At 45.2% G+C, this 288,358-nt stretch overlaps 1 protein-coding gene across 4 annotated transcripts; it reads left to right on the top strand.

Moving 5' to 3' along the window:
* The first annotated feature begins 98,041 nt into the window (after positions 1-98,041).
* On the top strand, positions 98,042-270,698 carry LOC146833292 (uncharacterized). 4 transcript variants are annotated; one of them, XR_014960219.1, is made up of 4 exons: positions 98,042-98,215; positions 138,479-138,573; positions 138,789-138,890; positions 139,312-139,569. XR_014960219.1 is itself a non-coding variant. In XM_085600061.1 (4 exons), the coding sequence occupies exons 2-4, from the start codon at positions 138,500-138,502 to the stop codon at positions 270,491-270,493; spliced, it is 723 nt and encodes a 240-aa protein (XP_085456187.1). In that variant the 5' UTR covers positions 98,042-98,215; positions 138,479-138,499; the 3' UTR covers positions 270,494-270,698. The 4 variants fall into 4 exon arrangements, 2 of the variants coding, with proteins under 2 accessions (XP_085456187.1, XP_085456186.1); XM_085600061.1 differs by lacking the exon at positions 138,789-138,890 and adding an exon at positions 269,940-270,698 and having other exon boundaries at positions 139,312-139,406; XM_085600060.1 differs by lacking the exons at positions 98,042-98,215; positions 138,789-138,890 and adding exons at positions 98,739-98,920; positions 269,940-270,698 and having other exon boundaries at positions 139,312-139,406.
* Positions 270,699-288,358: the final 17,660 nt, after the last annotated feature.

Here is a 288,358-nt window from a genome sequence, read left to right as displayed (position 1 = left end):
TGGGATACTCTTACCCTCCTTTATGACCGTGGAGGTCTCCGTGTTCCAGACCTTCACCTTTACTATCTTGCTGCCCAGGATCAATACACACATCGTTGGTACCACCCTGACACCTGCATTAACCTATTTGAGGCCTGTGTGAGGTCAACGGGACAGACTCTTGCACGCCAATATCCTGCCAAAGGGCATCCCACTGGATGCTACTGATGTTCAAACTGCCTATACAATCTGCTGGGCATGGTGCAGATACCAGCAGTCTTTGGGCCTTGGCCTTCTTTATTCCTCAGCCCTCCCTCTTCATGATAATCTGTGGCTCCCACTTTTGCGTGAAAAGGAAGTAGGATATAACTGGGAAAACACTGAAGGAATGCAATACTCTTTTGTAATTTATTGAAATGGGGCCTGCCCACAGATATACAAGCAAGCCTAGACGGAGTGGTGGGACTAGAGGCTAAACCGTGGCCAGAAATACAAGCCCATATAATCATTATTTCAAGCGAAAACAAGAAAAGGAGAAGGAAAGTACAGAGCAGGCAGAGAGGGGCACAACTGAGTTGGTACTACAGAAACTTAAAAAACACATGTTCAGAAGGGGCACTTGTAGCAGCACGACAAATGGCTGTCACAACGCCAGGGCAGGTGCAGGCACCAGGAGGGCAGCCAATAAGTAACACAGGAAAGAGAAAAGGAGGTTTTTAAGGGGGCCGAGGGCCAGTACAGGGAAGTAGACAAGGAGGATATAGGGCAGGATAACAGTGCTATTATTGTGGCAATATGGATCATTTTGCAAGGGAATGTAGAAAGAAAAAAAAACAATGAGCAAGCGCAGGGATGGATTGCTCTGCAGAGGGAGATGAGGCCACAAAATATGCAATGAGTTCCCCAACAACAAGTAACACAGGGACTCCTCAGGTTCAGTGGAGCGCATAACAGAGGCAAATGTCAAAGAATATGCCCCAGGTTGTCAGAAATACTAAAGTAGGTACCACACAGGTCCCGATGTGTGGCGTAATGGTACAAGGAGGTAATCCCTTTTCTGCACAACCCCAAATGTTCGGAGGGACACCAATCATCAGCTTTACACAATGAGAGAGCCCAAAGATAACTATTATGTGTTCAATTCTATTTCTGACCCACAGATCAGATGAGGAATCCACTGTGTTGGCAGCCATAGAAGGTCACCCCTATAGGTTTTCTATCGATACTGGGGCTACTAAATCTTGTATAAAGGAAGGAACACTACCATTTTCTCACAAGTCAATCAATACACAAGGGTGGGGGGAACATGGTGGCCAGCTAGCTAGCCGGTTGCGAGTCGTCTGCCCTCTAGTCTCCGCTATGGGCTCCTGGAGCTGAATATCCCAGAGTTTTCCAGAGTTTGTGCATACCTTCTTTTACCATCATTGTTGACCATTAGCTGAGGACGGGATCTTTGTTTGCGCTCCGAACTCCTCTCTCGGCCCCAGTGTGGGCGTATTGAGTCTTTCCCTGTTCTCCTGTGCGGTGCGAGTTAGAGCCAGGAGGAGCCAGGAGCTGAGCGGTTTTGCGGTTTCACTTCGCAGGCAGTGTGTGGCTCCTTCGGCTCTCCGTAGCTTGGGTAGGCGAGGCACCTTGGCAGTGGAGACGCGAAACCAGAGACAAGGCTGGAGAGCTGCCGCTCCGGTGTGGTGCGGTAAGGGGGAGGGTAGGTAACAATTTGGTTTATTAGTTGCTGGGTCCTGGATGTGCGGTGGCCCAGTTTTTGTGCTATTTAGGGCAGCGGGGGCACTTGCGGAGTGTTGTCGTGCCCGGCGCTTCTTCTATGACCAGTTCTCTGCTCACTGGCCGGACTACAATAGGGTTAGTCTCCGCGGTACACCCTATCCAGAAATAAAGTCCCTCACAACATTTAGGTACCATTTCGAGCCAAATACAGAGCTAGGCACCGAGTTCAAAGTTGTCCCAGAGAGAAGCTATTCAGCGGCCAGCCTTGTTACATTTAGTGATCAGCTAACTACAATAACTAAATTAAGGTATGAGACCGCCCCTTACCCCATGGAGTTAGTTATGCAGCAATCTGGGCAATTTGAGGAAAAAGGGAATCAGCCTACCGAGGGGGGTCGGCCAAAGCCAAATAAATGTGTACTTGGTGCCCCCACCACAGAGGTACCTCTGGGCAAAAGATACATATTAAGATCACGTACCCTTTTGGGAAGAGAACCTTTTGCGCAACAACCTAAACAACCTCGTCAAGCCACAGATACTTCAGTAAATATTCACATGCATAGGAAGCCTCTCAATAAATCTGGGAAATCTACTCCTGTGAAGGGTAGGAAGAAAAATAAGAACCAAGTCCCCACTAAAGTGACTCCCTATCTTAGGCCGTACTTCATAACTAACACCCAGGGTAATACGAGATTCGTAAAACAGGCTGCGTCAGCGCCAGGTGAATCTCAGGAATTAAATCCTGCCATTTCTCTTTCTAATCGATTTTCTCCGTTAAGTGAAGCGGCCACTATGGCCTCCATGGCAGGGGCTGGTTGTCAAGATGAACAAGATGAGTCAGGGGATATGTCCTCGGTGCTAGCAGCACAGAGCCAGGACACATTACATGGGATGTTAAGGCAGCTATCGGTGGAGATTGGAGTTCGCTTTTCCACCTCTGAAACAAATTCCAGATACTTGCGCCAGCTTAGAGGAAAATCTGTCGGTACTGACGCATCTGATTGAGGCCCTTGAGAATAAAGTGGGGGAACTGGGATTGGAGGTTAAAGGTAACACTCAGGCAGTGCTTAGACTGAAAGAAAGAGAGCGGGCCTTGACGGAGAGATTGGATAGTCTCGAAAATATCTTGAAAAGGAACAACATCAGGATTTTAGACTTGAAAGAAGGGCTGGAAAGTGATAATTGAAAAGCTTATGCTATAGACATTTTGACTAAAGCCATCCCCCAGGTCGGTGCAGCCCATGTTTGGGAAACTGAGATCCAGCGAGTCCATAGGGACCCCTTTAAGTTGAATTCCGCCCAGAAAAAGCCTAGGAAAATCCTAGTATATATCCAATCGTATCTTCTAAAGGAGCAACTGTTGGGGGCGGCCCTTAAACTTAAGACTGTTGAGGTTCAGGATGCCTCCTTCAGAATTCGGTCTGATATCTCTCATCAGGCTTTTGCGCAATTCTTCCAGGAGTTCTATCGAGGAGACCTTCAGGTTGCAGAGGAACACACTGACAGGTCCTCTCCTCGAATGCAGGTAGCAGTTCCGCGTGTTAATGCCCATCTTTTGACTATATTAAAAAATTTAAACCTCTGCGATGTATGGTGGAAAAAAATGGGAGAGAGTAGGGAGTTGAGCTCATCAAGTCCCAGGTAGACGATAGAGGACGTTGGGTTATCGCTGAAATTAAATGTCAGGAGTCTAAATACATGTTAGCTAGCTATTATGGGCCTAATGAGGACGACATTACGCCTCTGAACAATCTTTTGTTTTGCCTTGGCCGATTATGGGGCCCCTCTGATATTGGGAGGAGATTTCAACGTGCTTTTACATAACAAACTAGACAGGTCCTCTCCTCGAATGCAGGTAGCAGTTCCGCGTGTTAATGCCCATCTTTTGACTATATTAAAAAATTTAAACCTCTGCGATGTATGGTGGAAAAAAATGGGAGAGAGTAGGGAGTACTCCTTTTATAGTAAAAAGAGTTCTCACTACTACAGAATTGATTATATATTTATGGAGCACTCAGACCTCAATAAAGTTAGTTTAATCGAATATCTGCCTATACACCTATCTGATCATGGTGCCATGGCTCTTTATCTGGAACTCCCCCTAGATCTCACTCTGAGGAGATTGACTCTAAATAGGAGATTTTTTCTGCAATCTTCAACTCCAGGTTTTTTGAAGTTTGAAACAGCTAGCTTCCCTATTTCTATTCATTTCTATTCACTCTTCCCTATCAATGGGGACTTAATGTTTCCATGATTCTACATTTCATGATTACCTTACTTAATAACCTTTTAATATCATTTTAAACACTGATTCTGCTCATCCGTCTACTGTGTCAGTATGTAATGAGGAGTATAACAGATCTATTTCTCATAATATACCATGTAATGTTTTGTACATATTTCATGCCGTTCTATACCATATTCTCCATTAAGATGAACTACCTGTTTCCTTTTTATTGCGTTTTTCAGACATAATATTTTTTCTACTTCAATGTGCTGCTTTATTTATTGTTTTGTGTTTCTATCATTGTTTCATTTATGTACTTTGTTATGGACAGTATTCTTCGTGCTGTACTGTATTTTATGAAATGCCAATAAAAAATGTCAACACAAAAAAAACCCAGCTAGCTTCTTTCAAGACAACTTGGGTCGGCCCCTTTGTACATTGTCTCGGATACCTTTAAGGCCTGGCAGAGTGGGATACTAAAAGGGGCTGTTGTGGGCTGGGCTAGAGCCGAGAGGAAAGAACTGGCCGACTTAGAACTACAGATAGCAGGGGCAGAAGCAGATTCAAAGGCAAGCTGTCCTCTCGGAACGGAGAATGATAACTTAATAAAGAGAGTTGAAGAGTTGCAGCTGAAGTTCAGACTTAAGTCTGAAGAGATTTTACTTTAAAAATGGGAGACCAGTAAAATGAGGAACTTTGAGCAAGGGGAGAACTGTGGCAAGCTTCTTTCCATGAAGAGTAGGATCAATAGATCTAACAACTATATTAGTAAGATTAAAGTTGGTACACAAATCACAGAGGACAACGCAAATATAGAACAGGCTTTTGCGCAATTCTTCCAGGAGTTCTATCGAGAAGACCTTCAGGTTGCAGAGGAACACACTGATAGGTGGCTTAAAGAGAAACAGCTTCCAAAAATAACCGAGGCTAGTCAAAAATATCTTACACTAGAAATAACAGGGAGTGAGATATTAACTGTTTTAGACACAGCTCTGAAAGGGAAAGCGGCAGGCCCTGATGCGATCCCGATTGAGGTTTATTCTGTATTGAGGGAGGAGGTTATCCCTCCTGGCTGAAGCTGTATAATGAGATTTTGGATGGTACATTCCCTCTGCCTGACTCCTGGAGCGATGCAGTTATTACATTGATTCTGAAGCCCGGTAAGGATCCATCCCAGTGCCAGTCATACCGGCCAATTCCATTACTAAATGTCTTTGCGGGGATTTTGAATAACTAGCTTTGTAAGATCATAGGGCCAATAATTCATGAGGATGAAAAAGGTTTTCTCCCGGGCAGGCGGATGTCGGAACTGGTACACACTTTAATTGGGGCGGTTGATCTGGCGTCATCACAGGGTCTCCCACTTTCAATTATTACAGTTGACGCTGTCAAAGCCTTCGACCGTGTGAACTGGCATTTCCTGGATAGGACCTTGAAGGTCTTTGGCTTCGCCGACGGTTTTAGGGAAGTCCTTAAAACAAATATAAATCCCCCCGGACTCAGATTATGGTCAATGGTAGCCTTTCTCCTGTTATTAAAATAGGGCATGGCACTAGGCAGGGTTGCCCATTGTCCCCCATTCTGTTCGATTTATATATAGAACCTTTAGCCCAGAGTTTGAGGCTAAATAAGAAGATCACTCCTTTTGAAGTAAATGGGTTTGTGAGTGTTAGAAATGGGATCTCTGGTTGGCTAAGGCTTGCGCCAAAGCCAGGCAGAGACCACCACTCTAGTCAGGGCAAGGAAGTTACACGCCAAAGTAAGCCCTGCTCACCCCCTTGGTAGCTTGGCACGAGCAGTCAGGCTTATCCCGGTGGCGATGTGTAAAGCATTTGCACAACACACACAGCAACAACATACTAGGCACACCACAAAAGGAACTCCACACAAGGTTATATCAAAAATAGCCTTTGTATTATAATAAAACACATTAGATGGTAATCACACACTATACACTGTGCCAACTGGCACTGGGCAATATTTACAGGGGATTATAACACATGACAGGGCCACGTGGGCCACTGTCAGAATCGTCAATTAGTAAAGATAATAAAAGTAGACATATAACCAATGTAGAACACAACCAGCAATTACTCGCACACTATACTCAGCATCATCCTGTAACATAAATCATATCATGTAACATATTATATCAGGTGAGAACTACATTCTGCGCCAACCTCACCAGCATAAACCATAACCTCCTAAGTATAACTCACCTTAGGGGCGTAAATCACACAGTGAAACATAATCTCACTAGCATAAACCATAATATACAGATCAACCTCATAATCATAAACCACAGTTTAGAGCTATCAAACAGGGTGCATAAAACATACTACACACAGTACCTTTCCTAGCACCACATCACATTAGGGCCTGGTGCCCTATACATCTAACAATCCCCCTGGCCAACTGGCCATCTCCAAAGGGGCTCAAATGCCCTCTGTCCAAAAGTCAGGGCGCGCTGCCTGTGCAGCAAGAGTCAGGGGTGCGCCACGGCGCAAACCTAAGCGGAGCAGCTGTCCACTACTTGCTGGGCAGCTGGGAAAGTATGGGGCAAAGGAGTGCATCTCACTCCTAACTTCACAGGACATGCCCCCAAAGAACTGTGCGCCTAAATGGTGCAGCTGCCCACTACTTGCTGGGCAGCTGTGAAAGCTACAAACGAGGCTTGGGCTCTCAACGGCCCGTAGTAGCAATATGCAAAACGTTGGAGCCACGCACGGCTCTAGAAATAATCATGTCCCATGGAGCACACTGGCTCCTGAAGTAATCAGGCCATAATAAAGAAAAAGAACTGGCCCCCTAGCACTGTGGAGCGCACTGGCGCTTTAAATAAATATGCCCACGAGCGGGGGAGCAAATGCGGGGGAAAATCATGGGCCCCTCTGGGCTCTCACTGGGGCAGCTTTACACCAAACATGCCTATAACATGAGGGCGGACTGGCGCGTAGATCAAAACATGCCTGCCTCGTTGGAGCGGCCCGCTGCAAGACGGGACCGCTCGAAATGCAACAACAGCACTGTGCCTCGATCAGGCACCAAAAATTGGCCACACGGAGCGCCCCCAGCCCTTTCTCACTCACCGGTCTGCTCTCGGGGGACTACTCATCATAGGCAATGGCAGCACCTCTCTCGCTGGGCTTCCCTGGACTCCGGAGAGCCAGGGACATCAGACACACCACAGGAGGTGGAGCCAGCATTGTGGAGGGAAGGCACAGCCCTATTCAGGTCCCAGGTGCAACTCCTCCCTCCCATCTACATGCAGATCTCCCTATTCACCACCGGGCAGACCCATCCTGGCTCCTGGAATTCCCCAGCCCTCTCAGCTCCTGTCAATCACAAGCCAGACATGCAATTCACATCAGGCAGGCAGACACACAGCACACAGAAATGCCAACTTCTAAAAGTGCTATTTCTCATATAGTCATAACGGATCTGAGCATACCATTGCGCAGCATTCATTCTCACGATTTCACACATACTAAACTCGACCCTGCACTCCCCTCATACCAAGAATTACCATGGACACACATATCCCCCATGCATTCCTATGGGAGGGCAGGCCAATCTCACCACACGCACTCAGAGATAGCTGGCACTTTACACTGGGCCACAGTGCTAAAGTACCCAGAGGCCTAAAACCACTACCACCATGTCAGAGCTTAAGGCAAAAAGTTCAGGGGTGAACCTGCCAAAAAGGGCCAAGTCCAACAGTGAGTAAACTAGCGCTATATGCGGATGATTTAATTTTATTGTCCTCCAACATCAACACTACACTTCTGGAGCTTCTTGTTGAAGCCCAGATTTTTGGGAAATTCTCTGGCTATGAAATTAACAATGACAAAACTGAAATTTTTGGCATGGAGCATCATTGATCAGGAGGGGATCTTCACCAGGGAGCTCAGATATCTTGGAGTTATAATATCTCAGGACCTTAGAGAAATTCCCAAAAATAATTTAGATAGAGTTTCGAAGGAGGTTGATGTTCTATTAAAACAATGGCAGAATATCCCACTCTCCCATTACTTAAAGGGTTAATCTGATTAAGATGAGTGTCCTTCTGAAATATACCTATCTTTTTAATGTTATCCCCCTAGAATTTGCAAAACTGATATTCTTAAAATTCAGGGCAAGATATCTTCCTTTATTTGGGCAGGTAAAGGGATCAGGCTCTCCTGGAAAAAACGTAGGTGCAAATAAACGTGAGGGGGCATGTGCTTACCAGATCTCCAGCTGTATTGTTGGGCCTACCAATTAAAAAACTGTAGGATGCTACTGCTTACTGCTGATGACTCACTAATTGGTAGCATGTTTAAAGCTATGCTAGTTGGCGTAGAGGAGCTAGGATTCATGTATAAATTCGGCTCCCCTACATTTTTTTTAAAAGTCAGTTTGAAGATGTTGCGTACGGCGGCCAAGCTATGGTCGGACTGTCGAGATTTCTTGGGACTTTCCTATTATAGCGATTGAGCCCCAGTGTGGGGTTCTTCTGGAACACCGGAATGTCTTTTGGACGCTCTAGCTAAGCCATTAAAAGAGGCAGGAGTCTCACACTGGAAGGACGTTGTAGTGGGTAATAAATGTCGTCCTTGTGACTTTTGGAGCCATTTTACAAGTGGAGCTCTGTCTAGGTTTAAGTTTTATCAGCTTTCATCTTGGTGTAAGAATGAACGCTGGTCCCTCCAGGAAGATAATCCCATGGAAAATTAACTACAAGATTTGGCCCGAGGAAGAAAGAAGTGGCTCATTGGTATAATCATCTCTTGGCTGCAGTAGATAGAAAGATGGAAAAGCCATACCGGGTCTGGGAGAACTACTTGCCGAGGGAGGAGCTGAAAGATTTCTGGCAAGTATCTCTAGACATTCCTTACCCACTGATTAAATCTGCCGCACTCAGAAGAAACCACTTTTTCACACGCCACAGGATATACTGGTCCCCTCTTAAAATATCCAGAATAAAGGGCGGTGGAAGAATTTGGGAGATGCGTGGGTAAGACTATCTCCAGGGTCCTGGGTACCGTTGTGGAGGTAAGCCCATCTCTTATTTTATTTGGCATTGTATCTACACCGGGGGGGGGGGTGCTAGGCCTGATAGAGTTGCAAAATAAATTGGTGTTTTATCTGATCCTGATGGCCAGGAGAGAGATTTGTAAATTGTGGCGTCAGATGGTACCCCCCTCTTGGAATGCCTGGTGGAATTCTGGAAGATATTTTAGAGCTTTGGCTCAGAGAGTAAATGTATATAGAGATAGGCCAGATACTGGGCTATTTTGGAACTTGTCGGACGATTCATCTTTAGATTAGACCAGAATAGATCAAGGTATAGGATAAGTTCCAATGATTAAAACCTCTGGGTCAGCCCAGGTTGTGTGCAAAGGGCGGTCCCTGTAAAGAACACCAGCTGAGATTGGAACCACCAAGCAATATGCACCAGAGGTGGACCAGGTCAAGAGGTTGCTATAGCTACGGAGGTCATATGAGGGAAATAAATAAATAAATACACAAGGGTTTTCCGGGGTAGTCAGAAAGGTTCCTTTACTGAATCAGTGAACATGACAGTAGAAGATATGCAAATTGAAGAACCATTGTTATATTCCCCAGAGGCCCCGGTCAACCTTCTCATAGGAGACCTGAGGAGTATGTTGAATTTTTGGAAGATGGCCTGATCGTATATTGCACACCCGATATCACACCAGGTAGGATGTTGTCACTCATTCCTCATTAGGACTAGGAACAACAGGGCAGAGGAATTCCTGTGGATACAGAGGCCTTTTTCTGTACCATATATGTTTTGATAGTGCATTCACCAGCACTACTGGGGAAGACAGTGCAGATACCAAAATATCTATTGTTCATACCTGAGAGACCTGTGAATCCCATATAAGAACCTGACATGGTGTAGAGTTAACCCCTCCGATGCTCATGACGGAGCGGTTCCGTCATGAGCATCGGTTGGGCTGTGCTTATGAGGGAACAGCTCTGTCATGAGCACAGCCCCTGGGGGAAGCGCTGGTGCTCCCCCCCCCGGGGGATCGATTTTGGCACCGCATAGGGGGATGCCAGCGGAAGAGTTTCCGCTGCCACCCCCGAGCCCTCCCCACGCTTCCCCATGACATCAGCGCGCACAGCGTGCGCCAACGTCATCAGGAAGTGCTGGACGCGCTGGGAATCATTTCTTTCCAGCGCGTCCAGCGAAGGAGGTACGTGTTTTGCCTTCGGTGGGGCGGGGGGGGCCAAATCAGGATGCCTTGAGGCATCGGGGGAGAGGAAAGAGTATTTCCTCTCCCCTGATGTATCAATGCAGGGCATTCCTGCTTCACGATCGCGCACAGCGTCGCAATCGTGGAGCAGGAATGCCCCACTAGACACCATGGATGTCGTTTTTTTAAAAAGGAAGTGACCCCTTGGGCAAGGGTCGCTTCCTATGGGGGCCAAATGTAACTAAGACTTTTCTGCCCCCCATGGGGACAGATCGGTCATTTTTTCGGTCGTTTCTGGACCCAGGGGGGGGCAGAAAAGCCCACGAGACCCAAGGATTAGTTGTGTAATTGTAATGGAAGCGACCCCTTGGGCAAGGGTCGCTTCCAGGGGGGCAATTTTTTTTGATTGGATATTCTGCCTCCCCTGGGGGTAGATCGCCTCGTTTAACCCCCACTAGACACCAGGGCATTTTGTAAAATATGATGGAAGTGACCCCTAGGGCAAGGGTCACTTTCAGGGGGCCATTTTATTTTGTAATGGGAATTCTGCCCCCCCTGGGGGCAGATCGGCCCATTGTTTGGCCTTTCTGCCCCCAGAAACCTCCACTAGACACCCGGGAATTATTTTAAATAAAAATGGAAGCGAGCCCTTGGGCAAGGGTTGCTTCCAGGGGGCAATTTTTTTTTAATATGTATTCTGCCCCCCTGGGGGCAGATCGGCATTTTTATTGGGCAGAAAACCCCACTAGACACCAGGGACTCATTTTAAAAATGAAATGGGAGTGACCCCTTGGGCAACGGTCGCTGCTAGGGGGCATATTGTTTATGTATGCGTATTCTGCCCCCCTTGGGGATGGATTAGCCTGGTTTTTCTGCCTTTCTGCCCGGGGGGGGCTGAAAATGCCACTAGACACCAGGGACTTCTTTTAAATTAAAATGGAAGCAACCCCTTGGCCAAGTGTCACTTCCAGGGGACAGATTTTTTATATGTGTATTCTACTAGATAGGGGGCAGATCAGCCTATTTTTGTGCCCTTTCTGCCCCCAGGAGGGGCAGAAACCCCACTAGGCACCAGGGATTTTCTTTTGTGAGTAATGGAAGCGACGTGGTTGCAACCCTGGGGACAGATCTGCCCCTTTTTTGGCCTTTCTGCCCTAGGCGGGAGGGGGGAGGCAGAAAACCCTACTAGGCACTAGGGATTTATTACTTTTGCAAGGGGGCAAATTTCTGTCTGCTGTTTTCTGCCCCACCTCAGGGTCAGATTGGCCTGGCAGACAACCTCACCCGATCCCTTGGACAAGATTGCCCCCTATTTTTCTCAGCCCTATTTGAAGGCCCATTTGGCCGATTGACCATTTGGGTAGTAACAAATCGTGTTATAATGTTAATTGTTTTATTTTTGTGAATTGCAATTGTAATGCTTTATTTTTCTTTTTTTGTTCTAGGTGAAAACTTTTGCTCTTTAGACTGTTCCAGGTTGCGGTTTCGTTACTGGTGGTTCTGCTGTTTGTGTAGTTGCATGTGTTTGGTAAGAGACTTTTTTTTGGACAATGTATATGAGTTTCATTTCTCTGCATGAATTGGTTTTTTGCAAATGGTGTAATAATAGCAGTATGTTTGGCTTCTGGTTTCTGAGTGTCAAAAACTTTTTGCATTTGTGCTCGATGTTTATTTTGTTGTCTTGTGAGTCATTTGTTTTATTTTTTTCTTTCTAGTGGGATATCGTTGGTTTTCGCTGTGTCTCTGTCGGTGCTGGTGAGTGTAGCTGTCTCTTGTAAGTGAATTGTATAGTTTTTGAGCATATAGATCTTTGTGATAAAGGCACACATTTTTTACTTACTTGTTTTGCACAGCGTTGGTTGTTGTTGACTTGTTTGTGCAGTCTCCTTTCTTAGTAAGGATAACGGCTAGCCGCAGGATTACTGCTCAGCAGGTTGTTGGTTTGCTTTTTGAGTCTTCCTCTGACCATGGTTTAGAGAGTGACCCTGCATCTGAGGCAGAGGAGGCAGGGGACGATTCTGGCAGTAAGTTTTCTCTCCATATGGAATCATCGGATGATGAAGATACTCTTAGTGCAGATGAAGTGCCTGTGTTAGAGTAGGAGATTGATGTGCCGATAGTGCGGCAAGAGGCATCTGGGCTGCATCCTGGGGCTGCAAGGCTTCCCGTTGGTGTAGTGCGGCAAGAGGCATCTGGGCTGCAGCCTGCGGCTGCAAGGCTTCCCGTTGGTGTAGTGCGGCAAGAGGCATCTGGGGCTGCAAGGCTTCCCGTTGGGATAGTGCAGCAAGAGGCATCTGGGCTGCAGCCTGCGGCTGCAAGGCTTCCCGTTGAAAGCGCTGACCTCTGGGTTGCCCCAGGCATGGTGCAGCCGGCATTGCCAGACTTTACTGGTGTTCCCGGGTTTAGAGTGAATACATAAAACTTTTTGCCGATAACTTTTTTCAGTTGTTTATGGACGATGTGTTTTTGGCAGAGATTGTTGAGCAGACTAATTTGTATGTCGAACAGTTTTTGAGGGACAAAAGTGCCAGTCTTAAGCCCCACTCTAGAGCTACCCAGTGGACTCCCACAAATCTGGAAGAGATGAAGAAGTTCTTGGGTTTAACTTTTTTGATAGGCTTGCTAAGGAAGCCATCAATGTCTTCATATTGGTCTACTAGTCCCTTGATGGCAACTGCTATTTTTCTGGTAGTCATGAGTCATGATAGGTATTTGTTTCTGCTTCGGATGATGCATTTTGTCGATAATGGTTTAGCGTTGCCACGAGATCACCCTGATTGTGACCGTTTTTTAAAGATTCGGCCTGTCATTGATCGATTTTCTGAGATCTATGCTCCTGGAAAAGAAATTGCAGTGGATGAGTCTTTGGTGTTGTTCACGGGCCGCTTGGTTTTTAGGCAATACATTCCTAGTAAGAGGGCATGCTATAGAATTAAGCTGTATATGCTGTGTGACAGTAGGACTGATATGTCTCTAATTTCAGGGTGTACACCGGTAAGGAATCCAGGATTACCCCCCCTGGTTGTCCGTCCACTTTTGGAGTGACTTAGAAAATTGTGTGGGAACTTCGTAGAGGATTTTTTAACAAAGGCCACCATTTATATGTAGATAACTTCTACACTGGTGTGCGGTTGTTCAGGGAATTGGCCAAAGTGGACACTGTTGCTTGTGGCACAATCCGCTCTAACCGTAAAGGTTTCCCAAAAGAACTTGTTTGTCAAAAGCTTGTGCGGGGACAGTGCAGTGCAGTGCGTTGCGAGGAGCTTCTAGCTGTGAAGTTTTCAGACAGGAGAGATGTCTACATGCTGACTACCATCCATGATGAAAGCACTGCACCTGTGACTGTTTGGGGTCAGGTTGCTGAAGCGCCTGTGTGCATTTTAGACTATAATAGGTACATGGGTGGTGTTGACAGAGTAGATCAGAGGTTGGAACCTTACGCTGCTCTTCGTAAGGCTTACATTTGGTACAAGAAGTTGGCTATCCATCTTTTCCACTTGGCAACCTTTAATGCTTTTGTTGTGTTCCAGGATTCTTGTCCTGAGTCAAAGATGACTTTTGTTAAGTTTCAGGAGTCTGTAATAGGCAGCCTTGTTTTAGTGGAACAGGCAAGTGTTCCTCGAGTTAGAGTGGTGGAGGATGTTGCTAGATTGAAAGATCGCCACTTTCCTGATCACATTCCTCCCACACCCTCAAAAGATTTTCCCAGGAGGAGATGTAGAGTATTTTGGCGAAGTTGTATGCGGAAGGAGACTTGTATGTACTGCCCCGAGTGTCCTTCTAACCCTGGGCTGTGTGTGCCTGCTTGTTTTAGAATGTACCACACGCAAAATAATTTTTGGGAGCATCCATGAGTGGTAAAGTGAACTGCCTGGCCTCTATTGTTTGATATGTTTTGTTCAGTTTCAAGGTTGGCATTTGTGTAGTGTATTTAGTTTCAGTTTTTGTGTTAGTAGATATGTATCTATTTGCAATTTGTTTGTGTTTTCTCATTTATATAAAACAAATCCTAAATGTGATGGCGGTGTGCGTGTAGTGGCGCTTGTCTGGTGGTGTGCGTGGTCTGGCGCTTGGCTGGCGGTGTGTTTGGATTGGCGCTTGACTGGCAGTGTGTTTCTACTGACGCTTGGCTGGCGGTGTGTTTGTACTGGCGCTTGGCTGGCAGTGTGTGTGGACTGGCGCTTGGCTGGCGGTGTGGTGTGCGTGGACCGGCGCATGGCTGACGGTGTGGTGTGCTTGGACTGGCCCTTGGCTGGCGGTGTGCATGTACTGGCGCTTGGTGGTGGTGTACGTGGACTTGCGCTTGGCTGGCAGTGTGTTTGTACTGGCACCTGGCTAGCGGTGTGCGTGGACTGGCGCTTGGCTGGCGGTGTGCGTGGACTGGCGTTTGGCTGGCGATGTGGTGTGCGTGGACTGGCGCTTGGCTGGCGGTGTGCATGGACTGGTGCTTGGCTGGCAGTGTGCGTGGACTGGCGCTTGGCTGGTGGTGTGTGTGGACTTGCGCCTGGCTGGTGGTGTGGTGTGCGTGGACTGGCGCTTGGTTGGCGGTGTGCGTGGACTGGCGCATGGCTGACGGTGTGGTGTGCATGGACTGGTGCTTGGCTGGTGGTGTGCGTGCGCTGGTGCTTGGCTGGCGGTGTGCGTGGACTGGCGCTTGGCTGGCGGTGTGTTTGTACTGGCACTTGGCTGGTGGTGTGTTTGGACTGGTGGTTGGCTGGTGGTGTGCGTGGACTGGCGCTTGGCTGGCGGTGTGTGTGGACTTGCGCCTGGCTGGTGGTGTGGTGTGCGTGGACTGGCGCTTGGTTGGTGGTGTGCGTGTACTGGCGCATTGCTGAGGGTGTGGTGTGCGTGGACTGGCGCTTGGCTGGCAGTGTGCATGGACTGGCGCTTGGCTGGCAGTGTGGTAAAGCGTGGACTGGCGCTTGGCTGGCGGTGTGTGAGTAGTGACTAGCTGCTGGTCACTACACACACTGCTAGCCAAACGCCACTCAACGTAATCCGTGAGCTGGTGTGGTTGCTGTGTCAGGAATGTGGGCGTGTGAAAGTGATGGGCCCTTGAATGGCACTGTCTGCTGGTGTGAGTGTTGTAATGTGCTGGGCCCACGGCTGGCGTTGTGAATGGTTTTGTATGTGTCACATGTATGAAAGGTGTATGAATGGCCTGTAAAGAGGTTGGTGCCTTGTCATGGCTTTACAGCTCACGAGCTGTGAGTCAATGGTTCAGTTTCTCGTTCTTTCAATTAACAGTGCATTTCATTTTTGTGAAATCTCTGGTTAATACAACTGTATATACTGAACCATCACTCACCCTTGTGCCAAATCCAACCAGTATGTATGTGTGCTTGAGGAATTGGTGGTTGTGGATAGAAATGTGTCTTTTCTGTTTTTGTCAAGCAGGGTGTACCTTGTCCTTTTTTGTGAATGTTGTAATGTGTTGGTTTTGTGCCTGGTGGTGTAAATGGTCCTGTGTGTATCATGTATGAAAGGTGTGTGAATGGCCTGTAAAGCGGTTGGTGCCTTGAAGTGGCTTTACAGCTCACAAGCTGTGAGTCACTGGTTTAGTTTTTTGTCCATTCAGTTATTGACCGTGCATTTCATTTTTGTGAAATCTCTTGTTAATACAATTTTATATACTGAACCATCACTCGCCCTCGTGCCAAATCCAACCAGTATGTGTGTGTGCTTAAGGAATAGATGGCTGTGCAGTAATCTTTGTCTGTTTTGTCTCTCTGCCAAGCTGTACATTTCCTTTAAGAATAACCTAACAACTGTAGTTTTTGTCATACTCTAAACACCCATGGGATTGCATGTTGATGTCTCTCTTGAGGATCCCAACAAGTTATCTTACCCACAATGTCCTGCAAACCTCAAAATGTGACTATGACATTTTCCCTGCATTATTGTGCCCAAATTTTCACACGGCGGAAAGTAACAACAAATTTCCAAACCCCAGCATTTCTACAAGTATCCCAATAGAAATGGTACCTCACTTGTATGGGTGGGCCAAGTACCCGCGGTACGGAAGGGCCCAAAATCTATTGATGCGACATCAAAATTACCTATCACAAACCAACCTGGTTTTGCATGGGGGTCCCATGAGTTTTTTGCCCGGGGCTCGGCAGCCATTTAGGGAAACCTACCTAACCCACACATTTCTGAAAACTAGACACCCGGGGGCTTCCAAGGAGGTATGGCTAGCATGGATCCCCCAACGTTTCCTTACCCAGAATTCCCTGCAAACCTCATTTTTAGCTGAAAGAATCACTTTTTTCACACATTTTTGTGTGGGAAAGTTGTGGCATCACCGGGCTCACACAAATTTCCCACCTCCCAGCGTTCCCCCAGGTCTCCCGATAAAAATAGTGCTTCACTTGTCTGGGAGGCCCAAGTACCCGCTACAGGCATGGGCCCAAAACATAGTGAGGCGACATCAAAATTGCTTATCTCAAAACCACCTGGTTTTGCAAGGGGGGTCATCACCTGGGTTTTTGGCCCCGTGCTCGGCGGCCGTCTAGGGAAACCTACCAAACCCACACATTTCTGAAAACTAGCCACCCGGGGGCTTCCAGGGAGCTAAGGCTTGCGTGGATGCCCCAACGTTTCCTTACCCAGAATCCCCATCAAACCTCAATTGTAGCTGAAAAAAAATCACTTTTTTCACACATTTTTGTGTGGGAAAGTTGTGGCATCACCGGGCTCACACAAATGTCCCACCACCCAGCGTTCCCCCAGGTCTCCTGATAAAAATGGTGCCTCACTTGTGTGGGATGCCCAAGTACCCACGACAGGCAAGGGCCCAAAACGTAGTGAGGCGACATCAAAATTGCCTATCTCAAAACCACCTGGTTTTGCAAGGGGGGTCACCTGGGTTTTTGGCCCCGTGCTCGGCGGCCATCTAGCAAAACCTATCAAACCTACACATTTCTGAAAACTAGCCACCTGGGGGCTTCCAGGGAGGTATGGCTTGCGTGGATCCCCCAACGTTTCCTTACCCAGAATCCCCTGGAAACCTCAATTTTAGCTGAAAAAAATCACTTTTTTCACACATTTTTGTGTGGGAAAGTTGTGGCATCACCGGGCTCACACAATTTTCCCACCACCCAGCGTTCCCCCAGGTCTCCCGATAAAAATGGTGCCTCACTTGTGTGGGAGGCCCGGGTACCCGCGACAGGCAAGGGCCCAAAACATTTTTTGATAGGCGATGTTGATGTCACCTCACTACGTTTTGGGCCCTTGCCTGTCGCGGGTACTTGGGCCTCCCACACAAGTGAGGCACCATTTTTATTGGGAGACCTGGGGGAACGCTGGGTGGTGGGAAATTTGTGTGAGCTCGGTGATGCCACAACATTCCCACACAAAAATGTGTGAAAAAAGTGATTTTTTCAGCTAAAATTGAGGTTTGCAGCGGATTCTGGGTAAGGAAACGTTGGAGGATCCACGCAAGCCATACCTCCCTGGAAGCCCCCGGGTGTTTAGTTTTCAGAAATGTGTGGGTTTAGTAGGTTTTCCTAGGTGCAGGCAGAGCTAGGGTTCACAAACTACAGCTAGGCACTTTGCCAAAAAAGGGTCATTTTTCACTGCGAAATTGAGGTGTGACCACATTGCGTTTTGTGCCATTTCCTGTCGCGGGCACTAGGCCAACCCACACAAGTCAGGTATCATTTTTCTCGTAAGACTTTGAGGAACGCGGGCTCGGTGGAAAATTGTGGATCCACACAGATTCCAGAACTTTCCACCACAGAAATGTGGAGAAAATGTGTTTTTTTGACAATTTTGGAGGTTTGCAAGGGACTCTGGGTAACAGAACCTGGTGGGAGGCAGTCAAGACACCCGATCCTGGATTTCCCTTGGTGTCTAGTTTTAAAAAATGTATAGATTTTCTAGGTTTCCCTAGGTGCCGGCAGAGCTAGGTTTAAAAAATGACAGCTAGGCACTTTGCCAAAAAGGGTCATTTTTCAATGCGAAATTGAGGTGTGACCACGTTGCGTTTTGCGCCGTTTTCTGTCGCGGGCACTAGGCCGACCCACACAAGTGAGGTACCATTTTTCTTAGAAGACTTTGGAGAACGTGGGGTGGGTGGAAATTTGTGGATCCACGCAGATTACAGAAGTTCCCACCACAGAAATGTGGGGAAAATGTGGTTTTTTGGACAATTTTTTAGGTTTGCAAGGGATTCTGGGTAACAGATCCTGGTGGGAGGCAGTCAAGTCACCCCATCCTAGATTCCCCTGGGTGTCTAGTTTTCAAAAATGTATAGGTTTGCTAGGTTTCGCTAGGCGCCAGCAGAGCTAGGGTTCACAAACTACAGCTAGGCACTTTGCCAAAAAGGGTCATTTTTCAATGCGAAATTGAGGTGTGACCACGTTGCGTTTTGCGCCGTTTCCTGTCGCAGGCACTAGGCCGACCCGCACAAGTGAGGTACCATTTTTCTTGTAAGACTTTAGGGAACGCGGGGTGGGTGGAAATGTGTGGATCCACGCAGATTCCAGAACATTCCACCACAGAAATGTGGGTCAAATTTGTTTTTTTGACAATATTTTAGGTTTGCAAGGGATTCTGGGTAACAGACTCTGGTGGGAGGCAGTCACGTCACCCCATCCTGGATTCCCCTGGGTGTCTAGTTTTCAAAAATGTATAGGTTTGCTAGATTTCCTTAGGTCCCGGCAGACCTATGGTTAAAAAACGACAGCTAAGCACTTTGACAAAAAAGGGTCATTTTTCACTGCGAAATTGAGGTGTCTCCACGTTGTGTTTTGCGCCGTTTCCTGTCGCGGGCACACAAGTGAGGTACCATTTTTCTTGGAAGACTTTGGGGAACGCGGGGTGGGTGGAAATTTGAGGATCCACGCAGATTTCAGAACTTTCCACCACAGAAATATGGGGAAAATGTGTTTTTTTGGACAATTTTTTAGGTTTGCAAGGAGTTCTGGATAACAGAGCCTGGTGGGAGGCTGGGTGTCTAGTTTTAAAAAAAAAATGTATAGGTCTTCTAGGTTTCCCTAGGTGCCGGCAGAGCTAGTGTTAAAAAACTACAGCTAGACACTTCGCAAAAAAAGGGTAAATTTCATTGTGAAAATGTGGTGTGTTCACGTTGGATTTTGAGCCATTTCCTGTCGTGGGCACTATGCCTACCCATACAAGGGAGGTACCATTTTTATCGGGAGACTTTGGGTAATTCAGATTTGTAAAGCAACTGTTATTACCTATTGATTTTTGATGCATTTCTGCCTTCCAAATGAAAGACATTGTGTAAAAAAGAAGTCATTTTGAAAAATGACCGATAATTCTCATGCTAGTTGAAGTACTGGGTATTTTAAACCCAGCGGTGCAGGGGAACACACCCTATGACTTCGGGGTTCTTCCTGTTTCAGACCTACAGAAACACAGAGTCTTCTGGGTGAAGTCAAAGATCAGTTTATTGGCTGCAGACCAATTACAGGCGTCCTAGAAGTACAACAGCGTGTATGTTCTCAGGAGACTGCTGGAAATCACAGAAACGGGCTTCTTCTTAAATACAGAATTTCCTGCTTCAGGCATACATTCCTAAGTTTACGATATGGCTATTACACGTATACATTACAAAACGAAAAGGCAGAGTCATGATGACCATCCCACATTCCAGTTAAGCCAGCCCGTAATTATTTACACAGTAAGGCTCAGATCCCACATCAGATATCGATAGGCCCCAATAAACATGAGCATCTCCTGTTTTGGGAAACAAGCCATAAAGCAGGAACAGTCAGGTGTGAAAGAGATTAGCCGGAGGCTTGTGTAGGATGAAAAGACTTTATGGTGTGTCAAGCCCTGATGCTAATCACAGGTGGCCAGAGGACGGGGAACTTGTGAGACCAGTTTGACCTGGGGCAGCGGAGCCAAGCTGCCCAGGTCACAGAAACGTCAAGGAAAGGCACATGTGCTCTAAAAGGCCTGTATTCGCTTCATGCTATATAGCCTATGTGAGGGCAACCATAAGATGGCCACCGCTACAAAATGGAACCCACGCAGTGATGTGAAATAGCGTATACACAGTGCATTCATAGCTAAAACGTTACACAAAGCACTCGTACATACCGCATTAACTATTCGCGGTTCACTATTACCGAGATAGACAGGGGTAGGGCCCTGCCTCCTACGCGGTCCCAAATTCTAAAGTACGACATAGTATGAGTATTCCCAATTTCGAAAATGTGAAAATATGTACTGTTTCTAAACTCTATAATTTGTACCTATTTCAGAAATACATAGGTGTCTTTCATACCGATGTTTCCATGTATACATTTTCCCATAATAATTGCTATATACCCGGAACATAACAAAAAACCATTGCAAATTGCTGCTCAGTTTTTGACTCTGGGTTCGTCGGGTTCTTGGTGAACCTACAAGTCCTATATATCCCCACAACCAAAAAGGTCCAGCAGATGTAATGGTATATTGCTTTCAAAGAGCTGTCATAATTAGAAGAAGTTACAGGTGAAAACGTTGACACAAAAGGCTGTTTTTTTCAACTACTTTTCAATTTTTCCTATATTTAACTGTTTCTATAAAGAAACCTTTATTGATCTACACAAATGACCCCTTGGTGAATTTCGAATTTTGTCTACTTTTCTAAAATGTATAGCTTTCCAGGATCCATTATTGCTTTCACACCCATTTCTACCATTAACTGGAAGGAGGTTGAAAGCACAAAAAATAGCAAAAATAGGTATGTGACTATGTCCCAGAAAAATGCCCAAACTGTGTAAAAAATGTTGGTTTTCTGACAAAAATTTGTCATTCCCTAAAAGCTGGGAAAATGGTGATTTCAGCCCCACAAATCCTTTTTTGATATCATTTGCAGAGAAAAACCCAGACGCTTTCATTTGCAGCCCATTTTCCCCCCAATAATCAAAGTTTTGCTGTATTTTGGCTAATTTCTGGGACCCCTCCAAGGGAATCCACAAACCCTGGGTACTTTTGGAATCCCCATGATGTTGGAAGAAAGGGACGCACATTTGGTGTGGATACCTTATGTGGTCAAAAAGTTACAGGGGCCTAAGCGTGCACTACCCCAAATAGCCCACAAAAGGCTTTGCACAGGGGGGGGGGGGGGGGGGGAGGCCTAGCAGCAAAGGGGTGAATGGCCCTTGAAATAAAGCCACGTTACATGTTATTAGAAGCATGTGACAGCAGGCAAGCAACGTGGGCATCAGTAGTATTTATGGATGGAGAGGTCAAATTGAGAGACATATCAGATGAAGACATATTTGATGATTGCCCATCAATTTAGACAGTGGTATTTCTGATGGACATTCCCATCAGAGTACAGTTGCAATACAGGACGGTGCCAAAAGACACATAAGACAGTACAATGTCAGAAGAGGATTTGGCAACAGTACCAGAGAGTCTGTGGACAAAGGGACCACACGATTGGGGACTGATTAAAGGAGCAGAGCCTGTGAATATAACACACAAACCCGGGGAGATACTGCCCAGGGTAGGTCAGCATCCCTTATCTAAAGAAGCAGAAGGCATCTTTCCCACAATAGAGGTTTTACCTGAGCAGGGAGTAATATACAAGAGAACATCATTGTGTAATAGTAATACACCGATTTATCCAATAAAGAAGGCTAAGGGGGAGACTTGGAGAATGATTCAAGATTCCGTCCCCTGAACAATATAGTAATTCTAGAATTTCCAGTGGTGCCAGATTCACCAGTCATACTGACAATCATTCCTACAGATACCACCTACTTTTCAGTAATTGGTTTGAAAAATGCAAGTTTTAGCATTACACTGCACCCATATAGTTTGTATTTAACAGGGTTTACATACAGACAAGCTCAGTACTGCCATTGAAGGATACCTCAGGGCTATTGTGAGTCACTGAATATCATTAACAGGACAGTGAAAAAGGATTTAGCAAACATAAAATGCAAAAACACCTTGTTATAGTCCGTGGACAAATTTTGGTGTGTAGCTCCACTGAAAACATATGCAGGGATGATATTATTGGTCTCCTTTGTATGCTTGCAGAAAAAGAATACAAAGTGGGCAAAGACGAATTACAATATGTGCAGACAGACGTTCATTATTTGGGATAGATAATATCCAAAGATGGGAAGTGGGTGACACCTAACAGAGCAGAAAGTATCAGAAACATGGCCAAGCCCACCACAACAAAACAAATGCAGCCGTTCCTAGGACTCTGCAATTATGTGAGACAGTGGGTATTTTATTATGCCACCCTGACTGTACCACTTTTGACTGCTTTAAAAGAGTACCACACTAATGGGAAAAAAATAAACTGTACTGATGGCAGGGATCCTCTGATACATTAGATGCATTAGAAATCTGTAGCCAGATGCCACTACCATCTCATTTTTTGGCACAGGTGGCTGAATTAGTGGGGGACTAGAAGTCACCATAAGTGACCACCAATGTACATTCTGGCATTCACAGATGGGAAAGGAGGGCATTTCTTAAATCTAATGGGTCCTCCGTGATACATAAAAATGTATTGGCACAGCTAGGAACAGATTTAACACTCCCATCTAAAGTAGCAGTGATAAAATGTGTTGTGCACACCAATCATCAAGACCTTATTTCCAGGGGTAATGCTCTGGCAGATTGGGTAGCAAAAGAAGCAGCTAAAGCATCTCCAAATTATAATCAATGTGATGAACACACATTAGGTAAGGTGACAAGTAGGCACTAGGATGCTACAGACTTACCGCCCAGAAAAGCTTTAAGCCTCCCATCTAAAGTAGCAGTGATAAAGTGTGAAATGCACGCCAATCAGCAAGACCTTATCTACAGGAGCAATGCTCTGGCAGATTTGGCAGCAAAAGAAGCATCTAATGCATCCCTAAATAATGATCAGTGTGATGAGCAAACATTAGGTATGATGACAAGTAGGTAATAGGATACAACAAAATGGCTGCCCCCTTATGCCGAGACAGCCAAATTACATTTGCGTGACTTGCAAGAACCTCATAAAAGAGAGCAGTGAGAGCAGTGAGGCTACACTCAGTCATCAACAGATTTAATTTACAGGCAAGAGAGGACAGGCAAGCCAGTAATGCCTCAACCTCTTTTGTACACAGATCTAGAGCAACTACACCTCCCAGCACACCCCGCACAAGAGTATCTTCTTGCTGCGTTACAGGCAGATTGGTTTCTTCCACAACTATCTGAAATTATCACTATGTACATTGTAGAATGCATAGTATGTCAACAGTATTGCCCCAAGCTGATCTTAACGGTGATCACCTCAACAATACCAAGCCCAACAGGTCCATTTAAAAATCTACACTTAGATTTTGTTGACATGGTAGAAAGATGTAACAATTAAAGATATCTTATAGTAATTATTTGTCCATTCTCACTATGGATTAAGGCAGGAAACTGTGTACATAATGATGCTAAAGCATCAGCCAATTTTCTGATAAGAGAGGTGACACTGAGGTGGGGCGTGGCAGAAGATCTCCGCTCTGATAATGGGCCCCATTTTGTCAATGCAGCATTTCAACACATTTGCACCTCCCTAGGAATAAAATATAAACTACCATCTGTTTATCATCCCCAAAGTAAGGGTATTGTGGAGCGCCTGAATGGCCTCCCCAAGAATGAAATAAGCAAACTATGTTCTACTCTGCTAAAATAAATGGTTGCACTGCCTACAGCTGGCTAGGTACGTCCTCAGAAATCAGTCATTAAGTGATCACTGTTTAACACCACATCAAACAGTGACAGGACATCCCATGCCCGCCCCTTTAACGACAAAAGACAGATGTCCATAAGACACCTGAGGTTTTAGGGTGGAAAACAAATTATTTGTCTGAGTTAATTAACTCTGTCAACTTCTTCTATAAACAGGTATTGAAAAAGGAGAAGACCACCTCAGCCCAGTAGACCAGTCTGATACCTGTTGGCCAAAAGGTTTATGTGCGGAATTTCTCCACAAATGGAGGGATCTCAGATTTGACGGCCCCTTTTCAGTGACAATAAGTACCCCCACTGCAGTGAAAGTGGATGGAATGAGACCATGGATCCATTGACAGATGTGTGAGTGGATCTCGCCTTACCTCAGACACTTCCATACACAGAGAGAAGGGGAACAAGAGGGGAAAAGGGAGGCACAGGAGTAACAATGTCTCCCTTCAAAGAGTGAGTTGAGTATTTAGCGGACAGCTATGTATTGCTGTTTTTTTAATGTCTTCTTATGCAGGTGGCTACAGTGCAATGGTATTTAACCTCAAATATGGGACTATGTAAAAACATCACATGCTTGCAAAGACCAGTACCCGAATAGAAGAATATATCCCATAGTATTCATGCTAGCTTATTAGATAATATGTGGTATCAGCACATAGCAGAGATAGGTACACAGACTTCTAACACTTCTTACTTTGTTTGTTCTTTGATTCCACATGCCACCGACTCAGATAGGCTACAGTCGTCCACAGATATACCAAATATAACCATGTATCTGTTACATCTTTTCCTTTGCAGAATACAAGTGCAGATGCAACCACTGCGGGTCAAACAGGGAACATTCCTAGTATACAGCACACAATATGAGAAAGAGTTAGCAGATGTAATGAGCGTTCTCTCACTCCACAAAGAGCTAGTAGTGACGTTAGATGCAATTGTCAAGGCACAAATTTTGAGGTAAAAGGATGAAACTTGAAGAGCTAAAATAGTACAGCAGGGTTTTTTTAGGAGTATCCTGACCTATACCTATCTACAAGAATTACTCCTCCACACCCCGCCTCAACGATTGTCAAGAAAGGCCATATTTCTGAGCAAATGGATCAGTATACCTTCATGGTCATTGTCACCATGGGTTTATATTTTGGTGCGGGGCACTTTCTCTATGGAAGTTGAATCGGACTGAAAATAGCACAAGACAAAAGTGTCATGCAGTATGGGATGAGAACATAGAGCAGGTAAAAACCCTATTCTTATTTCTTTGTGTTTTTGGAGAAATGGAACAGTTCCAGTGAGAAACAACATCAATTGCAGTGATACAAGAAATAATGCTGACATGCAATGAAGCACCTCAGGCCTAATGGATTACTCAGCAACTGTGGTGAGTGGCTGTATACGTGACCTCCTTCAGGTGGAGAGGTCTCTGTTCTTTGGTCACTGTGCACACCTCTCCCTGGTGTTTCCAGGACCTTCCTGCACCATAACTGGAGGAAGAGAGCTGCAGAGTATTTCAGTACTACATCCTGGCTGTTCAATAACACATGACTCAACTTCGGCAGCAACCTTGCGTTCGTTCAAGCAAAAGCGTCTTCAGAATACTCAATGGGAGTTGATGAAACCCATCAACGCCACTGAGAATGGCATTAAAGCAGTCAAAAAAGAGTTGCCAGCTATGAGAGTAATGCTTATGTAGCATAGATATGTGTTGGACTTAATGATGGCTGTGGAGGGTGGAGTATGTGCCAAGATTCAAACTGCTTGCTGCACGTATATTCCAGCCAATGACGCAGATACTGGAACACTAGCAGACGCCATACAAACTCTGAATACCTTTAAAAAAAAGATGCTGGACAAGGGGGGTGCCCCGAAGAATGGTTTTCAGGGTGGTTCACTGGGGTGCCATCCTGGATGTCAGGACTATTTGAGGCCTCCTTACCTGTTCTTGTAATATTGCTATTGATGTTTGGTGCCTTCCAGATAGTGATAGAATGTTGCAAAGGGGTTAGTCAGAAGTTGGGTGGGATGTTCACTACTAGATTGATCAATAAAATGCAGGACGTTGAGGAGAATGTATAAAAATTCATGACTTCCAGGAAATGGGAAGGTGAGCAAATAGTTAAAATTACAAACAAAGGGTGGAATGTTACAATGAATGAAGAAAATGAAGAAGGCTTACTCATGTCAATGAAAGAAGTGTACAGATGTACGTGTTAAAGGAAAACTACTGGCCAAAGATGTCCAAAATAGCAGAATAAAAAACATAAATAGAGTCAGGCTCTGGGGGTAGGGAAGTAGACAAAAGCTTTAGTAGAATAGAGAAATATAATTCGACACAGCAGAAATGGAAAGTCACACGGCAGCATTGCAATAACACATCACTGAGAAAATAGCAGCACAGAGGTACAGGATAAGTAGGGAGTTAGGGCTTGCATAGCAGTAGACGTGTAGGGAGTAGAGCATTGTTAGGCTTAAAAGCATGAGACAAGCCAAGGACACCAGTAGTGCAGCTGTGGCTTGAAAATGTAACAATAACATGTGCATGAGTCGCAATCCGTAAACGTGTTGTTAGATGTTTTTTCAGAAAGTATTAACTTTTGACATTAAATGATAATGTTGTGCTAAAGCAAATGTTTGGTTTAATATGCAAAGGTATGACATGTTTGCAGTTACAAAGCTATAAAAAAACTATCTGGCTCATTGGAAGTTCAAGTTCAGATTCCAGTTCCACTGAGCTAACTGACCTTCTGCACACATTTTATAAACTCTATGCTATACTGCCAACATAATTCGTGTCACCTTTTCTTTTGTCAGGCAACATAAGGGTCCTTTCACTCCAAAGGTGATTAAACTCTATAAGAATCACCAAAAGAGACACTTGAAGATTGACAACACAGTGAAGGACGCAGTGATAGCACCAGTGATACTAAGTGTGCTTTCAGTGCAGGCAGATATGAAGGGAGGCTTAACTAAGTTTAACTTAGACACCAGGGACATCTGGCAACTCGACCCAGAAGCCATTAAGCATGGCAAGGTTCCTGCCATGAGGGATACTGGTGGCCACAAGACTATGGCTGAACAGAAATATCTCAAACCCGAGGAGATCAACCCTGGTTCAAAGGGTTATGAACTCGTAGCTAGCGCTGATGACATGGAGTACCATCTTGCCAGAGTGGAGGTAGTGTTGAATGGCAAGATGGCCATTGAGGTACGATAGAAGCAGGGCTCTGGGGGCTTTCTGGGGAATAATCCGGTTGAACCAGGGTTAGTACAAAGCCCTGAAGCCTATATGCACTGGATTTAATTAAGCTGTGCTCACTAGTGCACAAATGGTAAAACCACTTCCTAGTGAGATTGGTACCACCGTAGCGGAAGACAAAATAAGGGGAATAGGCCACACCAAGAAAAAAATGACAGATTCTAAGAAGATACATGTCCTGGTGTCTGCACCTCCTGCTCCAGTTGGAGGAGAGGGTAAGCATCCAGAGGCGGTTAAGGTGTTGAAGTCTGGTTCCCAGCCAGAGCTACAGGAGTTGCTGGTGGCAGGAAGACTGTCCCACGAGGAGTGTTGTAAGGCATAGTCTGAGTGTCCTACACTTGTTGGCCTATGGAATCCTGCTCAGGAGCAGGTCTCTACTGGAGTAGTCAGAAAGCACAAGCTGACTTGGGAAGAGGAGCTCCTTTACAGTAAACCCACAGACCCAGAGCCCGAATCCAGCAAACGGGTGGTGGTTCCTCAGGTGCACATGAATTTACTGTTGTAGCTAGCCCATGAAGTACCCTTAGCTGGTCACCTGGGCATCAGAAATACAAAGGACAGGTTAACATCTCTGTTTTACTGGCCAGGAGTTGGTTAGGATGTGGAGAAGTTTTGCCGTACCTGTCTGGTCTGTCAGGCCAGCAGCAAGTCTGCTGGCCAGACGAAGGTACCCTTGGTGCTCCTACCTGTCGTGCAGGTACCCTTTGAGAGGGTGGGGATTAATATAGTTTATGTGCCTGAGTTAGGCCCATGTAGAAAAGCTGCACTTTTCTAACAGTGTCCACTTTCTGCACAACAACACTGTACTATAACCTTTTACACACATTTGTGTGTGTACCCCTGTTGGATTAGTTTCTCAAAAACTGCCTGGCTTACTCATCTGTCTTTTAGCAACATTATAATGATGCCCTGAACACCGAGTACAAGGCTTTTACAACCGCTGCACAAATGTTGTTCTATCTTCATCAATTGGGCAACATGGGTATCTATATATCCATTACAATGCTAATCTACACGTACATCGCAAGGATGCTTTTTATTATAAATGAATCAGCATTTCTGGGGTTAGCAGAGAAGACATTTCAGCTGCCATAGAAGGTTCCTGCTTGCTGAGGCTTTCCCAAGCAGTTACCTGACATCTCCATGAAGGGTGTTCAGGATGGGGTTATACATTCTTTCCCTCCAGGTAATGGGGTTGGGTCATCCCATGGGGGGATTCTTGGCTATACACCTACATACACTCTAGACACACATATAGTAAGGATTGCATAGAAGAGTACTACCCTGTACCAGATGTCTGCATATATACACTGTTTTAGCACCATGGTTGAACTATACCTGCTATTTACCATTTTGGTGCTTGTAACTACTTTCATCTGATTCTGTCTACTGATTGTTGCAGCATATGTATTCTATACAGGAATAACGGTTCAATAAATATATTGAAATCATCCCATTGTGTATTCTCCGTATATTTCTCTGAGAACAAGACAGCACAAGTGACTGAGCAAAAGGGTTCTAGATCTGTTAACGCGATCCCTAAGGAGACAGGGTTGTCATGTTCAGTGGGTGCCAGAAATTATTCGCTCCCTGTTTGTATTAGGGGGGCTGATGGTGGCACTGTTAGGTAGTTGGACTTTGGCCAACATATAATGCAGGGTGCATAAAATCAGTCTAAGCACCTCACCCAAAGTTTATCTTGTCTAACAAACGTGCAGATCCTACGGATTAGTCTGAACTACACGACATGGTGCCTCCAACGTTGGTTGGGTTCTTATTTTATGGATCGCTTGAGTAGTTCAATCGTGCTACCTCAGAGACGAGTCCTCTCCTCCAGGAGGAAAATCCGCTTCAACTGAGAAGGTAGACCCTATGCATTGGCTGTAGGCTATTCCTTTTTTCTCCCAAACATTTTGAAACAATGGCTGATGAGGAGAAAGAAGGGGCACTAAATATCACAGTGAACTGCAGACATGTGATTACTCTAAAATTAATACATTTTGGTCTCCCCATCCTAGGAGGAGATATTAATTTTGTGGTTGAGGCAAACAAATAATTCAGGACAAAGGTAATCTACTCCTGGGTTAGAATACCAGCCACAGATGCTTGTACACAACTGTTTCATACCTACTTTGAGGAAGAAACACCAGATGAATACAGTCCATATGAGGACACAGAGATTACTCTCCTCTCGTACCAAGAACATGTTAATTGGTTTAAAGACACTCTCCCACACACAACAGAAAACGTGAGATTTGGTCTCCTCAGTAAAGAAGGAGCGACATGGCCGGTCTTAGCAGCACACTCACCGCATCCTAATACTGCTAATTTAACTGCGGCAAAAATCCGTACACTATACAAAGATTTAGTAAAAATTTACAGAAATCTCAACCAGTTCAAAATGCAAACACTTACAGTAAACCCTACGCGGACTGCTCAAGCTGCACAACCACAATTGGCTACTACAGGCATCAGCCCACAAACACTGAATGCCATAGTAGGAAAGATTCCCACCAGTCGGGAGCAAATTCCGTACTGAATAGCGCAAACAAACAAGCCAGCTTGAAGCAGTGTTTCCCGATATGAGCCAATAGGAAAAACACAGAATATTGACTATTTGCTTGCCAATGGGGATGACTCCCCCGATGTAAGGCTGCGCAACTTGGGGTACAGTCTTCGCTGCCGTTTACACCAAAACACATGGTACCCCTTCTCCGGCTGTTTTGCCTGACGTTCTGAAACAAGTACAGAATGAGTATGGGGCAGCACCTGCTCTGGGCTTATGCATGAAACTGATGGGCAATTTTGCCGCAGTGTCAGCCGTTATGTTAAGTAACATAAAAGGGGAGGCAGCAGCATTGTGCATACAATAACGCCTGAGAGATTTCACTCCTGCACACCAGCAGCGGGAATTGTCTAAAATTATCGAAGAATGCAACACTAGGGAGAGATAATTTGGGAGCCAGATCTGGGAATCCATAAATTAAGAGTAATTCTGAAAAGGATAACTCTAAGCAAGCACCCTATTCTTCAATAAAGAAGAAATGGGATAATAAACCAAATAATAAAGACAAGGCACAATCACATGGTGGGTCTCCTCAGCAGGACTCCACTGAAAAGAAATATAATTTTAGAAATCATGATAACATTGGAAAGCCTGATAGGTATCAGGATACTGATACAAGTTCCTCGCGTTCCTTTCAGGAGTCATCTGATACACGTTCGGAGAGAGGTGGACGGTCAGAGCGCAGATCGGAAGAGCATGTGAAACCGAAGAAGGAATCACACTACATCAATAAACAAGCATTGGCATAGCCAATAGGCCTCGCCTTTGGGACCTTATAAGTGTTTAGCCATGCAACAGTTGCATAACTAAATACTTATAAGGTCCCAAAAGCGAGATCTATTGGCTATGCCAAGTGGCCGCGAAAGTGAAAGTAATCGCGGTAAAGCGTGGCACGCGCGCCCGTGCACATGCACTGTAGCTTTAGGCTGGCCTGGTAGCACTTTTTGGAGCCCTCTCAATAAGTCTCGCCAGACCAGCGCATGCGCTGGGTCAGGCGAGACCTAAAATGAATAGAAATCAAAGACTCCTAAACCTCCATTTCAAAAGAAATAGGTACCTGGAATTAAAATTAGACATGCCCAAAATACTCTGCTAATGAACGGGTGTGGTCAGTGACGATGCTGGACAGCGCAGCAGAAGTCACAATAGCTCACCAGAACCTGATGGATTATCTAGCGGCAGGAGCACTGAGTTAGCATATCATGGCGGAAACCCCGATACTTGGGTACATGTACCCCATCGATTATACAAAATAACAAAAGAACTTGACGTACAGTTACAATATTCTCTTGGCTGAAAAGGATTGGCCAACTGAGTTCGTAATGGAGTACCCAAATGGGGAAACGGTAATTTTACCGGCCTTTCCTGACATCGTTACAGAATCAGTGAAACATTCTTATGTCATGGAGTAGCTGTTAGAGCTAGCTCTTGTACTATACCGCAATCATGTGGAGTAAGATGATGAGTCACCTCATCACAAGATTCAGTTGAAATCAACTCCTCAAACCCAAAGACAACACCCCATAAAACATGAAGCTAAAAAACAAGGAAAGGAAGTCCTTGAACAACTTGAATGCCAAGGCATAATAGAAATTTGCACCTCATCAATGAACTATCCCTTGTTTCCGGTAATGAAGCCGGACAATTCATAAAGTCTGCGGATTACAGACATTTGTACACATCTGCTTGCACATTCGCCGTACAAAATGCACACAGTGCTGTACTAATAAATAATATTGTGCAGAGAAAATACAAAACAACATTAGATATCTCAAATGGATTTTTCTTCCAAGATATAGCCCCAGGAAGCAGATATTTGACAGCATTTTTGGCACTAGGCTCACAGAGGCAATTTTGACGATTGCCCCGGGGTATAAGGACAGCCCTGGGAGGTTCTCAGCCAGAATAACAGAGTTACTTCAAAATTTTGATGAGGAGGCATTATCCTATGTGGATGATCTACATCTAACGGATGATTAATTAATGGAACACTTGGACAGAGTAGACTTCATGGTTCTGGGATTTGCTTCCAATGGACTACTAATTAGATTTCAAAAAATCCAAAACTGCCTATCTCAATGTCCTATTATAGGATACGAATTGCCAAGTGAAGGAAAAAGCCTATCAACCCATTTTTTAACAAAATGCGTGTTGCTCCAACTTCCAACAACTCTGAAAAGACAGCAATCCATTTTTTTATTTTTTTATTTTAACAGGACATGCATTTTGGATTATGCAAAATGGGTAAGACCATTCTATGACTTGATAGGACGAGATATTTCAAGCACACACTGGACACAGGAACACACAAACATTTTGTGTTCCATACAAGCTGATATGCAAGCTTCCAAACTTTTACATACACGTGTAAACACTACTAATTTCCTGATCGCTGGACCATCTGGGTACACCTACATCGCATTCAACAAAGGTGATAAAGTACCAATAGCATATAAATCACTTTTATACACAAACGCTGAGATGAGTTTTGCTTCTACTGAGAAAATACTCACAGCAGTACAAACTGCTGTAGTGAGAGAGAGAGAGAGAGAGAGACAGAGAGAGAGAGAGAGAGAGAGAGAGAGAGAGAGAGAGAGAGAGAGAACTAGCACAGTGTAAGCGCAAAATTGTTGTAACCCGGTCCTGACTTTAGAGGCCATTACCATAGCAAGCATTCCGAATGCCAAAGCATTACTCCACGAGGGATACAATGGGCTACCTCTCTCATTGCAACAGTTGTAGATTACATATTTGATTCTACATTACAAACACAAGTCTTTCTGCAGTACAAACAAGAATATACCCTGCCGAATGAAATAATGCCTCTAAACAAATATGATCATATCATCTACAGTGATGGGTCTGCCCAGCCCGCAGTATGTACAAGACACCAATATTCTGCAGCGTGCGTGATTGTAAAGGGGTGTATGCATGAAGGAGAATTCCATCCTAAAACAAACTTACACGCAGTCCCTTGGGGACTGCACAGAGCAGATGGCAGAACTCGAAGCACTGATACTGGCACTGCAGAATACGTATCATGGATTCCCCACACTCATAGTGTGCGATTCGTATTTGTATTTACCTTCACTATTGGGGCCAGAATGGATTTCGTGGTTCTAAGGGTTGCACAATCAAGCACAAGTTGCTTTGGGAACAGGTGGCAAAGCTGAAAGAATGCTTGCCACGGGCTCATGTAATTCACACAATGAGTCATGAACATTTTGGCGATCAAGTTGCAGGGTATTGCATGGCTGATGACGCTAAGGCAACAGTTGGTACTGCTGTAATCACTCGTTCTAACATGAGAATAGACAGAGATATCATGGTGGCTGTCAATGCTGCGAACAACAACACAAACCTGCCAAAAGGCTTTATACTCAAGTACTCCTTCAAGTTAGATGCACAGAACATATCATATGCTTACATTCCAGGAGTTGGGGACAGTCATACCTAACACTGACCACAGATTAGTATTAATAGTAACTGCACATGAGGGTCTGGGTTCAGCACACATAGGAGTTACTGCAACAATTTCACTATTGCAGCAAAGCTATTGGTGGCCAGGTCTTACTAAACAGACTAAGGGCTTTGTCCTTAAATGTGACATCTGCCAGGAGATGAAAGGTCCCACATCTGCTGAAATTCAAACAAGCCTCTGGCTTGTGTATATTTGGATAATTGTGGCACCTTACAATCAGACGGGCCATTCAAGTACATCTTGGTGGCAGTGGAGTTTTGCTCCAGATTCCTTTGGGTATGGCCACAGCGGTTGGCTGACACCCGAACTGATATCAAGGACTTGCAAGTCTTCATTGGGACATACGCAATTGGCACACTAAATTCAGACCAGAGTCCAATATTTAGATCTCTGTCTTACAAAGAAGCCATAGGAAGTTTGGGTGAGACCTTGTGGTACTCCTCCCTCTATAATTCCGAGGGAAATTCGGGAGTTGAGAGGAAGAACCATGACTTAAAGCAGTCATTAACAGTGAGGGTACCATGCTCAGGTCACAGTTGGGTCCATCACCTATATGGGGTCCAAAGGGCTCTTAACAACATGCCATGAACATCCCTGGGTGGTCGTATGTGAGAAGTTGGCCTGGTATATGCTGTCCACTAGTTATAGTGGGCAGCTTGCACCAGTCCAAACAACAACCCCTTATTGATGATAGGTTAAAGACAACCTTTATTGAAAGCTATCCTAGTGGTAGCCATGGAGAGCAGCCTTCAGGCTAAGTCTTGAAGGAATGTAAAGCAGATTGTTTTACCAGTCTATAATCTCTTGAGTGGCTAAATGAAAGGATTCCACACCAGGTATATTTATAAAATATATGTATTTACTCCTAAACACACCCTACTAGTCTCTTTATGAGGCTAGAGGCAAAAACACATAAATTACACTTCAAATATTACAGTAAATTAGCACAATACACGTTAGGCCCTAGAGGCGGACCAAACCATATACTAAGAAAGTGGTATAAGTGGTAACTAGACACAAGGCCTAGAGCCTGTAGAATCGCTGGGACCCCAAGGAACCACCCAAGGTAGTGACACAGAGGACCCACGGGGCCATGTGCAGTGTGAGAACACAGCCGCGAGCTCCCGTTAGCTTCTATGGGGAAAGTCGCGGTTAGATTTTTTAAGTTTAAGGACACTTAGAGGTGGACTAGGAACAAACCCTTTTGGACTTAGATGGTTCTAGAGCCAACACCCATGGGAGCACCGGAGTACTCATGTTACCTCACCCAGGGAAGCAGGGTGCATAGGTGTCAAAAGGAGTCGGGTCGCGTTGTCGTTTTCAATGGCAGGAGACTGAAAAGTGCTGATGCTGGGAAGAGGAGAAGTGTCCGAAGAAATCCAAGCCTGGATCAAAGATTTGAAGACCTGAAAGCAGAGGGGACAGAGTCTGGGTCACTTGTCAGTGACCAGGGGCACGATAGACGAATGCCCACCTATGTCGGGTGCTTCAGGTGAGAAGGGGGGAAGCTTGACTCTTCAGCCAAGAGGACCAGGAGGCGTCGAGGACAACCAGGAGCTGGATTTGAGCTGTCCCATGAAGGATGTCGAGTGCTGGAGGGTCGGTGCCCGATTGGACACAACAAGCCTTGGCAACAGCAACCCACACAGAAAGAGAAGAAATGCTTTGTTGCAGACCAGCAAGGTCCTGGGGACTCCCCAAGTGATGGAGAGTCAGTCAACATCTGGAGCAACCAGGAAAGCCCAATTAAAGTAAAAGTTGCCTTCACCGGGACCCACCAGTTGACGGACCAGGGATCGTGAAGGAGCCTTGAGCGAACACACAAAGGGCGGGCTCACGGAACACTCATGGAGTGTAGGCCAGCAATCTTCGGAGGAAAAGGTGCTTGGGGTCTGGGCTACAAGTAGTCCAATGCACAGCCTCAAGGGACGACGAGAAGCTGATGCACTTGCAAATGTGCACTGTGACCAGGCGGTCCGGTTCCACGTTACTCACAACAGCTACGGATCTCAGCTTGGCTGGGGACTCAGGTTGGCATCGGGGAAGTATGAAAATCCACCTCCTGTGATGCAATTACTTCAGAGTCATGAGGGAGGTTTGGAGATGCACACCGGTCAGATGCTTTGTTGGTGCCTGCCAAGCAGGGGAGTAACTCCTTTACTCCAAGGGAGATTCTTCAGTCATCTGGCATTGTGCAAACTGTCGAAGTTCCAGGATTCAGTTTCAGAGTTTCATCCAGGGATATCTAAAGTTCTGGTTACAGAGGTTCCTTCTTTATACCCAAGGAAGGGGTTGGACTAACTCAGGGGACCCACCTATGGGAGGGTTTGGAAAGAGGGGTGGCTACACCCATTTCCTTTGTCCAGTTTTGCGCCAGAGCAGGGGCTGGTAGTCCCTGCAACTGGTTTGAGCTTGACCATGCACAGGGACACCAAATATGTCCCCAGTGCAGGACTTGAAAGCACTCTCAGAGTGCACCCACACAGCCCCAATACACTCTAGCCTGTCTGAGAGGTGGTAACACCTTCCTGTGACAAGAAACCTATTGTCCAGGCCTCCCCTGCTGGAGTTTCGGTCATCAGCAGGAGGCCAGACTCGTGTCTGTGGCTGCAGCATCCATTTTGTGATGCCAGGGCTCTTTTAAGCTGGTACCAGGTATACTGGTGCTGTCATGTCTCTCCCTTTAGAAGGGTGGGATCATACTCCCACACCAGTTACTGTAGTGGAGGTATGATTCCAAGGTGTTTGACACCAAACACGACATGTTTCTGTGCAGCCAGTCCAAAGTTAGCATTTACCATTTGGTTATAATGCACTTAAGAGTATATGGTCAGGCTGCATCACAGACAACCCCGGAGAAGAGATTCCGAAGGCTGCAGAGGGGCTCTGCTTATGGATGGGCACCCTCTCACACAAAACCAAGCACCCTGCCTTCAGGATTGATAAGGCCTGCCATAGGGGTGACTGATAGGTTTATATGTGCAGTGATAGGTGAGATATAGTGAACCTATATCTCAGTAAGGGGTCCATGCACCACCTTACCCAGGCTGCAGTAGTAGACCTGTGGGGTCATTTTGGAGGGCTTCCCAGGGGTGGCATAATACATGCTGCAGGCCCTAGTAGGCCTCTGGGGTACCTATGCCCTGGGTACATAGTATACCATGTACTGGGGACTTATAAGAGCACCTCAGAATCCAATCTGTTGTGTACCTAAGGTACTAGGAATCCATTTAGAGAGGCAGCAGCTAGGCTGGGGTCCTGAATAGCAGGGCCCCAGCCAGACTAAATTCGAAAAACAGTGTTACATCAGCAAAAAGTGGGGGTAACCATAAGAAGCAGATCCGACTCTCCTACATCGTACTCCATATGAAATCCTCTTTTGAGTGAGAATGTGGGTCCCAGACCTCGATAATCTAATCACAATGGCGGCAGACACACCGTTTGACATCAATGAATGTTTGGCTGTTTTTCAGGAACTAAATGAATTCCACAATGCACAAAGCAATAGCCAAGGAAAACGCACAACCACTGAGAAAAGGTAAAGGTTGTTCTAGCAAGGTCTGGCTGGGTCCCGAAGATTGAATATCTGGTCAGGGAGAAAATGGTGGCCAAAAAATAATTTTGTCCATCTTACAGAACACCCGTTTTTGTCCTAGCTGTCGAAGGTACCACAACTGTACTTCTTCCGCCCTTTGCCAGTCGACAAGACAAAAGGTTTGCCTCAATTAATCTGATCAAACCACATGATGTGGCCAATTCTCAACAGTAGGCTGTCAGACCAGGGGTCTCTTGACAAGCCTGCACCCAGCTTGAGTCCATAGGAACAAAGATGTGTTCCCCACACTCCCAGAAAACAGTGCCTGGAGGAATAGTGAAAGACTCACTCACAGGTAACTGTTTCCTAAGAATTGGGGGAATGATTTATAGAGTGACCACCACTCTTTCCCAGCTTGAGGAACAGGTAACGCATCGTGGAGACAGACAGGATACAAAAGAGAGCTGTAAAGAAATATGAAGTCCTATTAACACTAAATCTCATGTGGCTAATACCCCATAATGCAGTGATAATGCATGTCAAGTTCAAGCAAGACAGGAATCCACTTACCAGCTCAATCGTCAAAAAGCTTCCTTAATGTAGAGATGTTGGAGTTACCGTCACTCCCCTGGAAGCTGTAGGAGCTGGAGTCTTTGGCTAAACTTTGGCAAAAATAACATAAAGGTAGTCTTTTCTAGGACTAATAGAGAGCTGCTCTTATTTTAAAGAGACAAAAAAAAGAATGAATGTATGTTCTCCCAGTCGGGGAAGATAACTGGAGTCTCAACGTTAAAAAAAAGGGGTTCCTCTGAGCATCAGGAATGGTAGAAGAAAGGGAGAGTGTGCTCTATGGAGCCTAAGAATGCAGAGCACGAGGGAGGCAAAAACAATTGTGTGGAATGGGAAACGCCTCAAACTGAAGCAAACTGCTTATCAGAATTGGAATGCAGCAGCGCAAGGGGAAAGAGAGGGTGATTACAGCCCTAGAGGCTAAGGAAACTGTGGCTAATGGAGGCAAGCACTACGGGTAGGGAGAGTGGAATAGAGCCTAGGAAAAAAGACCGCGCTACCTCGACTCAGCGACTAAAACCAGCTGAGTAGAAGTGAGTGTAAAAAGGAACACAAATGCGGGTGAGAATCTTGGGGGCAAACACTGGGAAAAGTCGCTCACAGAATCGGCATGCAAGATGCGACCTGGATACCAATGCCGATTGCAAGCTGGAAACAAGGTTTCAGGACTCAGGCAGCTGACGAACAAAGGGGGTGTGGTCACATGATCGGAACAGTTAGCCAAGCAACGGCTTGTTCCGGATGCGTCATTTTACATGAGGGAGGGGCTGTGTTAAAAGATACGCTGGAATTGCGCCCCTCTGGTAGTAGTAAAGGATTGTCTACAAAGAGTAGACCTGCTGAAAGTTGACATGCACTAACACAATGCCTGCCTCCGGTCCCAAGATATGAAGCACGAGGCCCGAGCTCTGACATAGGCCACGTGGATTCCTGGGTAGCCACCACACTTCTCTCACTACCGTACAGGAAGTTCAGATAGAAGCTTTAAAAACTAAAGAAGAACGCACTCTTCAAAAAGAAGCAGTAAACAACAATGAGTATTTCTCCTTCCTGTTGAAACAACTACAACTGTACAGTCAACTACTAGTAAACAACACACTGGCAATGTGGGCTCCAAATGGCGCACTGGTATGTAATGAATAAAAATTCTATTTACTCCAACACTATACATTTGAGACCCCATTGCCAAGTGACCACCCCACCACAAGGTTAAGAAATAACCAATGAAAAGGAGCGTTCAATTCTATACAGGATTATCTGTTCCAAAATTAACAGATGGTTAAACTATTCTCCTACAATAGACCAAGTAGTCATGATATGACGAATAAAAGTTATTCAGGAGTCTTGCGAGTTGCTGTGAATCCAACCTTTTTCAAAAAATGCCAATTTGACAGAAGCAATCCATTTGGCCTAGCCAAGCGTTTCGTCCAGTGGGACTTCATCAGAGCTTGATCAATATCTGAATGTTGTCATCCACCCAGTGTTGGATCCTGTTGTTATCTCATAAATCTTCATAGATATAATTTTGTTCCACTAGATGGCATGTTGCGCTCCCCTCTTATCTTCCTCCTTTCTGTTTCCTGGTTTGTTTTCTCTAACTATCATATTTTCTTACCATCTTGACTTTACATGTATGACTGCTAAATTGTCACAATATGCTTTTTTTCCAAGCCTTCACTTTCTAGGAATATACAATTAATACCCAAAACTGATTTTATTTTGCACCCATAACTCTCGATATACCACTCGGAAGACACTCTTTGTTCCATGGAGACCGGAAGACTATAGTTCACGGCAGTCTTTGGGCTCTCACTAGGAAGCAGTCAGAAATCGTCAACCAGCATTACAAACGGTTAGCAGGCTCGCATTTCTGACGTGCATTCCCCCAGCAACGCGCATGGACGACCATCCTAGATCGTTGAGGTAAGTTCATCATATTATAGGTTTCACGCCCGCTGGTTATATTTCAACAAAGCAGAGTGTTAGGTTAGTTCCCTGTGTACTGCATACAATTTGAAATACTGCTTGGTCCATAAGACTGCGTGGTACGGATTGAGTGGATTGCCTTCTGTAATTTCCGCAAAGCAGAGTATTACGGTAGTTCCCCGTGTACCTCTTGCAATTTGGAAATACTGCTTGGTCCATAAGACTGCGCGGTACGGAGTACGTGGTATGCCTTTTGTAATTTGAGCGTGCCGTCTACTTTTATCCCTGCAATAGGTTCCCCATGTACCGATTACAATTTTGAACACTGCTTGGTCCATAAGACTATGTACTACAGAGTACGTTGTATTCCTTCTTGTACTCCTAGCGTGCCGTCTATTTTTCTTCCTGAAATATGTTTCAGCAACGCGTCCTCCTGGTGTCATTTGAACTCCACAAGTATGATTGTAAATTAACAAGATTTGGCCCACCAGTCTTTAGCTTACGGTGTGAGATAAGTGCTGGCTCATGATCTTATGGGTTTTGTAAGCTTAGAGGCAATACGAGACGGCTCAGATCATGTAAACATATCTTGATCTCGCATTGGACGGCTTTTTAGTTATAATTCATGGCCACACTTAACGATATTGCCAACTTCAATACTCTCTGCTTTTCAGAATGAGTCCCTTGTTTTGCACTCATAGGTTACGGTGCATGACACATACCGTTATGTGCAGCACCTTTTGGTAGAACACCACAACATGGATATCATTTTACTATTTGGGTAAATCTCCTGAAACTTTGAAAACTCTTGACTTAATGCTAGAACCATGGCTCATGTAGCACTTGATTAAACCACACACTAACGCTTTCATTTGGGTGCATTGTAAGTACCCTGGTTGCTTCTTCCACTTTTGTAAGATGAACACGGAATATTCAGAATGCTACGAATATTTCATAACTTCCATTTGAGTGTTTTACTTTTTTTTCAACAAAACTTTATTCAACTCTGTATCACTGACATTAGCCACACTTAGGCATACTCTCTTTGTCTGCAGCAACACAAGCACAGAGCGAGTTTTGCCTTCCTTCAATTGAAATGTTTTTATCATACATTGAGTTGACTTGGTCTCCACTTTTTCTTATGCTTTTTGCTACAATTTTGAAACCTGGATATGCCATTAACACCAAAACTTTTATCAGACAGGTTGGAGACAGGTTTGCACATTAAGCATCTATGTTAAGGACAGCTGGGGCACTATGCCTGACTTTTACAGGTGGGTGCTTCTTATCCTAGACAACCTTTCACGGTGTCATATTAATCCCTAGGAACTGCCTAAACACACTTTGTGAGAGGGATCCTTGTGGGCGTTAGTTGGGGGTTATTTTCCTTTGTTCATTACATGTTTATGTAAAATTCTGTCTTGTCAAACTTTGTGACTCCTAATTGACAAAATTGGCTGCTTTGTTATAAATTATTGCCAAATTCTTAAATTGCTTGGTATGTTGTTTATGTGCCCTTACAGGTACCACCAGTGAATCCATCAGCTTGCTTTCCTTGGGTCACTGGTTTTGTATCAAATCCAATATACCGGCTCAAAGCCTTGTTGTATGATTTTTGCACACCTTTCTTTGTAGATATCATTTTCACAGCCGTAGCTTACTTAAGATCCTGAAGAGAGCCACAACACTCTCTAGGTCATTGGCTGAAATATGTTGATCTGAGTTCATCTCGATTGGATCTAATGATTTCTGTCGTACCTTTTGTTTTTAATCCTAGCACAAGGTAGCCAGAATAAAAATTATGTGATAAACCCTGTAGGTAGTTTTAATCCACTTCACTACCAACACATTCCTCTCAACACTCTATTAGCTCACATTGTGTTTTAGTAACAACCCCTCTTACACAAAAAACATCTCTGAGCTCCTCCCTCGCAGTGAGGGGGTTGTAGCCCGCACCTTGACTAGGCTTCATGGTACGAGGGGGCTTCAATATGATGAAGCATGCCACCTATGCTGGGTGAGAAAACCGTCCTTTAAAGGGACGCCTTCTTCTTAGTCAGCCTTATTTGTCCCCCTTTTCTCTTGATAGAAACAAGGGCTCTTGTGTGTTTTGTTATTTGAGGGAGTTCACCTTTGCGGGTCTTGGAAATCTCCTTGGGCCCCCCTTCTGTGTGTACATGACCACATTACATCCAGGATATATTCAGTGGGCAACATAGTATCCTCTGCAATTGAAGTAATGCAGCAGGATATGTCTATTTTACAATATGGACAGTCAATAGATTGCGCCCTTGGACATTGAGGTGCTGATGGACCCCTCAGAGTCCATGGGCATAGTTGTCCCCAGCGTATTCCATTGCTACTGAATGCATTTTTCGAGCCACACAGGGATGCTTTGGCTCCTAGAGAACAGGACACCGGCTACACAGAACACTTACATGACGTAGTCCCTCCCTCGGAGGCTTCTGTGGGAACTGGATGGACCCACCTTTGCTCTATAAACTTGTTTCAAGGTGTGTCCCCTGGGAATGTCTTCGGCAGCTGCTGGCAGCAGTAATGTTGCGACTACCATTTAGAACACATAAACAATTGGCCTTTCCATTTGGTGGGAACTATTTGGCCTATTTTTGAACAGAGCGATTTTTTCTTCTCTTCTATTACTCTACTTTTAGGCACCTCGGCTTTCTGTGTGCTTATTACTTCAAACCGTAGGTTTTAAGATGTTTTTTAGAATACTTTAAAAAATAGATTTTAGAGTGATCTTCAATGTTTTACAGTTTTACAATTTTATATTGCCGGCTGGTCTGTAGATGACCTTCTAGGTCGACCCTTTGTATGAGGTGTGGGTGTTATGTGCCTGAATTAGGCCCATGTTGAAACGCTGCACATTTCTTATATAGTCTGCTTTCTGCACACCAACATTTTACTATAACCTTTTGCACACACGTTTGCTGGATTATTTTCTTTGAAACTGCTTGGCTTCCACATCTGGCTTCACGCAACATTATCATGGTGCCCCGAACATGAAGTGCAAGGCCTTTATGCACGCTGATCAAATGTTGTTGTATCTTAATCCATGGGGCGACAGGACTATCTGCGTATCAATAACAATGCTAAACTACACGTACATTGTCAGGATGTTTTTTATTAGAAATAAATACGTTTTAACGAGGGTTAGCAGAGGAGACACTTCAGCTGACATCAAAGGTCCCTGCATGCTGTGGCATCCCCAAATAGCTGCCTGACATCTACGTGAGGGTTGTCCAGTCGTGACTAGAACGGTGTCCTACATTCTTTCCCACCAGGTAATGGGGTTGGATCATTCCTTGGGGAGATTCTTGGCTATACGCCTACATACACTCTAGACAGACATAGAGTAGGGATTGTATAGTAGGAGTACGTCTGATTACTACCCTGTATCATATGCCTGCATCTATCCACTGTTTTAGCACCATCCTGGAATTATACCTGCTATTTATTTACCATTTTGGTGCTTGTAATCACTTTCATATGCTTCTGTCTACTGATTATCACAGCGCATGTATTCATACAAGAATAACGTTGGTTCAATAAATATATTGAAACTGCTCTATTGTGTATTCTCTGTATGTTTCTCTGAGAACGATAGAGCATGAGTGACTGAGCAAAAGGGTTCTATATCTGTTACCACGATCCCTGAGAGGACAGGGTTGTCATGTTCAGTGGTTGGGAAAAGAGAGTGCATGCAGTTCCTAGGAGTGAGAGAGGATTCAGGTCTTTATAAAAAGTGCCCACACAGACCCGCGGAAGCATATCCTACTTCATCATTGGGCCTGCTCCTCATCGGGCTGGTGCTGAAATGCTCGACAGGCACCCGCGAAGGGACTCTTTGTCGGAGATCTTTTGTTGATGAAGCCGTAGGGTGACTGCGGGTGTGTGTGCTAGGTAGTGCACTGAGTGTCAAAATTAAAATAGGTCTAGAGCAACCCTGTCTAATACTTTTATTCTAAGGGGGTACTAGCCTAACTGAAAGAAGTGAGCCCCGAATTGATGTAATGATACTACAGAGCTTGTGTGGTGCATAGGGTCGACATGTTTCATGCCAAGAGTAGCCCCTAACGGGTCTGGTGGCACTTCATCAGGTCCGTGGTAAAAGGTTTGATTATACTCTAGCACTACCGCAATGCTGGTTCTAGGATGCATTTCATTGGATAGTAACCAGCTTTGCAGTGAGAAAACTGGGTCCAATTTGGCCCAGAGAATTAAGACCTGAGAGAAAGGGAAAGGGAGGGAGATTGTGAGAAGTTGGCCGGTACATGCTGTCCACTATGTATAGTGGGCACCTTGTACCAGTCAAAACAACCCCTTATTGGTTATAGGTTAAAGACAACCTTTATTGAAAGCTATCCTAGTGATAGCTATGGAGAGCAACCTTCAGGCTAAGTCTTGAAGGAATGTAAAGCAGCTTGTTTTACCAGTCTATAATCTCTTGAGTGCCTAAATGAAAGACAACCACACCAGGTATATATATAAAATACATGTATTTATTTCTAAACACACCCTCCTAGGCTCTTTATGAGGCTAGAGGTCAAAACACATAAGTTACACTTCAAATAGGACAGTGATAATAAAAAATACACGTCAAGCCCTAGGGGCGAGCCAAACCATATATTAAAATAGTGGTATAAGAACCACGACTTAACTAGACACAAGGCCTAGAGCCTGTAGAATCGCTGGGACCCCAAGGAACCACTGAAGGTAGTGACACAGGGGACCCACGGGGCCAGGTGCAGTGTGAGAACACAGCCGCGAGCTCCCGTTAGCTTCTATGGGGAAAGTCACGGTTCGATTTTTAAAGATTAGGGACATTTAGAATTGAGTCAGGACCAAACCCTTTGGGACTTAGGAAGTTCTAGGGTCAACACCCACGGGAGCACCTGAGTACTCGTGTTACCTCACCCAGGGAAGCCGGGTGCATAGGTGTCAAATGGTGTCGGGTCGCGTCGTCGATTTCAATGGGAGCTGACGAAGAAGTGGTGCTGCCGGGAAGATGCGAAATGTCGAAGAGATCCAAGTCTGGCTCGAAGATGAGAAGAGCCTGAAAGCAGAGGGGACAAAGTCTGGATCACTAGCCAGTGACCAGGAATGCGATAGGCAGATGCCCACCGATGTCGGGCGATTTTAGGTGAAGCTTGACTCTTCAGCCACGGGGACCAGGAGGTGTCGAGGATGACCAGGAGCTGGATTCGAGCTGTCCCACAAAGGATGTCGTGGGCTGCAGTGTTGGGGTCCAGATTGGACTCACCAACCCTTGGCAACAGCAACCCACGCTGAAAGGAGAAAGATGCTTCGGTGCTGACCAGCAAGGTCTGTGGGACTCACCACTTGGTAGGGAGTCGGGGCACGTCTGGAGCAACCAGGGAAGCCCAAGGAAAATCAAAGTTACCCCCTCAGGGACCCACCAGTCGACGGACCAGGGATCGCGAAGGGACCTCGAGACAAAACACAAAATGGTGGCCCACGGGTCGCTCGGGGTGACTAGGCCAACCCTCTTTGGTGGATTCTGTGCTCGAGGTGGGGGCTACAAGTGAGCTCAAGCATGACCGTCGAGATGTCAATGCACTTGCAAAAGTGCACGGTGACCAGGAGTTCCGGTTCCACGCTACTCACGAGGGCTGCGGGTCTCAGCTATGCTAGGGACTCGGGCCGGCCTCTGAGATGTCTGGAAATCCTCTTCCTGGGCTGCAAATACTTCGAAGTCCGGCGGTAGCTTCGGAAATGCAGACCGGCAAATTGCTTTGTTGGTGCCTGCCAAGCAGGGGAGTCACTCATTGACCCCAAGGGAGATTTCTTCAGTCCTCTAGTCTTGAGTAGAGCTTCGAAGTTCCAGGATTCAGCTTCAAAGTTTCATCCAGGGATATCTAAAGTTCTGGATACAGAGGTTCCTTACTCATACCTAAGGAAGGGGTTGGACTAGCTCTGGGGACCCACCTATCGGAGGGTTTGGAAAGAGGGGTGGCTCCACCCATTTCTTTTGTCCAGTTTCGCACCAGAGCAGGGGCTGGAAGCCCCTGAACTGGTTTGAGCTGGACTATGCACAGGGACACCAAATGTGCCCCCTGTGCAGGACTTCAAAGCACTCAGAGAGTGCTCCCACCCAGCCCCAATACACATAAGCCTGTCTGGGAGGTGGTTACACCTCCGTGTGACAGGAAACCTATTGTCCAGGCCTCCCCTGCCGGACTTTTGGTCAGCAGCAGGAGGCCAGACCCGTGTCTGTGGCTGCAGCATCCATTTTGTGATGCCAGGGCTCTATTACGTTTCTACCGGGTATACCAGTGGATACATGTCTCTCCCTATAGAAGGGTGGAATTCTACCCCCGCTGCCAGAACTGGTGGGGGGGGGGGTAGGATTCCAAAGTGTTTGACACCAAACACAACATGTTTCCGTGCAGCCATCCCAAAGATAGCATTTACCGCGAGGTTATAATGCACTTAAGAGGGGGAACAACCTTTACAACGCAACTTTTACAACGCACTACACTTACAACGCAATTTTTACAACGCAACATCCACTACAACGCATTCCATTACATCGCATGACACTACAACGCATTTTTAAAAACTACCTTTACAACGCATTTCATTACATCGCATACTACCTTTACAACGCATACCATTACAACGCATAATATTACATTGCATTTAAGGTAAGTATTGGATAGTATAGGGGTAAAACCCCTACACTATCCAACACTTACCCTACTGTTGCACCCCCTGGAGTTAGAATAGTAATTTTTACCCCTACACTATCCAACACTTACCCTACTGTGCACCCCCTGGAGTTAGAATAGTAATTTTTACCCCTATACTATCCAACACTTACCCTACTGTTGCACCCCCTGGAGTTAGAATAGTAATTTTTACCCCTACACTATCCAACACTTACCCTACTATTGCACCCCCTGGAGTTAGAATAGTAATTTTTACCCCTACACTATCCAACACTTACTCTACTGTTGCACCCCCTGGAGTTAGAATAGTAATTTTTACCCCTATACTATCCAACACTCACCCTACTGTTGCACCCCCTGGAGTTAGAATAGTAATGTTTACCCCTACACTATCCAACACTTACCCTACTGTTGCACCCCCTGGAGTTAGAATAGTAATTTTTACCCCTATACTATCCAACACTTACCCTACTGTTGCACCCCCTGGAGTTAGAATAGTTATTTTTACCCCTATACTATCCAACACTTACCCTACTGTTGCACCCCCTGGAGTTAGAATAGTAATTTTTACCCCTATACTATCCAACACTTACCTTAAATGCAACGTAATATTATGCGTTGTAATGGTATGCGTTGTAAAGGTAGTATGCGATGTAATGGAATGCGTTGTAAAGGTAGTTTTTAAAAATGCGTTGTAGTGTCATGCGATGTAATGGAATGCGTTGTAGTGGATGTTGCGTTGTAAAAATTGCGTTGTAAGTGCATGTGTTGTAAAAGTATGCGTTGTAACGTCATACATCCACTTAAGAGTATATGGTCAGGCTACACTACAAACAGCATCAGAGAAGGGACTCCGAACGCTGCAGAGGGGCTCTGCACATGCAGGGGCACACTCTCACATAGGAACCAAGCACTCTGTCTTCAGGATTGATAAGGCCTGCCATAGGAGTGACTTATAGGTTTATATGTGTGTGTAAATGTAATGATACAGGTAACCTATATCACAGTAAGGGGTGCATGCACCACCTTACCCAGGCTGCAGTAGCAGACCTGTGGTGTCATTTTGGGTGGCTTTCCAGGGGTGGCATAATACATGCTTCAGCTCCTGGTAGGCCTCTGGGGTACCTATGCCCTGGGTACTTAGTGTACCATATACTAGGGACTCACAAGGGTACCTCAGGATCCAATCTGTGGTGTACCTAAAGTACATGCAATCCATTTTAAGGAGAAAGCAGATAGACTAAGGCCCTGAATAGCAGGATCACAGTCCAACTGAGTCAAAAACCAGCAAAACACCAGGAAAAAAGTGGGGGCAACCATGCAGTCAGATTCCACCTTCCTACAGAGATAAAAACAAGAACAACCATAGGTCAGTTAGAGAGGTTCTAATTCAAAGGTAAAATTGCATGAAATAACATGCTGAGTGATGTAGTGTGTAGTATCACCACGGTAGGTGAGGCTGTGAGTGTCTAGTTATTAAGGTGTTCGTAGCGCGTGCCTAATTACTAACCATCAGACAGTGCTTGTAGTAATGACTAAACTTTAAAACTTGGGGTGTTGTTTGCACCGATGGTGGTCTAGTGTGCTACGACCATAAGGGTGCTGTAGGTAATTGGTGTTACCATAGTACAACGCTCCATGCACAAATTTGAACATTCCATAGCGCACATTATATCCCTGTGCAGTTAGGGCCCTCGTGATTTTTCAGGGAACACACAGACAACCGTGACAGATACACAAATATGCGGCAATTAAGCTTAAAATTGCGGCGCATTGGCCTAAAATTACAATCAAACACCCGGACTAGGAGTATCGTCTGTGTACTTCTTAGAATGAAAGTGTACAGTGGCCCGATACCAGAGTATCGAGTAACCCAACTAAGGGCGTGGTGATAATCCCTAAGTCGTGGTGATCATAGCAAAAAGTGATAGACAGCGTGGGATCGCACCCCGGTATAGCACATTGTGTATACTTGTGGACTCAGCCCTAGGCAAGTTGGTCTGTGCTGACAGGGGTAACAGAATTAAATACGCGTTGCTGATGGTACAGTTTATTCCTTACTGGTAACGTTGATGGCGGTCAAGCAGCTTGTCCTGCATGGATCAGTCATATTTAAAGCATGGAGGTGGAGCAACTAGCTCTGGTCCTACCCTAACTCCGGTCCCCTAGTGAATACTTATGGGTATGTGGTATATGTAACGCTGTTGGATGATACGTTTGTGCGTTGTGAGTCTAGACCGCTAACTAATGCAGCGATCTTTGTTGAGGATATTATTGACAATTTTATTGACAATTTTAAAATAAATAGCACTCAAGGCTGGCAGAGTGTGTGCGAGCCGGTGTTTGTGTTAAATGTTATGATGGGCTAAATTATGTGTAGTTCATGAGCGTATGCTTATGGGTGTCGCCACTAGGAACAGTGTTATGTTGGAAACCAAATATACAGATTGAAGAGAAGCACAGTAGCCACACGTGCCAAAATCCAGAGTGCAGGCATACTCGCTAAGCAGATGTTTGCTGCATCAAGAGAGCTATATAGTCGTCAGTTGACATTACTGCTGAAATTACATATAGCGACCACATATGTATACGCGGGCACGGTGGCTTTACAATATGGGCTGCCCTGTAATGCACAGGGTATGCATGCAATTTCAAGTGTGTTGTCCATGTGTCTAAGGTAGTGACACCGTAAATGTTAGATATGAGGGCTTGATAACGGGGGCAAAACACGTAGAGGGTATAGATGTGGTGGTTGTCCAGGTCGGTTCAACTCCGCCCATGGTATTTCATCATTAAGACCCCTGGTATGTGTGGAAAGTTTAAAGACCCAGTTTGGTTCTTTCCTAAACAAAGCCTCTTTTGATATTCGAGGGTGGGCTTCCAAAATGGTCTAGTGTAGATCATTGGTGCTATGGTTGTATTCCGCAAAATGAGCACACATTTTTGTATTCACATTCTTGCATCTTATATTGCTTCTGTGCTCAGTAATTATGGTTTTTACAGGACGAGCAGTGTTGTGCTATAGGCACTCTTGTGGTCTGACACCCTGTAATGACCTTTGACTACCATTATTTTAACTGACATTAGTGTGTTATTTTATCCTAGCCTGAATGTACAACGTCCTGCATATGCCTTGCTTCTCTTGCAAGTTTCTTTCTTGTAATCTTGCTGTCTTTCAGTGGGAGCTGTCACAGAGTAGAACAGCCTTGCCAAGAACAGAAGGTGTGGGATGTGCATTTGAAAGCGTGAGAGGGAGAGAGAGGTGTGGAATGTACTCTTTGGTTTTGAAGTGGAGTGTTGTGGGCAGTGATGCACACGTGCTCGGTGTTGTACATTGAGAGATAAAGTATGTGATGCTATAGGACATCGAGAGATGGAGTAAGTGAATGAATAAGCAGTTGTGCACAATTGTGCATTGTGTTGTACATTGATGAGAATTATGAAGTTCTTACTACAGGCTTTGACATGGCCTCATGTCATCCTTTTTCCTGACTTTGCTTTGCTTCAGCTCTTCTGCGTGCACAGCAGTGCTTGCAAGTTGTTTGGATTATTCACGTTCAAGGATTTTTGTTTTGTTTAATGTACTTTCAAAGGCTTTGTGAGCTTTGTCAAGATAAAGGCTGGAACATGTGAGATTTGGAGAAGGGGACTTGAGAACTCCTTCCTGCCATGGGAATGCTTGCTTGGAACCTGGCCATTTCTGGTAAGATTCCACTGGCTCGGGGGGAGGTCTTTCCCGAACCTTCTAGTGTGCTTTGAGATCATAAAACTGAGGGTTGTTAACTCAGAAACTGGGAGTTTGGAATCTGAGTGGGGACGGACGCGTCTACCTCGGAGTGTGGAACTCTGGTTGCCGAGGCTCTCAACCACGGGTGTTTAACTTCCCCAGTCAGGAGTGGGTGAGATGCAGGGTTTGCACCAGGTGAAGTATTGAGGTTTGGGTATTGCCATTGTGATGTTTGGCCAGTGGCTTTGATCATTTGATGTGTTTTCTTTGTGATGTGTGAGTGAGTCAAGGTGCACCTCCAAAGTAATCATTTGATGTATATATATATCTCTTTCTGATCTCTTGCAGGACGTCCTAGTATAATTGCTCGAGTCTTATTTCATATTATTTGCTGTTTGTTTATTCACCAGGGAGGGAAGGGAGTAGGCAGCGAAACATAGCATCCCCTGAGAAAGGAGGGGGGACGGGAAAGAATAAATGGATATATTTGGAACCGGTGCACATAGGCCAAAGGGTTAAGAGGAAAACTAGTCCCCTAAACAGAACCCAAGTTCTGTCAATCTTCTCCAAATGTATAAGGCTGAGTGAGATTAGCTCAAAAGATCTGAGACAGGTAGGCTTTTTAGAAAGCACAAAGGGCAGGGAAATAACAAAAGTATTACTATATCCGAACTTAGTAAAAAGGGCAATTGTGGAAGCAGCCAGAGAGATATACCAAGGGGGAGTAAGGGTGATTCCAGAAAAGGACCTGAGCAAAGAAATACATCCGGGAAGGAACTTCCTAAAATACCACGCAGGCCTAGGGAGGCGTCAGGTGTGGCTGCAAAAGGGCAACAAAGAAGAGAGTAGCCACCTGAATGTAATGATAAACAATACAGTAAAGGAGGACCTGTGGGGGAATTGGAGTCAAATAAGCCCCCTAGATGACTCCTCGGAGAGGTTTCTGGAAGGAACGGGTGAGGATGGAGGCTTAAGTGAGATAGAATAGGAAGTGGGGTTGCCGCAATGCCTAAGTCTCCTATCATGGAATATAAATGGGTTAGGCAATGAGCTAAAACAAGAACAGATAAAGTTGTATGTAAATAATGTAGCAATTGCCTGCCTACAAGAGACTTGGGCATGTGGCGAATCCCCTTGCTTTGAGGGCTATCACCAATTAAATCGCCTGGCCAAAAGGCAAAGATATGGCCGCCCCTCGGGGGGATTATGATGTTAATCTCCACAAAAATTTTAGGTAATGTAGAAACATTAAAAGTAAATTGTAAATGGTTACTGGTTTGTAGATTAAATGTTTTGACCTTGGATAAAAAATGTGAAAGGATAATTGTTATGAATGTCTATATGCAGTGGGATAATATGGGAGAATATGTAACTGAGATGAAGAATTTTAAAGAGGACATAGACTCCCTATTAGAAAGGTATCCCTCCGATGTTCTGTTAATTGCGGGGGACTTTAATCATAAATTACATCCAACGAAGGCGGATTGCTGGCATGCAGAATTATTGGACGCCTATGGAATTAAGTATGCCAGTTTCCTAGTATGTGACCCCTCGAAACAGGACCTAGATCTAGTTAATTACTTAGGAGAAAAGGGCCTATTTTGCTTAAACGGCAGATTTAAAACAGACAGCCCGGCAAAGAAGACCTTTAAAAAAGGGGCACAAAATTGCCCAATCGATTATATTTTTACACTAGCCTGGGACATGCCTCTTGTGCAGGAATTTAAGTTACACCAAAATGAGGTTAGTGACCATATTGCGCTGCAATTAACGTTACAAGGGGGAAGGATGGAACCCAGAGAAAAAGTGATTCCCCAAGAAGTAGAATACCCTAGACGGGCAACAACAAGACTAACAGATGAGTACCAGGAAAAGTTAAAGGCCTTCCAATAAAAGATTGATTTAGAAAATCCTGGGAGAGTAAACTTGGAATGGTATGAGAAGATAGCTCAAGTAGTCCAGTGCCTTAGGGTAAAATTAAAAAAGAATAATAGGAAAGGCACTTTTAATAGGGCAAGTCGAGTAAAATGGTTTTCAATGGACTGTCAAATTAAAAAAAGAGAGATAAGGGCAGAAGCCAGAAGGCTAAGGAAAGAGTTTAATCAAGAGAGGCAAAATTACCTCACTAAATTAAAATTTGAATTTAAAAGGATGGTCTCCGATGCAAAAAGGGCACATAAAGAGAAATGCTGGGGGGATCTACTAGAGGCCATAGAGACTAAAAACTTGAAACAATTTTGGAAATTGGTAAAACTAGCATCTGCCCCCCAAGTTGAGGAAATGAAGTGTGCCGTAAGTGAGGCAGCCTGGGATAAATACCTAAGGGAGCTGTATGGACCACGCACGCCTATTGGGGACATAGAGCCCCAAGGTTGGCACGAACCCGCAGAAGATTTTAAAGCAGACTTTTCGGAAGAGCAAGTAGAAGCTACAATTAAAAAACTAAATTTAACTTGGGCCGCAGGGCCGGACAATCTCCCAGCGTTAATATTAAAATCTCATACAAAATGGTGGGCAAGGTTCCTATCCCAGCTATTCCAAGTAGTATTAATAGAAGGTAAAATGCCATCAAACTGGAAGGGCGCAATAATAAGGCCTATTCATAAAAAAGGCAGTATGGGTGAACCCCAAAATTATAGACTGATAAACCTCCTGGATATAGGAGAAAAGGTATTTGCGAAACTAGTCTTAAATAGACTAAATACCTGGGTCAATGAGTGTGCAATAATACCTGTAGAACAGGGAGGGTTCAGAGAAGGACACTCTACAATTGACCATTGCTTCTCCCTATGGGCATTGGCAAGGAAGTCAATGGAACAGAACGGAAAGCTCTGTTGCTGCTTCATTGACTTCCGCGCCGCCTTTGATTCAGTGGACCGGGAATGTCTCTGGGAACTACTAATTAATAAAAATATCCCAAAAGATCTGCTGACCATATTAAAAGAACTACATAGAGGCACCTGGGCCCAAGTAATTAGGGGCACGGAGGGGTCACTAACACCAAAAATACCAATTGAAAATGGCCTAAGACAGGGCTGTGTACTGGCCCCCCAGCTAGTCTCCATATTTCTATCTGACCTACCTGAAGGCTTAGAAGTGGAGGGCAGTGCCAGCCCCAGGATGAATGGCAAAAAAGTACCGTGCCTCTTATATGCGGATGACCTGGTAATAGTAGATCAGACGGAAATAGGCCTTCAAAGGAAGCTGAAATTTTTTAAGGAATATTGTGAAAAGAAGTTTTTAACGGTAAACCTAGACAAGACGAAAATGTTATGCTTCGGGAAAAAAGCGATCAAGTTTAATTGGTTTTTAGGTGATCTTAAATTAGAATCTGTAAATGAATACCATTACCTAGGAGTGTGGTTCGATAAAACATTAAACTGGCACACACACCTAGAAGCCCAAAAAGCGAAGGCACTTACAACAATTGCCGGGCTAAAAATGTTTAACCGTGACTCTGGGGATATATCTCATCGTCCTTTATTAAAGGCTTTCAATGCAATGATACCATCACAAGTACTCTATGGAGCAGAAATCATTTATTTGAGCGGTAAAGATGTCTGGGACCTGGAGGAAGGAAAATGCCTGAAAAATCTTCTATCACTGCCCCCATCAGCAATGATCCAAGCATTAAGATTAGAAATAGGAACAATGGCGTGGGGAGTACAAGTACAAGTAGCAGCGATTAGATTTTGGAAACGCCTGGAGAATGATAATGGACAAAAAATTGCATATTGGTTTCGTAACGAGATTCAACACAGTAATTTAAGTTGGGCAAAAAGGTGTAGTAAGAAAGTGGTACAGGCCGCTGAGAATACAAAAGTGGTCTTATGTCGAGCGTCACTCAAGATAGAATGCACAAAAAAAGAGTTAAAGTATAATGGTCAAGAAGCCTCAAAAAGGGCAGACAAGGAATACCTTAGTAAGAAAAAATCAGTAAAGTTTATGATGAACTCCTGGGTAAAGGAAAATTGGTTCCCCTATTTGGATATCTTACCAAATCCATGGTATAGACAGGAGATCTTAAGGTTCCGCACTGGGATTAACCCATGGCTAATAAATAAAGGAATTAAAAATAAAATGCTCGATCCCAGAGGGTGCTGTAAATGTAACCTGGGAACAAAAGCAGACTCAGTGCGTATTCTGCTGGACTGTTTAACTATCCTAGAGCAACGCAAACTCTGGTTACGCCCAATATTTGTAAAATATGACATAAGAAACCGGGCACAAGCGATCGATATTATCACAGAAATGCCCAACATAGAAATTGCAATCGCCTTGGGGAAGTTCATAAAGGCAGTACAGAGTTTTATAATAAATTAGAACTGATATTTTAGAATTTTATAACAAAATATTTGTATATCTTGTCAAGAACCGGTTTTATAATTTTGTAGGGAGTAGACCCACCAATAAAGAAGTGAGTTTTATTCATTAACTGACATGCATATAGGTCGAGAGGAGTTTAATCTGGTTTTAATTTGGTCTGAATATCTAATTTGTAAAATTGTTTATGAGATTGATGTGAACTTATTTTAAATTATACTAATTGTTTTGTATGGTTTAAAGATTATGATCTAAATAAACATATCTTTGACCTTGACCTTATTCATCAGTATTATTCATGCATTATATTTACCAAGTGTGTTATTATTGCTTGCATATAAACATATATATCTCTTTGTGTATTTGAATCTTGTGCATTTGGCATCTGGGAAAGCCTTTTTGTTAGAGAGCATTGTGTAAAATAAAACCCCAAGCCTTATTCTAAAAGAGAGAGAGTCCTTTTTGTAAAATAAAACCCTTTTCTAAAGGTGCTGTGTTTATGTCTCCTGCTTCGCCTTGGGGGTTTGGGCTACCGTGTGGAATATTTTGTATTATCTGATAGGCGCAAGCAAGACAAGCAGTCATGCTTACGTATTGAAGCTGGCATGGGCAAGTGATAAGATATATGCAATTTTGTGTGTTAAAATTTGTATGTTTATTTTGTGTCCACTTAAGGGTGTTAGTGTGACGGTTTTAGTTGTATTGGTCAGTGGACAGACTACACACTGTCCACAAGGAAAGTGGCTGGTGACAGGGGGTAAATTCCACAGTGCATTCTGCGTTGGAGGTGTCTTTTTTCTACCTTAGACTCATAGACAATGCACTTGAAATTGCATGTATACCCTGTGCATTACGGGGCAGCCCATATTGTAAAGCCACCGTGCCCGCGTATACATATGTGGACGCTATATGTATTTCAGCAGTAATGTCAACTGACGACTATATAACTCTCTTGATGCAGCAAACATCTGCTTAGCGAGTATACCTGAACTCTAGATTTTTGCACGTGTAACTACTGTGCTTCTCTTCAATCTGTATATTTGGTTCCAACATAACACTGTTCCTAGTGGGAACACCCATAAGCATACGCTCATGAACTACTCACAATTTAGCCCATAGTAACATTTAACACAAACCCCAGCTCCCACGCACTCTGCCGGCCTTGAGCGCTGTTTATTTTAAAATTGTCAATAAAATTGTCAATAATGTCCTCAACAAAGATGGCCGCATTAGTTAGCAGTCTAGATTCACAACGCACAAACATATTATCCAACAGCGTGAAATATACCACATACCCGGAAGTATTCACTACGGTGACCGGCGTCAGGGTAGGACCAGAGCTAGTTGCTACGCCTCCTTGCTGTAAGAATGACTGATCCTTGCAGGACAAGCCGCTTGACGACAATCAACGTTACCGGTAAGGAATATGCTGTACCATCAGTAACGCGTATTTGATTTTGTTACAGATCAGAGCAACCAAGTGCTCTGTTACCCCCGTCAGCACAGACCGACTTGCCTAGGGGTGAGTCCACAAGTATACATGATGTGCTAAACCGGGGTGCGATCCCGCGCTGTCGATCACTTTTTGCCATGATCACCGCGACTTAGGGATTATCACCACGCACTATAATAATAATCCAAGTGCGAACAATCACCCGTAAGGGTCTCTAGGTGCTGGGGGCCGTCGGGAAGATTAAACAAGCTATTGCCCAGAGTCACATGGTGCTGGGCTAATCTGCCGCCGGCGCCGGGGATCGAACCTTGATCCCCAGATTCCGGAGTCAGTCGCCCTGGCCGCGGCGCCACACCTCTCCCCTTAGTTGGGTTCCTCGATACTCTGGTATCGGGCCACTGTACACTTTTATTCCAAGATGTACACAGATGATACTCCTAATCCAGGTGTTCGATTGCAATTTTTAGTCCAATTCGCCACAATTTTAAGCTTAATTGCCGCATATTTGTGTGTCTGTCACGGTTGTCTGTGTGTTCCCTGAAAAATCACCAGGACCCTAACTGCACAGGGATATAATGTACGCTATGGAATTTTCAAATTTGAGCATTGAGCGTCGTACTATGGTAACACCATTTACCTACAGCACCCTTACGGTCGTAGCACATTAGAACACCATTGGTGCAACCAACACCCCAAGTTTGAAAGTTAAGTCATCAGTACAAGCACTGTCTGATAGTTAGTAATTAGGCACGCGGTATGAACACCTTGATAACTAGACAATCACTGTCTCACTTACCATGGTGATACTACACACTACATCACTCAGCATGTTATTACATGCAATTTGACCTTTGCATTAGAACCTCTCTAACTGACCTATGGTTGTTCTTGTTTTTATCTCCCTCCCTTTCTCTTTTTCTCAGGTCTCAATTCTCTGGGCCAAATTGGACCCGGTTTTCTCACTGCAAAGCTGGTTACTATCCAATGAAATGAATCCTAGAACCAGCATTGCAGTAGTGCTAGAGTATAAGCAAACCTTTTACCACGGTCCTGATGAAGTGCCACCAGACCCATTAGGGGCTACTCTTGGCATGAAACATGTCGACCCTATGCTCCACACAAGCCCTGTAGGATCAGTACATCCAGTCGGTGCTCACTTCTTTTAGTCAGGCTAGTACCCCCTTGGAATAAAGGTATTAGACAGGGTTGCTCTAGACGTATTTTAATTTTCACACTCACTGCACTACCTAGCCCACACACCTGCACTCACCCTATGGCTTCATCAACAAAAGATCTCCACTAAATAGCCCATTCGTTGGTGCCCGTCGGGCATTGCAGTGCCGGCCCGACGAGGAGTTGGCCCAATGATGAAGCATGACATCCTTCGGGTGGTGTGTGAGGGCACTTTTTAGAAAGACCTGAATCCTATCTGACTCCTAGGAACTGCATACCCTCTGTTTTCTCATATAACTTAGGAGTCTGTGAAGGAGCAAGGTCTCTTAGAAAAGAGATTTGCTCGGAAGCAATCCACTCGTTTAACTCACTAACAAGTTATTAATAAAGATTTGTGAAAACTAATACACACTACATGAACACGCGGGTTAGTGAAGCTTGGGTATGAATGTACTACCGGGGATAACATTGAAGAAGGACTAATACCGCTTTAAACGGGAAAACTGTTTTGCGCATGCGTCAACTACATCTACGTAGGATGGCGAACTAACACTTGGAGGGAAATTCTTGCGCATGAGCAGAAGATACTAAAATGGAGTCTTGAAAACTCGCGTGCATGGCATCTGCTTATTTGAAATGAAGCAAGCTATTTACTAATGCTAATGCGGGGAAAAGTATTAATAAAATAAATGGGATAGAGTAGAGGTGGATGGTATACAGTGTAGACAATTTATTTCAGAAATTAACATTTTGTCTTCGGACTTTTATCATTAGTGCGTATTTGGGCCTCTCTCGCATAGCTGAATTGATTGGAGTGACGCACAGTCTGCGCATGCCCACTGAAGTAAACCATGAACAATGAAAGAGGGATGTATGATGTTACAACGCATGCTTTTACAACACATGCTGTTACAATGAATTTTTTACAACGCAAATGCTGTGACAACGCAAGTCTTTACAACGCAAGTCTTTACATCGACTTGCAGTAGATGGCGTGCTAACATTAAAAAAGGGTAATTTACTATTCTAACTCCAATCCACGTTGCAGTAGGGAAGGTGTTTGGATAGTAAACTACACTATTTTTAATGTTAGCACGCCATCTAGTGCAAGTCGATGTAAAGACTTGCGTTGTAATGGCATGCGTTGTCACAGCATTTGCGTTGTAACAGTTTCGTTGTAATGGCAGTGCGTTGTAAAAGTTGCGTTGTAATGGTTGTTCACCATGAAAGAGCATTTGAATGGGAGCCAAAGAACAAGTGAAACATCATGGGAACAGAATGGTGCAGAGTTCAACAATGAAGAGACGAATTCACGATGAAGTTAAATGTTGCAAGGTTCATGCAATTAGTATATGGGAATAAAAATGTATTAATAAAAATAAGGGGATGGGTTTGCGAACAATAGTTGAACTGATTTTTGTGACATGTAAGCATGGTGTAATGGAGACTCCCCCATTGCCTGACCAATCAAATTTCGTATTCCCCGATATTGAAACTTTAGTGGGGGGAACATGGAGAAACGAAAGGTATAATTAAGATAGTTTAGTTAGTTAGAAGGGGGAAGCTGATGCTGGACGATGATGCTGGGAGATGCTGGAGTTGCTGATGGAGAGCTGACTGCAGAACCTGAAGCAGAACTTTCTATACTAATTTAATTGGGTTAGATCTGAAGATTGCGGAAGAATCTCGGGGAGGAAGAGAGTGTCAGAGAGAGTTGCGGCGCAACCATCGGTATTCTAGAGAGGTCAACTATCCTATCCTGATTCCTGTCCTCAAGCCTTTGTCTCCTGACCTTTCCCAGGAGACCCTTACTAGCCCTTTGGCCAGGGGGTTGGTCTTCCACACCATCCTTGGTAACTATAATTTCTCGTTATTTGTTAATGTCCTTTTCTCTCTGTCTTCTCTCTCTCGGAGCATTGATTATTGCTTGAGTCCGAGGCACATGCGCGGTGTTTATGAATTGAATTTTGTCTTCTGTGAATGATGGTGACTGTACTGTATTGAGTTTGTTCACATGCATTTAATTTAGATAAAGATTTAAACTTTCCTGAGTCTGTGGTTATTTACTTCAAAATATGAAAAGTTAGAGTTATGTTAATTATCACCATCAACTAGTTCAACTAATGGTCCATCGACCAGAGGAAAGAACTTGTTGATCTGTGAAGGGTTAGTTAGATATGAACAGAGGTATTGAATAAACTAATCCTAACAGCTTGTGAAATTCAAAACCCCACCGACCAGCGGTTTAACCACTGTGAGTTTATGGGCCCAGGTGAGTATATGGTAGTGGAGTATCTGTTGTTGGTTGACTGCTGGATCAGCTTTCTGGTAGCAGAGCTATGGTTATTATTGACTAGTTTGATGATAAATATTGATTATTGATTTATGTTTAACAAAAAGAGTTAGTGTCTTGTTTTATGTTGTCTAGAAGCTCAGGTACAGAGGTTACCTGGGCATCCCGGGAAGGGAATTTTGATAGCAGGTGGTGAAAGAAGCCACACTGCAGAAGGTTACTCGTCTGTTGTCATAATACTGAGAAGCTACGCAGGGATGGCAGTGTTATATTAGGGATTATATCGTACAAAAGTAGAGTGCAAGTGATAGCAGAGGATTCGCTGGAGAAGATTTGGTCTTATTTCCCAAAAGGGGTAACACTGAAGTAGTAACAGGTTCTCCCGAGCTTGAATGAAGGGTAAACAGAGGTTTAACTCGTATGGAAAAGGAGTCTGGCATAAATTGTAATCTATCCTTTGTTTAGTGGAACAGACAGAGTAGCGCTGTTTTTATGTTGTTACTAACAGATAATTAATAAGAAAAGTTAAAAGAAATAAGTTATCGTATTACCTTGTAAAGGGGGGGTCGGTTGCAGGAGTTATACTGACATCACAAAGAGCCACGCTGGGATTGGTTGAAACAGCGGGCGTGAGAAGGAAGCAGATTGTAAAGGAAGGGTCAATAGTGAGGAGTAATACTGACGTCACAAAAGGTCACGCTGGCATTGGTCAGACAATAAGCGCAAGTCTGAGCCTGATTGATTGATAGATTGAAGCCGCGCTAGGATTGGTTGAAAAGGAATTGTATGTTGAGTCCTGATTTGACTGCTAGTGTGAGTCGTGCTGACATTGGACGGGACATAGGTAATGGAGTTCGACGGTATACGGAAGACTCTTTTCTATATTGTCCGTCTGAAATGTTTGGAGAAAGAAAGATAATGACGTTAATAAAGAAAATCAAAAAATTCTTTAAGAAAGACAAGCCTGCGATGACTAGAGAGGGAATTCCTATTCCTCCACCTAAAAGCCTGCTTCTTTTATGATGATGGAAAGAGGATATCATACTTGTGTACGGTTGGAGAATTGGGTGGAGTACACGAAAGGTAATGGTGTTTTGGCTTTTCCAGATCATGGTACTTATAATGTAAAGATACTTCAGAATTTGAGAAATAGAATGAATATGTTAGAACCGAATCCTAGATTGACTCAGTATGAAGCTTTAGAAGAATGGGAGATTGAGGCATTTGAACGAGAAAAAATTCAGAAGTGGTCGGATATTTAGAGGATTTTTGCCTAGATATCCCTATGAATCACGTGGAGATCAAATTAAGCATTGGAGAAGAGCTGTAGTGACAGAGGGTTTATATCGAGAATTAATGGCTGAAGAACAGTCAGGAAGCAAGGGTAAGGAAAAAACAAAACACTTGAATACAACAGGATATGGCAAATCAGATGATGAACAGTTGGAGGATATTTTAATTAAAAAACCTCCACCGTACCGAGAAGAACCTAGTAGGGTCACCCCAAGTGCACCAGTGATAGGAACGCCCTTAATTCTACAAATTTTACATGATACGTCAGTTAATAGTGTGTTGCAAGATAATGAGAGAGAAACCTTAAATAAAACTAGTGAAGATTTAGTTCAGAAAATAAGTCAATTGAATTTAAATGCTGAAGCCTTTCTATTCCCTGTGCCCATCTCTCTAAATCCTCGTGAGTAACTGTTGTTGAACCCCCTGTTCCTATAGGGACAATAGACCCCTTTTCTTTAAATTTTTTGGGTGAAACTCTCTTTGGAGTTTCGGCTAAAGGTTCCATTATTGGGAGGTCCATTAATGAAATGACTGAATCACTCTCACTGGCCTGATCATCAGACATCACTACTTCCTTTCCGGGATTACTCAAAGCTTGTGGTTTCGGGCAAACCTTTTTATCTCCATATAATGGGATAACATGGCCAATAGTCACTGGTAGGACTGGTGGGATAACATGGCCAATAGTGACTAAAGGCCATGTTATCCCATTATATGGAGATAAAAAGGTTTGCCCGAAACCACAAGCTTTGAGTAATCCCGGAAAGGAAGTAGTGATGTCTGATGATCAGGCCAGTGAGAGTGATTCAGTCATTTCATTAATGGACCTCCCAATAATGGAACCTTTAGCCGAAACTCCAAAGACAGTTTCACCCAAAAAATTTAAAGAAAAGGGGTCTATTGTCCCTATAGGAACAGGGGGTTCAACAACAGTTACTCACGAGGATTTAGAGAGATGGGCACAGGGAATAGAAAAAGGAAACTTACAACCGAAGGTTCTAGATATTAGCAGAATGAAAGTAGATTTGGAAGAAATGATAGCTGGTAATGTGGGCACAGAAAGATTGAACATCTGCAATGATGAGGAGTTGTTATTTTTATGCAAGAGCATATGCAGAGGAGCAAAAGTATTTCATGAGAAATTAACAGATGTTGCCTCAGAGATTGGAGTAGATATACGGTGATCAAAATTGTTACAAAAACCATATCGAGTGGAGTTTCCTGAAAAGGATTTAGAAAATGTAAATACTTCTGGTAAAAGACTACAGATAAAAGAGTTGATGAACATTTTGCGGAAGTGGGGAGACATTCACTAATGGAGGATCAGGTGGACAAGAAAGAAAGAGGAAGTACAAGCAAGGGAAGCGTCATCTGCATTTCCGGTGAGAGTATCAGAAAAGATTGAGAGAATATTTCCAATTAGAGAAGTTCCTGGTGGTGGATATGTTAATGTTCCTTGGAGCAGACAGGATATTTTTTCATTTACAAATGATTTCCCTAGGTTGAGAGAAAAACCTGTTGAATGGTACAAACAGGTGGAAAGATTTGTGAAAGTTTCAAAGGTTTTTTTTAAGGATTTGGATGGTCTGTTTGATATTGTAGTACCCGCTGAATTATGGACTGAGTGTAAAATCACAGTTGATTGGATGAGTGAGGAATATGCAAGAGATTCCAAAACAGGAGAGCCATCAGAAGAGGTGATGAAGAAATATCACCAGGTGATTACTTTCCTGAAAGGGAAAATCCCTCCTAAAGAAACGGATTGGGTTAAAATAGACAGAACAACTCAAGAGCCAAAGGAATCTGTACACGCATATTATGAAAGATTATTACAGGTGTTCAAGTAGTATAGAGGATTTGAGAACATTGGTTATACCTATATGGGACATTTTGTATATCGATTTGTGTATGGTCTGAAACCAGAGATTAGTCAGATGATTCAACAGCACATGTTGTGCTGGCAGAGTAAGACAATAGATGAAATATTGAAATATGCTAAGTATTGTAGCGATGTCATTGAGGCAAAACATAGAAAGCTAAAAGAGAAAATGATGTGGGCACAGGTGAAATTGGAAGAGCAGCAGGAAACAAATTTAAGTTCCCAAACTGATAACCAGACAAAAGGACAGAGTCAGAGTGAACAAGTGTCGAATGGTGGTAAAGGAAGAGGACGAATGAGTAGAGAGGAAGCAAAGAAGAAGTTTCCTTGTCATGCGTGTGGAAAGCATGAACATTGGAAGAACGAGTGTAAAAATGTCCAGAATAATAAAGGGGCAAATCAAAATTTTAATCCGCAGATGCAGAATGAAGTGGTTGTGAATCAGCAACAGCAGCAGCTGGTAGTTACTCCACAGTATCAGGTGCCACAAGCTCCTATGCCAAACCATGTGAACATTCAAAAATACAGTGCGATAACCGGATTTCACGGAGAAGTGGTAAGAATACCTCTGTCGTTTCACAATATTTTTTGCAGAATGATGAAGATGATTCTGACTTTTTGCAATGACTGTGCCTGAGGGGGGAGGAAGAGGAGTGCGTGCTTGGCGCATCCTTGTTGGTAGATCAGACAGGTCTATTTATTGACGGGAAAGTGGAAGGTAGTGACATCACTTTTCTATTGGACACTGGTGCTACCCGGTCTACTGTGAGAACAGCAGACATCCCAAATCTACCCCTCTCGGGAGAAACTATCCACGTTGTAGGAGTGTCAAACAAACAGATTAGAACCGCAGTTACAAAACCAATGGAAGTGCATATTGGAAATTTTAAAGACATGCATCGGTTTATGGTTTGCGATTCAAGCCCAGTAATTTTCTTAGGAAGAGACCTATTGTACAAGATGAATTGCACAATCTACTGTACACCTGATGGTGTTGCTTTCAAAGACCTGATGAGGATGTTGTTTACAAGATGATGTTAGCTAAGCAAGGTACAGAACTGGATGAAATGTTTTCATTATTAACTGAAAGTGAATTACCAGAAGAATTGAGAACCACAGTGAATCCAGAGGTGTTTGACTTTTCAGGAAAAGATATAGGGCTAATGGCAAATGTAGATCCAGTAAAGATAGTGGTAAAAGAAGGTGCAGTTTATCCAAACACACGACAGTACAAAATGAGTCCAGAAGTAAAAGAAGGAGTTGCTCCCGTAATTGACCAAATGATTGAGCAAGGAATTCTGAAAGAAATAATGGGTAGTCCTTGTAATTCGCCAATTATGCGACTCAAAATGCCTGGTGGTAAGTACAGGATAGTGCAGGATTTGCGGAAGATTAACAAAATTGTAGTGCCTTGTTGCCCAGTGGTGCCAAATCCAGCAGTGATCCTTTATCAAATACCCTGGAATGTGAGTTAGTATACAGTAATTGATTTGTGCCAAGCGTTCTTTTCCATTTCTTTACACCCAGATAGCAAGTATCTTTTTGCCTTCCGGTTTGGAGATAGTGTTTTGGCATGGTGCCGAGTTCCTCAAGGGTACGCAGAGAGTCCCTCAATTTTTAATCAAATTCTGAAAAAGTGTCTAGAATCATTAGTTATGCCTGGGAAATCAGTTCTGGCTCAGTACATTGATGACCTATTGGTGGCATTAAAGACAAAAGAAGATTGTGTGACTGACACAATTGCATTACTGAACCATTTGGCCGAAGGAGGACAGAAGGTTTCTCTAGAGAAATTGCAGTTTTGTCAACAAGAAGTTAAATATTTAGGGCATAAAATAGAAAGAGGAGTTAGAAAAGTGACCCCAGAAAGAATAAAAAATAATCAAACAAATGCAACTACCCCAGACAAAGAAGGAGATGAGAATGTTTCTGGGAGTGGTTGGGTATTGTAGGCAGTGGATAAATGTTTTTTCCCTGCTGGCGAAACCATTGATACAATTGACTCGGAAAAGAGCAAAGGATCCAATAGATTGGAATGATTAATGTTTTGAAGCATTTGTAAAATTAAGAAATTGACTGTGTGAGGCCCCTGCCTTGGGCATGCCTGATTATTCAAAAGAATTTGCACTGTTTTGTTGCGAGAGAGAAAGTTGTGAACTTTCAGTTCTAACTCAGAGGCATGGATTAAGCCGACGTCCAGTGGCATATTTTTCTGCCACCTTGGATCCAATGGCTTCAGCCTTACCTAGCTGCTTAAAAGCAGTAGCTGCTACCTGTATGAATCTGGAGCAAAGTGAATCAATTGTGATGGGACATCCTGTAAAAGTTAATGTGCCACACTCAGTTGAGATTCTTTTAACAAGGACTCGAACACAGCACCTCACTCCTACTCGGATGACTAAGTATGAAAGAGTGATTTTGGGAGCAGAAAATGTGACAGTGATAAGGTGTACAATGATGAATCCTGCCACATTATTGCCAGACCCATGTTGTGAAGAAGTGAAAGATGAAGTTGATCATGATTGTTTGGATGTGACTAAATTGTGTACTAAGCTCCGCCCAGACATAAAAGAAGTACCCTTGATGGAATCAGATCATGTATTATTCGTGGATGGGTCATGTTTGAGAACAGAAGAAGGAGGGCTAAGTGCTGCATATGCTGTATGTAAGATATCAGGAGTCATTGAAACATCCTGTTTACCTGGAGTCAAGTCTGCACAAGTAGCCGAATTGGTGGCCTAACGAAGGCATGCAAAATTTGGAAGAATTGGAGAATAACCATATTCACGGATAGTCAATACGGTTTTGGGGTTGTGCATGATTTTGGCCAGCTCTGGATGCAGAGGGGATTTCTGACTTCTTCAGGATCTCCCATTAGAAATAGCATAAATGTAAAGGATTTGTTGGAAGCATTACAATTTCCAAAAGAAGTAGCTGTGGTCAAATGTGGTGCACATCAGTCAGGAAATGACTTTGTGACAGCAGGTAATTGATATGCTGACCAAATACCTCAATGATGAAACCAGCTACCAACTTATGTTTTCTCAGCTCTAGAAACATGGGATGAGGTCAGACAGTTGCAGGAAGAAGTTGAGGAGAAGGAAAAGGAAATCTGGATGAGGTCAGGTTGTACAAAGAGGACAGAAGATGAAGTGTGGATATACTCAGATGGCAGACCAGTCATGCCAGATTGTTTGCTCTCTCAAATGGCAAGGTTATATCATGGGAAAACATATATTGGTAGGGATGCAATGATCAGACTATTCAGACAAAATTTGTATAATCCGAGGTTTAGGGTAGTTGCAGAGAGCCTTTGCCAATGATGCTTAATCTGTCAGCAGCAAAATCCTGGCAGAAAGACAGTGGTTAGTTGAGGAAAAATTGGAAAGCCAGACGGACCATTCACCAGGCTGCAGTTAGACTTCATTGAGTTGCCTCCGTGCAATGGATTGAAGTATGTCCTTGTCATAGTGTGCTTGTTCTCAAGATGGGTGGAGGCATACCCTACTAGAAGAAATGACAGTCTCACAGTTGCTAAATTATTGTTGAGAGAGTTGATACCTCGATTCGGTTTCCCACTCACTTTGGAATCAGATAGAGGACCTCATTTTAATAATGAGATAATTTGATTAATCTGTGCAGCATTTAACATTGAACAAAAACTGCTCTGTGCCTATTGCCCAGAGGCTTCTGGAGTAGTTGAACAGCTTAACGGCACAATCAAGTCAAGATTAGGGAAGGTGTGTGCATCCACAATGCTAAAATGGCCAAATGCATTGCCTCTTGTACTGATGGGACTCAGAAGCATTCCTGACAGAAACGCAGGATTGAATTCTCATGAAATACTCATGCGAAGGGCAATGAGACAAGCATTTATTCCTGGAAATAAATTGATGAATATAACTGATGATCTGGTATTGGACTATTGCAAAGGATTGGCTGATCTGGTGCATTCTGTCTCTCATCAGGTCGGAGAAGACACAGTTGCAAGGCAGCCAAGCAACACGCGAGGAAATTGTGTCTAGCACCCAGGTGGGATAAACCAAGTCATACTGGTCACTACCACTGCAGTGAAGTGTGCAGGTTTACCCAATTGGATTCATGCTAGTCATACCAGAAGAGTTCAAAGCCCACCTGAACAACAAGAGCAGCAATTGACTGAACAAGCTGAATCGTCAGAAGCTGAAGGTTGTGAAGTCGAAGAATCTAGAGTGACAGATTCTGAAAGACAAATAGATGATGAACAGCCAAGTACAAGTCAGGAAGGGTGGATACCAGTGATTGAGATACCTGAAGTTGTTAGCAAAACAAGAAGAAGAATTAAATTAGGGAAACAGGAAAGTAGGAAGGAAAAGACAGGGAAACAAGAACACACTCAGGTAGAAGTGAACAAAGCTACTCAGAAACCTGAGCAGGGCCAGATAGAAGAAGAACAACAAGTTCAGGCAGAAGAAGAACAAATCATAATAAGACATGAACAGGGTCAGAGTGAGGTAGAAGAACAGGCTCAGGCAGGAAAAGAACAAATTGTAATAAGACCTGAACAGGACCAGATAGAAGAAGAAGAACAAGTTCAGGTGAAAGAAGCTAGAACAACAAGACCTGAGCAGGTACAGGTAGAAGAAGATCCAAATACAGAAAATACAGAGCAGAGACAATTAGAAAATGGAAAAGAACAAGAACCGATTGTGCCCAGACAAAATGAAAATAAAAGAACCTTAGAAAAAGACAGAGAAGGTGAAAGTGCAGTTCAGGTCAAAAGAGTTAGAAAAGGTGATAATTGGCCAGGTGGAGTGAACAGATTAGGATACTACCTAAGAAAGTCAGGGAAGAAACTAGAGCAAGTAAATGAGGTTTCAAGTCAAAGTCAATCTAAAGAGCCAATAGTAAAACTCACGTGAAGAAGCCCAAGACTGAGGATTCTGAACAGAAAATACAAGGCCCCTGAGTGGACCTATGTCATACTAGAGGAACTTGAAAATTTGGATTTATGTGAAAAATCAGAGTGAGTTCATGTTGCACAGATTGATGAAAACAAATTAAGACCACCCCAAAGACAAAAGACTGTAAAGAAAATTTAAAGAAAGAAAGAAAAAGAGAAAAGAAAACTTACTCAGACTAAAATGGCAGAAGTTGAAGTCACTGCACAACCGAAACGAAATTTAAAACGAAGATGTCTTAAAGTTTGCTTATGTAGTATTTTACCATTAATATTAGTGTGGTTATTTCTAACAGTGGTGGTGCCTTTATTAATGGTAACAACTAACAGGAATAATACAGTTACTAATGAAAAAGTAGATACAGTGAAAGGAGCTAAAACAGAAATAGAAAAAGTAGATGAGACAATCTATCATCACAATGAATCAGATAATGGTTTGTCTTTAAAAGTGTTTGCCAAATTGTTATTTCAGTACGTTAATACAATGGAAATTAGTGATTGTTATGTGTGTATGAAATTACCCTCATCCGTGTCAGAAGGGGTAACCTACCACCATATACCTTTATCATATGGTGTATCATGTAGTGTTCTATCAATTTTATTTTATGGAACTGGGAAACTCCAGTATTTTTATTCAAATCTAGATGTAGTATTTTCAGAACTGTCTGTTAGAAAGAATATAAATCCAGTACTTAGTAGTAAAGATGCACAGTTCATGGGCACATTTTTCATAACAATGAGCCCAATAGATATAGCACAGGCAAACAAGGATAACCTAACATGTATATTGCATGAAGAAGAAAAAGAGTTTTAAAATTTAGTAGACAAAAGGAGACAGCATTTAACAAAGAAAGCTGCTGAACAGTAATCCCATGTACCTCCATGGGCTGGGAAAGAGGGAAATTATGCAAAGGGTGAGGCTCTTGCTGCAATGTCCCTAGACTTTGTGAAGAAGGGAAAATCCTGTCTCCATAGGTTGAAGACTGATTATAACAACATTTTCATTGGTTCCAGTGAGTGTGAACACAACTTCCTAATTATAGGGGATGGGGACTAAAAGGGGGAACTGATCCTGTATTTCCAGGAATATATTATGTGTGTGGGAATAATGCCTATTATAGGTTATCTGCACGGTGATATGGTAGCTGTTACTTTGGAATAGTATTTCCAAAGATCGACCATGTGAACAGAATCAATGGAATCAATGAAATATCTAATGGACTAACACGAAGAAGAGGAGCTAGTTTTTCTGAAATAGTGAGTGATATATTTGGTGCATTGATACCCTCAGTTGGAGTCATTTTAAATTCATACAAAATTTGCAACTTGTCAACAGTAGTTGATCGTCTTTCGACACTGCTGGAGGATTCTTAATGATTAATCCAGAAATGGTTGCATAAGGTCTATGGTTTTACAAAATCGTCTTGCCCTCAATATCTTATTAGCAAAAGAGGGCGGAGTCTGTGGTATGTTGAAAATTCAACATTGCTGCACTTACATTCCTGACAAAGGTAAGGAAATTAAAGGGTATATTGAAAATATTACAAGAATTCATGAAGATTTAGCCCACCTGGAGGTTTAAGGTGTATGGGAGAGACTAACAAAGAGCATCTGTCAAGAATTCCTGTCATACAAGGGAAACACGCCCTTATGTAAACAGGAGAGCTGTTACATAACTCAAGGAAAACACGCCCTTATGTAAACAGGAGAGCTGTTACATAACTCAAGGGAAACACGCCCTTATGTAAACAGGAGAGCTGTTACATAACTCAAGGGAAACACGCCCTTATGTAAACAGGAGAGCTGTTACATAACTCAAGGGAAACACGCCCTTATGTAAACAGGAGAGCTGTTACATAACTCAAGGAAAACACGCCCTATAAAGGGAGGAACCGGGAGGTACAAGGCTGTCGGATATTGTGTTTACACCGACGTACCTGCTTCGTGAAGAGCAGTGTTCCGGAGTGGTGCTCCAGTAAGGCAAGAACGGAGGTAGGTCGAGTCGTTACTCCCTGGGCCGTGTCTTGCCCCATCGTCACCTGTGAAGGACCCGGAAGCTCTACCAGTCAACCATTGAGCTTCGCTTTTTGACTCGGCTGAGTCCAAGCGCAGTGGCGCTTTTGCTGGTTGGAGTCGTAACTCCCAGCCCGACCAGAGACACAGGGACTGCCAGCTGTAACGCACACCAGGAGGTGTTTGCCGCGTTACAGACTCGGAAGTCCACAGGATCGATCGAGCGGCTGCTCTCGGTTCAGTCTTCTTGCTTGTGATTGGGGTATCGGTGACGCATCACCAGGAGGTGACTCCGCGTCCCGGTGCAGTCTGAGGAAGAGGTTGAGCGGCTGCTCCCTTCAGGTAGAGACCCCGGCTGGGTGTTTCCCTGACTCCTCGATTCTCCCCAACACTCTTCGTGCCCCTCACAGCCTACCGATTGGCATTGTCGGCCATTTCATTTCTGCCCTCTGTTGGCATACGCCGGGATCGGCGTATATGCAGAGGACGGTTAGGACCATCCGTGCTGTGGGCTGGTAACGTACTTAGCCTGGAGGATTCCAGTGACTATAACTTTTGTTTGTTCTTTGTATTTTATTTGCCTTCATTAAAAGAACTAACCCTTCACAAGTGGTTGCGTCCTCATTGTCGTGTCTGTTAAACGATCCTGAGACGTTCAGGGCGTTACAAAATATCCGACCTTAATAACACTAACTGTCTCCCGGTCGATAACAGACATGGCAACACTTGATGATGTGCTGGCTGCTTTAGCGGCCATGCAAGTTGAAGTGGCTGCCTCTAGGCAAGAAACAGCCGATGTAAAAGCCAGACTGGATGCTATCCAATTGGACCCGCTCACGCCCAGCACCTCCCTCACGAACCAGACCCCTGCGGTAGTAGTGGAAATGCCGGTAGCCATCCCCTTGGCAACACCAGAGAGGTACAGTGGGGATCCTAACACAGTGCAGGTATTCCTCACACAAGTGGCGCTACATTTATCGTGCAAACCAAAGGCGTTCCCCACGAGTCAGGCTCGTGTGGCTTTCCTTATATCCTATTTGGCTGGAAACGCGGCACAATGGGCCGTACCTCTGGTGAGCAGGGACGACCCCCTCTTATGTGATTGGGGTGCTTTTCGCGAGGAATTCCTGAAGGTATTCGACAGAAGGGCTGACTCGTACACGGCGGACCGTGAAATGCTTGAGTTGAGACAGGGATCCAACGACCTGGTGCAGTATCTCAACGCGTTCCGAAGGCTGGTTGCGGAAACCAAGTGGCCTGTTGCTAAACAGACGGCGCTCTTCCATCAAGGGCTGTGCGATGAGCTCAAGGACGCCGTGGCTCATATTGACCCTCAACCCAAGACATGTGAGGGCCTTATCAACCTGGTATTACGGCTGGAACATAGGCTAAGTGAAAGAAAGGGGGATCATGGGAGAAAAGGAAAATCCCTTCCATCCTATGTGACGGTGGGAAGTCCTGAAACTTCCACCGCATCCAAGGGAGAACCCATGGACATCAGCGCAATACGAGCGAGCCTCACAGCCACGGAGAAAGAGTCACGCCGTAAACAAGGATTGTGCCTATATTGTGGCAAAAAAGGCCACTACGTACGTGAATGCCCTGCCAAACCGAAGATGTCACGTTATCGGGCCAACCGGTCGGTAACAGCCGTGGTGGACATACCGGCGGAAAACTAGAGGACTCCAAGACCAGAGAAGGGGCATCTCGGAGTCACTCATCCATCCCTTCACTTTCCAACTCGGTCACTAAGGGACAACGACACCTGTTTATCACGGTGCACGTGGGAGTGCATGACCAGTGGATACCCGTTGTGGCCATGGTGGATTCAGGGGCCACTGGCATGTTTATGGACCACAACGAGGCATGCAGGCTAGGGCTAGTGCTTCTTCCCAAAGCAGTACCCGAAGACGTCTATGCGGTAGACGGAAGGCGATTGGTGACGGGGCCCATCGGACAGCACACGGGGGTCCTTCCGATGAGATATGGGAGGAACCATTTGGAACAAATCGATTTTAACATCATCCGAGCGCCCCAATATGGCGTCATATTAAGGATTGCCGTGGCTACAGAAACACAACCCCTTTGTGGATTGGCCAACACATCGCATCGAAATGACGTCACCGTATTGCATCCTGCATTGTGGAATAAGAACGGAATCCCTTGACGCAGATGAGAGCGGGAGTCAGACGGTGGCTACAGCGGCAGAAAAAGATGTGGCTCTCCCCCAGGCTTATCACAGTTTTGAGGAAGTATTTGATGAGGTGAAGGCGGAAGTGCTACCACCACATAGACAGTTTGACTGCCAGATCGACCTGGTGCCAGGGGCCAGCGTTCCCAGCGGCAGGCTGTATGCCCTGACGGAGCCTGAAAACGTGCATCTCCGGGGGTACCTGGATAAACTCCTCAAGCTAGGATTCATCCGCCCGTCCAAGTCTCCGGCCGCCTCGCCACTCTTCTTCATCCCGAAGGCTAATGGGGAGCTGAGAGCCTGTGTGGACTTTAGAGCATTGAATGCGATAACCATAAAAAATCGGTACCCCTTGCCTCTCATCGGTGTACTTCTGGAACAGGTCAAGAAAGCTCGTATCTACACCAAGTTGGATTTGAAAGGGGCATACCATCTGGTGCGCATGAGGGACGGAGACGAGTGGAAGACCGCCTTTAAGACCAGGTTCGGCCTTTTTGAGTACCTCGTCATGCCGTTCGGTCTGTGCAACCCCCCCGGCAGCCTTTCAGTACTTTTTGAATGAGGTATTCAGAGAGGAGTTGGATATCTACGTGGTCGTATATATCGACGACATCCTCATCTATTCGTCCAGTGTGGAGGAGCACGTACACCACATCAAAGCTGTGCTCCAAAAGCTGAGGGAAAACATGCTGTTTTGTAAACTCAGCAAGTGTGACTTCCACGTCACATCCGTGGAATTCCTCGGAGTGATGCTGAGTCCAGAGGGACAGGAGATGGCAGAACGAAAGATCAAGGCGGTGAAAGAATGGCCGGTGCCCCAAAGCGTGAAGGACGTCCAAAGTTTCATTGGCTTCGCCAACTTTTACAGGCGGTTTATAGATGGATGTTCAGGAGTGGTGGCCCCAATCACACGGCTACTGAGGAAGTCCAAGGAGTTTGTCTGGTCCCCTGAAGCGAACAAAGCCTTTGAGGCCCTGAAAAGCGCCTTTGGTAAGGCGCCGGTGTTGGCTCACCCCGATCCGGATCTCCCCTACGTGGTGGAAGCGGACGCGTCGGATGTGGCGCTGGGGGCTATCTTGTCCCAACGCAACCACGACACAGGGGTGCTTCATCCCGTTGCGTACATGTCCCGCAAACTCAACGACGCCGAACGCAACTACCATATTGCGGAGAAGGAGCTTCTCGCAATCAAGGACGCCTTCACCGAATGGAGGCACTGGTTGATGGGGGCAAGACATGTGGTATCGGTGTACACGGACCATCGGAACCTTCAGTTCATGACGGCCACTAGACACCTTTCTCCCAGGCAGCTGCGGTGGATGATCTTCTTTGCGGGGTTCAACTTCCGCATCACATATCGGCCGGGGACGGAAAACCGGAAGGCGGACGCCCTGTCCCGTCAATCTGCAGTTAAGGAACCATTGCCTGCAACCGAGCGTTCCATCATTTCCCCGAGGATGGTATTGGGGGTTATCCAACCGGATACTTTCCTGAGGGGAATAAAGAGAGGGATCAGGTCATTCGCATGGCGGAGGTGGCTCCTCAGTCACAGAGAATGGCAGCTGAAGGACGGGATACCCCTGAAGGGCAGGTGCCTATTGATACCCACGCCTAGGCTAAGGAAACAAGCATTCATCTGGTGCCATGACTCTCCATGCGCAGGTCATTTGGGCTTTGAAAAAACGGTGGCTAGCATGGGACGGCATTTCTGGTGGCCAACCATGAGAGTGGATGTCAGGAGGTGGGGACAGGAGTGTCCTACGTGTGCTACCATGAAGGCCGACCATGGCCGAACCCAAGGGCTCTTACATCCACTTCCGACCCCGGATAGACCATGGGATAGCATATCACTGGACTTCGTGGTGGGCCTACCGGTAGACCAGGGGATGACGGCAATACTGGTGGTGGTGGATTACTTGACGAAAATGGGGCACTTCATCCCCTGCAAGAGAGTCCCTACGGCCGGGGAATTGGCGTCACTACTCCTAAAGAATGTGGTACGACTGCATGGATTACCTGGGGTGATCGTGTCGGACCGGGGGTCGCAGTTTACTGCGCAATTCTGGAAGACTTGGTGCACTGCGCTGCATGTTAAGACCGCCCTGTCCACCAGCTACCACCCTCAAACGGACGGCCAAACCGAGCGCCTGAACCAAACGCTCAAACAGTATCTGCGATGTTTTGTGGATCAGGGCAGGGAAGAATGGGTCGACTTGCTATGGGTTGCAGAGATAGCCTATAACAACGCCACTCACAGCTCCACACAGTCATCTCCGTTCTATAGAAACTATGGCCAACATCCCAGGTTCTTGCCATTTCTACATCCGTTCAGAGAGGACAGGATTCCCGCCACAGCGGACAGGGTGGCACACATAAAAGACACGTTGATGCGCTCAAGGGCTGTCCTAATAGAGGCCAAGAGAAGATACAAGGCTGCGGCATATAGGAAGAGAAGGCCCGGGCCACTGTACCGCACTGGAGACTACGTCTGGATATCCACAAGAAACATGAGGTTTCGAAAGAACAGTGTGTTCCATCCCAAGTACATGGGCCCCTATCGAATTACCAAGTGTATGGGTCCCGTGAACGTGAAGGTGTGCTTGCCCCAGTCATTGCGGATACACCCTGTCTTTCATGTATCATTGCTCAAACCAGCACCCTCCAAGCCGTCTGGGACACCTAGGCAGGTATGCGTGGAGTCGGAGGTGGAGTATGAAGTGTCGGGCATACGGGCGTCCAAATGGCGCAGGGGGAAGCTGTGGTACCTGGTTGCGTGGAAAGGCTATGGCCCGGAGGAGCATTCATGGGAACCGGCTGAAGGGGTTCATGCTCCGCGATTGGTCTCCTTGTTCCATCGGCGTTTTCCTGCCAGCGCTGGACCCGTGGGGAGCCGCTGAGAGGGAGGATGTACTGTCAAGAATTCCTGTCATACAAGGGAAACACGCCCTTATGTAAACAGGAGAGCTGTTACATAACTCAAGGGAAACACGCCCTTATGTAAACAGGAGAGCTGTTACATAACTCAAGGGAAACACGCCCTTATGTAAACAGGAGAGCTGTTACATAACTCAAGGGAAACACGCCCTTATGTAAACAGGAGAGCTGTTACATAACTCAAGGAAAACACGCCCTATAAAGGGAGGAACCGGGAGGTACAAGGCTGTCGGATATTGTGTTTACACCGACGTACCTGCTTCGTGAAGAGCAGTGTTCCGGAGTGGTGCTCCAGTAAGGCAAGAACGGAGGTAGGTCGAGTCGTTACTCCCTGGGCCGTGTCTTGCCCCATCGTCACCTGTGAAGGACCCGGAAGCTCTACCGGTCAACCATTGAGCTTCGCTTTTTGACTCGGCTGAGTCCAAGCGCAGTGGCGCTTTTGCTGGTTGGAGTCGTAACTCCCAGCCCGACCAGAGACACAGGGACTGCCAGCTGTAACGCACACCAGGAGGTGTTTGCCGCGTTACAGACTCGGAAGTCCACAGGATCGATCGAGCGGCTGCTCTCGGTTCAGTCTTCTTGCTTGTGATTGGGGTATCGGTGACGCATCACCGCGTCCCGGTGCAGTCTGAGGAAGAGGTTGAGCGGCTGCTCCCTTCAGGTAGAGACCCCGGCTGGGTGTTTCCCTGACTCCTCGATTCTCCCCAACACTCTTCGTGCCCCTCACAGCCTACCGATTGGCATTGTCGGCCATTTCATTTCTGCCCTCTGTTGGCATACGCCGGGATCGGCGTATATGCAGAGGACGGTTAGGACCATCCGTGCTGTGGGCTGGTAACGTACTTAGCCTGGAGGATTCCAGTGACTATAACTTGTTTATTCTTTGTATTATATTTGCCTTCATTAAAACAACTAACCCTTCACTAGTGGTTGCGTCCTCATTGTCGTGTCTGTTAAACGATCCTGAGACGTTCAGGGCGTTACAGCATCACATCAATAGGGAAATGGTTAACTAATTTTGTAAAAAGAGTTTCCTTGGTCAAATAATACTACCAATAGTTGTAATAATGACAATAGTTTTGATAATAATGATCACATGCAAGTGTTGCAGGAGCAAGGGTAAAAGAAGAATACATGCAGAAAGGGAGGGGAAAGGAAAGAAACGAAAGAGGGAATTTGAAGAAATCCAATTTGAAGAGATGAAAGGAAACTGAGCATTGCTGAAGTTGCCATCTGGGAAGGGATGGATTATTTTGCGATGGATCAGAATACCGTCTGAGAGGGGATTGATGGAGCAACGTCTCGTAGAAAAGAGACTTGCTCTGAAGCAATCCACTTGTTTACCTCACTAACAAGTTATTATTAAAGATTTGTATAAACTAATATGGACTACATGAACACGCAGGTTAGTGAAGCTTGGGTATGAATGTACTAACGGGGATAACATTGAAGAAGGACTAATACCGCTTTAAAAGGGAAAACTGTTTTGCGCATGCGTCAACTACATCTACTTATGATGACGAACTAACGATTGGAGGGAAATTCTTGCGCATGAGCAGAAGATACTAAAATGAAGTCTTGAAGACTTGCGTGCATGGCATCTGCTTATTTGAAAGAAGCAAGCTATTTACTAATACTAATGCGGGGAAAAGTATTAATAAAATAAATGGGATAGAGTAGAGATGGGTGGTATACAGTGCAGACACTTTATTTAAGAAATTAACATTTTGTCTTATGACTTTTATCATTAGTGCGTATTTGGGCCTGTCTCGCATAGCTGAATTGAATGGAGTGACGCGAAGTCTGCGCATGCCCACTGAAGTGAACCATGAACAATGACAGAGCATTTGAATGGGAGCCAAAGAACAAGTGAAACATCATGGGAACAGGATGGTGCAGAGTTCAACAATGAAGGGACACATTCACGATGAAGTTAAATTTTGTATTGTTGATACAATTAGTATATGGGAATAAAAATGTATGAATAAAAATAAGGGGATGGGTTTACGAACAATAGTTGAACTGATTTTTGTGGCATGTAAGCATGGTGTGTTTGAGATTCCCCCCTTGCTTGACCAATCAAATTTCGTATTCCCCGATATTGAAACTTTAGTGGGTGGAACATGGAGAAACGAAAGGTATAATTAAGATAGTTTAGTTAGTTAGAAGGGAGAAGCTGATGCTGGACGATGATGCTGGGAGATGCTGGAGTTGTTGATGGAGAGCTAACTGCAGAACCTGAAGCAGAACTTTCTATCCTAATTTAATTGGGTTATATATGAAGATTGAGGAAGAATCTCGAGGAGGAAGAGAGTGTCAGAGAGGGGTGCGGCGCAACCGTCGGTATTCTAGAGAGTTCAACTATCCTATCCTGATTCCTGTCTGTGAGAAGGTGGCCTGATATATGCTGTCCGCTAGTTCTAGTGGGCACCTTGTCTCATTCCAAACAACCCCTTATGGTGAATTGGTTAAAGACAACCTTTAATGAAAGCTATCCTAGTGGTAGCTATGGAGAGCAGCCTTCAGGCTAAGTATTGAAGGAATGTAAAGCAGCTTGTTTTACCAGTCTATAATCTCTTGAATGATCAAATGAAAGGACCACCACACCAGGTATATATTCAAAATATATGTATTTAGTATAAAACACACCCCTCTAGTCTTTATGAGACTGGAGTTCGAAGTACTTAATGTGCAAGTTAGCAATCAACAGTAATAGCACAAATACACGTTTGGGCCCTAGGGGCATACCAAACCATATACCAATAAAGTGGTATAAGGACCATGACTGAACTAGACACAAGGCCTAGAGCCTGTAGAATCACTGGGACCCCAAGGAACCACCCAAGGTAGTGACACAGGGGACCCATGGGGGCCGTGTGCAGTGTGTAAACACAACCGCAGGTTCCCGTTAGCTTCTATGGGTAATGTCGCGGTTGGAAATTTAAAGATTAGGGACACTTAGAATCGAGTCAGGACCAAACCCTTTTGGACTTAAGAAGTTCTAGGGCTAGCACCCACGATAGCACCGGGGTACTCGAGTTACCTCACCCAGGGAAGCCGGATGCATAGGTGTCTTTTGGTGTCGGGTCGCGTCTTCGATTACAATGGAAGCTGGCAAAGAACTGTTGTGCAGAGGCGAAGTGTCTGAAGAGATCCAAGCCTGGATCTAGGATGTAAGGAACCTGAAAGAAGCCAGTGACTGAGGGCAGGATGGACTAATGCCCACAGATGTTGGGTGCTTCAGGTGAGTTGATGGGTGTCTTGACTCTTCAGCCACGAGGTCCAGGAGACGTTGACGAAGTCCACGAGCCGGACTCAAGCTGCCCCACGAAGTCTGTCGAGTGCTGTGGCGTCGGCGCCCAGATTGGACCCAACAAGCCTTGGCAACGGCAAGTCACTGGAAATCAGAGAAGGGACTGCGGTGCAGACCAGCAAGGTCTGAGGGACTCACCCAGCGAGGGTAAGTCGGGGCACATCTGGAGCATCGAGGAAAGCCCAATTAGAAGAGGAGTTGCATTTGTGGGGACCTACTAGCCAACGGGCTAGCAATCGCAAAGGAGCCTCAAGCGGTCGCACTTGAAACTGGCCCACGGGTCACTCATGGAGTGGAGGCCAGCAATCTTCAGTGCGGAGGTGCTCAAGGCTGGGGCTACTCGGAGCCCAGTGCACATCTTCGAGGAAGTCCCACAAGATAGTGTTGCGGCAAAAGTTTACAGTGTCCAGGGGTCACGGTTCCACACCACCCACGATAGCCAGGGGCCTCAGCTTTGCTGTGGACTCAGGGTAGCCTCAGGGAAGTCTGGAAATCCACCGCTGGTGATGCAAAAACTTTGGCATCCGGCGGGAGCTTCAGCGATGCAGACTGGTCAGTTACTTCTTTGGTGCCTGTCAAGCAGGGGAGTCACTCCTTGACCCCAAGGGAGATTTCTTCTGTCTTCTAGTTAAAGTAGAATGTCGAAGGTCCAGGATATATGTTGCAGAGTTTCGTCCAGGGTAATCTAAAGTCCTAGGGACTGGATTCCTATACTTATAGTAAGTTTAGGGGATGGACTAACTCTAAGGCCCCACCTATGGGTGGGCCTGGAATGAGGGGTGGTTACACCCATTTCCTTTGTCCAGTTTCACACCAGAGCAGGGGCAGGCAGCCCCTGCAACCGGTATGAACTGGGCTATGCACAGGGACAGCCAACGTGCCCCCAGTGCAGGACTTCAAAGCACCAGAGAGTGCTCCCGCCCAACCCCAATACACATCTGCCTGTCTGGGGAGGTGGTCACACCTATTGTCCAGGCCTCCCCTGCCAGAGTTATGGTCAGCAGCCGGAGGCCAGACCCGTGTCTGTGGCATCCATTTTGTGATGCCAGGGCTCAAGAAAGTCCTACCGGGTTTAGCCAGTGTGAACATGTCTCTCCCTCTAGAAGGGTGGCATGCTACCCCCACCATCAGAACTGGTGGGGGGGGTAGTATTCCAAAGCGTTTGACACCAAACACGACATGTTTTGATGCAGCCACTCCAAAGTTAGTATTTACCGCGAGGTTATAATGCACTTAAAAGTATATGGTATGGCTGTATCACAGAACAGCCATAAGGAAGGATTTCCGAAAGCTGCAGAAGGTCTCAGCTCATGCTTGGGCACCCTCTAACACAAAACCAAGCACTCTGCCTTCAGGATTGTCAAGACCTGCCATAGGAGTGGCTTATAGGTTTATATGTGTCTGTATATATGTGTGGATATAGGTAGCCTATACCACTGTAAGGGGTGCAAGCACACCCTTACCCAGGCTGCAGTAGCAGACCTGCGGTGCCATTTTGGAGTGCTTCCCAGGGGTGGCATAATACATGCTGCAGCCCCTGGTAGGCCTCTGAGGTACCTATGCCCTAGGTACATAGTATACCATATACTAGGGGCTTATAAGGCACTCCAGAATCCAATTAGATATGTATCTAATGTACATGGAAACCATTTAGAGGGGAAACAGCTAGGCAGTGGTCCTGATTAGCAGGGCCACAGCCAGACTAAGGTCGAAAAACAGTGAAACACCAGCAAAAAGTAGGGGTACCCATGTGAAGCAGATCCTACTCTCCTACACGGAACTGCCGTTTAAGTGCCCATATGGCATAGTTACTTCTATGAGTGAGCTCATTCTTACGAGCATGACAGGATAGCTATGATTTATTTGTTTTTTTACCCCCATAGAGTGTGACTACAGGCTTGCCTTGTCACCGGAGGACCTATGGTGCAAACATGTTGCCTCATTTTTTTATGTAGTGTTTGTGCTATATTTATGTGTGTTATTGTGCTTTGTGTTTTACGTCACAGGGATCACTGTTTTATTGGATGTGCTCACCTCAGCAAGCATTGTATTTTAAATCGCATGACCTGCCACGTAGAAGTGATTTCCTAATAATCTATAATAAGCATATACAGAGTTTAATTTACTAGTATAAGTGCCTTGTCATCCTGTTTTCTCCAAAAACTTTGGCAGGCTACCTCTTTTATTATATATTACAGGCTGCCAAGCAGTAACACCAAGTAGGTGCTAAAAACGTTTTCTATTAGCATGCTTAGTGTGTGAAGTCACATTGCCAGTACTACTTTAGGAGTGAAATTAGATTGCAATCTACACTTTCGATTCTCTCTCCCAACTTTTTAACTATACCGCCTGGAGGACAGATTAAAGTTTTACTTACCTACCAGGCACGCATTTTTAAATCTCCCACAATACCTCTCCCACTCCTATTCTTTTCATTTTTTACAGCATACTAATTAGTGTTCCTGCATAAGTCGCAGGTCATAGCATGCCCTGTTCTGCAACAGAATGGGAGGAAGCCTATCATGAAGCATGCCACCAAGGGGCAACCCTGTTGGGTGAGGGTTATGTAAGAAAACCTAGAGTTTTCTCTCTATCTCGTGGTGGGTTAGCGCACAGAGTACAGACGGGCTCTCTTGTTTTAAAGATACACAAATAGGAAAACGAGCCCCTCTGTAATATTTCCCTCATCTTTCCTTTTTTTTGAGACAACAACATCCTGCCCATGACCAACAAGGGAAGAAAACTCCAGAGCTGGATATTACCCTTCAGGGCTGTCACTGCTCTAACTATATTGCTCTCAAGAATGTCTGCCTCATCACGGTATAACTGAGCCCCCAGATAGTGGAACAAGTCAGATTCCCATTGAAGAGCCTATTAGCTAATGTGCCTGGCAGGTCCAATGGGATTGGGTTTATCAGGTAAAATGCAATCATTCATCCAATTGGACCTTAATCCTGGCAACTTACCAAAGGTGTGTACTACTGCCAACATTGATAGCAAATCTGATGTAACACTCCTAATATAAAGCAGTATATCGTCTGAGATAGATAGATATAGAATAGATATATGATATGTGTTGTGTGCTGTATGAGATATGTGGATTCCACTATCTTTCTTATCACATCTTATTTCATAGCCATGCCCACCATTGCTATATCAAAAGCAAAGGCTGAAAAACCATACATGGTGAGTCCACCTCTCTATCATGTATGACTCTCACACCGTTCACCCTGTCTTAAAGCATGCAAGTGGTTGATCAAATGTGAGAGAGCGACCCATTGCATGATATTAGACCTATGGACTAGTATTCTCCTGACTGTGATTAGCTCGAGATCCTATTGTGCCAAAATCTTTTTCTAGATCAGTTATGACCACTACCCGCCTTAATATGGTGCAAGAGGTTATGTCCAGGTTTTGGCAATGACAGAATCATAACTTTTCTTGGTGAGTCACGAAGCAGTAGTATATACCTCTGCTAGTCCCAGGGCTAGCTCCTTCATGTATGTCATGTAAATATCTGCTGATAGTCTATTGGCTACAGGGGTTTTGCCCCGGGCAACTCAAGTAACACTTTTCTAACCCAATGGACATTTAATACAGCCTCTAGGGCTTCTTTTAAGTTGGGAGTTAAGGACCCTTTTCTGGAAGTGGTACAAAGTTTTCTAGAGCCAAGCCAGAAATCTCAGTATTTTCCTTACACCAACTCAAGAAATAACCGAAGAAAACTTGACTAATACCCTTCTGGGTTTGTTTCACCTGCCCCTCTGTATACTGTAGTCTAGTGCTTTGTCTCCAGCTGGGTTTCGGTTTGGTCAATCAGGCCAGTAGTCTCCTGGATTTATCCTGCTTGCTATGCCATTTTGTTGGACTTGGCCCTTTTTGCAGGGTCATCCCTAAACTTGTTGCCTTCCTCCTGTATTTTTCCTGACATGGTGTTGGCTGTTTTATGACTCTGGGCACCTTACCACTGCTGACCAGTGCTAAGGTGCATATGCTCTCCCTATGGTAAAATGTATACATTGATTGGTGTCCATGTTTGGCTTATTGGATTTACTGTCAGTCCCCAGGAAAGTGCACCAGGAGTGCCAGGGCTTGTGAATGCCAATGCTGCTGGTGGGCTTGCAGCGCTGGTTGCGCCACCCACAGAAGCGGCCTTGTAAAATGTGTCTAGGGTCTGCCACTGCAGAACCTGCGTGCAGTCTGGTACTGTCATGCTGGCTGGGCAAGTGCACACACTTGCCAGCCTCCAAACCTTCCCTTTGCCTCATGTTAGTCACCCCTAGGGTAGGCCCACGGGCAGGGTGCATTGTAGGTGTAAGGTAGGACAAGCCCTGAGTGTGTGGCATGTCCTAATAGTGAATTACAGCCATTTTCGTTTTTCACTATTGAAGGCTACCTGCTCTCCATAGGCCAGAATGGACTGCTGGAGTCACTATACGCTGAGACCCCAGTGGACTCATAGAGCATGGTAGAATGTCAAGTTTAGTATGCCTGAACTCAGAATAATAAAATACTTCTTTTAGTAAAGTTTATTTTAATATCCTGCGTTTGTAAATACTACTTTTAGAAAGTTAGTATTTACTGACCTGGCCATTTCAGTCCGCCTCTGCTGTGTGTGTGTGTTCTGCCTAGCAACAGTAAGGAGCAGGGTTGGGGAATCCCCAGAGACAGGCTGGCTGCCAGGTGGTGGGTAGAGAGATTACACCAGGATGGGTGGGAGGAGTACACCTTGACTCTTGAATAGACCTGTGCTCTGCCACCACAAAGCCGGCTCCGCCCCCTGTGGAGCGGCTGATGTCTCTGCCCTGCTGCTGAAAGGAAAGAGCAGAGTCACCATAACAAAGTGCTCCAGAACTGGACTGAGCCAGGCTCAGGCCCCCTGGCGCTAAAGAACAAAAGAATCACTGTATAAAAGTAGGAGCCTGGCTCCTAAGAAATCAGAATCCTGTTTTACCACAAAGAACCTCTGCCCGACTAGAAGGAGAAGAAGACGCTGGAAGGACTGGCCTGCTGCTTGCCTTGCTGAGAAAGGAGAGGAAGAGACTTGCTGAAAAGACTTTGCTGCTTTGTGCTTTAAACATTCTCCAAGGGCTTGATCTGAGCTTGCCCCCTGAACTGAACCCCAGGACCAGTGGGTTCTTTGTGCCTTTGCTCGTCCTGAAACTCGAGCCGTGTGTGCATCCAGCTGGAGAAAGACTGCGCCCCTCATCGCCCCCTCCTAGGGCCGTGACACTCGGGAGCTTGCCTGCCTTTGTTCCCGTGAGAGCCTCGCTCCTACCGGAGTCGCTCTCTGCCCCCGGGCTAGGCTACCTGCTCCTCTGCCACCGTCCGCTACTGGAGCGCGCTGAAGCGCTATCACCCCTCCCGCCGGAATTCCTCTCCGACGATTGTGATCCCCGCGGGGTCATCAGCTGCACGGACCGTGCCCTGTGACCCCGCTTCGCTATCCCGGACTGGGACCAGGCCGCGCCGCCCCCGCTGTGGAGACCCCCGCACCGCCGTGCTGAGGGTCGTGGGCTGCACCTGCCTGAGTGCATGCACCCGCTGACGTAGGATCCAAAGGTGCCCCCATCATCACTGAGTCGCACCGTCCCGTGCCGACTCCCAAAGCAACTACAACGTTTCTTAAAGTTCCAGCATCGGGCTCGGGGCCCGCAACGCCTTATTTCCCCGTCATCAGGAGCCGATCGTGCCAGAGGGCTGTGCTGTCTTTAGAGTCTCCCCGGGTGAGTGAGAGCGAGTGTATACTCCCGCCGTCCTTCCTGGGACCTCGAGCCCTCTGACAGACGCCCCGCTCCCTGTCGCCCCCACCGCACCGCAAGCCCGTCTCGCCTCCCGTTTTGCCTCAGAGCCGCTGGGGAAGAGCCGTGCACGGCGCAGGCGTGCCCACGCCCGATGCGTGAGCCGCGGTAGGGTCCGGGCCGATCCTTGACAGAAAAGAGAGGGAAGCGCGGCGAAGCGCACCAAAGGGCTAGGACTGGCCTAAATCCCCTCAGAGTGACTGGAACCCCAAAGTAACGCTTTTAAGAGACTAAAAGAGTATCTGTTTGAAACTGCAACCAAGAACCTTTGCCTGCTTTACAATCTGGTGGCATAGAGAAAACGTTATTGGTCTTGTGATAAGTCTGCTGATATATATCCCTATTTTTACATAAAGAGCGTATTTTTCCATATCCAAGCCTGGTGTCCATTTCTGTGGGGATTGATGTATTTACTGTGTGTATGATTACAACTGCTTAACTGACTAACGCCTGGAGAATAGCCTTGGCTGCTCACGCCACGCACCTAGAGGGTGAGCAAGGGTCATTCCAAAGGGGTTATCCTGCACCCTGACGTAGAGGAGAGGGTCCCTGCTTGACACAAGGGCATCCTTGCGCCAACCAGAGACTCCCAAGTCTAACACATTTCATTGTGTATTCTTTTCCTCTTTATTACTTCCATTAAGGTGACAGCGTGTTTCTCCCTGAGTAAAAGTAGCTCTTTTTTTACGTCCAAGTCTCATCAGAGACCTGTTCCCATTCCCTGGGGCAGTGGTCTAGTGTAGTCATTTGTCTCTCTGATTCTTTCCTGTCTCTCTAGGCCACCCTTATGATCTTCCCCTGATCGCCATCTACCATTCTATCAACCTGTGAGAGGATGTACCTATGTTCTCCGTGAAATCGTTGGGAAATGAGAAGACCCCCCCATCCCGGCCAATCTTATTGACAAAGCTACATCCCTGGCAGTTGCACTGCTGAAAGTTTCCGGATATAATCTGGCACCTGAGGGAGTATTCAAAACATGAGGAATCTGTGAATAGAAGTCTCTATTAGGATGATGGACTGGGAGCTTATCAGGAACAGCGCACTCACCACAGGTTGAGTCCCTCGTCAAACCCTTACAGTTGATAGGAGTGTCTCTGGATTACTCAGAAGGATGATGCTTCACTCTTCATAGGCCTGACACTACTTGTAATTGGATTCATATAGTGCTTACTACCCCTGATGAGGCGTTAAAGCACTTTTCGGCGAGTAGCACACTACTCCGGAACCCATAAGTATTAATGGTGAATTAATATAGGAAAATATGAATTAATTTGAGCGGAGGGAATGTGAGTTGGATTGAAAAGGAGAATGGAGGGCTAAAAGAAGGAAGAGTCTAGAAAGTGTCTATTGGGAGACCATAGTAGTAGGAGGAGGTTTGGGACTGACTAAAGGAGATAAGGAGGAGGAAAGAGTCTCCAGAAATGGATTAGGGAGATCACAGCAAGCTTAGAAGGCATTTTGATGGGTTTGCATGTAGGTGGTGGAGAGTGAGTTGGTGAGCTGTGTAGCTTTTGTACAGTAGCCCTGTTGTCCAATAGACATGGCGATGTGAAGTTGTGAAGAGTGCCAGGTTGTTAATTTTGTTTGTGTCTGTTTAGGATGGAAGGTGTATGAGTTAGGGGTGATGGTGGAGCATGTGGGACATGTTGTAAGGCTCTGAATTTTGCAATAGCTGAGAGGCGTTTGAATGAGAGTTGTTGTGTTGGTGTATTTTGTTAGGTGTGGGAGAAGAGAGAAAGCTTAGCAGTAAACTTAGTTAAGGATGTATATTATTTGTGTAGCCAGGAGGATGGGAGTGGGTGTATGTATTTGATAGTATGCCACCAGAAAGTCGAGGGGACAGATGCTTCACCCATCAAAGAGCAGTGCACATGGATGATAAATTAACATGTCTTCAGATGGCAATGCAGTGGGTGAACCCTCATCTGCCACCATTTGCTTCTTCTCTACTGAACTATTGTGTGTGTTTCCTTCACAAAGTGTCAACCAGGTCCCCCATACTCCCTATAACAAAATCTCAAAAATCATCCACTTTTTGTTTCGTGGCGGGAAACTAAGATCGATAGGATCCCAAAAAGTCAAAATCTAAATGTGTTTCTATAGATTTATGGTTTTCAAAATGAAGTAAACATTGGCACATATACATCAAGTGCTGATGCTCCTACACATTAAGTCCTCCTCTTGAGGATTTTTTTTGCTTCACATGAAACAAAGCCAGAAACCATCCTTTCTGCAACCAATGGGAGTGCTCACTGAACCGGCTGATGGTGAGTTACCAGCCTGTTGTATCCTTCCTGGTTCTAGGGCACATAAATGATAGACCTTATTATTAAACTTTAGGAATACAAGTGATATCTGAAAGTTGGTGTGGGCTTTGCTTTTCAGAACACTGGGGCTTATTCAAAGAAGATGATAAATTTGGGCTCTTCCATGGTCATTCGCTATCAGCACTTAAACATAAGTTCTCAAATTGCGTAGGTGCTAGAGTGTACTCACAGAGGGAGTATCTGATGATTAATTATTTGCATTTTATCTACTAATACCATCCAATAAAGACAGTACGGGGGCAAGTCAAAATACATTGTGAGGTGTGTATTGGGTTCAAGTAAACACAAGATCTGAATAAAAATGTCTTGGCATATCTAAAATACATTTTGCACTTCATACTTTTTAGATTGCGCATTTGAACTGCATGTACACGGCACTCTCAATACGCTAATAACAATGTTAATCGGAGACCAAATATAGGATTGTAAGCTGTGGGCACAAGTGGGTTGTAGCCAATAAGGGTCTGCTAGCTTATACAGACACCTGGTAACAACGCTTGGGGGGCTACAACAACCCTACACACGGTGCGCCAGATCTCATATGGGCATATAACTGCACATAATACACAGGATCATGCCAATATTTTTAAAATATTTTCTGAATAAATTTTTTTGAGGGTATTTATTTAGATAAGATGCACAAAAGCAAGACCAGTATGTGCAACCAAACTTTGTTTTAGTAACACTTGTTGTGAGTATTACAGAGATAATCATCAGGCTATGAGAGAAGTAGGATAGCATAACGAATGTGGCTTTTTCCACTTTCTCTTAGTGCGGTGCCTCCCTTTTTATCCTGAGCCGCAGCCAGGTGAGGTGTTCTCCTCTATCATTCCGGGTAAGACTGTTGAGCTTATCTACTAACGAATACTATAGATGATAATTAAAAGGTCACTAAAGTATACTTTATAAGATTGGGTTTTATGAGGTTTTCTGCTACATTTAAATACTATGCACACGTTTTCTACTCTATTACAGATGCCATCTGCATCATGAGGTTTGTCAGAGGAAATAGAGAACATTCCTGAAATACAGGTGATCCGGTTGTATCTGTTCCAACCGTTTTTCTTCACTTATTTTTTCGTTATTCAAAAATAATATAAAAGAATTTTCTTTTACACCTGCAGTTGCATAAGATCAATGGTCCTGAAGAATGCAAGGAAAATAGGTTTCCATAAATGCTGAAACATGTTGACCCATATTACATCCTAGACAGTTATTCTTTACAAACTGTTGTTTGCACTGTTTTTAGTTTTGGCCTATGGGAGACAGGATTAAAGATTTGGTGTCTCATAGCTCAATTTTAAATCCCTTTTTTGCACTGCATCCCTTTTTTCACAATATTTGTTCACGTCTGGAGATCGCATTAGTAATACAATTTTGCATATTAAATTGATTATTTAGTATCAAAAAACATCCTCGGGGCTCCCCTTTTCTTTTGAAAGGGTTGTAGCCCCCAATATCACTAATGTGATAATAAGAGGAGACACAGATGATGAAGCATGTCACCACTGGTGAGTGATGGGAATCCGTTTTAAGAGTAAGATTTTTTTACATAAACTTGTATTGTGATAGGTGTGCATGCAGATTCCTCATTTTTCCTTCTGATAGCTTTTAGACCCGTGGATAGCTATTGTTGTAATTGTTATGTATTTGGGGCTGTTTACCCACACTAGGGGCCATATGTAGGAAGCCAAATACCGGTCGGTAACGGCCGATTTTCTGTAATTATCCCGTTACCGACCTGTATTTTGGCATTTGCTATGTAGGGGGCATATTTCAGGATTCGGTAATTTACCGAATCGGTAAAATTACCGAATCGGTAATTTTACCGATTCGGTAAATACCGAATCCTGAAATGAGGTGTAGGTAACACTCTAATGAGTGTTGTGTGGGAATTGAAATTCGGTATTTAACACCAAATATAGGTTGGTGTTAAATACCGAATACATTGCAAAAAGCAATATTTTGCTGAAAAAAGAGTGCCATGTGGCAGACATACATGCCCTTAGGGCATGTATGTCCGCCACATGTGCACACATGCAGGAATCAGGGGTGCAACAGGGTGTCAGTGTGACACCCTGCCACCCTTGAATGTGCTCCCCCCATTACCGAATCGGTATTTACCGATTCGGTAATGAGGCATACCTTCCCATTGATTCCTATGGGCCTCCAGGCCCATAGGAATCAATGGGAAGGTATGCCTCATTACCGAATCGGTAAATACCGATTCGGTAATTACCGAATTTCTCCGATTCGGTAATATTTACTGAATGATTACCTACATACAAGTTACCACTTCTTAAATACCGAATCGGTAAAGTTTGGTATTTAAGAAGTGGTAAATTGTATGCTACCTACATATGGCCCCTGGTCTTTAAATTCTGCCTCAGACCCTCCTCCAACTAGTTTGTTTAGTTGCCCCATTTACCTCATGGGTCCCTACAGGAGTAGAGTAGTCCTTCTTCTGTGTTTGTGGTTCTCTCCTTGCACCTTACTTCCATCCATAGTGCCGTTTGAGCCCCGCCCCATGGGTTTGAGCTCTTTTTTTAAGTGGAGCCTAGCGGCAGCGTGCATGCGCTGCTCACTCTGCGAGGTGTGCTGCATTAGGATATGCACTAGCAGCCCCGCCCACTCTCCGGCCATATTTATCATTGGCTTTGTGTCATTGTCCTTCTTAAATAGAGGCTTCTGACTCGTAAATGGGCTTGTTGGTCCCGCCTTGCTACCGCCTTGTCTCCATTTGTTACGGCCCATAACAACGGAACCATTTATAGGGGTGGGCGGAATTTGCGTAATCGTGTTACGCAAATCTCCGCGAAACGGTAAAAAATCTCCGCGAACACGCAGAAATTCCGCGAACACGCGGAATTGCTTGATCGCGATACTTTTTTCCTGTTCGCGATCGCTGTTTGCGTGCTCGGGGTGAAATATCTCGCGAACACGCATATTGAGAACGCGAACAAGCCAAAAATTTCGCGAAGTCGCGGAACGCAGATTTTTGGTCAATTTCGCGTTCTTCGCGGAACGCGAAATTACCCAAATTCCGCAAATTCCGCGAGCGGAACGGATTTTACCGCCCAGGCCTAATTTATTTGGCTCCTTATACGGCTTGCTTTATCTAGGGGGTGAGCACTATTTTTAGGTCTCGCCTGACCCAGCGCATGCGCTGGTCTGGCGCGACTTTTTGTGAGGGCTTAAAAAAATGCTGCCATGGCCAGCCTAGAGCTACAGTGCATGTGCGCGGGCGCGCGCGTACGAGCAGAGGCTTTCCTCCTCATGCTCATTAGGCGCATCGCTCGCCGCGCTTGATCACGAACGCGGTCACTTTCACTTTTGCGGCCGTGCGTTTACTATCGCTCGGCCAATACTTGTTGAACAATTGGAAGACTTTGCAGAGATGGCCCGGACATGTTTGTGAATAGTTGGCCTTTTTGTTGAACTCTGCAAACCTGCAACTGCAAAATAGCTCATTTGGTAACCCGGAAATGTACAAAAGAACTTTTAAAACGTGGCACACGAGGCTCACTGTATGTATTTGTTTTATTTAAAGTTGGAGGTTTCTAGGAACGCTTTCCAGACTTGCAGAGCAAAGCACATTTGTTAGCAGTACCCTTACAAACAGTACTGTAATATATACTGCCTATCGTGTATGTTTTTTAAAGAGTGTTTTACAGTGATTTAGCAAATAGTATACTGGTTAAAAGCTAGCCATTTGTAGGAGTGCTTTAAATACGTGTATTTGGTGCATGGTATATGTAAATGAGAGTACATTTGTTAGCAATATGAGGTGGAATGGCCACTATTCAGGCACGTAGCTCACACATTTGTTAACAGTGTGGGCTCGATACCCAGAGGTAAGCTTAGACCTAAAGTCTAAATATAGCCCTGCAGTCTAGGGGCCGATTCACACTGGTAAACCTAGACTTTAGGTCTAAGTTTTTTACCTTTGTGAATTAGGCCCTCAGACTTCAGGTTATATTTGTTTACAGCAGGGTGTGTACAAACTTGCTAGTTACATTTGTTAATAGCAGGATGTTTACAGGGTTGCTTTACAAGCATGTAGCACACTCACATTTGTGAACAGCTGTATGTTTACAGGGTTTCTTTACAAGCATGTAGCACACTTACATTTGTTAACAGCAGGATGTTTACAATGTTGCTTTACAAGCATGTAGCACACTTACATTTGTTAACGGCGGTATGTTTACAGGTATTTTTTACACGCATGTAGCGCACTTACATGTGTTAACAGCAGGATGTTCACAGAAGCGTTTGTCAGAAAATGTATGTAATCAATATTCGTGTAACATGCAACTCACTGGAGTCGCTTGGTAGCACACTTTGAAACGTTGTATGCACACATTTATCCACAAACACACACACGTGTAGTTTCAGTCCTAAAACAGTCTCAAGTGAGGCAGACCCCTGCCAAGACGCTTGCATTTTTAAAGCGTTGCCTCATAGCCAAAACAAGCATTGGCACAGCCAATAGGTCTCGCTTTTGGAACCTTATAAGTGTTTAGCCATGCAACAGTTGATGTTGTTGCACCAAGGATATTGTGCTGCATAACTAAATACTTAAAAGGTCCCAAAAGCGAGACCTATTGGCTATGCCAATGCTTGTTGTATTTGGCACTAATGGGGACAATAGCGGCAGCTTTTTTAGGAATTTGCATTATGATCGCTGTGCAGCTTTAAGAACACCGCGATCATTTTCAATTTTAATTTTATTTATCTTTCATGTTGAGTGCGGTGCCGCTTCAAGGACACTGCGCTCGGTTTCCTTCTTTATTTATTTAACTTTAACACTCAGCGCGGCGCCCGCTTCAATGACCCCGCTCTCAGTGTTAAAGTTAAAACAAGCATTGGCATAGATCAATAGGTCTCGCCTTTGGGACCTTATAAGTGTTTAGACATGCAACAGTTGATGTTGTTGCACCAAGGATATTGTACTGCATAACTAAATACTTATAAGGTTCCAAAAGCGAGACCTATTGGCTATGCCAATGCTTGTTTTAGCATATTCATGCCATCCCAATGCAATGACTCTGGGCCTCATTGACGCCTTGGGAATCAAAGGGCTCGCAAGGGCAGCATTACCTCCTCAAATAAATCCTTTTATATGGAAATTGGGTCACTGGACAGATGGAAAACAGCAGGAGAGCGTGCCAAAAGGAGCTGGGGAGAAGGGGCCTACGAGGAGGGGCGCTGGCCGCATGGGAGCCGCCGGGAGACAGGCAGGCATGGTGGTCTGAGCCGTGGGGAGCATGCATTGTGCCATGTCCCTGGATACGGAATACCTTCCAGGTCGTAGTGGGCAGCATGTCCAGGTCACCGCATCTGCAATGAACATGATGCTTCGGGTGTCTTTTTAGAAGTTCGTGAGAAGACATGGGAGAAAAATACATGCAAGCCCACTCATTGATGCATGCAGAAATGCGAACCTTTCTAGCCTCCACCAAGAGCAGAGCTCTGACAGGTCGTTTGGCTGGCAGTCAGTCAAGAAAATGTTTTCAACTCTGCCGATGTGACTCTTTCTGGAGGCAGACACAACTAAAAAGGAGTTTTCAAAGCACGGCTGAGATTTGTAGGACTTTTTTTAATCTAGCGCCTTATCTGCGGGGAGGCTCTGGAGCTCTATTAGAGGCGCTCGTAATTGAGTTCTGGACGGTCTAGGCAAAGAGAGAGATAGTGAGAGACGGAGAGAGAGGGGAGCTGAGAATAAAGAGAGAAAGATCAGAAGAATAAACCACAAATATGTGACAGAAAACGTACAGACCATGTTTAAAGTGGTGGGTTGCTCTTTGCTGGGGGGAGCTCCGGAGGGGCTGATTTACATGCCGGACATGGAGACTGTGGAAGCTGCCATCTTAGGAGAGAAGAAGAGCTGCTGCTTCCTTCCGCTTCCCCACCGCCTCGGCTTGTCTGTTAGCAACATAGGCAGAGCAGACAACGGGAGGGTGAGGGAGCAAAGGCAACACTCCACATGCGTGTGGGGAGGGAACAACATATTCAAGAGCTCGCATGCAAGCAGTGCATGTCCAACGAGCCGTCATACCAGCACACGCGCAATACCAAGCGCCGAAAAAAAAAATGTGGGTTGCGAGCAGAGACAATGGGAGGGGCGGGAGCATAGGCAACATGGGCAGCGGTTGGAGACAGGAGCGGATCACAAAGACCCGCAGATGCAACGAGATGCAGCAGGCAAGCAAGAAACTTATTCTTATTAAAGTTTCATGTGGACTTGGCGGGGGAGTTATTTTGGTGTAAACTTTGTGAGCTTTGTGTAAGGCGTTGGCAGGAAATGGGATTGCTCAAGCAGCAGCACGAGGGCAGAGACTGGCACAAGTGAACGTGCGCTGACAATAACATCACGCCAGATCAGGAGCTCATACTTGACACGATCTCGCCCGAATATAAATGCAAAATAATAATGTCCCATCTTCGGGGAAAGCAAGCAGGAGTCGGAGTTTACTGGGAGGAGTTATTGTTGGAGAGCTCGTGATGGGCGTGTGCACGTGGCGGGATGGAGAGCGCGACTCCGGAGTGGACACACACCCTGGAGGAGGCACCGAGTGGGAGTCATACAAACAGGAAGTGGGATAAGGGAGGGGGTGGCAAATGGTGTGCACTTTCGCGGCCGCTTTGATGTTCTCAGTGGCCGCACGGCTCACTGAGAACATCAAAGCGGCCGCAAAAGTGATCACGCAGGCTGACAAATGGTGCGCGCGCCCGCCGCACATGCACTGTAGTTGGAGACCTGAAAAGCCACTAGACTGCACTTCCAAATCCCGCTTACTAAAACTCTCGCCAGGCAGCGCTAAAGCGCTGGCTCAGGCGAGACCTAAAAAGGAGGAAACTAGAAAAGACTTAACAGTCTAAATCATTAAGTAAAAGACATGCAACCTTCACTTGTGATAAATTAAATACTAGAATCAGGACACCTAAGTGAGGCATTTCAATCATAATTCAAATATACCCCATTAATAGTTCCATAGACAATTAACTTACCCAAGATGGAGTGAAACACTGGTTCCTGCCATATAAATATAGATTTTCTTTTATAAAGCAAACCTATTGCACCTCACAGTCCACACTTATCTTGAGTAGAGGGGCATGTTATTCCCTCTGTTTTTCATCAACACAAATTCGACCAGGTCAAATTCAAAATAAATAATACTAAAATTAATATTCAAGGACATTAAGTTAAAATACATTATAATACCAAACATTCAATAGGTTGTGACCTTTCAGTACAATCTTCTTTCTCGTTAGTCAGCACAGGATTTAAAATGAAGCAATTTCCTTTGTTTTTTGTTTTTTTATTAATGTCTGGCGAAGCAACTGTCACTTTGTTTGATAAGCATCAAATGGGCTTTGGGCCAGCCCCATTGAAATCAGTGGACTGCATGCTTCAGCCCCAGTCAGCCACTAGACTGAGGCACTATCACATCTTGGCTCTGCCCAGAACATTTTAGTCTCCTCATTTGGATCCATCATTTATCCTTCAATGTTTAAACTTGAATGCATTAATCTCAAATGTACACTATCATCACAATCTGTCACATTCAATCCTTTTTTGCAAATATTTATTTTATACATAAAGCATTCTTTTTTTTCTCATTGTGGCAGCCATTTTTAAGATTCATTTGAAATAGAGTGTAAGCTTGACCTTAATACGGCTAACCAACTTGCAGGTCCTTTATAGATCAAAATGACCCGACCAAGTATGCCGCCCTGAATCTCGCTAGAGCAGCAAAAGATGTGGTCTCTAGATTTTGGGAATACATTTCAGGGTCAGGCTGTATAATTTCTATCAGGTTTATCCTGACACAGCATAAGGTGCTTCTTCTCTTCCATGCTCCTACTTTCTGTAGTTATAAATTACTCCAAATTCTTAAATAAAGATTCACATCAGTTTCGAAGGCTGCAAAAATAAGACCAGTTAAAGACGTCATGTCATTTTACTTTCAAGAATAATGAAGTCGTTTTGTTGCATGTATAATTAAATTTTAAAATATCATGCAGTTAATTATAAGTATCATGAGACACGTTAACTGTTTCAATATCTTTGCTAGTTTCCAATGCTGCTAAGGCAAAACATTAATGACACCATTTCACTTTCCTATAAAGACTAAGTGAAGAGTGGTATTATACGCATATAGACATTTTTAACTATCAAATCACTTATCAGCATCAAGAGACTTGTGAACTTTTAAATATCTTTGTTGTAATTATTTCTTATACCTTTTTCCAGTCATATGTAGTTTTTTTTTTTTAACTACTTGTGTTGATCACCTATTATGAACGATTTTTGATTAATCTATACAGTAAAATACTTACAACCAATTGCTGCTTTTCAGAACACCCAGCAGCTTCTCATCATTGTGCCAGGCAGCCGCTGCTGTTCAGCGTGAAAAGTGGCTTTTTTCACTCCATCACAGAGTTGCTGCTAAAAAACACTGGCAAAGCTAATCATCTAGTTTAAAAATCAAAATGCAAGGCAACTTTTTTTTGACTTTGTCAATTCTTATTTAATACTATGAATCTAGAAACTGGAAGATTAACTAGCACACACAACGCTCATTAGGGAAATTTCAATCCAGATGCAACAGTCTCTATATCAGTCCCAATACAATGCTGTAAGTGTCCAACGGCTTTCTTTTCTGAGAACTTGGAAAAAATGCCTCATCCACATTAAATTCTATTCCATGCTTAAACTTTTGACACTGCTACAGCTGGGGACGGAATTCAGTATGGGAAACTCTTGTTTTTCTGATTTCCATGCACAGAATTTCCACTTAAATGCTCATTATCCACTTGGGTGTCTCTTATTTTATTATATAACCGTTTCGTATTATGATCGAAATGTACTGAATAACAGGCAAAATAGGATTTTCAGCCCTTCTGTTTGGTCATGAACCTAATCAAATACGATGGGGCTTACACCACGTCTTGATGTAACCCATATGGGCCGGAATACCATTATTTTCAAATCCACACGATGGAAAAAGTTTAAATGCAAGTCAAATCTTTATAAACTTACATTTTTAAATAGTACGGACAAGCATTTCAACGTGAATGAGATTAAACTATTGAAATGGGACATTTTCTGAAGGTGAAATTTTATCGAAGAAACCAGTAGCAAGCAGCCAATGGACAGCAGGTAGTACTTCGGATATTCCTGCAATTCATCTTTAAACAGATCTGAAGTAGGCTGAACTGTGGTTAGACAAGGTTTATATTTTATGAAAATATTTAACTATTTAAATTATTGCATTTTCTAACATTTCAGAATACTGGTTTCAGACCTAATAATCCTTAGATCCTTGTGGGAAAACTGGAAAGACCAAACAGTTTCACATTTGGGGGTAAAATACAGTGCAATATTTGAAGTTATCAGCTTATAATGCATTGGCAGCACAAACTGTGGGACTGTAGGGTTATAAATATTGCACATGCTAGACATGCAATTCTGTTGTGCCTCATATGAAACAGTGGCTAATTCACCTACATTTGACTACAGTGGGGGGGGGGAAAGATTAATCTGACTCGAATTATACAAACATTAGGTCATTCTTAGCAGTCTAAATGTACTCCACATGCTATCTCACCTAGAAACAGGCAAACTTATTGACAATATACTGTCAAAAACAGCTACTTCGATGTACTTTTGTAATTTAATATACAGTTCTGAGATTGTAAGCAATCTAGGAGCAGCATATAAAAAATATGGATCCAAAAATAAAATGTGCGCTAAAGCATATTTTCAGAAAGGAGCAGCCAACTAGCAAAAAAAAAAATGTTAAACTATAGGGAGATTAGGGTGAGGAGTGGGGAAGCAACACTGGGCTATTACTATCAAAAAGGCAGGTTGGAGGGGGGGAACCTAGGGATCGGATAAAATGGGTGGGGTGGAGGGGGAGCACGACAAGAGGGGAAGGAATTCAAAAAATACACGCCTTGCCATGAAGGGGTGAAAACGAAAGAAAAGTAGTTCCCTAAATATAAACAGTGAAAGGATAAAAATCACTCATTCAAAAGGATGGTAAAGAATATTCACTCCAGGGGAACAGTACAAGAGGAGGAAGGAAGGCCATGAAATAACAAACATTGGCAATGATAAAAGGTCTAGTCTTTCGGGCACCTTGGTTTGCCAATGCTATTAGGTGATGCTGTGCAGTACAGGGAAAAAAAAGAAAACAAAATGAGTCATAACACGTGTGTACATTTCATGATACTACAGGGGCACGCATGTATGATCAAATATGCATGTACCCACTGAATGATGCAGGTGGAATTTTATTAGTTTTATATTTATGGGTGCAGGAGACACTTGGTGCGGTAAAGAAAACATACAATATTAATTGCATTAAAGCACATTTCTACAAGCGGAGCGAACCAACAGCAAACGGGAGTTCAAGTGTCCTCCACGAAATGTATTTCAAAAGTAATTAAAAGAATCTTGAGAGGTCGGAGGAAACGGAGGATTTGGGGTGGGGGTGCGAGGAGGGAAGCAACAAGGCAACAGGGAGTGGGGTTGGTCAGAGAGGGGTCTTCAAAAAAATAAGAAGACAGGTTGGATAGAAGGCATAAAGGGGTGGAAAAGCAGCACACATGGCAGACAGTAACAGATTTGATGGGGAATAAGCACACAACAGCAGCACACAAAGGAGAGAGCAACAAGGAGCACGGGGAGAAGCACATTAGGGAGGGCGCTGAAAAACACCCATTTCATTGAGTGCTTAACCAAAGAGGAAAAAAGTAGTTACTTAAAAGTAAGCAGTGGAGCAATAGAAGTCAGCCAATTGAAAGACTGGTAAAGAGACTGTGTTCCAAAGTAGGGGCAGAAACAAGAGGAAGATACGCCACACCATAAGAAGCAAAGAAATGTGTCCAAAGTAACCAATAGGCAGGCTCCCAAGCACACCAAGCAAATGGTATGGTCCTCAAGAGGCGTTCACGTATGAGACAGCTAAACGCTTTCCAGTATGAGAGACTCAAAAAGGAAGGCAAATGAGGTTGAAAAGAAAGATCATGATAATCAATAGGTTGCACTAAAGCCCACTGTATTCATTGGAATGGTCAATATATGTAATCCTACAATAAACTACTCTAGCCATCTGAAAGTCTGACCAAAAAGACTGAGCTGATGGCAAATAAAACAAATAAGAGGCCAGAAACGAAGGCTCATCTGCAAAGCATCTACACTAAAATAAATAAAAAAGTGAGCTCAGAAGGAACAGCTCCCTATCAAGTTTGCGCGGCCGCGAAAGTGAAAGTGATCGCGGTAAAGCGCAGCACGCGCGCCCACGCACATGCACTGTAGCTCTAGGCTGGCCTGGTAGCACTTTTTGGAGCCCTCTCAATAAGTCTCGCCAAACCAGCGCATGCGCTGGGTCAGGCGAGACCTAAAAAGATAGAAACAGAGCGCGGTCTCCTTGAAGCGGCGCCGCACTCAGTTTTAAAGTTAAACAAACATGTTCAATGCAATAGATCTCGCCTTTAAGCGAGTTTAAGCTATTGGAATTGTCATTTACAATGCCAATAGCTTAAACTCACGTAAATGCGAGACCTATTGCATTGCAATGCTTGTATTTTAGTGTCCCCAAGCCATTAGGTGTGGCCTTTGTGTGACGCACATGCACACGCAGGCAGACAGGTGTCCACAAGCCAACACATGACAGACACCCATGTTACATGGTTCACCAGACATCCTCACAAACACTACTAACACCCCTCAGAGCTCTCCGTTTTCTGTACATCAGACTTGTGTGTGACGTCTTCCCGTCATATCGGACCTTTTGCGTCACACTTAATGCCGATCATAAAAGGAGGGCCATGCTGACATCTCCAGGCCTGCTTTGTCTTTGCCTTGAAGGGATATAGTTTTATGATTATAGTGAACATAATGAAAATATCAGAACTACAATTACCAGAATGCAATTTTAAGTGAACTGAATGCCTATATAGCTTTTACGTTGGTCTGTGCTCGGTGGGGTTAGTTCCAGTCAGTACTGTTTTTGTTTGCATTCTATGTTTAGCATTCGCCTTTAGTTATCCAAAACTACAGGTGAAAGATTTTAAGGTATAAATTGATGATGTATTTACACGCGATCAGGGGTAGATAACGCGTGTTCTGGTTTCTGCACAGATCTGTAAACATTCCGTTTCTGGAAGCCTTAGGCATACGATCACTGCTGCTGCTCTGTCGTTCAATCACATTATTCCCCGTTGACCTTTTAATATTTTATTTTTATCATTAAATCTTTTAGATTAAACGTTTCAGTATGCTTTTTCCTCTACACTCGCCTACTTTCAAGCCCAACGTATTTACATGGTTTAAGAACAAATATACTCCCGTGGAACAGAAAACAAAGAGTTATTTCTTGATCGAGGTTTTTCAGCAACAAACACACATTCATTTCACTTTGAACTTCATTAGGTTAATAAACAGTGAAAACACGGACACACAACAAATACTTTCATTACAGAGGGAGCAGCAGTGTATTAATTACCCCAGCCCACCTGATGACGCCACCGAGCCCCAGTAACACCGGTAGTAACAACAGTAGTAGCAGCAGTAGCTCAGGGTGGGACCCGTTAAGCAAAACAAACCCTTACATCCGAGGGCTTCCTCCAAACACTGCTGACCGGGATCCGGTAAAACTGTTCCAGCCGTAAGTACTTTTTTTCCAATGTTAACAACATGTAAATCTTAATTCATTTTTTAATATGTGTAATTTGGGTGATAGCCTCAAACAGAAACGTACGTTAAAACATTAGTGAAGTAAATCAGTTGTTCAACCCTAGAATACATGTTTTTAAACTGGTCACTACACTTGTGTAACAATTTACTTTTTCAAAAACAGATTTTCCACTTTAAGTTGAGCAGGGAGATGTTTCGTTGGCTTTTAATCGCTTAAGTGCATTTCTAGACCAAAACGCTGGTTTTTATTTAAATAGTTACAAGCTCCAAAAATATGTTTCGCATTTACGCGAGTTTAAGCTATTGGCATTGTAAATGACAATGCGTTTTATTTATGTTTCAAAAACCAAAACATAAATGAAAGGCATTGTCATTTACAATGCTAATAGCTCAAACTCGCATAAATGCGAGACCTGTTGCACTGCAAATGCTTTTTTTTTTATTAGAAGCGTTGGAAAAACTGTCTGCCAGTCACCCCGCTTCCTTGCTGTGATTAGTCCCTACCTGCAGGGGGGGGGCGGGGCTCTTCGGACACCAGGTATTCTTCTAAGGCTCACACACTGAGCAATGGTTTGTTGCTACACAGCGCGTGCGCCGCTTCAATCCGCGGATCCCCGAACATGGTGAGAGGCTCAAGGCCAGCGCGGGTCTTCAAGAGCTACCTTGGAACAGAGAGGCAAGTACGAGGGGTAGAGTGCATACAACAAGGCCCACGAGGCTCAGATGGTCTGAGAATCACAGGCGCTTCAAAAACGTACTTTCTCTGAGGAAGCGCCGCACTCGGAAATGGATGGAATACAGTCTCCTGGCGGGTCAGGGGGTGAAGGGAGTTGCGAGCTGGGTTGATTTTGTGGTGTTGAAAACTCTCCACATAAACGAGCCTTCCCCAGAGAGTTAAAAAAAAATAACAATAATAATTGAGTAAATAAACAGGTACCAGGTTCATAAAAAGACGTAAGAAAGAGGGTAATATGAAGAATAATATTATACACTGAGTCTTAAGTCTGCCGCAAAGCAGGCGTCCCTGCAGGATCGTGGCTGATATGAAAGCCTCCTCCAAGCGTCTCACAGGACTCTAGTGGGGTCCCTCGCCGTCCTCCCGCCTTCCGGGGAGGCCACCACAGCTCACTGGCCACAGCGGAGCCGAGGATCACTTCTAGCCAGGCAGACTTAACGGCCACCTCTGTACCAGATTGCCACCGCTCATGCCGAATGTGTTGGCCACTGCACCCCCCTCCGACTGGCACCGCAGTTCCCTTATTACAGCAGCTGTGTGCTTTTCCCGACCCCTGCCAAGCCATTGCCCTGAGGCTATAGCTGGCTGAGGAGGGTGTGAGTAAGAGAAGGGGCCTCGCCGAGGGCCTTTTGTTGGCACCTTTCCACTGCAGTATTTTTCAGGCCTTGATGGGTTTGTGTGTGTTGGGGGAATATGTTTTCTTAGGCCTCACTGTGAATCAACTTAGTGCCAGTATCGACAACAGTCCCTATCCCCTCCCCCACAGCAATATCCTGAAGAAATAAACAGACAAGACACCTTCTTTGTGGAGAAAATTGCTGCAGGTTTTTTTGCATAACAAATATGCCAACATGGTGAGTTATCTTACTGGCAATCCCAGGGCAGGCGGCCTCTTGCCGCCTGCCCACCTGATGAGCCAAATTACACCGTGGCCATAGCCAATCAGTGTTTGCCAGATTTGGTGGGAGGATCCCACCGGTTGACCACCCCATGACTCATGCCCCCAGAAGGAGGCGGAGCGTTCCAGGCAACCCCCGGTTTCTCAGGTCCACAACCGCCCGTAGGACTAACGGGGCGCCGTCGCTCCTCCAGGGTCCAACGCGAGGACCTCCCTGGGGATATTTGGCCTTTGCACTCTTGCTGTGCTCGTGCAGAGGGTACCCCTCTATACCTTACAGCCTATGGATCACCCTGTAACTGTGCCTGCAAAACAAAATAATAAGTTAGACAAACTCACCCCCCTACCCCCTGCCTGAATGCCGGGTAAACGGTAGGGAGGGAAACGGTGTCAGGGCAGCGGGAAAAGAGGACGCCCAGTGGGCGGGAGAGGTATATGTACCCTGCCCACTCCTGCCCGGAAGTGACGCGGGCACGCGGACCCTTATGGGGTCGCAAACACTGGACGGCTGCCTCATGTGCCATCATGTTGCACTAAGGGGGGCCGCCCTCTGAGGAGGATCCCCTTCGTGGACACTGGGCAGCCCGCATAGTGCCAATATCGGCAACTCTCCCCATCCCCCCCACAACAATAGCCTGGAGAAATAGCAGTCACCCCATGCCCCCCCCCACCAAGTTAGGCCTAGTTACCTACACCCTGCTGATTCCAAGGCCTCCCCCAGATCAGGCAAGAAGAGGTCCTTTCCCACTCTGGACAGGTGTATCCCATCTACATCAAAACACCCTATGGACTTAGCATGCAGTAACACATGTTGGATGAACCACACCCCTATGTTCGTTGAATTTTTCGCATGGCACTGTTAGCCCTCCTGCGCGGGGTCTCCATGGCTTCCCCTGATTGCCCTCCTACCCAGGAAAGTAAAGTAATTGCCTCCCAGGTGTATGGCCAAAATTGTTGGGAGGGGAGACACCCCCCGTCTGTGTCGCAGCCTCTACAGCAAGCTGTTCCAGCGCATGCCTGGGAACCCCACTCACAGGACGCCCGGAAGGCCCTCCCCCCAGACCGTTGGTCCTGGCAACTAGAAAAAATGCTAGGTTGCAAAACCAATTTTGTTGAGCACTGCACACTATTCTATACAACTAATCCAAAATTCTAGCCCGTATGGGGATCAAACCCACAACCGTTGCGTTATAAGCACCATGCTCCAACCAACTGAGCTAACTGGCCAAGGCTTGCACATATTTGCCTAATAACACTGCACCCCAACAAACCTCAGGTGCCTCACAGGTGTACCTATGGTATCTTTCGCCTGTACATAAAACACTTAACCTGTCCTCCGGCCACTCCCCTGGTTGGCAGTTGACGGATGTACCTTTTAACACATTGGGTTTCACCTCGTCCAACCTGCATGATGCGCTCAACTGACAAGCCTGCCCAGAACGCTGGTCCTGCTGCCCCTTTAAAAGAGTGCTTGCAAAGTTGCCTGCCAGTACCCGCAAGCCTGACATTTAATCATGCCTTCCATACCTGTTCAACCCCAAAATGGTAAGGGGCACGCTGTCAGCATGAACCAGAGTACCCCTCTCCCGACGGGCCAGGTAAGGGGCGACCAGACACACTGGGCCATACTTGTATCTCCCATCTGGGTGTAACAGAATACCCTTCAGCCAAGCCTGGTCGGAATGGGCCCTTCTCCCTACCCCTTGTAAGGGAGCAGCACACCCGCCCGTCATCTTAGGTGAAAATTGGGACATAAGTCCCCTTGTTGGCTGACCGCTCCCAAGGATATTTTGCTTAACTGAAGCAACCTGTATCATGCCGCTGTGGATCAGAGGACACGGAGTAAACCTATGGTCAGTGTACCTGTATCCTCTTAACTATACAAAATGCGCTCTGATAGTAGTCCGTCTTTGTGATCCTAACCCTCTATTCCAACCATATTAGGGTACCAGCACCCTATTGGGAATGGCAAACTCACGCCCCAGCTGACAGGATAGAGCCTATTCGTACTCAATTCTATAAAGACCTAACCAACACCTCAAACCCTGACAAGAGGAGGCCAGCTAACCTGCCCCCACTCTGTATAAACAACACCCAGTGCAATAGTCTGGGAAGCTGCCACCCAGAAAACCCTCCCCGGCACCCAGCGGTCATGCAGTCGCTCTTTAGCCTGAAACTAACGACGTTCACATGGGGATGAAGTCAAAGGACCCACCCCTCAGCTCATGCTTGCAACCTGTCCCATGCATCACCCTAGTCAGAGAAGGACTGCAGCGAGCATGTCATCCCCAATTGCCGGCCCAGGTCCCCACCCCTCACGTGAGAAGCCCATGGCCAGACTCCTGTTGCCGCCTACTAGAATGCAGGCCTGCGTGTGGAAAAGCTACTGGAATGGGGCGAACAATCAAGCCGTTTGCCTGCCCCTTCTAAATATGTGAATGCTCAAAGTCCAATAACTTGTCGCCTTTGCGCTGTAGCCCTCCCAGCACCAGTGGCATTTTTCTAACAACCGGGTGGTTGAACCTGTGGGCTTATTGGAGCTGAAGAGGGAGGTGCCAGGCTGAAAGAAAATCCATGGGGTGGGGGGGACCCCACTAAGCACAAATATCCTAGACCTCCCCCTAGCAAGGTGGTAACCCCTCAGCCTCTGAAACTCGAATGAGATCAGCTGGCTGAAGCCATGGCTAAACTTCAAAACAATTGTTTGCACTTGGGCCTGTCAAAAGTAAATGTTAGTCCGTTATAACTGATGTGCAAGATTCAAAAGCCATTGGCTCTTCATGTGTTTGTTCCCTGTCCTCACCGATGTTGTTTGGAAAGCTTGCCAACTGAGGATGACCTGGGCTATTCCAAACCTAACCTGGACGTGTTTGCGCACCTTCACCCTGAGGGATATCCTGGCTCTGATTAACAGGTTATTATTGCAGCCAACTTGGAGTTACTCATTTTATCTGCTTCAGTAGAGTGAAAGGCTGAGGGGGGCAGCACACTATCTGATGGGATGGCCTTAGTAAAAGGTTGCCCCCAAGAACATCAATCTGCCCCCTGCTAAAGGGTCATGTGTGCAAGACCTGTCTCCTTGAGTGCGGGGCTTGCTAAATACCTTCCTGCTAGCATAAAATTCCGGATACCTTACCAATACCAACAAAAGTATGTGTGCTCAGGTAGCTTATCACCCTTGTAAGCTGGCACCGCAACCTTCCCCCTAATGCTCTCCAGGGTGAAAGGCTGAGGGGGGCGGCACACTATCTGATGGTATGGCCTTAGTAAATGGTTGCCCCTCAGTACTTTCAATATGCCCCCTGCTAAGGGTGATTGAAACCAAGTATTGATTAACAAGCATGCTCCTCTATTGCAGGAGTCGTCCCCATATGCTGACCCAGGTGTACCTTACGGGGTAAGTATCTTGCACCGCAAACCAATGTGCCCTTTGCCTGCGTTGCATTACTGAGCACTCCACTTAGTATACATTGAGCGTACGTGTCCTTCCACCGTGGACCAAAAGACGTATATACTTTGGTGACTGTCCCCGCTGTGATACATTCCTGCCCAGCATCTGATGCAATTCGGAGCAAAATGGATGTTTTTAGTAAGGAAACCTTAAGCCCCACCATGAACCAGGACATACCTATAAATGTCTCTGAGGTGATGTACTTGGGGATCCCCTGACAGGCCATATGCAAGAGACCTGAGATGCCAAGCCGCCAACTAGGTCAAGATGGAACATCAGCTTTGAAAACAACCCCTTGGAGGTATACCCAGTTGACCCCACAATCTCTAAGCTCCTGGTCCTGAACGGGAACATGTGCATGTGGCTAGAAGTGGAACACCACTCCGCCACAACTCTCATTGAGCCCAACAGCAAAAGCTGCCTTGAAATTCACTCTGAAATTTGGTTGCTGGGATTTTGGCCCCAAACCAGCTGAAGCTGCAGTGAAAAGATAAAAATCGCCCTCTGAGAGTTTGGCCCCCAAACAATGTAATTTCCTCTATCCCTGGCCTTCCATAACAGTAACCCTCAGTGGAACTTCCCATGACACTGCAAGCCTGCCTGCTTCCGAACTTCAGGCTCACTCTCTGCACCTTGCCGAGGCACCTGTCCATCTTAGCCTCTAAAACTGCTGTGACAAAACCGGCCCAGCAGATAATTACATCACGCTGGTCTCAACCAGTACAACATGACTGGCTGTGCTTTGCGAGAAATGAAAATGTGAGACAATTAAAATACTTGAGCTCTTTTTAACCCTCAGTGTGCTCCTTTTCACCAAATCGGCTCTTCTGGGAAGCCGCTGCATCCCTGCCTATCCAATAAGGTGTTGCCATGCCCTGCTGCACAACTTAGCTTGTGCTGGACGGAGGCACCCAAACCCCCTCATTGGTACACATGCCTGACTGACGCTGCAGGGCCCTTCCCTCCCTGCACATCTCCCCGGCAGCACAACTCGGATCAGCTCCTGGGTATCACAGACCGATACCATGCCAGATATATAAAGACACAAATGATCACTTCACTCCCCAATTGCCATAAGAACGAGCTCACATGCCAGCTTAGTTTGCTTAAAAAACACTGATTTCCCCCTTATGACCCGCATGAAATCCAGCCCCATCTTACAAAGAGGACCCCAACCTTAGGGAAGGTTAACCTCATCTTGTGGTGCAGCACCTAGGGGATGTCATGGAGGTGTGAGAAATGGGCGTGCAGGTATATTGCAGGTAACTGGAGGATGTATGTAATATTGCAGGTTTTCTACTTTGTCGCAGGGTGGAATATGTTAGTGTCACTCCCTCTGCAGTATTCAATTTCCAATTGTATATCAACATGAGATGTCGATGAATGAATGTGATAGTCATCCTTGTACCTCACAATGTAATCTGATTAAGGGACAGGCGACAGAGGGTGTATTTTATACCTTTATAAACCTATGATTTTTTAGTCCATCCTTAGTGTTAATTTTCACTGCACACATTTGACATCCACGTGGTTGAGGAGCTCTGACATTTGACAACCCCTTAAATTGATCAACAGTCGAATATCTGATAAAGCATTCTTGAAATCTACCCTCTTGCTTTTCCCTGGTCATCGCGTGCCTCTGGCGCGGATAGTATTTATTGCAATAGGCTCTGACTAAACTACTATGCACAGTAAAGAACTTTAATATGGAAAATGTTGCCTAAACACGGATACTATTTCCCATCAGTACACACTTTCACACATGGAACTACTGCCAGAGATTTCGCCGCCTTAGTGCCTGTTTCACATCTAATAACTAAACACTGGGTAAGGGGACAAAAGAATGACCAGTAAACCTTGGCAAAGGGCCTTCCACTGCGTATGAACTCATGTCATTGCGTTTTAGTGACTGTTGAACTGTTTCAGTTATAACATCTATGACTTTATTTACTTTCTGTCTGCAATTCATGCTGGAGATGGGGGATTCTGCGGCAAGTCCATGATTATACGAAAATTGATCAGTTGGCACAGAGGGAGAGCTTGGGGGATGCTGAACACTGATCCTTAATCGCTGTGTAATTCCCACTTACCATGAACCCCATCTCCCATGCCCCTGACCGTCCCCAGGAGAGCAGGGTTCTACGCACAAAAGAAGGCCTCTCCCCATAGTACCACAGATGGATATGCATTCTGATAGACGTCTTGTCCTGTGACCAGGGCCCTCCTCTCTAGCAAAGGCTCCCCCAGTACACAGAGCCCGTAAAGAGTCTGAGCCACCGAAAAGGGGTGTGCTGCCCGTCGGCAGCAAGATAAGGCAGACTGGGTGGATGCAGAGTGCTCAGCTAGCGGCATCCACTCTACGAGCAGCAACCAAACTGTGCTCTACCTCAATATCACCACCACCCACCCTTGTACACAGACTGACTTACAGGGGTTTCTGGCCAAATGGAATCCCAAAAAGTCTTTTCGGATGAATTTCAATCCTCAGTAAAGGTTGATTTCCTCCTAGCTTACCTGGCATAAGCTGAACTATGCTTACAGAGCACCCATTTTCCTCTGGACAGAAGCAAGCAGGTAGTATTCCTGTGGAGGGATCCTATTCTGCTTACAAATTTGCCATATAGAGCCGGGGCATGTGCAACCTACACAGTCCAATTGTTTTTTCCAGGTTCTTCAAAACGTGGAGGAAGAGCATCAAGAAAGAGAGGTAATCCTGGATGGAGCAAGTCAGACACCATTCTGACATTCCTTTTGCCCCTCTTTTGGGCACAGCAGTAGCTATAGGAGACATAATGGGCTGCATGTCTGGAAGACTGACGCAGCTTAAAAGCTCTTGTGTCAATGTATCTAGGAATTATAATACTTGCGGTGTGACAATATTTCCGGTTGTTTCGAATAAACTGACACATGTATAGGATTTCCTGTTTTCAGTTTCTATATTTGATAAATTCTGGTGGGGTTTTTTCAGTGTTTTCAAGTAATTTCAATACCTTAAAAAAACAGTGGTTATCAGTGGTTACACATTTTCACGCCATTAAAAACAACAGAAACAGTGTTTTTCCGGTGTTTATGGAAAGTTTTGCTTTTATTATTGCTTGCTTTCTGCACTGATAGTGCATGGTATATTGACAGTGTACATACAGTGTGTATGAGGTCCAAATACATATTTGAAAATCAAACTTACTGTAGTACACCATACAATATTTCTTCAGTGAGTCTTTGGTCATGTGCGCTCACTCTTTCCTTCCCATGTAAACTTTTATCTGTGAAAAGGCCCTCTCAACATTGGCACTTGAGAAGGGCAACGCCAAAACAGCCAGTACACAATTTGCTAACTCTGGCCACTGACATAGCTTTCTATGCCAATACTAGTGCATCTGAAGATTGCGATGCTCTGGGCAGGTTCTGCAACATTTGCGTTGAACTGGGTGATTATGCCCTCAGAGTTATTGAAGCGGTCCAAAATGAAGCAGCACTTTTGAAACTACAGAGAAAATTCCCCTTTACGGAAGAGATCTAGAACTTGTAGAGAGTACCAAAGTGATGTTTCATTGACTTCAAATGCCATGGTTGGTGAAGGGACATTTCTATGCATCTTTGCAAGCCATTTCTCATACATTATAAAATAAAAGTTCCTTAGCTGCTCTTCAACATTTCTTTGCTTACCAAGTGGCAAGCACTCTAACATGGAACATGTTGCAGTTCCGAAGTCACTAAGTGTGTCGCCCAGCCTTCTCTCAAGGAGATGCTTCACATCTACACCAAATATGCTGAACACTTGGCAGACAAGGGTGTTTTTAGATGCTAGTTTTCTATTATGTCCACTACAGCAGTTATGTTTTCCTGTAAAAATCTAAAGAATGCAGTAGTGTACTTTTTTTTCACATCACTATCAATATGCGACAAAAGATCCTCACATTTCTTGCCTTTGGCATCATCACTCAGCAAAAATTCTGTAAACGGTTGCCACATGGATAATATAGCATTCATAGTCCCTTGGACTGAGAACCATCAGATAAGTGACACAGTTGGGATGACTCTTTCTTTGATGCCACACAAAGTACAGAATGAGAAATATTTGCATTTTTGTTCCAGTGCATAACAAAACAGTGATTCAGAATGGACCAAAAAGTCAATAGCATTCTTCATTAACTCTGAAGATTGTCAAGATGCTTTCAGTATACCATCTAACAAGTGCCAAGGATCTCTTACAGGGTGGCACTTCAGTTCAGGTATCGATTTTGGCAGGTCATCATACAACTTTTTCATATACGTAGCTGAATCACTGCAAATACAAACAATATCACTCCAATCTTTGCTGAACTTGGAAAGAACCTTTTTGCAGTGGCAGTATAAGTGCCACTGCATTCCATGTTTTCTAAAAGTCTGGTGTCATGTTTTCACCGCTATCCCAGATGCTTACTGATAGCACTTTTTTCACATATACTAGTCACTGTACCTTGCGTTGAATGTTTAAAGACTGAGGTGTTGGCAATTCACCTACTATCAATACTGAATCACTAGAAACTGGGGGTGGATGTATCAAGGGCTTTTACCCACTCTCTGTGGCTAAATGTGTTGGTACATATTGGGATAGATTCTTATGAAACCAGCCATTTTCCTATCACTGAAAGAATCAAACAAAGACCAAATATCAAACATGATTTTGAAATTTCCTGATTCTTTACAGTGTATAAAATAATTAAACACGACCTAAACATGCTTCTAAACCCTGCATCTTTAGATCAAAGACCACAAAACTGAAAAAAGCAAAAGGAAGTAGAAACAATATTTTAGTGACATTCCTGAACAACAAAACTCAAGCAGAATAATATTAGCCCAGTCTTTCTTGCTTCCTGCTTGTATAACAAGGTTACATTGTAATTGGCCCATTCAGGAAGAAAAAAATGACTTTCACGCTCCTTTTCCTTTCTTTGAATGGCATTTAGTTTGTGGTTGTGCAGGTGTTTTTTCAGTGTTTATATGTTTACACTGGTGAGGGCTAGTTCCCTTTCGGTGGGGTTTTATCAGTTATTATAGGTTTAAACCTAAAACCGGACAGCCTACACATGTACAATGTTGTCCATAATCAAAGTGGATTACCTGCTAGTTTACCCATGATCCCCCACCGGAAAGCACTGTTTGAAATTAATATGGCATAGTTCTATTCTGTTCTCCTCCACCCAAAAGGACATTCAATCATAGAGCATCCCCAGTATTTCATATTCTTTCAGGCTTACCAATAGTAAAACGGTGCTGCAGCACCACCCGGTGGCCTACATCGCTTGCAGCGCCAATGCTGTGCTCGACCCTTAGGGAAGGAGAACAAACTTGTGGGTTGTTAAACTACTGGAGGACGAATACTGTAGAAAGTGGTTAATCTACCAGCTTGAGGTCTTTTCCCACAATTAACTGCCCTCGAACTGACTCCAGTCTGTCGACGAGTCGGGGGACGTATAACTTGCTGGGACAGTTTACCCGCCCGTCCCTCCGCTTCCCCTCCCTAACATTTTAAAGTACTACTACCTACCCCAATACACCTGAGGCCCAGGCAACATGCTGCGAAGTGCTCCCCGGTGGTGGTAGCACCAACAATGCCATGCTTGCATTGCAGGCGAAGTCAGGGCACACCGCGTGAGTCGCCCCATGTAGCGCATGACCACCAGGGCCGGACTGGGCACCAAAACTGGCCCTGGCAAGTGCTCGGCCGGTCCCCCGGGGCTTGGGGGTGCTGCCGAGCTCTTTGCCAGGGCCGGTTTTCGGACGATTTTGTTACAGGGCCGATTTTGCAGCTATGCTGCAAAAACGGTCCTGTAACAAAAATGGCCCCCAGGGGCCCAAAACCGCCCCCCACCCGTGTGGCGCACCGGGGGATTGCCCCGTGCCCGCTACGGCCAGTCCGGGCCTGATGACCACGTACTACCCTTTGCTTCCGTGTGAGTCTGCCCGTGTCCCAAATTGCCCCGTGAGCGCGGCACCCATGCCTAGTGTAGATTTGAACACCTAACCTTCGGCGTTGGAGTCAGAGACCTTAACCACTATCCCACTGCAGGGATCATAAATCCCATTGCACCGCTGCCCCTATAAAGCTCACCCCAGATGCCATCTGAGAGAGCTCCATTTGGATAGGCTCTCCAGTTTCGCCCCTAGCACTGCTGGGGGTGTCTCCGTGCCGTGTGCCATCTGGCTGGCCCACAGGGTGGTCTGAGGCTGCCCGCGGCCTACTGCAACATGCTGCTCTCCTGCCCCTCACAAGCTGGGAAGGAACAGGCGTTTCTTCGGCGGCGGCAGCCGCCGGCTCTACCTTCCGCAACCGAAAATTAAGGCTTAGTGATCAGTGCCATCTAATGGGGTTTGTGAGTATGAATACTGCACTCTTGAACCAGTGTGCCCACTGTGGCCGCAACGAGCTGCGCTCAGTGACAGCTGGATCCTCAATGAAGTGGACACAAACGGGACCCCAGACCGCCCACACTAACAGAGCAGACAAAGGCCCTACCTGGCCCGCACTCAACAACCACTACTAGGCACCATGCTGTAGTCCCCCCCCCCCCCCCCCCTGTGAACCTATTATAATACCTAGGATAGGGGTGGGGGTATGGACGCCGCAAGGGTAAAGTCGCGCGCCCCTTCCCCATGTGCCACCTAATGCCACCAGGGCCTCCAGCACTCCTGGAGGCCCAGCCCGCCCACTCACCACGCCCCCAGTGGTCATGGCACCGGAGCGGAATGGCTGACAAAATGAGGCGGCAAAACCGGACCTGGTACGACCATAAGGCTCGCTTTACCGTTTCCCCGACAACCAACTGAATCTTGACCTGGGGAACAGCGTTCCAAACCCGGGAGGATAGCCCGCGGGGCGGTCTGTGTAACCATTCCGACACGAGGCACACACCTATACTCTGTCCCCACCACGTCTCTACAGTCCAGCCCATCGGCAGAGAGCCAACAACGCTAAGTAAAGGGAGGACAGAAGCCCGACACTGGCCGGAGGAGCTGCATCGCCCCCCCCTGCAGCAGACACCCGTCCAAGGCAATGGCCTGGCGGTGCCGCTTAAGCTGAGGAGATGAAAGGGGAGGCGGGGGGGTTACGGACTCACCGTGTAACAGCTCCTGCGCGACCAGCAACATGTCCAAACGGCATCAGGGCAGCGGGAAAAGAGAGCGCCCAGTGGGCGGGAGAGGTATATGTACCTCTCCCCCCCCGCCCACTCCTGCCCGGAAGTGACGCGGGCATGCAGACCCTTAGGGGGTCGCAAACACTGGGCGGCTGCCTCGTGTGCTATCATGTGGCACTAAGGGGGGCCGCCCTCTGAGGAGGGTCTCCTTCGTGGACCCGGGGCAGCCCGCATTCTGAGCGAGGAAATTTGCGAGGATGTAATTTTAGAGTCAGAGCTGCTGAATTGGGAACTATGCAAATAGGTTTGAGACCTACCTCAGCTCAACATCCTGTAATTCTGGCCAAATTACTTAATTGCCCATTACAATAATAAAAATATTTGTATTCCTTCTTTGCATGACTTTTCTGCCTTTGTTTAGTTTGAAAAGTCAGTCATCGATCATTAAAGCAGCTTTAGACCACATTTTATACTGCTTTCACCTTGCATTCACTGTTAAAAGTACATTTTGATCAGAGTAGAAAATGCCGGCTGTGGGTGAGTCTCTCCATTTTTGTACCGACCTGGACATTAAAATACCGGTAATGCATTTAAAAAAACGGCCAGGTGGCAGATAGCCAGATCAGGAGTTGTGGCCTTTTGTGCCACTTTATGGCACTTGGCTCGCCCAACCAAAATGTAGTGCTTCTAGTTTTCACCAATGTTTTTGGTTCTATGAGTTAAAATTTTTTTAATTTATCAGACATCTCTCTAAAAATGAGCCCAATGAAACTAGCCAAATGCTGTTTCATGAATGTGTGTTCTCCAGGATGATGGGCCACTTTTTTGGGGGTTCCTGGGCCTAATTGTTATCCCAATTCGACCCTTGGTGTGGTGAGCATGGCATGATCGGACGATCGGCTGCCTCTGGGTGTTTCGTATGGCGTCAAGTCCTGGGTTGTCTGAGCTTTAGATGGAGGGGGTAGTTAGTAATGGCCCATGCGTAGGGGAGTGTGATGAAAGACACTTTAGAGGACATTGCAGTCTGCCGGGCAGAAGTCACCATCCACCTGCAGCAGGGGTGGTTTATCAGTGGCACGTCTTGGCAGTGCAGTGATCACTAACGCAGGTGCTGCTTGGTGCCAGGGTGAGACCACCCCGTGCAGTGTAGGCCGCCTGCAGTGCCAGGTCTTCCAGGCACCTTGTGGCGAGCCTTGTGAGGTTCATGGTAGCAGAGCACCTGCATAGGGCTGCCGGACTCTGCTTCCAGCTGTGATTGATGTCACACTGTAGGGCGCTGGTACTGCTTGTAAGTGGGTGTCACCCTGGTTAAGGATGGTGACTTAAGGTTCCTGTCAACCAGACACAGGGATCAGTTCAGGACTCATCTCACATTTGGAGCTCTTGTCCCATGTTAGGACTGTTGGTGAGCCCCCCAGTTGATTCTGCCTGACTGGCCTCCCAGTCATAATACGCAGCCTCTTTTCCCACAGACCCAACCCCATTGACTAGCACCCATTCTGTGTTGAACCACTACACATGGCCGTCGTAGTGCCGCTGGAGTAGACCTGCTGATCCTGCCTTGGTCCTTGCCTCATACTCACCTTAAGTCCAGGAGATTGGACTTGTGAGTCGCAGTACTGTACCTGATTGTCATACTTGTTTTTCCTCCCTTAGACTAGCTCCTGAAAAATCCACTGTTGACTTTTGAAATGTAAAAGTATTTCTCTTGCAAGACTTACTTACCTGATTGTATTAGTTATGGTGCCTAAACATTATTTGTATAAATTGGTGTGGCACTCCTTGAGACGTGTGCATCATTTATTGGCTGTGTATGTTTTGTGCAGCTGTCTAACACACCTGATAAGCCTATGGCTGCACAAACGCACTACCCCCTATAAGAGCACCTTGGAATTGCTAGAGCAAGCCCCTGTCCACTCATAAGGGAATACCTTAACTCTGTACAATATACCTCTTTTAGGTATAGCATATAAAGAGTCAGCTTCCTACAATTACTTTGCTCAGTTGTATATGTTTTCTAATCGCAGCACGTTTGCTTAGTAATATATCACTATAGTTGCAATAAATATTGTAGACTGAAATTTTTTCTTTCTTTAGCTTAATATGGACATGCATGAGTAAGCACCACAAGGTGATGATCTGTTTCCATGGTTCCTATTGGAACTAGAGTGTTGTGTTCTAGGTTGCCAAATCACCTGTCCCTCTGGGAAGGGTAGGAGGGGCACTGTCAGCTAGTGGGATTTGGGCCTATATGTACTGATGTGGTATATCTGTAGTGTTGGACCCAGGCTTGGGGCTGTGAAAGGGTGAATAGGTGCTATTGCCAGTGTTGGGTCCAGTTCTGAAGGACCGAGTTCTTTCAAAGGTTGACTGGAGGTGTCAGATTAAAATGCTTAAATCGGGTACAGTGGGCTCAAGAATCTAGGCCTGGGACTGAGAAGAGACATGGAAAGTAGGATATTATCGGTCACTTAACGGTGGAATAAGCAGTCTGGCTGGGCTGAAAAATATCCCAGTCTCTAGAGGCTGTGGTAAGATTCTTGTGCCCTAGAAGCATGTGAACCTACTGTACTGTGGATAGATGTCTTTGAGGTGTTGGGGAAGGAGGGGAAACGGGGCAGAAATAGTTTATACCATTCCACCATGTACCCTTTTCGAGGCCTTACGTGTTGGTGAGTGTTTTAATAATGCATGTTCCGGGCCATTCACCTTGAAGGAAAGGGATATCTGCTAAGATTGTGTTTGGAGCTTGTTGCATGTGGTTTTGGTTGTGTCCTCTAGAAAAGGAGTGAACACTTTGCTCTCTTTTCCAGTGGTCCCAAGTGGATGACTGGAAGGCAGCCAAGTCCATTTTCAAGTTTTCAGCCAGAGATATTGATGGAAGTGAGATGCCTCTGGATAAATATAATTTAGTGGGAACTGTACTCCTTTCACTCTTAGAACCTGCGTCCTGCATCTGCCTGAAGTGGACAGACTCATGCTGATGGTTCTGAGCTCAGTTTTCTTGTCAGCCACCTTACGTTTCACAGATTGCTTAGAAGAACGTTAAATCCCCCCACCAGGGCTTCATCATCTTTCATCTGTCGGAATCAACCAGCTCCTGCAGGGCTCTGCTGGAGATACTAAATTCTCTGCAATCTTTTTTTTCCCTGCTCTTATCTGCCTTTCCCAGTAACTAGCAGGAGATCTATAGACATAGAAGACCCCATGCTGTCTCACTTTTACAGAGTGGGTGGAGTTCCTCCTGCTTCCATTCAAACATCACACAGAACAGAACACCCCAGCACAGTCCTCTTCCATGGAGCGCGGTGTTGTCTCTCTGATCCTCTTGCTGATACTTTAGGACCAGCTGCACCTACCTGAACCTTTTATAAAGAGTTTGACATTGTCCCTCGGCTCTTCTTGGGGTGCAGCTACAGGCCGTATACCTAGGAAAGGAAACCGCAGCACAATTAACTCCTGTAGAGAAGGGCATGTCCCCGCTACTCCTGGGGGCAGCTGAAGCTCTTCAAACAGGATTAAAGGTTCTGTACTCTCCTCCACTAGAGTCAGGGTATTGTGTCCATGCTCTCCTGGATGCTGCTCTCAGTTCTGAAGTAGACCACAAGGTTCATAGTCAGCCATTTCCCTTAGAGTGGCCACGTTGCGTTGTGTTCAGATTGGAACATCCCACATGAGCCAGAAAGGTGATCATCTTTTCTTATTGATTGAGGAAGATTCTTTGGTTGGAAATGTTGGGATTCACATGTTGTTGGAGTAGTTTTGAGTAACACAGCTTGAGAAGATGCTCTGTTGAAAGTAAATAAATCTGTTGAAATAAGTCAATGCTTCAGATTAATTTAAATGGCAACAAGATTAGGACAAAACATGTTTTACCTTAGGGTGTGAATCTGTGGGCCGCATATCTACCACTAATGGAGGTCAGGATCTCCTTTTTTTCTGTATGCCACTTTCAGTGGCCCACAACTCTTGTACTGGTGCCTATGTTAATTGCTGGACTGTAGAAGTCAGAAGTATGAAAAAGTATGAAGAGGTTAGGGGCACTGATCAGCCTTGCTCTTCACCCTCCATGGAGAATTCGAGGAGGGCTGCCGTACAAGAGGAATGGATGTGAAGGTGCACATTCTCTATTTGTCTTAATTTAGCCCAAATAGAATATCTCCAAAAGAAAAGAAGGAATTTCAGGAAGTGCTCGGATATCAAAAACCCTTCAACTTTGCAAAAATTCAGGATTAGCAGCAAGGAACATCGAAATGCACATTGTGTCAATCAGCCACTGAGTATAATATTTAGATTCTAATATTATTGGCAGCATAGCCACCTTGGTATTTACAGTGTGGCTTTATTAGCCACCTACTGTATGAAAAATTACTTCTGTATTGCTTGTGGATGGGATTCGTCATACCTAGTAGAGTGAAGAAGGAAGAAACTTTTCCATATCTTTGGGGCCAGCAGTTCTCTCATTCTATTGCTTCATCTTCTTTCCATTATACTTCTGTTGTAAAGGAAAGCTGGGTGCTGTATTGCATTGATACTGCTGCACACGGGTTGCATGAAGAACATATCTTGTGCACTGTTGGGTACTATTTTGGAAAGTTAACATTCATTTGATGTGTGGAGGTATACTGTGAGCACCACCAGAAATGAGAAGCTGCTGTCCTCCTCCTTTGTATTATTCCCATTCTCTGAGAAACCACTAGATAACATTTCCTCTGTCATTAAGCACAAGTATACAGAAAGGGAGGATGTAAGACACTCACATGCACACCCACAAGGTACCACGCTGAAATCTCACACCACTGTGCCATGGTTACCCTCCTTGGTTGTAAACTGACACCTTTTGGCGAGGCCGGGCAATCCATATGTAGAAACGCTCTCCAAGATTCCCCAGCTACTGGTGCACATGCCTCATTTCCAGGACGTGGGCACACTGTACGCAGTGCATACATGAAAGCCTTTATTAAGCAATCTCTCAACACCTAGAGATTGCACAGGCCACTTTGACAAGCCAACTTATAGTAGCCAAGCCTGTGCCTGGATGGCGCTTCTCGATTGACCCCTAAAATACTATTAAATTTCGGTGTGAATATGTTAACCAAATGTAATTGCTTAAGATATACATTCCTAATGTCCACTTTGTCTGTACTTATACTCTTTATTAAGTATTACAATGAGATGTAAATGGATATGGGTGACAAAGGAAGAAGACTGATGAGAGAAGTAACCAGAGGGGCAACACAGATGAGAAAGTGGAACTAGGCACTATACAAATGAGAGAGGTGAGTGAGGAAAAAGCCAAATGAAAGACATATGTGAGACATGAGATGGAGAAGAACGGTACAAGCCACAGGTCAGATGAGGGCTGGCCAAGACATGCACTGGATGGAAAAGCAGAAGACTAGCACAATCTGAATACAGTATGGTAGCAAGATTAAAAAATAACATTTTAACTTATTTTCCCCACTCAAATACATCTCATAGCAGTATAGTGCGATTACAAGGCACATTAATGTAACTACGCTGACCTGTAATGGAAATAGGTTGTTTGTTATATTGTAATCTTTTGGAGTACATTGGAGACTAGGGGCTTATTTACAAGCCCCTTGCGCCGGCCGGCGTGTCACTTTTTCCCATGTTAAAAGTGATGCACCAGCAGCGCAAGGGGCTTGTAAATATGCACCTAGGTTTCTATGACAAGCTTTTACGTCTCCTTTAATGATGAATTTGTAGTGTAATTTAATGTTTAATTATGGAATTAATAACACTACATGAAGGTGGATGAGTGTAGGGGAAATGCACCAAATCAGTAAAACTGCCCTCACACACAGCAAGCTGTCATGCTTCATCATAGGGCTGCAAACACACCTCCACGCCAACCAAACGCTGGAGGTGGAGCAATAGGGAGGGGCAAGACAATACATCATAGTGGAAGATCACAGGTGAGAAGAAAGTGCAGAGAAAGTGATCTAAAACTGGTATCAGGGAGTCCTTGTCATAATTTTAATATTGGGTACCCTGTCCGGGTTTAAAACAAAAAATGTGGACGCTCGGTTGGGGAGCTTATGAGACGCCAACCCCTCCACTCTGCAAAAGCGTCGACATGTTTCAGCCGGCAAAACTAATACCCCGGCTTTCCTCAGGCCTATCAACACTTCGATCCCTAGGTGCTCCCCCTCCCCCCTTTAAATCCAGAAGTAAAGGGGATGTCACCTTACTGAGTCAATGGTCGGTTGAAAAAGTAGTGTAGCCCCTCGCTCTTGAAGAGGAACCTGTAGGTTGATTAAAAGACATAGAACAAGTGATGTGTTATGTGAAGTGCCCCTTGTACAACAAGTAGTAAAAATTGCGGTGCATCAACACCACACCCTCATACCACCCAACTGTGATCCATGGGCACACCCACACAAACTCATTCAAGGGGCGTGCCCCACAGTTTTATGACTCTCAAATTAGTATCACTCAATCGTGTATGCTAAAAATACAAGCACTTAGTGGCAATCCAAGATTATTGCATTGCTCACTCTCAATTTTTCAGAAATTACAATGCGTGGGCATCGAAAGCTCAGAAACACCACGTTCAACTGGTACCAGTTACTCATAATGCGTACCAAGTTTATTACATTTTTAAACTCGAACTGGCGGGGAAGTGAGAACAGCTCCCTTATGTGCGAGGTTGTCAATGGCCTCAACACTACCACTGAAAAAGGGAGAGAACCTCCAACCGGATAACTCCTTTCTCCATTTTACCTGTCCCAATGCATGTAAACAGGACCCCACTTCCCGGAGTCTGATTAAAGTCAAGCCTGTTGATTAGCGCTGCTTCAAAAAAGCAGTTATTAAAGTTAGTAAAGCCACGGCTTATCACAGCTACGGACTACCTCAAGGTAAAAAACCCCATGTGTGTGAGTTGGTAAAGTACATTAACACAAACACTCCACTACTCGAACAAGCGTTCTAGTTGTTTGGGCTTTCTGGGTGACGCAGGTCACGTGGTTCAGTACGCTACGAGGGGTGGAGTCAGCCCTTTTCAAGAGGGACCCGGGCAACACCGCTAAAATGTTCTACGTGGCGTACAGGGAGAGACAAACTTTGTCGGGCGACAGCTGACCGCAAAAGCAGTAAGCGGGTTCAGAGAGTATGAGGGAGCGAGGGTAAGGGAGAGAGGGGGCGCAGTTAAAGTTGGGAAATGAGGCCCGTAACTACGGAAAGCCGTGCCTTTACTACTACTTATTTTTTTTTAAACAGCTATTTTACTTAGCGCTTTCAAAATCGGTATAAATCCAATTAGGCTCCGGGAGGCAGGGTTGTGCTTACACTGATTGTGACACATAGATAGGAGGATAGAAACTATCCGGATGGAGGTGTCTCTCTTCTGGAGTGTGTGTTAATGTACTTTACCAACTCACACACATGGGGTTTTTTACCTTGAGGTAGTCCGTAGCTGCGATAAGCCGTGGCTTTACTAACTTTAATACCGGCTTTTTTCAAGCAGCGCCTAATCAACAGGCTTGACTTTAATCAGACTCCGGGAAGCGGGGTCCTGTGTACATGCATTGGGACACGTAAAATGGAGAAAGGAGTTATCCGGATGGAGGTTCTCTCTCTTTTTCAGTGGTAGTGTTGAGGCCATTGACCCCCTCGCACATATGGGTTTTTAACCTTCTTTTATTTCTCTACAGTGTGTGCTAACAGGGAGCTATTCTCACTCCCCCCGCCAGTTCGAGTTTAAAAATGTAATAAACTCGTTAAGCATTACGAGTAACTGGTATCGGTTGAACGTGGTGTTTCTGAGCTTTCGATGCTCACGCATTGTAATTTCTGAAAAATTGAGTGAGCAATGCAATAATCTTGGATTGCAACGAAGTGCTTGTATTTTTAGAATACACGATTGAGTGAGACTAATTTGACAGTCCTAAAACTGTGGGGCACCCCCCCTTGAATGAGTTTGTGTGATTGTGCCCATGCATCACAGTTGGGTGGTATGAGGGTGTGGTGTTAATGCACCGCAATATTTACTACTTGTTGTACAAAGGGCACTTCACATAACACATCACTTGGTCTATGTTTTTTAATCACCCTACAGGCTCCTCTCCAAGAGCAAGGGGCTCCACTACTTTTTCAAGCGAGCATTGCTTCGGTAAGGTGACATCCCCTTTACTTCTGGATTTAAAGTAGGGAGGGTGAGCACCTAGGGATCACAGTGTTGAGAGTCCTGAGGAAAGCCGGGGTATTAGTTTTGCCGGCTGAAACATGTCGACGCTTTTGCAGAGTGGAGGGGTTGGTGTCTCATTATAAGCTCCCCAACCCAGCATCCACTTTTTTTGTTTTATACCTGGACAGGGTAGCTAATATTACAATTATGACAAGGACTCCCTGATACTAGTTTGACATCACTTTCTCTGCACTTTCTTCTTACCTGTGATCTTACACTGTATGTTGTATTGTCTTCCCCCTCCCTATTGCTCCACCTCCAGCGTTTGGTTGGTGCTGTGGTGTGTTAGCAGCCCTATGATGAAGCATGACACAGATTGCTGTGTGTCAGGGCAGTTTTACTGATTTGGTGCATTTCCCCTACACTCATCCACCTTCACGTAGTTTTATTATCCCTCTATTTGTGAGATAAAATTCCTGAGCGGGAGGCCAAAGAGGGATCTTTATCCTCTCACCCCTCATTTTCTTGTGTTTTATTTTTTTATTTTTTTTATTATGGAATTACCTTGTTCAATGAAATATAATCAAAAGAAAAAAATGAATGGCACACAGTACATGAGACTGCACATGCTGAATGAAAGAGGAGACTAAAGAAGTAGGCTGGGAGTAAAGGGTGTGGCACACAAATGCGAAGAAATTATGTAGTAAAGCGCAAGACGAATGATGGAGGCCAAGACCCACACAAATGAGTGGATCAAGGCACAGAGCAGATGAGAAAAGCAAGTGAGACACAATTCGTATGATGGAAAAGAGCAAGACACAAAGCAGATAAGGGAAAGAAAAAAGGGATGATAAGAAGGGGCCAGTGACTAATATGGACAATAGGTCTGAACACGCCACAACCCAGATGAGGAAGAGAAGCAGGATCAGAGAAGAGATGGAGACTTAATGTGGGTGAGAGTCAAACTAGGTACTATGCTGATGAGAGAGGGGAGCAAGCAAAGGTAACTGAGCATAATGCAGATGAGATTGGACCAAGAAATGCAGTTTAAGACACAGGAGGCTGAGCCATAAAATGGATGCTCACGATGAGAAAGATTCATATCGGGTGAGTGGAGTGCAGGAAAGAAGATGGATGAGAGTGGGAAACAATGTCCAAGCCAGACGAAAGGGGACCATGGTACACAATGGATGAGAAAGGAGACAGAAAAACAACACAGATGATGTAGGAGAGCAAGACATAAGGTGGATGAGAGAAAAAAATGTGGTCCAAACCAGTGAGACAGAGAGAGGCGAGAACACAATCTGTTATGAGCAGCAGCTAAGCCACACACTAGATGGAAGTAAAATGATGCACAAGACGGATGAATGAGGGGTGTTAGCACACTGTTGATGAGAGAAGTGAGGGAGACGTGCTAGATGAGAGAGAGTTATGAACTGGATAAGGGCACAGTAGACAGAAGGGATAAAAAAGGACCAATGCACGTACAGTATGGAAAAACAGGAAGCTGCACAATATAGATGAGAGAGGGGAGCAGAACACAAGCTGGATGAAGATTAACCTCAATTAATTTACAAAGAGTGATTTACACTGTTCAAGAAGCCAGGGACAATTACAAAGGACTTAATTTACAGAAAAGTAGCCTGTGGAGTGCACCCCACTACTTTCACTACCTTTAATCACTACATTAAAATTGCCACTACTGAGAATGTGATGGCAGAGCATGATATTAGATAAAACAAGGTTCGTTCAAAGGTATGCACTAGTTGGTTGGAAGTTACTACATTTACTTCAATAGTATTTAGGTTTGTTTCCTAAATGTTACAGAATTTGTATTTTTAATTCTATTTTCATTGAGAGATTGGGAAAGAATTAGTATTAGGGTGAGCTTGCTTACTTTTTTAAAACCAAATTATATTTAAATAATTTTAGGTTTGCCATTTGAGTTAGCTTACAGTAATATAGTCAATTATATGTAATATTACAAAGAGAAACCATTAGGAACACTAAACCAATACTTATGTAACTAAATTGCATTTAATATTTCACTTAAATTAGAGTATAGAAAGCGAATTGTAATGTTGGGTAAAGATAAAACTAATTAAGTAGATTTTATGTAACACTATTATATTTTACGTAATTGTAATTAACAAGGTTAGTGTATTAAATATTTTAAGGTAATATAAAAAAATCTGGTTATAACTTTATTTAGCATTAGGATAAGATTTACCTTTAGATCTGTTTTTACTTTAATAACATTAAATGACATCCAATTAAGTTTATTTTGTTTAAAGTTTGGATGTGGTTATTTTCAGAGTTGGGTAAAGGTAGCTAATTTAATTTCATATATTTAAATGTATATAATAAGATTTCATTCATTTGTAATTAATGTAGTATTAGCTATCAAGTTGACTTTTACTGAAGTGAATTTACTTTAAATATAATCAAATCATGGTAGGGGTTACTACTAGCCATGGTTTTGGCTTACGTATTTAATTACATTTAGTGTAAGGGCTAGTGTTACTTTTGTAGCTAGAATGGATGTAAGGGGGGTCAAATAAGGGAAGAAATTAGAACATAAGAAAGGGAACATAGCCAGGAAATGGATGATTAACTGGTGCAAAGCCCAAGCCAAATGAGGCATAAAATGTATGAAAGATGGGTCAGAGCCACAAGGCAGATCAGAATTCTTTGAAGGAATATACTTCTAAGTAAAGGGATTTATGGATAGTTATAGGATGGTAGCTGCATTACAATATAATCTATCAAATGTACTGAAACAAGGCTGTAAATGTTATAAATAACCTCTTTTATTCAGCTTAATGAGTTTGTAAATCTAATTGTTTTGTTATGCTAACTTCAATAACTTGAGAGCAATATTAATTATTAAAGGGCAATATATGTTGCTAAATAGTTATATTTGTATTTCTCTCATTTAAATGTGTATATTTAATTATAAAAAGGGAAAGGCAAAATAGTGGAAGACAAATGGTAGTAATGTGTGACCACAAAACGAGTGCAACTATGATTAAGATGAGAGAGAGGGGACCAGGGAAAGAACTGTATGACAGGAGAGAAAGGAACAAGGCTGGTAGGAGAAGGAAGCAGCATGCAAGCCGAATTAAAGTACTGAGCGAGGATGAAGCTGGACAAGAAAGAGAAGTGAAACACCCTCTAGGTAAGAAATAGGTGGGAGGTGCACGATGGTTGTGATCAGGCAGCAAGGACCCTAGAGGAAGAGGGAGTAAATGCTGCACTCTAAGTGAGAAGGGATAAAGGTACAATATAGTTGGGCGGTGACCAAGACCCAAGTCGGGTAACAGGAAAGCAAGGCAGAGATCAGTTAAAAATGAACAAGTAAAGGATGACGAGAGAAATATCAATAGAGATAAGAGGTTTGCAGAATGGGAGGAAAGTCTTGTAAAACACTGTAAAAAGGCTCTTGGAGGATAAGGGAGGGAACAGGCAAAAGAAAGAAGACTGGCAAGACAATGGGGTGGTTGAGGGGAGCATGGGCAAGATGGATAAGAGAGAAGCAGTAAAGCATAAGCCAGAACAGAGAGAAGACTGAATCAGCGCAAAAAGCTTGGTGCTAGCCAGAGCCGAGAGCCAGATGAGAGAATGGAGCAAATCACGGGCTAGATGAGAGAGGAAACAAAGGACAAAGTCAGATGAGAGAGGGGCATGAGGCACAAATAAAGAGGATTGATAGAGATGAAGACTAATAGAAGTCGGCACAGCTAAACATAGACAACAGAATGAGAGAGGGAAGGGACACTGTAAAAGAGGAGAGAAAGCGACCAGCCATAAGAAATTGAGGACCAATGTCAAAGCCAGGTGAGAAAGCAGAGCAAAGCTTAGAATGGATGAATCAAGGCAGAAAGTGGAAGAAATATTGAACAGAGACATGGTCTGGATTTGTGTAGGGAGTCTGGTACAAGTCAGATGAAAAAAATTAGTAAATCATGAGGCAGATGAGAGGGCAGCAATCCACTAGTTGAATGACAGAGGAACATCAAAAAAGACCAAGGATGGGGCAGTCTGTCGTGCACTATAACTATGAGAGTGCCATGAAGCATAAAGGGGATGAGCAAATTGCGAGGCACAAGTCAGATGAGCGGGGAAAAATGAGATCAGAAAAGGATGGGCAAAGGGATCAAGGGTCAATGTGAATGAGAGCCAAACAAGGTTGATGTGAGAGGGAATCAAGCACAAGGCAGGTGAAAGTTCGTTGCCAAAAAAGAGGGAAGACCAAGATGAAATGGAGACAATATAGGCACAAACCAGATGAGATGCACAAAATGATCATGCTCAGAAGTTGGGTCAAGGGGGTTGAACACCCCTGACTACTCCTCTGGAGCATCACCACCCATACCTAAGTTATCCTGTCCCTCAGGATTTTGCAGGTCATCCTGTAGGAGCTTCTGTAAGAGATGCTCTTTGGTAGGTTTGCTACCAGTCTTAAGTTTATTAGACACACACAGGGTCCTAAGTTCCTGGAACCTAAGACCAATGTATCTGGAGGCCTGAGCCCCACTGGACTCACCCACCTGAAACATGGTACTAGGTGTAGTGTGGTTTAGTGCATCTGCCTACCCTAGTGATCCTAAACTTCCAAAGATTGAAGAAAGGATTGTGCTAAGACCCTTGATAACCAATCCAAGTAGTTCACTAGAATTTACTTGATACAGTATTTATATGTGCCTAGCTAGTGATGGTTTCTCATCTAACCTTCACTTGATTATGTGGTAAAACAGTGCAGGATTTAATCCTAACTGATGCACACAAATGTAGGAGCTTGGCTTAGTATATGGTGCACCCTTAAAAGAGTGATGGACCTTGTACTAATCCAGGCAACACTTATGGTGATTTTAGTGGTTTTTGATAACCTCAGGCTCTCAAAGTAGTAGCTGTGGGGAGCAGCCTTCAGGCTGATCTTGAAGGAGTGTAAAGCACCTTGGTTTACCACATGTAATCAATAGTGTAGAATAGATGAAAAAGAACCACACAGTGTTTATGAAAAATAAAGCTATTTATTACACAGCATAATCACTATAACATTGGCATATCCCCTAGCCTGAGATATCAACAATACACATTAAAATACTTCAAAGAATCACATAAGTGGCAATAATATACACTGGTATCCAGGAGGAGGTCAAACCATATTCTGAAGCAGTGGAATTTGAACTGCAAGGAACAGTGGGACTGGTACCAAAGGATTCAGAGGAGCTGGGAGAACCTGGAACCACCGAAGGTAAGTAACAAGGAGCCCCATGGAGGCTGTGTGCAGAGTGGAAACACAGCTATGTGCCTAATGGAAGTCAACGGAGAAGTTTTGATTTTAAAAGAAAAAGGACCCTTCCCACAGAACACCAAAGAAACCCTTTGGAGGACGGAAAGTTGGAGAGCCACCCCACCCGTGGATGCCCCAGGAACCAGGTTATCTGCTCCAGGGTAGCTGGTTGCAGAAGGGTGGAGTAGCGTAGGAACCTTCGGTACACAACAATGGAAGACTTGGGAGCAAAGGCCTCTGGAGAAGTCTCTGAAAATCTCCGGTGGAATCCAAGGGTGGATTCTTAAAGAGAAGAACCTGCAAGCAGAGAGGACAAAGTCTTTTTCACTCGGAGGCAACCAGGAGGCACGGAAGCACAATGCCCACCATTGGCAGGGAGCTCAAGAGGGTTGACAAGGACCTGGTTGGTGCTGCTGTGGGGACAAGGTGACACTGAGGAAAACCTTGAGCTGTACACGAGCTGTCCCGCGTCGGTGTCTAGGTGCTCGTGTCTGACAGGAGCACCAATAAGCCTTGGTAGCTGCAACTGGTGTGGATGACAAGAAGCAATTGTTGGAATCAGCAAGGTCCAAGGGACTCATAAAGTATAGGAGAGGGGTTGGCCCAGAGAAAGCAGGGGAGCCCACCAATGCAGGAGAAGACCTTCGAGAGGACACCCAGACTGAAGGTACAGGAGTCGCAGAAGGACCTCCGGCAGCTCACCAAAGATGAAAGCCCACGGTGCAAGGGATGTAAAGAGGACGCTGATCTTCGAGCGATGAAGTGCTGGATGCCGCAGCTTCTTGTGGCCCAAAGATTCCTGGAGTGCAGTGCCAGCAAGCCTTGGCAACAGCAAGTCTAATTGGTGCGCAGGGGTTAGGTCCCAGTGGCTCCCGACATGAAATACTGTAGTACGAATGGCAAGGAAGACAGATCAGGCCTTTGAGAAGCCACAGAACCACCAACTGTGTTGCTGAGCCTCGGGAAGTCCATAGGACAACAGGGAAACAAACAACAGGAGTAGACCCGTTATCCCAGCAGAGACCGGGCGATAATGTTTAACAAAAACAACAATGTCTCAACTGGAAATCATTCAAAGGCAAATTACAGAACAATAATGAAATCACAAGGGAAAGGACGGGAGACCACCAAGAAATTAGAAAAAAAGGGGTTTGTATTGCAGGTAGTTATAACAGCACTACGGTACAATAAAGGTACAAATGACCAAAAACACACATGTGAGCACTGGGCGTGCTAGTGATAGTGAACGGCGCAGTGAGCACAATAGGTGAAGACAGCGTGAACGGCGATAAATTGATAATGACAATATGGTCAAGATATGATTATGTACAATCAAATTTGAACAAATTTGTAAATGACCACAGAAAAAAGCCAAAGTTCTTTTGCTGGGGGTTGTCGACGGCGTTTCAGCCTGATTGATTCCAGGCCATCATCAGGACAATGGTCATAAATAAACGTGTGCTGTGGAGAGAGAGAAGAGAAAAAAGGGGGGGGGAGAGGGGGGGGGGGGTGGGGTTGTGTTTTAGTTGTCTAAAAGAGAAAAGGCCTGAACGCATAGCCCAAGAAGAAGTGAAAAAGAGCTAATTACCTGGGCGTAAATTTCGTACACGAATTCCAAGGGTAGAGATAGACCAAGTTGTGAAACAATCGTAAATTCTAAAGGAGGAAGAGAGGGACGAAGGGGTCCGAGTTACTTAACCATGTAATCTCAAAGGGGTAGAGGGGGAAGTGAGGGACAAACAAATAATTACCAAAGTGTCAATGAATGCTGGACATCAAGGAGGAATGAGGCCAGGAAAAAACCGGAATTCGGGAGCCTGGCGTGGGCATCAAATCAAGCCTGGGGAGGGGAGGAGAGGCAGAGATTAGGGAAAGGAATTATAAATTAATTAATTGTTAGTGCCAAAGCGGAATCAAGAGGCGTCTTCTAGGTGGCCTGTTCTTACCTCGGGTGAAGTGACAGGGGACTAAATCGCTGGGGATCGCATGACTTGAAAGACAGGAACAAATCCTATGGACGGACGAATCAAACGTCCATGCCGGTGGCGGCACCCGCTATGAAAACATCGTTAAGAGCAACGTGTCACGTGATCGGAACAAGCCCGGGAGAGAACTAGACCTGTGACTAGCATGGGTTGAGCGGTGCCCCGGGGGAACAAGTTAAAAGGAAAACGGAGTGAAAGGCGGAAGTGAAAAAAAGGGTGAAAAAAACACCGAGAGTGGACGGTTCGAAACTAGAGTCAGCCACAATGGAGAGTAATAAACATTTTTTGTAATACATCAATTCAAAAATTAAAAATAATAATAACTGAGGTGGGGTAAAGGTTGGGGGGGGGTCGGTTGGGTTGGGGAGTGAGTAGGGGGAGAGAGGGAGTGGTGGAAAGGAGTGGGTAGACAGCAAGAGGGGAGGGGTAGGGGGGGGGGGGGGGAAAGGAGTGTTGGGTAGGGAAAGGAAGGAAAGAAGGATTGGGCAGGATAGCAAAATAACATACACAACGAACATTTTATAATACAAATAAAAATTACAAATCATTTTGAATAACGTCATGTACGCAATAATCCCCCCCCCCCCAGCCCCCCCCCCCCCCCTTTTCCCTTCCCTTCCTTTCTCGTGGTCCTTCTTTTTATATCTAGTTGATATAATCTTGAGCAAATATATATTATCTTGTTGCCCGTTATTATATTTTAGTTTTGTCTTTTTGCTTTAATTATTATCCCATTGCTCTCCCTTCCCATGTTTTGCTTCATTTATTTTTGATTATTGCGTACATGACGTTATTCAAAATGATTTGTAATTTTTATTTGTATTATAAAATGTTCGTTGTGTATGTTATTTTGCTATCCTGCCCAATCCTTCTTTCCTTCCTTTCCCTACCCAACACTCCTTTTCCCCCCCCCCCCCCCCCCCTACCCCTCCCCTCTTGCTGTCTACCCACTCCTTTCCACCACTCCCTCTCTCCCCCTACTCACTCCCCAACCCAACCGACCCCCCCCAACCTTTACCCCACCTCAGTTATTATTATTTTTAATTTTTGAATTGATGTATTACAAAAAATGTTTATTACTCTCCATTGTGGCTGACTCTAGTTTCGAACCGTCCACTCTCGGTGTTTTTTTCACCCTTTTTTTCACTTCCGCCTTTCACTCCGTTTTCCTTTTAACTTGTTCCCCCGGGGCACCGCTCAACCCATGCTAGTCACAGGTCTAGTTCTCTCCCGGGCTTGTTCCGATCACGTGACACGTTGCTCTTAACGATGTTTTCATAGCGGGTGCCGCCACCGGCATGGACGTTTGATTCGTCCGTCCATAGGATTTGTTCCTGTCTTTCAAGTCATGCGATCCCCAGCGATTTAGTCCCCTGTCACTTCACCCGAGGTAAGAACAGGCCACCTAGAAGACGCCTCTTGATTCCGCTTTGGCACTAACAATTAATTAATTTATAATTCCTTTCCCTAATCTCTGCCTCTCCTCCCCTCCCCAGGCTTGATTTGATGCCCACGCCAGGCTCCCGAATTCCGGTTTTTTCCTGGCCTCATTCCTCCTTGATGTCCAGCATTCATTGACACTTTGGTAATTATTTGTTTGTCCCTCACTTCCCCCTCTACCCCTTTGAGATTACATGGTTAAGTAACTCGGACCCCTTCGTCCCTCTCTTCCTCCTTTAGAATTTACGATTGTTTCACAACTTGGTCTATCTCTACCCTTGGAATTCGTGTACGAAATTTACGCCCAGGTAATTAGCTCTTTTTCACTTCTTCTTGGGCTATGCGTTCAGGCCTTTTCTCTTTTAGACAACTAAAACACAACCCCACCCCCCCCCCCCCTCTCCCCCCCCCTTTTTTCTCTTCTCTCTCTCCACAGCACACGTTTATTTATGACCATTGTCCTGATGATGGCCTGGAATCAATCAGGCTGAAACGCCGTCGACAACCCCCAGCAAAAGAACTTTGGCTTTTTTCTGTGGTCATTTACAAATTTGTTCAAATTTGATTGTACATAATCATATCTTGACCATATTGTCATTATCAATTTATCGCCGTTCACGCTGTCTTCACCTATTGTGCTCACTGCGCCGTTCACTATCACTAGCACGCCCAGTGCTCACATGTGTGTTTTTGGTCATTTGTACCTTTATTGTACCGTAGTGCTGTTATAACTACCTGCAATACAAACCCCTTTTTTTCTAATTTCTTGGTGGTCTCCCGTCCTTTCCCTTGTGATTTCATTATTGTTCTGTAATTTGCCTTTGAATGATTTCCAGTTGAGACATTGTTGTTTTTGTTAAACATAGGACAACAGGAGCAGCAGACCGTTCAGCTTTGTTATGGTGCCTGCAGATGCAGGGTAGTGACTTCTTCCTTCCAAGGGAATTTTTTTGGGATGTCTGGAGCCAATGAAGTCCCTCAAGAGGAGCCACAGGCCAGAAGCACAGGAGTTGCAAGAGGACCTCGAGCAGCTCACCAAAGGATGAGGGTCTGCGTTTCACAGAGTGCAGTGTAGATGAAGATCTTAGCTGCAGGAGATGCTTGTGGGTAGAGCTTCTTGGAGCCCAAAGATCTCTGGAGGAGAGTTAACAAGCCCTGCCAATGGCAAGTCAACGCGGTGCACAGGAATACTGCTCCAGCGGTTCCGACAAGGGCTACTGACTTCAAACTTGCTGTGAAGACAGGGCAGGCCTCGAGGGAGTTGCAGAACCACCACCTTTGTTGCTGAACTTTTCGGAGTCCGTAGAAGCTCAGGAACAGCAGACCTGTCAGCTTTGCTGCGGTGCCTGCAGATGCAATGGGAGTGACTCCCTCACTCCCAAGGGAGATTCCTTCAGGTGTTTTGGATGCCCACAGCCCTTATGAGGAACCTGTATGGAGCACAGGCGCAGACAATGCAGCAGACTTGCAGGACGATGAGACCAGGAGCAGCAGGAGTCTTCCCAGTTGCAGTCTTGGTTGCCAACGCGAAGTCCAGTGATGTCCAGGGTGCCCAGACAGTTGAAATTGAAGTGGTATTGGATCTGAATCTTGTCCCACGTCTAATTTAGGGACCCAACAACACATAAGCTATTAAGTACCCTAAGGAACGGGTTGGGACGATTCAGGGGTCTCTCCCATAGAAGGGGCTAGACAGTGGGGGGAATGTTCCCATGTTCTTTGTCCAGTTTCTCGTCAGAGTGGGAGCCAACGGCTCCCTGAACTGGTTTCAACTGGAGTATGCAAGGAGGGCACCAAACGTGGCCTTCAAAGCAAGCGCCCCCACCCTGCCCCAATAGACTTAAGTCCTGTCTGGGAGGTGGTCATACCTCCCTGTGACAGGAAACCTACTGTCCTGCTTTCCCATGCTCGAGCTTGGCTCAGCAGCCGGAGTGCAGAATCGTGTCTCTGGTCGGCAGTAGACATAGTTTGCTGTCCAGGTCTAGAAGACTGGTACCGTGAGCACTGAGAGCCTCCCACTGCATGGATCATACCCCATGGAATCATACCTCCCACATCGTTTACGGTGTTGGGGGTATGATTCCAACATGTTATGTTATCTAAGTTTATATAGCGCATTACTACCCTGAGGCATCTAAGCGCTGTAGCAGAAATAATGCAAATATCAGGAGAGGGTAAAATGTTGCACTACATCATGAATAATCAGGTTTTTACCATTGTCCTAAAAGCAAGGAGGCTGGGTGCTGTTTTTATACCAAGAGGGCATGAGTTCCATGTTCTAGAGGCTTCACGCACAATGCTTTTGCCTCCCCATCATGCACGTTTGAATTTGGGCACTATCAATAGTTGTGCATTACCTGACCGAAGATTTCTGGTATGGAAATAATGTTAAAACTCTGCTTCAGAAAATCAGGCCTGAGACCATGGATTGCATTATATTCTAGGCATAAAGCCTTAAGTCATTTTTTGTTTTATGGGGAGCCAGTGTAAATTCTTAAGCTCCTGTGATACTGAGCAAGATTTGGGATTTTTCTGCAAAGTTCTTGCCGCAGTATTTTGTTGAACCTGAAGTTTATTAATATTGTACTTGTGGGTTGTCAACAGCAAGCTGTTGCAATAGTCTATCTTGGACAGGATTAAAGAAGTAAGTAATAACTTTTGTAAATTAACAGTCATGAATGGCATGATTTTTTTGATGATCCTAAGTGTGTTAAATGTAGAAGAGGTGAATTTATTCACATGATCTGAAAAATAGATTTTAGTGTCAATAGTAACTCCCAGGTTTCAGACCTTGTCCACTGGAAGGGGAATGGGTCCAAATTTCGCTGGCCAGACTGACGGTCCCCAAAAAGATTCCTGTGGTCCGAATAATAGGACTTCAATCTTCTCTGCATTAAATTTAGGACAATTGTTATCCATTCAGTCATGGACCACCATCATGTAGTCGTGGGAACGGCCTCCAATGTCAGTGTCCTTTTTTCCAATGGAAACAACAATTTGGGTATCGTCGGCATAGGAGGTGAGAGAGAAATCAAAACTTCTTATCAGGTCTGACAGTGGGGAAACATAAAGGTTAAATATGGTGGGACTCAACGAAGATCCCTGTGGAACTCCACATGGAAGGGAAAAAAGATGTGATTTGAACTTATCTAATTTCACTATTTGCTCTCTATCTTTCAAGTAAGATTTTAGCTGGTTCCAAGCCTGGTCTGTAACCCCGCAAGTTGTTAGACGATTTAACAATAATTCATGATTCACTGTGTCAAACGCCGCCGAGAGATCCAGCAGGACAAAGGCAGCCCCCTTTCCATCATCCATAGGCAGCCAGATCTCCTCATTGGCCTTGAGCAGGGCTGCCTCTGTACTATGCCCTTTTCGAAATCCAAACTCCGTGGTGCCAAGAAGTTTATTGTTGTCAATAAGATTATTGGACCAGTTGTTCATTCATGAATTTCTCAGCTATTTTAGGTGGTAGCAGAGCCGGGAGATTGGACAATAGCTGCTCGGGTCATTCTCATCATGGGAGGGCTTTTTTTTTTTAGAAGAGATAGCAGTACTGCTTTCTTCCAGATGGAAGGGAAAGTACCTGTTTAACACATTGCTTTATAAATTGATGTTCATTTTGGTGCAATGATTTCCGATGCCAGCTCAATAATATTTGGTGGGCATGGATCGTATGGTGAACCAGAAGTAGGTTTTTTCTAGCAGTTTTTTAATATCTTCAACTGATGGAGCAGCAAATTGTCATTAGATCATTTGCCTCCGAAGGCTGTTTGTCCATATTGAAGGATCCTATAAAGGTCCCTATAGAATAAGTTTGAGTTGGAAAATGTATTAAAATGGATTCTACTTTATCCAAGAATAAATCTGCTAGTGAATCTCAAAAAGCTTGGTTTGCTGTCAGGGTTTTTTTATTACAGGTTTTTGTTAACTCTGTGATCGTTCGAAATAGCTCTTTTGTAGAGTCTTTAGCTTCCTCAATCATCTTTGTGTAGTATTCTGTTTTGGTTTTTTGTATAAGATCTTTATATATTTCCAGTAGCTGTTTGTATTTTTCTTTTTCTAAAACTTTGTGAGCTATTCTCCATCATTTTTCCTGCCTCCTACATATTTCATTTGCAAATCCTGATTTCTAAAGAGAACCAAGGAGCAGACAGCCTTTAATTTTAACAGTTTTAAACTGGGCTATTTGATTGGATGCAATTTCCAACCAATTGTTATAATGTTTTGCTGCAACCTCCATATCCTTTGTTGGTGTTAGAGGAGTATTTTCAAGTATGCTAATCAGATGGTCTGGTTGCACATGCCGCCAGCTTCTCGCATGTGTTTGATACAAATCATGACAGGGTTTGTTACAGTCAGTTTAGAGATGGCCATTGCGTACTGATGCATGGCCACTCTATGTATCATAATGGCTGATACACTTACAACTCGGGGGAATAGACTCCGAGGGTCGTGTGGGTGTCCTGCCCATGCAGGGGCACCCTCACACTAGGAACCGAGCACCCTGCCTTCAGGATAGAAAGGCCTGCCTTAGTGGTGACTTATAGGTTTTAAGTGCAGTGACCTCAGATATAAGGAAACTTATATCTGTTGTAAGTGGTGTTAGCACCAGCTTACGCAGGCTGCAACGGCAGGCCTGTAGTCACAATTTGAGTGGTCTCCCATGGGTGGCATAATGCAGGCTGCAGCCCATGGGAGACCCATTGTGTACCTATGCCTTGAGTACCTTAGTACCATATACTAGGACTCACAATTGTACACCAGTAGCCAATCTGTAGTGCACCGAAGTACTCCCCATGTCCAATTTAGGGAAGAGGCTCCGAGACAGAGGTCCTGATTAGCAGGATCCTGGTCAGACTAGTCAGTAAAACATAATTACACCATCAAAAAGTGGGGCTGACCATGAAAGCAGGTCTTACTTTTCCCCCCCCCCCTGCCCCAACCGAAAGGAGATGAGACTAACCTTGCCCAGTTGAGTCTTCATTTAATAAGCGGAAATATCTGAAGAGCCCATCTGCGTTGGCCTGGTAACTCCCATGCCTATGCTCCACTGAAAAGTCCATACCCTATAGGGAAATGGACCACCTTAGAAGTTTGGGATTTTCCCTCTTCATTTGTGTAAGCCATAAGAGGGGCTTATGGTCTGTCTGAACAAGGAATTGAGTGCCAAACAGGTATGGCCTCAACTTCTTCAAGGCCCAGACCATAGCAAAGGCCTCTGTACCTGACCAACGTTTCTCCCTGGGGGTCAACCTTCTGCTTATAAAAGCTACTGGTTGGTCTTGGCCCTCTGCATTTAGTTGACAAAACAGCTCCTATCATATCTCAGAGGCATCTGTCTAGACAATGAAGGTTTTGGAATAGTCGAGATTTTGCAGAATGGGAGCAGTGAACATAGTCTGCTTCAGTTCATCAAATGCCTTTTGACGGTTAACTATCCACTGAACTTTTTTAGGCATTCTCTTGGAGGTGAGATCAGTAAGGGGAGTCACAATGGACCCATATCCCTTATCAGACCTCCTGTACTACCAAGTCAGGCCCAGGAAAGCTCTGACCGGAGTCTAGGCAGTGGGAGCAACCCAGTCCACGATGGTCTGGATCTTGCTCTCCACTGGCTGAACTTGGCCTCTACCTTCCAGGTGACCAAAATATGCAACCTTGCTCTGACCTATCTGGCACTTAGTGGCCTTGAAAATGATGCCTGCCTTTTGCAGGGCCTCCAGGACATTCCTGAGGTAGACAAGGTGGTCCTCCCAAGTTGAGCTGAAGACAGCAATATCATCTAGATTTGCTGCACTATAGGCTTTCAGATATGTGAAAACTTTATTCACCAACCTTTGAAATATTGCATGTGCATTTTTCAGACAAACGAGCATCCCAATATATTTGATAATGCCCACTGGGGGTTGAAAATGCTATTTTTGGCTTCGCATCATCAGCTAGTCTGATTTGCCAGTAGCCGGCAGTCAGGTCAAATGTACTCAGATATTTGGCTGATGCCACAGTATCTGAGCTCATCTGCCCTAGGAATAGGATGGGCATCAGTCTTAGTGACTGCATTGAGGCCTCTGTAGTCCACACAAACCTCATCTCTCTTATTCACCCTTGGTGTGAGGTTTTGCCTCAAGGATTACTGGACTAACCCAAGGTCTATCTGAAGGTTCAATGACCCCCAATTCCAGCATCTTTTGGAACTCTGTCCTGATGCAGTCTCTGACATGGTCAGGCTCTCTGTAACTTTTTTTCTTTACTGGCAGACTGTCCGCTGTGTCCACTTAATAGGCACACAAAGTGGGTTGACTGGGTGTTAGAGAGATCATGTGTTGGTTACTGATTGAAGGCCTTCATGCAATCAGCTTGCTGTATGACAGTGAGGCTGCCTGCCAAGGCTACTCAATCAACTGACCAATCAACAGAGTTCTGAGAGAGTAGGTCAGAGAGAGGGTCACACTCTTCATCCTGTCCCTCATCAGTGGCCTTGAGCAAGCTCATGTCGGCCCTGTCTACAAAAGGCTTTAGGCGGTTCACATGAAGTACCCGGTGGGTACTTCTGGGAGTGCCTAGGTCCACCAGGTAGGTGACCTCTGCTTTCTTTTCAAGGATTGTGTGGGGCCCACTCCATTTGTCTTGGACAGCTGCTGGGGCCACAGACTCCAACAGCCACACTTTCTGGCCTGGCTGGTACACAGCCTGGACAGCCTTTTGGTCATGCCAAGCTTTCTGGAGTTCTTGGCTTGCCTCAAGGTTTTTGCTTGCCTTTTTCATATACTCGGCCACACCTGAATGTATTCACCGTGTCTAATTTAGGGAAGAAGCACAGAGACTGGGGTGCAGGATCCCAGTCAGACTAGTCAGTAAAACATAATGACACCAGAGAAAAGTGGGGGTGACCATTAAAGCAGATCCTACTTTCCTACAGAGAGAAACCCTGTGCAACATGGTCTGTAATATGCAATGCTAATTGTGTGCCTCCATGTTAACTGTGTTTTTATAGTGCTTAGTGTATAGGCTCTATAATACTGTTTGGAGTCAGAGCTCTGGCCCAGAGGGTTGTAGCAACATCTGTCTTTCACTGTGTTTCCTAGTTTTACGTGTAGTATATTTCTCTTGTGTGCTTTAAAGAACTTTTCTTTTTAAAACGTAAAGCACGGCCTGGACATTGACTTTCAGCTGATAGTACCGTGTGCACTGTTTTCTGAATGTTAAAAGCCACCTCACCTCCTTGAGTAAGCCTTGGACTGCTTCGTCTCACTACCCTGAGAGATTTAAGTTCTGGAGTGGAGTACTTGGCTATCCAGTTTTGTGTCCACTATTACCAAGGCCCCAGGACACCAGCTGGGAACACTCCAGTTGATGCGATTGGAGCATAGTAACCCCTGAGTTCCCTAGTGCCCAGGAATCCGGGTCTAACAGTCTTATTCAGATTTAAAGACACCTCTTTATTGAGAATATGATCTCAGAGAAGAGACTGATATAGCCGTGTAAGAACTTTGTTTTTGAAGTTTTATATAGAACAAATTTGCACACCCCAACCCCCATCTGTCACAAAAAGTTATCTAATGGGGAGCCATGGCCAATAGGTCAGGGGAGCCGCTTGTTGAAAAAGTTTGTAAACCACTGGCCTAATACGTCCCATTAATATGAGTCTTAATTATCTCTGACCCTGATTGAATTTGAACCCTGTAGCAACATATGGTACAGGACACATTCAATTAGCCAGTGTATATAGGCGATAATCCCAGGTTCCATTCTTTACCATTACTTGATTTTTAACAATATTTCCACATGTAATGGAGGCACATAACCACTGTCCCCCCTTTTTTTAAAATTTCTTTTTTTTTTTTACAAGAGCTACTAATGACAATCCTATATTGTCTTAGCTGGGAATATATATAATATATTTTCTTAGCTGAGAAATATCCATCACAGTTGTTTCACCCATATATCAATAATTAACTGTAAAATACACCCAACAGCCACATAATAACTACAAAATAAGGACCCAACGCAGTTGAGGACATGCAGCTAGACCGTGCCCATGTCTGCAGCCCGTGGCACCGCAAGAGGAACTAGGAAGTGGTTCCACTTGCGTCTGCCATTTTGGAAACGACCGAGCGGTCTAGTTGCTACTGCTTTAGACAGTGCAGCGAGGACGCACAGCCCATGCACCCACTCACCATCACTAAATATATGAACATCTTTATGGGGTAAACATGGTAATATTCAGGCCCGGTGCAGTTCCTTAGGTGATTTGGCACAGAGGACGCCTTAAAAGCAATGAGTACGGCACAGCTGTTAAAGTGCCTATAAGCATAGTTCTCTCAGTGAGCTCATTCTTACGAGCATGACATGATGGCTATGATTTGTGTTTTGTCCCCATCGACTGTGACTATAGGCTCGTCTTGCCTCTGAGGACCTATTCTGCAAAAGTCTTCCCTCATTTTTGTAGTGTTTGTGCTATGTCTATGTTATTTTGCTTTGTGTTTTACGCCACAGGGATCACTGTTTCATTAGATATGCTCACCTCAGCAAGCATTGTATTTTAGTTCACATGACCTTCCATGTAGAGGAGATTTCTTTAAAATATATAATAAGCATATACAGCTTACTTAGTTTAATTTACTAGTCTAAGCGCACTGTTCTCCTGTTTTCTGCCTGAAACTTTGCCAGGCTAGCTCTCTCATTATATATTACAGGTTGCCAAGAAGTAACACCAAGTAGGTGCTAAAAAACCTTTTCTTTTAGCATGCAGAGTGCGTAAGGTCACTTCACTGGTACTATTTTAGGAGTGGAATCAGGGATTTCGATCCTTGGTCCTGAAGAAAAGTCATGGATATTGGCTTGAATCATGTAGACCTATAGACAGGAAGGTACATTGCAACCTATACTTTCTATTCTCTCTCCATACTTTTTAACTATACCGCCTGGAGGGCAGATTAAAGTATTACTTATTTACCGGGCAGGTAGTTTTAAACCTCAAACAATACCCCTCCCACGTCTTATATATTCATCATTTGGAGCATACTACTTGGTGCTCCCGCATAAGTCACAGGTCGTAGCAAGCCCGTTCCGCAGCAAAATGGGAGGAGCCCTATGATGAAGCATGCCACCAAGGAACAACCCTAGTGGGTGAGGGTTATATAAGAAAACCTAGTGTGTTCTCTCTATCTTGTTAATGGTTAGCACACAGAGGCCAGACTGGCTTTCTTGTTTTGAAGAGGACAAACTCCTCGTGATATTCCTCTCATCTTCCCTTTTCTCTTGAGACAACAATATCCTGCCCATGACCGATAAGAGAAGAAAGCTCCAGAGCTGGACACTACCCTTCAGGGCTATCACTGCGCTAACTATATTGCTCTTAAATAGTCCTGCTTCGTTGTGGTACAACTGAGCCCCCAGATAGCGGCACAAGTCAGATTCCTATTGAAGACCCTGATAGTTAATCTGCCTGTCAGGTCCAATGGGATAGGGTTAATCAGTTAAAATGCAAGACTTCATACTATTGTCCCTTAATCCTGGCACCTCAGCAAAAGTTGTTACTACTGCCAACATTGATGGAAAATGTGCCGTAATGCTCCTTACATAAAGCAGTATATCGTCTGAGCATAGTCATATGTGTGTTGTCCTGTATGCGAAATGTGGATTCCTCTATCTTTATCACATCTTCTTTCATTAGCCATGCCCACCATCGCCATAGCAAAAATAAAGGCTGAGAAAGCATACGTGGTGAGTTCTCCTCTTTATCTGGTATGACTCTCATACCATTCACCCTGTCTTAAAGCATGCGAGTGGTGGAGCAAATATGAGAATGACCAATTGCATGAAATTAGGCCTGTGTTCTAGTATTCTCCTGACTGCGAAGATAGATCGGAATCCTATTGTGCCAAAGTCTTATTCCAGGTCAGCTATGACCACTACCGGCTTTAATATGGTGCAAGAGGTCTTGTCTAGGTTTTGGCAACAACAGAAGCATCCCTTTTTTTCTAAGTACCGTAGCAGCAGTATAAACCTCTACTAGGCTCAGGGCTAGCTCCTTCACTTAGGTCATTTAAATATCTGCTGATAGTCTTTCGGCTACAGGCGTTTTGCCTCTGGACAACTCGATTATCAGTTTTCGTCCCCCTTGGACATTTCATACAGCCTCCAGAGCTCCTTTTAAGGTGGTAGTTAAGGCCCCCCATTCCGGGTGAGCCACAAGGTTGTCTAGAGGTTTTCAAGGTTTTCTAGAGCCAAGCCATAAACCTCAGTACTTTACCACTGATAGTCAGCGCCAAAGTGCTTGTGCTCACTCCTTAAAACATAATGTCATTGGACTACACGTGACTGGCACATTTAATTTACTGAAGTCCCTAGTAAAGAGGCATAACATGTATCCAGGCCTGTTAAATAAAATGCTACTAGTGGGCCTGCAGCACTTATTGTGCCACCCACTTAAGTAGCCCTTTCAAATGTGTCTCAGGCCTGCCATTGTAGCCTATGCGGGGTTTCAAAGTGCCAATTTGACTTAGCAAAATATCCGTTTGCCAAACTTCTTTTTGTAAATTCAAATACAGCACCCCTAATGGAGGCCCTAATCAGTCCTTAGTGCAGGGTACCGTGTTTTAAAAAAGTTGGACATGTGGTTTTAAGTTTTGTTTTAAGTTGTGAAAAAATTTCAAATTTGTTTTTCACTACCGTTATGCCTACCTCTCCCACAGGATAACATTGAGTTAGCTTATTACATTTATTAAGTTGTTGGGACAGAAAAGTTCTCTGCATGGTAAGTGATCTGTACCCCTGCCCTGAGTGCCTTACTGTACTGTTATCTGAATCGCTAATGCAGATTTATTTGTTTTAGACAAACGTGAATCATGCATGTGTGCCATGACATAGGCCTGTCTCGAGGATTGTGGCCTTGGTGGAACGGAAGGGGTTCCCAAAGCACTACCCTCAGTGGTGGAAGGCTACTGCCTTTACGAGGAGTTAAGCAGCACACTGCTGTTTCATTGAGGGGTGGTAACTGGGAATACACTGCTGTGTATCACTGAGGGTTAGTAACTGGAGTACTCTGCTGTGCTTAATTGAGTGGTGGTAAATGTGTGTATGGAATACTGGTCTCTTAATGAGGTGATTTTGCATACCTCTGACTTGCTTCTCACTTTTCACTCTTCTACAGTGTGCCCAAGTGGATGACTGGATGGCAGCCAAGTCCATTTACGAGTTCTCATCCATAGACATTGATAAACACAAGGCGTCCCCGAAAAAACAAATGTGAGTTAGACTTGTACCTCTTCTACTCTTGGGATTTGCATTTTGCATTTACCTGAAGTTGCCAGACTAATACTGATGGTTCCGAGCTCACTTATCTCATCAGCTAACGCATGTTTCACAGAGTGCTTAGAAGAGACTTGAAGTAGGAGACATGCACTGATGAAATGGGTAAATAAAGGTTTTCTCTGACCATTTTCTTTTCCGCTTTATTCTAGTGGGCATATTTGCATCATTGCCAACTTACCCTCCAAACTTGAATCCACTGCTGTTCTTCATTGAGGGTTGTAATGGAGTACGCTATTGTACTTTACTGTGAGGTTGGTATCTGCAAGTACGCTACTTTGTGTCACAGGGTGGTAACCAGGAGTAATATTGCTATGCTTCACTGAGGGTTGGTGATTGGGAGCATGAGGGGTGGTAACTTATTACACTGTTGTGCTTTATTGAGTGGTAATAATGGACTCGTTTGTTTTGCTTCATTGAAGAGTGATAACTGGGAATATGCTGCTGTGTTTTACTGAAGGGTGGCAACTGAAGTACGCTGCAGTGCTTCACTGAGTGGTGGTAACTGTGTGTATGGTACACTGGTCTCCTCACGAGGTGATCTTGCATACCTCTGAGTTGCTCTATGTACCTGACTTCTCAGTGCTTTTTATACACTGGTCTCTTCACAAGATGATCTTGCATACATCTGACTTGATCTGTGTGATTCACTTCTCGTTTTCCTCTCTTCTACAGTATGCCCAAGTGGATGACTGGAGGGCAGCCAAGTCCATTTATGAGTTCTCATCCAAACACTTATATAAAAGCAAGGTGTCCCTGGAAAAATACAGGTGAGATGGACTTGAACCTCTTCCACTCTTGTGATTTGCATCTAGCGTCTACCTGAAGTTGCCAGACTAATGCTGATGGTTCCGTGCTCGCTTGTCTCAGCAGCCACCATTTGTTTCATGGAGTTCTTAGAAGAGACTTGAAGTTGGAGACATGCACAGAATAAATGGGTAAAGAAAGGTTTTGTCTGATCATTTTCTTTTCCGCTTCATTCTAGTGGACTTGTTTGCATCATTGTCAACTTACCCTCCAAATGAGGAAAGACCCAGTAAACTACACTCCGCTTGTTTAACTTTACGCACCTTATGCTGAGAAGGGTTTATTGATCCCAGGTTTCCCTTCCAACCAGTTTCTTAAACAGGCCTGTAATGGGCAGGGGTGAGGGGTGGTCTTTGAGTAGCGTATGGGGGTTTAGCTCATACTTAAGGCTTTGATTAACTTAAGCAGGGCATTACACAGCGATGAGGGTGCCAGAGGCAAGTAGTGCTGCACCTACCACATAGCAGCTTCTATGAAATTTGACTTATGCTTTTCTCTCTCAGCAACCTGGGGATCAGGTTCCTGATCCCCAGGTTCCTGGGAGAGAAAAGCATAAGTCCTGTCGAACTGCACCCGGCAAGCCTTTGCCGGGTGCAGTTCGACAAATACTTAGCCAACTGTATGTCAAAGGCGACACAGCCCACCCTCTCTGGAAGTGGATGAAGAAGTAGGCCAAAGACACTGGAACCTTTGGTGAGTGAGCATGTGCAGACCACGTCTATCTGCTGGTGTTCAGCATGACTTGTTTTATGTATTCCTTACAGCAGAGGTCTTCTGGAGGTCCTGAATGCCACTAGCCAAGAGGAGGAACTACCATGCCCCTGATTGCTCTGTTTCTAATGAAAAAACGGTCAGTGTGCCACTCTGATAGGCCATCCATAACCTCTTTCTTCATTTATGTTGTTTAGGTGTTGGGGTGAGAGTCAAATTACCCTCGCACTCCCTGCTCTGATATTGACGTCTCTTCATGAATCGATCTTGCATACCTCTGGCTTGCTGTGCTTAATTGACTTCTTGGTGCTTTGAAGCACTGTCCCCTTCATTGGATGACCTTCCATGCCTCTAGCCTTCTCTGCATGATTGAAGTCTTGGTGTTTTGATGCACCAGCCTCTTCATGGGGCAACCTTGCATACCTCTGACTTGCTCTGCATGATTGAAGTCTCTGTTCTTTGAAGCACTGACCTCTTCAGGGTGTGACCATGCATACCTCTGATTTACGCTGCATGATTGACTTCTTGGTGCTTTGATGCACGGGCCTCTGTAAGGGACAACCCTGCATACCTCTGACTTGCTCTACAGGATTTGTCTTCATGGGGTGGCCTTCCATAAGTCTGACGTGCTCTGTGTTATTGACTTCTCATTGCTTTAATGCACTGGTTTCTTCATGAGACGATCTTGCATACCTTCTACTTGCTCTGTGTAATTGACTTCTCTGTATTTGATACACTGGTCTCTTCATGAGGCGACGTTCCATACGTATGATTTGCTCTGCCTAATTGACTTAACTGTGCTTGACGCACTAGCCTCTTCATGGGACAGTCTTGCACATCTCTGACGTGCTCGGTGTATTTGACGCCTACTCTACATGATTGACTTCTCATTGGTTTGATGCACCCACCTGATCATGGGACGACTTTCCATACCTCTGACTTGTTCTCTGGTGCTTTGATGCACAGGCCTCTTCATCTGGCAACCTTGCACAGGCCACTTCATGGGGATTTTATTGGAATTGTACAGTATATCCGTCACAGAGAAGTGTGCATTAGATATTGTCCATGGGCCGAAGTCCCTGGCCACTCTTGGGGCATTGCGGGTAAGGTGGGGTACTCGGATGTATGAAGGACGTTTTTGTCACTATTCTCGTACACTCTAACCACTTGTGACATAATGTATACTGATGAATGTACAATTCCTAAATAAAAACAAGGTAAAAAAACATTCCCAACCTTTACCCCTATAAACCCCATAACCCACACCTAAAATCAAACTTGATTTTTTTCACCAATTACCATAATTATCAATTAATATTAATTGATAAAACATTTTTAATCAGTGAAACACATTTCTTCCCTTCATCCCTAAACCCACAACCTGCACCAAAAAAGTGAATTACACAATGAACATATTTAATTTTCAATTAATTGATATTAATCGGCAATTAAATAATAATTTATACATAATTTACTACTCCCCTTCACCCCTGTAAACCCCACATCCCGCACATAAAGTTCGCTTAAAAAATAGCACAATTAACATTATTAAATATCAATAGAAAAATATTTTTAAATTAAAAATATTCATACATTTATGATAATGAAATTACTTCCTACCCTATAAAACCCACAACCCCTATGGAACTAAACACAAAATTTGAAAAATGAAAACATTAATTATACAAAATATACATCATATACATTTAAAATATATACTAAAATACATAATTAAAAAAAGATATTTTAAGCAACTATATTTTTGCAAACAGTAATGACTTGGATATTTAAAACAAATACATATTATAATGTTAAATGAATAACACAAATATGTGTATATATATTATAAACAAAATACATAAATATTTATACAAATAAATTATTTTATTTGAAAATATTTTTTAACAAAAAAAATAATTATAACATAAAATCAATTTAGTTACTACCCACCTTATAACCCCACAAAACTGTCAACGTGCACTGAAAATTAAAAGAAATATTTACACTATTAATATATAGATCAACAAACCAAGTATTATATGGTAATTAATATTTATAATTAATGTGATTTCCACAATAAACGCCTACAAAACACACCACACTCATAAAATGTAGGAACAATTATTTACACAATTAACATAATTATGAAGTTATAATACTTTAAAAAAAAATAATCAAAATGAATTTACTTCCCACCTCATTCACCTACAAAACCCACATCTCACATATAAAATCAAAAACATAAAAGGTAATAACACTATTAACAAAATAATTATCAATATATTAAATATGTATTCGAAACTAAATATAAATGCATTAAAATGAACTTCCCGCCCTTTACCCCTATTCACCCCATAACCCACAGCTAAACTTAAACTAAATACAAAAATATATTACACAAATAAAATCATTGTCAATTAAATTATTAGTGTTACGCTACTAATTATTTCATTATAATAATTCACTCCCCACCCTTTACCCCTATAAACCCCACAAACCTCACCAGAATAATTTAATGAAAGAATTAACATAATTAATTATCGAGTATTTATGAAAGAAATTGGCAAATAATGATTAATTCAAAATAAATTACTTCCCAACCTTTACCTCAATGATCCCAAAACCAAACAAATTAAACAATTAACATAATTGTCAATTCATTATTATTAATTTACAAAAACTTAATTAAAAATAAATTACTTCCCTCCCTTTAACTCATAAACCCCCATACGGCAACCAAAGAAAATTAAACAATTAATATGATTATCAATTAATTATTAATTGAGAAAAAAATATGAATCAATTAAAAATAATTTACTCCCCACCCTTTAACCTACATCCCACACATAAAAATAAATAAGCAATGAACATATTTAATTTTCATTTACTTAATATTATTCAACAATTATTAATTAATTAAAAATAAATTACTACCCACCCTTCACCCCTAGAAACCTCCGAACCTGCACATAAAATGTATTGAAAAGATAACACAAACTTTCTTAAATATCAATAACATCAATAATTTTACATCAAAATTTATACATTTATTATAATTGAATTTCTTCCTACCCTATACCCCATTAAAATCCACAACCCGCTACGGAACTGAACACTAAATTTAAATAAATGACATTTAATAACTACTAATAATGTTACAAATATAGTGAACAGACATAAACAGTAATATGCAAAAATGTACATCATATACTAAAATACATATTCATTAAAAACACGATATTTTAAACCACTATAATTTTTAAAACAATATTAATGACTTTGATATTTTAAAAATCGATATTACTTACCTAAAAATCAATATTTTTGACATCGCTATTGTTGCTGTGGATAGTTCCATGTCACGATATTTCAAAGTCGATATTCTTGTATATCGATATTTTAAATTTAATATTATTGTCTGAATATCACTCAAGGGCCTCTTCATGGGGAGCGCTTGCATACCTATGACTTGCTCTCCATGATTCATTTCTCGGTGCTTTGACACACAAGCCTCTTCATGGGGGGATCTTGCATACCTATGACTTGCTCTGTGTGATTGATGTCTCAGTGTTTTGACACACGAGCCTCTTCTTTGGGTTGGGCGATCTCACATGCCTCTGACTTACTCTCCATGATTCATTTCTTGGTGCTTTGACACACAAGCCTCTTCATGGGGTGATATTGCGTACCTCTGACTTGCTCTTTGTAATTGACTTCTCAGTGCTTTGATACAAGGGCCTCTTCATAGGGCAAACTTGCATACCTCTGACTAGCTCTGTGTGATTGACGTCTCGGTGCTTTGATGCACTTTCCTCTTCATGGAGTCACCTTGCGTACCTCTGAATTTCATTTTGTAATTGACTTCTAGGTGTTCTGGTGAGCTGGTTTTGTCTTGAGGCAGTCTTTCATACCGCAGACTTGCTTTGTGTCATTGACTTCTCAGTACTTTGATAGACTGGTCTCTTCATGAGGGGTGGTAACGGGGTATGCTGCTGTACTTCACTGAAGGGTGGTAACTGGGAGTACGCTGCTTTGCTTCACTGAAGGGTGGTAACAGAATACCCTGCTGTGCTGTGTTGAGCATTGGTTACTGGGAATAAGCTTCTGTGCTTCATTGTTTTAGTAACTACAAAAATGCTACTGTGCTACAGTGAGGGGTGATAAGTGGGACTACGCTGCTGTACTTAAGTTGAGTGGTACGGAGTATGGGGGGGTAACTGGGAGTACACTGCTGTACTTCAACAAGGTGTGGTAGAAAAATACACTGCTGAGCTTTGAGTGTTGATAACAGGCAACACGCTGCTGTGCTTCATTGACAATTTGTATTTGCAAATTCACTACTGTGCTATTTTGATGGATGGTAAATTGAAGTATGCTGCTGTGCTTCACTGAAGTGTGGTAGCAGAATACGCTGCTGTGCTGAATTGAGCGTTTGTTCCTGGGAATACACTGCTGTGCTTCATTGATTGGTAACTGCAAATTCGTCACTGTGCTACATTGTGGGGTGGTCACTGGGAGTACTCCGCTGTATTTCACTGAGGTGTGGTAACAGAATATGCTGCTGTGCTTTATTGAGCATTGGTAACGGACTATGCTGCTGTGCTTTATTGAAGAACGGTACGAACTGCGAGGGGGTAACTGGGAGAACGTCTTCATTGAGGTGTGATAACAGAATATGCTCCTGTGCTTTATTGACCAGTGATAACAGGGGATACTCTGCTGTGCTTCATTGACCGTTTGTAACTGCTTATTCACTGCTGTGCAACATTCCGGGGTGGAAACTGACAGTACTCTGCTGTGTTTCACTGGGGTATGATAACAGATTATGCTGCTGTGCTTTGAGCATTGGTACCAGGCAATATGCTGCTGTGCTTCATTGATAATTGGTAACTGCAAATTGGCCACTGTGCTATATTGAGGAGTAGTAACTATGAGTACACTGCTGTGCTTCATTGACAATATGCAACTGCGAATTAGCTACTGTGCTATATTGAGGGATGGTAACTGGGAGTATGCTGCTGTGCTTTATTGAGGTGTGGTAATAGAATAAGCTGTGGTGCTTTATTGAGCGCTGTAACAGGCAATACGCTGCTGTGCTTTATTGATAATTGGTAACTGTGAATTGGCCACTGTGCTATATTGAGGAGTAGTAACTAGGAGTACACTGCTTTGCTTCAGTGAGTTGTGGTAACAAAATACGCTGCTGTGCTAAATTGTTTTTTAAAGGATATTTATCTTTATTGGCATTTACATATACATTCTACATTCCACACTGCTCATTTCAACATTTATCATGATAACATTTGCAGGTAAGGCGTTACAAATATTGTTGAACTCTTATCATAATGGACATTTTTGTGTAGCTTTTTGGAGAAGGCAATCATTAACTTGTCGTTCTTTAATGTATTTCAACTCACTCCATCCCTTCAGGTGACTAGTCTTCAACATCTTTCTCCTACCTGCCTTTCCAACAGTGCTGTTTACTCCCTAGTATGTCAGAGTATTTATGTTCATGCAGGAGACACGTCCCCATTCAACAGTCATATGTAACAAAAAATTAACTTGGGGAAATGATAATAAACCAACTAAACCACTTGGCTTACATAGTGTGGGTTAGGTTGCAATTATGCCTCTGGTTAGTTTTATGGGGGCGGGAGGGAGGGGTCTTCCGTCTAGGGGGTCAAGTCATGGAGGGCTAATCCCTACACCAAACTCTTCCGTCTGCTTGTCATCAACCCTCTTCCAGTATCTAGCGATGGGGAAACAGGGTTACCACTTCTGTTGAACGTATCTGATAGGGTCAGCAAGATTCCATCGGGTGCAGTCCTGTCATCCTCCCGTTCTAATCTATAGCTACCTCATCATAGTCAGTAGCACTACCTGGCGAGCTTGGATATTCCCAGGCATGTAAGTATCCCTGCATTGCTCCGCTATTGGGCGTAGTCGTAGCCCCCTCAACTCTTCTCTATGCAGCGCTCTCTCTTCGGCACCTGCCCAGCTGGTCGCCTCCTGGTTCCAAACGTTCAGTTGTGGCCCTGTAGGTAGCTTCCCTGTTATTGCTGTACGTCTTTTGGCGAATGCAAGCTCTAATTCTATAAACCTGTTACCCACCTTACGTGGGTGTGGGTGTCATGCCCCGGGACTCGAACTCGGATCCACAGACGAACCAGTATATAAGAGGGCTGGGCGCTCACGAACGCGCTTAGCGTTCTAGCTTAGTGGCCTGGTTATGTCCGAGTTCCGAGTGCCTGACTTCCGGAAGATTGATTTCCTGTTTCCAGAGTAGTGTAAACTTGGAGTTTGAACCTGTGGGTTCCATCCGAACGTTTGGCGTGTTTCCAAGACGCCAAATAGTTGCCGAGGCGAGCTCTTCTGTGTCACCTTCGTGGCTCGCCCGTGCTTTGCTATTGTTTGTCTTTCGTCCCGGGCGGCGACATTTCCCTTGAGTGAACGCCCTTTCCCTATCCCTGTGCTGCTACTCGGTCGCAGCGCTCACACCTTGGTGGCGGTGGTATGTATGCTGGTGTGCTTATTTTCTTTCTCTAACGGTGTCCTCCCCACTCTGTCCATACCTCCAGTTTCCACGCAGTATTTGAGGGTTCAGGTATCCCCAGCGCCTTTCGTCCCCTCACCCTACAGCCTGCTACATTGTTTCCGTTTCGAACAGGATCTTCGCGTTCCGACTGCCCCTGGAGGGCCGCAGAGTCGCAAATCAGTTACTCCCGTATCTCCCAACCCTGATCCATCCCTCCTCCTTGAGCCGTGGGGTTAGTCTCCTATGAGACTGAAGATTTTAGTAACCAAAAGGGGGACGCTAGTGTAGGGGGACGCTAGCGTGGACCACGATCTAAGAGCCGATGCACGACTGAAACACGGTAACAGCGCAGTGCGCTCCATCTTTCTTGTATGCTTACAGTTACTTTATGTTGTGAGTAGAAATAATTGGTACTTTCCCATTAGGTCGTGGCCTACAACCAAATAAATTCCCATTGTTACCTGTCATTGGAGAATACCAGGAAGGGGGAGTTGGAGTGGGTTACCATAAGTGAGTGAAGAATCTATAGGAAGCTTCTGATGATATTGACTGTACAGTTACAGAATCTCCTCTGACTTGTTTTCTTATGTGGTTTAGGAATACTGGGCTAACTCATTCTACACCAGTCCTTTCCTGTGTACCTGTTGTTCCCAATAGAGGTCACCCCCCTTCATGCAAGAAATCCAGACCCCAGTGGTAGGTGGGCTTGATGATGTTCATGGTTTACAGCTTATGAGTAAGAAGAAAGAGTGATTAGGCCTTTCTATTGCAGTGTCCGGAAAAGAACTACCTCCTTGGATCCAACACAACTCTACCTCTGAAGTCACACCCTCCTTCCCTTGGTTTGTTACCCTGTTTTCCCCTGGCGTGTCATCCGGTTCTCTAGGGTTTGATAGAGACGGAAGGCCGCAGGGGAAGACGGAGATATACTCCAAGTTCCTGACGCTCCTGCAGAAGATTCTGAGCACCCTTACAGTGGGAAGAGTCCAAGCAGGCATCTCTGCCTTGCAAGTATACGCTCTAGGGTTTTATTAAGGCTAGAGAGTACCTCTTAACAAAAAAGATCGTATGATCACACAATGCCAGGTCATGTGCATGAAATCTGCATCTTCCTGACCACATCTCCTCAGCTTCTACCCAAAGGCAGTGACAACCCTAGGTGGTGTAAGGTAAGTCATATGAATAGAATTGGATGCATTTCAGCTGTGTATTTCTTGATACCCTCTTAGGGGACTCCAGGACCCTTTTCCATTATTTATCAGTCCGTTCCCTATCCAGGGCTTGCTCCCATTTCTCCCGCAACTTCAACAGCGGGACCAGGGAGGCCTCACATAAGGAGGCATAAAACCATTTGTCCTGGTGCCCAGGTGTTCCCAGAGTGATCAATGAGTGCAACACCCTGTGTGTTTCCGGCTCTGTTCTATTCAGGCCCCATAATTGCCCAAATACTCACAGTAGCACCTCATACATAAGGAATAGGTCTGGGGGCAGCCCACAGCCTTCCATCAGCTAAGGGGAGTAAAGTCTTCACTTGGTAACAGTCCCCCACTGTCTCGAGTCCCACCTCTCTCCATGATAACATTTGATCTGCGGTAATAATAGTCTGCGGCTCTCCATTTGGTAATCCCACTAATGGCAATTCTGGGGAATATTTCGGGTTGTCATCTAGTTTTTTAATGCAGCAATTCTAGCTCTGTCGCGTTGTGGACTGCAGTATTGTGTTGTAGGGAACTTTGGTGGTGTGATCCAAGATATTGGCCAGCAAGAATCTAGGGTTTTGGTTTGGTTCCGTCAAGAAAGTCCCATCTGTGTTCACTCCCTCCAGCCATTGTGCCAACCATTGCAGTTAACACAAGGAGAGGATGCACGGAGCGCTGAAACCATTCAGACACTCACCCCACAGTCACAGATCTGGGTTGAATCCATCATCATTCTTTAGCTCACATCGCCACCTCAGTTCAGACCCAGCTATATGCAAATCAGTCTTGACCCTGTGCCTCATGGGAATTAGTCCCAGATCTCTGTACTGGGGTGAATGTATGACATTGTTCTGCATTCTGTCCATTGATTGTTCTTGTTGCATTAACCATTGTAGTTGGGCAGCCAGCTGATAAAGCTCAAAATCCGGCACTCCCAAGCCTCCTTCTGCAATAGGACGAGGCATAATTTGGAGCAATATTCACCGCCTCCCATCTCCCCAAATTAATTCTCTTGTCCGGGAATCCAGGTTACGAAACCATCCCGAGGGCATTAATACCGGCAAGTTAGCAAAATAATATACCAGACTGGGTAGGACGAACATTTTAGTTAAGGAGACTCTAGCCATAATAGGAAGTCTTAGTGTACGCCAAAACATCACATTAGATTGAAGCGATCTAAGCGGTTTATCTAAATTACCTTCTCTCAGGTCCACCAGTGAGTGGAAATTCTGGATGCCCAAGTATTTAAATGTGTTGATGCCCAGTTAAGATCTGCGGGTAGGTCGGCAGCCCCTGACTCGTTGTCTGGCCTCTGGTAACAGGTATGTTTATTGACCCGTAAACCAGACAGTCTCTCAAATGTCTCCAGGAGTCAGAGAGCAGTCTCTTTGCCTTTTACGGCATCACTCAAGTAGATTAATAAATCATCCGCGTAAAGAGAGAGTGGATGTTCTCCCATCAATAGTTAGTCCTATACCCTTCCCTCCCTCACGGAATAGTTCAGCTAGGGGCTCTATCGCCAGGGCAAATAGAAATGGCGACAGTGGACATCCCTGTCTAGTGCCCCCTGCAACCCGGTATTGTGGTGAGATGTTCTTACCCGTCTTAACCCTCGCCATGGAGCACGTATTCAATAATTTCACCCATTCTTCTCCTAACTCCAGGCGCCTCATGACCTTTAATAGATCGTCCCAGCTCAAATTGTCAAAGGACTTCTCTAAGTCAACCTACAAAATGGTGGCCTGCTGCAGGTTCCCTGTCTCTGGATGGTAAAGCAGAGTACAGTCTACGTAGATTATATACGGTGCTACGGGAGGGGATGAACCCATTTTGATCTGCATGGATTAGGCTCTTCATTTGTGGGAGTAACCTGAGCGCCAGTACTTTACTAAGTTTTTAAAAATCAGTATTGAGCATTGAGAGAGACCTATATTCCCTCACCCTGGCCTCTGGGGCCACAGTCTTGGGGAGTGACATCACCAATGCATTCTGCGCAGTTTCAGGCAGGTGGCCCAGCTGCATTGCCTCTTCATACATGGACACCAGTCTCTGGGCAAGTACAGACTCCTATTTCCTGTAAAGTTCTGCAGGAAGGCTCTCCGGGCTGGGGGTCCCCCCCCAACTCCTCAATGTCATCATCCAGGGTGCCGAGAGTCAACGGGCCTAAGAAAGCGCGGAGACTATCACAGGAGGCCCCAGGTGAGGCGGCATAAAGGGTCTCATAATGGCTGTGAAATAACTAATTGAACCCTTCTGGGTGATCTGTAGTCTGTATGTGCAGAATTGGAGTTCCTCTGATTTCCAGTTTAATTAGCCAGGCCAACAACCAATCAGTCTTCCCCTCCTCCTCCTCTTGTACCCTGTATGTTCTATAATAGTATGACCTTAATCTTTCCAAAGTATCATTATACTGGGCACGCGCATCTAGGAGGAATGTATTGTCCTGTGTTTTCCCCTTGAATGTTATCTAATGCCCGCAGTTCCCTTTCCCTTTCCTTATCCAACAGTTCTCGATGGAGTTCTCTATGCACCTCTACAGATTGCCCCATGCAGTGGCCTTGCACCACCACTTTAAAAGCCTCCCACTCGATCAACACTGAGGAGGTAGAGTGTTTGTTTTCGACAAAGTACCTACCAAGAAGGGAGCGCATGGCAGCGCCTAAAGGTACATCCTCCAGGGTCAGGGGATTAAGCTGCCATGCAGGGATTGGGGGTCTGCCCCCATGCGGTCGGTATGTCAGCAACCAGGGGCTGTGATCACAAAAGGTCCGTCCTATGTACTCCGTGTAGGTAATAAAGCCATTGAGGCCAGGTGAACACCAAACTGCATCTAGTCGTGTATGAAGTTGATGCATTGGGGAATAAAAGGAGTACTCACGAACCCCCCCATGTTGAATCCTCCAAATGTCCTTTAATCCCCAATGAGTCATATATTCCCGTAGTCAAGGTGCCACTCGAGTCAGAGCCCCAGGTATGGGAGGATGAGATCTATCCAATATCACATCTGTCACTCCATTAAAGTCTCCACCTACTATCACCTGGCCCACCTGGAGTGGAAAGGTCAGTCATAAAGTTCGTCTGGTCTTAATTGGGTGCATATATGCAACCCAGCGTGATGTCTTGTCCTAGTAGTCTCCCCGTAATAAAGAAATATCTGCCCTTTTAATCTATTATTGACCGTGTTAAGTCGAAAGGCACTCCCGGTCTGATCCAAATTAATGCCCCTCGGGCATACGCCGAGAAACAGGTGGCATAGACCTGTCCTCTCCAGCGTCTGCGTAGGTTTCCTACTCCCGCTTTGAACAGATGCGTCACTTTGCACCCCTGTCTCTTAAGATAGTTATGTATATTTTGACTCTTGGACATGGACCCTATCCCCCTAAAGTTCCACGTATGGAACTTCAGTGTCTGACAGTGTGACTCCATCTTAAGAGGTGTGGTCTATCCCCTCTCACACCACCTCCCACCCCGCCCCAGCTCAACGCAGAAAAGGGTAAGCGGCAATCCCCCCTTAGCACTAAGGACAAGCCAAGTCATTGCACACAAAAAAAAGGGGGAAATAAAGAAATAACCAAAGCTCCCAACATGAACCAACTCCCCAGTCCCACAGCAGTGTGGCAACGGGAACCTGCCCAAACCCTTCATATATCGCCAAAAATTAAGCAAGGCCCAAACCAGCTACGGTAAGGCCCTTCAGGGGGTCGTGACTTCACTTAGTGTCTCACAGAGGTGCATAAGGTGCAGGGTGTTGTGCAGTGCACCGACCTCTATAACAGTCCAACCTGGTCAGCCCAATGTTCCAATTCAGTGTAACTCTGCCGCCTCTGAGTGAGAGTCAGGGCATGTGCTGCACTTATTCTCCTCCATAGCCACATCTTTATAATCTCATCTGTAATGTTCGGAGTTACCTGTGGCATATTAAGGCTTATAACCCTTGGAAGTATCTGAGTCTGAGCTCTCCAAGACCCTCACAGAGCGCAACCCTGCTTCCGATGGAGACCCCCCCACTTCGCGCACTATCTCAGCCACTGCCTGCAGAACCGCTGCTCTCTCCCGTTCCATTTGGGAAGGACTCGGCTTCTTTGATATATTCCACGCAGGTCATCTCCTAGATCGCTTACCGGACCTCTGGCGCACCGGGGCCTGCCCCCGTGCCACCTGGGGAGTTTCAGTTTTGTATGTTTCCCACTATTCCCACGCCACTTGAGGGTCCTCGCAGAAATTAGTTTTACCATCCAAGGCTATGCTACGCCGAGCTGGAAAAATGAGAGAATATTGGAGGCCTTCAGCCCTCAAAGCTTTCTTAACCTCCAAGAAAGAGGCACGTTTTAGCTGACCATTAAGGGTGTAATCAGGGAATATAGATACTTTGTCATTATTCACCTCAAAAGGGCCATCTGAGCGTGCCATGTGCAACATTATATCCCTGTCTCTATAATGTAGGAGCCTGCCCACTACCGGCCTTGGTGGTTGACCCGGGTCCAGCGAACGTGCTGGAATACGGTGTGCTCTCTCAAGGGTATGGAACTGTGTCAGGCCCTCTGGCTCAACAACCATGCTTAGTTAGGGTTCCAAGTAAGCCCTCATGTCACCATTTTCGACCCTGCAGGCAGGCCCAAGATACGAATATGGTTTCTCCGACTGCACTCTTCTCCATTCTCTGACGTGCGTTCCAGTGTCTTGACTCTGTCCATACACTGACTGACTTGACTGGTCAGTGCTTGGTGCACCAGGGATAACTCCTCGAGAGTCGTCTCCACTATCTTTACCCTTTCATTAGGTTTTTGGTGTTCTGCGCGTAGAAGGCCCAGCCCCACCGATACCGTACTTGTATCTTGGTGCAGCGTCTCCTTGGTGTTGGAGATCACCTCTAGGATTGTAGCTAGTTGCTGTTGTATGGGATCCTCGAGCTGGTGTGCCCTCAAAGGGCTGTGGGCTTGTTCTGTGGAATCCTGTGGCAGGTTCCGCTGTTTTCGTTCTTGCCTTGCCCACCTTCTCGACTGGGAGACAATATCAATTTAAAATGTCACTGGGGGGTCTTGTAGCAGTCTCTTAAAGTTGCTGTTGCTGCTGTGCCCAAAGTGTGCACCGTGCCCTTATCTACCTTTGCCCGTCGCTTCAGGGGGGGCATCGGCAGTAGGCAGTCACAGATCTCTTACCACACAGCAGTTTCACTGCTTTATTCCCTGCCCCTGTGCAGCCCCTGTGTCTCAGATGTCAAGTCTCTCCCGGGTGGCAGCCAGACACGTCACCACTACTGCCCTCCAGCAAAGCACTTTGCCCAGGCCTGTGGGTCGTAACAAATCATCCTGGCGTGGATCAATCAATCAATCAATCAAAGCATTTGTATAGCGCACTACTCACCCGGAGGGTCTCAAGGCGCTAGGGGAGGGGGTCCGCTACTGCTCGAACAGCCAGGTCTTGAGCTGCTTCCTGAAGGCGAGGTGGTCCTGGGTAAGGCGGAGGTGGGTCGGGAGGGAGTTCCAGGTCTTGGCGGCGAGGTAGGAGAAGGACCTTCCTCCAGTGGTGGCTCTTCGGATGCGGGGGACGGCGGCGAGGGCGTGGCTGGTCGATCGAAGCTGGCGTTTGGGAGCGTAGAAGTTGAGGCGGCTGTTGAGGTATCCTGGGCCTTGGTTGTGTAGGGCTTTGTGTGCGTGGGTGAGGAGACGGAAGGTGATTCTCTTGTTGACCGGGAGCCAGTGCAGGTCTCTCAGGTGTCCGGAGATGAGGTTGCGGCGGGGGATGTCCAGGATGAGACGTGCAGAGGCGTTCTGGATCCGCTGGAGTTTCTTCTGGAGTTTGGCGGTGGTTCCGGCGTAGAGGGAGTTGCCGTAGTCCAGACGGCTGGTGACGAGGGCCTGGGTGACCGTTTTCCTGGTCTCGGTGGGGATCCACCGGAAGATCTTACGTAGCATGCGTAGGATGTTGAAGCACGCCGAGGAGACGGCGTTGACTTGTCTGGTCAAGGAGAGGGAGGCGTCCAGGATGAAGCCCAGGTTGCGAGCATGGTCTGTTGATTTGGGTGCGTTGCCTAGGGCGGGGGGCCACCAGGAGTCGTCCCAGGTGGAGGGTGAGGAACCCAGGATGAGGACTTCCGTCTTGTCCGAGTTCAGTTTCAGGCGGCTGTTCTTCATCCATTCGGCTACCTCTTTCATCCCTTCGTGTAGGTTGGCTCTGGCGGTGTCGGGGTCGTTGGTGAGGGAGAGGATCAGCTGGGTGTCGTCGGCGTGGGAGATGATGTTGAGGTTGTGCTGGCGTGCGATGGCTGCGAGGGGGCTCATGTAGACGTTGAAGAGGGTTGGGCTAAGCGAGGAGCCTTGAGGAACGCCGCAGATGACTTTGGTGGCTTCTGATCTGAACGGTGGGAGGCGGACTCTGTGTCCTTCCGGTGAGGAAGGAGATGATCCACTCCAGTGCCTTCTCCTGGATTCCGACGTTGTTGAGGCGCTGCACTAGGGTACGGTGGCAGACCGTGTCGAAGGCTGCGTAGAGGTCTAGGAGGATGAGGGCCGCTGTTTCTCCGTTGTCGAGCAGGGTTCAGATGTCATCGGTGGCTGCGATCAAGGCGGTCTCGGTGCTGTGGTTGGCTCGGAAGCCAGACTGCGAGAGGTCGAGGGATCCATTCGTCTCGAGGAAGGCAGACAGCTGCTTGTTGACGGTCTTCTCGATGACTTTTGCTGGAAACGGGAGCAGCGAGATGGGGCGGTAGTTCTTGAGGTCGGTGGGGTCGGCTGATGGCTTCTTTAGTAGAGTGCTGAGTTCGGCGTGCTTCCAGCTCTCCGGGAAGGTAGCGGTGTCGAAGGAGGTGTTGATGATGTCTCGCAGGTGGGGTGCAATGACAGCGTCGGCCTTGTTGAAGACATGGTGGGGGCAGGGGTCGGTCGAAGACCCGGAGTGGATGGTGTTCATCGTGCGGACGGTGTCTTCGGAGCTGATCGGGGTCCAGGCGCGGAGGGTGGTGGTGGGGGGCGGTGGTTCGGACGTGGCGTGCGACTGTAGAGTGCTGAAGCTGTTGTGTATGTCCGCGATCTTGTTGTGGAAGTAGGAGGCGAGGGAGTTACAGAGGTCTTGCGAAGGGGTGATGTTGTTTCCGGCGTTGGGGTTGGAGAGCTCTTTAACGATGTTGAAGAGTTCCTTGCTGTTGTATGCGTTGTTGTCCAGTCGTTCCTTGAATGCTGTCTTCTTGGTGGCGTGGATCAGTTGGTGGTGTTTTCGGGTGGCGAGCTTCAGGGCCGTCATGTTGTCAGGTGTTGGGTCTCTGCGCCAGTCTCTCTCGAGGGCTCGGCAGTTCTTCTTGGAGCTCTTGAGTTCGTCGGTGAACCATGGGGCTTTCTTGCTGCCGGGTCTGCTAGGCGGGGTCCTCAGAGGGGCGAGGTCGTCGGCGCAGTCGCTGATCCACTTCGTGAGGTTGGTGGCCGCTTGGCTGGGGTTCGTTGCGCTGGTGGGTGGGTTCTTGCTCAGGGAGGTTGCGAGCTGGTCTGCTGTGATCTTGTTCCAGCTGCGGCGTGCAACCTGTTGCTGGTGGTGGTGGATCGTGGTCCTTCTGAAGCTGAAGTGGACGCAGCTGTGGTCCGTCCAGTGGAGTCCGGTGGCGTGGCTGAAGGAGATGTCCTTGCTGGATGAGAAGATGGCGTCGAGTGTGTGTCCCGCGTAGTGGGTGGGGGTGGTCACCAGTTGCTTGAGTCCGAGGTTTGCGAGATTGTCCAGCAGGGTGGTGGTGTTGCGGTCGTTGTTGTTCTCCAGGTGGAAGTTGAGGTCCCCGAGGAGGAGGTAGTCGGCGAGGGTGTGCGGGCTGATGAACTCGGCGATGTCTTCGCTGAATTGTGTGCGTGGTCCTGGGGGTCTGTAGATGAGGGTGCCTCTGAGGGTGGTCTTGGGGTTGATGTGGATCTGGAAGTGCAGGTGCTCGGTGGGTGTGAGGGTGTCGTCGGTGTTGGTCGTGATACGGATGGTGTTCCTGTGGATGATGGCGATGCCTCCTCCGGTCTGGTTGATGCGGTCCCTTCGGATGATCTTGTAGCCGTCTGGGATGGCGATGGCGATGTCGGGCGATGGATGGTCAATCACCTCACACAGCGGTCACCTTGTCTCTGCCCAGGGCCGCCTTTGTCACACCAATCTGTTTTCCGGCCGTTCCGGTCACTCAGGCCCAGGGACTCTCCAGGTTGCCACTCTCTAAGCGCCACAAGCACAGGCCTTTCCCATAAGCACCGGGCAAAACAAGTCTAACATCAAAGGAGCTCTCAAAGAGGGCTTTCTTGGCGGGGCTGCTCCTCCGTTATGTTGTAGGACCCAGTAGCGCCCAGTCCGTCTCTACAGCTGTGTGGCCCTAAACAAAGGGTCTCCCCAGTTTTTTGTTTCCAAACTTCAGCCGAGGCCCGGCCTCACATACACCTGTTTCCCTTTGTCGGTCAACTGCCGCGGACTCGCAAAGTATGTAGCCCCCAGCAGTGGTGACCGTGGGAGCTCCCAACTGCAAGTCGGGTAGGGCAGACTTCTAGGGCCGCACTCAGCTCTGCGAGTCTCTCTCAGCCTGGGCCCAGCACATGCCCGGTCTAAACAGCTCACACCTGCCTTGCCACACCATCTGTGTCGTTGTCGCTGTGTCACCCACACTCCTGGGCTTGGGTAGCGCTCACCGCAGCCGTCTTGGGTCTGAAGCAGCAGAGCATTCACCTCTGTAGGGCAATCCCCCGCTTCTCCAGTTCTCAGGCTGCTGCAACGGGGGGAAGAAGCCATCACGGCCAAACGGGGCTGTCACACTGCCCGGCTCTTAGCCTCACATTTCACATGGCAGTCGGCCACAGCCCAGCCCCGTCTTTGGCCTGCTCTCAGTTGGTCCTTCGTGGCTCAGCTATCCTGCCATTCCGGGTCTTCACAAGAGCCAGCGGTCCCCTCCACCTGTTAGTTTGGCAGAACAGCCTTCCAGGTCCACTCTCGGCACCGCTAGGCTCTCCGGGTCTGGGCACAGCACCTGACTGGCTCTGAACATCTCCCAGCTGCCTGCGCACACTGCCGGAGTCGCAGTCCCACCTGCTCTCCTGGGCTTGCGTAGCGCTCACAGCGGCCGCCTCGTATCTGCAGCAGTTGGGCATGTGCCACTGCAGGTCCAGCCCCCGTTTCTCCGGTGCTCAAGTTTCCGCAAAAGAGGGAAGACACCATCGCAGTCATGGCCCTGCCCCCAGCCTCCCACTCCTCACTGCAGTCTGCCGTGGCCCAGCCTTCCGGACGCTCTCAGGTGCTCCTTTGCAGCTCAGCTGAGTTGCTGCCACGGGTCCCTGCAGTAGTCTGCAATCCCCTCCAGAGTCAGCACACACTCCTCCATGTGCATCCAGCCACCGGTTGCCTCATATTTTGCTGGCAATAATTATCGGGTCAGTGCCGAGCTTCCAGCTGACCCGTCCGCCATTACTGGCAGTCAAGCCATGCCCCCTGAGCTTCATTTGCTGCTGTTGTACATTGAGGGGTGGTAACTGAGAGTACACTGTTGTGTTTCACTGAGGTGTGTTAGCAGAATACGCTGCTAGGCTTCATTGAGCTTTGGTAACAGGTAGTATACTGCTGTGTTTCATTAATAACTTGCAACTGCGAATTCGCCACTGTGCTATATGGAGGGTTAGTAACAGGTAGTTCGCTGCTGTGCTGAATTGACAGTTTGCAACTGTGAATTTGCTACTGTACCATATTGAGGGGTGTTAACTGGGACTACACTGCTTTGCTTTATTGAAGAGTGGTATGGACTATGAGGAGGGGGTTACTGGGAATATGCTGCTGTAGTTTATTGTTGATTGGTAACAGCAAATTTGCCACTGTGCTACATTGAGGGGTAGTAACTGGGAGTACACTGCTTTGTTCCAGTGAGGTGTGTGAACAGAATACACTGCTGTGCTTTATTGCACGTTGGTAACAGGGAATAAGCTTCTGTGCTTTATTGATAATTTGCAACTGCGAATTCTCTACTGTGCTATATTGAGGGGTGGTAACTGGGACTACGTTGCTGTGTTTCATAGAAGTGGTAAGGGCTATGAGGCTGGGGTAACTGGGAGAACACTGCTGTCCTTCACTGATGTGCGGTAACAGAATACGCTGCTGTGCTTTGAGCGTTAATAACAGGTAATACGCTGCTGTGTTACATTGAAGTTTTGTAACTGTGAATTCATTACTGTGCTACATTGAGGGGTGGTAAATGGAAGTACTGCTTCACTGAGTTCTGGTAACAGATTTCGCTGCTGTCTTGTTTTGAGCGATCATTACTGGGAATACAATGCTGTGGTTTATTGGCGATTGGTAACTGCAAATTTGTCACTGTGCTACAATGATGGGTGGTAACTGCAGTATGCTGCTGTGCGTCTTGGAGGGGTAATAACTGGTGTACTCCGCTGTGCTACATTGGGGGGTGGTGTCATAGTACATTTTTTTGATTCAGGTGTGGTAACTGGCATTACGCTGCTCTGCTTCAAGGGATGGTAACTGGGAAAGCGCTGCTGTGCTTTATTAACGATTGATAACTGCAAATTCATCACTGCTACATTGAGGAGTAGTAACTGGGAATACACTGCTTTGCTTCACAGAAGTGTGGTAACAGAATACCCTGCTGTGCTGTATTGAGCGTTCATTACAGGAAATACACTGCTGTGCTCTATTGGCGATTTGTAACTGCCAATTCAGTACTGTGCTATATTGAGGGGTGGTAACTAGGAGTACACTGCTGCGTTAGACTGAGGTCTGGTAACAGAATACGCTGCTGTGCTTTATTGAGCGGTGGTAACAGGGAATACACTGCTGTGCTTCATTGACCATTTGCAACTGCGCTATATTGAGGGGTGGTAACTGAGACTATGTTGCTGTGTTTCATTGAAGAGTGGTGTGGATTATGAGGGGGCATAACTGGGAGTACGCTGCTCGCTGCTGTCCTTCACTGAGATGTGGTAACAGAATATGCTGCTGTGCTCCATTGGCAATTTGTAACTGCCAATTTGTCACTGTGCTACATTGAGTACTAACGGGTTGTACACTGCTTTGCTTCACTGAGATGTGGTTACAGACTACGTTCACTGGGAATATGCTGCTGTGCTTCATTGATGATTTGTAATTGCAAATTCACTACTGTGCTGTATTGAGGGGTGGAAAATGGAAGTACACTGTTGTGCTTCACTAAGTTGTGGTAGCAGAATACTCGGCTGTGCTGAATTGAGGGTTCGTTACCTGGGAATACGCACTACGCTTTGACGACTGGTAACTGCAAATTTGCCACTGTGCTACATTGAGTAGTAACTGGGAGTACACTGCTTTGCTTCAGTGAGATGTGGTAACAGAATACGCTATGTTCTTTACTGTGCGTTAATTACTGGGAATACTTGGCTGTGCTTCCAAGATGATTGGTAACAGCAAAGTAGTCACTGTGGGGTGGGGGGCGTGGCCTGCTTGACTCCGATATGGGTGCAATGTGGGCGAACTCTGACTGTCGCAGAGACTGTCCTGCAGACATCACCTTCATCCTAGCCTAAACACCTGTTGCTATCGCTTGTGTAGTTGCTGTTTGATGCCTGCTAACCTGGAATGTGCTCATTTGGCGATTTAAGGCACATCGTATCGAGAACGAGTATAAAAGAGTGATGAGGCCTGATGACATGGCAGTGAGGTGTGCTGTGTTGCAGAGGTGCCGTGATTTCAGATTCGGCCACCCTGGTTCCTATGCATATCAAACTACCTTGGCGCACCTTGGTGTGCCTTGGTAAAGGTGTACAAAGATCTCTGCCAGGTGCTGATGTGGAGACTGGAGCTGTGCTCTCACAGAGTCTCCAGACTGTGGGGGCCTGTTGTGGTGCCGTGGACTTGAGGCAGTGGCCTGGGGGCACCCTGGCCTAGATACCTGCAAGGTAGACTGTATGGCGAGCTGGGGCTGCGTACCTGCACGATTGCCTGTGTCCTGACCGGACGGCCCTTGCTGGGAGGTGGGGTGACTGCGGGCCCTACAGTGAGACTGCGATGTGGCAGAGACTTCTGAGCCTCGGCGGGCGGCCTGACCACCATGGGTGATTAAAGGCAGCTGGTCAGGGGCTCTCTCCTGGAATCGGCCTGGCCATCGCTGAAAGCCACCAGGGGGCAGTGTGTGCTGTGCCAGAGGCCTTGTGCAGACATCCTGGGACCGGCCGGAAACGTTTGGCACCAGCACATAGCTCGAGCCGCGACTACACAGGCGGCAGGAGTAGCCAGGTGAGACCTGCTGCTACAAGCATTGCCCCTATTTCCATTCATAAGAACCTACCAGAGTCTGTTTCCACCTGCGCAGGGGGCGCCAATTTCTCAATTTCCCTGCCACAGCATACCAAACAAAATTGGGAAAGTCGGCAAGGCACAGTCTAAATTACAATTTGAGCATCGCAAATCGTCAAAGGTCTGAGAGGAGGAGACTGACACTCTGGTATCTGAACAGGGGGCAACAGCCACTTACAAAGATGAAGACATACGCCATATCCTCGCGTCCATGCAGAAAAGCCTCACTACTATAGACGGAAAGCTTGACTCACTTTCCTACAGGATGGATCACACGTCTGAGCTTGTGGACAAGCATGCTGAGAGGCTTGACATAGTAGAGCACAGTGTCAGTAACGGAAGCCACGCAGGTTGAGTCAGCAGCCACACTGAAGCAAATGGGGAGGCAAATGACTTTATTACGGGACAAGGCCAAAGACTTAGAGGCGTGCTCTAGGTGAAACAATGTACGCACTTTGGGCTTTCCGGAGACCATGGTGCCCGGAAGTACGGAGCTGTTTACTGAGCAACTGCTAGTGTCTTTACTTGGGCGTGAAAGATTTTCCCAGGTATTCATTGTGGGGTGCGTTCGACACTCTCTGGTCCTGAAACCTTCCTGGGGGGCTCCCTCCCCTGACTATAATAGTGCACTTACTCAACTACAGAGACAGGAATGCAGCGTTGTGGAAGGCCAGAGAGTTGCGTGTGCTCAAATACGAGGGCTCGGAGATGGCATTGTTTCCCGACGACTTCATACCGCAGGTACAAGAGGCACATGAACAATTAGTGCCCATGAAGCGCAAACTAAGAGCTCAAGATAGACTATGCTATACTCTACCCAGCTAGATTAAAGGTGACATATGACTGAAAAACCAAGATCTATAATGAGCCCAGCTTCTACAACAAGACCTGTAAAAACTTGAAGTACGGGCTGGCATGGTTTCCCAGGAGCAGACCGAGAGTGGTGATACTGTGCACAGTGAACAAGAGGACTAACCATATAACCGTGGAGAGATGGAAGTGGTGCCCGTGGCGCTTAGTTACACAGCGATTTCACAAGAAATAGCAGTGCCCTATCAGTGACTGGTGCTAGATTTATGACATGAACTGGGCTCCTGGGCCATGCCGGATTTAGTTAAGTCATCACAATTTTACCTCATCGAAAGTAACTCCGCATAAATAAGGTTGGCTCACATTTACAAGTGGGCTGCTATTTTATTAGCTTCGATGGTATATCCTTTATTAAGGCGTAGTTAATGGACGACAGTGTTTAGGAGGCAGTCAGCCACTGCCACCCACATGTATTCTACATCAGGGGTTTTTATAGTAATTCCTTCTTTGTTTTTCTTTATTATATTTTTCCTGTTTGGATTTAGGGTATAGGGTAACAGAATGTTTCAAGTAAGCCATGTTGTATGTTCTGGGATGTGGCGTGAGTGAGGGGGTAGGAATAGTTTAGCTCTACGGTCAGCAAGCGGTGTACATTCATTAGTACATGGGTGTGCAGCCTGAATATTGAGGTACAAGTAGTTAGCCTTTAACCCCACAATGTTGGGTGATGACTGCAATAGATAATTCCACGAGCGCTAGCACTCAGCTGAACTTCATGTCCTGGAATGTGTGGGTCTAAATGATTACAGAAATATTCGTAAGGTGGTAGCCTATCTGTACAGGCAGCATGTAGATGTGACTATATTGCAAGAGAACTACCTGGCCCCCCACACTGGGCTGTTGACACACACGTATGAAGGGTATTTAAGCGGCATCCGGATTTACCTCACATGTGAGAGGAGTGTTGATTTGAGTGCGTAAGACCTCAAGCTTGCAGATACATGGGATAGAACTGGACCCTGGAGGAAGATGTGTCATAGCTAGATGCTACAAAATTAGTTTTAATGTGATCCTGGTTGTAATATACGGGCCTAATAATGACAACCCACAATTCTATCACTCATTACATAGCAAACTTCCACAACGTTCCCACATACCTCAGTTATGGGGCGGCGACTTCAATTGTATACAAAATCCAGATCTGGACAGGTCGAAGGGTCCACCCAGACGTCCATCCGGATCTGCCACTGCCATAGCTGATATAGTAGAAGCTGAAGGCCTCATAGATGTCTGGCGACACCTTTCACCCCTGGGCAGGGGATACACACATTACTCCTTGGTGCATGACATGCACACCAGGATAGATTATTGGCCGGTCTCGCTCTCACTGTTACCCCTCATAGCTGATTGCTTACACATGCCACGCACTTACTCAGACCACTCGCCAGTGCTGCTGAAACTATCACTTGCAACATACCACGAGGTGAAAATACCTGGCGGTTCCTGCAATATTCTTTATCAGATCCAGTCTTCAGAAACAATCTAGAGAAGGCTATAAACGAGTTTTTTGCCACTAACATTGTGAGTGTCCCCAAGATGAGCACAATCTGGGAGACGTTCAAAGTTTACATTCGCAGCATAACCGTCCCAAACATTCAGGGTTTCTCTGATCGATTCGTACACTGCTGGAAAATGTAGAAACCGATTTGTAAAACCTGGAGAGGCAGTTCCAGGACAGTGGTGATCCAAAACTTATTTCGCAAATTAGGGCACACATAGCAGACTTTGACGAGCTCGCCAGCACCAAGATAAAACACCTAGGTAAATATGCTACAGACAGGGTATATGCAGAGGGGGATAGGCCAAGCGCCACACTGGCTACCTTGGCGCGACCCCCAAGGAGAGATACTGATATTTTCCACATACACAATGAACACGGTGTATTAGTTGAGGACACGCCTGGGATAAAGGAGGCTTTTCGCACATATTATACCCAAGTGTACAATACACGCAGCCCCACCTCGAGCGAATCAGATGACAAATACCTTTAATACATTGCAACGCAATGGTTGGACAATGCTGATAGGGAAAGACGTATGGCTCCCCCTACGCCCATCTGAAATTTCATCTGCACTCTGACGTGCCAAATGTCAAGGTGCCGGTGTCTGACATTATCCTTTTATAAAACATTTCAAGACCGGCTTATACCACACCTATTGAACCTCTTCGAGGAAATGTCGCAGGGTGATATAATGCCCCCTTCTATGCGCAAAGCCACTTTGATCACTCTATTGAAGCCGGGGAAACAACCAGATCAATGCTCGTCCTATAGACCGCTTTCACTGCTCAAAACAGATGTTAAGCTGTGTGCTAAGATCCTGGATAACAGGCTGGCTCCCCTATTGCCCAAGTTGGTGGGTCAGGAGCAAACCGGGTTTGTTCTGGGCTGCTCCCTTGCCTGTAACCTGAGAACCATTTTCGACACAGTTAAACGTATCGGCCCAAAAATCAGCTCTGCAGCCCTTTTCATTGATATTGAAAAGGCTTTTGATTCCATCGAGTGGCGATTCTTATATGTCGTCCTTAAGAGCGTGGGATTGGGTGAGATGTTCATTAAGCTTGTTGAGGTCCAGTAGGCCAAGCCAACAGCACGCGTGTGAGTCAATGGGATGCTCACTCAGCCCATAGCGATCACCAGAGGCAGTACACAGGGCTGCCTACTGTCCCCGCTATTTGTACGCCCTTGCGATGGAACCTCTTGCATGTGCAATGCAGGAATATCACACCCATAGAGGCATAAGGTACTCCCAATATAACCTAGTTTTTGAAGTATATGCAAATGATACCCTGCTATATATACGTAACCCAGATTCGAATTTACAACCAATGTAACAGGAGGTTGAGAGATTTGGTCAGCACTCAGGACTGCACATTAATTGGCACAAATCTATGATGTTCCTGTTGACCCCCACAACCTCTCCCACCAATATCAATTATTGCATTGAATGGACCACAAAGCCCGTATGTTATCTGGGCATCCAGGTCCACACTGACCCTGAGGTGGTAATACGGGAGAATTATGGCCGAGCAATACAGAAATTAACGGAGTCCATAGAGAAATGGATTAGGCTTCTGTTGTCCTTTGTAGGCCGCATCACGTTAATTAAAGTCGTCATACTCCCCCAGTTCCTCTTATTATTCATAAATATTCCCATATTGTTACCCAAGTCATTCTTTGCACTTTGCGCACCCTAATGACATGGCTCACGTGGGCCGGAAAGCAGCCCGGGATCAAATGGGAGGTACTGAGAAGAGCATATTCAGAGGGGAGGTCTTGCTACTGCATGTCCATTATTGGATACACCGTCCCCAGGGCATCCCACAGCTATACATAGAAAGCGCCAAAGTCAGCTCCATCCCATTGGCTAAAACCCTGCTAGGCGGGCCCAGATGTAGAACTGGCGTGATAGACCTGATTGCTTGCACTAGGACTCAACTACATAAAGTGGCAGTGTTGCAACTACTTACATTGGTATACTCCCATAAGCTGTCGATTGAATGGTGCGATTGGGCTCCATTCAGTGGAGATAGGGCGATCACACAAACACTACATAAGCTTAAGATCGCGCTGATGGGGGATTTCTTCGTAGATGGTACAGTAAAAACTTGTTTCTTTTAACTTTGTTTATTAACATTTTATAAAATACAAACATGTCACATTGAAGAGAAAATGTAGCAGAGAAAGCTTGTGAGTAAAACAAACATAAATCAAAAAATAAAAATTAAACACAAAAGAAAGACGGCAGCAATCTACAATCTTGATATCAAATATTTTGTTACTATGCGACACTCAGCATCCCATTATACACAAGAGGAAGCGGTCTGGTTATCTCCCTCAAGCTATTAGCAGCAGAGAATAAATCAAAGGCATCAATAACCTTTTTTATCCATAGAATATCATGTTGTAATATATATTTGTCAGTCTCGGGCACCCCAATTGAACCGGATATCGCACAGTATTCGCCCCTGATGTCATTACAGCGCTGGCCTCCCCAGTGTCAGGGGGGGTCAGATACATCCTCCTGCATTCACTTTTAACCCTTCCAAAAATGGCTCCCATGTGTTTTTTGGCCTGGATGCAACATGCATTAGCTCCTAAAAGGTCGATAATTGGCTATGACTAAATGTGACATCTGAAATCCAAGCTTTAATGGTAGGAGCTCACCTTTTTCCCCAGTGTATAGATACCCTGCGTTTAGCCATAAGGAGCAGCAATGCATGTAATTTACGGTGTGCAGCCTTGGTGTCTTTAACATAGCCGAGAAGGCCTATTACCGGAGTCGGCTCATGGGTTGTGTACCTAGAAGGTCGTGTATCTTATTAAAAATGTGAATCCAGTAGGCAGTGATAGGCGGGCAATTCCAGGTCATGTGTAAAAAGGTGGCAGGAGAGTAGCCGCATCTCCAACATTTAGAATCTGTCCGTAGACCCATACGGGACAATTGACAGGGGGTTCTGTAGAATCTCTGAAGATATTTGAAATGTATTAATCTCAATTTATAATTTGGTGAGAGCCTCTGAAGTTGCCCACAACAGAAGACCCACTTCTCGTCTGTAACCTGCTCGTCCAGTTCAGCATTCCAGTCTTGCTGAGACCTAGGTATAACTATAGGTGACGTGATCTGCATAGAATAGTACAACCTAGTTATGAGTCTGCGGGGGCTATCCGAAGGTATTGTTTTAGAGCTGGCAGCTATGCAGGGGGTTTGGAAATGAGGAATGCAGTTGCCTACACGTGGCTCTAATTTTGAAATAGAGGAAGAGTTCCGAGAAATATTTCGGGTTGGCAGTGTTTACCTCTGTTGGAGCACGAAACTCACCTCAGGGTACAGATCTGCAAAAGTCTCCAGCCTTATTGATAATGCCAGTGCAGAATTTCCGCCCTCGCACATGGCCGGGAGCTGTGGGTTTCACGGTAGGGGGATTGACGAAGCATATGTCTCCATACCAGCTCGGATGCATACCCCATTCCCAAGCCCACCTCAGGGTCTCGACTGTCTATATCGTCCAGAGGTCAACTATATTTTTTATACACGGCTACCCAAAGGGGAACAGGGGCTGCCATATCCATCTCAACAGCTACATGAGGCTGAAATGGGACCGGGTGTACCCAGAAATGTAAAAACTGTGCCTGCTCACAATATGCATTAAGTGGCATATCCAGAGCACCCAGTCCACCTTGCGTTAAGGGGAGAGTCTGTATCACCCAGCTCGCACAAACCTGTTTACGTGCCCAGACTAAGGAAATCATGAGATATCAAATTTTGTGAAAGGACGACTGTGTGAATGGGAGTGGTATATTAATAAATAAATACAGCAACTTGGGTAATATTTTCATTTTCGCTATAGCTACTCTGCCAGCGAGAGAAAGAGGAAGTTTATTCCACACCCCGATTTTACCTTCCAACCAGTTTACGGCACTACCAAAGTTTAGATTCCATATTTCTTGCACCTCGCGGCTCAACCAGATGCCTAGGTATTTTACGGGCCCGTCTGCCAATTGTAGTGGAAATTCTTGATCAAAAGGCTGAGTAGCTGACATTAGGGGAAATAGGGTTGATTTGGACCAATTTATGAATATACCTGATAAGCCACCAAATTTCGTGAGTTCTCAAAGTAGTGGTGCAAGGTTCGTCTCTGGTTCAGTTATATACAATGTTATGTCGTCAGCATATAACGAAATCAACAGTCCTCTAGTGCTGAACCCCAATCCCCTAGCAGTGTGATGTTGATGACGAATTCTGGCTGCTATAGGCTCCATCGCTATAGCGAACAGCAGTGGGGATAATGGGCATCCCTGCCTTGTCCCATAGGATATAGGGAAGGGACTGGCGATCAAGCTCTTCATGCGTAACCTCGCAGACGTTCTTGTATATTATAATTTGGTTAGCGCTCTGAAAGTGGGACTCAGACCCATCCTCCCCAGGATGGTGAAAGGGCCATTCTAAGGAGTCGCCGCTTTTGAGGCATCAAGACACACCGCAAGCCCTTTAGTGTTTGGGTGCAGATAATGTAATACTGTAAAGAAGGTGCAGAGGTTGTGTGCGGTAGACCTGCCGGGTATAAATCCAGATTGATCAGTTCTCGCGATTAAGGGAAGCAAGGGTTGTAACCTATTGGCCAGCAATTTCGCATATATCTTCGCATCGATATTAATTAGGGATAAGGGTCTGTATGAATCCATATCCTGACTAGACTTAACTGGTTTCAGTAGCATGAGTATTGCTGCCTCACGCATTGAAGGGGGAGTTCACCAGTATCTTGGACTTCCTGAAAGACCTCCATAAGTTGAGGTGCTAGGATATCTGGGTACGCTTTGTAGAATTCAGTAGTTAACCCATCGGAACCAGGGGCTTTGGCTGCTGGAAGACTGCCAATGACCTGCAGTACATCTTGAGCCGTGAAGGGCTCATCTAAATAGTCTCTATGAGGTTTACTGGACCATAACAGCTCTATAGATTCAAGGAAGGAGAAAAGTTCCTCTTGGTTCGTGCAATGTGTGGCTGTATATAGTTTAGTATAATATTTTTGAAGTTTCTCAAGTACCTCACGAGGGCCTCTGATGTTGGAGTTGTAGCCATTGATTTCGGATACATAAGCATTGGTGTGGGATGGTCTCAACAAATTTGTGAGAGTTTTCCCGGGCGATCACCTTCCCCATAACGCCTAGCTTACGTATATTTGCCTAAAATTTTTACCTCCCTTTGTGCCTCCTCCTCAAATTCAGCTCCCTGATTCTAGTTAATATTGTGAGGTCTGTAGGTTTGAAATAATCGAACTCAAGCTCCTTAATATGGGTTTCCAGAGAAGTCAGGGTGTGTCTGATAGCCTTGAGTACACCTGCATGCCTGGATATGCACTTACCCCTCACCACCACCTTGAAAGCCTCCCACAATGTTGCGTGTGCGGTAATGGACCTGGTGTTTTAAAAAAGAAATTCTTCGATGTCTGTACCAATTTCTTCTCATAAGGCTTGATCAAGTAAGGCGTTGGGGGCCAGCCTCCAACTATAGATTGTGGGGGGGGGTTGTTCAGAAAAGTCACCTGCAATAAGCAAAGGGCATGATCAGAGAGTGTTCTGGAGCAGTGCGTGCAGTCAGAGGTCCAGGCGGCAATGTCGTGGGATTTGAGCCAAAAATCTAGTCTCGACCAAGCCACGTGGTAGGACGACACACATGTGCCTTCCCTTAGTGTTGGATGCCTAGCCCTCCAAATATCAGTAAGATATCCCTCATGTATCAATTCTCTTAGGGCCTCGCTAGCATTTGGATGCAAACTACGAGACACGCTTCTCCTGTCTAGTGTATCCCAAAGTATAGCATTGAAATCACCGCCCCATATTACCGTGTTGCAGCCTGTAAGTTGAATACTAGCCCCCACTTTCCGAAAAAAATCAGGGCAGTCTGTGTTGGGGCCATATAAGGCCGCTATGGTCATCTTTACTTCTTCCAACAGCCCTCAGAGTATCACGAACCTACCCTCAGGGTCTGATTGCGAGTCCAGCGTTGTGCAGTTCAACCCCTGCTGTATCATTATTGCCACTCCTCTAGCATAGTTCGAATATATCGAGGAAAAAGTGTGACCCCAGTGTTTATTATGCAATTTCACATGAGATGTATTATTTGAGTTTCCTTTAACATATAAATATCTACATGGTGCCGGTTTAAATATGCATGCACAAGTCTTGTCTTTCTACAATCATTCAATCCACGGACATTCCTAGTACGAAATCTAACAGCAGTCATATCTTCACAGTTGTCAAATAATCATAACCTAAGTGTGTCAGCCACCGCTGTGCCAGTGGCAATCTCTTTCCAAGGGGGTGGCCCAGACCACAGCGCCAATCCGTGCTATATATCCTTTCTGTGATTAAAACATTAGCGTTGCACATAGAGTAGTAGATTGCTTTCTTAACTAACTTAACTATTATATCAAATCTACCCCACCCCCACCAACCCCCCAGTTAGGTTGTGCATGAAACCCACCCTCCCAAAACAAAAACATCAAAACAATCCAGGAAATCCTCTGGCAAAGGAATATGGGAACTCTTCCCCTGGGACGTGGAGTTACCGGCATACAACCCAGCCCGTAGGCGGGGGGGCTGAGAGAGATATGCCGCAACCTTGGTCAACATTCAGCATCATTGAACTTTCACCTCTCCGTGGAGCACTAAACCGAGCTAACCTCGAAATCAATGAAAAATTCCACAGCCCAATGTCCACACAGCTGAGGTATAGGTAATAAGACATGGCAGAGAAGATCAACAATAACCATAAACAGCACTCAGTCATTGTCACTTAAAATACTTTCGGGGTTCATCTGATCCTTGGTTCTATCGGTGCAACGCTTCCCTCCAACATGTTTTGTGAATTTTATCGCTGACTTAGCGTCCGTAAAGAAGTGAGGGGTACCATTGTGCGCGACCTTTAGTTTATCGGGGTATAGTAGGGCGTACGGGGTCTCCACCTTCTGCAGGAGGTGTTTCACTGGGATGAATCTCGCCACCTGAACTGTAGGGGTAAAGTCCTGGAAGAATGAGATCGTGTTTCCCTTGTATTGAATGGTGCCACGTTCTCTAGCCAGGCAGAGGACCACCTCTGTCTCGATAGTTTAACAACCGGGCTAGAATGGGAAGTGGCGTGGCACACACAGGTGGTCTGGGTCCCAATGTATGGGGGGCACGGTCCACAATAAAGACCGGCGAAAGATCAGCGCCAAACAGGTCCCGGAGTACCTCCTCCAAGAATGCTTCCATTTTAGTAATGGCCGTGGTTTCTGGAATACCTAGTAAGCGGATATTGCTGCGTCTGGACCTGGCCATCCTTTTTGGCTCTGATCAAGGTCAGTATCTTGTCCATTTTCAACAGTTGTTCCTTTGCTTCCACCTGAAAGTCATGCGCATCCGAGGACCGGTTCTCTAACATATCCAACCTGTTTTCATGTGTATCGACGCGGTTCTTGACCCTATCAAGCTGTGAGGTAAGTACGTCTAGTTTAGTGTCAATTGTTTTAAGACTAGATCTCATTTCTAACAAGAGAGCACAGACCTCTTCGTCCTGGTCCTCAGACTGCCCTGAGGTGGGGTTTTTACCATCTCCCTCAGCACCAGAGTTGGTTTGGCGCGTGTGCCGCTTGATGTCGAAGTGGAGCTTAGGCTCTTTAGGATTAGTCTTTCCCATCTTGGCCCCTGCACGTCACCCCAGAGATGTACTGCAACAATTTCAGTTGACTCTGACCTGCACGTCGTGCGGGCAGCTACGTTGATTCCAAAGCACAGGTAAGTCTCCCCCAAAGGCTGACAGAGGAATTGATTAGCTTGATTTACTGCATGTGACAACTGTTCATTTAGGTGCACTCTCGTGTGCCCTGGCGCTCAGCTGAAGGCACCAACATAGTCTGTTTGCCTCCGCCGATGAGGGTCAATGCACACTGCTCTGGCTATCACTTTGATCATAAGCTACTAATGATGGCAAAGGGGGTTTGTTAGCTGCGTGGCCCCACAGTGCATAGATCAGTCAATGTCTGCAGGCATCCCCCGCTGGCAGCTGATGAGCAGGGCGCTTCACTGCACACAGAACCGCCACCAAATGCGCATGCGTATGGGCCACTGCCCGACCCTTGATAATTGCAGGGAGCACGCCTGCGAGGGAGAACAGTGCTCACCCCAGTTCAGCAAGCAAAGTGAGACAAGCCTTCTCCCCCTCAAGGCACCCCTCGTTACCTCGATCTGCTGCTGATACTCCCGCGCCGGTCAGCTCTTACACAGCATGCTTTCCAGGAAGTGCCAGGATGCGGCGATCCAGGCAGTCGATCCTCCCTGTCGTAGCCTCACAAAATGGTGGCCGTAGCCTCTGCGATGTCCGGAGCCTTCACGCCACGCCTGGCAAACCCCTCACGATCCAGGGGTCACGTCGTTCACAGGCACTCTCGGGCCTGGCAGCGAGTCCCGGCTTCAGGCCTATGCCTCCGATCCACAGGATTACAAGCGGCAACGCGGCCCCGACCTTGCTAATCAGACACGGTCCTCGGAGCCGGATCAAGCACAAAGCGTGGTTTCAGGTCAGGCACCGCTCAATTCCACTCAAAAGCGGTATCCATCAGCACCGCTCCACTTCAGGATGTCAAATATCGGCACAAGTGGCGTCCCCAGGTGCGGCGTTAGGATATAATTATACCAGATTTAGTCTCGGCCAGCGCAGCTTGCTCACAGAGCGGCCATTACGCTGCGCAGCGAGACCACGCCCTCCCATACAGTAAAAACTTGGGCTCATGAACTACCACATGCTCCCCGAGTATCCACCTGATGCCCGCTTGTGGCTCCGATAGACTGAACGGTAACGGCCTGCGGAAGATGGCTTGCGTGCTCTGTTTCTCCTTGTTGTCGCTCATCTTTTTTACTTTATTTCTTTATTCCTTTGTTTGTTCCTTCTCTTTTTCCTTCCTTTTTGCTTTCTTTCCCTTTTTTTTCTATTTGTGCTTTTATTGCACTTTTTCTTGTTTTCCAATGGGTGCCTGACGTTAAAATGGCCGCCTCTGATTCCTGGCTTCTGATTGGCTCAGTTGCCTGATTCCAAGATGGCTGCCGTAGTCTCGCGAGGTTTCTTTTGCCCTCTCGCTTCGCCTGACCTTTTAAAATGGCCGCCGTTCTTTTCTTGCTTTTGATTTGCCCGGGATGCCTGATTCTAAGATGGCCACCGTAGTCTCGCCATAGTTTGTTCAAACTAACGCACGCTTTCCTCTTTGCTCGGCGTTATTTTAATAGAAACGCTCCTTGGGTGCTGGCGCCTATGTGCTTTTCTGCTCGCCGGCGGATGCCCTCTTTATTTTTGTTTCCTCGCTATCAGCGCGCTTACCGATGTGTCGGTCGGGGTGGGCTCCCGCGTTGCGCTGTTCTCTGGCTGCACTGCTCGGACCAGGGTGGTCTCCTGGCTCCGCTTGTCTTTTCCCGTCGCACCGCTCCGAACGAGCGTTTCTTGAGTTGGCCAACAGACCAGAGTGGGCTCCTGGTTCCGCCGCGCTTCTTCTCCAGGATACCGACGTTTTTTTTTTTTGATCCACTTCTGCCTGACGATATCCTGCCTTCGTTCGCCAGATGTCGTGTCAACTCCAGAACAGACTCGCGGAGACAGGTAAGGATCGGTAATCTTTATTTAGTTAGTGTATTCTCCTCGTGCCCCTGCACGTCCGCCCACGTCATCCCCTCACCCTGCAATGTCCTGCCCACACCCCTTGACTGGATCTGGTGTCCGGTTCCCTCTGTGTCCATCTGGTGCACTGCAGGGTCCTAGTGCCCTGCCCCCAGGTCACTACACCACTCTCGAAGCATACCAATACTACAGGTAGAGACAGGCTGAGAGATGACTTGTCTGAACCGCAGGAAATTAGTTCACTGACATATCTCCTTCAGGTTAATACCGCTAGGTGAGGCATCATGACACTGTATGCACTCACTAAGAGACATGACACTCAAGCCCTGAGCAGGCCCGAGACGGAATGGCAAGAAGAGCTGGGAGTCAACATTACAGAGGCACAGTGGGCGCATTGCTATCAATCAATCAATCAATCAAAGACATTTATAGAGCGCACTACATACCCGTAGGGTCTCAAGGCGCTGGGGGTGGGCGGGGTGCCGCTACTGCTCGAACAGCCAGGTCTTCAGCTTCTTCCTGAAGGAGAGGTGGTCTTGGGTCAGGCGCAGGTCGGTCGGGAGGGAGTTCCAGGTCTTGGCGGCCAGGTAGGAGAAGGACCTTCCTCCTGTAGTCGCTCTTCGGATGCGGGGGACGGCGGCGAGGGCGTGGTTGGCTGATCGGAGGTGGCGTTTGGGAGCGTAGAAGTTGATTCGGCTGTTGAGGTAGCTCGGGCCTTGGTCGTGTAGTGCTTTGTGTGCGTGGGTGAGGAGGCGGAAGGTGATTCTTTTGTTGACGGGGAGCCAGTGTAGGTCTCTCAGATGTCCGGAGATGTGGCTGGTTCGTGGGATGTCGAGGATGAGTCTGGCTGAGGCGTTCTGGATCCGCTGGAGTCTCTTCTGGAGCTTGGCGGTGGTACCGGCGTAGAGGGCGTTGCCGTAGTCCAGTCGACTGGTGACGAGGGCCTGGGTGACGGTCTTCCTGGTCTCGGTGGGGATCCACCAGAAGATCTTCCGTAGCATGCGTAGGATGTTGAAGCACGCCGAGGAGACGTTGTTGACTTGCCTGGTCATGGAGAGGGAGGAGTCCAGGATGAAGCCCAGGTTGCGTGCATGGTCTGTCGGTTTGGGTGCGGTGCCCAGGGCGGGAGGCCACCAGGAGTCGTCCCAGGCGGAGGGTGAAGAGCCCAGGATGAGGACCTCCGTCTTGTCTGAGTTCAGTTTCAGGCGGCTGGTCGTCATCCACTCGGCTACCTCTTTCATCCCTTCGTGCAGGTTGGCTCTGGCGGCGGCGGGGTCGTTGGTCAGGGAGAGGATCAGCTGGGTGTCGTTGGCGTAGGAGATTATGCTGAGGTTGTGTTGGCGTGCGATGGCCGCGAGGGGGCTCATGTAGACGTTGAAGAGAGTAGGGCTCAGCGAGGATCCTTGAGGGACGCCGCAGATGACTTCGGTGGCCTCTGACTTGTACGGAGGTAGGCGGACTCTGTGTTCTTCCGTCGAGGAAGGAGATGATCCATTCCAGCGCCTTGTCCTGGATTCCGATGTTGCTGAGGCGCTGTACTAGGGTGCGGTGGCAGACAGTGTCGAATGCCGTGGAGAGGTCTATGGCACTATGAAGTCTATATCACAGAATGGGAACCACAGGTTGGTGCCCTACAAATACCTACACAGAGTGTATCACACCCCAGCCCGTTTGCACAGATCTGTACTTAAGGATGACGATAGGTGCCTGCGTTCGGGGCCAATGGGGCCAGGTTCACTCACCTGGCGTGGGATTGCCCAGGCATCCGCACAATTTGGAGAGAAGTGATTCACACGATCAGAAATGTAGGAGACACAAATTCCAGAGACCCCCTAATAGCACTGTTAGGCTATGATAAGGACATACCAAAGACGTGCCGCTAATTGGAAGCTATTAGCCTATTCTTAGCAAAGCGCAAAATCGCTATGCGCGGGATGCGGGCCTCTACCTAATATAACAGAATGCCACTCTAACTTAGCATAGTGCTCTACCCAATCTGTTAACTACAATGCTCTACTCCCGACTCATTGCAGACCCAAGAACTTCTGGGGGCCATACCAAGAATATCTAGTGCACAGGTTGGCTGGTGAGAGCAAACATAGAGGGCAAAATAACCTGGAACAGTGCATTATGGAGGGTCGCAAGGCAGGCATAAACAGGAATAGGACAAATGGGGACATGACTTGACATAGTCACTAGCACATTGTGTGTGCATGCGCAACAGGCCCTTCCATACTCATAAGTGCATGTACCAATGATAGATACCATGTTGTAACCTACGAGGTTGTAATTTACTACTGCTTGAAACCTAAACTGCATAATTGAAATACTTGTTATATATTGCTTGTATGACTGTAAGTCTGAAAATTTAAATAAAAATAAAAAAATCATCATTGTGCTACATTGCTGAGTAATAACTGGTAGTACACTGCTTTGCTTCAGTGAGGTGTGGTAAAAGAATACGCTTCTGTGCCTTGAGCGTTTGTTACTGGGAATACGCTTCTGTGCTGTATTGAGCATTCGTTACGAGGAATACGCTGCTTTGCTGGATTGAGCATTCATTACTGGGAATAAGTTGCTGTGCTTTATAAACTATTAGCAATAGCAACTTTGCTACTGTGCGACATTGAGGAGTAGTAACTGGGAGTACACTGCTTTGCTTCAGCGAGGTGTGGTAAAAGAATAGGCTGCTGTGCTGTTTTGAACATTTGTTACTGGGAATAGGCTGCTGTGCTGTATTGAGCGTTTGTTACTGGGAATACGTGACTGTGCTTACAAGATGATTGGTAACTGCAAATTTGTCACTGTTCTACATTGATTAGTAACTGAGTAAACTGCTTTGCTTCACTGAGGTGTGGTTAAAGAATACGCTGCTCAGTGGTATTGAGCATTCATTACTGGGAATACCCTGCTGTGCTTCATTGATAATTTGCAACGGCGAATTCGCTACTGAGCTATATTGAGGGGTGGTAAATGGGACTAAGCTGCTGTGCTTCATTAAAGAGTGGTACGGACTATGGGGGGGGGTGTAACTGGGTGTACGCTGCTGTCCATCACTGAAGTGTGGAAACAGAATACGCTGCTGTGTTGTATTGAGGGTTCGTTACTGGAAATACGCTGCAGTAGTTTATTGGAGATTGGCAACAGCAAATTTGACACTAAGCTACAATGATGGGTGGTAACTGGAGTATGCTGCTATGCGTCTTCGAGGGGGGATAAGTGGTGTACTCTGCTGTGCTTGATTGGGGGGTGGTAACAGACTACGTATTTTTATGATCGAGTTGTAGTAACTTGGATTACGCTGCTCTACTTCGAGGGATGGTAACTGGAATACTCTGGTGTGCTTAATTGATGATTGGTAACTGCAAATTCACCACTGTACTACATTGAGTAGTAACTGGGAGTATACTGCTTTGCTTCACTGAGGTGTGGTAACAGAATACGCTGCTGTGCTGTATTGAGCGTTGGTTACTGATAATAAGCTGATGTGCTTCATTGATGATTAGTAACTACACAAATTCTACTGTGCTACATTGAGGGGGTAATTGGGAGTGCACTGCTTTGCGTCAGTGAGGTGTGGTAACAGAATACTGTGCTGTATTGAGCGTTCGTTACTGGGAATACGCTGCTGTATTGTATTGAGCGTGTGTTACTGGGAATAAGCTGCTGTGCTTTATTGATGATTAGTAACTGCAAATTTGACACTGTGCTACATTTAGTAGTAACTGAGTACACTGCATTGCTCCAGTAAGGTGTGGTAACAGAATACGCTGCTCTACTTTTTTGATGATCGGGAACTGCGAATTGGCCACTGTGCTACATTGGAGGAGTAGTATCTGGGAGTACTCTGATTCACTGGGGTGTGGTAACAGAATACACTGCCGTGCTTTATTGAGCATTGGTAACAGGGAATATGCTGCTGTGCTTCATTGATGAGCAGTAACTGAGAATCAGCTTCTGTGCTACATTGGGGAGTAGTAACTGGGAGTACATTGCTGTGTTTCACTGAGGCACATTAACAGAGTACGCTGCTTAGCTTTATTGAGCGTTGGTAACAGGGAATGAGCTGCTGTGCTTAATTGACAATTTGCAACTACAAGTTCGCTACTGTGCTATATTAATGGGTGGTAACTGGGATTACGATGCTGTGCTTAATTGAGGTGTAACAGAATATGCTGCAGTGCTTTGAGTGTTGATAACTGGGAATACACTGCGTGCTCCATTGGCAATTGGTAACTGCAAATCCGCTACTGTGCTACATTAAGGGATGTTAACTGGGAGTACTCTGCTGTGTTTCACTGAGGTGTGGTAACATAATTTGCTGCTGTGTTTTATTGAGCTTTGGTAACCGGTAGTACGCTTCTGTGTTTCATTAACAATTTATAAACTGCGAATTCGCTACTGTGCTATATTGAGGGGTTGTAGACTGAGGTGGGGTAACAGAATACACTGCTGTGCGTTATTGAGCATTGGTTACTGGGAATAAGCTGCTGTGCTTCATTGATTAGTAACTGTAAAAATGCCACTGTGCTACATTGAATGGTGATAACTGTAATTACTCTGCTGTTTCATTGAGGTGTATTAACAGAATTCACTACTGTGCTATGTTGAGGGGTGGTAACCGGGACTACACTGCTATACTTGATTGAACAGAGGTAAGAACTATGAGGAGGGTAGCTGGAAGTATGCTGCTGTCCTTCACTGAGGTGTGGTAACATAATAAGCTGCTGTGCTTTATTGAGCGGTGATAACAGGGAATATGCTGCTGTGCTTCATTGACGATTTCTATCTCCAAATTAACTACTTTGCTATATTTAGGGGTGTTGAATGGAAGCACGCTGTTGTGCTTCACTGTGGTGTGGTAGCAGAATACGCTGCTGTGCTGAATTGAGCGTACGTTACTTGAAATACACTGCTGTGCTTTATTGATGATGGGTTATTGCAAATTTGTCACTGTGCTACATTTAGTAGTAGTAACCAGGAGTACACTGCTTTGCTTCACTGAAGTGTGGTAGCAGAATACGCTGCTGTGCTTCATTGATTTGTAACTGCAAATTCTTCACTGTGCTATATTGAGGAATAGTAACGGGTTGTACACTGCTTTGCTTCACTGAGTTTTGGTTACAGAATATGCTGCTGTGCTGTATTGAGCGTTCATTACTGGGAAAACACTTCTGTGCTAAATTGATGATTAGTAAAGGCAAAATCCCTACTGTGCTTCATTGCGGGCTGGCAACTGGGAGTACTCTGCAGTGTTTCACTGAGGTATGTTAACAGAATACGCTGCTGTGCTTCATTGATGATTGGTAACTGCAAATTTGCTACTGTGCTACACTGAGGAGTAGTAACTGGGAGTACATTGCTTCAGTGAGTTGTGGTAGCAGAATACACTGCTGTGCTGTATTGAGTGTTGGTTACTTAGTATGGGCTACTGTGCTACATTGAGGGGTGGTAACTGGGCGTACACTTTTGTGTTATGCTGAGGTGTTAACAGAATACACTGCTGTGATTTATTGAGCGTCGGTAACAGGGAATAAGCTGCTGTGCTTAAATGATAATTTGCAACTGCAAATTCTCTACTCTGCAATATTGAGAGGTGGTAACTGCGACTACGCTGCTGTGCTTAATTGAAGAGTGCTACGGACTATGAGGGGGAGTAACTGGGAGTACGCTGCTGTCCTAAACTGACGTGTAATAATAGATTATGCCGCTGTGCTTTATTGAGCGTTGATAAAAGGGAATAGGCTGCTGTGCTCCATTGACGATGTATAACTGCAAATTTAGTACTGTGCTATATTGAGGGGTGGTGAATGGAAGTAGGCTGCTGTGCTTCACTGAGGTGTGGTTGCAGAATATGCTGCTCTGCTGTGTTGAGGGTTTGTTACTGGAAATAAGCTGCTGTGCTTTATTGATGATTAGTAACTGCAAATTTGCCACTGTGCTACATTTAGTAGTAACAGAGTACACTGCATTGCTCCAGTAAGGTGTGGTAACAGAATACGCTGCTCTACTTTTTTGATGATCGGGAACTGCGAATTGGCCACTGTGCTACATTGGAGGAGTAGTATCTGGGAGTACTCTGATTCACTGGGGTGTGGTAACAGAATACACTGCCGTGCTTTATTGAGCATTGGTAACAGGGAATATGCTTCTGTGCTTCATTGATGAGCAGTAACTGAGAATCAGCTTCTGTGCTACATTGGGTAGTAGTAACTGGGAGTACTCTGTTTCACTGGGGTGTGGTAGCAGAATACTCTGCTGAATTGAGGGTTCGTTACTGGTAATACACTGCTGATCTTTATTGACGATTGGTAACCTCAAATTTGCCATTGTACTACATTAAGTAATAACGGAGTATACTGCTTTGCTCCAGTGAGGTTTGGTAACAGAATATGCTGCTGTGCTGTATTGAGCACTTGCTACTGGGAATACGCAGCTGTGCTTCCAAGATGATTGGTAACTGCAAATCCGCTACTGTGCTACATTAAGGGGTGTTAACTGGGAGTACACTGCTGTGTTTTTCTGAGGTGTTGTAACAGAATGTGCTGCTATGCTGCATTGAGCGTTCATTACTGGGAATACGCTGCTGTGCTTCATTGACGATTTCTATCTCCAAATTAACTACTTTGCTATATTTAGGGGTGTTGAATGGAAGCACGCTGTTGTGCTTCACTGTGGTGTGGTAGCAGAATACGCTGCTGTGCTGAATTGAGCGTACGTTACTTGAAATACACTGCTGTGCTTTATTGATGATGGGTTATTGCAAATTTGTCACTGTGCTACATTTAGTAGTAGTAACCAGGAGTACACTGCTTTGCTTCACTGAAGTGTGGTAGCAGAATACGCTGCTGTGCTTCATTGATTTGTAACTGCAAATTCTTCACTGTGCTATATTGAGGAATAGTAACGGGTTGTACACTGCTTTGCTTCACTGAGTTTTGGTTACAGAATATGCTGCTGTGCTGTATTGAGCGTTCATTACTGGGAAAACACTTCTGTGCTAAATTGATGATTAGTAAAGGCAAAATCCCTACTGTGCTTCATTGCGGGCTGGCAACTGGGAGTACTCTGCAGTGTTTCACTGAGGTATGTTAACAGAATACGCTGCTGTGCTTCATTGATGATTGGTAACTGCAAATTTGCTACTGTGCTACACTGAGGAGTAGTAACTGGGAGTACATTGCTTCAGTGAGTTGTGGTAGCAGAATACACTGCTGTGCTGTATTGAGTGTTGGTTACTTAGTATGGGCTACTGTGCTACATTGAGGGGTGGTAACTGGGCGTACACTTTTGTGTTATGCTGAGGTGTTAACAGAATACACTGCTGTGCTTTATTGAGCGTCGGTAACAGGGAATAAGCTGCTGTGCTTAAATGATAATTTGCAACTGCAAATTCTCTACTCTGCAATATTGAGAGGTGGTAACTGCGACTACGCTGCTGTGCTTAATTGAAGAGTGCTACGGACTATGAGGGGGAGTAACTGGGAGTACGCTGCTGTCCTAAACTGACGTGTAATAATAGATTATGCCGCTGTGCTTTATTGAGCGTTGATAAAAGGGAATAGGCTGCTGTGCTCCATTGACGATGTATAACTGCAAATTTAGTACTGTGCTATATTGAGGGGTGGTGAATGGAAGTAGGCTGCTGTGCTTCACTGAGGTGTGGTTGCAGAATATGCTGCTCTGCTGTGTTGAGGGTTTGTTACTGGAAATAAGCTGCTGTGCTTTATTGATGATTAGTAACTGCAAATTTGCCACTGTGCTACATTTAGTAGTAACAGAGTACACTGCATTGCTCCAGTAAGGTGTGGTAACAGAATACGCTGCTCTACTTTTTTGATGATCGGGAACTGCGAATTGGCCACTGTGCTACATTGGAGGAGTAGTATCTGGGAGTACTCTGATTCACTGGGGTGTGGTAACAGAATACACTGCCGTGCTTTATTGAGCATTGGTAACAGGGAATATGCTTCTGTGCTTCATTGATGAGCAGTAACTGAGAATCAGCTTCTGTGCTACATTGGGTAGTAGTAACTGGGAGTACTCTGTTTCACTGGGGTGTGGTAGCAGAATACTCTGCTGAATTGAGGGTTCGTTACTGGTAATACACTGCTGATCTTTATTGACGATTGGTAACCTCAAATTTGCCATTGTACTACATTAAGTAATAACGGAGTATACTGCTTTGCTCCAGTGAGGTTTGGTAACAGAATATGCTGCTGTGCTGTATTGAGCACTTGCTACTGGGAATACGCAGCTGTGCTTCCAAGATGATTGGTAACTGCAAATCCGCTACTGTGCTACATTAAGGGGTGTTAACTGGGAGTACACTGCTGTGTTTTTCTGAGGTGTTGTAACAGAATGTGCTGCTATGCTGCATTGAGCGTTCATTACTGGGAATACGCTGCTGTGCTTCATTGACGATTTCTATCTCCAAATTAACTACTGTGCTATATTGAGGGGTGTTGAATGGAAGTACGCTGTTGTGCTTCACTGTGGTGTGGTAGCAGAATACGCTGCTGTGCTGAATTGAGCGTACGTTACTTGAAATACACTGCTGTGCTTTATTGATGATGGGTTATTGCAAATTTGTCACTGTGCTACATTTAGTAGTAGTAACCAGGAGTACACTGCTTTGCTTCACTGAAGTGTGGTAGCAGAATACGCTGCTGTGCTTCATTGATTTGTAACTGCAAATTCTTCACTGTGCTATATTGAGGAATAGTAACGGGTTGTACACTGCTTTGCTTCACTGAGTTTTGGTTACAGAATATGCTGCTGTGCTGTATTGAGCGTTCATTACTGGGAAAACACTTCTGTGCTAAATTGATGATTAGTAAAGGCAAAATCCCTACTGTGCTTCATTGCGGGCTGGCAACTGGGAGTACTCTGCAGTGTTTCACTGAGGTATGTTAACAGAATACGCTGCTGTGCTTCATTGATGATTGGTAACTGCAAATTTGCTACTGTGCTACACTGAGGAGTAGTAACTGGGAGTACATTGCTTCAGTGAGTTGTGGTAGCAGAATACACTGCTGTGCTGTATTGAGTGTTGGTTACTTAGTATGGGCTACTGTGCTACATTGAGGGGTGGTAACTGGGCGTACACTTTTGTGTTATGCTGAGGTGTTAACAGAATACACTGCTGTGATTTATTGAGCGTCGGTAACAGGGAATAAGCTGCTGTGCTTAAATGATAATTTGCAACTGCAAATTCTCTACTCTGCAATATTGAGAGGTGGTAACTGCGACTACGCTGCTGTGCTTAATTGAAGAGTGCTACGGACTATGAGGGGGAGTAACTGGGAGTACGCTGCTGTCCTAAACTGACGTGTAATAATAGATTATGCCGCTGTGCTTTATTGAGCGTTGATAAAAGGGAATAGGCTGCTGTGCTCCATTGACGATGTATAACTGCAAATTTAGTACTGTGCTATATTGAGGGGTGGTGAATGGAAGTAGGCTGCTGTGCTTCACTGAGGTGTGGTTGCAGAATATGCTGCTCTGCTGTGTTGAGGGTTTGTTACTGGAAATAAGCTGCTGTGCTTTATTGATGATTAGTAACTGCAAATTTGCCACTGTGCTACATTTAGTAGTAACAGAGTACACTGCATTGCTCCAGTAAGGTGTGGTAACAGAATACGCTGCTCTACTTTTTTGATGATCGGGAACTGCGAATTGGCCACTGTGCTACATTGGAGGAGTAGTATCTGGGAGTACTCTGATTCACTGGGGTGTGGTAACAGAATACACTGCCGTGCTTTATTGAGCATTGGTAACAGGGAATATGCTTCTGTGCTTCATTGATGAGCAGTAACTGAGAATCAGCTTCTGTGCTACATTGGGTAGTAGTAACTGGGAGTACTCTGTTTCACTGGGGTGTGGTAGCAGAATACTCTGCTGAATTGAGGGTTCGTTACTGGTAATACACTGCTGATCTTTATTGACGATTGGTAACCTCAAATTTGCCATTGTACTACATTAAGTAATAACGGAGTATACTGCTTTGCTCCAGTGAGGTTTGGTAACAGAATATGCTGCTGTGCTGTATTGAGCACTTGCTACTGGGAATACGCAGCTGTGCTTCCAAGATGATTGGTAACTGCAAATCCGCTACTGTGCTACATTAAGGGGTGTTAACTGGGAGTACACTGCTGTGTTTTTCTGAGGTGTTGTAACAGAATGTGCTGCTATGCTGCATTGAGCGTTCATTACTGGGAATACGCTGCTGTGCTTCATTGACGATTTCTATCTCCAAATTAACTACTTTGCTATATTTAGGGGTGTTGAATGGAAGCACGCTGTTGTGCTTCACTGTGGTGTGGTAGCAGAATACGCTGCTGTGCTGAATTGAGCGTACGTTACTTGAAATACACTGCTGTGCTTTATTGATGATGGGTTATTGCAAATTTGTCACTGTGCTACATTTAGTAGTAGTAACCAGGAGTACACTGCTTTGCTTCACTGAAGTGTGGTAGCAGAATACGCTGCTGTGCTTCATTGATTTGTAACTGCAAATTCTTCACTGTGCTATATTGAGGAATAGTAACGGGTTGTACACTGCTTTGCTTCACTGAGTTTTGGTTACAGAATATGCTGCTGTGCTGTATTGAGCGTTCATTACTGGGAAAACACTTCTGTGCTAAATTGATGATTAGTAAAGGCAAAATCCCTACTGTGCTTCATTGCGGGCTGGCAACTGGGAGTACTCTGCAGTGTTTCACTGAGGTATGTTAACAGAATACGCTGCTGTGCTTCATTGATGATTGGTAACTGCAAATTTGCTACTGTGCTACACTGAGGAGTAGTAACTGGGAGTACATTGCTTCAGTGAGTTGTGGTAGCAGAATACACTGCTGTGCTGTATTGAGTGTTGGTTACTTAGTATGGGCTACTGTGCTACATTGAGGGGTGGTAACTGGGCGTACACTTTTGTGTTATGCTGAGGTGTTAACAGAATACACTGCTGTGCTTTATTGAGCGTCGGTAACAGGGAATAAGCTGCTGTGCTTAAATGATAATTTGCAACTGCAAATTCTCTACTCTGCAATATTGAGAGGTGGTAACTGCGACTACGCTGCTGTGCTTAATTGAAGAGTGCTACGGACTATGAGGGGGAGTAACTGGGAGTACGCTGCTGTCCTAAACTGACGTGTAATAATAGATTATGCCGCTGTGCTTTATTGAGCGTTGATAAAAGGGAATAGGCTGCTGTGCTCCATTGACGATGTATAACTGCAAATTTAGTACTGTGCTATATTGAGGGGTGGTGAATGGAAGTAGGCTGCTGTGCTTCACTGAGGTGTGGTTGCAGAATATGCTGCTCTGCTGTGTTGAGGGTTTGTTACTGGAAATAAGCTGCTGTGCTTTATTGATGATTAGTAACTGCAAATTTGCCACTGTGCTACATTTAGTAGTAACAGAGTACACTGCATTGCTCCAGTAAGGTGTGGTAACAGAATACGCTGCTCTACTTTTTTGATGATCGGGAACTGCGAATTGGCCACTGTGCTACATTGGAGGAGTAGTATCTGGGAGTACTCTGATTCACTGGGGTGTGGTAACAGAATACACTGCCGTGCTTTATTGAGCATTGGTAACAGGGAATATGCTTCTGTGCTTCATTGATGAGCAGTAACTGAGAATCAGCTTCTGTGCTACATTGGGTAGTAGTAACTGGGAGTACTCTGTTTCACTGGGGTGTGGTAGCAGAATACTCTGCTGAATTGAGGGTTCGTTACTGGTAATACACTGCTGATCTTTATTGACGATTGGTAACCTCAAATTTGCCATTGTACTACATTAAGTAATAACGGAGTATACTGCTTTGCTCCAGTGAGGTTTGGTAACAGAATATGCTGCTGTGCTGTATTGAGCACTTGCTACTGGGAATACGCAGCTGTGCTTCCAAGATGATTGGTAACTGCAAATCCGCTACTGTGCTACATTAAGGGGTGTTAACTGGGAGTACACTGCTGTGTTTTTCTGAGGTGTTGTAACAGAATGTGCTGCTATGCTGCATTGAGCGTTCATTACTGGGAATACGCTGCTGTGCTTCATTGACGATTTCTATCTCCAAATTAACTACTGTGCTATATTGAGGGGTGTTGAATGGAAGTACGCTGTTGTGCTTCACTGTGGTGTGGTAGCAGAATACGCTGCTGTGCTGAATTGAGCGTACGTTACTTGAAATGCGCTGCTGTGCTTTATTGATTGGTTATTGTAAATATGTCACTGTGCTACATTTAGTAGTAGTAACCGGGAGTACATTGCTTTGCATCACTGAAGTGTGGTAGCAGAATACGCTGCTGTGCTTCATTGATTTGTAACTGCAAATTCTTCACTGTGCTATATTGAGGAATAGTAACTGGTTGTACACTGCTTTGCTTCACTGAGATTTGGTTACAGAATATGCTGCTGTGCTGTATTGAGCGTTCATTACTGGGAATACACTGCTGTGCTACATTGATGATTTGTAACTGCAAATTCGTCACTGTACTACATTGAGTAGTAGTAACTGTGTGTACACTGCTTTGCTTTATTGAGGTGTGGTAACTAGGCCTGGGCTAAATTTCCATTCCGCTCGCGGAAATTGCGATAATTTGACATTTTTTTGCGTTCCGCGGAGAGCGCGATAATGTCAAAATTTCCGCATTCCGCAGTTTAGCGATAATTTGTTTCTTGCTCGCGCTGTAAAATAATACATTCTCGCGCGCGATTGCCTTACCTGAATCCCCGCGTTCGCCGACAAGTTTTCCCGATCCGGTCGCGTTCTCCACGAGATGTTGGATTGTTGGTAGCCATTTGCGCTGTCTCGCGACAGTTCGTGCCTGCAGTAATGTCATTGGTCGCGCGATCACGTCTTTCTTCTCGAGACCATGCACCGCGAGAAGAGTGAAAACAAGATGGCCGCGACCGCGAGCAACGGCATGGCTAAGTTGGCGAGCCGCGACCACGCAGAAAATACCGCGAACGGGCGGGAAAATAACTTCCGCCTCTTGGCGATATTTCCGCGTGTTTGTGGAGATTTTTAACATTTTCGCCATAATTTACAAAAGTCACTTTTGCAAATTCCGCCCACCCCTAGTGGTAACAGAATAAGCTGCTGTGCTTTATTGAGCATTGGTTACTGAGAATAAGCTGCTCTGCTTCATTTATGATTAGTAACTACACAAATTCTAATGTGCTACATTGAGGGGGCAACTGGGAGTACTCTGCTGTGCTTCAGTGAGGTGTGGTAACGGAATACTATGCTGTATTGAGCGTTCGCTACCGAGAATACACTGCTGTGCTTTATTGAGCGTTCATTACTGGGAATACGCGGCTGTGCTTCGAAGATGACTGGTAACTGCAAATTCCTCACTGTGCTACATTGAGTAGTAACTGGGAGTAAACTGCTTTGCTTCACTGAGGTGTGGCAACAGAATACGCTGCTGAACTGCATTGAGCGTTCATTACTGGCAAAACACTTCTGTGCTAAATTGATGATTAGTAATGGCAAAATACCTACTGTGCTTCATTGCGGGCTGGTAACTGGAAGTACTCTGCAGTGTTTCACTGAGGTGTAATAACAGAATACGCTGCTGTGCTTTATTGAGCATTGATAAAAGGGAATACGCTGCTGTGCTCCATTGACGATTTATAACTGCAAATTTAGTACTGTGCTATATTGAGGGATGGTGAATGGAAGTAGGCTGCTGTGCTTCACTGAGGTGTGGTAGCAGAATACTCTGCTGAATTGAGGGTTTGTTACTGGTAATACACTGCTGATCTTTATTGACGATTGGTAACCTCAAATTTGCCATTGTGCTACATTTAGTAGTAACTGGGAGTATACTGCTTTGCTCCAGTGAGGTGTGGTAACAGAATACGCTGCTGTGCTGTATTGAGCATTTGCTACTGGGAATACGCAGCTGTGCTTCCAAGATGATTAGTAACTGTAAATTTGCTACTGTGCTACATTGCAGGGTGGTAACTGGGGGTGCTCTGATGTGTTATACGGGGGTGTGGTAACAGAATACGCTGCTGTGATGTATTGATGGTTGATTACTGGGAATACACTGCTGTGCTCTGTTTATAATTGGTAATTGTAAATTCGCTACTGTGCTACATTGAGGGGTGATAACTGGGCATACACTGCTGTGTTTCGCTGAGGTGTGTTAACAGAATACGCTGCTGTGCTTTATTGAGCTTTGATAACAGGGATTAAGCTGCTGTGCTTTATTGAAAATTTGCAACTGCAAATTCGCTACTGTGCTATATTGAGGGGTGGTAACTGGAACTATGCTGATGTGCTTTATTGAAGAGTGGTACGGACCATGACGGGGGGAAACTGGGATTACGCTGCTGTCCTTCACTTAGGTGTGATAACAGAATACGCTGCTGTGCTTCATTGGGCGTTGATAACAAGGAATATGCTGCTGTGCTACATTGACCATTTGTAACTGCGAATTCAGTACTCTGCTATATTGAGGGGAGGTAACTGGGAGTACACTGCTTTGCTCCAATGAGGTGTGCTAACAGAATACGCTGCTGTACAGTATTTAGCGTTTTTTTACTGGGAATACGCTGCTGTGGTTTATTGGCGATTGGTAACTGCAAATCTGCCACTGTGCTACAATGATGGGTGGTAACTGGAGTATGCTACTGTGCGTCTTCGAGGAGTGATAACCGGTGTACTCCACTATGATTTATTGGGGGTGGTAACAGAGTACGTATTTAAATTAGGGGTGGGCGGAATTTACACAGTTGCCTTACGCAAAATTCAGTGAAACGGCAAAAAATCTCCGCGGACACGCGTAATTTCGCGTGTTCACTGAGATTTCGGGGGCGGGGCTTCTTTGCTTTATTTATATCTGTAAGTGCTTCCTGGTGAGGTTTAATTTTTGTGACCGGAGCATCGTGCCAGAATGTATCCTGCCCTGTATATTTATCCAAGCAGATGCCACCGTTTTGTGCAATACCTCTACTCAACTGGAGTACTTTAGTTGGGTAAAAGTATAGTGCCTTTCCTACACTACAGCTGCGTAAAGGGCCAGAAGAATTGTCTCCATTGACCTTCTGTGTCTGTAACTTTACCACGGCTCCGGGTCCCTTGAGTGAGCTGTCCAACTATTGGGGGAAAGGGCGGGAAGCCGTTGCATACCGCTATTGTATGTGGGGCGGGGCCAAACGGGCTGGGATTCTGGTCCTGTTCACATGCCTCTTGTTTATAAAGGGTCAGAGCAGGATCTCAGCGGCAGACGAGGAGAAGGAACCTCCTGGTCACAGTTACTACACGAGGATTGCGCTCGAGAAAATCAAAGATGCAAAGTCCTCTATCAAGGATTACAGTTAACTTCAGTATGGAATGGAGGGAAGGCACATCTGCTTAGCCACGCACACAAATTCTACACTAGGATTGCGTACGAGAAACTGAAGGATGTGAAGACTTCCAGCAAGGATTACAGCTATCTTTGCAGGGTGGAAATGGAGAGAAGGCACATCTGCTAAGCCACGCTCACGAATTCTTCACGAGGATTTCGCTCGAGAAACTCAAGGATGCGAAGACCTCCAGCAAGGATTACAGCTATCTTTTCAGGGTGGAAATGGAGAGAAGGCACATCTGCTTAGCCAAAACCTCGCTCACTAATTTTTGGGCTGATTAATGCGTTACAGAATTTGAGCTTCAACTCGGGCACCTGCTTTATTTATATCTGTAAGTGCTTCCTGCTGAGGTTTAATTTTTGTGACGGGAGCATCTTGCCAGAATGAATCCTGCCCTGCATATTTATCCTTGAAGATGCCACCGTTTTGTGCAATACCTCTACCCTCATGCCCCCGAATTCCGTTCCGCCGTGGATTGCTAAAGTTTCGATATTTTCGTGTTCGGCGCGGAACACGAAAATGCTGAAATTTCGCAAGTTCCGCAAGCTAAACGTAATTTGCCGCCCACCCTTAATTTAAATGATTCTTGTGTGACAACTGGGATTACACTGCTCTGCTTCAAGGGATGGTAACTGGGAATATGCTGCTGTGCTTCAATGATAATTGGTAACTGCGAAATTCTCCACTGTGCTACATTGAGGAGTAGTAACTGGGAGTACACTGCTTTTCTGCGGTGTGGTAACAGAATACGCTGCTGTGCTGTATTGAGCGTTCATTACTGGGGATACGCTGCTGTGCTTCATTGATGATTGGTAACTGCAAATTCGCTACTGTGCTACATTGTGGGGTGGTAATAGGAGTACTAGGCAGTGTTTCACCGGGGTTCGGTAACAGAATACGCTGCTGTACCTTATTGAGCTTTGGTAACAGGTAGTACGCTGCTGTTTCATTAACAATTTGCAAATGCGAATTCGCTACTGTGCTATATTGAGGGGTGGTAACTGGGAGTACGCTGCTGCGCTAGACTGATGTGGTAACAGAATATGCTCCTGTGCTTTATTGAGCATTGGAAACGGGAAAGAAGCTGCTGTACTTCATTGATATTTGGTAACTGGGAATTTGCCACTGTGCTACATTGAGAATTAGTAACTGGCAGTACACTGATTTGCTTTACTGAGGTGTGGTAACAGAATACGGTGCTGTACTTTATTGAGCATTGGTAACGAGGAATACGCTGCTGTGCTTCATTGATGATTTGTAACTACGAAGTGGCCACTGTGCTACATTGAGGAGTAGTAACTGGGAGTACACTGCTTTGCTTCATTGAGATGTAACAGAATAAGCTGCTGTACTATATTGAGAGTTGGTTACTGAGAATAAGCTGCTGTGCTTCGTTGATGATTAGTAACTTTAAAAATACTACAGTGGTACATGGGGGTGATAACTGGGAGTAATCCGTGTTTAACTGAGGTGTGGTAACAGAATGCGGTGCTGTGCTTTGAGCATTGGTAACAGGAAATATGCTGCTGTGCTTTATTAATGATTGGTAACTGCAAATCCGCTACTGTGCTACATTAAGGGGTGTTAACTTGGAGTACACTGCTGTGTTTCTCTGAGGTGTTGTAACAGAATGTGCTGCTATGCTGAATTGAGCGTTCATTACTGGGAATACGCTGCTGTGCTTCATTGACGATTTCTATCTCCAAATTAACTACTGTGCTATATTGAGGGGTGTTGAATGGAAGTACGCTGTTGTGCTTCACTGTGGTGTGGTAGCAGAATACGCTGCTGTGCTGAATTGAGCGTACGTTACTTGAAATGCGCTGCTGTGCTTTATTGATGATTGGTTATTGTAAATTTGTCACTGTGCTACATTTAGTAGTAGTAACCGGGAGTACACTGCTTTGCTTCACTGAAGTGTGGTAGCAGAATACGCTGCTGTGCTTCATTGATTTGTAACTGCAAATTCTTCACTGTGCTATATTGAGGAATAGTAACTGGTTGTACACTGCTTTGCTTCACTGAGATTTGGTTACAGAATATGCTGCTGTGCTGTATTGAGCGTTCATTACTGGGAATACACTGCTGTGCTACATTGATGATTTGTAACTGCAAATTCGTCACTGTACTACATTGAGTAGTAGTAACTGGGTGTACACTGCTTTGCTTTATTGAGGTGTGGTAACTAGGCCTGGGCTAAATTTCCCTTCCGCTCGCGGAAATTGCGATAATTTGACATTTTTTTGCGTTCCGCGGAGAGCGCGATAATGTCAAAATTTCCGCATTCCGCAGCTTAGCGATGATTTGTTTCTTGCTCGCGCTGTAAAATAACATTCTCGCGCGCGATCGCCTTACCTGAATCCCCGCGTTCGCCGACAAGTTTTCCCGATCCGGTCGCGTTCTCCACGAGATGTTGGATTGTTGGTAGCCATTTGCTCTGTCTCGCGACAGTTCGCGCCCGCAGTAATGTCATTGGTCGCGCGATCACGTCTTTCTTCTCGCGATCATGCAGCGCGAGAAGAGTGAAAACAAGATGGCAGCGCCCGCGAGCAACCGCATGGCTAAGTTGGCGAGCCGCGACCACGCAGAAAATACCGCGAACGGGCGTGAAAATAACTTCCGCCTCTTTGCGATATTTCCCCGTGTTTGTGGAGATTTTTAACATTTTCGCCATAATTTGCGAAAGTCACTTTTGCAAATTCCGCCCACCCCTAGTGGTAACAGAATAAGCTGCTGTGCTTTATTGAGCGTTGGTTACTGAGAATAAGCTGCTCTGCTTCATTGATGATTAGTAACTACACAAATTCTAATGTGCTACATTGAGGGGGTAACTGGGAGTACTCTGCTGTGCTTCAGTGAGGTGTGGTAACAGAATACTATGCTGTATTGAGCGTTCGCTACCGGGAATACACTGCTGTGCTGTATTGAGCGTTCATTACTGGGAATACGCGGCTGTGCTTCGAAGATTACTGGTAACTGCAAATTCCTCACTGTGCTACATTGAGTAGTAACTGGGAGTAAACTGCTTTGCTTCACTGAGGTGTGGCAACAGAATACGCTGCTGTACTGCATTGAGCGTTCATTACTGGGAAAACACTTCTGTGCTAAATTGATGATTAGTAATGGCAAAATACCTACTGTGCTTCATTGCGGGCTGGTAACTGGAAGTACTCTGCACTGTTACACTGAGGTGTGTTAACAGAATACGCTGCTGTGCTTCATTGATGATTGGTAACTGTGAATTTGCTACTGTGCTACACTGAGGAGTAGTAACTGGGAGTACATTGCTTCAGTGAGTTGTGGTAGCAGAATATGCTGCTGTGCTGTATTGAGCAATGGTTACTTAGTATGCGCTGCTGTGCTTCATTGATAAGTGCAAATCCGCTACTGTGCTACATTGAGGGGTGGTAACTGGGCGTACTCTGCAGTGTTTCGCTGAGGTGTTAACAGAATACACTGCTGTGCTTTATTGAGCGTTGGTAACAGGGAATAAGCTGCCGTGCTTCATTGATAATTTGCAACTGCGAATTCTCTACTCTGCAATATTGAGAGGTGGTAACTGCGACTACGCTGCAGTGCTTAATTGAAGAGTGGTACGGACTATGAGGGGGAGTAACTGGGAGTACGCTGCTGTCCTAAACTGAGGTGTAATAACAGAATACGCCGCTGTGCTTTATTGAGTATTGATAAAAGGGAATACGCTGCTGTGCTCCATTGACGATTTATAACTGCAAATTTAGTACTGTGCTATATTGAGGGATGGTGAATGGAAGTAGGCTGCTGTGCTTCACTCAGGTGTGGTAGCAGAATACTCTGCTGAATTGAGGGTTCGTTACTGGTAATACACTGCTGATCTTTATTGACGATTGGTAACCTCAAATTTGCCATTGTGCTACATTTAGTAGTAACTGGGAGTATACTGCTTTGCTCCAGTGAGGTGTGGTAACAGAATACGCTGCTGTGCTGTATTGAGCATTTGCTACTGGGAATACGCAGCTGTGCTTCCAAGATTATTAGTAACTGTAAATTCGCTACTGTGCTACATTGCAGGGTGGTAACTGGGGGTGCTCTGATGTGTTTCATGGGGGTGTGGTAACAGAATACGCTGCTGTGATGTATTGACTGTTGGTTACTGGGAATATACTGCTGTGCTCCGTTTAGAATTGGTAACTGTAAATTCGCTACTGTGCTACATTGAGGGGTGATAACTGGGCATACACTGCTGTGTTTTATTGACGGTTGGTAACTACAAATACATCACTTGCTACATTGAGAAGTAGTATTGGGGGGTACCCCGCTTTGCTTCACTGAGGTGCGGTAACATAATACGCTGCTGTGCTTTGAGCTTTGGTAACAGGTACTTCTGTGTTTCATTAACAATTTGCCACTGCGATTTCGCTACTGTGCTATATTAAGAGGTGATAACTGGTAGTACGCTGCTGCGCTAGACTTACATGTGGTAACAGAATACGCTTCTGTGCTTTATTGAGCATTGGTTACTGAAAATAAGCTGCTGTTCTTTGATTACTAACTATTAAAATGCTACTCCGCTACATTGAGTGGTGATAACTGAGTACTCTGCTGTTTTCACTGAGGTGTGGTAACAGAATACACTGCTATGCTTTATTGAGCGTTGGTAAGATGGAATATGCTGCTCTGCTTCATTGATAATCGGTAACTGCGAGTTGGCCACTGTGCAATAATAAGGTGTAGTAACTGGGACTACGCTGCTGTGCTTCATTGAATAGTGGTATGGACTATGAGGAGGGGGTAACTGGGAGTACTCTGCTGTCCTTCACTGAGGTGTGGTAACAGAATGTGCTGCTCTGCTGTATTAAGCATTCATTACTAGGCATTAGCTGCTGTGCTTCATTGACAATATTTTTTTATATATATTTTTTATTAGAGAGAGCGAGAGACAAATAAAATTATTCCTCATCCCCCCTCTTTTTATCTCTTGCTCCCCCCTGGCCCACTTTTTATCCATATATTATTCGAATTTTGTATTGCTTCCCTAATTTCAAACAATCTTTAATTGTAATATTAACAGGATCAACGTGCCAAGTGTCATGTCATATTAAACTATACATTAATTCTCCAACATTTCAAACTTCATTTAAAAAAAATAAAATAATAAGAGTTAAAATAAAAACAAGATAAAAGAAAGTATGCAGGTCTATAACAGTTATTCCACCCAATCTGCTACAGGCTTCCATATCTCGAGACCCCTTCTTTTTGCCTTAAGACCCGTATGCTTGTAGAAAGCCTTTTCTAAATTAAATATGGCCAGCAGCCATGCCACCATTGTTGAAATGACAGGGAAATCGGATCTAACCAGGCCGGGGCAATGCACAGCCTGTTAACTTCCGTTGTTATAATTATCAACACACCTCCTTTTTTTCCGTTAAGGTCGATATTCCTAGCATGATTGCCGGCACATCCAGCTCAACCTGCAGGCATAGTTTCTCCTTTAGAAACCCCTTTATATCCCTGATCAGGGGTTCCAGTTAGTTACAAGTTGCAAACATATGATTTATGTCCACCTTGTGCAAGGAGCAGCGCGGGCAATAGGTTCCCTTTCCATTACTCCACTTCGCTATTCTGTTCGGAGTATAGTACAATCCAAAACAGGTCTTGTAAAACTGGACTTGCAGATTGGCCAGTATTAAGATTGCTCGGAAAAATCTTTTGAAAGGTAGTCCCCGTGATCTTCAATCTCTCTTGCCATCTATTGGAACATTTTTCCATATCATCTTTGGGTCCCTCGTTTAATATTTTATAGACTGTCCCTATTCTGGGGGGTGATAGACCGGGTGATTCTATCCACTAGTTCCTTTCTCCATGACTGATATATCTTTTCCTCATGTTTTTGTAGAAAGTCCCTAATCTGCATGTACTTGAAGAAATCCATGTGTGTGGTGCCATAATTAGAGGTCAATTTCGAATATGATCTAATTCCCTCATGGGAATAAAAGCTACCAATCAGTTGGATTCCAACCTCAAACCAGGATTTAAAGTGTCCATCATTGAAAATGTCTGGTAGATTCCTATTCTGCCATAGTGGGGTGTGGTAAGGTAATTTAAATTCCCTAAAGTATTTATGCGCCGTATTGCACCCCAAATTCTATAGGCCGTTAATAAAGTCTTGAATCAGACTCTTTTATGGTATCCATAGCTTAATTGATGCCAAAGGCAGCCCCAGGCATCATGGCCATTCACAAGTTCCCAAGTGATGGGGAGTTTAGCTTTCATTGTACTGTGGTCAATGCTCAAAAGTGTGGTAAAATGTGTGAGTGAGGTTACTCACCAATATAGCTTTAGGTTAGGTAGGGCTAAGCCCCCCCCCGCTCCCTGAGTAATGATAAGTTTGAAAGCGCTTCTTGGCTGAGAATAGGACCAAATAAATTGTGAAAAAAAAATCAATTTTTTTAAAACAAATTTGTAAAAGCCTATGGAATTGCTCTAAAATTATATAACCGTTTAGGAAAGTAAATCATTTTAAATAATTTGGATCTACCGATAAGGGTTAAGTGTAAGTGGTCTAGTTTTTTCAGCGCTTTCTTTGTTTCCACCACATAGATCTACAAATGATCCTTAACCACTTGGTCCAAATCCGAATTGATCTGAACTCCCAGATAATTTGCCTTCTTTACTACCTGGCTTTCATTATAAGTAATACATTCATTGACAACTATTTGGGTTTTCTCCCGATTCAGGGCTTAGTCTGAAAGTATGGCAAATTTTCTTGCCTCCTCTTCTATTGCACTCATGGCTTGTTCTGGTTGAGGTGTTACTATGGCCACGTCATCTGCGTAGGCCAAAACTTTGCTCTTGTGCTTGTGGCAGACTATCGGGAGAATGTTCTGTGCTATTTCAAGATGTTTAAGAAAGGGATCTTTGTACAAGGCAAACAAGAGGGGTGAGCAAGGGCACCTTTGCTTTGTTCCCCTTGTGATTTTCAGAGGTTTGGTCACTTAACCGTTATAAGTACACTTGCTTCTGGGTCTGAATACAGGACTTGTACTGCTCTTAAAAACTTATTCCTGATCCCCTTCTTTTGCATTGTTGGCCATAAAAAAGGCTAGAGGACCCAATCGAATGCCTTTTCGGCATCTAAAAAACATGTCCGCGATCGGGTCTCTTGTCACTTGATTTACGTCAAAAAGGGTAATAACTTTTCGGATATGCTCTATAGTTCCCTTTCCGGGTATAAAACCGTGTTGTCCCTCATAACCATCTTACTGATGGCATGCGAAAGCCACGTAGCTAGTATTTTAGTATACATGTTAACGTCTCCATTAATCAACATTATAGGCCGGTAGAAGCCCATCTCCTGAACAGGTTTATCTTTTTTGGGGAAGATTATCATTTTTGCCCGAGCCCAGGCTTTTGGAGGTGCCACCCCTTCTGCTGTCTGTAAAAACATGGATACTAGAATTTCTTCAAGTTCTTTAAAAACTCAGTAAAATTCCGTGGGGATTAGATCGGGCCCTGCTGCTTTCCCTCTAGGAAGGTTTGACATTGCCTCTTCTATTTCGTCACATATTATCGTAGCATCCAGAGCCTCTTTTTCCTCTTGTCAAAACCTCAATCTCACAAGCATCCAGGTATTGGCGTATTTGGCTTTTTGCTCCCCTCTTCCTCTCTCTGCTTCTTCCAAATATAATGCCTGGTAAAACCTAAAAAAGGATGCTCGTATGTCACTAACCTCTGTTACTAGTCCTCGCACAGGATCATTTATAGATAGAATTTCGCTGCGTGTCACTGCTACCCTCGTTCTGACCACTAGTAAGTAGCCCACCATTCATACACCTCTTCCCGATGAGCTTGTGCTTTGTCTATGGCTTTCCTTGATAGTTCCCCCCTGGATTTCCGCTTTTGCTAGGGCCACATCTTTCTGTGCTTTTTCCATCCCTTGATTTAGTCTTAGGGCATCAACTAGCTTTTCCTCAGCCTGGGCTAGTTTCAGAAGACTAATATTACACAGATCCCTTTCCTTCCTTCTTTTCATACTTGAGTATAGAATCGTCTCGCCCCTCACTCCTGCTTTTAAGGTGTCCCAGACTACTCTCAGCGAAGCTGTCCCCTTATTTCTTTTCAAGAAGTCCGGGATCCACTCCTTTAAGTGGCCAATAGATTCTCCATCAAGTAAAATGGCCCTCTCAAAAGTCCATGTTGACATTTCAATTGTGATCCAGCTGTAATACCAGAGGGCTATGATCAGATAGCACTCCAGGATGTCTACAAATTTTACTTCTACCCAGTAGTGAAGAAAAAACTAATCAGTAGTCCAACCTAACGTGTTTCTGGTGAGGAGCTGAGTAAAAAGTAAATCCGTGCTCCTCGGGTCTTTTGACCGATCAAACATCCACCAACCCGTGTACCTGACATAGATTACATAGTGCTTTAAATACCCTTGGCTTTCGTTCTTTATATCTTTGTCCCTGTCCCCATTTGGCTAAAAGGTTTATAATAAAATCTCCACACAGAATAATTGGAAGGGGCCAACGTGCCAATTCATTGTTTAACCATTCCAGTAAGGACCGATCATCCACATTGCTGCCATAAATTGAACATAGAGTGCAATTCGGAAGGTCTGGCGTTTTCCCATTTTACAATAACACAACGGCCTCACCCATTTGATCTGACTTGGACTAATTGAATTGATTTCTTTCTAGATAGTATTGCAACCCCCTTGTATGAGTTCCATGAGTCGTTGCTCGTATCATTGTATTCCCAAGATGTTTCAACACATCCTTTTGTGTCCCATCAAGATGTCTCTTGCAAGCAAACAATGTCAGCCTGCAGGAATTGCAACCCTTGCACCACTACTTGCCTTTTTAACCTAGTTTAGCTCACAAATGTTTAGTGTAGCTATACCTAGCCTCCCCATTTTCTAGGTTTTATCTATTTTACCCTGATGTTTAATGTTTTTTTCTCCTTTATTTTCTATCTTCCTTCCTCCTCCTCCTTTCCTCCTTCTCTTGATTACAGAGGTAAAGAACCTAGCTGCTACCTTTTTCTGTACTTTTACCCTTCCCACCACCTTCCCTAGTCCACCTATTCTACCTGTTCCACCTTTTGTGTGAGCCGCCACCCCTTCCTGCATTTGCTTGATTGATGTTAGAATGCTCAGCAGAGTAGGCTCTTCAGTTCCCGTTGTCTCATCCCCTTTCTCGCATTAGGGCCATATCTGCGCATCGGAGTAGTCCCACTTTAGTTGCGTCTGTGTGTTCTTTTTGTGGCTCCCTTTCCTGGTTTTCTTTTTACTCCTTGATGCTTTTTTCTTTAGTGTTGATTTGGTTGAGGAGCTAGAGCTGTCCTCGAGAGGGATTCCCCGCTTAGTGACTCATCCTCGTGTTCTGAAGCCTCAGACTCTTCCGTCAGTGAGTAGAATTTCTCTCCACCGTGATTTTCTGGAGTCCAGGTGCCGACCTGCGCACGTAATTGTCTTGAGGTTCCTGCTTCTAGAGGCGTTGCCCATGTTTTCTCCCTCATCGACTCTCTCTGTGGCCAGCCTCCTTAGTGACTTTGGGTGTTGACTGTGGAATTACCTTTTCAGCCGGTTCAGCATTTATGTTAGGGGGAAGAGTCCCAACGGGGCCTGTCGGAGGGGTCCTAATCTCGGTTTCCCCCTGACATCCTCCTCCTGTAGGGTTTCCTCTATTAGTGTCTTGTCCCCCCATAAATCTAGGGTTTCAGCCTTCTCCAATGTAGTTCCAGAAACTGACCTACTAGCAAACATAGAAGCAACAGTTGGTTGGGCAGACACCTTTCTATATAGCCTCCTGGCCTGGTCCTAGTTTGTTTTTTCAGGCAGGGGTCTCGTTTTATCTTACTGGTTCCTCCGCGCTGGTTTGCCTCCTTCACTGCTGCCTGAACCGCTCCGTTGCTGTCCTGAGGCTGGCCACCTCCAGTGTGTGCTCTGCTACTCCCAAGGGTGCCGATCCTCGCCCCCTCACTGTGCTGACTCCCCGCATCACCATCCCACGGATCGCAATGTTTTTGCTTCTCTGTCTGGCCTTTCTGTTGTGCCGGTAAAACAGTATAGTTAGTGCGGCCGCAGTCAGCCTAGCAGCGAGCTCCAGCGCCTTCAACCAGCAGCAGCTACATGCAGTGATGCTCGCCGTGTCACAAGCCATGTGCTGGGCAGCCGCTCCCTGAAGCATCGACCCATCAAGAGAGATGGAGGTGTGACGCTGCAGTTAGCCTCCCGTCATCATTGCTTCATTGACAATTTTTAACTGCAAATTCGCTACTGTGCTGTATTGAGGGGTGGTAACTGGGAGTACGCTGCTGCGCTGAACTGAGGTGTGGTAACAGAATACGCTGCTGTGCTTTGAGTGTTGATAACGGGGAATACGCTGCTGTGGTCCATTGACGAATTCCGTACTGTGCTACATTGAGGGGTGGTGAATGGAAGTATGCTGTTGCGCCTCACTGAGGTGTAGTAGCAGAATACCCTGCTGTGCTGAATTGAGCTATCGTTATTGGGAATACGCTGCTGTGCTTTATTGACGATTGGTAACTGCAAATTTGCCATTGTTCTTCACTGAGTAGTAGTAACTGAGAGTACACTGCTTTGCTTCACTGAGGTGTGGTAACATATAACGCTGCTGTACTGTATTGAGCTTTCATTACTGGGAATACGCTGCTGTGAGTAATTGATTGGTAACTGCAAATTCGCTACTGTGCTACCTTGAGGAGTAGTAACTGGGAGTACGCTGCTGTGCTTCATTGAGGTGTGATAACAGAATACCCTGCTGGCATTCTTGAGCGTTGATAACAGGGAATACGCTGCTGTGCTCCATTGATGATTTGTAACTGCAAAATCAGTACTGTGCTATATTGAGGGGTGGTGAATAGAAGTATGCTGTTGTGCTTCACTGAGGTGTGGTAGCAGAATACTCTGCCATGCTGAATTGAGCATTTGTTACTGGGAATACGCTGCTGTGCTTTGACGATTGGTAACTGCAAATTTGCCATTGTGCTACATTGAGGAGTAGTAACTAGGAGTACACTTCTTTGCTCCAGTAAGGTGTGGTAACAGAATACGCTGCTGTGCTGAATTGAGCGTTCATTACTGGGTATACGCGGCTGTGCTTCCAAGATTATTGGTAACTGTAAATTCGCTACTGTGCTACATTGCGGGGTTGTAACTGGGAGTACTCTGCTGTGCTTAATTGAAGAGTGGTAAGGACCATGAGGGGGGTAACTGGGAGTATGCTGCTGTCCTTCACTTAGGTGTGATAACAGAATACACTGCTGTGCTCCATTGACAATTTGTAACTGCTAATTCAGTACTGTGCTATATTGAGGGGTGGTAAATGGAAGTATATGCTGCTGGCTTTCTTGAGCGTTGGTAACTGGGGATATGCTGGTCTGCTAAATTGATGATTGGTACCTGCAAATTCGCCACTGTGCTACATTGAGGAGTAGTAACTGGGAGTACACTGCTTTGCTTCACTGAGGTGTGGTAACCGAATACTCTGCTGTGCTGTATTGAGAGTTCATTACTGGGAATACGCTGCTGTGCAGTATTAAACGTTTGTTACTGGAAATAAGCTGCTGTGCTTTATTGACAATTAGTAACTGCAAATTTGCCATTGTGCTACATTGAGTAGTAGTAACAGAGTACACTCCTTTACTTCACTAAGGTGTGGTAACAGAATGCGTTGCTGTGCTGTATTGAGCGTTCATTACTGGGAATACGCTGCTAAGCTTCATTACTGCTTGGTAACTGCAAAATCCCCACTGTGCTCCATTGTTGTGTGGTCACTGGGAGTATTCTGCCTTGTTTCACTGGGGTGTGGTAACAGAATACCTTGCTGTGCTGTATTGACAGTTAATTACTGGGAATAAGCTGCTGTGCTTAATTGATGATTGGTATCTGAAAATTTGCCACTGTTGTACATTGAGGAGTAGTAAGTGGGAGTACACTGCTTTGCTCCAGTGAGGTGTGGTAACAGAATACGCTGCTCTGCTAGATTGATGATCGGTAACTGTGAATTGGCTACGGTGCTGCATTGCGGGGTGGTAAGTGGGAGTACTCTGCTGTGCTTCATTGAAGATTGGTACGGACCATGAAGGGGGGGGGGTTAACTGGGAGTATGCTGCTGTCCTTCACTGAGGTGTGAACACAGAATACGCTGCTGTGCTACATTGACAATTTGTAACTGCGAATTCGGTACTGTGCTATATTGAGGGGTGGTAAATGGAAGTATGCTGTTGTGCTTGTCTTGGGTGTGGTAAGAGGACGCTGCTGTACTGAATTGAGCATTCGTTACTGGGAATACGCTGCTGTGGTTTATTGGCGATTGGTAACTGCAAATTTGCCACTGTGCTACAATAATGGGTGGTAACTGGAGTATGCTACTGTGCGTCTGCGAGGAGTGATATTTGATAGACATCTAGCCACAGATTACTTAACTTAGAATTATCCCCAGGCATCAGACTGGATCCGGAAATTTGTTTGCAGCAGCGCCACATGACCCCACCCTGGCGTCCACGGACGTGACATCAGCGAGGTCATATAAGTCCCTCCCCGCTCGCTGACGTCAGTTTCCTTCTTTTCCGTGTACAACGCAGATCCGGAGTAAGCGGTTCCTCTGGCCTGTTTTCAGGCCCCTTTTGATGCTTTTGCGTCTGGAACAGAGTGCGATGCCACAACTCTGCGGGTTGCGACACCTGCCAACAACTCAAGCCTAAGTCCCAGCAGGAGCGCCAGATTAAGCTACTTTCGGCTCGCCTGTCCCGGTCGGAGTCGTCATGGCCCCCGGCCTCCTCTTCGGCGGCAGATCCCGGTGGCAGTGTGTTCTGTTTGCGGTGTCGGTTGCCGTCTGGTTCCCATGTGCATCGCTCGCCCGTTCCTGGTAAGTCCCGGCGCCTTTTGCCGAGGTCCTCTACCTCCCTTCTTCCTGTTGTAGGGGGCACTAGTTCCCGGACTTCTCCGGACGTGCGCCCCCGAGAGTCTGCCCTCCCCTATCTGCCATTTCCTGGCACGGGGCGACTTGGACCCAGATGGTGGCTTATGCCGTGGCCTGCAGGCCTCCCTTGGGTCCCCTCCTCTCCCTGGAGCATCCTCGGACCACTCGCTGCATGCGGGGTCTCCGGTGGACTCGCCGGTGGGTTCACCCCCGGCACCGGCTGAGCCCCGTGCTTCTAGGGATGATGGAAGTATGGTGTCATCAGGGCACGGCCTGGCTGGGGCCCCCTCTTCAGCCCAAAGCATCCCTAATGCTCCGCATAGTCCAGTGGGGCTCCCTGTGGCATCGCAGGTGGTTGCTGGTACTCAAAGCTCGTCTCAGAATCCCCCTCGGCCCTCCGGACAAGCGGCTGTCTCTTCGGAGGACGATCCAGCACTGGTTTGGTGCCATAGACTTGCCTCCCCGGCTCCGTTCCTTACTTCGGAACCGGAGCCTGTTATGGTTGAGGCCAAGCTGGCACCGGACGAGGCCGAGTCTGCGCTGCCTCGACGCCGGATCGACTCCTCTCCGGAGGCCTCTAGAGGAAGTTCGGCATCACCTCGACCTCTGTCGACGCCAGATCCGGCCTTGCCTCTTCCCCCCCTCCCCCCCCCTTGGAGTTTCTGTCTCGGCAGACTCTCTGCCTCCTCAAGAGCCCCTTCAGGACCCTCATTCGTCCATGGGGCTTCCTCCCTTTGGACGTTGGTCTGCTCCTCCTTTCATCGGACAATCCCCTTGCAGTGTGCGGCTCAGCTTACAGCCCTCACCCACGGATGAGTTACTGTCCCATCCTTGGAGGGCTACAGAGGCTGGTGTGGCATTTATGAGGGTTGTTTCCATGGCCGCCCGCATTCTGCGTATGCAGCCCCCTTCAGTTCCCCTGCCTGTTGACCCCCTGTTGGATGTTCTCCACCACGGTTCGGGGAATATAGAGCCGCTTCTGTCTTTCGAAGCCTCCCTTTATGATGCCCTTCTGGGGACCAGGGCTCGTCACCCGTCCGGTGATCCGGTGGCTTGTTCCATCATGCACCGCCACCGCCCTGCCCCCAACGATCCGGTTTGCTTGTTTGTTCATCCTGACGTTCAGGGGCTAATTCTACTAGCTGCCTTTCCTTCCTTGCCTCTGCTGCTGCTTTCTCCCTCCTGGGAGTCCAGATGGCTGGAGTCGTGGAGTCGTAATGTTTTCGCCTCTACTAGTCCCTCAATACGGTGTGTGTCTTGGCTCGGGCTACTTCTGCCCTTTGGGACTCTGCCGAGTCTCTTCTCTCTTCCGCCTCTGAGGGCGCTCGTGTTGACCTCCTCCATTTCCGTGACGGACATGATCTGGCAGAATTTACTATCCAGTTGGCCCTGGACACCTCAGACTCCTTAGGTCGGGTTATGGCCGGTTCTGTTACACTACGCCGCCATGCTTGGTTACTTGATGGCATCTTTCCGGATAATATTCGGGAGCGCCTTGTTGACCTGCCTTTTGATGGGGTCCTTTTGTTTAATACCCACGCCGACTCAGCGGTTCTGCGCCTCCTTGCGGGCTTTGGCCCCCCACCATAGGCCTGTACTTGGCAGGTCTCAGGTAGTCCTATCCTGGGGTGGTTACCCGTCCTTTCTTTTAGCAACTTTCATTCAGCGTCCACAAGTTGGACTGTGTGTTTTTTGGGCTGACAGTAAGCCGACTGTGGCGGTGTTCCACAGTTTGTTTGTGTCTTGACCTCTGACTGTGGTTTACCCAAAGAGGTGTTCCCCTGTGTTTATTTAGGGGCGTGATATACCCTAGGTAGGGTACCTGTATGCTATTGTGTCGCTCTTCTCTGCGCCAGGCAGGCTTGGAGGTCCCTTTGGGCTCCTCCCTGTCTCCTGGCGTCATTATCTTACAGTTTGGGCGGTTTTCCGTGTTGTACCTTCTGGCACTGCCTCCCACATGCCACAGGTCTCGCCCTGCTTGCGCCTTGTGTGTGTGACTCATAGGCTGCTGTGCTTAATTGATGATTGCTAACTGCAAATTTGCTACTGTGCTACATTGCGGGGTGGCAACTGGGAGTACTCTGCTGTGTTTGACTGGGGTGTGATAACAGACTACGCTGCTGTTCCTTTTTGAGCTTTGATAACAGGTAGTACGCTGCTGTGTTTCATTAACAATTTGCAACTGTGAATTCGCTACTGTGCTATATTGAGGGGTGGTAACTGGGAGTCCGCTGTTGCGCTAGACTGAGATGTGGTAACAGAATTCGCTCCTGTGCTTTGAGTATTGGTAACAGGTAAGAAGCTGCTGTACTTAAATTGATATTTGGAAACTGCGAATTTGCCACTGCTACATTGAGGAGTAGTAACTGGGTGTACACTGCTTTGCTTTACTGAGGTGTGGTAACATAATATGGTGCTGTGCTTTAAACATTGGTAACAGGGACAATTCTGCTGTTTTATTGATGATTGGTAACTGCAAATCCGCTACTGTGCTACATTGCGGGGTGGCAACTGGGAGTACTCTGCTGTGTTTCACTGAGGTGTGGTAACCGAATAGGCTGCTGTGCTTTGAGCTTTGGTAACAGGTAGTACGCTTCTGTGTTTCATTAACACTTTGCAACTGTGAATTTGCTACTCTGCTATATTGAGGGGTGGTAACTGGGACTACGCTGCTGTGCTTCATTGAATAGTGGTACGGACTATGAGGGGGTATCTGGGAGTACTCTGCTGTCCTTCACTGTGGTGTGATAACAGAATACGCTGCTTTGCTTTATTGAGCATTGAGAACCGGGAATACGCTGCTGTGCTCTGTTGACGATTTGTAACTGAATTCAGTACTGTGCTATATTGAGGGGTGGTAACTAGGAGTACGCTCCTGCGCTAGACAGAGGAATGGTAACCGAATATGCTGCTGTGCTATATGCAGGGGTGGTAACTGGGACTTCGCTGCTATACTTAATTGAACAGTGGTACGAACTGTAAGGGGGTAGCTGGGAGTACGTTGCTGTCCTTCACTGAGGTGTGTTAACAGAAAACGCTGCTGTGCTTTATTGAGCGTTGATAACCGGGAATACGTTTCAGTGCTTCATTGATGATTTGTATCTGCAAACTCACTATGTGCTATAGGTGGTAAATGGAAGTACGCTGTTGTGCTTCACTGAGCAGTGGTACCACAATACACTGCTTTGCTGTATTGAGCGTTTGTTACTGGGAATAGGCTGTTGTGCTTTATTGACAATTGGTAACTGCAAATTTGTTACTGTGCTCTATTGAGGAGTAGTAACTAGGAGTAAATTGCTTTGCTCCATTGAGGTGTGGTAACAATATGCTGCTGTGCTGTATTGAGCGTTCGTTACTGGGAATATGCTGCTGTGGTTTATTGGCAATTGGTAACTGCAAATTTGCCACTGTGCTACAATGATGGGTGGTAACCGGAGTATGCTGCTGTGCATCTTCGCGGGGTGATAACTGGTATAATCCGCTGTGCTTCATTGTGGGGTGGTAACAGACTACGTATTTTTCTGATTCAGGTGTGGTAACTGGGGTTACGCTGCTCTGCTTCGAGGGATGGTAACTGGGAATATGCTGGTGTGCTTCATTGATGGTTGGTAACTGCAAAATCCCTACTGTGCTACATGCGTGGTGGTAACTGGGAGTACTCTGCTGTTTCTCTGGGGTGTGGTAACAGAATATACTGCTGTACTTTATTGAGCGTTGGGAACAGGGAATACGCCGCTGTGCTTCATTGATGATTGGTAACAGCAAATTCATCACTGTGCTACACTGAGTAGTAGTAACTGGGAGAATACTGCTTTGCTTCAGTGAGTTGTGGTAACAGAATACGCTGCTGTGCTTTGGTTGCTGGGAATACACTGCTGTGCTTCATTGATAATTTGCAACTGCAAATACTCCACTCTGGTATATTGAGTGGTCGTAACTGGGATGACGCTGCTGTGCTTAATTGAAGAGTGGTTGGGACTATGAGGGAGGTAACAGAGTACGCTGTTGTCCTTCACTGAGGTGTGATAACGGAATATGCTGCTGTGCTACACTGAGGAGTAGTAACTGGAAGTACACTGCTTTGCTTCAGTGAGTTGTGGTAGCAGAATACGCTGCTGTGCTGTATTGAGCGCTGGGTACTGGGGATGCACTGCTGTGCTTCATTGATAATTTGGAACTACAAATTCTCTACTCTGCTATATTGACAGGTGGTAACTGGGACTAGGCTGCTGTGCTTAATTGAAGAGTGGTACGGACTATGAGGGGGTAACTGGGGGTACGCTGCTGTCCTTCACTGAGGTGTGATAACAGAATACGCCGCTGTTCTTTATTGAGCGTTGATAACAGGGAATACACCGCTGTGCTCCATTGACAATTTGCAACTGCAAATTCGCTACTGTGCTATATTAAGGGGTGGTAACTGGGAATACACTGCTGCGCTTCATTGATGTGTGGTAACAGAATACGCTGCTGGCTTTCTTGAACGTTGGTAATGGAGAATACGCTGCTGTGCTTCACTGAGGTGTGATAACCGAATATGCTGGTGTGCGTTATTGAGCGTTGATAACAGGGAATACTCTGCTGTGCTCCATTGAGAATATTTAACTGCAAATTTGCTACTGTGCTATATTGAGGGTTAGTAACTGGGACTACGCTGCTATACTTCATTGAAGAGTGTTACGGACTATGAGGGGGTAGTTGGGAGTACACTACTGTCTATTCACTGGAGTGTGGTAACAGAATACGATGCTGTCTTTCTTGAGCGTTGGTAACGGGGAATAGGCTTCTGTGCTTCACTGATGATTGGTAACTGTGAAGTCGCCACTATGCTACACTGAGGAGTAGTATCTGGGACTACACTGCTTTGCTTCAGTGAGTTGTGGTAACAGAATACACTGCTGTGCTGTATTGAGCGTTAGTTACTTGGAATATGCTGTTGTGCTTCATTGATGATTGGTACCTGCTAATTTGCTACTGTGCTACATTGAGGGGTGGTTACTGGGAGTACACTGCTGTTTTACTGAGGTGTGTTAACAGAATACGCTGCTGTGCTTTGAGCGTTGGTAAGAGGGATTAAGCTGCTGTGCTTCATTGAGGGGAGATAACTGGGAGTATACTGCTGCCCTTCACTGAGGTGTGGTAACCGATAACGCTGCTGTGCTGTTTTGAGCGTTCGTTACTGGGAATAGGCTGCTGTGCTTCAGTGACAGTTTGCAACTGCAAATTCTCTACTGTGCTATATTGAGGGATAACTGGTACTACGCTGCTGTGATTCATTGAAGAGTGGTATGGACTATCGCTCCTGTGAAACAATGAGGGGTGATAACTGGGAGTACACTACTGTGTTTCACTTTAGTGAGGTAACAGAATATGCTGCTGTGTTGAGCATTTGTTACTGGAAATATGCTGCTGTTTATTGGCAATTGGTAACGGCAAATTTGCCACTGTGCTACAATGATGGGTGGTAACTGGATTATGCTGCTGTGTGTCTTCGAGGAGTGATAACTGGTGTACTCCACTATGCTTCATTAGGGGGTGGTAACAGAGTAGGTATTTAAATGATTCATGTTTGATAACCGGGATTACGCTGCTTTGCTTCAAGGGATGGTAACTGGGCATATGCTGCTGTGCTTTATTGATGATTGGTAAATGATACTACTCCTCAATGTAGCACAGTGGTGAATTAACTATGAGTACACTATTTGGTTTACTGAGGAAATGGTAACACAATACGCTGCTGTGATTTATTGAGCTTTGGTAATGGGTAGTACGCTGCTGTGTTTCATTAACAATTTGCAACTGCAAATTCGCTAATGTGCTATATTGAGGGGTGGTAACTGGGAGTACGTTGTTGCGCTAGACTGAGTTGTGGTAACAGAATACTCTGCTGTGCTTTATTGTGCATTGGCAACAGAGATTAAGTTGCTGTACTTGCGTGATAATTGTTAACTGGGAATTTACCTACTGTGCTACATTGAGGAGTAATAACTGGGAGTACACTGCTTTTCTTTACTGAGGTGTGGTTACAGAATACGCTGCTGTGCTGTATTGAGCGTTCATTACTAGGAATACGCTGCTGTGCCTCATTGATGATTGGTAACTACAAATTCACCACTGTGCTACATTGAGGAGTAGTAACTGAGTACACTATTTGGTTTACTGAGGTGTGGTAACAAAATATGCTGCTGTGATTTATTGAGCTTTAGTAACGGTTAGTACGCTGCTGTTTGTTTAACAATTTGCAACTGCGAATTCACTACTGTGCTATATTGAGGGGTGGTAACTGGGAGTACGCTGCTGCGCTAGACTGAGATGTGGTAACAGAATTCGCTCCTGTACTTTATTGAGCATTGGTAACGGGGAATATGCTGCTGGGCTTCATTGATGATTGGTAACTGCAAATCGGCTACTGTGCTAAATTAAGGGGTGTTAACTGGGAGTACCCTGCTGTGTTTCACTGAGGTGTGGTAACAGAATGTGCTGCTGTGCTGTATTAAGGGTTCATTACTGGGAAGTAGCTGCTATGCTACATTGAGGGGTGGTAACTGGGACTACGCTGCTGTACTTAGTTGAACAGTGATATGAACTTTGAGGGTGTAGCTAGGAGTACGGTGCTGTCCTTCACAGAGATGTGATAACCGAATACGCTGCTTTACTTTAATGAACATTGATAACAGGGAATACACTGCTGTAGTCCATTGACAAATTCAGTGCTGTGCTACATTGAGGGGTGGTGAATGGAAGTAAGCTGTTGCGCTTCACTGAGGTGTGGTAGCAGAATACTCTGCTGTGCTGAATTAAGCATTCGGTATTGGGAATACGTTGCTGTGAGTAATTGATGATTAACTGCAAATTTGCTACTGTGCTACATAACGGGGTTGTAACTGGGAATACTCAGTGGTGTTTCACTGGGGTGTGGCAACAGAATACGCTGCTGTGCTTTTTGAGTGTAGGGAATACTCTGCTGTCCATTGACCATTTGTAACTGCGAATTCGCTACTGTGCTATATTTAGGAGTGGCAACGGGGTCTACGCTGCTGTGCTTCATTGAAGAGGCTTCATTGAAGATTAGTATAGACTATGAGGGTGGTAACTGGGAGTACGCTGCTATCCTTCACTGAGATGTGGTAACAGAAATTAGTGTTGTGCTTTATTGAGCGTTGATAACGGAATACGCCGCTGTGCTGTATTTTGCGTTTGTTACTGGTAATACGCTGGTGTGCTTTTTTGACAATTGGTAACTGCAAATTTGCCACTGTGCTACATTAATGGGTGGTAACTGGCGCACACTGCTGTGCTTCTTCAAGGGTTTGATAACTGGTGTACTCCACTCTGCTTCATTGGGCGGTTGGTTACAGAGTGCGCATTTTTCGATTGAGGGATGATAACTGGGATTAGGATACTGTCGTTTGAGTGATGGTAACTGGAATTATACTGCTATGCTTTCTGGAGAGGTGGTAACTGGGAGTACACTGATGTGCTTCACTGAGGGTTACGAACTAGGATTATGCTGCTTTGCTTTATTGCGGGGTGGTAATTGGGAGGATGAGTTTTTTTTTTATTGTATGCGATTCATTTTACTTTGTCCAGTCATTCAACAAATAAATTCACTATTGGGGCCGGAAAGGGTTTAGAGATTCCAGTGGTTGCACAATAAAGCACAAGCTGTTGTGGAAACAAGTGGCAGAGCTGAAGAAAGGCTTCCCTCTGGCTCGTTTAATTCACACATTGAGTCATCAGCGTGTTGGTGTGCACATTGACGGGAATTCACTGGCTGATCAAGCAGCCAAGGCGACAGTGAGAACTGCTGCCATTGCTGCAATGACTCGTTCTAGCACGAGAATAGACAGATAATGGGAGCTGTCAATGCTATGCGTAATAACGGCTCAGCCTTGCCAAAAGGCTTTCCACTCCAGTACTCCTACAAGTTAAATGCGCAAAATATTCTGTATGATCAAATTCCAGGATTGGGGGATAGAGTAATAACAAACATGGATCGCAGATTAGGTTTAGTTCTGGCTGCAGACAAGGGTCTGGGTTCAGCACACTAAGGAATTAGTTCAGGTTTCCAAGATGGCCACCGGACGGGAGCTCCTCCACTGAGCTCCTGGGTTAGGAATCACCATATCGGTCAGTATCCCTGTAAAACCTGGCCATACAAAGCCCTCCTTCGCCCTGCTGCCATTCTACATCGTCATAGCTATACAGCGCAAACGTGACCCTGCAGCCCCGCCCAGACCAGCTTCCACGGACCCCTCTCACCTCAGCTAGGACCGTCGGCCATTGTCCAGAAGAGCTGGCCTTTTGATGAGTCCGTCGGAGGCCTCACTGCTGCTTCTGCTGAGCGCTGCTCCCTGAATCCTGCTCACATCGAACGAAGGCCGCTTACCCATCTCCGAAGTGGGCTGCTGAGAGACAGACCGAGATCTCCCAGCTTCGAGACAGCGGTGAGTCCGTTCCTGCCCCTCCCCCCATCAGCCCTCTGCAGGCCAGTCAACGTCTCGGGCCCCGGAGCCTGGGAGCTGTCGATCTGACGCGGAGCCCCCAGACGAGCACCCTCTCTGTCGGCTTCCACTCATCATCTCGGGCCCCGAGCCTGGGACCTGAGAACTAGCGGATAAGCGCTGAGTCCCATGACAAGCTTCCCAGCCAGCAACGAGCACCCCCAGTGCAAGCCAAAGGCACGGGGGAGTTGTTGTTGGCCGCCACGCGCCTTGATGCTGGCAGACGCAGCGCTTCCGCACCCATCGCTGTGGACGGATTTGCGATGAGCATTCCGACGGGCTCACCTCCAGGAAACGAGCGGGCAGAGTGAGAGCAGAGGCCCTGGGAAGTTGCTGGCAGACACAGAACGCTTGTACCGATTGTTGAAGCACTGTGCCTGTCCCAGAGATACAAGATACATTGGCAGAGGAAAATTACTTGCTGGAGAGGCGGCGATCTTTGCATGCACCTAGTTGGCAATGTGCATCATTGGGATCACAGTGATATCCAGGCTACAGGAGTGGGTCTGATACTGGAATTCAGATAGTACATTGCAGCTGTTGGTCGGTGTTTTTATTACCCCCAGCCATTTTGCTCACAGAGTTGCTCCTCCACACTGCATCGAATCCTGTACCCTTGATAATGGCGGCACCTAGCAATGACCATAGAAAGGGAACTGCACCACTACAATTGACAATGATCTTCAACTGCACCCGAGCCAGGCTCAATCAGGCAATGGCATCAGAAAGAGGACTGCACCATTAATCAAAAGGGTCCACAGCTGCCCTGGAGCTAGGCTCGATCAGGTAATGATAACAGAAAAAGGACTGCACCATCAAATCAAACCAGGGTCTACAGCTGCACCCTGAGCCAGGCGGCCATCTGGTAGTGGCACCAACCTGCTATAGCAGCCAATGAAAGTCTGATGATCCTGAACAAAGCGCTGAGAACTTCTTCTTAACTACAACCTAGCCAATCTCTTATAGCATACAGGGTTAATATTCTTATGATCACGGACATAAGGAAATCTGCTGCCTACGGACCCTAGTCTCTCCCACTGTACCCAACTCCAGCCAACATTGTAGATCTTGGCCTGACTGCTACTGGAGTAAACTCATTTACCCTTGCCTACCCCCCTAACCTCTCCAAAACCGCTACCAAAAATTTTAAGCACTCCACCTTGAAAAATCACCCTGAGACACTGATCTCTGACCTGCGTTTCAACGCAGACAAAGGCATAGTCATCAATGACCTCTTTTTCTACTCCGAAAGAACCCCCTCCTGGCGCAATACCTTTGCGCACATCCTCAATATATGCGCAGCCAGGAACATTCCCTATGGCACTAAGCTCACTATAGCGCCCTCCGAAACCCTGCGAGCTGACCTCACCATCACCCTCTACAAAAGCGGCGTCTTACTGATCCAAGCCTCAACCAAAAACCTCAATAAATTTGTGGACCTTTACACCCTCCTCAGAAACCATGTGCACGACACTAGCAAGGCGACAAACACCCGCCTCGACGACCCTCTGACCAGCCTGCCCTGCGGCACTAATCTCCCTCATTCCGCCTCCCTAAGGGTCTACAACTTCGCTCCTCCCAACCCTTCTAGGTCTTCTCCCAGCCCTGCCAACACAACCTCCCCAAGTCCTTTGGTCCCCTCTCCTCTATCTCCCCTTACTGTCCCTGAGGGCTCCATCACTGTTCATCCAAACTCCTCTAGCTCGTTGCTGTGCACGACTAACGCAATCGGCCAGATACCCCTAGTCTCCTCTCCTCTAGCTCACCACACCGACACTGGCACGCCTCCCCCTTGATACAGGTCTAGCCAGCCCTGCTAGCCCACAAACCACCCCTCCCATTGCTCCTAACATAATCCATCCTAACCCTCCAAGCACATCTCCCGGCCTTGCCAACAGAACCAGCCCTGGACCTCCGGTCCCCTCCCCACTAGCTCCCGACTCAGACTGTGAGAATGAGACGCCCTCAAACTCCTACGACTCAGGTCGAGCTAGCCCTTCATTCCTATCCTGTAGGCATCACAATAGAACTGCCACTAACCTCTGCCCCCCTATGCTTTAGCACCTCCCCCTTATATGGATATCGATACACTGTACTCCAAAGCTGCCAAAATAATTCAGAGCATCCATGTCTCCATCCTTGATGTAATGACCCTCCTTCACCTTGCTGAACTCTCCCTCGCTAACCACAAGCCCCTGCTGACCCCACACCCCCTCTTATCACAGAGCTCCCCAAACACCCACTACCCCTATCCCTGAGGCACCTTCGCCCTCGTAAGCCTCCCTGCCACCTTTCGGAGGAGGAAACCCTAGCTCTCGTCCTCTCCTACAACTCTACTCTCGCCACACCTAATCCGCTAGACCTCACTGAAAAGGAAATCCTTTTCATTCTGCAGGACTACAACGCAGTACCAGTTACCCACTGCCCATCAGACGTGAGTGCCAAACATCCCATCTGCACGGTCGCTGTCAACCCATACAGACCAGCTACCCTCAGTAACAGAAGGGTGATTAAAAGCAATCTAGTGCCTATATACCTGTCCGCCCACACTCCCTCCGACCCATCTCTGACTGGTCTCTTAATTAACTGTCGATCGGCAGTAAAGCATGCCTCCGATATTGCTGCTCTCATCTTGATCAAAAATCTGGACTTAGCAATTCTAACAGAATCATGGCTCAACGACTCCTCATCCCCATGCCTAGACCTCTTAGTCCCTCCCAACTATAACATTGCAAGACTGGACAGGCAACATAGCAAGAAAGGAGGTGGCATCGCCTGCATCTATCGCACTAACCTTCTTGTCAAGGATCTTCTGGCGGATACCACCGACTCTTGCGAATACCTCGCCCCCTCCATTTGAAGTAACTCCACCCAACTGTGCAACCTGCACATCTTTTACTACCCCTCAGGCATGAATGACTCCTTCACTGACCACCTCATGTAAATTCTCACAGCAAAGAGTTCCTCCATCGCTAAAGACATTTTCATTGACGATTGAAACCTGCATGGAACGATCCCAAGGATCCTCATGTCAATGCCATTAAAGACCTCCTGGCCGACCAAGCCCTGACCCAATCCTGCTCACTCTAAACTCACTCGAAAGGGGCCACTCTTGACTGGATCATCTCTAAGGAATCAACAGTCAAGCTCATCTCCATAGACCCCTATGACTGGTCTGACCACCACGCCATTGCTTTCCTACTACCTGGCACCCACAAGACCAGGGCACCGCAGCCGGTGATTCCGAAACGCTGGGTTAGAGACACCAAGAACCTGGACCACAAAGAACTGGAGGCTCGGTGCAAATCTGACCTCCCCCCGCGCATATCTCAACGGTCAGTGATCTCAACGATCACTACTCTGCGACTATAACAAACATTCTGGATGACCTGGCCCCTCTAAAACTAAAAAGAACCCAAGTCAAAGATAGAAACCCTTGGTTCACTGGATCCCTTAATAATGAGGAGATCCCTCCGGCAATCCGAAAGAATCTGGAGACAGCACCCCTCTGCCGCCCACCTAAAACTTCTCCGCCAGGCCAGAAATACATACAATAGGAACATCCTCAACTCAAAAAAAGAATTTTTCAGATCAGAACTGGGGAACAACCAGAATAGACCCCGCAAACTCTTCGAACTGGTCAAATACCAATCCAAGAAACTGGCCAAAACATCGAAAGAAAACCCCAAGTCTCTAATAACATCCGAGGAATTTTCCTTGTTTTTTGTGGATAAAATCAAAGCCTTAGGTAACGAACTGAGTTCAGCCTCATACTCTCTACCTCCCCCTGACCTGCGTCCTCCTTCCTCGCCGGCCCGACAGGCTTCACCTAAGAATCAAGCACTCTGGACTGACTTCACACTCTAAGAAGACTCAGTCTTCAAAATCCTATCTACCTTAAATCCGAACAACCACTTCAACGACCCGGTCCCCTCAAACTGCCTAGCTGCCGCCGCTCAAGCCCTTATTCAGCGCCTGTCTCCGGCAGGGATCGATTCCTGACTCTTTGAAAGCCGGCCAAGTCATCCCCATATTGAAAAAGTCGTCGCTGGATCCAGACCTACTTCCAACTTCCCTCTCTTGGCTATAGTGTTGGAGAAGTGTGTGCAACTGCAGCTAAGTCAACACATCAACAATTTCCACCTACTCGATGACTTCCAATCCGGATTCAGACCGGGACACAGCACTGAAACCACCATGCTCCACATCGTCGATGATGCCCTCCAAGCCCTTGACCAAGGCAAAACTTGTCTCCTAATCCTCCTAGATCTATCCTCGGCTTTCCACACGGTCAACCACGGAAAGTTACTCGAGCGCCTCCAACTAAGGATGGGATTAGATGGCTCTGTCCTAAAATGGTTTAGATCCTTCCTCCGAAACCGATCCCAGAGAGTCCTAATCAACGGCAACCTGTTAGCTCCCTCTCCGGTCACGGTTGGAGTCTCTCAAGGATCAACGCTGTCCCCACCCTCTTCAACCTTTACATAGAACCGCTTGCCGAAGTCCTACGCACTCCAAATATCTCCTACCACATGTACGCTGATGACACTCAGATCTATATCAAAATCTCATCCCTCGAGGAGATTATCTCCCTGAATGAGACCCTGAAGCTGGACCATTAAATGGCTCGCCTCCAATCAACTTAAACTGAATGCTAAGAAACCAGAATTTCTTATCTCCCCTCCTAAAACTGACCCTGAAATTCAGATATGGATTAAGGCCATCACAGCCTTAAATTGCCCACCGACCATTGTGGACTCGGCCAAATCACTGGGAATAACCCTGGACTACAATTTAAACATGCAGAACCACATCAACTCGATGGCTAAATCAGCCAGATTCCACCTAAGCTACCTATGTAAACTGAAACCCTTCCTGGACGCTTCTGACCTAAAAATGGCAGTCCAAGCACTAGTCATCTCTAGGCTGTAATAAAGCTGTTCTACCCTCTAGGGTTTACCCAAGATCTCCCTGGCTGCCTTAAAAGTGTGCCTCAGTGCGCCGGCCAGACTTCTTACAGGCACAAGGAAATTCGACCACATTTCTCCACACCTGAAAGCGCTGAATTGGCTCCCTCTCGAGACCAGAATACAGCTTAAGCTGGCATGCATCACACTTAAGGCGTTACACTCAAACTCCCCTGCATATCTTGCGCAGAAACTCGTGGTATCCAAAGGAATCAAAAACGCTTGATCCGCCAGAGACCTCCTACTCCAGCCGGCACGCTTTCGGAAAAAAACGACTTACAATCGAGCTTTCGCTGGGGCTGCACCACTAATATGGAACTCTCTCCCACCCACCATCAGAAGAATCCCCTCTCTTGCACGCTTCAAAAAGGAGGCCAATTCCTTCCTTATGGGCAAATTCCTCGCTTAAACTTGACCTTCAACCGCCACAGAGACCTAATCAAGCGTCAAATGATCAAATCAAGGCCTTTGCCTCCCTCTGATGACCTTCCCACCTCACTATGTAACCTGGGACCTTGTCTTGAGTAACTGTAATGTAAACTGTACATTATCGTTCCATCCCTATGTACCCGGCACCCTGCCCCCTCCCTATCGATGGTATACTTTATTATTTCATGCCTTTTGACAACTCTATGACTCTGTGAAGCACTCTGATACCCTCACGGGTCAAGTTCGCGCTCTATAAAACACAAAAATAAATAAATAAATTACTTAAACAGTTTCACTACTGAAACAATATTATTGGTGGCCAGGTGTAAAAAAGTGCCCTTGTTTTGCACGGTTGCCCCCACTTTTTGCTGCTAAACTGCTGATGCACTTTGACTGAGTGGTTCCTGCCAAACAGGTACCCAGGGACTATGTTCTTAACCTAAACTGCGTTAAAAACAAACCTCAATTTGCACTCTTTGGCCACAGGGAAGGCCTCTAAGGGCTGCAACACTTATTGTGCCACCCTTAGAGGCCCTGTACCTTTACACGCGCACACACACACACACGCACACACACATTGCAGGCTGTGTGTTTTGATGCAGATCAAAGTGAAGAGTCCCTGTGTGCCATGCCTACAACCCACTGCCCTGGCACAGGTCAGCCACCCCTCCAGCTGGGTGCACTATACCAGTGGTGAGGGTACTGGTGCATGAGCCCTGTACTCCTACAGTGTCTTAATCAATTCTTAGACATTGTAAGTGCACTAGTTCAGTTCAAGGTAATGTTTATTTAGACCCTTGGTCCTTAAACATAAAAATAAAGGAAACATGTCCTCCTTTCCATAATACAATATTATCATTTATACACAATAAAAGAGAATACCATACCTTAGTATATAATTATTTCCTTTCCTAATCTATCCGGTTATCCTAAAAATGAATTGAATAAAATCCCGGTTTTATATACATTAAAAACTTTTTTAACCTTCAACAAAAATCTCCCCTGTGCCCTTGCGATATCCACGTAGATAATTTCCGTTAACGATTCTGCTGCCTGTGCACGGTTCTTTATACCATATTTTATAAATACTGGTCGTAAAAACAATTTCCGTGTATCAAGGACCTTAAGACAATCTAACAGTAAGTGTAAAATATCGTATCTCGTTCCTAAACTGCAGGTGCAATTTCCTTCAGAATCCATCATAGCCTCTTTTATCCCGTTATTCATATAACAAAGGTTAATTCCTATTCATAATCTTATAACTTCCCTCATCAGATAATTGGTTAGGTAGTACATCTTTATACAGGAACTGTTAGTTAGATTTCCAAGATTTGATAAAAAAAAGCATCAATATCTTCCCTTCCAGATACCTGTAATCCTGGTCATGCGACATTTCCTTGCCCAACACCCTCAGTTCATGTCTTGCGACATCAGTTTGCAAGTCCTGCGGGTTCAGTTTCACTCCTAGTTCCCTTCATGCTGTCTCTAGCATTTTCTTAAGCCTTAGTGCCCAATTAATTTCACTCTGCAAAATCTCCCTTTTGCACCATTCTGCTATTTTTTGCTCTTCCCCCATTTCCCAGGCATTGCCAAAACCTTATTAATGCCATGCGTACCATTAACTCCCAAGATGTCGTTTTTGTTTCAATTCCTACTGCCTGTATCATAGATGATCTTGGTAGGGCTAATAATTTTTTTAAACATTTTCCTTTCTTCGACATTGCAAGTACACTAATGCCATTAAGAGTATATGGTGCAGGGAGTGTGTCATTACGAACTCCACAGTACCATAATGGCTTTACTGAAAACTGGTAAGTTTGGTATCAAACTTCTCAGCACATTAAACCCACACTGATGCCAGTGTGGGATTTAATGAAAAATGCACACAGAGGACATCTTAGAGATGCCCCCCTGAAAAACGACCTAACTCTAGTGTCCTGGTTGAGTGACTGGTCACCAGCTGCCTCAACCAGACAAGTTTCTGGACCCCTGGGTTGAGAGCCTGCTGCTCTTGGGGGCTTGAAACAATGCACATCGTGGGATGAGGTGCCAAGCTTCCTCCCCCATGACGGGCAGGGTCCACGAAGGGGAAGCTTCAAAGCCTTGCCGCCTATGTGAGCTACCCCAGGCCTTTGCTGCTTCCAACAACTGGCCCCCACTGGTTCTGACCCCCACTTTGGGCGGGAGAATCAGCAGAAAAACTAAGTGAGGAAGAGAGGTGTGTTCACCTTTACCAACTCCACCTCTCAGGTGGGGGAGGAAGGGGGACGCACAACTCTGACCCTGCCATCATGCAGATGGAGGGATCCAGCCAACCAGAGTGAGGCTTAAGCCCCCCTTCCACTGAAGCATGGCATAATAGGGTGTACCCACCCCAAGGAAGGGACCCATTAGTCCCAACCTTTACTTAAAACACAAAAGGGGGGCCTGAGGAGGTTTTAAGGACCAGCGAGGGTAAACTCCCCAACACACGACCATGGAACACGCACATAGCCCTCAGGTCCTGAGTCGCATGAGGCGAGTACATGTGTTTTTTGCTGACTATGCTAGGAGGGAAGGGGGTGTCCCTTTTCAAGACGGTTTTTCTCACACACCAGAGGTGTCTTGCTTCCTCATCGGGATACCTCCTCGCGTCACAAATCTAGTTGTGACGTTGTCTACAACCCCTTTTCTACGAAGTTCAGGGATGTTATTTTGATACGAGGGTTGGTCATAAAACCCAATGTGAACGTAGTGTGTGATGGAGGAAGTGCAGTGCTGAATAAACAGTGGTAAAACTAGCTACAAGATTAGCTGGACACAGTTTATTGTTGCTACCTGGTGCTAGGATTAAAAACAATTTGTGAGTAGAACTGCTGACATTAGAATCCCCAAACCCTACCTTGCCAGTGGAAATGTTGGCATTTGTGAAAGCTATATTTAAGGTTATAGAAAGTCTAAACCCAGATGAAACAAAAGTGTTACATAATACCATAAGAGAACAGAAACAGGCAATAAAGGAGTGGGTAAACAGAGACCTGGTCATAAAATAGCCGACAAAGGTTGAGCAAGTCATTCAAACAGCAGTTGCATACCATCATGAATGTATAAGACTCCTGCAAGACCAAAGAAATTATGAACTGACAGCAGAACCAACGGAAACCATAAAGGTATAGATTTTGATGCATGGTAGAAGAGGCCCTCGCACACGACTGGATATCTCAAAAGGAAGGGCAATTCCTTATAAGCAAGGACCCAGTCATACCTTGCTTCTACACAATACGAAAAATCCATAAAAACCGAACACATCCACCTGGATGACCCATAGTTTCAGGTTTTGGGTCAATCCTGGAACAACTGTCGCAATTCGCTGACGCTTTTTAAGATCACTACTTAAAAAACTGACACCTGCAAGATACCAAGGACGTCCTTCGAATCTCACAGGACAAACCTTTCGATCCTAATACAGAATTACTGATGGGTCTAGATGTGGAGAGCCTGTAAACTTGTACACAAGCCTCCCACATGAGGAAACAAACATCATGAAGGAAGTCCTGTTTAAAACTGACTGGAAATACCAGACACCACGGAACATCATGATGGAGTGCTGCAAACTCGCCCTAACCAGGAACTTCTTCCAGTTTGAAGATTCTACATACAGAAGTAGAGGACCAGCATGGGGAACACCTTTTCCCCCAGCATAGCAGGGCTATAGGTTTACCACCTAGAGAAACACAGGATCCTCCACAACAGTAACCCCTTCTTGTCCCACATCAGCCTGTGGAAACGATAAATTGACGATGTTCTGGTAATATGGCAGGGAGATGAGGAAACTTTTTGAAATTTACAAACACCACCTCCAATCAAGAACTAGTATTCCTGGATCTCAATATTTTCTGTCAAAGCGGCACACTAAAAACGACTTCACATATCAAGCCAACGGCAAAATATTGCCTTTTGATCTATGATAGTTTCCACCCAAGACACCTGATAAACCACCTCCCATTTGGCCAGATCCTACGTCTGAGAAGGAACTGCTCGGACATCAGACTTTAAAGAACAAGCAGCGGAATTGCACCAGAAACTGGTAAAAAGGAACTAGCCAACACAAGTCATAAACAACGCAATGAAACGTGATTGAAATAACAATAGAGAAGTTCTACTGGAGATAAGACCACTGAAACCAAAGGAAGACAGACTCATCTGTATCGCTACTTATAACACAGCTAGTACACAGCTAGTAATCAGGCGAACAAAATAATCAACAAACACTGGCTCATGTTGAATTGTGGGGAGTTTCTTTTTCCCAAACCCATGTTCTCACACAAAAGAGGCAAGACTCTGAAGGATCTACAGGTCATTACCCACTTGGGACATTTGTCTGCAATCTCACCACCAGAATTAAAAAGATACGGTTCAATGACAACACTGAGTGGGAACAACGGCGTTTTACCAGTTGCAACACTAAAAACGTGATCTAGATCATCATGCCAATTACATTACATAGGCATAACGAAGAGGATGGGGAAGACCCGCATTTGTGAACACGGGAGTAACTTACGTTGTGAGAGGGCCATGACCAAAATGTCTGCATATTACATTGACGACAAACATGCAGTGCACGACCTACAGTGGACTGTAATTGAATACATTCCAAATGAATTGCAACTTTTTGAGAAGGAACAGCAATAGGTTTTTTGTTTAAAAACCCACACAAATGGGTTAAACAATAGAATCCCGTGGAGCCAATTTGCATAACTGGATTTTTTCCCCCTGAAAATCTACATGCCTCGACATAAGCACAAACCATGTCACTCTTTACCTACGGATTTATTCCAACATCAGCCACCAATACCCCATAAAAGAGAATAGAAACGGTCTTTTCTTTAAAAAAAAAAAACCTGTAATACCATATGTCTGCACAAGACCACTGATAATATCACAAATATCAGATGGAGGCTGCCGCTCCTCAACTACAATACTCCTCCCATCATGCACCAAATGAGGCCACGGTGCAGCGGCCATTTTGAAAGGTTAGTTTTCCATGCAAAATTAAAATGAGGCATTGAGCACTAGCAGGCCTGATATATAAGCAGGACAGCTGAGTCACTCACGTTCACCCATGGAGATACGGGCAGGCAAAGAAAGCTGGGCGAGGGAGTAGCTTTAAGGCAGTAAGTACGGCATAGCTGCTTCCCCAATCACTGAGGACCACAACCCCTTTTATTTGTTAAACTTCAAAATTTGGAAATGTCACTTATCTCCTCAGAGTTGAACTACAAGCTTCTCTCCCCTCCTGTGCAGAGCTCATGGGGCAAAGTTAGAACAATAATAAGTACGTTTTTCAAGATAAGTACTCTCACAAAATGGATTCGGTGTTTCACGGGCTATGAATCACAACGAGTAGACATACTGCATGGTTTTTTGCAAAAGAGTGCCTGGACATGACGATATTATGAAGTGTGTGTTTCCTGCTATTTGTTGTGTACTGTCTTGTCCATATACATTTTTTTACACAGAGTGAAAGGTACCTTGACAATGTCACCCTGATAGAAAAATATATCACATATTTTTCTACTGGATGGTGATGTGGTTTACAACACTTAACGTGCCGGTAATTTAACCCATGTTATGCATACTTTTAACCGGTTTTTTAGAATGAATTGAGACATCTTACCAAATAGGTAGTATTGAATCATCATACTGATTGGGTATTGTATAACTCACAATGATATACCATGAATAGGCACTAAAGAATACAATAGCCAATATTCAGGAGTGGTATTAGGGATCACTCGTACTTGGTCCTGGAGAAAAGGGGAAGGCTTGAAACATGTAGACCAGGTGTAACACATACATTATATTGTGCACCACCAACACCCCCGTTTTTAACAATACAAGCCACTGGATTCAATACATTTTGGTCCCTAGTGACCAGGTATTTTTTAGATTTGTTTTTCACTATATCTCACTGACCCTTCCACTCCTATTTTTTAGTACTATAGCCCACACCTTCCAGAAAGTGCTCCCATGTCTGTCGGTTGCAGCACGCCCCATCCCGCAGCGGGTCGGGAAGAACCCGATGATGAAGCATGCCACCAAAGGGACCTTTTGATGGGTGAGGGTTTTTTTAAGGAAAGTAAATCTTTTCCCTTAAGGAATCCTACTATATCTGGAAGGATATCAATTTAAGCTTTCTAGTGGATTTCTTTTGATTATCTATTTGATACAAGAGGCGAGGTTCACTACGTACCTCTCTCTCCCTCCCTGTTCTTGGTTAATGTTATATAAGCCATGCCACCAATAACGTTGGTGTAGTAACACATTTGTGACCGCCACTCCTGGTTGAGCAGAAGCAACACTTTTCTGTATAGCTATCACTGAGGCTGTTCTGTGGTCTTGTTTGGGAATCAAGCGATCACCAACCCCATGAATTGTAACAAAGAGAACTTTTTGTTCGCTTAAATGGTATGCAGTTGTGCTGGAATGCCCCTAGGTAAAGGGGCTGTTGTGCGTAATATTACTGCCAACCAGTATATCGTGTCGTATCAGGTTAGGTTTACAACTACCCTGTGTGGTTCTGTTTTTTTGGGTTGGATCTTGGCCCTTATCCTAAATAAGTAGAGGAGAATTGGGCATTTTGCTTTCTTGGGGGCTACCTCTAGGGACACGTAAAGCCTATCCGCACCTACTGCATTTTCGATCAGTGAGCAGACATAGCATGTCCTGGCTGATACTTGGGAGCCGCGTGTGGTCTTGTGCTGGTAAAAGGTGTTATGTAAAAGATTGCTATGCAGTGCATGTGGGATGCTAGTGTGTTGATTATTGTAATTGTAGGTGACATACGAAAAGTCCCTAAGCAGGCACTGTGGTTCCCCATCAGTGAATCTCTTTTGACGCAGCAGTTCTTCCTGAGTACTCAAATGTGAGACAACCCATAACAAGCAGAGAGTACATATTCACAGAAACATACATAACTTTTGTCGTGATATTGCAGTTCGGGATATGGGTTCCCTAGGAGTTCTCTGTGCCCCTTCAGAGGCTGTGCTTCTCCTGACCATCTCAGAAATGGTAGCAGTATTTAGTCCAATGGTGTCAACATCATGGAAGCGTTTGATTATACATTGGGACAGTGCACCCAAGCAGGTGTTAAGCATTCCCCTTGCTATGGGCCCGTGGGGTTTTCCTCCTTCCATTGGCGCAAGTTCGGAAATGTCCTTTTTCCTTTTGGGTCATGGGGACTGGCTTGGTGTTGACGCACCTGGTGTTATTACCTGTTGTAAATTAACTTTGTTATATCAGCTACTGAAGTAAATTCCATTAATATTTTCGGGGACCATGTATTTTTATCACGGGCTGTAATCCTGTCAACCCACTAGTTGTGATATAGTGAGGTATTAGAAGGCAACCCGTTAGAAATGTCTTTTAGTGTTTTGGGGAGTGAGAGTTATAATTTTCTAGACAGATCATATTTGTATTAGCTTTTGAGCCGCCCCCTCACCCCCCTTTTCAATAATTCTACTTTTTTAGACCGTCCGCATTTCAATTGAGTCATCACAGGTGGTCTCATGAGTAAAGGGAGGGATAGAATTGTTGCTTTTAGCAGGAGTCCTATGGGTGACGCTGGTTTTGTCAAGGCTCATCATCCGGTGGTTGCCTAGGAGTTGGTTGCTGTGTGGCTGCTTCCTGTGGCTATTTTCATGCTGGGGGCTACCTCTTTTTGATGTTGCCCCCAGTTGCTCTTGTTACACGTTGTATAATTCAGTATGGCCATATGTGCGTGGAAATGGGGGAACAGGGGCGTGTTATCATTTGGGGTTGCTGGTGCTTGCCATGCGCCCCGTGGACACATTTTGGTGCTTGTGCACTTCCTTGTTCCCGGCACATGGTGTGTAGCGTGGTCCCCCCACGTGGCCACAGAAAGCTAGTTTTGCTGATCTTAACCCCGCCTTTCATATGGAACCTTTCTTTTGGGGTGGTTTTGGGTGGTTTTAGTTTTGGACGTTTTCCTTAAGCTGCTGTCATGCGTCCCAGTTAGGCCTAGACGGAAACGTTGCCATTTTACATGAATGTGGGTCTTTCCTAAAGTTGCCGTCACTTTTCACATCGACTTTTGACACACGTATTGCCTTGGTCCTCTATACAAGGCCTACACATAAGTTGTGAAAATGTGTTTATTTTAGTCCATATGGTGACACAGCTATCTGTAACATAAACAATGGCAGCCTGATCACAATCAGCCCAAAGCAAGGATGCCTCTTTCTATAAATAAACATTTGTTTCCGGGTATAATCTGAGGAGACATTTCTGCTGACATCGAGAGGTCCCGGCCTACAGACGCTTTTCCCAGGTGCTGGCCAACATCTCAGTGAGGGGTGTCCAGCTTGTGACAAAGACAGGGTCCTACATTCTTATCCACAAGAGAATGGGGTTGGATCATCCAGTAAAGGGATTCTTGGCAAAAGATACACATACACTCTAGACAAGGTTAGGGTCTGCATAGTAGAAGTGCACCAGATTGTTAAATCTTTTTCTATATGATCACATATATATGCTATTTTAGCAAGAAGGTGGAACATTTTGTCCTGTTAACTGGATTTATGCTTGTTATAACTTTCATATGCTTCTGTCTATTGATCTTTACAGCTCATATGCTCGATACAAGAATCACTTTGGGTCAATAAACATTGAAAACGTCCCTGTGTGTATTCTTTGTACATTTCTCTGAGCAAAATAGAGCACAAGTGTATGAGCCAAAGGTTCTTTATCTGTCACCATAATTCCTGAGAGGTCTGGGTTGTCATGTTCAGTAGTTTCCAGAACCATTCACTCCCTGTCTAGGTTAGGGGGCTTACAGTGGCACTGTGGGTTAGCTGATCCATGGAACAAAATATTTTGCTTTGGTGCACGGAATAAGTCTGGAACAATCCCAGAGTTTGTCATTCACAAACATGCAGTTCCTACTGATTAGTGGAAACTACATGACATGGCGTTGCCAACGTTTGTTGGGTTCTTATTTTGTATGGATCAACTGGGTAGTTCAATCGTGCCTTCTCAGAGACCCCTCCACACCTTTTAACCGAAGACCGTCCTTGGTGGTAGAAAATATCCTCCTCAACTTAGAAGATATATCCTATGTATTGGCTGTTGGTAGTTCAAGCTTTAAAGTATCGAATTCCCACTGTGATAGCCTACTCTGTACTTCATTTTTTGCATAATATAGCGCAGAACATCTCTGAGAACTACAGATATACATTTACTCAGAAACTACTACAAAATGGCCTCACACTAGATGGTGGGGACATTACCATTGTGGTAGAGACACACAAAGCATATAACAATAAGATAGTAACAATATTACAGATGCCTTACGCAGTTTGTGATGCAGACATTGACATTTACTCCGGCACAGGCTGTTTAAGCTTCACCACGACCATTAGTTTCATTAGCTCACAAACACTGAATGCAGTTATAGGAAAGGTTCCCACCGAGAGGGAGGAAATTCTGTTTTGGATTGTACAGAAAACAAACCAGCTTGAAGCAGTATTTCCACATATGGGCCTGCAGGAAAAACACGGAATATTGACAATTTGCTTGCTGATGGTGATGGCTCCCACTGTAGAGGAGTGTGCAACTAGGGGTATGGTTTTAGATGAAGTATATACTAGAACAAATGGTACCCCTTCTCTGGCTGTTTTGCCTGAAGTGCTGAAACAGGTCCAGAATGAGTACGGGGTGGCACATGGTCCAAATGTTGGCAGTTCTCATTCCGAATGGGATTGTTTGGGTAAAGTTATCATTTGTGTACGGTTGCTCTGAAATAGAAGATCTAGAGCATTCAACTGTGTTTTCTTTTGATGAGTTATATGATGGTACGGCTAACTTTGATGAGATGTTTTGGTTTCAACGTTATGGACATAATTTTCTACACAAAGCTAGTATTCCTCGTGAAGATTTTAACTTTACACAATGGGAACATTGCGCTACACCACTACCGGGTAGTTCAAAAGCATTTGCACAGAAGTTTGACTATTTTTCTGGGTATGATACCTCAGACCCAGCCGCTTTCTATTCTAGGCTTGCACCGTCACCTGCAAAGAAAAATATGTTGATAGACACCTAACTGATTTACTCTTCTTCAACCCTTTCCCAACTCTATGGACAAGGTTTTTGACTTTTGGAAGGACACAATAGATGTGAAATCTATTTGGGGGACTAAAGCCTGGCAGGTTCAGGGAACTGAGACTTTATTTAGAGCCTGCTTAATACTGCAACAAACTATTTTCCCGAACATAACTGTGCACCAAACGTGTCTTAGTCTAGCCAAGATGGAAGACTTGAATACACCACAGGTTCCAACACTTGCACACTTTGAGAATTGGCAGCAATTAACACCTTACGATGAGGATACGATAAAGACCATGCTGCGTAAAAGTAGGCATAACTCATCAGACCCCAATTGGAAGGGATGGTTTGCCCACTAGACAGTAATAAATGTCAGGCTTGATTCCTGGTTAACAGCAAAGGATTCGCAGAATAGGTCCATCATGCAATTTGCGCAGAGTGAACATTAGGTGATGGTGACAACTTATAGTGTTGGGAAGCTGTGCCTTGATTGGCTAATAAACCTCAAAGCTATATCAGGTGCAACAGCATTTGTCACTTTTATCTGATGACCTGGATCTACTGGACTTTTTGTTAGGTCCTGAGAAACCACGTCAAAAATGCTTTATGCTGTCTATCACAATATATGGAAAATATCTCAACAGGAGGCTGCCGAAAGGCTGTGCGAGATTGACAGGGCCAACTTTGAAGAAGCTCTAGCAGTAGTTGACAACGGTATGACTACCACATCAAGAATATACTCCTTGGTAACATTGTACCATCAACCATAGACGTCATACAGCAAGACAGTTCCAACTTTGGTCTAGTCTTTTGTTGAGCTGGACATTACAGATGCTGCGTTCTGGCCACATACCATGGCGAAACATTAACATCACAAATCTATTTTCACCAAACTGTTGAAAACTAAAACAGCGATATGATTAAGCATTCACTAAAGACATGAATTCTCTCTAGTTGAAACATGTTTCTTGTCTTATGTTGACTAATGTCCGGACTCCATTTTGTATTGTCGTGTCTCCACGTGCTCAGCACGAGAAGAGTCCTACCTCTTTGCTAGTTGTTCTTGTAATCTGCCTAGTAACAGTCTATAAATAGCTCCTTTGTCCGTCTGGCGCATGCCCAGACTTGACCACATCTGTAATCAGTTAGTCCTTGCTTGAACATGTTTTCGCGGGCTCAGGAAATAGTTACTCCGCCCACATATTGATTCTGTATCGAAAATGCCCATAAAAGGTAATGAATTTCGCTTCATGTTGTATCCACCCACTTATGAGCCCCTCTTTTGTGTATAAAAGGGGACCATGTACGCAAGTTCTTTGTGCTACCCTATGCAATACTGAAGAGTGTTGTATAGGTTGTAGGACCACCCTTAAGGGTTAATAAACTCTGTCTTTGTACTTTGCAGTTTCCGTGCCAACTTCCTTCCAGTTTTTGTTACAGAAGAGCGAACCCTTGTACTCTGCGGGCCTAGCTGGGGCCTGTCTTCATCAATTGGCGCCCGTCACGTGGGGCTCATCGGCGACTCGGATGCTCGAAGGACTGGTCGTGACGAAGGTGAGAAATTTGGCCGGGGATGTGATCACTGCCAGTGGCGTCTTTTAGCCCTGGCATCCCGAGGTTTTCTTCCTCTCCTTCCGAACTGACCTTCTGGGTGGCGCCGGTCCTCGACTGAGACCTCTTCTGTCGGTTTTGCCGTGACAGCCGTTTGGGCGAATTTTGGAGCTTGGCAGTTGGAATCTGGATACTCTTGATTGGTAAGAACCGTTGTACGGTACTTGCTCTGAGTTTTGAAGCCTGGGTTGGCTATTTGAGTTTGGTTTTGTGATGACCGGTCATGTTTTGTATTGATTACTGTGAGAATATATGCGTTGCAACACATATAGGCAGGTAATGTGGAGATATTTCTCCGGAGCTGTGTAAATTTGAACGGCGCAACGTTTAAGTGCCATTTTTGATAATACTGCATATTTTGCTTTATTTTTGAGCATGCCTGCTTTTAGCGCACTCCGTAAGTGGTGCTGCTGTTTTGGAAACCGGTTAAACCTCGAGGGATCTGCTCCAGCCCCCCCAGAGGGGACTCCTAATAGGGCTATGTATGTGAAGCATGGTCTTTCTTCTATAATGTACAGCACAGTATGGAGGAAATACACCAAAAAGGATCCTGAGTTGCGCTGGCCTTTGTATGGATCGTTTGATATGCGTAAGATTGAGTATGTGGAACAGTGTATGTGTAAACGGCGTGCTCGGCAAGACATGTTTGAATGTGTACGGTTATGGGTGAAGGAAGTGCGTGAGCGAGAGAAACGTGAGAAAGCGCTGTTTGATAAAGAGCAACGGAAGAATGATCATGTGCGAGCACAGGAAGCGAAGCGTCGGGAGGAAAGAGAATTGGCGGAGAGGCAAGAGAAAGAGCGTAGGTTGCAAGTTTCGGGTCAATATGCTGTCCGCCAGCCACTTTATCCTGTCCTTACTAATCTTGAAGATGATTTTTCTTTATTAGATCGTTCTCCGCCCCCTTATGTTGGCGCGTCCGCCCCGAGATCGCAGGAGTCTGGATTGGTTTCGGATAAGGTAGACACGCGGTCTATGTTGTCAGTCGAGCGTATGAGTGAGCTTCGGAAAATTTCTCTCCGTGCACTTAAGGGCAAGTTATCCCTCACTGAATTGTTGGACTCTTGGGAAAAGTGGCAGGATAGAGAGAAGTTGTATTTTTTGGGACACTTTTCTGATGAAGTGATTTCTGCCTTTCGGAAATATTCAGAAGTTTTTGAGCCTGATGATGTGGTATTAGATGCTAAAGCATTGCGTAACGGTGTTTTTTCTCCCTCTAAGGCACCTGAGGCGGTTCGACGGCTGTTTGCATTACGGGACGCGGCGAGTGACCTTAAGGAGAGAGCGCGCCAAAAGGCAGGGGAACAGGAGCAGTCGAATCCATGTGTCGGCGACGACCAGTCATCTACCTCCCACTCAGATAAGAGCGAACTAGTGCATGCTAAACCGATGCGAGAGGCAGCACCTTTGTATGTTCCTCCTAAAGGAGTGGGAACTAGTTCGGATATTACTTCCGCTGATGCTAAGGGATATTTTGTGTATAATTGGGTCTATACTCCCTGGCATATGGCTGATGTTATGGCATTGAAGAATGCTTTACCTGACCCCCGCAAAAACCCAGCGGCCTTTTATGAAGAGGTCGAAGGGGCCTTGAATTCTTGTACTATGACTTTAGCAGATATAGATTTGTTCTTTGGGCTCATATTACCACCGCATATGTGGAGGTCTGTGCGGAAGGTGGATGATGATCCCGCTTTTAAGGCTAAGTGGTCTGAAATTGAGGATGAGGATAGGGAAAGAAAACCCGCGCAAAAACCACCGCAGATTATTTTAGATCTTCCCGTTGCTATCTTGACTAAGTTGAAAACGATTATTCCCCCTAAAAAGATTGACTGGAATATGTTAGCATCGTGTAAACAGAAGGTTGATGAATCAGTCTCAGATTTCTTTACGCCTTTTGAGGAGACATTTCACGATTTTAGTGGTCAGTCACTTACGGATGATACGGGTAGACATCTTTTTGTGGATAAATATGTGGCGAATTTATTACCGGGAATAGCGGCTCGTTTAAAAGCGAGTGAAAGTTCCTGGTCCACTTCGTCTCCGGCATCCCTCCTGACTATGGCTCAGTATTATGAGCGTCAGGAACAAGAAGCGAAGGAGCAGGAGGAGAAGAAATCGAAAGATTTGAAAACAAAGGTGATGTTAGCGCAAGTGTATGGTCCGCCTCGTCGGGGTGTCGATAGAGGTAGGGGAGGATTCTATGGTCCCCCTTCGGGTCGGTCAGATGTAAATGGAAATCAATGTGCGTATTGTAAACAGTCGGGTCATTGGGCCAGAGATTGTCCGGTGTTGTATGCATCTCGTCCGGGACGTGGTCAGGGACCGCCGAGAGGAAGAGGGGGCTTTTCGAATTATAGAGGGAACTCTAATGATCGTGCTCGCTTTGAACCTAACGCGCAGCAGCGAGATAGACCCAATGTATTTGATCGACAGCACCAGTACCAAATGTCAGGGATTGACAGCTCTGGGTACCATGATTCGCGGCATGCATAGGAACGCGTTGGATGGGGGTTGGAATCAGTTGAAGTGCCGGTTGATCAGAAGGGTCCTTATGTTTCAGCAAAGGTTTTGGGTTCTACTGATCGGTTCCTAGTTGATACAGGGGCGACCCGCAGTGCGCTATCCAAACAATTGGTTCCGAGGGCTCCCCCATCTGGCTTAATGGTTACATCGGTAGGGTTTGATGGTACACTCTCTCGAAGCCCTCTTTACCGACCCCTTGCATTCCATGTTAATCCCTTTTCTGCACCCTGTCTGTTCCTGCTTGCCCCGAACACGCCTGATAACATTATGGGTCTTGATATGCTCAAGCACTTCAGAGCTACGATCCGCTGCTCCCCCGCTGGAGTACGTGTGATATTAAATGATAATCACCCGATGACAGACCGGATGTGTGTGGTTGCGGAGGAGACTGCATTAGCTTCCCTCCCTCGTTCTTTGTGGGCCACTTCGGATACTGATGTGGGACAGATGGTGATTCCGCCTGTCCACATTAGTGTCCAGGAGGGTGCGGTGCTACCACGCCTCCCTCAGTATCGTATTTCCCAGGAGGGGGAGGAGGCACTCATACAGATTGTGCAGGATTTGATTAAGGCGGGAGTAGTGGAAGAAGTTCCCTATAATGTTTGTAACAGTCCTATCTTACCCATTTTGAAGAAAGATACGGATACCAGGGTTTATCGGTTTATCATTGATTTAAGGGAAGTGAACAAGATTGTGATACCTCAGTATCCAGTGGTTTCTGACATCACGACGTTACTCACTTTGGTCCCGCCAACGGCGACCACGTTTTCAGTTATTGATTTGAAAAATGCCTTCTTTTCGATCCCTATTCACCCTGATAGCCGATACCTTTTCGGTTTTACTCTGAATAATAGGTCTTATAGATTTTGTAGAGTCCCTCAGGGCTATACAGAAAGCCCTAGTATTTACAGTCAAGCATTGAAAAGGCAATTGGATTCCTTTGTTCTGCCCGAGGGTGTCGCCCTTATACAATATGTCGATGACATCTTGTTGGCGGCTGACACTCCTGAGCTGTGTGAGAAGAGTACGTTTTGCAGCGTGAATCTTTCTGGATTCACTATGCTGTGCATTATTCCGCGATCTTGTGGTTGGGTCCGGATTCGTAGTCTTTTCTTTGTTTTTTTTTTTTTTTTTTTGTAGCCCAGGTGGGCGTCGACGTCCACCATTTGGTGCACCTCCCGTGACGTCGTCGTGCTTCCTGCGGAAGTCCCACCTTTGGGGCGCCATCTTCAGATTCTTTTTTCCGCCGTTGGGTCTGGATCGACATCGGGAAGCTCCAGAAATTCACTCGGAGGAAGAAGGAAGAAAAGCGAGTTTCATCGATAGAATCAAGAGAAGACATCAGGAATTGAACAGATTTCATCAGGAGCGCTAAGAAAGAGGACCAGCGAGCCTTTTTCTTCGACAGCCCTGGAGAATGCACGCTCAGAGACCCTGAGCGAAATGGACAAGACGCCATTCAAGTTCTGCCCAAACTGCCACCACAAGTTCGCGCAGAGAGACCAGCATCCGGTCTGCAACCTCTGCCTACCGGTCGATCACCAGAGTATCGACTGCAACGCCTGCTCAGCCTTCGCGCCGAAGACACTCAGGGTGAGAGAGCGGCAGAGAAGGGCCAACGCCAACATGGACGGCAAGGGGAAGCCCCCGACGCTCTACGCTCTGGGCCTCTCCTCAGACGACGAGGACAACGTCGCCGAGACAGCCGAAAACTTCACGGTCGTAGAGACCGACAAGAAAAAAGAAGACGAGGTAAGAGAATCGTCGAGCGCAAAACAAAGAGTACCTCGACAACACGAGGGTGACTCGAGAAAAACTGAGTCAAAGTCCACGAAGGGAGCCCCGGCGCCGAAAACTTCGACGTCCAAGGGGGGAACTTCGGACAAAAGGCCCAGCGGATCCTTACAAAAGGACTCCCAGGTGCAGAAAGACGCCGAAAGGCAAGGGTCGTCGAAATCATCCCATGAAACGGGACGACCGACGCAGAAAGAACGTTCGACGTCGACGTCGACGCAAGTTTCATCGAAAAGACCCGCGGTCGACGCCGAAAGCATCTCCGAAATGGAGAAAAAGAAGAGGCGGCTCGAGGCCGAAATGGAGAACATCCTTCAAAGGAAGAAGGAGTTCGACGCCAGGATGAAGGAATTCAAGATTCCAACGGTTTCATCGGCGGACGTCGTCGAGGTCGAAGAGGAGTTCGACGCCGAAGGGCTGACAAGGGATCTCGAAGAAGAGGAGGAGCCCTATTATGAGGAAGAAGCCGAGGAAGAAGACCAACAGTCGTTCTTCGAATCGGCGGCATCTACCAGCAACGACGTCGAATGGCACGATCTCGACACCGAAAACCCGGAGGAGCCCGTGGACACGTACCCCTCGAGGCCTTCGCCACCCGACGACATCGGGGTATACAATATGGTGGTGAAGAGCGCAGCACTGGCCTTCGGCGTCAAACTCGACGAGGAGAGGCCGAAAGCCGATTTTCTCGTCGAAACACTGCTCCCCATCCAGACTAGGAGTCAGTTCCTCCCCATGCTACAAAGCGTGATGAACCAGGGGAGAGAAGCCTTCAAGGAGCCTGCCACCTGCAGGTCAATCACACCCAGGACGGAGAAGAAATATAAGCACTCCTCCCTGGACCCACCTTACATCAAGGGTAGCGTCACAGCAGACTCCATCATAGCCTCCACGGCCAGGAGAAGGGCCAACGTTCCAGCAACTTCGGGCCCACCTCCGGATAAAGAGAGCAGGAGGATCGACCTCACAGGCAGAAAGGTCGAGAGGAACGCCGCAATGCACTGGCGCATGGCGAATTCGAATGCACTCCTCAATAGACACCAATACCAACACTGGGATGAGATGGGGGAGCTTGTAAAGCACCTCCCCGAAGAATACCGCCAGAGAGCCTCTCACCTGGTGGATGAAGGAAAGAACATCGCCAACTCCTGTATAAAGACGGCGTTGGATGGGGCAGAGACTTCAGCAAGACTCATGGCCATAGGGGTCACAGAGAGGAGGCATGCATGGCTAAGAATCTCGGGATTCAAACCGGAAGTGCAGAACAACATCCTTGGCACCCCCTTCAACGGAGAGACACTGTTCGGAGCAACGGTGGACGAAAAGCTCACCCAGCTCAAGAAGGAAAACGAGACAGCGAGGTCCATGGGGGCCCTACAGCAGAGGGGAATGAGACGAGGTAATCCCTCGAGGAGACCCTACGGTAGGGGTGCAAGCCAACAAGGGACATCGCACCAGGCGTTCCAACAAGGTCAGCAGGGCGAAGGTCACGGTCAAGGTCAGCAGAAGCAAAGCTGGCAATATCAACCTCGGGGCCAGTCCTTTCGCGGGAGAGGGAACGGACGTGGCCAAAGGAGGAGAGGGGGCGATCAGCCCTCCTCGAAGTGACTCAGCACGCAAGAAGACGCCTACCCTCGTCAAGTCCCCAAGGGTGAGGCGCAGAAAAGTGTCATCAGGGGGAAGAGAAAATTCAAGAGCCTACGAGCATACGTCACCAGTAGGCGGAAGGCTGAGGTTCTACCTTCAGGAGTGGCGGCGCATAACCACAGACAAGTGGATACGGAACATCGTGCAGTACGGATACTGCGTAGACTTGGAGAAAAGACCTCCAAACAGGAAACCGAAAGGAAGACAGAGATCTGCCCAAGAACTGGCAATACTCAGAGAGGAAACGCGGAAACTCCTACAAAAGGGAGCCATAGAGGCAGTGCCGTTCGGGGAACGCAACAAAGGGGTCTACTCAAACTACTTCGTGGTTCCGAAGGTAGACGGAGACCTCAGGCCCATACTGGACCTCCGTTACCTAAACAAGTTCATAAGAACGCAAAGGTTCAAAATGACTTCACTGCAGGAGGTACTGCCACAGATAAGAGAAGGGGACTTCATGGTCACCGTGGACCTCAAGGATGCCTACCTTCACATCCCAATAAACAGAAGGCACAAGGGGCTTCTAAGATTCAACATCGAACAGGAACACTACCAGTTCACAACCCTGGCCTTCGGATTAAAATCAGCGCCAAGGGTCTTTACAAAATGCCTGTCGGCGGTAGCGGCACACCTACGAAAGCAGGGCATACACGTATACCCATACTTGGACGACTGGCTGGTCAAGGCAAACTCACGCGAGAAGTGCGAGAGGCACGCAAAACGCGTAACGGACACCCTCACAAATCTGGGATTTTCCATCCACTGGGGAAAATCATCGCTGGAACCGGAACAGGTAAAGATTTTCCTGGGGGCACAGATCAACTCCCTCAACAATACAGTAGTGCCCAGCGACAGGAGGACAGATGCCCTACTGAAGGAGACGCAGCTCTACCAGAAGGGGCGAGCTCTGACAGTGAGGGCGGTGAGCAAGATGATGGGGATGATGGCGTCCTGTATCCAGCTGGTGCCGAATGTACGCCTGCACATGAGACCATTCCAGGAATGGCTGCAGCAGCAATGGTCACAAGCAAACGGAAGTTGGGAGGATCTAGTGGTTGTTACGCACGCAGTGCAGGAGGAGATAACTTGGTGGAACAGAGACAACCTAACAACAGGGAGAAGCCTGACACCACCAAGCCCAACAGTGACCATTACCACGGACGCATCGCAGATGGGATGGGGAGCGCACATGGACAACCTCAGAGTGAGGGGTCTATGGGCTCCGGCAGACGCGGTCCGCCACATCAACTACCTCGAGTTGAAAACGATACTGCTAGCCCTGAAGGCATTCCAGAGACACCTGTGCGGGCAGAGGGTGTTGGTACAGACAGACAACACCACGGCGATGTTCTACATCAACAAACAAGGGGGGACACAGTCGTTTCCCCTCTCATCCCTATCTCAGGAGATTTGGAGATGGGCCATACCTCTCAGGATAGATCTGCTGGCAATTCACCTACCGGGGAAGGACAATGTGGAGGCAGACTGGCTAAGCAGGCAGACCTCAGCATCACACGAGTGGGAGCTCAATGGCCAGGAAACGGAGAAACTCTTCCGGAGATGGGGGACTCCCACAATAGACCTTTTTGCAACACGCCACAATGCAAAATGCCAAAGCTTCGCGTCCAGGCAACCAGATCAGCAATCCAAGGGAAATGCCCTATGGATAAGCTGGTCGAGGACATTTGCATACGCCTTTCCACCGATACCCCTGTTGCACAGAGTGCTCGACAAGTGCAGAACCAGCAACATGACTCTGATCCTGGTGGCCCCACAGTGGGCGAGGCAGACATGGTTCTCACAGATTCAAGAAATGGCGCAAGGCAATCCGTACAAGTTCGAGAGAAGAAAAGACCTGCTCTCAATGCAAAACGGGGAGGTCCTGCACCCAGAGCCAGAGACCCTCAACCTAGCAGCATGGCTCCTGAAGACCTAGAGTTCGCACACCTAAGGTTACCTCAGAGCACTATGCGAGTGCTGCGGGAGGCAAGGAAACCTACTACAAGAAAGTGCTACAGCGCAAAGTGGAAGAGATTCACGGTGTGGTGCAGGAAGAAGGGCCTGCACAACAGAATGACAAGAGACTCAACTGTGCTGAGGTACCTCACACACCTTCTAAAGAGTAACCTCTGCTCGAGCTCCCTAAGGGTGCACCTAGCAGCGATCGTTGCCTACACCAGAGGTGAGAAGGGTGGAAGTTTCTTCAGCTCGCAGGTGGTGAAGAGATTCATGGAGGGAGCCAAAAGAATGGCACCCCCGAAAAGGTTGCCGCCGCCGGCATGGAATTTAAACGTGGTTCTGACGGAGCTCATGAAGGCGCCGTTTGAACCCATTCACAAGGCCAATCTACAAATGTTGACGATGAAGACTGCCTTTCTAGTGGCCATAACATCACTACGCAGAGTGAGCGAGCTCCAAGCACTAACGCTACAGGAGCCCTACATTCAAATTCACAAGGACAGGGTAGTCCTGAGGACGGACCCACACTTCATGCCCAAGGTGGTGTCGGCGTTCCACATGAATCAGAGTATCCAGATACCGAGTTTCTTCCAAAACCCGACTACAAACGCAGAAAAGGCCCTGCAAACCCTCGATGCCAGAAGAGCGGTGATGCACTACATTGAAAGAACCAAGGAACTCAGGAAGTCGAAACAGCTGTTTGTGTCCTTTGCTACTAGCTTCATGGGTAGACCAGTGACCAAGGGCACCATCGCTAGGTGGATTGTCCTCACTATTCAATTCTGTCACAAACAGGCTGGACAGGAGCTAACGGAGGGGCCACAAGCTCACTCCACAAGGAAGAAGGGGGCCACAGTTGCCTTCCTGGCAAACACGCCCATCCAAGACATTTGTCTCGCAGCAACTTGGGCATCTGTGCACACGTTCACAAAGCACTACTGCGTGGACATTCAAATGAATAAGGAAGCACAGGTCGGACAGAAGGTGCTACAACACATTTTCAACGACCAGCGATCATCTTCCACCCAGCCACCACAAAAATAGGAAAACCGCTACAAAGTCTATGCACAGCATAGTGAATCCAGAAAGATTCACGCTGCAAAACGAAAAGTTTCTTACCTGTCGGTGTAGTTTTGCAGCTTGAAGATCTTTCTGGATTCACTAGCGAACCCACCCACCTCCGCCAGGAAGATGAGGCTGGAGGAAGAGGGGGTGAAATGGATAGGATCAAATAGGTGGATACGTACAGAAATATGGACAAAAGGATTAATCAATCGCCTAGGGTTAAAAAAAAAAAAAAAAAGAAAACGGGGAAAAAAGAACCCGAAGATGGCGCCCCAAAGGTGGGACTTCCGCAGGAAGCACGACGACGTCACGGGAGGTGCACCAAATGGTGGACGTCGACGCCCACCTGGGCTACAAAAAAAAAAAAAAAAAAACAAAGAAAAGACTACGAATCCGGACCCAACCACAAGATCGCGGAATAATGCACAGCATAGTGAATCCAGAAAGATCTTCAAGCTGCAAAACTACACCGACAGGTAAGAAACTTTTCGTTATCCTTGCTTTACTTTTTGGCATCTCACAATCACAAGGTGTCGAAGAAGAAATTGCAATTCTGTAGACCAAAGGTGACTTATTTGGGTCACCTTTTGTCTAAGGAGGGGCGTGCACTTACGTCAGATCGTATTCAAGCAATTTTGGACACGCCAGTGCCCTCCACACAGAAGGACGTGCGTGCATTTTTGGGTCTTGTTTCTTTTTGTAGGCAATGGATATTGGGGTTTTCACACATAGCTAAACCATTGTTAGCCCTTTTGACAAAGGACACACCAATTCCTCTTCCCTGGTCGAACGAGTGTGAAATTGCATTTCAGCAATTGCGACAGGCCCTTTGTTCAGCACCAGTGTTAGGGACCCCTGACTACACGAAGCCCTTTTCACTGTATGTGCATGAGAAAGATGGATGTGCATTATCAGTTTTAGTGCAGATGCACGGCGACAAGCAGCACCCTTGTGCATATTTTTCAGCCGTACTTGATCCTGTTGCTCGGGCATTGCCTGGTTGTTTTCGCTCGGTTGCGGCGACAGCTGTGTCAATACGTCAAAGTGAGGGAATTGTGTTTTCTCACAAACTGTTGGTATTAGTCCCCCATGCTGTTGATGCCCTGCTTAATCAGACAAAGACGCAGCATTTGACCAGTGCCCGTTTAACGGGATATGACTTGACGATTTTGGCTCCTCATATTACGTTAAAGAGGTATGTAACGTTAAACCCGGCCACATTGTTGCCGTTCCCGGAAACTCAGTCTGAAGCACGGAAGGCACACGACTGTATTCTTGTGACTGAGGAACAGACAAAGGGTCGTATTGATCTCCAGGATACGCCCTTTACAGATGTAGATGGAGAACTGTGGGTGGACGGATCATGCCTGAAGCTACCAGATGGTACGACTTCAGCAGCGTATGCAATCACCACACTGCAAACAATAGTGGAGACAGCACGCATACCTCAGAAATCAGCTCAAGCAGCGGAACTGATAGCATTAACACGAGCATGTGAGCTCAGTGCAGCATTGTGTGTGAATGTTTATACAGATAGCCGCTATGCCTTCGGAGTAGCGCACGATTTCGGCCTACTCTGGAAGGAGAGAGGGTTTCTAACGTCACATGGAGCACAGATAATGTACGGGGAGTTAGTCCACAACCTCTTGACTGCATTAACATATCCAAAGAAGATTGCTATAATTAAATGTAGTGCCCATAAGAAAGTGGTTGATAAAATTGGAGAAGGGAATGCTTTGGCAGACCGGGTGGCACGAGAGACTGCGATGCAGCCTGGTGCTACTGCAATGTATGTTGTGAAGTCACAGGCAGAAAGATGGCACGATGCTAGGAGAGAGGTGCTGGAAATACAGAGGACCGCTTCCGATAAGGAACGGGAGCAATGGTCCAATGAGGGAGAATTAGATGACGAAGGATGTTGGAGAAATAAGCAGATGGATAAATGGAAGTTACCCACAGCCTTCGTACAACCTATGGTTCAGATGGCACATGGACTAGCGCATGTCGAAGCTTCCGCAATTGATAAACTACTCACACGAGTTTGGGAGCATCCGGAGATCGCTAGTACGGCAAAGAGGGTAGTGCTGACTTGCATGATTTGCCTGAGGTATAACCCAGGAAAGGGTACACGAACTCCAGCAGGAGGATTTGCAACACCTACTGCGCCCTTTGAGGTTTTACAGATGGATTACATTCAGCTTGAGCGCTGTAACAATCTGAAGTATGTTCTAGTAGTGGTTTGTGCCTTCAGCAAATGGGTTGAGGCATACCCTACGAAAGACAATACTGCAATGACTACAGTCAAAATGCTATTGAAGGAGTTCTTCCCTCGATACGGTGTTTGCAGATTGCTATGGAGTGATAACGGACCTCATTTTATAGCAGATGTTATAAAGTATATCCTGAAGGGTCTAGGCATTACCCAGAAGTTCCATGCAGTATTTCACCCTCAGTCTGCGGGATTGGTAGAGAAATATAACGGTACTCTGAAGCTTAAGATCGCTAAGATCCAAGCTTCGACTTCTTTGACTTGGCCAGATGCTTTACCGCTGGCATTATTGTCAATTAGATCGATACCGCATTCTCGGACCGGTCTCACACCTTATGAGATCGTCTTTGGACGCCCAATGAATATTTGGGGTCCACCAAAACCTAAGTCACTGCATGATGTACCTTGTGTAATGATGAATGATTATCTGGCACAGTTAACGGATAATTTGGTTTCTATTCATCAACAGGTTCGAGAAGCGCTCCCTGATCGGTCCACAGGTGAAGGTCATAATCTCCGACCTGGGGACCAGGTGATGCTGAAGGTTTTCGAAAGGTCAAACAGTCTGGAGCCGAGATGGGTTGGTCCTGAGCAAGTCTTGCTCGCAACGAGGACAGCTGTGCGGGTTTCCAATCGAAAGAACTGGATCCATTCCTTGCACTGTCGCAAAGTGCCGCCCGGATTGGTGGAGCCTGCTGTATTGACCGACCATCGAGAAATTCTGACTGCGGAGAAAGGCCGTGCTGTGGAACCGAACGACACTGAGGAGCGCTTTCCGGACCAAGCGATTCCTGGAGGAAGAAGATATCACCTCAGACCGAGGAAGTGACTGCTGTATCCATAGTTGTCAGAACGGCCCTTAGGTTAGTGAAACGGAGAGCCAATGTGGCAAGGGGGGGGGGGGATCAGCCCTGCATTAGTGTAGCGACACCCGTCTTGGCCCGCTGGTGAAGAAATCAACCGCTGCCTAAGGGGAAGAGTTCTGACAACCTTTTAGTTTCAGGAAGATATTGACTTTTTACTCTAAGATGGAGAAGAAGAAGATTCTTTGCGCAACAGGTTTTATCATTACAGTAGCTATTGTTGGTATAACCACATGGTTTGTTGAGGATGTGACTCCTGCCCGGGAGTTGCTTGTTTTGACTACTCCAGTGCCTGAGGAGCACTACTTTTATACACTTCCATATCAAGAACTGAAGCATCGTCAGTCTTATTTGAATAACACTTTCATCCAGATGTTGCATCATACCCACGTTGCCACGAATGCTACGAACTGTTGGATATGTGGTATGATGCCAGCTCATCAGAAGAAAGGAGGAACGCCATTCATACCTCTTCCTTTTTCTCATAATGGCTCCTGTAGAGCATGGTACACTTTGCTGTTTGCCACACGGAAACCTACAGTGGGCCGATTACTTTTTAGACTTAATAGGGAGTGTCATCAAGATAAGGATGGTTATCCACAAGCGAATGGGACAATATGGGAATGGGAAGAGTATCCACCGGACAATGAATCAATTCCCTACATCTTCACGAACACCAGAGACACTACAGGACAAGAGCGCTTTGTGATTCAAGTGGCACAAGCTCAAGCGGACCTGTGTGTCCAGAGTGTGGGTTATATTCCTGTTGGTGTTAGTGACTGTATCATTATCCTGAACATTGACGGGTTAAATAACAGTACTTTCTTAGCTTCCCATAACACATACTTCGTATGTGGGAATAAGGGTTACTATCGTTTACCGGCCGGTTGGTCCGGAGTATGCTATGTAGCATTCTTATTACCTCCCGTATTCTTAGCACCTGCATCTTATCATAAAGATTTGAAGTTGTTGAAGAATGTGACTGTAAATAGGTATAAACGTACTCTATCTATTGATGACGTTGACCAAACTGATACTAGCTTACAGCAGTATATTGATTTTAATTTAGAATTGTTTTTCTTTGTTGGAGCTGCCCTAAATAGTAGGAAAGTTCGAAGATTAACAAGAGTTGTAGAGGCTGTGACAAATCAGACCGCTGCTGCTCTTGGGAATCTTACGGAAGAATTGCAAATTACTAGAATTGTTGCATTACAGAATCGTATGGTATTAGATGTTATGTTAGCTGACCGAGGTGGAGCGTGTAAAATTATCGGAAGTAGTTGTGTGTTTATTCCTGACCATACGCCATCAGTTTATAATGCTATCAATAGGTTACATAAGATTGCAGCTGAAATCCATACAGAAAATGGCACTTGGACGTTGTCTGGATGGTTTTGGGCAATGATCACCACATGGGGGTGGAAGGTTTTGACTGGTCTTTGTATTATTGTAGCAATTCTGTTTTTTTGTTGCATTTGTGTCCAATGTGGTCCTTTACTTTGTTCCCTATGTGTATCATTTTGTATTCCTGATAAGAAAGCTATCGCCGATGTCACCTATCAGAAACATTTAACTAAAGAGGTAGAAGAGATGATGAAAATTGACATATATGATGATTATCCTAATAAGCCGAATGTCTTCAGTAAATGCTGAAAGGGTCGTCTGTTGAAAACTAAAACAGCGATATGATTAAGCATTCACTAAAGACATGAATTCTCTCTAGTTGAAACATGTTTCTTGTCTTATGTTGACTAATGTCCGGACTCCATTTTGTATTGTCGTGTCTTCACGTGCTCAGCACGAGAAGAGTCCTACCTCTTTGCTAGTTGTTCTTGTAATCTGCCTAGTAACAGTCTATAAATAGCTCCTTTGTCCGTCTGGCGCATGCCCAGACTTGACCACATCTGTAATCAGTTAGTCCTTGCTTGAACATGTTTTCGCGGGCTCAGGAAATTAGTTACTCCGCCCACATATTGATTCTGTATCGAAAATGCCCATAAAAGGTAATGAATTTCGCTTCATGTTGTATCCACCCACTTATGAGCCCCTCTTTTGTGTATAAAAGGGGACCATGTACGCAAGTTCTTTGTGCTACCCTATGCAATACTGAAGAGTGTTGTATAGGTTGTAGGACCACCCTTAAGGGTTAATAAACTCTGTCTTTGTACTTTGCAGTTTCCGTGCCCACTTCCTTCCAGTTTTTGTTACAGAAGAGCGAACCCTTGTACTCTGCGGGCCTAGCTGGGGCCTGTATTCATCAAAACCACCTTACATAATAACAGATAGATATGGCACGGAAGTTTGCAAAATATACTATGTTACATATTGAGAAACTGGAGAAATGACCTTTTACCGTTGCTGAAATTGTATCCTCGGATCGGATAATCGTTTGGTACATTACACTACCAATATCAACTTTTCCACTTTTAGTACTGTGAGATCTCACCTGATGTCACCACAGGAGCAATATGCATGGTATGAAATAAGGTCCTAACTTCCTTCACCCACCAAGAATGCCTAATAATGTCAAGTCATGGTGAGATGGGGGAAGAAGGGAAAAGGGGAAGAGAAAAGACACACATCTCATAGCGTACTTAGTGAAGAAGGTATGGTTCAAGGTATTCTTATGTGTTCTCTGCATGTAAAGAAAATAATATGAATGTTAGGGTTTGAGTGAGAATTCCAATCAGATAGAACATACAAATCTTTGTAAATGTATCTGCGTCTTAATGTGGTAACTACCTGATTAATTCCCCTCTTATTCATATAAGCAAGTAAATGTAAACCCAGGAGCAGTGTTCCACATATAAACATAGAAAAGAGACCAATTATGTATAGATGGCACAACAGTGAGGACATAAATATAAGTAATAAAAGAACAGTGGTAAAAAACTAAAAGCATTGTATAGCAGAGAGTCAAGGAAAGCCCACAAATCATATAAGAATTAGAGGAAAAGAGGATGCAATCCCATCTTGAATTGTTCCTCTGTAGCCAAAACAAAAAAGAGACAAAATTGTTCTGGGCTAAATACTAATTGTCTCCTTACGGCTCAGGTGAAAAACAAATAATCTGATGTATTATTGCAGCTTTAACAGGAATGCACAAATGAGAATGGAATCTCCAAATTACATTGGAACAGTTATCAGATAAGTTTCACTCAAATGACTTAGCCAGCACAAAGCCCGTCACTGCCTAAGAAGCAGACGTTGATGCTTTAATAGGTCTTTGAATCTTTCTTGGTGGATTTGCAGATTTTCAAGGAACTGGAGTTTAGATTCAATTCACCGAAGTGACCAAGATTAGGAATCAGGAGCAAGGAGAGCCGCCCAATGCAGCCTGACAAGAACGCCAAACCTGATGCGTTGTGACCCGGATGAGGAAGGTAAAGTTGATTAGGGCGGAAGAGACGTGTACGTCAACTAGAATGCAAAGCGCTCTTTCGCTCATACAAAGTGGCATTATGCTCGCACTGCCCTGCCTCCGCTCAGAATCGGCCGGTAGCAGAGCAGGCCCGATGGTACACCCACCTAAACTCCCCCCCCCCCCCCCCCTCCCTCAATAGATTTGGGCTCTCAAGAGTAACATCTATAAAAAGACGCAATAATAGAGTGGCATGCACATAGCCAGGAGGTTCCCATGTACGATCTTCAGGACCATAACCTTTCCAATGGACCGAATACTGGAATCTACGTCTCAATCTCCTAGATTCCACAATGGCTCATACTTCATGTTCGGGCTCATCATTTACCACCACGGCGGTGGGGGGCTGGACTGATAATTGCATTGTCTCCATCACAGGCTTAAGCAAAGAAACATGAAAAAATTGATGCATCTTCAGAGCAGAAGGGAGTTCCAATTTTACGGTCACTGGACTGATCACTTTGATGATTTTATAAGGACCAATAAAGCGGGAATTACATTTGTGGGTTCCCTTCACAGCAATATTTTGTGTGTACAACCAAATCATGTCCACTAACACATAATCAGGACTGGTGCGGCGATGGAGATCCAAGTCTCCCTTGTACACCACCTTGGCCTTACACAAATTAACCTTCGCTATTTTCTGTGTATTATGTATATGATCAACGAACTCTAGAGCAGTAGGAGTAGAAACAAGAGTAGGTAAAAGCAAAAGGAGAGGACAGAAGCCATAATTACAGTACAAAGGATTTAGATATAAACTTGGGACCCGATCTGAAACCGTCAGAGAAGAAAGTCCCTGCAACCCCACTATGTGTATATAAATACGGCTGGCAACTCTTTAGATGTAGGAATAGCTTTCATAGGACTAAAGCATATCCACCACAACTAATATAACTGTAAAACCTTGTGTGGTTCCTGGTAGTTCCACTGGACTGGGGGAGTGGGCATAGGAGCCGCTAAGCCGGCGGGGGCCTGGTGAGAACTTTAGCTTTGAGCACATGCATGACATTTTTTAATATACTGTTTGGTGTAGTTTGCCATAGTGGGCCACCAAAACTACAGTTTCAGAAAATCTAAAAGCTTTTTTGTATCCTGGATGAGTAGTGAGCATGTGTATGGGACTTTTCCAAGGCTTGCTGTTGTAAGGGCAATGTGGGAATTACCAAACCTTCCTGAATGTATAGGAGGTTGTGCACTCTTACACTCTTGTATTTCTGTTCAAGATCCTTGACTGACTTAGAATTCTGTGCTTGTATCACCTAATTGGTGAATTTCTTTTCGGAACATAAAGCCTCTAAATACGTTCCCTGGCTATAATAGTGGGATGCTAACTTGGTGTCTCCACAACCTCATATCCTAACCGTGACAGGGCATCAGCTTTGTTACCTGCTTGAAATTGTATTACAAAATCAAAGTCACTGAAATATTGGGTTCAGCGCAATTGTCTCTTGGGCAGAACTCAAGCTGATTTTAAATATAGCAGATTCCTGTGAACCGTAAGAACAGTGATAGTGTGTAATGCTCCCAACAAATACTGGCACCATTCCTCAAATGCTCTTTTTATTGCTAGAAGCTCTTAATCTCCAACTGAATATTTTTCTTCTGTGGAATTCAGCTAATGGCAATAAAAAGCAACTGGATGTAAACACCCCACTGTTTTATCTCTTTGGAATAATACTCCCCCAGTAGCCATCTGTGATGCACCAGCCTCAACAATGAAGGGTTGGGAGATGTCTGGGTGTTTCAGTATGGGGGCACTGACAAAAACTTCTTTCAATTTCTGAAAAGCTTCTAATGCCGCAGGGGTCCAAAGGAATTTAACCCCCTTCTTAGACATTTTGAGAATTCCAGAGCTGAGAAATTATCAATGAAACGCCTATAAAAGTTGGCAACACCTAATAAAGTCTTCACTTCTTTTACTGATTGAGGGGACTGCCAATATGTTATAGCTAATATGTTTTTGAGAGTCCATGCTCACCCGGTCCGGGGATAATACAAACCCCAAAATGGCGACCTTTGTGTTGATTTCACATTTATCTAATTTCACATAGTTTTTTTCTCTTAAACTCTCATGAACAGCCCCAACATGTTCTATATGTTCTACTTCAGAGGAGGAGTAGACCAGAATGTCATCTATATATGCAATTACACATACATCCAGCGTTTCTCTCATGACTTTATTAAAAACCAAATTGAAAGGCAGCAGGGGCAGTACAAAGGCCAAAAGTTATAACTAGGTATTCATATAACCAAAATGTAGTGCGAAATGCAGTTTTCCATTCATAGCCTTTCTGACTCCCTCACCAAATGATACGCCCTTCTTAAATCAAATTTAGTGAAAATGTTGGCGTTCTTAACCTGATCAAGCCAAGATTAAATTAATGGTAAAGGATATTGTTTTTTAATGGTGATGTCATTGAGAGATCAATAGTCTATACAACATCTAAGACCTTCCTCCCTTTTTGGAATTAAAAAAAGAGGAGAGTAAGTGGGTGAACAAAAAGGTCTGATAAACCCAAGGGTAACATTTCATCCTAATGTTCTCTTAGATAGAGGTTCTCTTTTACAATTAAGGCATAGATTCTGTTCATAGCATTTGTGCACCAGTAGTCAAATCAATCCGACAGTCATATGGTATATGAGGCAAATGGGTAGACGCCTTTTTTTTAATCAAATGCATCTGATTAGTCATGATAGCAAGAAGGCAATTCAGGTACAACTTTCTCTGTGCTCACCGCTATTTCCGTCTGGTTATCAGTTCCATACGTACAATGAGTCTTACCGACAGGGTTTAGAGCTGATGGCGCCCAATGCGACAGTCACTGTTCTATTTTAGGGTTGTATCTTATGAACTGCAGTAACAAAAGGATCTCTGTGACAAAAATAGTAATCCACTCAACTATCCAAATAAAATAGAGACCTGTGATCTGCAGGGCACGCGTTCTTTGTAGCATGAATATAAACCCTCTGTGCATATGTGAATATCAAGGACCTTCTGTGAAACAATGTAGTTCCTGGGACAGGGCAACAACACAATGGAAAATACAGTTCCCAGGCCACATATAATCAAGTAAATATAGATGTGATACAAGGAATGAGTTGTATTGTATTGTATAAAAAATTTGTATAGCGCAGAAGAACTGTAACCCAAAAGGTTCAAAAGGTAACTGATAAAAACAATTATATTTAATCAAAAGAACAAATACATTAATATTTCATAAAGAATGCATAAAATTACTGACATAAATGAATCTGTACTACATAAAAATATATATTGTAATTAAAAAGTAATGAGTGGCAGAAATAAATTCGCGCGTTTCGGCACCGAATGTGCCTTTGTCAGGGGTTGCCACCAGTAAACCTACAATTGATTAAAAAAGCATTTTAGAACTCATTCTTATCATTGTTACATTCAGTTTCTTTATATCATAATTCTAAAACTGTGTTACAGGCTGCTAGTGACTAATAAATATTTGTATAAAATTCTTAAACAATAGAAAAAACATCTAGAGAGAATGAAGAGAAGTAAGAAATTAGATAAGTGAAGACAAAGATAGCGTAGAACAAATTCCCATAGATTTTTCTATATATGTGTCTATCTCTTTGTAAATCACCAGTGTGTTAATCCAAAAGATTTCTTTAAAGTGTGAACCTTTAAGGTAAAGCTTCTATTGCTTACTTGTCTTAAAAATGTGTGACGTTTTAGCCTTTACATAACATAAAGTACCCAGGATATAGGGGAAAGTTCTCACTCTAAAAAATGAAAATATATCAATATGTAAAAAGTAAGTTCTTAGTTGTTAATTCATGATACACTTTTTTACCGAATATTAAAATTCAATGAAAATAACCTACTTTCGGTTGAGAGACGTTGGTGCTGATAAAAGGCCCGAAGGAAGGAACTTCTCATTCGGATTTTCTTTGTTTGATTACAATCTAAAAATGTGAAGGACTCATATGATATAGGGGCCACGAAAAGGGAATATAGAGAAATCATTCTTTGGTCTTAAAGAAGTCTGCTTAGATAACTATTCAGGAAACCTAGATTCTATATTAGGGCCAGATCTGTCGCAAAGTCAGTGTGGATGTTATTACACCTAGAAGCAATAGATAAATAATTTCTATATATTTCTATTTAGATGCAGATTTGTGAGAGGTGAGCAAGGATATATCGTTATAGAAAACATAGCATCGCTGTTTGTTGTGGTGTTCATTTCGTTTGTTTCAAGGGAAAATAAAAATATGAAAACGCAAACGAAGAACCAATAAATAGTACATTCATATGGTAGTCAGGGACTTCCTAGAGTATTGTTTTGGCAGTGCGTACCTATACAGTTATTAGCTTTCTGAAGTGTGTAAATCCTAGTTTCATACTGGCGTGGCTATCGCTCAGTTGATCTGGAAACGTTACATGATCTCGTTTAAATGGGAACATCTAATGGATTCTTTAGGTCACTTGTTCAACCTGAAATACGTGTATACTGGTACGTTTGCGTAAGCGTGGAGTCCGTTATTGCTTACGGTGTTACAAGGAGAAAAAAGGAAGAAACTAGACCGTCAAGTGTTTTACTATAGATGGAAATTCTGACAGTCAAGTAGCTATAGACGCTAGAGTTATTTTGAAAGTTCCAAGTCAGTCTATTTACAACTAGAAATCTATAATCTTATTAGTTTATCATATTTGGATATATGTCTTATGTCATAATAGATATGACCTGAGTCTACAACTTCGAGTGACTTGTAAAACTCGAGTTGTGCTAGAGTACCTAAGGTGATAATGTTGACTTTATTGTTAATTGATTTGTAATGAATAGATAATAAAGCGTTGTGTAACAAGCTTACCTTCTAATGAAAGGTGAGTAAGGATATATCGTTATTTAAACACAGCGTCGCTGTTGTTGTAGACTTCGTGTCGTTTTTATTTAAACGGAAAATAAATCTAATATAAAGACACAAACGAAGAGCCATTAAATTACACACTCGTATGGCGGTCAAAAGCTTTCCTAAAGTATTATGTTGGCAGTACGTACCTATAAAATCTTTAACCTTCTGATATGTGTAAATCCCGGGTTCGTACTGGCGTGGATATCGCTCAGTTGACCCGGAAACGCTACATGATCTCGTTTGTTACTTTATGGTGAGTCAAAACTACCCCTATACAAAACACTGATTTCTCTCTCTAGCAGGAACATTAATCACAAGAGTTATCTTGACATTTTTAATTGCTGCCTGAAAAGTGTAGTGTATTTAAATCGTAAGTTATTGCTAAACACAGCACTCCCCCCTGAGATCAGCACCCCCTCCTAAGGTCAACACCCAGTGCGGCCACACCAGTCGCACTGCCCTAAAGCCGGCCCTGTTTACAGAATTCAGAACGAAAAGACAAAAAATGATTCCTTCAATCTTTGTCAGGATTGTGTTGTACAAGCCAAGGAATGCCCAAGATGGCTGGAAACTGGAGTTATTGAATAAGATCAAAATGTACAGTTTCCTTGTGTTTGTCAAGTAGAATGAGGATAAATCACCACTAGCATGTGTTATGAGACCAGATTTTATGTCACTGCCATCAATGGTTTTAACCGCATCCATAATGGCCTTGGTCACAAAAGGGATTTTCATTTGTTTGGCCCATTGTAACCCCATGAAGTAACCTCTAGCCCCATCATATTTTAGACTTCAATAGATTGCTATTCCCACTTAAGATGAGTTTAAACAAAAAATATAATAGAGATTAGGCAGGGAACTATTCTGAGCTACAATTTGTGACTATTAATCCGTGACCTACCTGAAGCATACGTCCCAAAAAGCTTAGGGCTTAGTTGTTTACCGACTCGATTCGCCTCTTGGGTTTCAATCACTCAAAGACCTTGTTTCCCACAATAGACATAACCTCTTGTCTCTATGCCTCTGTTGCTCTTCTTCACTTAGAGGGCCCCTGAGACTACCTATTTGCATAGGCTCGGGTTCTTCTGACAGTTTTTTAGGATATGCTTTATTTTCTTTGTATATCAGTATCCTGTTGTCAGAGTACCCCTTCACTCAACATCTTTCTTTTAATTGATTGTCTAATTTGACCACAAGGTCAATAAGTGCACTGTACGACTCTGGGGATCCACTATTTGAGCCAACTAGTCTCTAAATTCATGAAGTTGTGACACTTTAATTAAGCGACGGCCCCCTGGGCACAACGTTAGTCTCACAAAGGTGAGATGTTTTTCAATGAAATGAATATACATCCAACGTGGTTAGTTGTAAATCAATGGAATTTTAATTAATTCCTTTGCGTTGTAATCAAAATTATTCTTTCATCCAAGAAAATGCACCTAATCAAAATCTTCGAATGTACAACATTCCCTATGCATTTCGGTCCGAGAGCCCTTCATCAGGGGAATAATCTAAATAAAAATAAACGTATTATACCTTACTAATACCAAAAGCAAAATTCGTGGCTAAGATGTAGAGTGTAATATGTGGCAAACACGAAACCACATAATTGGTGATTTGCCAAGAGATCCCTAAAATAAAAAACGCAAAAAAGTGAATGAAAACGCGGTGACGGTTAAGTAACTTGTGACCAACCAAGAAAAAACATGTAGTGCGAATGTTAGGGGTACAATGCCTCGCGTCGAGGCGTTTAAAAATTACATGCTGTCAGAAGCGAACAAAACAAACACAAGATTAAATGTGAAAAACCTAAAAGGAAATGCGAGTGATGTACATGAGGGTGAATCGCCAACGTGCCGGAAAACACGGTTAACAAAAAAACAGTATTCTTGTTTTGTAATTCGACGAAACAAATGCCGGTACGAAAAAGTAACAAAATACGCTGTTAGCGTGAACACAGTGTCCGGAACATATAAACAAAAGATGAACAAACTAAGACCAAGTGTCCAAAATAAACTTATATATGCAGTGCAATTCAGCAGATTTATGAGGAACTTTACATGGTCGGCTGAGAACGCCGAATGTTGGGGTAATGCCCAATTAAATCATGGTGGAGCAAGTGACATAAAGAAATTATTGAGTATGTGTGAAAGAAAACCATGAGCGCCATCTTTTAATGTGGCAAAGTTATGAAGGAAAGTAAAACGGTTTGCATGGAGAAGTTAAAATACAACAGTTCCGAATAAATGAGTGATAGTAAGGATGAGTATGAACGTGTGCAGGAAAAACTTTCAAAATGAAAAAAATAAAAGTGAAGATGAAAATAAAAATGAAAACGAGTGAGGAAAAGCGGTGAAGTTAAAAGGAAAAGATAAGAATGTAAAGATGATGCATAGGATATCGGTGGGTTAGATAGGTCAAATGTTGTAAAATGAAAAAAATAAGAAAAAATGTCAGATATTTTGAAATGTAGCTAGATATTCAGAGATGGCAACAGACAAAAATAGAAGCACGCTGTTTAAAGGTAACAAGAAAACTCCATCCGATCATTAAGACCGTTGGGTTTCATCAAGTTCAAATGCTTAATCCAAAAGTTTTCTTGTTGCAAAAGAAAGTTATTGTTATTGCGGCCTTCTCATTCCTCCACCATCTCTAGAACAGCAAACTTTAATTGGCAGATGTTGTGGCGATGTTTTTAAAATGAGCGGCTATGGTGGACTTCATATTTTCAGTCCTGATGTTGCTCTTATGTTCATTGATCCGAGTTTTGATTTTTCTCTGTTTTTCCAATATAAACCAGTCCGCATGGACATTTGAGGATATAAATAACATTTTTAGTATCGCAGTTGGCCTTTACATTCAATTTAATTTAGTGCCCTTCATAGGATGTGTGATTGTGGGTCCTTTCATCATGATGTTGCAGTTGTAACAGGGTGTGTTGCCTTTGAAAATGGGTCTTTCACTGGATGGGGTACCATTGATTATTGTTTCTTTGATGTTCCTCCCATGGTTGTAGGCTAAAATTGGAAATCACTGAAACTTTTTTTTAAAATCAGGTTCAGATGCTATGATCGGCCAATGTTTTCTGATGGATTTTTTGTAAAGACCACTCACTGTTGAAAATTTGGAAACTACAGCCCTCTCAGAATTGTGTTTCGGTTTGGAAGCCAATAAATCCAACCTATTCATTTTGTTGCAACGTTCCAAGGCGGAGTTCAAGATGTTAAGAGGATAGCCTCTTTGTTGAAATCTATGTAGCATGTCAGACTCCTGTTGATCAAATTTGATAGAATTGGAAACAATTCTTTTGACCCTCAATAGTTGATAATATGGCAAATAATATTTCAGAGAAGTCTGATGGTAGCTTTGATAATGCAACAGGTTATTTCGATCAGTAGGTTTTCGGAGAAGTTGGTTTCTAAGCAATTGTATGATCTGGTGATATGTACATCCAAAAACGTAATGGAATTTGCGTTAATTTCATGAGTAAATTGAATCCTTTCATTAATGTTGTTGAGGGAATTCAATGCTTCAAGATCCTGAAGGGGTCCATTTCATAAGACAAATATATCCTCGATATATCTGAGTAAGGTGGTTTCATGTCTCATCCATTGGATGTTGTTCAAAATGTTATTCTCTTCAAAATGTTCTAGTTACCTTTAAACAGTGTGCTTCTATTTTTGTCTGTTGCTATCTCTGAATATCTAGCTACATTTCAAAATATCTTTGAATTTTTTTCTTATTTTTTTCATTTTCATTTTACAACATTTGACCTATCTAACCCAACGATATCCTATGTATCATCTTTACATTCTTATATTTTCCTTTTACTTCACCTCTTTTCCTCACTCGTTTTCATTTTTATTTTCATCTTCACTTTTTTAATTTTGAAAGTTATTCCTGCACACGTTCATACTCATCCTTACTATCACTCATTTATTCGGAACAGTTGTATTTTAACTTCTCCATGCAAACTGTTTTACTTTCCTTAATAACTTTGCCACATTAGAAGATGGCGCCCATGGTTTTCTTTCTCACATACTCAATACTTTCTTTGTCACTTGCCCCACCATGATTTAATTGGGCATTACCCCAACATTTGGCGTTCTCAGTCGACCATGCAGAGTTCCTCGTTAATCTGCTGAATTGCACTGCATATGTAAGTTTATTTTGGACACTTGGTCTTAGTTTGTTCATTTTTTGTTTATATGTTCCGGACTCTGTGTTCACGCTAACAGCGTATTTTGTCACTTTTTCGTACCGGCACTTGTTTCGGCGATTTACAACACACTTGAATACTGTTTTTTTGTTAACTGTGTTTTCCGTCACATTGGTGATTCACCCTCATGTACATCACTCGCATGTCCTTTTAGGTTTTCACATTTAATCTTGTGTGTGTTTTGTTCGCTTCTGACAGCATGTAATTTTTAAACGCCTCAATGCAAGGCTTTTTACTAGGCCTGGGCGAAAACTTCGTTCCGTTCGCGGAAATTGCGATAATTTGACATTTTCGCCTTCCGCGGAAAGCGCAAAAATGTCAATTTCCGCATTCCGCAGCTTAGCGATAATTTGGTTCTTGCTCGCGCTGTAAAATAATACATTCTCGCGCGCGATCGCCTTACCTGAATCCCTGCGTTCACCGATAAGTTTTCTTGATCCGGTCATGTTCTCCATGAGATGTTGTATTGTTTTTAGCCATTTGCGCTGTCTCGCGACAGTTCGCGCCCGCAGTGACGTCATGCGTCGTGCGATCAAGTCTTTCTTCTCGCGATCATGCACCGCAAGACAACTGAAAACAAGATGGCCGCGCCCGCGAGCAACCACATGGGTAAGTTGGCGAGCCGCAACCATGCAGAAAATCTCGCGAACATGCGGGAAAAAAACTTCTGCATCTTCGCGATATTTCTGCGTGTTTGCGATAATTTTTAACATTTTCGCGATAATTTGCGAAAGTGGATTTCGTAAATTCCGCCCACCCCTACTTTGTACCCCTAACATTCGCACTACACATTTTTTCTTGGTTGGTCACAAGTTACTTAACCGTCACCGCCTTATCATTCACTTTTTGCGTATTGTATTTTAGGGATCTCTTGGCAAATCACCAATCACATGGTTTTGTGTTGCTTGCCACATATTACACTCTATATCTTAGCCATGAGTTTTGCTTTCGGTATTAGTAAGGTATCATACGTTTATTTTTCAGAAAATCCCCTGATGAAGGGCTCTCGGCCCGAAATGCATAGGGAATGTTGTACATTCGAAGATTTTAATTAAGTGCATTTTCTTGGATGAAAGAATAATTTTGATTACAACACAAAGAAATGAATTAAAATTCCATTGATTTACAACTAACCACGTTGGATGTACCTTCGTTTCATTGAAAAACATCTCACCTTTGTGAGACTTTAACGTTGTGCAAAGGGGGCCGTCGCTTAATTTAAGCGCGGCAACTTCATGGACTTTCGTTCACACCCGAGTCAGGGGGTGATACCCCAGGAGTACGCAACAACCTTCTAGCTGCTCATCTTTCGGTGTGTGTGTTCATCCTTATTTCTCCTTCTAGTCTCTAAATTGATCACGAAGTCCTTTGTAAAAGAGAGCACTGCACTTTGCCTTAAGCCAGAGTGCTTCAGCCACTAGTCTATTAAAGCTAGATATATAGTTCATTAGATCCTTAATGGCTTGTGGAGTCAGTAACTCTGTATCTGCAGATTGCATAAAGGAATCCCTATCAAATAATCTTCTTAGCTAATCTTTAAAAGCAGTGTCATTGTAAAACAGAAGGTTGTTACGCCCTTCTAAAAGAATTGACCAAGTTGTGGCAATTCCACCAAAGTAGGGTAAAACGAATGCTACTTTACCCTGTTCAGTAGGAAAACATGAGGCTTTGTACATGAAGTGCAACTGGCATTAATTAATAAATGTTGCAAATGTTGTGGAACCTCCCATAAACTTTTCAGGAAGGGCTAGTTGTATAGCAGGAGTGGTAACATGAAAAACAGGACTACTTGAATTAGCAGAGGAGGAGGCTGGAGGAAACAAATTACTAGTAGCCCCTGTATTTGTCCCAGCTGCTCTATCCTGTATAGTGTCATGCTGTATAGAGTCTACCCTAAGTGTAATGGCTTGGGTTTCCTCTTGCAGATTCCCTATCATGTGGGCTAAATCTGCAAGGGTTATCTGTTGTTCTTCCATATCCCAAGGGCAGAAAGTAATCGTGGGCTTTGCGTTCTCCGAGATCTCACCTGATGTTTCCGCAGAAGCGATACGCAAGGTATGAAGCAGGGTCTCAACTTCCTTCACCCACTAAGAATGCCCAACAATACTAAAGCAAGAAATGTTGAAATGGGGGAAGAGGAGAACAGGGAAAGTAAAAAGAGACACGTCCCATGGTGTACTTAGTAAAAAAAGTTAAGGTTCAAGGTATTCTTAGGTGTTCTCTGCATCAAAAGAAAAGAATATGACTGTTGGGTTTGAGCCAGGATTCTAATCGGAGAACATACAATTCTTTCTAAATGTATCTGTCTTTTTGTGGTAGCTACCTGATTAATTTGCATCTTCCTCATATAAGTAAGTAACTGTAATTAGAGGAGCAGTGTACAATCTAAATACATCGAAAGGAGACAAATTGTGTATCTATGGCACAACAGTGAGAAAAGAAATACTAGTAAGGGGTTGTGCACTCTGTTACAGATAGACATTGCTATATATGGCACAACAATGAGGAAAGAAATCTAAGTAATAAAGGAGCAGCGTTAAAACACACCTTAAAGCATTGTATGGCAGAGAGTCAAGGAAAGCCCAAAAACCATATATCCATGGGAGGAAAAGAGGAGGCAATCACAACATGAACTGTTTCTCTATAGCAAACACAAAAAAGAACAGACACAAACATGTTCAGGGCTAAATTCTAAATATCTCCTTAAGTCTCAGGTGAAAAACTAATAGTATGTTGTATCATTACAGCTTCAACAGGAATGCTCAAATGTGAATGGAATCGCTAAACACTGGGGGAACAATTATCAGATAAGTTTCGCACAAATAACTAAGCCAGTGCAAAGTGCGTTACCACCCAAGAAGCAGACGTTGATGCTTTAATGGGTCTTTGAATCTTTTTTGGCTGATTTGCAGATTTTCAAGGAATCGGAGTTTTGAGTAAATTCACAGAAGTAACCGAGACCGGAAATCGGGAGCAAGAATAGCCTCCGCAATGCAGCCCGGCGAGAACATGGACCGTGATGCGTCATGACCTGGAAGAGGAAAGTAAGTGAAAGTAGGGCGGAAGAGACACAAGCGTCAACTAGTACACAAAGCATTCTTGCACTCATGCAAAGTGGCTTTATGCATGCACTGGTCTCCCTTTTGTGACAGAATCGTCTGGGAGGTGAACAGGCCTGACAACACCACCAAGTGGGCAGACATGAGGTGTTAGAAGAAGGGTTTATACATGAATATTGGGAGCTTACTTTGAAATTGCAGTGTCGGAATAAGGATACTGACGTTTTTCTCAGCGACTTTCTGAATGCGAGAACAATTTGAGTGGGCCCTTAGTATGCAAAGATGTTTTGTTGCATGGAGCATGTAAAGCCTCTATGGCGAAATTGTCTTGATACTTGAAAGACTCCCCAGCAGCCATGATTCGTTTGTATTTCAGATTACTCTCGAATTGGAGTTATCCGATGTTGAACAGTTAAGGTTGCTGTGGGATGAAACCAGGGATTGCCTACATGGTTGTCTTCCATTGTTACTTGTTGCACACAAGTCCCATTTCCACCTGCCCATACAGTTGGGAATATACGCTGTGGTCTTCAATCAATCATACCAAAGTGCATTTTGATGCCCTGAGTAAACTGAAAGCTTTATTATTTCCAAAGGATATGGCCTTAACTTCTGCCAATGAGACGTTTGACCTTCATGTGGCGAGGTCAGCATCTGAAATACAGGTGCTATTCCGTACGTACTTACTTCCCACACCATTTTGTAGAGTTGGTACATTGTATTTTTAACATGTATGGAATGACTGGGATAGCAAGGTTTTTTTTATAGGCTCCGGGTTGATCAGCACCTTCCGTACGGTATTTGGAGTCATTCCATCTTTTATCTACTCCGGTTTTGAAGCATCTTAGGAGGCCTTATGCTGGTCCTGCTCCTAATTAGAGGGCTATTGCTTTTAATATTTTTGTTCCGCAATGGATGTCCCATATTGAGAACGAATGGAGCTGGCGCTGCCTTACATCATGTTGTGCCGTGAACACATGGTGCAGTGTTTTGCTTCAAGAACTGGATGAGCATTGGTTCCTGTCATTTCGGCCTGTAAGGCTTCACTGCATACATCCCGTGTTTGACTGTCTCGTATGCACTTACGAGTGTATGCTTGATTTGTGCTTGTGGTCGCAATTGGTTGAACCTTCAGACATAAGTGTACAGATGGACCCACTAAAGGCCGCTTTGTATAGCTGTCCCTTGCAGATTCCATTGTTCCTGTCCGCATTCTACAAGCCTCCCTGGGTTGCTTCTGCGCTTGGTGTATTAGATCTTAACTCTGGCTCGACAGAACACCGACCCGCTGTTTTTGCTCCAGGAGCGTCTGCTTGAGGGGGCTTTATGGGAACATACTTGCTCTATCAACTTGCTCGAAGATGTGCCTCTGGGATTATCATCTGCAGACGCTGGGAACAGCAATGTTTCATCTACCACTTGGAAAACATAAACATCTGGATATTCCGTTTAATGGGAACTTTTTATTTGGCCTGTTTTTACATACCATATACATTTTAAATTGACCTATTTTTTAAACTTTTATGTTTTTAAATTTGACATTTTTTATGCTTTGTGTCTTTACATTTGTAAATGCCTTTTTATCATGATTTTAGAGTATGATGTTTTAGCGAATTTTCTTTACTTATGTAGTTGCATTTTTAGTAAATGGGATTTTTGCATTAAATAGCTTCTTAGTTGACTTATGGCCTAAGAGTGGGTATTGTGTCCCAGTTAGGCCTAGAAGGAAATGTTGCCATTTTTCATGAGTCTGAGTCTTTCCTAAAGTTAGCGTCACTTTTCAAATAGACTTTCTTTTTTTGAAACATATTTTTATTAGGTTTTGGATGTACCGCATGGCCAAATGCCTGACACAATCCACACAAAGACAGAATATAAATGGGGTTATCTGATGTGGAAATATCAATGGGTACTTTTTTGTACACATAACAAACAAACAAACACTGAAAACGACGCTTTGACTTTCCCACCCCACCCACATTCACATGCCAATTTCAATACCCTTGTATACCCAAAGAGATAAAACAATACATTGTACATTATGGACAGCAAACCTCCCGTAGGGCTACAGTGGTGGGGATTGTGATGGGAGAGGAGGAAGATAAATGCCCCAGTATGCGGCCCATCGAGACCATATTTTTCTATGTTTTTGGGGGCAACCCCTTGCTTGAAAAACAGCCATCTCTGTACCCATACATTTGTCTAGTTCTCTTCACCACTTTCCTATTGTCAGTGGAGAAGTACCCTTCCATAACTAAGCAATATCCTGTTTGGCGATTGTGAGGGCAAGACAGAGAAGGTGCTGCTTATATCGGTTCCCACCTATGTCTTCAGTGCTGTGAAGTAAAAACAGACGGTGATCGTGCGGGACGTCCCTGGACAGCACATCATTAAGGCAGGGGGATACCCTACGCCAGAAGGGCTGTCGCGCCACACAGCTCCACACCGTATGAAGGAACGTTCCCTCCTCCCTACCACATCGCAAGCACTGGGGGGATGCCACCACACCCATCCTCCAAAGACGAAGACTAGTATAGTACATGCGATACACATACTTAAATTGAATAAGTTGGTAACTGGAAGCGACTGCTGCGCCGCAAGGACTAGCTATCGCCTCCGCCAAGTCATCAACTCAAATCGACTTTTGACACATTTGCATTCCTGACACTGAGTTAGTTTCCTAGAAAACACTGACTTTGCTTACATGAGTCAACTTTGCATTAACATTATTGTATTGGCTTGGCCCTGTGTACAAGGCCCACATGTATGTTGTGCAGTTGTTTGTTATTTTAGGCCATATACCGATAGCTATCTGCAAAACGAAAACAATGGCAACCTGATCACAATGCACCCAAAGCAAGGATGCCTCTTTCTATAAGTAAACATCTGTTTCCGGGTTAACTGAGACACTTCTACTGACATTAAGAGGTCCGTGCATGCTTACGCTTTGCTCAAGGTTCAAGAAAATGGGTACCCGTTGGCCAGGTGATTGGAGTACATCCCCTTAGACTTTGGCTAGGGGAAGTGGCTGACTGCTCTTTATACAATTTTTTTCTCCATCTCCTCGTCAGACTACCCTGCACCTGGGGCGCGGCCAGCAAATCCCTCCCTGGGGGATTGCAGCAGAGTGGCATCTGGTTTCTGTTAGTGCTTTAGGCAACCTGATCATTTTGTGCTCCCAAGTACTCCTCATTGATGCCGGACCTAATGTGGACAACTGATGACATAGCTCACAGCAGCCCTGAATAACTGGCAGCAAGTAAAAAAAAGTTTTTAACCCCCAGTGCTGTCAGTCATCCTTTCTGTTATGATGCGGTTTTTGGAAAGAGGTTAGGGTGATACTAGGCTTTACCATCGGAGGTGGACTACTTGGGGAGGAGTCGCAAGGGTCCATATTAACTGTCTTCATCTACTGGGTAGTCTGTTCTACTGTAGATCTTGCTTTGTGATTGCGTGAAGGCGCTATCTCCCCACACTGTCACCCCTCTGTGCTCGGGTTGTGGCCCCAGTACCTGTTGCGGTGGGTTCCCTGACTGTGTCTACTGCTGGTACATGCTCGCCCAATTGCATGGTCTCTGCTGCAGTTGTGTGGTGAATGATGGGGCTCCCTGCGATTGAGTGGATCGTGCATTCTGATTACCCCTTGCTTGGTACTGATGAAGGATATTTGTGGGGTTTTGTGGTGTTTGGCCCTGGCTCACTACCCTCTGCTGTTTTTGCTGCTCATTGTATGCCTTTACCCGGTTCCTCTCTACCAGGTGACCCCGCCTATGGCAATAGTAGCACTCTTGTTTCTGGTTGCAAACAGCTGACTTGGCCTCCACTACCATAACCTGTTTTAGCTCTTTGGCTGCCTGTTCGGAACCTTCTAAAGTTTTGTGGTGGAGCCCCCATTGTGACAGGTGCCTTCAGCATGTTTGCGGATTTCATTAACCCGCTCGAGCAGTCTTTTTCATTTTATGTTGGACAAGTTTTGCTGTCTCACTTTGGGCATGTTCCTACTTCTCTCTTCCTTTTTATTGCTTTTTCCTTTAGTAGGGGAGTATATAGGCTTGTATCTCCTGCCAGGATTTACTATCTAAACCAACTAGTCTGTATCTCTGTGGGTAAAAATTTCTTAAGAATACTGTAGAAAAATGTGACTTGTGGGCCCATATCAGCCATCATCAGTCCATGGCTGTCCCTTCTCTTGTTCTTTTCTTTCCCTCATCGTGTATGTGGTCTTTGCCATTAGCCCTTCTGCGTCTGGGCGGTCAGGGAATTTTTCTTTCAGGGCGGTCCAAAATCCGGTGCCCGTTCATATTAAATGTTAGATTGCTGGAATGCGAGCTTGGGCAAACTCCGTGTTAGTCTCCTCTCTACTTAGACTGCTTAGCAGACTTTAATGCCTCCTATCACTAGAGTGATACCTGCAGTGTTTTCTCAAAGCATGTAATTCACTTCCCTGACCCATCCAGCAATGACGATAAGTTTGTCCTTTATCCATCTGTGCCCATGGCACATATATAATCCACGCTGTACCTTTCTGTAGTAATGAGCACTCACTCACACTAGGTGACTCCACGTGTTTTTCCTCAACACAACGTCCCCATCTTACGAGGCATTGCTGCATGTAGGAGAAGTATCACTTAGGGTTTCCACTTACATGCCTGATGAAGTCCTCTGCTACTACCATGTCCTCTGGCTCAAATGATCCTGCCCTCGGCCGTGACCTGCATATTGGTCCCTCTCCTCAGTCCAATCTGCTAGTAGGTTGCAAAATGTGTACACAAAGGTCTTGCCTTGCCATTTAGCTATTGTTAGAATAGAAACTGTTTGTGTTTACGCAGTGCTCTATGTAGGTTAGCATTTGCTGCGCCATTTTCTTTTTAGGTGCCATTTCAGCTGTTCGAAACTGAGCTCGTCCACTTCTGAAAAATGATCCCCTCTGAGTTTTGTTTCTTCACTTAGGTTTTGTTTCGGTAATGAGTGCACTGTTCATATTAGGGCATGCCTTTCCCTCAAGTTAGAGGCCCTTTCCCACTTGTCTTATGGCGGGCCCAGGATGGAACGACCTTGTAGTATGTTAATTTGTGTCAGATACAAGAAGTTGAAACCTTTTTTTTGTATTTAACTGTTTAGCTGCTCCTGCTTGGAAAATTCCACTGTGGCCGTGTTTCTGCTTGACTACGAAACGTACATAATGTATCTTTATGCTTGTGGATTTCAGTTCCCTCTGCAACACTCCTAGTGACTGGGCAGATAGGGCTCCACTCCGAGTGTATATGAATAAACAGTTTTTGGTTTGTATTCTATACTGTCTGACAGACTCTACATTTAGTACGGAAGGATGAGAGGTGGTCATTAGCGACCCGGGTGACCCCAAAGGGGTCACTTCCTTCACTATTATATCCATCTGGGTTTCTCTCTCTTTGTCGTGCATCCATGAGGAGCAACGTGTATCCTCATCGCTGCTTCCATCTTTTGCACACACTGCTGCTATTTTGTTTTTCCTGCGTAGTGGGTAAGTAAGTGCCAGGCTGCCTTGTTCCTTCATCTCTTGGTCAGCCCCACTCCTATGTCAACCGAACAATGTGGTCCTGTGCCCTGCTTGCAGCCTTTCATCGACCTCTGACTCTTCCCAGCGCAGCGCCCTGTACCTGGCTTCACTTTTCTCATGAGGAGAGTGTGCTGTCCTTTACTCTCGTTCTTGCTCCCCGTTGCGCGCACTCTCTCTCGAGCCTCCGTGTGGCCTGGCCTTTTTACTCAAAAGTACACTCTGCTTTAGTTAGCTTGACTTTATCCTCAAATTCGTTCTCTCCCTTTACCAACTGGGCAGACCCTTTAGCCCCATCATTGTCATCTGTTCCCGGAGGAATGGAGCTCCCTCCTTCATCTGCCCACCTCGCTGAGTCGCTATTGAGAACTGCCACAAACTTCCCTGACACACGTTCACGCTTGGCTGACCCATAGGGAATGTGTATTTTATCCACGTTTGAGGTGTGAAGTACAGTGTGTGAGGAACGGGGAGTCACACTTATGACAACCTTCCCTAGGAACATGAGCTGCGCTAATTGCATCTGGGCTCGGTTGCTTTTTGATTTCTTGGGTTTAGACCAGATTGACCTTCCTTCAGTGGGGGTCTTGTTGGCTTTTACTAATATTGGGTTCGAAAATAGTTTTGTAGGAGGAGCTGGTGTGAGTACATCCATCCCTACATATGTTGTGGAGGTGCTGACAGCCTGCTCGCTACCGGCATTGTGAGGTTATCTGATTGAACCTTTTTAAGGATATCCCACAATTCTAACACTGACTCCAATTTGTCTCTCTCCTGTCCTGTATATGTTTTTTATATCACTTGTTAGATCTCACTGTGAAGGCCTGGTTTCAGCAGGCATCCAGCCATATCTTATAGCCTTACGAAAACCACAATATAGATTCTACCTAACTAGGATAAGACTGAGCAATCTGCACTTTCAGATCGCTTTCCCTAAGATGGGCAAGTGGAGTTCTAATCTACCCAAATGCCTGTGTGACGGTGAAACGCCCCAGTCCAAATTGCACTTTTTACTTTTTTGTAAATTTTATAGGGACACCAGAAATGCAATGTTACGACCTCTATTGATAACAGATTGCTTATGTACAAATCTGCCTTTTATCATATATGTAATTTGGAAAATATAACATGCAACATGGTTATCCTCTTTGTACAATTGGCCATAAAGAGAAGAAAGGCCCTTTCACATTTGGAATTGTTGAGTTATGAAACTGAATAGCTATTCACCCTGATGAAATTGCAATGCATTCTCCTATAACATTACCTTTTGATATTTCTGTGATGTCAAGCTATAACAATAATCTTGTCTTGTTTGAATTTCCCTTTAAATGTTTTGTGTGCAGAATAGGTTATTTTTAAACTTTACTGATGAAATCAATTTTATGAATTGCTCGTTATGATGAATTGTTTTTATGTAGTATGCTTTTATGGATATATTGGTTTTTTTTCCGAATAAAGCTGATTTGATTTGATGTGTTTTAGTTGGCTCAAATATGTTTGTGACAAATGCACCCTCCTTAGGCCAGGGAAATGTGTGTGCCTCCATGTGATGCGTGGATGCCACTCTTGGCAAAACTTTTTAAGTCTTTACCTGTTTGGGGAACCTTGTCTCCATGTGCTTTAGTGGGGAATCCATGGCAATTTTAGTAATTTGGATAACACAATTCAAATTACGAGGTAATTCGTACGTGGTGCACGCTCACAAATTATGTACAATGAGCTTACCGCTTATAATTTTTACATCAAACAGTTCGAACGAGCATTTCAAAATATCAAGATAAGACTGCATATGTAGTATTGTAACACATGGTTAGAATAGCATCTGCACGATCCCAAACTTTCACACAATACCTTTTTCAAAGACAATGCAATATCATCACATACAATAATACATTTCAATAATGGTTGTCTGAAAAACAAATGAGTACGTTTATCACATATTATCCTCTAGCTACAGAAGACTAGCGTGGAATGCATTCCTAAGTGAACTGGACAGTCTTCCACTACCCACTCCTAGACAAAGGTGGTAATCATAGAAATCATTTAGTAATAACTCTAGAATCATCGGCCCCTCTTGGCCCCACACAAGTGACTCCCAGTTGCCTGGGTTCAAGTTTTCCCTTTCCAAATTCCGCCTTGTCACACCCAGGGTTAAGCTAGATGCACCTCCCACACTCTTTCCAGATACTACAGGTTTTGAAAAATCTCTTTAGAACTGGGAAACCGTTGAGCTAAAAAACTGAAACTGAGGGGTCAGTCCGCCCAATCAGGACAGGTATGTCACAAAAATCAGCATCCTGGTAGTTTTCAAGGGCTATACATAATATGTACTATATTCACTGTAGCTAGCAGTTGGCTATCGAACAAAGGTGAATTCCCTGGGAATGCCTCCGATGCCGCCTTATGACTGATACAGTTAGGACATATAAAATAGGTAATATATGCCAAATCCTGTCAGTGGCAGGGCCCTCAAGTTATATTTGTATGCTTCTCCCTAGTTTACCATATGTCAAATGCTTTTACGCTATGTTTTAGGTTTGGATGTAGCCTTTTACCTTCTGTGACGACTTCTTCAGGATGGACCTTTGCCCTCAGGTTTCAGTAGAACTTCCAATCAATGCACTGTCTGCCCACTTTTCTTTTTGCTCAAATGAGAATCTGTCTGGGTGTTGTCTCCTTCCTTTAGCTGCATTCGACTACGAGGTCCCAGTCCTCCTTTCTGGTTCACCAAAATGTTGCACGAAATACAATTCCTTAAAAAATTATTGAAGACAAGAGGGGTTTGGCAAAACGGGAACAGTTTGTTTAATTAAACAGTTCGGTTGGGAGAATAGTTTCAGGCACTATGTCTGAGGACTGTCTCAATTTACGTTTGGTTGGTGTCCTTGTTGTATATAAAATACAATGGGCCATAAAAAGATTCTGGTGTACCATATTTGACGAGGAATGTGTATTGCTGCCTTTAAAATCTTAAGTTAATGGTCAATGGTTATTACAGGTGGATCGCGACCTTTCGTGAACACAGTGTGGGCAGTGGTGAGGGTGTCCAGATTTATGGCATGGGGTGTGCTTGATCACTACGTGTGCTAGGACTTGATTGGCTATGTGTTCCTAACTAATGTGGTATCTGATATGGTGTTTCTCAGGAGCCCGTAATCCCCTCCGGCCACGTGTGCTTTATTGGGGCAATCTCTCTTGAACATTATAATGTTGTTGCACCTATCATTGGAATTGATAAAGTGTTTCCTGCCTGAGTATTTGCCTTCGTGCTACGTATCCTCCCACCTGTGACCTATCAATCAGCAATTCCCAGGCCTAGGTCTCAGGGCCTGCCTAAATGCATATTTGCACAGTTCACAACAGGTGAATCTGTCAATACAGACAATATTTCTTTTCCATCAATGTATGCCTCATTTTCTATATTAACTCTTCTGTTAGGTTATCCTGTTCCTGTTCCTATGAGTCTAGTGACGGAAGGCTGGGAGAAGCTTCTCAAAAAGCCTAAACAGGACATAGTTGAGTATGCAATTGGTCTTTGTTCCAGGATGGCTGTGTCAATGGAGAAAGCAACCCACAACCTTGAGGGATGCCACGAGCTCCAGAAGCAATGGTTTGACCAAATGCTGAACTGGTTGAATTTCAATCAGGTAAAAAAGTGTGGGTTTTGGAGCCTGTCGCACCTAGGGCTCTGTTTCAGAAGGCGAGACACCACAGGACGCAGCGGGGCCCCAGGACGAGGGTTCCGTACTGGCACCCTGTGCTCAAGCTCCAATGCAAAGAATTTGGTGACACCCTCTGGAGCTACAACCACCTGGAGTCTGGTCTCGAGAAAAGCCAACAATGATTCTGCCTCATCATGCTCGGGTAACCCCACAATGCGGACATTAAAACGCCTGACCAGTCTTTCTGGTCACTGAAGCGAGCGGATGGCGCAGAGTCTGTACCTCAAGAGCCAGGATGCGATGATCCGCTGGCATCAGTGTCTGCACCGTGGTCTCCAGGGCAGTGACCCATTCTGAGATCTTCCACAAGTCCACTTTGATAAGACCCAGCTCCACATAAAGGGAGTCAATTTTGCCCTACAGCCATTCCCCAGAAGACTCAATGGCAGATAGAAGTTTATCAAACTTTTCATTCATATATGCCGTGTCTCTGCCACGAGTGCCATGCTTAATCCCCTTCAAGGGTGACCTCACAACTGCGTCATCCTTAAAGCTTTGTGTGCACCCTATAATGACACCAAGAAAGGACTAAGGGTCCCCAGTGAAGGCCAGAAGCAAAGCCACAAAAAAAGCCTCCAACTCCCACAGTGGCACAAACTAAGGCATATCAACTAAAGACCAAGGCTCCAAAATGGAGTGCAGGAGACCCTAAGCCATGAGTTTCTGAATACAGGGCCAGGAGCAAGGTAGTGAAGGGGGTGTCCTGCGAGAATACATGCCACTACCCTACGTTCAGCCAGTCCCAACGACGACAGAGAAAAGGCCTCCTCATCCCCAAAAAGTTTCCCACAAAAGTCTCTGCAACAAGCACTGTCTGCACCACAAAATGGCACCTTAGGGCCTTGATGCCCCTAATCCAACTCACGTTCCAAAGAGGGAGTGGGGCTGCAACAAAAGACTGGAGCCCATTGGCTCTTCAGGCAGTAAAGTGGGGGCCAAATAGTCTGCGTGCTCCCCCTCAGCAAAAACAATTATTGGGCACTAGTCCCGCAAGGTGCACCCTCGCGGGTGTACTTAAGAGTGGCCTTTGTGATCTAGCCAGGGCAGCAACCTTGATTCTGTCCCAGGGCCAAGCACGGATGCCCCCCATGTGCGGATTTTAGGAAGCTCCAAAGTGGGGGTGGGAGGGTCCCTCAGTTCCTCGGGCCCCGCAAAGAAATTTTAGAAGTGGGCTCCCACCCCATAAAGTTTCACCACCACTGCAGCAGGCATGGCTTAAGCGGCCTCCGCACATAAATTGGGGCCACCATCACGTGGTGGGCATCGGTGCCAGAACAGTACAGCGGACTCACATCTCAGCCCTGCACGGCCAAAGAACTTCAGGCCCTCCCCTGGGGTTCCTCATGTTTTGGGGAGCCTCTTCCAATGAAGAGAGGCAACAGCTGCTAGTCAAGGCTGAGTAGGGAGTGCAGACATAGAGGAGCTCTTTTGCCTGTGTCCTCAGAGCATGGTGTCTGGCTCCGCCCCTGTGACTAAATAAAGATGTTTTTCATTAGCAAAATAAGACATGGGTGGTTCAGCTCAGTTTGGCCTCCTCTCTGGAAGCCCTTCCAAAACAGCTGTGTGTAAAAATATTCTAATCTCTGGCTTGATCACAATCTTTACCTCAGTGATCAAATTAATGCAGTGGTTGACTTTTTTATATATATAATGTTGCTACGGTTTTGCCTTTTCTACACAAACCTACACATAGATCATAATCCATGATCTTTTACAACTCAACTACTGTAGCAGCCTCTACCTTGGGTGACTGGACACTGTACTGAGGATGTGTCAGCACATTCAAAATCAGTCCTTTTGATAAGGGTGCAGCCTCAAGCTGTACAACATGACAAGAAAAATGCCTCATTGGCTCTCATCTAGCAGAGGGTAGAGTTTGAACCACGGCCTGAAAGATTTTTTTTAATTTTTTTTATAGAAGCAGGTTACGCCCAGACCACTAATCTAGTTTAGAGTTACTGCTCTCAATTCAGAAAGTTTAGGCTTTCACACTCAGGTGGGCAAACCCTTCATTATCTCGACCCAAAACTCTGGATGCATGCACACCCCAGATTTTCTCCTTTTGCATAGTGGTGGGTGGAAAAATTAACTCTGCGTAGTTTACAGAATTCGGGACTACATGCTCCACGTACAACGCAAGCTCCTGCTACATTGCGCCTTCCAAGTGCCTAGCATCATTTTTTTTCCATTGGTGTGTACGAGACTTGTTGGTCACTAGCGAATGCATGCGAGATTTGGCAACTGCTATTACGGCTTCCAGCCACATTGGCGTCTTTTTTGTGATGCTGGCGAGCGACAGCACTTCAAGCAGATCCTCTACTCAAGTGAAGCTGTTTTCAAGTTAATTTTCGACCTCAACGGACAGTTCAAGTTGTGTTTAGTGCAAGAAGCCTCTTTTTAATTTTACTTTATTATTTTCAACAAGAAGGAAGTGCCCCAGAGACTCAAACTTCTTTTTCCTGTCCAGCAGACTCCTCCGAGTGCTTTGTCCATCTCATGGTCACTTATTTAGATTTGGAGCTCGAAGCATCACTTTGTCTGCTACATATATACCATTGGAAATAAGGACTTTGTTTTTGTGATATCACAGGTAAGTTTAAAAAAAGAACTGTTGTATAAGGGTGTTGTTTGTTTGATAGGGGGCATGCACCAGTAATTTTGTGTACTTTTCTTCAATTGTTTTTAATTTATCGTGGTAGGTGGCCTACAATTTCAGTGGGGTCCTAGTTATTTTTTCCATTTAATTTTAAATCTTTTGTAAAGGAGAAACTTTGCACAGTTCAGTACATTTTCTCCTGTTTACTAAGTTTACAATATATTCATTTATTTTATTATGTGGTCTATTACGCCAATGGGCAATCCAGACACTAGGCCCAATACTAGTCATGGGTGCATGAAACAACTGTTTCTGTGGTATATGTTGTTTTACATAATCATTTAGGGCATGGATGGCATTGGATTAAATATAAAATATGGTTTTGTGGGGGTAATCCAAGTTTATGCCTGCAAAAAGTCTACACATTCGGTCATATTTGATACCTTGGTAGGATTTTGTTTTTACCATTGCTGAATTAATGGTAGTGTTTTCTTCAATGTTACCATGCCTCCTTTGTCTGGCCAGTGAATGTGTTCGCCATAGGCCACCATTTGTCTTTGTTCTGCATGCCATGTGGCCAGATTTCATTTTGTGTAGTTAGTGTCCATAGGCTTGCATGTGGTCTTTGTTTTCCAAGCCATGTTACTTATTTGACCATGTGGCCTGCAACCACTTTGTGTAGCCAGCCACTGCGCTTTTGCCGTAGGCCTGCATGAGTTATTTGTTTTGGCCATGCCTCCTTGCTGGTGGTTGTTGTTTGACCATCAGGGCTGGACTGGCCATAGGTGGCACCGGATGTTTCCCCGGTGGGCTGCAAGGGTGGGGGCCGGTTTTGGACCCCTGGGTGGCCATCTTTGTTACCGGGGGCCGGTTATGCAGCATAGCTGCAATATCGGCCCCTGTAACATAAGCGTCTGAAACTGGGCCCTGGCAAACAGCTCGAGCCCCCCCCTCCCCCGAGGTCAGTCAAGCTGTTTGCCAGGACGGTTTTGGTTCCCAGTCTGGACGTGTTAACCATGTGGCTCGTGGCCATTTTATTTAGCCAGACAGTGTGCTTTTACCTTAGGCCTGCCTGCATGTGTTCTTTGTTGTGGCCGTGCCTCCTTGCTGGTTGTTGTTGTTTGACCAAGTGGCTGGCAACCATTTTTTGTATACAGCGAGTGTGTTTTTTTCCATAGGCCTCAATGTGTTCTTTGTTGTCTATGCCTGCTTGGTTGGTGGTGTTTGACCATGTTGCCAGTGGGCATATTGTGTAACCAGCCAATGTGCTTTTTCCATAGACCTGCATGTGTTCTATGTTGTGGCCACTAGCCATGCTTCTTTGCTTGCTGTTATGACCATGTGGCCAGCGTCCATTTTGTTCAGCCACCATTATTTTACTTTTATCAGCTTTCATTTCAAAGTCATTTTCTAGGGAGATTGATAGTAGGGGGCTATATCCCTTCGTTTTTGTCCAATTTTTCACTTTTCTCAGTTTATTAATGTTTGATGATCATTGTATTATATGTATGCTATGATTATGAACATTCCTTAATGGTATTTGTATTTTTTTACTTGCACTGTAATGCCTCCCAATGGACTTCTCATAGTCCCTTAGTACACCAGCAATTCACTTTTTAATTTTTTTATTTTACTGTTAATTTTTTTATATAATTATTTTTTTAAGTATATTTTCCAATCATCCATCCACCCCCTGCCTGCCATAGGTGCACATCAATCACACAACAGTATTAATTTTTTAAGCATTATTCTATTTTCACCTGTACCATCCCGGCTGCCACAGGTGTCTCCCTGGCTTAAATGCCCATAAAGCAAAGATTTATATGATGATTTGAAGTGAAATATTTTTTATGGTTGTGAGGTTTGACTTTGGAATGTATACACTTGTTGTTAATTATTTAGGGTAATATCTTAAGTAACCACACTGCATTATGTTTTTGTTGTCTGTACTAAATCCAAACTGCAACAATGCCACATTTCACTAAATGTTTTTTTGCTCGTTTGCTTTTAAGTGCACATTAGACAACACCCAGAGTACAGCTAGACAAAAGGCCTGTACAAAGCGATGTGACCACACAACACGTGAAGGGAGTCCTCCAAACTCTTCTGCTTGTGCAGATAAGTGCGACTGCCAATGAACAGCTTCAAGATGGCCCCAAAGAAAGATGCTGCCAAGAAAGTGGCCAGTGAGAAGAAGCAGCTTTTCACCACAATCGTTGCAGGAAACTGAGCACAGTGGATAACTACCGCAGCTAGTAACAGTAGATCTTCCTGAAGTGAGAGTAGGACAGGATGATGAGGTTCCTGCTGAGCAATAAGCTCCTCAGATGAACCATTGGCTTCTAGATACCCAACAAGAAAAATAAATGGCACTCACCCATCTTCTTCAAGCCCCCCTTCTGATGATTTGGACATGGACTGGACCCACCTGAGTCTGAGATAAGCTTGTAGAAGCTCAAGAAAAGTAAAGTTCCTGAAAGCCTTACAATTGTTGGAAATGGTGAGGGTGACGATCCAGTCATCCTCATGGAAGCTGGCCCAGGTGAGACAGACATTACCCCTCCTATTCACCCTACTCGGAGGGATGTGGCACCACCGACAGCTGCCATATTTGTAATGCCTGTACTGAGACCTGCATCCACCACTAGCTCATTAGAAGTACACACTGCAGAGAGCCAATTGTCGATACACCCACCTACCTCAACTTTGGGCATTGGCAGTGGCACCAGTAGCCCACTGAAAAGTTCACCTTTCCTGTTTGGGACTTTTTTACGATGGGGCAAGCAGGAAGATACATTTGCAATATGCTCCATTTGCCAGGCAAGTGTTTGTCAAGGGAAGTCTGGTTTACTCTATAGTAGTGGATGCCAAATGACCCATATAAAAAACACCACGCAATCCGGGGGAGGCACACCTTAAAAAAATTGCTTGTGGTGATGAGAATGAGGAATCAGTTCTGATCACTTTAGGAGGTGAAGGCGATAAGGAAGAAGAGGATGAAATGCTCTTTAACTAAAGAAGCCCTGTTCCCAGCACTGCACCAGTATCACCTACCAGAGAAACCCACAATGGAACAAGAGTCAGATGGAGACACCACAGCAACAGCATACAGTTACATCCCCAAGAGTCACATTGAGTCTACCACCTGCTGGTTCTCTCTGAAAGTCACTTTCATCAGTGGCACCAGAAAAGAAAAATATCCAGGCTACTGTGACAGGCATGTTTAGGCAGGAGGGGCCCTATTAATGTAACCACCTAACGGCACATTTGTACTACGGGAAGCTTGCTAAAATGTTAGCGTTGGACCTGTTCCCTTTTTCTTTTGTGGAAGGAGTGGGTTTATTTAGAGTTTGAGGTGTCCATCTGCCCAAAAAGGAAAGTACCCAGCTGGACCTAATTTGCTGTTTCAGCGCTGCATCACGTTGTGCAACAGTTGTTTGGACAAGCTTTACAGCAGAGTGTTGTTCACACTATCAACCTGACAGCAGACATCTGAACCAGTTGTCAAGCCACTGAGTACGTGTGTATCACTGCACACTGGATCTCTTTTGTGGGGGATAAGCAGCAAGTATATCTGGGTCTCAGCAAGGTGTTTAAATGGCTGCAACCCAGAGGTCCCAGAATTGGATTTGTTACCACGGACAATGGCATTTAAGGCCACAGCAGATGGTAAATATTTCAGGTTCTTGTGTTTGGCGCATTGCATCAACCTCATTGCGCAGGGCTTTTTATAAAAAGACCCAGTCAATAGTTTACTGACTGCATGCAGAAGAATCTGCACTTATTTCAGCCTTTCTTTTGAATCCAGGAAGCAGGTGAGGATCATTCAGCTTAAGAATAGAGTACCAATTAAAGCCCTCATACAGGAAGCGTCAACACATTGGTGCTTGGCCTATTACATGTTGCAACGTCTGTTTGAGCAGTACAAATCGATCAATGGGTATGTCATTCAAAGAGGAGGGGATGCAACTGTGAAAAAGATGTCCATTGTGATGGGCAAGCGGGGTGTAGTAACATGTAGAGATGCTATTTCCTTTTGAACTTTTCACATGGGATGTCAGCAATTAGAACAGTACGTTGGGCCAAGTTATCCCATTATTGTATTTGCAATAGGAAAGATTTGTGGGTGTAAATGAATATGCACATAATTTGGATCAGAGCTTAATCCTTGGCTTGGCTGATAATATAAGGCTGCAAAGCGACATTGTGTCTTCCAAAGAATACATCTGCGCCACAATACTTGATACACGGTACTAAAAAATACTTGCCACTTTCATTTCTTTTTCAGGAGGGGATGTTTCAGAATACAAGTCTTGGATTGTTCAGCGAGCCAGAGACATGAAAGAAGAATGGCTGGAAATTAGAGTCCCATCCCGGGACACAAGTTCTGGGGTGCCACCTGCAATTTCCAGAGAGGGCAGTCCTGTTGTTTCACAGCAGCCAATACCAGCAACAATTTTACTGGCAATAACAATAAGAACAGGAATACAACAATCAGCCAGAACCTCTGAATTGGGTTGGTTTCAGTATACAGATCTTCAGTCCAGCGCAGAGGCGATGGCAAAAAAGGTTGAGAAAGTGGCAGCACCAGTGGCCATTCAGAGGATGTTCCAGGGCTATCCGGATGACACAAGACAGGTCTATGTGGATCAAAACCCCCTGGTATATTTGTATGAGACGATGTGCCAATGGCCAGAGCTCAGGAGGCTGGCAAGAAAGTATCCGACTTGTCGGGTAGCCAGGGTGTTTGCTGAGCATGTGTTCAGTGCAGCTGGTGTAGTTGTCACAGTGAGCAGGACCAGTCTCTCACCTCGAAACATGGAGAACATTGACCATGAATAAAACCAACACTTCATACCATACAACTTTACCTTTCCTGAAATACCACAGGAGGAGGATGAGGGTGATTGGTCAGGCTCAAGTGTGTTGGATCATGATGACCAACTTCTGGGGGAACCACCTGAGTTTGAGGATGAACTCTACTTCATAACTGAGAGTATGTTACCACTGAACTTGTTAATTATTTATTGTCAAACTGTACTGCCAAAAAAAAGATACAGCGAGTAGAACATTGTGTCTAACTTATGCAGCCCCACCATTTATAGGCATATGTATGGCCGGATTGGAGTTGGACCAGTGTGCAATAAAGAATCCTTCCCATTTTTCTTCAAGAACATTGTGCTGCCCCAATAAAGATCATTTCATTTACAAGACTGCCAACTTCCAATGTTTTGCTTGCATCAAAGAGGATATACAGTTGTGTACCTACTACCGAACTTGGATTGGAACAGGTAACTAACTATTGCACCAATGATGGATATATGACTGAGTGTTTGCAAGTGATGATTCATGTGGTGGCAGACAGTGAGAGAGGGTATTTAACTAATAATTTGTAAACTTGATTTAGAGGATCTGTCCGGTTTGGGGTCTGATGGGTGATAATTTTTTCTGAAGGTAATTTGCCCTTTCACACTTGGAGAGATTTACTTGCACGGTCCACTCCTTTTTTCTGGTTCTTGAGAGACCAGAACAGTCATGTTAGTTATCAAACACAAATCTACACACACAAATCAAACTCGGTTTAACTTCTTGTTCTTCAACAGAAGTGCACTACAGGTCTTGGGAGGAAGATGGACTGATTTGTTACTCGGAGTCAGGAGGAGGATAGAATGTCTCTGGGTTTGACTACCTCAGCAGCCAAAATAAGGAAGATATCAAGTCTATCAACTTCAAACGGAAACCAACATGATGATGACCCTGAGGCCTACTAAGCTCTATGAACTTGAGGAAATATGAATTTTTATGGTCAATTGTGTCCCCTATCTAGACCCCAACGGCTCCATGTACATGCTACAAGTACATGTATGTTCCCTCCACTTCAAGCTATGAAGACGCAAATACAATTGTGTCCAACGTTAATATGTACTCTTTCATATCTGCCATGAATTGGCCAGATATTCCGTTCCTAAGTATGCCTTGCCACCGTCTTTATATGGTATACTTTTCACGTTTTCCAGCTCTGGCAAGGTAGGCCCTGAATTCTGCCATCAAGCTTTTTCCTGCTTCTGCCTCTGAATACTCCAGCCTGGACCTGCATCTGTATCCATGAACTTTGTCTTACTTCCTGCGCGGCTAACGGTGCCTAGCCCGGCCTGTTGCCTGCCAAAACTGTATTCAGCCTTCAAGTTATCTGTTCCGCTCCTCAAGAAATGCATTCTTGTCTAGTAGCTTAGGTAAACATCCCTCCAGCTGCAGAGAAAAGGGCCCGGCCTTACTGTCTCCGTGCAAGTAATTCATGCCTTTCGTTACCATGGTAGGCCCATGCCCCCTCGCATCTCATGTAGACACTTAGACGCTTGTACACGCACTAGCAGTCAGTATAGAATAGGATCTGTCCGAGAAGACCTTTCCTTCCAGATAATATAGTTCCTTAAACACAAGATATTAGATATGATTTAGGACTAGGTTGTCCTGACACCCCAGACTTCTGTCTCCTCATGTAGGGCTAAATGTCAAGTTCCCTTCACCCTCTAGTTACACGTCAATCACACGTCATGCGGCTGCGCGCGCATCTCTGCCATGTATTTTTGCTGACTTTGCAGGATTCTCTTATGGATCCACCCACTTGTGTCATCATCATAATGACGTTTTTAGTATACGCCTCTATGCACGCCTATTGTAACGCCTTTTCTATTACGTATGTGTATTCTTATCAGCTGTTACGCCTCCTGCATCTGTCTTTACTGTAATGCATTACTATATATGCTATAACCTGTCAATAATGTATTGCTGATCCCTTCCTGAACCTTCGTGGTGACGGAACTCGATTGCCTGGTTCGAACCATCATTCCTTTGTAAGGAATAAATTCCCTATTATACCCTCGAATACCACGGATTCTGCCTCTTATTTTTACTGAGTTATTCGTATTGTATTTTACCGCATAAATTAAGTCTAGGTAATTTAAATTTACCACATAATTGGCGCCCGAACAGGGACACCTCTCACACCCCACGCGCCGGAGGTGCGTTGCAGACCCGGTCTCCTGCCACAGCCGGACGGACAATTACGCGTACCCGCAGGATTTTCCTGTATCTCCCTCAGGCCAACGGGGGCGACTGAGGCTGCGATCAACACCCAGACGAGGCGGTGAGGAGTGCGGAGAATCCCGACCAGAGCCTAGCTGAGAGAGCAAGATCCGAGGTATACAGAGGCGCACCAGATTCCGAAGTTTCGAAGTATCTAAGTCACGAGTCGAGTCCAGTCCAGTTTGGTCCAGTCCAGACTTCCGAGGCCTTCCGTTCCGTGCTTCCCGGTGAGTACCGTTGCTGGGGACGCATCTAGACGTGCACATTAGTTTGTGCCGGTCAAGACGGGTCTGGGTACACAGACCTGGTCTGCACTGTGTTAGCAGTGTATCTGTGCTGTTTAGCAGTACATACAGTATATTTAGTATTATGCAGTTAACTAGTTTTATTCTAATTATTATTGTTCGTTCTAAAATGTTTGATATGTTTTAAATGTCGTGGTATGAGTGATTGTTCGATCTTGATTATTGTGTTTATTGTAATTATTGTGTTCAAAAACCGAGTAAGAATTAAGTAACAAGGTTCAAGATGCCGTTATTTTCAAAATTAAGACAGATAAAAACTAGAAAAGGGATACTCGAGGAAGCTGTTCCCATCCCACCTAGGGACACCCCAGGGTACTTTATGTACCATAAACATGGCCTAGATGCCGTATTATATCTTGATCTATGGGTGGACTACACCAAGGATTTAGCAGAGTCAGAGATGGCCCGCTGCTGGAACATGGGATGCAGATTGCATCATGAGAATAGAAGAAGCGTTATGGAAAAAGAAAGCCAGACAGTCACAGAAGGATGCCATTGAACTATGGCGTAAGGAATCGCATAGACGCACAGAGAAAGCGCTCAGAAAGGAAGAGAAAAGTAGGGAAGATTCAGAAAAAGCCCGAGAAAACATAATAATTGACGAAGGTACCCGAGTAAAAACAGAACAAGTAGACAGACAACGAAACACTCTTATGAATGGTATGTATCCTCTTCTGGCCGAGGGTTTGCCTAAGGCCACCTTGGAGGTACCAAAAGATCTGCCACCTCCGTTACTCCCGATTAAAGTACATCCCAAGACCGCAAAAGATATTTTCCTTTCTTCCTATTTAGACGATGCAGCCCCCGAATATGCTAATGGTGCGCAGCCACGCACACCACCCGTTAACGACGCTCAACCCCAAAATCAGCTGCACCCACCTCCGCAGCAACAAACTCCTAGTCAAGTTCTAACCATTCCATCTGTTTCTACAGTCCTTCCTGCACCCACACTCTCTACCCTACATCCAACAAATCCTTTTGGACTTGGCACCTCAGGAGGTGCGACAGGAGGTTTTTCCACGCCACCGCCAACAACTAGATTGACTTATAGGGATTTAGCATACCAACGTACACCCCAAAGGATATCAGACAATATATTAAATGAGCCTCTTTCAGATTGTAGATATGATCCAGTGCCAGGAAAACACGACAGAATGTTGCTATCTTCAGTACGTTTACGACGAGCTGCAAACTATTTAATGACGTTACCAGGAATGGTTGAACATCTAGACAAAATATATCGCTTTATCCAAACAGGGCAAGGTCCTGAAAGTATTGCCGAAGCCATGGAATATCAGAAAGTAGACATGCAAAAATTATTGTTACGTTTTTTCATAAACTGCTTGATCAGAAACAGAGATAGGCCTGAGGTAGATTCGGAGGAAATGCAAGTACTTACCAAATGGGGTCCGAATATAACAGACGGGAGACATGATAAACAGAAGTGTATAGAAGTCATGTGCCGAAGGATCAGAAAAGAAGTAGAACGAATACATGAAAAAAGAGTAGAAGCAGATAAAACTGAATCAGAGGAAGAGGAGGAGGAACAGTCAGAAATGAACACAGGACAATTTGAATTACCAGCTAAACAAATGATAGCTTATGTAGGAAAAGGAAGATCCTTTAATAAAACAATACGTCCGATACGTCCAGAATGTAACAGAATTTGTCAAACAGTTATCTCAAATCCAAGGACCCCTGAACACTTATTCCAGGCTACTGATAAATTGCTTCGAGAACGAAGGGGGTACCATGTGCTCGATTCTATGGATGAACAAGAATTAGCTAGGTCAGCAGTACAATGGGCTGACAGCTCTGAAAAATACAGTGATGATGCGCTAGCACACACGTTTCTGAATCTCGCCCCAGACGAACAGCGTTTAGCTAGTGTATACATGATACAACATCTCCTTATATTATATAAAAGCCAACACTCCGATCCTGGTCCCCTACCTGATATATTGATAGAACTACTCATGAATAAATGGAGAGGTTTAGGTACCGATCTAATTAAAGTAATTCTAGAATACAGACATAGATATAGTGCCTTTTTGTGTCCAGAACATGATCCAGCTCCTTCCATGGAGAGAAAAACGTATTACATAGACAGACAGAATCCCTTACGCGAAGTACACCCAGTTAGAAATGATGACAATACGTTTAGACGCGTGTTTGTGTACACGCCCATAACCAAAATAGAACTATTGGAAATGAAAAAATTAGTGCCCAGCCATGACAAAGATCCAGCAGGTTTTCACCGTGAACTAAAGGACATGTTACTCATGGGTGATTATACCTATCCTGACATTATGAAAATATTGAAAGTATTATTGCCTGCCGGTATTTATGAGAAACTCAAAGAAAAAGAATGGGAAGTGGGAGACCAAAAGATTGATTGGACCGCATTAGAAACTGAAGAAAATAGCAGAACTGCAGGCGTAGGGCTTGGGGACAAAACAAAAGCATTGCCAGGATTATTAGTACAAGTATTGCCACGTTTATTAACTACGAAAAAGGAAGATTGGGGAGCAATCTCAGCTTGTAAACAGAAACCCGAGGAAGACACTAGTGATTTTTATTCCCGATTTGAAAAATGTTTTGGTATTAATAGCGGCCTGAAAGCAAATAGCGAGTCATATCCACATCTTTTTGTAACAAAACTAGTCGAGAATTCCCTGCCACAGGTTAAAAACAGAGTATTGAAAGTTGAGAGCACTTGGCAAGCTAACACTCCTTCACAAATGTTACAAATGTTACAGTATCACCAGAATAGAATTAGAGAAGAACAAGAACAAGAAAAAAGACGTATGAAAGACACGAAAATGAAAATGCTTGTCGCTCAGTCAGTTCCAGCTGACGGTCATAAAAAGGGTGCGACACAGTCCAGTAACTCAGCGGTTCCCGTTAAAGGGACATGCAACTATTGTAAACAGCCAGGTCATTATATAAACGATTGTGCAGTTCTGAAACATAATATCTCCACGGGTAAAACCAAGGAGAGACCGCGTCCGCCTAGACAGGATCAGATCCAACAACAAGTACCTCAGAATGTACAGCCTATGCAAGCTGCACAACAGACCGTACCGCAACCACAGCCACAGCCTATTGCTGCAACACAAAACACGACACAACAGATGTACCAGTATGCACAAAATGACTATCCAGAATATCAGCGCTATACATGAAATAGCCTAGAGAGGGAAGTTGGCTTACCCCTTATTGAGGTTCCTGTAGATCAAGAGGGTCCTTATGTACAGAGTCAAGTATTAGGGAAAGACAGAAAGTTTCTACTTGATACAGGGGCAAGCAGAACAACTATAAGTCACGACGAAGTCCCAGGGGCACCCCTCTCAGGCTCACAAAATATTTCCCTTGGTTTTTCAGGAAAACCCACTATTAACGAAGTATCGCAACCACTTGCATTTACAGTCGGTCCATTGACACGGACTACAGATCTATTGCTTACAAAATCATGCCCAGAAAACTTGTTAGGTATAAAAACATTGAAAGCTCTAGGAGCTATAATATGTTGTTCTCCGGACGGAGTACGACTATTTTTGCGTGACTTTAAAGGTCACTACGTGTCTAGAGACATGGATCACCGGTTACAGAATCTACCTGCACACTTATGGGCACAGGGCCCCACTGATGTAGGTTGTATGCACATTACACCATATCGAGTCACACTCAAAACAGGAGTGGTATTACCACGAATGCGACAATACAAGTTACCGCCAGATGCTGTAGTGGCTTTACTGCAAATCATTGACGAGCTCATTGCACAAGGAGTGGTTGTAGAAACGGACTCCAATGTATGTAATTCCCCGATTATTCCAATTCTTAAACGAACTGATCCAAAAGCACCCCCAGTATATCGATTAGTTATTGATCTGCGCGAATTGAATAAATGCATTGTACCACAATATCCCGTGGTCCCAGATATCTCTTCATTACTGACAGCTATTGATTCAGAGGCAACGTTCTTTACTGTAATTGACCTCAAGAACGCCTTCTTTAGCGTCCCAATCGATCCGGAAAGCCAATATTTGTTCGGATTCAGTTTAAATGGACGAAGTTTTAAATTCGCACGCGCACCTCAAGGATTTACAGAAAGTCCTAGCATCTACAGCCAAGCACTGAAAAGACAACTTGACAGTATCCACATGCCCGTTAACACTGCACTGCTTCAGTATGTCGATGATCTGCTGATCACCGCCCGAAGCGAACCGGAATGTGAAAAAGCATCACTGACGGTTTTACATTTTCTGGCCGACAAGGGGCACAAGGTGTCCCCTTCAAAGCTGCAATTCTGTGCCCAGCAAGTTGTGTACCTAGGGCACTTGCTGTCCAAATGGGGGAGACAGCTCACACCTGACCGCATCCAGTTAATTGTAAACATGCCACCACCCAAGACACAAAAGGAGGTACGGGCCTTCATAGGCCTCACTTCGTACTGCAGGCAGTGGATTCCCCAATATGCATTTTTAGCAAAACCTCTCATTCAGTTGACAACCCAGGAGGCAGCGACATCGACTGTCCTCCCTTGGACTCCAGAACATACACAAGCTTTTGAAGACTTAAAGAAAGCTTTATGCCAAGCACCTGTTTTAGCGACACCATGTTACAGTAAGCCTTTTACACTCTTTGTTACAGAACGTGAAGGTACTGCCTTGTCAGTACTCGCGCAGGAACAAGCAGGATCACACAAGCCATGTGCTTACTTTTCTAACACGTTAGATCCCGTAGCTCAAGCTCTTCCTGCATGTCTGAAATCAGTTGCAGCAACAGCTCTAGCGATCAGACAAAGCGATTCCATAGTATTAGGACATCAATTGACAGTACAGGTACCACACGCAGTAGAAGTTCTCTTGAACCGGACACAGACACAACACTTGACTATAGCACGACTGACAGGTTACGAACTCACATTATTTCAGCCACACATAGAAATCAGACGTTGTAGTACATTAAATCCTGCCACACTTTTGCCATTAAGTGGAACAGACCCACTGGCACATGATTGTATTGAAGTCATTACTATTACGACGAAACCTAGACAAGACTTGACAGATGTCCCATTACCAGACCCAGACCTGACACTTTATGTAGATGGTTCATGTATGAGAACAAGTACAGGAAAGTTAGTGGCCGCTTATGCAGTCACGACAGACACCGAAGTCATTGAAACAAATTGTATCGACACATTATCAGCTCAAGCAGCAGAGCTTATTGCTCTGACACAAGCCTGTATTCAAGCCAAGAATAGAAAAGTTAACATATACACAGATTCACGTTATGCTTTCGGAGTTGTACACGACTTCGGAGTCCTTTGGCGAGAGAGAGGTTATTTGACTTCTCACGGTGCCAACATTCAACACGGTCCCCTCATTCAAGCCCTGTTAGATGCAATACATCTGCCTACTTCAATATCTATCATGAAGTGTAAAGCTCATACAAAAGTCACCGATATTATCTCCCAGGGTAACGACCTAGCAGACCGAACAGCTAAGCAAACAGCACAGAATCGGACTCATGCAACTGACTTGACAAAGACAATAGTTCCGACGCCGACACACTGCATGACAGTTAAGGATCCCGCCCTTGATGTAATTGACATACAGACACATGCTACACCAGAGGAAATAAAGAAATGGACTGAATTAGGAGGGATCCAAACAGATCAGGGATGGATGACGAAGGGAAAATCTATATGGTTTCTCCCCGACTCAATGGTTCAAGTTATCATTAACACAATACATAGTCCAGCACATCTAGGAGAAAAAGCTATGTTAGACAGTATTCAACACATTTGGTTCAACAAACACTTACGAGCTGCAGCCAAACAGAAAGTCCGAACTTGTATGATTTGTTGTCAGTTCAATCCAGGTAAAGGCGTACCTGTAGAGCAGGGTGGATTTCAACCTCCCGATCACCCTTTTGAAGTCCTCCAGATGGATTATATCCAGATGGAACGATGTCGAGGATTCAAATATGTCCTCGTAGTTGTATGCGCTCTTTCCCGTTGGACAGAGGCGTATCCCGTCTCAGATTACACTGCCCCGACTACTGCCAAACAATTAGTTCGTGAATTCTTCCCACGGTATGGTTTGCCCCGTATCATGTACTCAGATAATGGCAAGCCGTTCTCATCCGAGCTAATGAAACACATTTCACTCTTGTTAGGCTATCAATGGAAATTCCACTGTGTCCGACATCCCGAGGCAGCAGGTCTCGTGGAACGTCATAATCAGACCCTGAAAATACGACTTTCTAAAATCTGTAGAGAGAAAGGTGTCGACTGGATAGTAGCCTTACCGGTTGCACTATTTTACATGAGAATGGTAGCACATTCTCGCACAGGGCTATCCCCGTACGAGGTGGTCTTCGGTAGGCCACCAAATATGTGGGGGACGCCTATACCTCGTAAAATAATTGTTGTTGATTGTAATATGCTGACAGATTACCTTGCTTCCTTGATGTCTGCACTACAATCTTGCCGTTCACAGGTAGCTGCAGCCTTTCCCGACAACACCGAGGTAAAGCCCCATGAAGTGGTTCCTGGAGATCTAGTTTTTATCAGAAACTTCGACAGGAGGAGCCCGTTGGAGCCTCGCTGGCAACAACCAAAACTGGTTCTTCTAACGACGAGGACAGCAGTGAAGGTCGAGGGTCGCAAGGGTTGGTTACACTCGAGTCATATCAAGAAATTTCATGGACTACCATCCGATCTGAACTCTCAGCCCTGCCCCCTTCCAGAGACTGATTCAAAACTCCCCCTGGTTGAAAAGACCGAATCACAGGACTACAAACTGAAACTAAGGTCTAGCAAGTCAGACAATTCGATTGTTTAAGTCCTCTCCAAGGTGAATCGGTTGAATTAAGTCTTTGACATGTATCCTCTAGACCGAATGAGAGAGAGAAATAGACAGAAACAGCTCAAGAAACATGCATACTGTAAATCACTTCATAGTCACTGTATAGTGACATTGTTGATTATGTTTTTTCTAAGTCTTTTTATTATTGCTGCAAGTATACTGTTACACATGTACTATCCTATTTTCAAGCGTGCTTATAATGTTACAGCCGAACATTCTTTTAGTGAACTACCTCCACATGAGTTGTCCTATAGATTTGCGCTGCACAACAACACATTCATTAGTATGTTACATCATTCCCATCAGACCAGCAATGCTACAAATTGTTGGATATGTGGCCGACTCCCTCCCTATCAGAAATACAAAGGAGTTCTGCCTCTCTTTCCGTACCCGTTTACACACAATGGTTCCTGTGGAGCATGGGTTTAGTTTGATTAACTCTTTAGATTCAAACACTGTAGTTTACCAGAGCAACTGGGTATGGGGAAACCTGAACTTAGTTTTGCTTAAAGCCTGTTATCCTAACAAGGAGGGACTTCCCAAAAGAACAGGAACTGACCTAGAAAATGAAGTATATGGATTAGGTAATTTTACACTTGACCTCATGATTCTAAATGTTGAATCTGAAGCTACACTAGTCTTGCCTGCTATGTCCGTATTACCAGTCAAAGGTGAATTATGTGTAAGAAAGAATGGTTCAGTACACCTGGGTCATAGTAAATGTACTACTGTGATCGAATTCAGTGATAAAGGCAAGTCTACATTTAGAGCTTCCCGTCACTCCCACTTCATCTGTGGACACACCGCATATATACGCCTACCCCTAGATTGGGATGGTACCTGTTACATTGCATTTCTTCTGCCACCTGTTTTCCTAGCCCCTCCTGATTATCATAGAAATACCAATCTAGTACACCATAGACCCCAGAGAGATATCCCGATTGTTGACTACACCGAAACAGCATGGGAACAATATACAGACTTCAATAAAGGTCTCTTTCCTTACATAGGTGTTGTCTCAAACAGTAAACTGATACGTAGATTAACTAGAACCCTTGAAGCAGTAGTGAATGAAACTACCTCTGCCCTAGGCAACTTAACAGAGGAGCAGTCTGCGATGCGGATTGTTGTTCTCCAAAATCGTCTTGTCCTTGACGTCATCCTAGCAGATAGGGGCGGAGCTTGTAGGGTCATCGGATCAAGTTGCTGTGTTTTCATCCCAGAAAACGCGCCATCTGTATATAAAGCCATAACTCGTCTTCACAAGATTGCAAACCAGATACATCAGAATGCAGGCACCTGGACATGGTCCGGTTGGTTCTGGAGCGTGTTGTCAGCCTGGGGATGGAAAGTCCTATCCTTCCTAGGTATTGGCCTTCTCATAGTATTCAGTTGCTGCCTATGTCTACAATGTGGACCAGCGATTTGCGGCCTGTGTGCCACATCGTGTATTCCACGTTCAAGTTTTCGTTCAAGATCCCGGAAGAAGAAAGAAAAGCAAATGATGTTACATGAACAGATTGATGGATTCCTGAAGATCGATATTTCATGAAGGGTCGTAGGGGACAAGGAGGGAATGAGGAAATATGAATTTTTATGGTCAATTGTGTCCCCTATCTAGACCCCAACGGCTCCATGTACATGCTACAAGTACATGTATGTTCCCTCCACTTCAAGCTATGAAGACGCAAATACAATTGTGTCCAACGTTAATATGTACTCTTTCATATCTGCCATGAATGGGCCAGATATTCCGTTCCTAAGTATGCCTTGCCACCGTCTTTATATGGTATACTTTTCACGTTTTCCAGCTCTGGCAAGGTAGGCCCTGAATTCTGCCATCGAGCTTTTTCCTGCTTCTGCCTCTGAATGCTCCAGCCTGGACCTGCATCTGTATCCATGAACTTTGTCTTACTTCCTGCGCGGCTAACGGTGCCTAGCCCGGCCTGTTGCCTGCCAAAACTGTATTCAGCCTTCAAGTTATCTGTTCCGCTCCTCAAGAAATGCATTCTTGTCTAGTAGCTTAGGTAAACATCCCTCCAGCTGCAGAGAAAAGGGCCCGGCCTTACTGTCTCCGTGCAAGTAATTCATGCCTTTCGTTACCATGGTAGGCCCATGCCCCCTCGCATCTCATGTAGACACTTAGACGCTTGTACACGCACTAGCAGTCAGTATAGAATAGGATCTGTCCGAGAAGACCTTTCCTTCCAGATAATATAGTTCCTTAAACACAAGATATTAGATATGATTTAGGACTAGGTTGTCCTGACACCCCAGACTTCTGTCTCCTCATGTAGGGCTAAATGTCAAGTTCCCTTCACCCTCTAGTTACACGTCAATCACACGTCATGCGGCTGCGCGCGCATCTCTGCCATGTATTTTTGCTGACTTTGCAGGATTCTCTTATGGATCCACCCACTTGTGTCATCATCATAATGAAGTTTTTAGTATACGCCTCTATGCACGCCTATTGTAACGCCTTTTCTATTACGTATGTGTATTCTTATCAGCTGTTACGCCTCCTGCATCTGTCTTTACTGTAATGCATTACTATATATGCTATAACCTGTCAATAATGTATTGCTGATCCCTTCCTGAACCTTCGTGGTGACGGAACTCGATTGCCTGGTTCGAACCATCATTCCTTTGTAAGGAATAAATTCCCTATTATACCCTCGAATACCACGGATTCTGCCTCTTATTTTTACTGAGTTATTCGTATTGTATTTTACCGCATAAATTAAGTCTAGGTAATTTAAATTTACCACAAACTGGAGAGAGGGTGCATTGATTTGGGAAATGCTGCTGAGTGTGTGTGCTGGCTCAAATGTGATACTCCTCTTATGTGGTTGTGATCAGGGGACTGTTGCTTGTAACTAGAGACACTCGTGAAACCACATCATTATCATCACTACCACATGATGCATGGCCTCTGCTAAATGTTATGACAGTTGTGAGATTGATCAGCCCGGTACATGCAGTTACTTGTTTGTGATTGTTTGTAAATTACTTGCTATAATCTATTGTTGTTGTTGTACATCTTTCTCATTACTGTCCTGTCCCTTGCTGCTCAGCCATGAGTGATGTCACTTGGAATGTTGGTGTGTGGGACTGGAGGAGTTGGCAGTTGGGAAGAGATGGGCTGAGCAGCAGGGAGGCTGCTCCTGGTGGGGCTCACATAGGATCTTAGCAGTGGCCTTTCTGGTGTTTTACACTCTCACTTCTCAGCTAAATAATCTGTCATGGCTTATAAAAATAAATGATTGCAACAGCCTATGATCTTGCTGTGTCTTTGAGTCTTGGCAGTTAGTACACTCCTCATGAAGCTTACCTTTAGCCCTTCTCCTTGACTCTACAATATCATTTCTGTTTTACAATCTGCAGGCCTCTTCTTCTCTTACACAAAAGGCAAAAGCTCCATAACACTCCTGCTTACCGGACAGGTTCAATCAGGCACCCAAGACAGACATTCCAACAAGAATGCAGATCCCGGCCTAATGTGACATTGCAGTATAATTTTTCTTTTAAGAAACATCATTTTTAGAACTGTATGGGTTACTAATTACAGAAGGATCCAGGCTGCACTCAATTTTGCCAGGGTTGTACAGTAAACTTTAAGAGGGACTTTTTGAACCCCCCCCGTCTGTTGGACCAGGTCCAAAATTCTCATACCTTTGTGACTCTGACTCCTATTTTGACCTCTCAGTACACCCATCTCATTGCTCCTCAAATGTTCTCTCCCAGTACCCCAACTTTGTTAGTTCACCAACCCATTTTCAAGCCTTCTGAGTGACCACAAACACTGTTCCTATTTGCCCTCCTTTTGCATTCTCTCAGTAACCCAAGTGCTTCTGTCACTGTTTAGTCTCAAGTGGCTGGTTGGATGCAAATTACTGGGGTATCCAGGCACTTATCACTCCGTACTGCCCCTCTCAGCACACCCAGACTACACACCTCCATAATTTATATTTTTCAAAACTAGATGACAGAACATTTAGATATATAATAGCTTGGGTTTCTGTGGCTGAAGGGCTGTTTGCCATAGGTTTAAGTAAACTGTGCAATACTCATTTTATCCTTTCCTTCCACAACAGATTGATGTTGATGTGCTGTTCATCATCGCCATGACGAATAACGTTGTTGTGTAGAGTTTTTCTGTGTCACACTTTTCCCAAAATCCCCTTTCCCATCCATTCATCAACTCCCTAACCCTCTTGCCGTGGGCTGTGTGATTTATTGAGGTGACTTAATTTACACCATAAATGGATCACACACTTGGTGGGGCGGATGTGGTGAAAGAAACACCAACTGTTAAAGATTGCAGGAATTGCTGTTCGCATGAGCTAAAAGCCATTTTGTTCCTGGCAGCCATTTTAGTTAGCCATGTGCTTTCTCCCTCTTCCAGAGCCTTGCACATGCTCAGAAAGGCCTAGGTGGCAGAATGCACCTGCTCCTAGTATAGAACGGTCAGGCTATTCTTACTGATGTAAGCAGTTTAGTCTCCCCTCCCACTTTGTTGAGCAAGCAAATTTTGTATACCCATATTAGTCAATAAGCATGCTTGTATGTGCCAGGACCTCCCCTTGGTTTTATGCTGACTATATAACCTATGCATATATAAGGCCCCTGTTCTCTGTACTCCTTAGAATGCCTCTGTACTCCTTAGAATGCCTTCTATAGTGGCCTGCGGGTACTGTGTGACACAATCTCCCTCATGTGAGGTTAATAAATGTTTTCTTGATATTACAGTTTCTGTGCCAATCTCCTCTTTGTTGGTTTAAAGAACCAGGTGTATCAGTGAACCCCTTAGAAGGTTTTTATTTCTTCAAATGGCGCCCGAAACGTGGACCTCATCGGAGAAGCGGCTATCCAAGGGAGTGGTCTTGACAGGAGACAGGAATCTACTGAGGAGGACAGGAATCTATTGAGGAGGTACCCTGCGCATGGAGATTCTCTGGCTCTGCAGCCCAGTATATTTCTGGTCTTTCTGATCCTCCAAATGTTTGCCGCTCCCGACTGAGAACCTTTTTGGCGTGAGTATTCTAAACACGACCGTTAGGTCATTCAGAACTTGACAGTGAGATGTTGGAGATTTGTGCTTGGTAAGGTCGTCGACATTTGTTTTGTTTGGCCGAAGACTTTGGAATTTGGAAATATATGTAAATTGCAATTTATAGGCAGGTAATGAGGAGACTTTTCTCTAACTTTTGAATAATTCGTAACGGCAGATAGTGTTAAGTGCCACTGCTGTATAATATTGTATATGCTATTTTTGGCATGCAAGCGCACATTGAATAATGTGCTGCTTTCTTGGTGGTACCAATGTGAATCTTGAATGGAATCAGCCGGCTCCCCTAGAGGGGATACCTAAATAGGTTTAGGTATAAAAACGTAATTCTTCCTTGGTGACTAAGTACCCCAAGGAACTAAATATGTACATGAAAAAGGATCCTGGTCTATGCACTCAGTAACATTCATAAGTGGTGATATGCAGAGCGCTTTTTTTTGTTGTTTTTTTAGCTTTTTATTGGTTTTTTCATACCACATATAACAATCTTTGGCATTGCATACAATGAGGATCATTCCACAAGTACCTGCAGTTTCATTCCATATCAAATACAGCATTACAATAATATGCGAATACTTTATCTCGTTTCTCTGAGTCAGTGCTCTATCCAGGACTTCATCATTGGCCACCCTTTCCCCATATATTCCCTCAACCTGCTTAGTCACTGAGTTCTGAATCTGAGTTCTCCCTAGGGGGTTCGCATACATCTCCTCTAACTGTTCCATCTCCCCCATATCTGCGTCCATTTCTTGGGGCACCCTCTGTGGACATACACTGCCTTTTCTGCAATCATGATGGTATCCATGTCTACACACCACTGGGGGAGGTAGGGGGTCTGTCTGGATCTCCACCTCTGCGCTATATTTCGTTTTGCCACCATCATGCCTATTGTTACCCACGTTTGCATTGAGCGGTTAAGATCCGTGGGTTCCCATATGTTAAGGAGGCACCTCCTGGGTTCTGGGAGCGTCGTGGTTTTTGTTACCTGAGAAAGTGTACGCATTACCACCCTCCAGTATTGGACCACTATGGGACACATCCATAAGGTGTGAAAGAGAGTCCCCTCCTGTCCGCATTGTCAAAGACATAATGGTGAGTCTGTCTGCTTGAGTTTGTATAGGAGAGTTTGGGTATAGTACGTGCGGTGTAGTATTTTCAACTGTATCAGTTTGAGTTTTGATGGTATCGCTACCTCTCTGGGGGAAGATATGCCCTCCCGCCATTCCGCCTCGTCAAGGTCTCCTAGTTCTTTCTCCCACTTCGCTTTAAGGGCTACCAGGGGGTCCGGCTGATTGTTTATAATTTTACGATATGTCTGAGATATGGCTCTTTTGGTGAGATGGTCTGTAAGGAGTCTATCCTCCAGTGGTGAGGCTTCCGCCAGCCGTGTGCCTGGTGCGATCTCTGCCATAAGCGCATGCCTGATTTGTGTGTAGTGGAATCGTTTGGTGTCCGCCATGTCATAAGCAGTCTGTAATTGATAGAATGTAAGCACCTCTCCCTTCTTCCAGAGGTCCCTGACTCGCGAGATCCTTATCAGGTCCCACTGCCTAAATCCTTTAGTGTTACGCAGCCTACCCAGCTTTTTTGTGTCCCATAATGGCATAGCCTGCGTTATCTTTCCTTCCCATCCCAGGTTCCTCTGCGCCTCATGCCATACTTGTATAGTGTGCGCCGTCAGGCCCGTGAGGTTGTGTCTCTTACTCTTGTTATATAATGCCCCCATGACTCCACCCTCGCCCAGCAGTCGTCAGTCCATACGGTACGCTGGATCATCTCCTGGTGCGTGGAGCCACTGGTGTATAACTACAAGCTGTGAGGCCCAGAATTATACTTTTATGTTAGGGAGGGCAATGCCTCCGTCATAGCAGCCTTTTGTTAATTCATGAAGTGCTATTCGGGGTGCCTTTCCTTCCCATAATAGGCTGGTGACTTCAGCGTTTATTGTTGTAAAATACGCGTGGGAGACCGGAATAGGCGTGTTTTGTAGTGCGTACAAAAGTCGGGGGAGAGCCATCATTTTGAAGAGGGCCGCTCTGCCCAGCAGCGTTAGTGGCAGGGAGCGCCAATGCTTGACATCACGACGGAGCCGCGTAAGAGGCTGCGTGAGATTCTCCGCGATAAATTGCGCACTGTCAGTTGTGACGTATATTCCCAGGTATGTGAAACCCTTCTCTGCTATCTGTATCTTACATCCCCCTGGAAGCCGTGGTGGGGAGCCCTGGAGTACATAGAGGTGCGATTTCGCCCAGTTAATAGTATATCCGGACGCTCGGCCGTATGATGTACATATGTCTAAGAGGCAATTGATTGAGCGCGCTGGGGACACCAGGTATAGCAGGATATCGTCTGCATACAAGGATATGCGCTCCTCCCATCCCCTTGCCCATTTCAGACCACGGATAACCTGGTCCTGTCGAATCCAGGCCGCCAAAGGCTCCAGCACCAATGCAAAAAGAAGCGGTGAGAGGGGGCATCCCTGCCTTCTTCCCCGCCCCAGCGGAAAGGTAGTCGATATGTGGCCATTTACTATGACCTGGGCTAGAGGGCGTGTGTAAAGCAATTTGATCCAGGCAAAAAACTTGGGGCCGAATCCCACATGCTGAAGGACTGCAAAAAGGAAGGGCCACTCCACCAGATCAAATGCCATTTTGGCATCCAGCGATAGAATAACAGCCTCCTCCTCTATAGTGGGTTTGCGTGCAAGGACACCGTGAAGACGCCGTAGATTCAGGGCGGTGTTTCGATTGGGCATAAAGCCATATTGGTCCGGGTGTATTATTGTGGCTAGATATGCCTGCAACCTTGTTGCCAACACTTTTGCCAAAATCTTTGCTTCTGCGTTGATCAAGGAGGTCGGTCTGTAGGATGCACACTTGTGCGGTGGTTTATGGGGTTTGTAGATAGCCACTATAGTGGCCAACCTTTGATCTCTTGATAGGATCCCCTTCCCCAAACTGTCTGTGTACATATTTAATAAATGGGGCACAATCTGTGTTGCCGCTTTTTTGTATAGCTCCACTGGCAATCCATTCGGTCTCAGTGCTTTCCCTGTGTGTAGCGCGGCTATTGCAGCCGCGAGCTCCTCAGGAGTCAGATCTTTTTCAAGGGCGGTCACTGCTGAAGGGGCCAATGTGGGCATAGTTATATCCTTGAGGAAGGCTAAATTGTCTTCCACGGTGTTCGTGGCTTCTGGGGTATATATTTTCCGATAATGTACCGCAAATGCCTCCGCTATCCGCTGTGGCTCCGTCGTGGACGTGTCTTCATCTAATTGGATTTGTGCCACCCACCTATTGGCTCGCTCTTTTTGCTCTAGCCATGCTAATAATTTTCCCACTTTATCTCCCAATTCGTATACAGTGTGCCGTGT

The sequence above is a fragment of the Triturus cristatus genome, chromosome 4_2 (genome assembly GCF_964204655.1).
Source record: "Triturus cristatus chromosome 4_2, aTriCri1.1, whole genome shotgun sequence".
Classification (NCBI taxonomy): Eukaryota; Metazoa; Chordata; class Amphibia; order Caudata; family Salamandridae; genus Triturus; species Triturus cristatus.
Note: the sequence above shows the minus strand (reverse complement) of the source record. Positions and strands in the feature narration are given on the sequence as shown.

Excerpts from the sequence above, each read along its gene's own strand:
- LOC146833292 (XM_085600061.1), top strand. The coding sequence starts at position 138,500 with ATGGCAGCCAAGTCCATTTACGAGTTCTCATCCATAGACATTGATAAA. Across the intron at positions 138,574-139,311 it reads GCGTCCCCGAAAAAACAAAT|TATGCCCAAGTGGATGACTG; the intron begins GTGAGTTAGACT and ends TCTCTTCTACAG. Across the intron at positions 139,407-269,939 it reads GTGTCCCTGGAAAAATACAG|GAGGGGATGTTTCAGAATAC; the intron begins GTGAGATGGACT and ends TTTCTTTTTCAG.